A 256,791-nucleotide genomic window follows, 5' to 3' on the forward strand; every position below is an offset into this window, starting at 1 on the left:
TCCTTCCATGATGTGCAGAAGCATTTCCTGATTACATCCCCACCCATCACTCAGGCTCATTTTTCTACCCCAGAGGCTCTTTTCACACCCCCTCAACCCCCATTTTCATCATGGTTCTTCCCACCCTGAGGTTCCACCTCAAATTCCCCCTTCACTATGTGTCCTATGCTTTACATTGGTTTGTTCTAGCCCTCCCCCGCCAAGAGAATTAGATCAGTCCAGTTAATTTCGCGGGCCCACTTGGCCCCGCCCCAAGGAACCCCGGGAGAGGGTTCCTGAGTTCGAGAGTGCCAGAGTTTGAGAGGGTTCCCCAATATGAGAGTTCCAGAATTCCAGAGTAAGAGAGAGTTCCTGAGTTCCTGAGTTCGAGAGGAAGAGAGAGAGGGCCAGAGGGTTCCAGAGTTGGAGAGTTCCCGAGTTACAGAGTAAGAGGGAGTGCTTGTGTCGCCGCAAAGAGACAGCAGAGTTCTGTTTGGTGATTAGTTTGTCTTAGTTTGTGAATCGTTGTTCCTGAATAAATACAGCTGCCCTGCCCAGCCGTTGTCTCCGCGTCTCTGTTACCCGCGTGAAGCTAGACCCGCCCGGCAAGAGCCTCCGAAATTTTAACAACAACTATGGGACCCTCTGTGGTCCCCCCAATGAGTAGTCATCTCTTCTAACCCCATGGGCCCTATTTCCCTCTTATAGGACTCCTGAACTCGGGAGTGGGGGTAGATAGCATAATGGTTATGCAAACAGACTCTCATGTCTGAGGCTCCAAAGTCCCAGGTTCAGACCCCTGCAACACCATAGTCAGAGTTGAGTGGTGCTTTGGTAGAAAGAAAGAAAGAAAGAAAGAAAGAAAGAAAGAAAGAAAGAAAGAAAGAAAGAAAGAAAGAAAGGAAAGGAAGGAAGGAAGGGAGGGAGGGAGGAAAGGAGGGAGGGAGGGAGGGAGGGAGTAGGACTCCCAGACTCTTGATAAGGCATCACCTGTGTCTCATCCCCTGGCCAGGGTGGTAAAGAGCCTGACAAGCACCCCAGAACTCAGACTAGCCTGGATGGTCTGTGGAAGAGGTGGTTTTTTATTGTTATTAATTTATTTAGAAAATAAAAATATCAACAAGACCATAAGATAAGAGGAGTACAATTCCAGACAATTTCCACCAACAGAGTTCTGTATCCCATCCCCTCCCTTGAAAGCTTTCCCATACTTTATCTGTCTGGGAGTATGGACCCCGTGTTATATGGGATGCAGAAGGTATAAGATCTAGCTTCTATAATTGCTTCTCTGCTGAACATGGGTGTTGGCAGGTCAATCCATACTCCCAGCCTGTCCCTATCTTTCAATAGTGGGGCAAGGCAATGGAGATATGGGGGAGGGGGTCCAGGATACATTGGGAGCACCGGACAGAAATCTGCCCTTGAGGAGATGTGACAACAGGGTCTGTGGAGAGTCCCATAGCAGAAAGAGTCTACATGGAGGACCCCATGGGTGGTCTTAAGAGGGCAAAAGGTGAATGGGATTACACAAGAGGCCCATTAATGGCCAGCTGTCTCCTACAGATCCATCTTCCCACACACATGCAACTTCATGTCCCCACCATTTTTCTGGTGTTCCCTCAGTCAGTCAAAGGACTAGAGATGCCACAAGCATGTTGGGACCCAACCTAGGTTCAGACAACACCTTGCTGCCAGCTGAGGAGGTGTCACTGTGACTCACTAGAGCATCTGTCCCTGCCATCCCAGTGACATCCCAGTCGTTGTGCCATCCCAGCCCCCACAGCACTCATGCTACACAAAAATACTCCAGACATGTTAAAGTCACGAACAAGTCCCTACAGACACAGACAGTGGCAGCCAGAATTCTGGGGCTCTGGGGCCAGGGGAGTCTCTGGCAGAAGGCAGAGGCCCACATAAGCCAAGGACATTGGGGCAATTTGCTGACATCCTTTCTGGAAGAGGAAGTGGGGAAGGAGTAGGAGGTGGGTGGGCCTTTCAGGACATTCTTACTGCTGTAGGGCTGTGACTCACAAGTGGGCCCTGAGAGGGGCAATTCCTCAGAACAGACTAAAACAGGCTGAGGGGAGGATTCCAAAGGAGCAGAGAGCATTCTGGGGATGGCAGCCTGGAGAAGTCACTAATAGAAGCCTGTGACCACCCACCCACCCACCCCACCCCCCGCCCATGGCCCTTCCTCAGCCACTGCCCTTGGTGTGCTCACCATATTGCCAACTGTCACTTTGGGCCCTTCTTAAGTATGACATTGTCATACTCAGTCCCCTGTGGCCAGTCAGAGACAGAGAAGTCCTGCCCCACTGGATAGACATGCTGGAGGCCACTGGGGTCCCCATCAGCTGTGGCCTGCCTCCTCCAGGCCTCACCCCGAGGCTCCTGAGGCCTGTCGTAGAGGGACAGGGTGGCCACACCCTCGGGCTCGTCATATATGTGGTCAGGTCTTGTGGATGGGTGTTCCTCGATACTGTCATACAGAGGGTCTGCGGGGGGCTGGGGGCCCACAGCCAGGATGCCCCTCAGGCTCTTCCCCAGGTTGCGGGCCACGGTATCAAAGGGCAGTGCATACTCCCCCTCAGGGCCCCGAGGCCGGAGGGCAGACACAGGGGTAGTGGGTGAAGGTGGTGGCAGTGAATCATGGGGCCGGGAATAGGGACTCTCGGGCCGGGGCAGTGCTGTGGGGACTGTGACTGGCTGGGCTTGGGGCGCAGGCAGGGTGGCGTTCTTCTGGGCTGAAATGGCCTCTTCCAGAGCCAGGAAGATCTCATTGCCTTGGCGAGTTTCAAACTCAAAGCTGCCCTCCCCAGAGAGGCAGCGGCGACCTGCCTCAAAGGAGAAGGTTACCTGGGAGGAAGGGCACAGGGAGGTCACTGGCCACTCCTCCCTGGTGGGTCCCAACCACAAACCCCTTCACCTCAGCTCCTGTTTCCTGCCTCTCCCCACTCCCATCTTATTGTTTCCTTATTAGTTTGTTAATTTTTAAGCAGTCTTTTTTTAAATATTTATTTATTCCCTTTTGTTGCCCGTTTTATTATTGTAGTCATTACTGTTGTTGTTATTGATGTCATCGTTTGATAGAACAGAGAGAAATGGAGAGAGGAGGGGAAGACAGAGACGGAGAAAGAAAAATAGACACCTGTAGACCTGCTTCACCGCTTGTGAAGCAACTCCCCTGAAGGTAGGGAGTCAGAGAGGTGTTTGTTAATTTTTACCAGAGCACTTCTCAGCTCTGGCTTATGGTTGTGCTGGAGATTGAACCTGTGACTTCAGTGTCTCAGGCATGAAAGCTTTTTGCATCACCATTATACTGTCTCCTAGCCCTTTCAAAAATATACACATTTATTTTTATTTTATTGGAAAGAGACATAGAAATCAAAGAGGAAAAGGAAAGGGAGAGAGAGGGTCAGACAGTAGTGCACCATATTACAGTTGAGTGCACATATTACAGTGGGCAAGAACCTGGGTTCATGCCTCTGGTCCCTAGCTGCAGTAGAGAAGCTTCGTGAGTGGTAAAATAATAATGCTCTTTCTCTCTCTCTCTCTCTCTCTCTCTCTCTCTACCTCTTCCTTTCCTTTCAATTGCTATCTCTATCTTAAATAAATAATATTTAAAAAGAGGGAGTGGGAGAGAGACAGAGAGAGGAAGAGGGTAGACCCTGAGACTTGCAGCACTGCTTCACTGCGCAGGAAACTTCCCTTCTGCAAGTGGCAACTGAGGGCTTGAACCCCGTTCCTTGTGCATAGTAACATGTGTGGTCAACCAGATAAGCCACCACCCAGTCCCTCCTGAATGTTTTATTTTTGTCAGAAAAGACTTCCCTCTCACCTCCCTTCACTCAGTCACCCACCCATTCAGATAGGATGAGTCAGGCTCATCCTCCTAACACCAACCATTACTATCCCTCTGGCTTCTGTCCTCCAACCCCCTGGCCTTCTAATGTTCCCCTTCTACTTCTCCTGCCCCAGACCCCAGCTACCTCTGCCTCCTTCCTCCACTGAAGCCTTTGTCCTCTCCCTGACCGTCATCTCTCTTCTCTCACTGCTCACTGTCCCTCCAGCCTGGGCTTGGGTCCCCACTCACCTTGTCACGCCCAAAGCGCCGAAGGAACCTGTAAGGCCAGTCATACAGCTGCATGTCCAGCTCAGGGCCTCCCCACAGCTCCAGGGCACTCTCCCCAGTGCGGAGGGTGTAGGACCCCCGGAGCCGGCACCTCTCACTGGCTTCCGTGGGTCTCATGGTCACAGTGAACTCCTTGCGAGGGTTCACTAGGGAGGAGATGGGGCACAGGGAGAGGGTAATAAGGTACAGTCCCAGCTCCACCTGGCCCCTCAAGAAGAAGTGGTGCCCCTAGTCATGCCCTTCTAGCCTGCCAGGTTATACTCCCCCAAATGCCAGGTACACCCGCCCTCCCATAGGCACTGTGCCCTAGCCACAGGCACCCCGACCTCACACCCACATCCTTCCTGCCCTGCTGCCAGAGTCACAGCCATGTCTTCTCTCTCATCTCTCACCCTGACCCAAGTGCCCCCAGGCCTTCCGTCACAGCTACAGGTACACCCAGCTCTGTCTGTCCACTTGGTGCCCTCCAAGGGAAGGGTATTCCCTGTGTTCTGTGTCCAGTACACACACACACACACACACACACACACACACACACACGCTAAAGAGATGGCAAGAGTGGTATTGCCTTGTCAGCAAAAAGCTCCCATGTCACAGGATAGGTTCAATTCACAAAGGAAAGAAAGAAAGAAAAAAAAAAAAAAAAAAACCTTCCTTTGCAGATGCTTGGAGAGCCAGGGTTTGAGAGTCATGTGAGGGTTGGACCCTATGACCTGGTGCCCTTCCCCTGCAAGGTATGGGCCAGACCTGGGTACCCAGGGTGCAGGACTGATGATGTAAGCAGGCCAAGCCCCCCCCATCTTGGGCCACCCGGAAGAGATGAGCTGAGGCTGATAGGGGGGCTGAGTGCGACCACAAGACAGGAAGGGCAACCCCCCACACCCCGGAAAGAGGCCATGGCCACCCATGCCTCCTCCTGCCACACCCCAGGGGGACACAAGGCACCAGGCAGCACCTCACCTGTGAGCCCACTGCTGTACAGTTCATTCTCCGCCATGTGGGGCCTGCTACCCTTCCCTTCAGGCCCTGGCAGCTCCTTCCTCTGGCCCTGGGAAATAGGCTGGTTGTGATACCACAGTCCTGAACCTCACCAGGGAACTATGCCAACAGTCTACCTGGGGTCCCCTGCCCCCTGCCCACAGGAAGTCTGTGTGCCCACCCTCTGCACCCTGGCCCACTCACCGGGAAGGCCAGTAGGCAGATGGCCTGCATCCAGTCCCCACGCTCTGCCGATGGGGCAGCCAGTAGGTATAGGCGCTCCTTGGTCTCCAAGAAGAAAGGGCTGGTGTCCCGGGGACTGCTGGCCTCCCCTCCAGCCTCAGCCACCCGCAGGCAGTCACTGAGGCGAATGACCTTCCTGGAGGCGTCTCCCCTGCGTGGCTTGTCCGGGCCCTCCTGGAGCTCCAGGCGAGCCAGGGAGCACCCTGACTCTGCATACAGCACAGCCCCAAAGCGGCGCCATTTCTGAGCCCAGCAGGAGAGTCAACAGACAAGAGGAAGAGGAGGAACCATGGAAAAGGGCTAGGGTGGTAACACAGGGGAGGGGAGGGGACCCCAGATTAACCCTAACCTCAGGAATTAAGAAAATGTGCTTGGGAATGGGCCACAAGCACCCAAAAAAGATGTGGACAGAGGCAGAGTCACAAACCAGAGGGAGGCCATGAGCTAGGAGGCTCCAGGCATCCTCCAGTGAGGACAGAGTAGAGAGAAAAGGCTTCAGTCTGAAACCCAGAGCTGGGGTGACCAGAGCAAAGCAAGTGCCTGCACTGAAGACCCCTCTCTGGAGTCATTCTGAGAACCTGTGTTAACCTAAGTTTCAGGACTTCCTCTGAACCCCAGAAACCTCTCTGCCTCACTCCTGGTGGGAATGGGCTATGTCCCAGAGAGAGGAGCCCCAGTGAGTGTCAGCTAAAGGAAAGAAAACTTCTTCACTCACAGAGTCCATGTAAGGGAAGGAGACTGGGCACACAGGGCCCCTGGCTCCCACAGGGGGACCCAGCTGGAGTTATAACACCAGCCAAACCTTCAGGGAAACTAGAAAGAGAAACTTCTACCCTAATCTCAAACTGTCCCCTCCATTGTTCCTTCCACTCTCTGAGATGAGAAGCCACCAGGAAGAAAGAGGTAGGAGTAGCTTCTTCTCCTGCCTCCAACTCCTCCAGGGCCAAGAGTTGTCAGCAAAAAGCACAAGTTGGGGCCTGGTTGGGAAGGTAAGTGGCTGGCTTCTGATGAATGGCTCTTGCAAGCTGGACCTCCAGCTTTAAGGAAGTGGGTAGCACAGTCTCTACCAGCCCACAAGGGTCTGGGAGTATTCCTGGAGTCCATCAAGAACTTCATAAAAGCCCCACCTCCCCAGCCCCTCTGCTCAGCCACCCGTAGCCATACCACTCCTACCTTTACAAAAGTCTGCTGCTGCTGCAGGTACAGGAAGCCATGCTTCACTGCCACTTCTTCCATCCTCCCAGCATCGCAGCACTGCACCAGCTCTCCTGCCACACTGCCCTCTTTCTCTCCTCTCTGCCCTGTGTTCCCCCTTCTTTCAAATTCATTTCCTCTCTGCCTAGAGTTTTCTGTACTATTCTAGTCTGCCCTGTGACGACAGGCTGATAGGCCCTGCGGTTTCTTGCAGTGTGTGTGTGTGTGTGTGTGTGTGTGTGTGTGTGTGTGTGCGCGCGCACGCGCATGCACTAGAAAGAGAAATGAATTTCATTCTCAGACTTCCTGCATTTTCAGTAAGAGATGATTTCTAAAAAAACATCACATTCCTGCTCGAGGGGGAGAAGCTGATATGATATCCCTTTGTTGGCCACCCCAATAAGTGAAAGGATAACCTCAGGAACAAAAAGAAGACCCACAAACCAAATCTGAAAGCAACACCTTTGCCCCATTCCAGCAGGTCATCTAGCATAGAAGCCAACTCAGAAGCCAGCCAGCTAACACTTGAATCCACCATGTTTCCCAGTCTGAAAAAGAGGAGGCCAGGACTGAGACAGGTCTGCAGGACACTTCAAGGCTGCCAATCCAGAATCCAGGTTTCTCCCTCAATTTAATAAGAAAGGAACCCAGAACAAGGGGTACATGAGACCAAGCTGCCACTTCCACACACACAGCTGCAACTCTGAGCAAGAAGGACTGCCTGCTCCCAGCCAGACACACTCACACCACCACCTGGGGGTGAATTCAGTCAGTGGAGTGCACACATTATCAGGCGTGAGGACCTGGGTTCAAGACCCTGGCCATCACCCGGAAATGCACTGAGACCTATGGTGCTACTAGGGCACTCCAAGTTTGGAACTCACCAGGCTTCCAACCTTCCTGAGCATTAGGAAGACACATGGGCTCTATCTGGAGTCTTTTAAACTTAGAATCACAGAGATAGGGAGATAGCATAGTGAATCTGCAAAAAGGCTTTCATGTCTGAGGCTCCAAGGTCCCAGGTTAAGTCTTAAAACCACCAGAAGTCAGGTGAGCAGGGATCCAGTGAAAAAATCGTAATCATTCTTTTCTGATTACTAAGTCATGTTTCAGGCCTGGGAGGTACCTCACCCAAGGGAGTGTAGATGTTGCCATTCATGAAGACCCAGGTTCAAGCCCCAGGTCACTACATGAGAGCACCTGTAGGGGGAAGGTTCATAAGTGGTGGAGCAGTGCTATGGTGTTTCTCCTTCTATGTATCTCTCTCTCTCTCCACATCTCTCTCTCTCTGGCTCTTACCCTCTATCTAAAAAAGAAAAAAAAAGTGGCCACTGAGAGTCGTGGGGTCAATGCAGCCGGAATCTCAGTGATAACCTTGGTGGCAAAACAGCAACAACAACCACAAGAATAATTCATGGTTACCATAAGTGCATCACAGTCACCAAAGCATCCAAACGCATTGTCCCCAGTCACACTCCATGCCTGGAAGAGGGCAAAGCAGGTAGGAAGGAGCCCATATCCACTTCTAGCATCACAAGGCTAGATGGGGGCAAAGGAAAAAGTACCAAGATTCCTGGTCTTTAATTTAGTAGCTCATTTAACAACAGTTCCTAAGTGGAAGCCAGACTCCATACACAAGATACATTACTTCGGGGAAATCTAAGCTCCTCAGAGAGTATTTAATTTGCAGCATATGCTTTAGGGAAATAGTCTGATTGAAGCAGATGTAGAAATGTTGGGGGAACCAGAGAAGTAGAGAATCACTGTTGAGGTAACCCTGTAAGGCACCTAAGGTATTTAGGCATAACTGAGCCTTTTTCTTTCACCACAGGGGTTTGGTTATTTAGGATGAACAGAGCAGCCTTTTGCTGTAATTCACCGAAAGCACATGCCTCACTGGGTCTGCTTTAAAACACAGATGTTAGGAGTCTTGGGAGGAGAGGGTTGAGTCACATATGGTTCAGAGCTCTCAGTCCCAAGGACACTGGTGTAGAGGAAGCTCCTTGGGAAATGGTTAGCAATCTGGAAACAGGATGAGGCAATGCCACCCTGGTTCCAAGGTGCCACAGAAACTCCATTGCACCAACCTTGTTAGAAGTGTAGATTCTGAGTGACAATGAAAGTGGTGCAGTGACTAAAACCTCAAAAGCATGAGTTCCCAAGTTCCATCCCCCAGCACTGTTTGTGTGAGTGGTGCTCTGGCTCTCTGTCTTTCACACTAATGATTTTTTTTTTTTTTTAATTTGGTAGTGCAGGTTCTGGTATAGTAAGTCTGTGGTGAGACTTGAGATGCAGATGTTATTGGGGCTGGCAGACCTCAATTTAAATAGAGAATGATGGAGAAGATGAGCCTCTCCACCCCCCTCCCCAGTCTACCCTCAGGTGCCTTTCCCTATCAACTGGACACATTCCAGCTGAAACCACTGGGGTGCACCAGAGCTTGCCAAACTACTTGAAGACTATAAATCTGGAGGCCTGAGCCCTAGACATTCCATATGCCCCATCTCATAGATCCCTAGCCAGTGGAGGCAAGAATTTTCTTCTTGTAGCTGTGGTTGTGGACTGAGGGAGACAAGCAGTAGGTACACACTAAAGGTGACTCCTTCAAACTTACTCTGGAGGGATTCATGAGCACCCTGCAGTGGAGAAAATAACTGCAGAACCTTCTGCCTGGCCACATGTGAACCTCTTGAGCCAGGCCCAGCAAGTGGCACTAGCAGTAGGCAGAGAATGAGAGGCCTTTAGGTGACCCATGAAAGGTGGGACCCGGGAGTCCGGCGGTAGCGAAGCAGGTTAAGCACATGTGGCGCAGAGTGCAAGGACCAGTGTAAGGATCCTGGTTCGAGCCCCTGGCTCCCCACTTGCAGGGGAGTCAGTTCACAGGCAATGAAGCAGCTCTGCAGGTGTCTATCTTTCTCTACCCTCTATATCCTCCCCTCCTCTCTCCATTTCTCTCTGTCCTATCCAAAATCGACTACAACAATAACTACAACAATAAAACAAGGGCAACAAAAGGGAATAAATATTTTTTTAATATTTTATTTATTTATTAATGAGAAAGATAGGAGAGAGAAAGAACCAGACATCACTCTGGCACATGTGCTGCTGGGGATCGAACTTAGGACCTCATGCTCGAGAGTCCAAAGCCTTATCGCTGCACCACCTCCTGGACCACAAAGAAATCAACACATAAATAAATATTTTTTAAAAATTAAAAAAAAAAAAAAGAAAAAGAAAGGTGGGAACCATGCAGATAAGAAACCACAGAACCACAACTTGGCTACTTTTTTTTTTTTATATAAACACAAAGGGGCTTGTGAACTTGTCATTGGGGAGCAATGAAGAAAGAAGAGCTTACTATTTCTGATCCTGTGGGCAGGCTTAGAGATTGGTGTACCCCCCCCCCCAAATGATGGACAGATAGGGCAGCTCTGCCCAGGTAAGCTCTATGCACACAACAGAAAAAAAGTATAGATTACAGGGGGCTGGCATGGGCCTGAGAATGATTGGAGAATTAAGTGAAAAAAATAAGTGAGCAGGGGTCATAAAAGACCCCACCCATGCCTCCCCTGCCTCTCCCACTCCAGGAATTCCTAAGGGGAGCAGATAATACTATTCCCTGAAGTCATTTGTGGCCCTTTCTTCATTTATCACTTCTCCCACTGCTAAGTAAGAGAGAATCCAGTTTGAGAAACTCTGAGAAGAGCTTATAATTTAGTAAGTAACATGGACAGAACATTTCAAACACTTCCTTGTTCTCACATGAGTCTTACACACAGAGATACAAAAAAAATTAAATAAAAAATAATATTGAGCATCTTCTCTGTGCAAAAGTGCTATAGACACCTATATATATAAACATGGCAGGCAGGCTCCCCACATTCACTATGGCTACTTTCTAGTTGGAAAAATTGGCAATGAAAAGAGTAAGTACATAAGTAAGTTATTCAGGACAGTGAACATTGCTACAGGTCTAGGCACAGTGGCCAGAGACAACTTGTTAGTGGTGAGAAAAGTCTCTCTGAGGAGATAACAAACTAGTCAAGGTCAGAATGGAACCAGCCATTTAAAGTCAGAAGGAAATACTCAAGGCAGAAGCTACTTCATGTGCAAAGGCCCTGAGGCAGGAACACCTGGTTATAAAGAACTACAAAAAGGGCAGAGTAAAAGTAAATAAGTAAATTTAAGGGGGGGAAGCCTGGTTAAGTGCACACACTACAGTGTGCAAGAACTCAGGTTCAAGCCCCTGGTCCCCACCTGCAGGGGGAAAGCTTTAAGAGTGAGCAAGACTGCAGGTGTCTATCTCCCACTCCCATCTCAATTTCTCTCTGTCTCTATCCAGTAATAAATAATAAAGTAACTAAAATAAAGCAGAATAAGTTGTAAAAAAAAAAAAAAAAAGAGGGCAGAGTGACTATCACTATGAGAAAGGGTGTGGTAGAGGTCAACTCATGTGGCCCTTGGGTCATAGTGAAGATGTAAAATGTATTTTAAATGTCATGAGAGGCCAGTTATGGATTTTAAAATAGAAGTTTAAAATGACTTGAGATTTTTAAAGAATGTTCTGCAGGTATATGAAGAAACTGGAGTCAGACACTGCTTCTCTTATCTGAAAGACATGAAGGAAAAAGGAAAGATTCTTAGAAGTAATAATAGGTGGTCTGGGAGGTGGTGCAGTGGTAAAACTTTGAACTCTTAAGCATGAGGTCCCAAGTTTGATCCCTAGCAGGACATGTGCCAGAGTGATGTCTGGTTCTTTCTCTCTCCTCCTACCTTTCTCACAAATAAATAAAATGTTTTTTAAAAATTTTAAAAAGAGTGGTCCAGGAGGTGGTGCGGTAGATAAAGCATCAGACTCTCAAGCATGAGGTCCTGAGTTCAATCCCCGGCAGCACATGTATCAGAGTGATGTCTGGTTCTCTCTCCTTTCTAATAAATAAATAAAATATTTTTAAAAATTTTTAAAGAAGTAATAATAGGTATAGGTATGACTTAGAAAAGGATTAGAAGGCAGGATTATAGAAAAATTGTGCAGAGGGAGAGGGCAGTGGTGCGCCTGTTTTAATGTACATAATACTAAATGCAAGAACCCTGCATTAAGCCCCCTGCTCACCACCTGCAAGGAGGATGCCAGCAACAGTGGATTTGTAATGCTAGCACTGAGCTCCAGCAATAAGCCTAGAGGCAAAAAAAAAAAAAAAAATTAAAACATAAAAAAGTGGATAAAGCACAGGACTCTCAAGCAGGAGGTCCAGAGTTCAGTCTGGCAGCACATGTACCAGAGTGATATCTGGTTCTTTCTCTCCCCTCCTATATTTCTCATAAAGTTGTAAAAAATAAAATCAACTCATATATGTGACCTTGTGCTAATTACTGCAGTTTCCAATGAAGGGGATGGGAACGTAGAACTCTGGTAATAGGAACAGGGTGGAATTATACCCATATTATCTTATAAATCAGTATTAAATCACTTCTTCTAGGGTTTGCCCAATTAAATCACTAATAAAATGTATTATTGAGGGGCAAGACAAGAAGCAAGAAAACTAGTTAGAAATCTGTTACTATGATTTAGGAGAAATGTGTGATGGCTTGGACCAAAGCGTTCACTGTGGCAATGAAGTGAATGACCTGATTTGGGTACATATTACAGATTCAACAGGGTTTGCAAGTGAATTGGATACAGATGATTGCTAAAATCCTAAGAATCAAAATGATTCCCAGAGGCTGGGGAGCTAGAATGTTGGCTATGCAAAAAGACTTCAGTGTATAAAGTTCTGAGCTCCAGTTTCAGTACCCAGCACCACCATAAGCCACAGCTGAGCATAGCTCCTGGGTTTTCAGGTGGTACCATTTATTGTTAAATGGGGAATGCTGATGGGGGGGTGTAGTGAATGATCCGTCTCACTCCCCAACCACCTGGTTTCACTGGGACTTTATCTGTGACTGCAAAATTCCACTGCTGCTGCTGACTTCTTCTTTTTCTTTTTTTAAAGACAGAAGGTGAGTGAAAGAGGAAATACCACAAAACTACTCCACTATTCGTGAAACTTCCCCATAGGAGTTCCCACGTGGTGGATGGTGCTGGAGCCCAAAGCCTGCATGGGTACACTCTGGTCCCCCAGGTCCTGTTATTTCTACTCAATCGAGCTAACAAGTAGAGAAATAGAATTCTGGCATTTGCAAGTATGACTTTGAGACTTAATCACTGTAGCTGTGAAATCAACTCCAACTCCATACACTCAGGAGCTAATGACTAGGAACTAGAAAGTTGTTGAGGAAAAAAAAAAAAAAAAAAAAACCCTACCCGTCCAGGGGTAGGCTATCCAGAAACATGTCAAACTCTTCTGCCTCCAAAACCTTTTGAGTGTGCCTAATTGGCAGCGCCATTCTGCACACAGAACCTCGGTGCACGGGAATGTGGGTAATGTAGTTTTTAAAGCTCTAACTCTGCAAACCGGAAGGCACAGCATAAGGGCAGAGGTTGAAATGAACTCTCAACATAAGTCTACTCTGCACAACAGAAAGTTTTTGTACGGGTCAGGCGGTAGCGCAGCGGTTTAAGCACACGTGGCGCGAAGCGCAAGGACCGGCGTAAGGATCCCCTTTCTCCCGGCTCCCCACCTGCAGGGGAGTCGCTTCACAGGCGGTGAAGCAGGTCTGCAGGTGTCTGTCTTCTTCTCCTCTCTCGATTTCTTTCTGTCCTATCTAACAAAGAACGACATCAACAACAACAATAACCACAACAAGGGCAACAAGGTGGGAGGATGGCCTCAAAGAGCAGTGGATTCATGGTGCAGGCACCGAGCCTCAGCAATAACCCTGGAAGCAAAGAAAAAAAGAAAAGTTTTTGTACTTCACTACCACCATCATTCCCATGGCATGGTACCTCCAGTCAATAAAAAGCTCAAACAAGCAATGCTCTCAGAACCTGGCAAAATTATTAGCTGGGAGCTGGGGGGGGGGGGGAGTGACTGGAAATCAGAGTGGAGTCCAAAGGAAAACAGATGTCTCATTATCAAACAACAATAATTCCAAGGAGAAACGGGAATTGGTCTCAGCAAGTAGGGACTGATGCTGTGAGTCCAGAGGTCCTGAGAAGACCCTTCCGCCTTTACCTCTCTCAGCATCTGACCCTTCTAAGGAGGCCACCTACAGTACTGAGATATTCTATCCATTCGGGAAGATTAAAGCCTTGCCATCTGCATGTTTTTCTCTTTCCATGAATGACAAAGGGACGGAAATGGCACTATTCCAGTTGCTAGTGAGACACAGGACCGGAGAGCAATGGCCTCTGGTCATCAGAGAAGAAAGCGAGACAGGCACAAACATAAACCCAGCCGCGGTTGACAACATTGTGTTGGAAAGTAAGAAATAATGCAGGTGTCCGAATCGGGGTACCCGCGGGTGGACGCGGCAGAACACCTTTCGAGCCCGGGTGCGACTAGAGCAGTTGTTTGGCTTTCGGGAAGTGGGCCAAGCCCAAGAGGCCAGCCGAGAGGACGCTCGCGAGGAGGGCTCGGCCAGGTGCAGGGTTCCGGCGGGGACAGGTCCAGGCTCCCACCAGGAGCCCTGACCGCGTAGCCCTGCAGAAAACAGCGCCAAGTCCCGCCCCAGCGCCCAGACAGCCGAGCAAGCGCGGCCCCTTTAAAAACCATGTAAACAAAGCTTTGTTCCCCGGTTCCCCTCCCCGCGCTCCCAGGGCCTGCCGCTTCCTCCCACCCCTCGCGTCTCTGGGCCGCTGACGTTGCCCGCGCCTTTACGCCATCCCAATGGCGCTGCGCATTCTCCAACCGCAGCCCGGGCCGCCGGGGCCTGCGCAGCCGAGCAGCGCTACGCAACGAGCGTAGCGCGACGAGCCCCCAGCGCGCAGGCGCAGCGGCGACGGCAGCGGCAGCGGCCCAGGCCGAGGTGCGCGCTGGGGGGGAGGGGGGCCGGAGAGGAGCATGAATGGAGCAAAATGGCGGATCATGTGCAGGTGAGAGGAGCCGCGGGGGGAGGGGGCGGCCGCGGGGAGTGGGGAGTGGGAAGCGCACGCGGCCCAAAGGGCGCAGACCGGCTCGGGGCTAGCCAGGCCCGCGCTGCTGGCTTTCGCTCCAGGCTTGGAGCCGCCGCCCGTCCCGGAGCTCTGGGGCCTTTCCCGCCTCCCGGGCCGGGGGCCTTCGCCATCCCCCTCCGCCGGGTCCCACGCCTCGAGCGCGGGGCTGGAGATGTGGGAATCTGCGCCCGGGCGCGCACAGCTCGCGTCGCCTCCCCGCTGCCGTCTTCCCGCTGGAGGGAGGCCTTCTGGGAGTCTTCGGCGTCCCCCAACACCCAGCTGGGGGAGGGAGGGGTCCCCCTGCCCTCTGTCCTGAGGGGGCTCCCCCACTGCACCCGCCAAGCATCAGCAAAATCACAAAACAGCCTCACGCCTATCGCCCTCGCGCTCCAGCCTCTCCCGCCGCCGCCTCTTCACTTCCCAACATCAGGGACCCCCGACGGCCCCCGGGCCCGCGCACCCCACGTCCCGCCGCCCCGCGCCGCCTGCGCGGCTGATGAGCTCCCCGAGCTTCCAAAATGGGTGAACCGGCCTGGGCCGGCTCTCTCCGGGCCCCCTATCCTTGGTGAAGGAGCTGAGCGCCCACACCCCCCTCGGAAACGCGGGGTGGAGGGGGTGTGTCTGAACCGGGAGAAGCGGTGTTGGGTGCACACGGTGCCCGGGGGTCTGGATGGGTCTCGGGAGCTGCCCTGACATGTCGCCTCGAAGACCCGGCACAGGCCCTGAGAAGGGACAGCCCCTGCTGGTCCTAATAGCTGGAGGAGTGCGGGAGTATTTCTTGTAAACTCGACAAAGTTTTCCCTCTCTATGTCCTAAAACTGATATTTTTATGACAATTACTGATGTATATCCATTACCAGAAACCTGATTTTTCTGAGTAGTTGCGCAGGTCTTGTGCTGTGTGAAGTCAAAAGTAGAGAGCCTGAAGTGTCCTCTTCCACTGCTTTACTGTGTTGTGTGATTCTTCAAGGAAAAAAGAATGATCCTGATTTTAATATGATAATATGCCTACGAGGAGCTGCACTGGTGTGAGTTCTACCAGTTTTCCAATTGGGAAAGAAAAGCCTTAGTAAATGTTCAATCCAGGGATCAGTAGAGTAGGTAGCTCTTTTGGAGTATCAGGGACACATGATTTTGACAAATTCTAGCAAAAATTATAGCCACACAACGACAGGATTTGTGTTTTAAAGGCAGTGTCACGGCCTAATTCAGACGTAGCAGTAAAAGTTGACACGTGGTAGTAATAATAATTGTAGCACCTTGAGTTTTGTTGCAACCATTACTATAAATCATGAAGTTTGTGTGATTTAAAAAATATATATTCTTCTTAAGAAAATAAGGCAAAAAACGGTTTCTTTCATCTTAAAGGGACAAATGAAATCGATATGAGCTTTACTTAAGAATGAATGGGCTGAAGGCTTTTGACTTTGGGTCTGGTGCTCTTATCTACTGGGGGTGGGGGGTGGGGAGTGTCCATTCCAGAACATGGCTTGCATAAGCCTTCTGAATAATGCTTTGGATAGCAGGGGAAGTCAGTGTACTTTCTCGTCAATATATATCTGTTCTCTTCTCGCTCCAGTAAAGAGCTATCACATAATGGGATCGCTCTCACATTTTAAACCAAAAAACTTTGTCCTTTCTAACCAGAGGAAAAGCCAGATGCAACAGAGCAAACTTCATAGTTTTTTAGCTCAAATGAGGGGCTACTTTATTTTTAGTAGGTGGCATTTTCCTCCCACCCATCCCCAAATAAAAGTCTACCAAGAATTCACTAGCTTTTCATAACTAAGAAGAATATGCTGATGAGTGTTTTATTATATTCATTACATTTAAGAGCAGCAGTATGCTACTATTAGTGGTCTTTGTATAAAAAGGATTAAGTTGAGAGAATTTTTTTTTCCCTCTTTAGGTGGAAAGGTGCATATTGCTTTATTTTGGGAAGCCACCAAGTTTTTGTACTAGACCCTCAGAGTTTAAAGTATTATAACAGAAAACCTTCCCAAGAAAAAGGCACATTTTTCCTGGTGTAGAGTGAATAAGTGAAAGGATTAAACACATCTTCAGTACTTTTAAGTCTGTTGGAACATAAAGTTTAAACTACAGATTTACAGATTCAAGACAGTAATTATTTGAAAGTTGCATATGAAGTACTAAATAGTTGAGTCATCATGTATCTAGTACTTTTCTGAACCACCAGGGTGAGCAGTTATTTTATTTTGATTTTTATTGACTAATGTCATGATTCTCAGTCTGAAGTCCTGAGCATCCCTTGAGGTGTTTCATGGAAGAAAGTGTCAAAAAAACTTTAATAATGGAAAAGTTTAAATATTTTACTGACTTTTTAGCTCTGTTGTCATAGTCAAACCTCTTTAGAAATCTGGCCTTAAGCAGCTTCTTAGTGTGATAGGGTTTCTTCTATAGTTATCTTATTATTATCATTATTTATTTAGAGGCAGGGGTAGAGAGAGTGAAAGACATCATAGCATTGACACTTCATTCAGTGCAATGAGACCTTGCTCAAATCTGAGTCGCTTTCATGGCAAGTGAGCTATCCAAGTGAGCTATTTCACAACCTCATGATATGTTTCTTATTCTTGGACTTTAGATGAGCTTATCTAAAGCCCATCATGCAGGCAGTGGTTACAGAGAACTGACTATTTAAAAAAAATCAAATTCATTTCTACTTATCTTTAGCTTCTCTTTCTCTTCCTCTGACACACACACACACACACACACACACACACACACACACACACTTTATCTGAAGATAATGAGGACTCATTGTTTGCTAACTGTTTGAAGAAATGAAGACAACACTTAGTGTACAATGGTAATAAAAAATAAGGATCAGAAGATGTTAGTTTTAATAGTGCTAAATAATGTTACTAAGTGTGATATTTAATGTATGTATAAATTACAGGATAATTCTGGGGTTTCACTATGTTATGTTGTTATCCTGGACCTTATGTAGGTCTTAAAAGTATTGTTTACTGGGTTCTGATGTCTGTGTAAAAACAGAAAACATTTTCAAATAGTCCGTATATTCTGTTTTGAATTTGAGGTGCAATTAAATATTGACCACTCGTGTAACTAGGGGATCATGAAGAATTATAACTACTAGCAAGTTAAAGTTTAACAGAGTGCAAAAGTTTAGCTCGGCTATAGCAAAATTAATAGTTGTCTTTCCAGCTTTAAAAAAAATGTAAGGAAATGCAAGGGCCTATGGATGATAAGAGTTCTGTACAACTTTTGGGAATTTCAGATGGAGAAAAAAATGGTAGCTTGTATAAATTTTGTTATTAAAAATGAACTTTTTGTTCATTTACACTAGTACTAGATAACTTAAAATGTTCAAGGCCTTTGGCTGGGCACTGCAGGGGATTGTAGCTGAGAAAGACTCTAGAACATACTGCTAAAGTGTCAAATTCTGATGCTCTGGGCAGACTTCAGAAGTACACATAAATAGAAGAGTAGGAACACTGATTTCAAAACATGCTACATTTGTGTTAGATGATGTTGAATAGCTACATTCACTACTGCCCTGTCACTTGACTTTAAATCATTTATATAGTTCACATGAGTGAGAGAGAACAGCATACTGTTCCAGCATATGCAGCTCTGGGGGTTAGATCCCTGGCTTTGCACATCAAGTCCTACTATACTCTACCTCCTGAGCCACTTCTGCAGCCACTGATTTTCAAATATATTTGTCAAGTTGGATAAGGCCTTGTTTATGAGAGTATGGATTTCAATAGTGAGAAAAGCAGTAGAGACAAGTAGTTCTTCAGCTTCTGGGGTGTGTGTCAGTGTCAGAATGTGAAGCTATTATGTGTTCTCCAGATCACACACACACACTACCCTCAATTTTAGGCCACTCATGAACGTTAGAGCTAGAGCTTAAAGATATATTTCTTTTTAGATGAAAATACCACATTTCATTGAGAAATTGATTTATGTGTTTCTGTTTCGAAAGGAAGACTAAGGGCTGCAATATCTGTTCCTGGAGAGTTACATGCAAACTGAAAATTTTAATACTGAGTTTCTGAGAATGATTAGTAGAAACTGTTAACCGTCTACTAATGCCTTGCCCTTAGTGTCACACAAACACAGAGAAGGAAGGCTAAGATGTGATGTCCTACTTTCTGAGACTCTACATTTTAATTGCAGAGATAATAACAGGCCTCCATTATTGAGTTATGAATTTGTAATGAGACTATAGTTTTGTCAGCATGTCCTTAAATGAGGGAATCTATAATTCACATTACCTTCTTTCCCATTCTAGTAAGTCTGAATTTACTTCTTACATATATAGTGACTCACTGTAGCAGGGCATTCTTAGTGGGGTGAGATTGGTATCCAGGGGAATATTGTCCAAAACTGTCATAATTATATTTGTTATTTACATCTGTAGCTTTTTACCTCTTCATACATGTTTGTGTTCATTCTCTCTCCCTCCCTCTCCTTTACTATCATGAATTTAAAGGATGTGTTTTAGAGGAATTGGAAGCTACTAGCATTTATTGGACATTTAAACACTACCTCCTTTGATCTCACTTAGCATTTACAGCAACTGTACAAGGTAGACTATCAGTAATAGGGGATTTTCATTGAAATAGGCTGATGGAAGGATCCAGTATCTCTGGAAGACTAAGAAAGTGTTGGAATATTTAGATGATGATAATGGTGGTCATTATTGTAAAACTTGACTAGTCTGGGACCTTGGTTGGGGGCAGAGGAAAGAGAGGATCAGTGTTTAGAGAGCATCTTTCATGTCTCAGGCAAGCTATGGCCAGCCACTTAGTGTGGGTGATCTGTAAAGTTTATACTACAGATGTTCAGGCTGGGCTTTTGAATTGTCATCCTTAGCAATATCTTCCTTGTAAGCCACTGTGTTCACAATTTATATGTGCATCATCATAAGTTTCCCTAAAATATTTCTGCTCAGACTGACATTTCCATTCCACCCATATTAAATATGCCTACATCCCAATATCTTAAACTTAAAAGAGCTTTTGTTTTAGGATCTAACAATCAGTAACACTTCTTGCAAAATGAGCTTTATTATGCCCCCTGAATAATAAGGGTCTTTTATTTGCATAATAACCAATGAGAGACATGTTTTTATGTGACAATAACTTGGCATTGTTAGGTTTTGATGTTGGAAAAGTGATTGTCACTCTAAAGTCCCTAGGTTTAACTTTTTTTAGAGAATGAATAGATTGGGGGGAGGGGTTAGATGGCATAATGGTTATGCAAAGAGACTCATGCCTGAGGCTCCAAAGTCCCAGGTTCAGTCCCCCAGCCACCTTAAACTAGAGCTGAGCATAGCTCTGGTTGGAAAAAAAAAGAGAGAGAGAGAGAGAGAAAGAATGAATAGATGAAAACAATAAAAATGCTTTTCTAGGGTGCGGGAGATAGCATAATGGTTATGCAAACAGACTAAGGCTCTGAAGTCTCATGTTCAGTCCACAAACCTACATTAACCAGAGCTGAGCTATGCTCTGGTGTCCCTCTTCCTCCAACACCCCTCCCCTCACTTTTTCTATTTCTCATTGAAACAAAACATAAATAATTAATTATTTTCTCAAAATTCTTCTGAAAATAGATTCATAAAGTGCCCCTGACCTATATTCGGAAGTTAGAAACTTTTTAACTGGTGACCTTTTAGTTTTTAAGTTGAGTCAGGCACAAATGTTGATCTCATTTGTACTTTGTGTGAGAAAATTATGTTATTTGAAGTGTGCAGTCTCAAAAAGATTGAAAATTAGGATAGTCATTTGTCCTAAAATTTGCTTAAAAGAAGTATTTTCATGAGTGGCTAAGTTATATATACACACAATGGAATACTACTCAGCTTTTTTAAATGGTGATTTCACCTTCACCTCACCTTGGATGGAACTTGAAGGAATCATGTTAAGTGTGATAAACTAGAAAGAAAAGGATGAATATGGGATGATTTCACTCATAGACGGAAGTTGAAAAATAAGAACAGAAGAAAAAGGCTCAAAAGCAGAACTTGAACTGGAGGTATAATGCACCAAAGTAAAAGACTCTGGGGTAGTAGGGAGAGTTCAAGTCATGGAACATGATGGCAGAAGAGGACCCAGTGGGAGTTAAATTGTTATGTGGAAAACTGAAATGTTTACTGTTGACTGTAAACCTTTAATCCCCCAATAAGGAAATTGGGGGGGGGGGGTTGTTTTAGGCTAGGAAAGGGAAAAGTTTTTCAAAGATTTTTTTTTTTATAACTAGTATTTCCTGGGATTCGAAGTGTTTCATTAATTGTCAAAACTTTGCATTCTAGGGCAGGGGAGATAACATAATGGTTATGCAAACAGGCTCCCAGGTTCAATCCCCCATACTACCATAAACCAGAGCTGAGCTTGCTCTGGTTAAAAAAAAAAAAAAGACATTTGCATTCTAGTCTCAGTGTATAAACTGGTTTCAGTGTCATATTTCTCTCTTCCAAAGGACATTGTTTAAAGTCAAGGATGATACCTAATTTGGCTCTTGGAATCTATATTACAGATAGCCTATTCTGTATTTCATATTTACTTTACTCAGGTGTGGTGGGGGGCTCGTTTCTGCCCTAAGTGTATTGACAAAAATTATTTAAAAGTGTTATTTTTAATTAAAAGTTATTTAATTACTTATTTTTTTGTTTTTGTAATGAGAGAGCATTACTTTGGAACATGCTATGCCAGGTGTCAAATCTGGGACCTTATGCTTGAGAGTCCAACTTTACACACTGCACCACCTCTTGGGCCTAGTAGCTGACTTTTTAAAGATTAATTTGTTCCTTAATGCAGGGGTATGGGGGTAGAGAGAGGATGCAGTGTTGGAGACTAAACTGGCAACCTCATGCTTGCAAGTCTGGCACTGTACTTTGCCACTTCCCAGGCAACAGTAGATAATTTTTAGTTGTCATTAACCAGTCTGAGGTATACCCAAGAATTTTAAAAGAATAACTAAAACTTGTTGGAAAATGGGTTCTTATTTTTTGTTACTCTTTTTTTTTTAATATTTATTTTATTTATTCCCTTTTCTTGCCCTTGTTTTATTGTTGTAGTTATTGATGTCATCTTTGTTGGATAGGACAGAGAGAAATGGAGGGAGGGGGAGAGAAAGACAGACACCTGTAGACCTGCTTCACTGCCTGTGAAGCGACTCCCCTGCAGGTGGGGAGCCGGGATCCTTTTGCCGGTCCTTCCGCTTGGCGCCACCTGCTCTTAACCCGCTGCTCTACTGCCCTGACTCCCTGTTTTTTGTGACTCTTAATATTTTGAATTTATAATAATCTCCCAGAACTGAACAAGTTTCCAAAGGCCTATAACAAATCATTTTTAAACAAGTTGAACCTGAGCAACGGGGTTTGTTTAAAAAACATTATCTCAGAGATTGTAAATGAAAACTTGTAGTGTGAAGGATTATTTGCTAATTCTGGAAATTCTGCATTTTAGTCTAACTTAAAGGCACATTCCAGCAGGAAGATCAAAGGGAAAAGATCTCCATACACAGAATTACTAAAGCCCTGTCCATTCAAAGCAGTTTTTGGGTTGCTATCCATGTGCCCTAGAAGTCCCAGAGATATATCAGCCATGATACTGTGAGAAGTCAAACTATTGGTAGCTACTTGTTTGTCCTTCCTTATCTTGCCTCTTCAAATCTAAGCAGCTATATAATGAGTTTGTCAATTCATAGAGATTGCTACTTGGTAGGTCTGATGCCAGTGGAATCAAGTCCCTTTAAAATCATTTTTATGTGCAAACCATGTCAATTTAAAAAGTGTATGACTGGGCTGGGGTTATGAAAAAAGGAGGGAAAACCTAATGTTTGAGGCACCAAAGTCCCCAAAGTAAGTCTTTAGTATTAACACAAGCCAGAGATGAGCAGTGCTACAGTTTAAATAAAGAAAACACACACGCATGCGCGCGCGAGTCAAGCAGTAGCGCAGCGGGTTAAACACAGGTGATGCAAAGCACAAGGACTGGCATAAGGATCCTGGTTCGAGCCCCCAACTCACTACACAAGCGGCGGTGAAGCAGGTCTGCAGGTGTCTTTCTCTCCCCCTCTGTCTTCCCCTCTTCTTTCATTTCTCTCTGTCCTATCCAACAACGACGACATCAGTAACAACAAGGGCAACAAAAGAGAATAAATAAATATTTTTTAAAAAAGAAAGAAAACACATATTTACACATACCTGTTTCTCCCTTGGCTCCTGGCAACCTCAGTCTGTTTTGTTACTGTAAATTAAATTGGGTTTTCCCATGTTTTATATAATGGACTTCTATGTCTTTCACACAGCACAGTGAATTTGAGAGTCATTCCTGTTTATTACATGTTATCGTTGATAATTCCTTACTTTTTATTGCTGAGTAGTATTCTATTGTATGAATGTGTGGCATTCTAGCTATCCATTCACCACTTGAAAGGTATTTGAATGGCTTCTAGTTCTTTGTGTCACTGCAGGGATTGCCTGTTTGAGAGAGAGAGAGGGAGGGAGGGAGAGAGAGAGAGAGAGAGAGAGAGAGAGAGATCACTGAATCTTCCTCCAGTGTGGTTGGGACATTATTCAGGTGTGTTTTCGCTGGCCCTGCTTCCAATTTTTAGTCATTGAGTTATACATATTACAGAAATTGAGAGGGAAGGGGGAGAGGTTGAGACAACCTATAACACTGCTTCACCACTCTAAAAGCTTTCCACCTGCAGTTGGGGATGGGGGCTCTTAACCAGGGTCCTTGTGTATTTTAACATGTGCGCTCAACCAGCCCCCCCCTTTTAATAGAGACACAGAGAAAGACACATGGAGACCTCAGAGCCTCAGGCATTATGCTATCTCCCCAGTCCTCACATACAAATCTTTTTAAAATTTTTTTTATTTATAAAAAGGAAACATTGACAAAACCATGGGATAAGAAGAGTACAGCTTCGCACAATTCCCACCACCAGACCTCTGTATACCATCCCCTCCACTGATAGCTTTCCTATTCTTTAACCCTCTGGGAGTATGGACCCAGGATCATTGTGGGATGCAGAAGGTTGAAGGTCTGGCTTCTGGAATTGCTTCCCCGCTAAACATGGGTGTTGACAGGTCGATCCATACTCCCAGCCTATCTCTCTCTTTCCCTAGTGGGGAAGAGCTCCAGGATACATTGGTGGTGTTGTCTGTCCAGGGAAGTCTGGTTGGCATCCTGTTAGCATCTGGAACCTGGTGGCTGAAAAGAGAGTTAACATACAAAGCCAAACAAATTGTTGACCAATCATGGACCTAAAGGCTGGAATAGTGCAGATAAAGTGTTAGGGGCTCCTCCATTTTGTAGATAGCTAGTAGGCATATTTTAGTTGTATTTCAAAGGGCCTGTAGCTATACTAGTGTTTGGTTTTTTTTGTTTTCTTTTTTTGACTGAGCCTGAAATCTGATATGCAGGTGAATCCTAATTATTGTCTGGGGAGATGATGTCATGGCTAGAAAAAGGACCAGAAAGCTGCATCAGGGAAGAGAGTAGCTCCCTAGTATGGGAAAGGGGTATAAATATTGTTGACTGTAAACCCCATCGATTTGATGTGATCTGGGGCCCATAATTAGTTTGGGAGCCTGTGTGGCCTCGCATCCCTCTAGATCTGAGCTCACATTCTGTGGTCATGAGTAGGAACATGCTGCCCCAGTATCTGCCCATCTTCCTCAAGTGTAGCATAGAGTATGTTGTCCATCCTCCCTGGTGGATGGAACATTCTCTACCATTTTTGATCCAAGTTGAGGGCAAGGTCCTATGGGGGCCCACAAAGGGGTCTGATTTGTTGTTCCTGATAGAAATGACAATGGAGAGAGGGATTTATTCGAGGTCTAGGTCCATCAAGTCTGTTTGGGAATCTCAGGACCCCCCAACTACGGCCCCAGCTGGTGGAATGGCCTGATAGTGACTAGAGTCATAAAAGTATGCCAGTCTATTGCCCTTATTCAGCCTTTGCAGTCCTTGCTTTGCTAAGGTATACAAATCTTTTTGTAGGCATAAATTCTCATTTGTCTTGAGTTAAATACCTTGTATAACATGTCTGTGTCCTGTGGTATGCTTAACTTTTTAAAGAAACTGTTGATATTTCAGAGTGAATGAGCTGATTTTCTTTGTCACCAGCCCTGTGTTGAGCTCCAAATGCTCCTTGACCACCATGTAGTATTGCTATTCTGGTGGGATCTTACTGTAGTTTCAGTTTGCATCTTCTTGCTAACCATTTGCAAATTTCAGAGATTTGCAAAACCATTCTGGTGGTTTGACTCCACTGTCTGGTATTGTATGGCCTAAGAACTCAGCAGTTTTAACTTTTAAATGGCAGGGGAAAAAAGGAAAAAAAAACTAGGGGCCAGAGACAGCTCATCCAGCAGAGGGCACACTTTACCACTTATGAGGACCAGGTTCAAGCCCTCACCTAACACCAACCACATGAAAGCATCAAACACAGCACCAGGGGAAAGTTTCATGAACAGTGAACTGGTGCTGTGGTGTCTCTCCTCTCCCCTCTCTCTTTCTACCTGAAATTAAAAGGTGAAAAAAGTTGACTGGGAGCAGTAGAATTGTGCATATACAAGACCTGGGAACAAAAGTAAAATTGAAAAAGAATGATATCCGTGACATGTGAAATTCTGATTTAAGTCTTCATAAATACCAGTTTATTAGTACAGCCACAGGAGTTCTTTTATAAATATCCATGGCTACTTTTGTGCTACAGTGGCCATATTGATAGTTGTAACAGAGACCTTTTAGCCTAATGGCCTACAAAGTCTAAATATTTCCTATCTGGTCCTTTGGGAAAGAGTTTGCAGATCTGGTGATTTGTCCATTTAGATCTATTGAGTGGCTTTTATATAGGGGAGGGTCTAGGCCATTATGGTTCTAACCTAAACCCAGTTTAACAAGAACCAGATCAGACTTGATATAATTTTGTTGACTGTGGCATTCAGGGATGACTGCTGCACTGTCCAAAATGTAACCACTTACACATGTGTGTTGCTATTTAAATTTAGATTCTGTTAAATTGAGAACTAAGTTCTTTGGTTGCACTGACCACATCTCAAGTGCTAGGTAGCCACAGGTGGGTAGTGTCTGCCGTATATTGCAGATATATTTCCATTGCCACAGAAACTTTTTTTTTTTTTTTTGGTCTCCAGGGTTATCACTGGGGCTCGGTGCCTGCACTACCAATCCACTGCTCCTGGAGGCTATTTTTTCCCCTTTTGTTGCCCTTGTTTATCGTTGTTGTTGTCATTGCTATCATTGTTGTTGTCATTGCTGTCATTGTTGCATAGGACAGAGAGAAATCAAGAGAGGAGGGGAAGACAGACAAGGGGAGAGAAAGATAGGCACCTGCAGACCTGCTTCACTGCTTGTGAAGCAACCTCCCTGCAGATGGAGAGCCAGAGGTTCGAACCGGGATCCTTAAGCTAGTCCATGCGCTTTGTGCCATGTGCACTTAACCCACTGTGCTACCACCTGGCCCCCGCCACAGAAACTTCTACTAGACAGTGCTACTCTGAGAAAAAGTATTCACACCAAAGGAGTGGAAGCCTAAGTGGAACATAAACTGTAGAATTGCTTTCCTGGGTACCTGTAAAAATAAGTTGAATCCTTATTCTCTCTGAGTATGAATATACTCAGGTATTTGCTAAGACTTATTGGTGCTCATGCTTAGAGCCTGTTATAGGTTATGTTCTCTTAGCTTAGTGACTGAGAGGAAGCAGTTAACTCCTAAGAGAAATTCAGAATTTTGCTGATAGGAAGTAGTGTTTAAAGGACTTAAAATAACCTAATGCATTCTTCCCTAAGGCACTTTGCAAAAACAAGCCTTAAATTCCCATGTACTTGTAATAATTTTATAGCTAAGACTGAGGATGGTATTAAACTATGAAATCACTTTTTCAAGGTGCTAAGTCTTGATATACTGGCAATCCTGATCCCCTTCAGCTACTCGTTTTCAAATATTGCTTATCTTTGACTTGTTTGATTTTACTTTTTATTTTATTTGTTTAAGTTTGATATGACACAAATTGAGAGGGGAGAGGGAGCTAGGGAGAGAGAAAGAGACACCTGAAGCCCTGCTTCATAGTCATGAAGCTTCTTCTTTGCAGGTGGGGATGGGGACTTGAACCTGGGTCCTTGCATATGGTTACATGTGCACTCAACTGTGCCACCACCCAGTCTGATCTTTGACTTTTTTTTTAAATAATAATCTAGAAATGTTTTAGTTAAAAATGGTTAAGGTGATCTGTTTTAAGATTGAATCTAAATAGGCTTTCCTTCATGTCACTGGAAACTTTTGTGTGAGTTTACACTTGGAAATAAACGTAACTGATATGTAGTGAAGTGAGGGGTCACTTTTTGGCTAATATATATATATATATATATATATATATATATATATATATATATATGTGTGTGATTACTATACCTGGTGAGTTTTTTTTTTCCAACTTTTTTTTTATTTATTTAAAAAAGGAAACGCTGACAAGACCATAGGATAAGAGTGGTACAACTCCACACTATTCCTACCACCAGAACTCCCTATCCCATTCTCTCCCGATAGCTTTCCTATTCTTTATCCTTCTGGGAGTATGGGCCCAAGGTTATTGTGGGTTGCAGAAGGTGGAGAGTTGTTTTTTAATATAAATAGAGACATTTGTAAGCTTTTGATGACTGATTTGTCATGGCATTATGGTCCATGCTGAAATAGGTGTTTTATTGAAATAGGAATCTAAATGCATCAAGAAAGTGACATTAGGAGTATGCTATTGATATCCCTGTATGTAGATATAAGGAAATGAGTATTTTAGACACTCCCAGAAAGGTAAAAATAATAATTATAATGATTTATTTACATATTTATTTTAATGAGAAACAGACCAGAACGCTACTCAGTTTTGACTTATGTTGGTGCTAGAAATTGAACTTGAGATCTACAGGCCTCAGGCATAAAGTCTGATATACTAGTATGACATTATCTCCCTGATCCTTAAGAAGGTACAGTTTCAAACAACTTCTACCATTTCTAATTTTAACCATAGTTCTTGTAATGTCCTTGCATTGACCTGATGTCTCTTACATGAATTTTAAATATGTCACCTATGTGCTTTTTGCCAGAATAGAATTGTTGAAAATAGTATCATCCTCTTGGTGATTTGGTAAGATGGAAATGATAGCTAAATACACATTTATTCCGCTGATAGCTTTTATTATGTTCTGTGATATATTGCTGGAAATGAAATGAACACAGCATGTATGCTCAAGAACCTTCAGAGCAGAAGTGTATACCAGTAAGGGGCACATAGTGATGTGGGCTGTATATATGCAAGCACCATTATGGTGCACAAAGGGCAGTCTTCCCCCGAGGTCTAAGCAAGGCCTCTTAAAGTGGTGAATGTGTAAGCCAGATCTAAAAAGATGTATCATAGGCTGCTAGGAGCATACCGGGCAGAGATAGAGTACCATGAACAGTGTTGTATATGTTCATAGGACACCCCACAGAAGTGAAATCAATTACACACAGTTGCTACAGAGGAAATAGGAGAAATGAGACTGGAGTGGGCAAAAAGGACAGAACATAAGCCCATTACGATAAGGAATTTGTACTGTATTTGCATTACTGAAGGATTTTACTGAGTGACTTGGGTAGTTACTTCACTGTGGCAAAGGTATAGAAAGCTGATTGGATGAAGGCAAAGTAGGAGATCAAGCAGTAGTTTGTGAGAGAAATTATTGACACCTGAACTAAGGCAATATCGCTGTGAGGATGGAGAGACTGAGGCTGTGGGTGTTTAGGAGGTTAGAGTTGGTAGGATTTGGTTAGCAGTTTAACAGGTAACATGAGATGGCAGGCTTCTACCTTTTTTTGACAACTGAGTGGACAGTGAAAAATTGCATGATGTGAGAGAGATAGATAGCAAGGTCAGTGTTGAATTTTTTTTTTCAGGTGCTTGTATATATTTGAGTGATGATGTCCATACATAACAATCTGTTAACAGCTTTGGTTAGAACAGCATTCTGTTACCAACTCCGGTTAAAATTTTGACAGTGAGAATCCCCATGTCACTCACAAAGATGCCTATTTTGTATATTAGTTTTATAGGAACTGCAAAACTTGAGGGAAAGTAATACTTTATTATGACAGCAGAAGTAAAATGCTTTTAACAGTCAGTGAAATTGTCATGCCTTTTATCCTTTCCCCCTCAAAAGACTTAAGTCATATTCTCAGGAGTCTGAGTAAACCCACCAGCACTGATTGTTCTGACTACCAGAATCTCTTAGATGTTTCTTTATAATTAAGTCAATAGGCTTGGAAGTCCCAGAGTAAGTTCCAGTCAAGAGCTGAGTAGTGCTTTGGCTTTTATCTCTCTATCTCTGTCTTTCTCTCTATGTAAAATAAAATAAAATGGGGCCAGATAGTGGCACACTTGATCCACATTCAAGCACCATCCTCATCTGCAGAGGGGAAACTCCACAAGCAGTGAAACAGTACTGCAGGTGTCTTTCTGCCTACCTCAGACTTCCCTTTCAATTTCTGTCAGATATATATATATATATATTTTTTTTTTTCTTTTCCACCAGGGTTATTGCTGGGGCTTGGTGCCAGTGGTACAAACTCACCACTTGTGGCAATCATATTCCCCCCATTTTATTTGATAGGACAGAGAGAAACTGAAAGGGGAGTATCCCTGCTGCAGATGCACATGGCAAGCAGGGGCTCAAATCCAGGTCCTTAAGTAGGTCCTTGCTTATAATACTATGTGGACTTCACCAGGTGCACCACTGCCTGCTCCCCCCCATAAATAAAGTACTTTTATTAAAAATATATGTGTTCGGTTGTCTGAGCAGTCATGATGCATTTTTGCGTAGGAAAAAAAAAAACCAAAAACTATTCTTGTGACCTTTTCAACACCCTGATATATACATATACATAATTAAGACATTTACAACTAAATCTACTTGGTTTACTCTCTCCCTCCCCCCATCTTATTTTTAAGAAAAATCAAGTTCTCTTTTTTTTCTTCCCAAAGCACTGCTCAGCTCTGGCTTATGGTGTTGCAGGAATTGAACCTGGGACCTTGACACTTCAGACATGAAAGTCTGCACAACCATAATGCTGACTCCCCAGCCCTGGAAGATTTTTCTAAATCTCCTACTTTGTGATTTACCTACTTATCTACTTGTGCCTTCTTACCTTATGGATTTGAAGAATTCATGGACAGCATTTTTTCATACATCATATAGTAGTGTAAATTTGAAAGGCAAATTGATAATGTTCAAAACTGCTAAGGGAAAAATTATTCAGACTTCCAGAGAATCAAAAAAGCAGCCTGTGTGGGGCATGTATGCCAAAAACTTCTGAAGAAACGTTTACTTAGTACTCTGTCAGAGGGTAAATAGGGAGCTCTGAAATCTTTGCTTCTCTGAATTAAAGTTCAGGGTTCCAAGATTAAGTATTTGTGATTGCTTTTATCTTTTGTTCTTTTCCTTTAATGTTCTGTTTTTGGTTTCTTATACTTCTAGTTGAATCTTTAAAGGAGTACATACAGTGTTTGGGAGAGCTAGAAAATTTTCTTTCGAATGTTTAAGCCAATAACTTTCTGTCCTTTATGCTTTTCTTAAATCTTCCGTCACTCTTATCAACAAACTTTTGAACATATAATGATCCATTAGTTAGACATAAGTTAGCAGGCCAGGGGAGATGGCTACCTTAAATATCTAAGAATTTTACATCTCAGCTAGTCTCAGAAACTAGTTTGTTCACTCTTAATGTCTGTGACATATGGATAATAATCAATGAAATATTCAAGGAAAATTGGCTGTCATGTATAGTTAGTATACAGAAAGGAAGTTCTTGGCGGATGGAAAGAGACTGAGACTCCAAAGCCCCAGGTTCAGTCCCCCACATCACCATAAGCCAAAGCTAAATAGTGCTCTGGTTTAAAAAAAAAAACAGAAAAGAAGTTCTTTAAGAAAACCAAAGTTGCATAAGACAAGGAGGTATTAATGGGACTGACGTGTAGTAACTTATTGCCAGAATTATAAACTCTCAAGTTTTAGAAAACAGTGTCTCCCTCCTTTTGCTAGGTTTTATGTTATCACTGTTAACTATTACTGACGGATAGTGTTTTGTAGTTTGAAATCCAGTTTCAGGACTATGTAAATCATTGGTTCCCCAACCACATACACAATTTTTTTGGTTTGTTTCTTTTGTTTTTTTTGTTTTTGCTTCCAGAGTTATCACTGGGGCCCAGAATCCACTGCTCCTGGAGGCCATTTTTACCATTTTGTTGCCCTTGTTGTTTCTGTTGTTATTGCTGTTGTTGGATAAGACAGAAATCAAGAGAGATGGGAAAGACAGAGAGGGAAAGACCTGCTTCACCGCTTGTGAAGTGACCAGCCTGCAAGTGGGGAGCCAGCGACTCAAACCAGGATCTTTACTCCAGACCTTGCACTTCACACCATGTACGCTTAACCCACTGCCTGCTCTTAACTACCCAGCCCGTTTGTTTTTTATTGGGATACTACCTTGATCCATTTTTGAACAGCTGCCTTAAAGATGTATAATGTTATGTTATATTTATGTGTGGGTGTATTATGGTAGCATGAAATGAATTGTTTCATTTATTAATGTGATAATTGCCCATGATAGCCAGTAGAATATGGAGTTTGATTCACATAATTTTTAAATTAGCATCTTAAGACAGTGATGATACAATAAAAATTCATATGCACTGTTTTTCGGAGGATAGCTAATTATTGGGGGGTGATTTTTTTTTTAGAAGTAATGCAAGAATTTTTAATTTTTAGAAATAGCACAATTTAAGAAGTGCAAGCATTTATGCTTAGGGAAGATTTAGACAAAAATAAATTGGATTGGGGAGTCGGGAGGTAGCGCAGCAGGTTAAGAGCACGTGGTGCAAAGCACAAGGACCGGCTTAAGGATCCCAGTTCAGGCTCCTGGCTCCCCACCTGCAGGGGAGTAGCTTCACAAGCGGTGAGACAGGTCTGCAGGTGTCTGTTTTCCTCTCCCCCTCTTTGTCTTCCCCATCTCTCTCAAATTCTCTCTGTCCTACCAACAATGATGACAACAATAATAACTACAACAATAAAACAACAAGGACAACAAAAGGGAATAAATAAATATTAAATTTTTTTAATTAAAAAATAAACAACTGGAAAATGATTATAGATTTTATATTCCATTTCTTTTGAGGTAGACACTGTGCTAAACATGAGCAATAACGGAGGAAAAAATAAGTATAGCCCTTCTATTCACAGTGGCTACTTCCAGAAGTTATAGCAGTAATTTTTTCCCCAAGATTCTGATATGAAGAAAACAGGATAATGGGGCCAGGTGGTGGTGCACCTGATTGAGTGCACATGTTACAGTGCGCAGGGACCCAGGTTCATGCCTCCAGTCCCCGCCTGCAGGGGGGAAAGCTTCACAAGTGGCGAAGCAGAGCTTCAGATGTCTCTTTGTCTCTCTCCCTCTCTAACTCCCCCATCCTTCTCGAGTTCTGGCTGTCTCTATCCTATAAATAAAGATTTAAAAAAATTTTTTTTTTTTTAAGATTTTAAAAAAATTCTTGGTAAATACTACTTTCTTGCATTCTCTGTCTTCCTTTCTGGAATCCATTCTACATGTTGGATCTTCTTATTCTGTCTCCTATATGACTTAAACACACTTGTATTTCATGTCTGTATTTCTTTTTTTTTAATATTTATTTACTTACTTATTCTCTTTTGTTGCCCTTGTTTTATTGTTGTAATTACTATTGTTGTTATTGATGTCATTATTGTTGGATAGGACAGAGAGAAATGGAGAGAGGAGGGGAGAGAAAGATAGACACCTGCAGACCTCCTTCACCCCTTGTGAAGTGACTCCCCTGCAGGTGGGGATCCGGGGCTCGAACCCGGATCCTTACGCCAGTCCTTGCACTTTGCGCCATATGTGCTTAACCCACTGCGCTACCGCCCAACTCCTCATGTCTGTATTTCTTATGGCTTTCAAATTTTCACAGGGTTCTCTTCTCCATCAACTCATTTAGCTGCAATCATTTCAACTGTTATTCCCATTTACTGCAACTTTTGGTTATTGGCTTATGCTTTCCTTTTTTTTTTTTTTTTTGTTTTATTTCATCTCTATTCAAACCTGCTAACTTTTCCATAGTGTCTTGTTAAAGTTTTAATTATGTCAATATCTGTATTCTTTGTTGTTGTGTAAATTTCTTGGAGATTTAATTGTAGTGCTGTCCTGCTGACTCTTGCTCTTAAAATGTTTTCAGTCAAGAGATAATGCATTAAGCTGTAATAGAAACTTGTCTATGGGAACCTTGCATAGTCTAGATTGGAGGTCCCCTCTTCCAGATATTTTGGGTTTAATATGCCTATCACAGAAATATTTTCTGTTAGTTTTCTTGACCTGCATTTTCCTGAACCAGAGAGTAGTCCTTGGTTAGATTTTTCTTCTTTACCCGTATTAAGATAGACAAGTTTCCTTATTTTCTCCCTGCCTAATGAACAGACTTTTCACACATATTAGTAACATTATTATTTTTAGTTCCACTTATTGTTGAGATGCTTTGTTTTCATTTATAAATCAAGAATCCCTAGGGACTCAGCTCAGGCCAAAAGCATTTCTTGCTCTTTCTTTGCACATATGTCAAAATTTAAACCTTGATTACCAAGTCCAAAGCCCAACACTTCCCCGTCTGCTCTAGTAGAATTCCCTACTTTTTGGTTACTATAGTGAGGCTTTTAAAAGAGGTTTTGTCTTACTGAAATTGCAGACCTATATGTTTGTGTTGGGTTTGAAACTAGTTTTTAAAATTGCTTGAACTAGAATCATGAGCCGAGTATACAAGTATTTTCAAGGGTAGGTGCAAGCTTCTGCCTAATGAGCAAACTAATTGGAATTTAAGTCCCCTGCCCAAGCTCATACAGTCAGAGAACCAGGATTAAAATTAGTGTTAAATTCCAAGTGTAGGTCTCTTTCCAATATTCACTATTTTCTTTTCTTTTTCTTTTTTTTTTTTGCCTACATAGTTATTGCTGGGGCTCAGTGCCTACACCATGAATCCAGGAGGCCTTCCCCCCCCCCTTTTGTTGCCCTTGTTGTTGCAGCCTTGTTGTGGTTATTGTTGTTGTTGATGTCGTTCGTTGTTGGATAGGACAGAGAGAAGTCTAGAGGGGGAGAGAAAGACAGACACCTGCACCTGCTTCACCGCCTGTGAAGCAACTCCCCTGCAGGTGGGGAACCAGGGGCTCGAACCGTGGTCTTCGCATCGGTCCTTGCGCTTTTCGCCAAGTGCGCTTAACCTGCTGCGCTACCGCCCCACCCCCAATATTTACTATTTTCTACTGAATACAAATAGGCTTAACTCAGTTGCTTGGTGAATATATTGTTTTTAATGAGAGAGAGAAACACCAAATGGGGCTCCACTTGTCTTTTCTTTGCTGCTCTCACATGTGTTTCCTGAAATCAGACCCACAACCTTACTTATGTAAGCACTGCTGAATACCTCCCTGGCTCTCTATACTTTTCACTAAATACATTGACCTTTTGTTTCTTTATCATAGAGGGGACTTTTAAGAGGAATGATTTTTTTTCCTTAGGCAGTATAATAATGAAAGGAACATTGGATTTGAGGGAACATCTCAATTTTAATCCACTTAGATATCGAGCAGCAGTTTGGCCTTATTAGTAAATAACATTCACCACTGAAGTGTTAGTTTTATTGCATTTAGAATATTGTCAAGGGCATTAGTACTTCCTCTTAATTAAACCCATAGGCCCTCATATGTCCATACTGAGTCCCTGTAAAGAGGGTGTATGGGCAGGACCTTTCTGACCTTTTTTCCCATCATTTTTGTTGGTTGCTACTATTTGTTCTGTCCCTTGGACTCTCTTTTCCAAACTTTGTTTTTGTTTTCTTTCTCAGCATGGCTTCACTACTCTCAGTTGATTTTTTTCTACAGATCCAGAGAGGAAAAGTGGTGACCTGAGCTTGATCCTGGATCTTGTCCATGACAGAGCAAGCACCATTTTTATGAACTCTTTACACCTGAAACACTGTATAGGGCCTCTCTTCCTCACCCACTGCCCCAGAAGTTTTTCTCTTAATCACGGGTAACAATATTAACGAATGACCTCTTATCACACCCACTACTAAGTGTCTTATATACATTACCTAATTTCAGTTTTGGGCATTATAGTCAGATATATGTCATGATTTGCAGTTTTATATATATGGAAGCTGATGGGTTAAATAATTTGCTATTTGGAGTGGGGCAGTAGTGCAGCGGGGTTAAGCGCAGGTGGCGCAAAGCGCAAGAAGTGGCGTTAAGGATCCCGGTTTGAGCCTGCGTACCTGCAGGAGGGTCGCTTCACAAGCGGTGAAGCAGGTCTGCAGGAGTCTTTCTCTCCCCTTTCTGTCTTCCCCTTCTCTCTCGATTTCTCTCTGTCCTGTCCAATAATGACGACAACAATAATAACTACAACAATCAAAAACAACAAGGGCAACAAAGGGGAATAAATAAATATTTTTTAAATTAAAAATAATAATAATAATTTGCTCTCCTCAGGAGATAGCAATTAAAACTCAGATCTCAGCTAGTCCAGTCATACCACCTTGCAATATGCACTGAATTCTCAAGGTCAGGGTTCATGACTTACTGTTCTTAACTTCCTTCTGAATTGGCAGCTGGATGTATTTGCCTTTTTAGCTCTTGAAAATAAAGTTCTCCAGATTCTGACCTGTCTTTTGGCCCTACCTCTGTTAGAGTCATCTAGAACCCCACCTGCTGAAGTGTAGTCTTGATCGTGGAAATTTGACTTTTTCTTTTCTCCCCACCCCTCATCCCCCAATCAGAGCACTCTGGCTTAAGGTGATACTGGCATTTGAACCAGACCTCCACACCCAGGCATGAAAATTTGTTGCATAAACCACTGTAATATCTTCCCAGCCTGATATTTATTTAAGAGCATTCCCAAGTGATTCTAATTAGTAGTCATTTAGGTTCACTGGTGATTACAACTATGGCTTCTCTTTATGTTTAGAATATGTAACCTAAAGAATTATGTTTGCCCACAGAGGTGGCGTGAATCTCTGAATCTGCAGTTCTTCATGACATCAGGCTATTGGGTTTCTGCTCTATAGAGAATGATTATTGTGATGCCCTCCTCCTTCACCACCAGGTTTTTTGCTGGGGCTCAGTGCCTGCACCATGAATCCACCATTCCTGAGGACCTCCTACTCTTTTCCTTTTCCCTTCTTTCTTTTTCTTTCTTTCTTTGGATAAAGTCAGCTTGAGAGTGGAGAGGGAAGGTGAAATGGGGGGGGGCGTGAGAACACACTGAAAGCCTGCTTCACTCATAAAGCTTCTCCCCCTCAGATGGGGCCTGGCTTGAACGCCTGTCAAAGTGCACTCTACAGGTTTGCCAACGCCCGGGACCCTGTTTGTTTGTTTTCAATTTTAAATTAATTTCATATCATTTTATTGGGGAAAAGTGATTTACAGGACAGTTTTTGACACATGCGTAGAATCTCTTACCTCCCCATGATAGGTGTCTACACACTCTTGCCACCAACCCAAGTCCCTTTTTACCATTGTGCGCCCTATCATGGCTGTCTTAACCATTGTTACTGTAGTTACATCATAATATACCAGAGTAGTCTCAAATGAATAATCCCCAAATTTTTATAGAGCTTCAAGCTCTGTAAGACCACAATATCAACATTTCCTAAGTATTTTATGATTGATCAATTGGTTTGTCACCTGCTTCACACAAAAAAATATTATTTGACTTTAGCAGTTGAGAGACTAGCAGTTGAGAGTCGTATGTCTATCTAGCCCTCTCCCTCTCCCCCCCACTAACTCTCCCCCTCCCCCTCCTTCCCTCCCAACTTCCCCCTCCCTTTCTCTCTCAGAATTTTATGGTGTGTGTTATATTAGCATGCTGGAGGACTCTTGGAAGTTCTTCAGTTTAAAAATGCTTTTTGCTTTGTTTAACTTGGCAGTTCCCAACTGGGTTGTATATTATGTGTGTGATCAGTCCTGTTTGTAGCCAATGTGAAACACAGCTCTGTAGGAAGACTTTTTTCATTTGAAAAAGGAGGAAGAACATCTCTTTTGTATTGAGGGTGAAATGAGAGTTGCAACATAATGTTGAACTGTGTAAATGCCTGGCTGCTGCATATCAAGCTCAGCAAAATAAAGCTTATCTGTAACTTTGGTTCACTCTTGATAAACTCAAACTTTGGCTAAGTATACTAGTCCCAAAATTGTAATAGAATTTGAAATGGCTAGCACAATATAGGCTCATATTTCTTAAACTTCTGGAATTTTTAAGTGGCTTAGGAAAAGTTTAGAGTGACATCTCAAAAAAAATTTTTTTTTTTTAGTTTTTTTTTTATCTATTTGTTTATTGGATAGAGACAGCCAGAAATTTAGGGGAGGGGTGATAGAGAGGAAGAGAGACAAAGAGACACTTGCAGCCCTGCTTCACCACCTGCAAAGCTTTTTCCCTGCATGTAGGGAGGGACCAAGGGCTTGAATCCTGGATCTTGCACATTGTAACATGTGTACTCACTCAGGTGTGCCACCACCCGACCCTCATCTTCAGTGTATATAATCTTTGGTAGATTGTGAATTGTCACTAGAAACTATATATAAAGATATGTTGGTTGAATGAACGGATGGATCTTGCTTGGGCTTATTAAATGTATTTCCAAAACATGAGTTCAGTTGTTAGACTACTTAAAATGTCTTGATCTGTTATGGTTCTGGCAGAAATACTTTTTGCCAGTATTGCCAAAACTAAACCTCTTAGTATATAGGAAAGACTTGTGGTTGATGTTTTGCTAGCTGATCCCATGGGAGCTTAGTACACTTTGCAGACTACTTGTTAAGTTCTTTGAGGTTCTGAAACAATTCTTGGCTGTTTCCTTCTTGGTCCCAGTACTGTTTGCCACTGCACACCCCCTCCCTGTCTGTTATACCACTTGTCAGAACAAGCAAGGCATTCTTCTTTAGAGTTAATTGAGTACTTAAAGTCTCACTAAAACCACGTAAGTGATTGACTGGTAATTTTGTTAAACTGTCGGGGATCAAGCAGGAACTAAAGTGCCCTGAATACCAGAAGATAGCTTATTGGGTGGTAGGGCGTGTGCCTCATCATGGGTATGGCCCTGGTTTGAGCCCAGTGTCAGGTCACTGGGGGGAGCTCTGGTACTTCAGCATCTCTTTTTTTGTTTCTCTATCTGAAGTAAAAAAAATGATTATTATTATTTTTAATTTAAGAAAGGAGACTAACAAAATCATAGGATGGGGGGGGTACAACTCCACACAATTCCCACTACCCAATCTCTATATCCCGGCCCCTCCCCACTAGCTTTCCCATTCTCTATCCCTCTGGGAGCATGGACCATTGTGGGTTGCAGAAGGTGGAAGGTCTGGCTTCTGTAATTGCTTCCCCACTGAACATGGCCGTTGACTGGTCGATCCGTACTCCCAGTCTGCTTCTCTTTCCCTGGTAGGGTGGGTCTGTGGGGAAGCGGAGCTCCAGGACACATTGGTGGGGTTGAAGTAAAAAAATTTAAAAAGTCAGCACCACATGGGTGCGCCACAACATTGGAGGAACGAACTCTAATAGACATAATTAGTCATGCTGTATGTATGTGTCTATCTGAAATAAAAAGAATGAAAAAGTTAGCCCAGGAACAGTGAAATCATTAATGTGGGAAGTCCCCACAAAGCAGCAATAAGAGAAGGGGAGAGAGAGAAACTATATAGTATTCTGGGCTGGCATGCCTGCGTTTCTGCTTCTTGGTGCCTGGTTATTGGTATCTTTCTCTTTTTTAAAGCAGTGTTCATTTGTTGAGCAGCTGCTCTATATTCAAATTGGTACCAGGTTTTACAAGTGGTAATGTTACACTGGTGACAACAATCTTATAAATTCACATTTTCTCGGTAAAATTAATAAGGATAAAAGATGTTACTTAGGTAAGAATTTTTTAAAAGCCTTAAAGTAATTCATAAAGGCTTTTGTGTTAGGCACCTGTTTTGTTACTAGAACTCCAGATAAATAAAATAAAGGTAGCACTTACCTTCATACCAATTATAAGTATAACACATATAATATGAATAATAAATATGTGTGGTCTCTTTTAAAGAACAAATGGTCTCTCAGATCCCCCCACTGTTTTAGGCTATTTTGATTTTAATTTAGCAGACAGTAACAAAATAAACTACGCAGAAATTCCACAGGCTGGTTTCTCCCAGTTTTATAAGCTGAAAAAGAGCACATTACATTAAATTGTCAACATTCTCTTAATATGCTATTTGATGTCTATAGCTCTTAAGTTCTTTTTTACTGGGGAAAAACACAAATAACATAGTATTCACCATTAAAGTATTTAATTCCTGACTTCTAGTGTATTGATGGTGTCATGCAACCATTCCATTCTGTCTACTTCCAGACTACTTTCATTTCCCCATTAAGAAATGTCTTAGTTCAACAAACTTCTCCCACCAATTTTCTGCATCCAAAGGACTGAGGAGCTCTCATTCATAGATTGACTTTCACTTAGTAGAATACATTATTTACATACTAAGTCCATAGTCCACCTCTACCCCTCTCTTATTAGCCTTCAGTTACCCCAAAACCAGTGTTTCATATTAAGGTGCACAGCCAGATTAGAGCAGTTCTACCTATGTTATTTTTAAAGTCATAAAAATGAAAATACTCCCTTAAAGTTCTCATACAAAACTTCTGGAGTGCTGAGGGTTTCACTGAGAAACATATATATAAAAGCTGAGATCTTGTATACTTTTAACATGGGCATTTTTAGTTTATTATACTTAAAATTGTCGGAATAATTGCCATACTATGTGGAAAATATCCTCTAAAGATTTGTGTATTTATTGTGAGAGTGGGGAAGGAGAAAGTCACCACAGCACTACTTAACTCTTTGCATAAGGTGGTGCTGGAAATTGAGTCTGTAGCCTCTGGCCTCAGACATGCAGGTGTGGCACTCTTAACAGCGACTTAACAGGTTATACTATTTCCCTTGCTCCTGGAAGATATTCTAATAGGAAAGTTCTATTCAGTATTGTTTTGGTAAAAGCAACATTCTTCTTTATATAAAGTTTTGATAAAAGAACATGAAAGAAATACCTCTGATAAAATCAAGTAATTTCAGTTTTAATCCTTTAGCTTCTTATATTCTGTCCCAGAGTAGCCAAAATGTAGCTATTTGAAAGTTTGACAAGAAAATTAATCAAATATGTTTAAGTACCTTCATTTTTTACTGTGTCTAGGGTCTGGCATATACAGTGCTTGTATTCTGCTACTGATATATGTTCTTAACATTTATTTACAAGAGACAGACTGATCAAGGCACTACTCAGCTTTAGCATGTGTGATGCTGGGGATTGAATTTGGAGCCTCAGACAAACACGTCTCATGCTCTACTGCCACATATCCAGGTTTTTTTTTTTTTTTTTTTTTACTTTTGTTTTCTTTCCTCCAGCATATCACTGGCACTAAAATACACTGCTCTTGGGAGCCATTTTCCCCCCATTTTATAGTATAGGACAGAGAAATTGAGAGGAGAGAGGAAGATAGATGTGGGGGGGGGGGATAGACACCTGCAGACCTGCTTCACTCTGCAGGTAGGGAACTGGGATCCTTGCGCGGGTCTTGGTGCTTCCTACTATGTCCTAACCCGGTGTGCCACCACCTCCCCCACCCCACTCCACCCCTGGTTTTTCTTCTGTATTTTTATGAGAGACAAATGCACAACTCTAGCTCTACAAGACATGAAGACAGAGACCTGCTTTGGTTTTGCTGTCCTCTAATGTGATGTTGACAAGTGAAAATGGTCTCACATATAAGGCTCATGCTTCATAATCAAACTACCTCTTTGGCTACTTCTTTGGGCCCACCCCAAGCATTCATTTGTAATGGCATTTTTAAAGTAACAATAAAATAACTGATTGCTGTTATGGTAAGATACCAGTTTATAATTTTGAAAGTAGACTGTCAAATATATGCCCTTCCTTTCCTACATGAACTGAATTCATAGATAACCAAATAGTGAATGAGGAACAGAATTACTTTATAAATGAAAAAGAAACTAAGATAAATGCATCCTTCCTGCTGCCCCCACCTACTAGATAGACTGAGGTAGTGAGTGTCATGATTTTTGGGATCGTGAGAAGGGACAGTCAGGCATTCACTATATGTCTCCTGTAGTTTGCCTAAAGTGTCAAAACCTGAGTCTGTCTCAATCTCTAGACCCATCTGTAAATTTCTAAAAATAATAATAATAATAACCAAAAACAGAAGCTTGCTGAACTGTATACTAAGAACATCTAATCAGCAAAACCCAAACCTGGGAAATACTGTAGGTCACATAGCTAGGGTTCTATTCAAGTAAATGAAGGGGTTGATTCAGGAACCAAATCTTTTTTTAATTCAAAACTGCCTATTTTTAGAAATGTATCTCTGTCCATTAAATACTGTTCTCTCACTCTTGTGCCTGCTTCTTACCTACTCCCCCCTAGTAACCTTGGTTCTGTGTTATAGTTGGAGATCTGTTACTTCGCCCCTGCAAATTGTATCATTGAATTTCCACGATATAATTGATTTGCTTTTATTCTTAGTGTAGCACAAATCTCCCTGGCTTAAACAACCTTTGCTCCTTGGGAATTAGTTGTTGCTGTACCATGACTGACCCAGACTTTCTCCTCAGCCTAGAGGCAGTAAATAGCATAGTTGCCTTCCTCTGAAGACTGTTAAGTAATATGATACTGACAAGTGAACATTAAGAGTCTTACTATTTGCGGGATATGTCTCCCTTAATATTTACTCAAATGAAAGTTATTTTTATGAGTTATTTGTATCAAAGTAGTCACAGGAAAGGTTCACATTTAAGAATTTCTTAAAAGCAGTGTGACTTATGGAAAGGGCAACTGGTGATTTAAAAAACAGGAAAGGGGCCCAGAAGTGCACCAGTGGCTGAGCACACACATTATTATGCACAATAGCCTGGGTTGGGCCCCCACTCCCCACCTGCAGGGGGGATGCTTAGTGAAGCAGGTCTGCTGGTGTCTTTCTATCAATCCAATCCCACCCCACCCCCCAATTTCTCTCTGTTCTATCCAATAAAATAGAAAGGAAAAAGAAAGAAAATGCCCACTGGGAGCAGTGCCTGCACCAAGGCCCATTGATAACCTTGGTAGCAAAAGAAAGAGAAGGAAAAAAAAAAACAGCGTTTAAAGGCAAAGTTTCATGTTTTCCCCATTGTTGATAGCCAAGGTTGCAAGGATTTTAACACTCCCCCTTCCTTTTTTTTTTAATCTTTTTTATTTTATTTTGTTTTACTTATTCCATTCTGCCTTATATGGTACCAACAATTGAACTCAGGACCTCATGCTACCACTATACCTCTTCCCCTAACCCATGTGCTATTTAACTCTTTGCTTGCAAGTAGTCAGACAAAGAAAGCTTAGTCATGGCTGAGGCAGCACTTAAAATTTTTGAATTCTCACTTTAATTTATTTTTGATAGGAAAATGCAGAGAGACTTTTAGTTTATTATAGTACAGTTAGTTTAGACTATAGAAACTAACTTGTTGAAGTCATGTTGAAAGATTTGAGTTAAGTCATTTGTGTTGCTAAGAACATAACTGTTGTTTTCATTTTAGCTGCTAGAGCATCAGTTTTGTTTCATATATATCAGCCTGCAAATGTTCCATGGACTTTCTTTGGGTGGATTCAAACTGAAGTATCTAATATACCATTCTTAATTTTTTCCAAACAGCATTAGTTTGATGAATTAAATATCCATCTATAAATTATAAATATTGAATAGATGTATGTATTCCTATTTCTTTTTTTGGTGAGCTTTTGTAAAATTATTTAAAACTTTGTCTTTTACTTTGTTTTAATAAGAAAAACTACCAACATAATTTTAACATCTTGCCTTAATTTTAGATTGAAAGAAAACATATAAGTACATGGCACAAATACAATCATATGACATGTGCTCAAAAAAGTAGTCTTTTGAGAACTTGATATGCATTGTCTTATCAATAAAGAATTCTTGTTCGGAGTCATAAGTAAATGTGTTTTACCTCTTTGGTTAACTCACTTTCAAAAATTTTGGCTCATTTTTTTTTTCACTTCTATATGAAGCCTACCTTTTTTTTTTTTTTTAATTTATTTGATAGAACAGAGAGATACCTGTAGCACTGTTTCACTGCTTGTTAAGCTTTCCCCCTGCTGGTAGGGTCCAAGGGCTTAAACCCAGGTCTTTGTGCTTGGTAGTACACACACTTAACCAAGAGCACCATCACCCAGCCCCCAAACCTACCTTTTTTTACCCTGCTGAATATTGCCACCTGCTCCTCTCCTTACCATCATCCCCATGTTATATTCTCATAATCCTCATGACTTTGCTTTTTTATTTCTTGTGATATTTATCACCTTCGAACATATCCTATAATTCATGTATTATGTATATTGTGGCTTGTTCTTCAATAAAATGTCAGCTCCAAGTGCCAGATCATTCTTTTATTACATATAGATATATCTCAGACATTTAGACTCAGATGTTGAATAAACAAGTCCTGTTTGTGAAGTGATTGAGACATTCAGGTATTATTAAGGAACTTAAAAGTGTCACATAAATTATCTAAAGCGCACATAAAACCGCAAAAACCTTTTTTGTGTGTGTCAAGTTTGGTGTTCTTTTCATTAGTCTGCATTTAGCTTAAATATTGAGGCAGACTGTCTACATCTAGTTAAAATAGTAGCCTGTGGCTCAGGAGGTGGCAACAGTGGCTCGAGCCTTGGACTTGAAGATAGGAGGTCCTGAGTTGCATATGCCAGAGAAAGAAAGGCTTTGATTTTAGTCTTTTCTCCTCCTCCTCTTTTCTTCCTTCTTCCACCTCCACCTCTACCTCTTCTTTCTCTTCCCCTCTCCCCTCCTTGTGTTAATAAGTCTGAGGAAAAAAGGTAAGTTGACACATAGGTGCACTATCAACTGTTTTGTTACTGATGGTCTCCAGGTACTATTAATTTTTCAGAGCCTTGAGTTCTCAGCTCAGTATTTTTGAAAAAAAAAAATCCTTTTGGAGAGTATTTATGGTGCTGGGACTTGCTCTAAGGTTTTATATTATTGATGTGTACATTAATTGGTAGTAGAATGATATGGTGACTGAAAAGTTTGGACACTAGGACTCTCTAGAGGTGAAGGAGGCATTAGCCGTTAATCAGCACAGGAGTAATTGACTATCCAAGCTATTTGTAATAAATGTAAATAAAAATGAACCAGAACCATCCCGACTGTGTTGAAAATTTGTCTTTGGTACTAGGGATCTATTTATTTGGAGTAGGTGCCCCTTCTTTTCTAGGCTATCAGTTGCATTTGGCCTGCCTACTTCTAATGTAAAATTTTAGTTAAAATACACACACTCATGCTTTAGGATGTGAGTGATGGTATAATATCTGTATCATTTCCTTGGACAAGCTATGAATGAAAACACTAGGACTGTTCAGAAATAAGTTTACTGGTGTGTTGCAGACATGAGATTTTTTTGTTGTTGTTGTTGTTGCTGCACAAGTGGCAAGAAATCTGCTAAAATTTTCTCTAAACTCTGTTCTGTTCTTTAGAGAAATGTTAAGTATTAACATTTCCCTCCCCTCCCCCCCCCCAGCTCTGCTCAGCTCTAGCTCATTGGTGCTGCTGTGGATTAAATCTAGGACCTTGGAGCCTCTGGCATGAAAGTTGTTTTGCATAATCATTATCCTGTCTCCCTGCCTGTCTTTTTAAAAATGAAAAAGTAAATGCATGGTTGAAGCTATAAAACTTAGAGAAAATAGTTTCCATTATTGAAGCATACCAGAATTGCATTAATAGTTTTCAGTGGTAGGCAAAATACCAGGGAAGCAATAGAAAACCTGTAAAACAAACGAAGGCACATTTCATTGACCTCCATTTAGGCATGTATTTGGGTGACACAGTGTAATTTAGAAAAGTGACTCTTAAGTTATTTAAATACAACTATTACCTTGGAGCAAGATTTTTTTAAGTCTAGTTTGTGATGATACTGCTTAGTTATGTCTACAAGCAGAGGGATATTGGAAGAGGGAAACAGCACTGCTCGACTATGGTTTATTGTGGTGTGGACTTGAACCTGGGACCTCCAAGCTTCAGACATGAGAATGTTGTATAAACCATTTATATTATGTCCCCAGTTCCAGAGGGATATTTTAAACCATGTAAGTGCAAGATGGATTCCAGTTAAGATCTTTTGAGAACCACTGTCTTATTAAGATGACTGTGTATTACATTGGAGAATTTTTTTATATTTATTTTTCCCTTTTTGTTGCCCTTGTTTTTTATTGTTGTTGTAGTTATTATTGTTGTTGATGATGTCATTGTTAGATAGGACAGAGAAAAATGGAGGAAGGGAAGACAGAGGGGGAGAGGAAGAGGGACACCTGAAACCTGCTTCACCCACCTGTGAAAAGACTCCCCTGCAGGTGGTGATCCTTGCGGCCCTTGCACTTTGTGCTTGCAATGTGCTTGCACTTAACCCCGCTGCATTGGACCTCCCCATTGGAGAAATTTTAACCGTTACGTTACCCTCTAAACAGATCACTGGGGGACAGCTGGGATACAGAATGCTATTATTTCAGTAAACCAAACAATATTAAGATAACATTTGGGGAAGAAGAGTAGAACTTTTTAAACTGACAAATTAGACTTGTTTTCAATAGAATTTCCTTTTTTTATATACTTACTATTTAGAATGGCTTTAGCTTTACAGGGAAAAAAATGAATAAAAAGTAGAATTACCACATAGCTCCTCCCCTCCCCTTAGGCCCTCTCCTTACAATTGCCCCTGTTATTACAGTCTTGCTTTACTGTGGCCTACTACAATTGATGAATCAACAGAGGTATGCTACTTTTTTTTAATTTTTTTATCTTTAGTTATTCCCTTTTTGTTGCCTTTGTGTTCTATTGTTGTAGTAATTATTGTTGTTGATGTCGTCATTGTGGGACAGGACAGAGAGAAATGGAGAGGGGGGGAGAGAGAAAGATAGACACCTATAGGTAGGCCTGCTTCACCACTTGTGAAGGGACTCCCCTGCAGGTGGCTAGCCAGGGGCTCGAACCAGGATCCTTATGCCGGCCCTTGTGCTTTGCGCCACCTGTGCTTAACCCGCTACACTACCATACGACTCCCAGGCATGCTACTTTTAACTAACATTCACTCTGTGTTGCAGTCAGTGGATTCTAACAAGTGTGTAATATCATTCCTTTCAGTACAGTGTTAGAACTGTTTGCCAAACCCCTTGTGCTCCACCTATTCTTCCTGAACTAGTCCTCAGATTCTTGTTAACCACAGCTCTTTTAATTGTTTCTACAATTTTGCCTTTCCCATAATGCCATATAGTTGAAGTCATAGACACCCTTTTCAGATTGACTTCTTTCACTCAATAGTGTACTTAAGGTTCCTCCATGCTTTTTGTGGTTTACTAGCTTGTTTTTTATTGCTGAATAATATTCTGTTTTCTGGATGTAACATAGTACACCCAAACCTATTGAAGGACATTTTGACTGCTTCCATGTACTGTCAATTTTGAATTTATTGTAAACACCAGTATTCAGATTTCAGTGTGAACCTAAGTTTCTCCTTCATGTAGGTAAATAAGGGAGGTGTATTTACTCCTGTGAGAAATTGCCAAGCTGGCTTTCAGGGTGACAGTGCTATGCTGTGTCCTCAGCAGCAGTGAGAGTCACTGTTGCTCCTACACATCCTTGCCAGCATTTGGTGTTTTCAGTGTTTTGGATTTTCGCCATTCTAATAAACATGTGGCAGTATCTCACTGATAATTTAATTTGAAATCCCTTCAGAACACACAATGTTAAGCATTTTTACATATGCTTGTTTGCCATCTGTATGTCTTCGATAAAGTGTCTGTTCAGAGATTTTGCCAAAATGTTCACTGAGTTTTGTCTGGTTACCAGTTTTCCTCAAATTTGTGTTTTGTGAAGATTTTCTTCCAGAGTATGGTTGATCTTTTCATTCTCTTAAGCATTGTGTGCACTCAGCCAGGTACACCACCAGGTCACGCCACCACGTCGTCCCAAGAGCTGAGGCCTAACACTCTTGCAGGAGTATTAAATTACTATAGGATTGTTCTCCCTGTATGGACCTGCTTTGGAAATGTAGTTTTAAGAAAATTGTAACACAGGCCAGGTGGTGGTGTACCTGGTTGAGCGCACGTGTTAGAAGGCACAAGGACCTGGGTTCAAGCCCCCAGTCCCCACCTGCAGAGGGAAAGCTTTGCAAGTGGTGAAGCAGTGTTGCAGGTGTTTCTTTGTCTCTGTTTCTATCAGCCCCTTCTCTCTCAATTTCTGGCTGTCTATCCAATAAATAAGAGAAAATGATATCATAGAAAAATTTACTAACACCTGTGATTGTTTCATACCACAGATTTGGATTCACATATAGCTGACCTCTATTCTCTGTTTTGTTTTATTTGTTTATTTTTCTGGTATGTGCAGTGTCAGGAATGTTTGTTTTTCATTGCCACCGGGGTTATCACTGGGGCTCTGCCAGCACTATGAATCCCAGAGGCCTTTTTTCCTGATATTTCTTTCTATTTTGTTTGATAGGACAGGGAGAAATTGAGAAGGGTAAGGAGGATGGATAGATAGACCGACCAACTGACCTGTAGACCTGTTTCACTTGTGAAGCGTCCCTTCCTGGGGAGAGCAGGCTGATATCGGATTCTTGCGCATGGCAATGTGTGCACTCAAACAGGTGCACTACCACCCTGCCTGTTTTATTTTTGTTTTGTTGTCTTTGCCAGGATTGCACTGCTCAACCACTTGTGAAGCTTTCCCTTTGCATGGTGCTCCTGAGGCAAGCAGGGGTTAACTTCTAAAGAAAAAAGCAGTGGTTAGTTTCTCAAAGAAAAAATCAGTGGCAGCAGCTTTCCCCCTCCTCCTAGCATAAACAGGACTTTCTACTGCTGTCATCAAAGTGGCCTTGTCAGTGCCTTAGAATCTGCTACTTCTACCCAACAGTCTGCTGATAACCCAAACAAGTTGTACTCTCTGTATACACAAGAGACAAAGTAACCTGCTAATTTGTTGCTGTGAGTTACTATGGGAAAGTTGATACCTGTATAAAAGGCCATGCGTGATCCAATGGTGCTAGGAACCCAGTCTTTTGTGGACATGAATCTGGCTGTGTCTGCCAACATAATAAACAGTGCTTCCTATAGTAAAGCTTCAGTGTGCCCCATTTCTCTGCCTGATAAGGGGGGTGTGAGGGCTCAAACCCAGGTCCTCATACGTGGTAAAGTGTTTATTCTCCCCAGTGAGCCATCTCCCAGTATTCATAATATGCTTTCCTACTCAGCCATTTTCATAGTAGAATGTATTGTTTTGGCCACTTAAGATGGCCAGCATGGCAGAATCAAGTTCCAAAAAGGCAATTTGAGATACAGCCTTTGTTGAAAAGGAAGTGAAAGTGGTAAAAAGACAAGAGTAATGTACTTTTTTCTTACTATGATTCTATTTTTATAACAAAAGGAGCAAGCTTTTTTTTTATTAACTATTTTTTCCTTTTTAATTAGATAGGACAGGCAGAAATTGAGTGGGGCAGGTGGTGGTGCACCTGGTTGAGTGCACATGTTACAGTGCTCAAGGACCCAGGTTCAAGCCCCCTTCCGCACTTGCAGAGGGAAAGCTTCATAAGCGGTGAAGCGGGGTTACAGGTCGGTACCCCTCTGTCTCTCTCTCTCTCTCCCTCCTCTCTCCCCCCTCTCTCTCTCCCTCCCTCCCTCTCTCTCTCCCCCTCTCCCTCTTTACCCCCCCTCTTTACCCCCCCTTCTCTCAATTTCTGGCTGTCTCTATTAAAGATAATAAAAAATTTTTACAAAGAAAGAAATTAAGGGGGAAGGAGAGGGAAAGACAGAAACTCCTGCAGACCTGCCTCACCACTCATGGAGGGCTCTCCCCCTCTCCCCACGAAGCTGCATGTCTACCCCTCACCACAGGGTTTTTACTTTGGTGCCCTACTTACAATTTGGTCAGGTTCTGCTTTTAGTTTCCCTTTCAGATCTTCTTACTCAACTGCTGTTGATGAGTGGGATCATCCCATACTCATTTTTATCTTTCTGACTTAGCTCACTTAACATAATTCCTTCTAGCTCTGTCCAAGATGGGTCAGAGAAGGTGGGTTCATTGTTCTTGATAGCTGCATAGTATCTTTTCTTTTTTCCTTTTTCCTCCAGTGTGATCTCTGTGGCTCAGTGCCTGCACCACAAATTCACTGCTCCTAGTGGCCATCTTTTTCCCATTGTGGTTACTGTTATTGCTGTTGATGCTGCTGCTTTTGTCGCTGTTGGGTTGGATAGGATAAATAGAAATTGAGAGGGTAGGAGGAGAGCAAGATAGACACCTGCCAACCTGCTTCACTTCTTGCAAAGCAAAGCCACTGCAGGTGGGGAGCCGGGGCCTCAAACTGGGATCCTTGCACCAGTCCTTGCACTTCATATTATGTGCACTTAACCCGGTGCGCTACCACTTGGCCCCAACAAATGGCAGCCTGTGCACCCAACTGGTGTGCCATTGCGCAACCCCAGCAGCTCACACTTGAGAATGAACACACATGTGTCAGATGTATGGTTTTTGAAGTCACAAATATAGTCTTAGCAGGTAAGACATTTGCAAATAGAGATTCCCCAAACAGTAAAGATGAATTGTTTATTCCATCCCCAATTCCCTACCGCTACAAGGAAGAAACTAGATTTTGTTAGTATTGATGCATTCACTTTAAAAAGCTGCTCTTTTGAGGTATTAGTAGCTAATGTAATTGATAATAGTAATAGCCAATAACAAACTTGGTAATTACCAATTTACATACACTGTTAATTCATTGACTTTTACAACCCTTGAAGTAGATGCTGTTTCCATTTAAAAAAATTAAACTTAATTTGAAATTTTTGAGCTAGTAATACTTATTCTGACTTGTAAGGTCAAAACACAAGATGGACAGAAACAGAGAACATCATAAATTTTGGCGCTCGCTCACTCTCTACTCTCCACCCTTCCCAGCTCATAAAAGTTCATGGTAACTTTAATTTTGATACTTGCTTACTTTTAAATCTGATTTACTTAAGATAGGAAGAATAGTCTATTACAATCAAAATTTTTTGCCTTTTTACTTATTTTTTAAATTTCCACCAGGATTATTGATGGGGCTCAGTACTGGCAGTATTAATTCACCACTCCTGGTAGCCTTTTTTTTTTCTTCAATTTCTCCTGCAGATGGGGAGTGGAGGCTCAAACTCAGGTTCTTGCAAATGGTAGCTTGTGTACTCAAGCAGGTGTGCCACTTCCCACCTCCCACAATTTTCCCTCTTTAAAAATCACATCTACTTATTTTACACATGGGAGGAAAAAACTGAAACTACAGAAAATTAATTTGCCCACTCATAGAATTAGCCACAAAGACCAGTGTCTAAATTGCTTAATTCAATCTAATACTTTACCCTCCCCAAGTTTTATGTACTTAAAAAATTGTTTTAACAAAATTTGGTAAAGGCTGTATCCCCAAAGTAACTAAAAACTGCTTTTTAACTGTGATACCCAGGAGTGGACCACTGATGTGAGACAGCAGCACACTTGAGCAGGAACTCAGGTGGGGTCTGGGGTGGTCTAGAGAAGGCCCAGCGTAGGGAAGCACTGCTTTGTTAGTGCCTTTGACTGATGATGAAGACTGAAGTCTTCTGAATTGTTATGAGAAGCTAAAAAGCCAGCTGTTATTACAAAACACTGACGTCTATAGCATCCTTTAAAAACACGCTGTAAAATGGAAAACAAAAATGTCTATGGATTAGTTTGAAGCTATCAGTGTAAAACTTGTCCTTTAGAGTAGTCATCTCATACTTCTACTCCTTTCTCCATCTGTGGCTTTCTGAGAAAACACAAACCACTGTCTAGTGACATATTTAATGAAAACTTTAAGTTAAATTTGAAGTTTGGGGGGCTGGGTAGTATGAAGCACAAGGATCTTGGTTCAAGCCCCTGGCTCCCTGCCTGCAGGGGGCCGGTGAAGAAGGTGTCTTTCTGTCTTCCCTCTTCCCTCTCAATTTCTCTGTCCAATCCAAAAAATAAAAATAAAATAAATTAAAAAATATATAGCAGGAGTAGGTTTGTAGTGCAGGTACCAAGCCCCCACAATAACCCTAGAGGCAAATATAAAATAAAATAAAATTGAAGATAATAAGTCATTAAGTGACCAGGTAGAGTTAACTGGCTGTTTACCTCTTTAAAGTGATTTGTTTACATGTTGTGGCTGTTACCCAGATCCTATGTGTTTATTACTAATTAGAATTAGATATTTTGAAGCTGAGTAGGATTTTGCAGCCTCATGTTGTCAAGCTTCTTGTCCTTATCTAATGCATACAAGGCTTTGGCGTAGCATTATCACTTGCTGAAAATGTGTTTTTATCTTGGTTTATGGTGGTAGACATTACACAGCATCTGCAACCAAAGTTTTACTTGCCCTCATAGTACTTTCAGAAACAGAATTTCTCCAGATGCATCCAAAAGTCTTACCTAATTGTGTCAACAACAACAACATAAAAGGAAGTTATCTTTTTAAAAGCGTGAATAAAGGTCTAACTAAAGCATTCTAAATCTAAAATGTAGTTTTAGATATGAACTTACAGGTTAAGAAATGAAATATTTATCCATTTTATTACTGATGAATATTTGGAACTATTACATTTTATGCTGCCATATTTTGCATGGGAATTTTTGTTTGTTTTAATTTGGTACAGTTTGGTATGTCCCTAGGCGTAGAATAGTGTGATCATAGCAATAGCATACTGATGTTTAGCTTTAAAGAACTACTGCCAGTTTTCAGTGTATTTGTATTAATTCAGTCTACTGCAGTATTTCAGTTCTAGTTGTTTTCCATCCTAGTTAGCACTTGATCTTTGCTTTTTCATTTTAGTTATTCTGTGGGCTTCTCATTATGATTTGAATTTACATTTCCTCATGATCGTTGAAGTTGAGCTCCATGTCATTTGTTTATTTTTATCTGGCTGTCTTTTGTAGTTTATTAATTGATGAGTTTACCCATTGAGAAAATATTGATGTCTTCCTTAACTGCCTTGTAAAAATTTTTTAACTTTTAAAAATACTTTGTTTTTATAAGCATCCTAATTACAGAACTAGCTACTCTTCCCTCTATTAAATCTGATCTGCATATGTATGTTTGAACAAATGTGTATAAAAAGCCAAAATGCCTTGAACCCAAAAGATACCTTATAGATAACTTTATAAACAAGAGAAAACTTTACATAGAATGTTCTTCTCAAGCCATTTAAACTGTCAACATTCTTTACTGGTAAGAAAGAAAAATAAAAGTGAAATTTTTCATTTTATGAATTTTGACTTGAGAAAGAATCAGCTGTTGGGCTAGGGAGACAGCATAATTATGCAAACAAGTTTCACACCTGAGGATCTGATGTCCCAGGTTCAATCCCCAACACCATCAACCACAGTTGATGAGAATCTCAATATCTCTCTCTCCCTCTCTTCTTCCCTCCATCTCTCTCATTAAAATAAATAAAATGAAGGTGTTTTTTTTAAAAAAAAAAGAATCAGCTGTTGGTTAGCAATTAGAATAGTTGATTTACCAAAAAAAAAAAAAAAAAAAAGGAACTTCAATTTGCCCTTCTAGATAATATTTACCTGCTAGTTTTAGCCTGCTTACGGGTATTATCACTGGCAAAAAATTTAAAGTTATGGAAATAGGAATAGAATGTCTTCCATGATCTCATCTCCCAGAAATAATTAGTTTATATTAACCTAGGTTTTTATTTATTTTATTTTGATTAGAGACAAGTTGAGAGGGAAGGGGGAGATAGAAAAGGAAACACCTGGGAGTCGGACAGTAGCACAGCAGGTTAAGTGCAGGTGGTGCAAAGCACAAGGACTGGTGTAAGGATTCTGGTTCCAGCCCCCGGCTCCCCACCTGCAGGGGAGTCACTTCAGAAGCAGTGAAGCAGGTCTGCAGGTGTCTATCTTTCTCTCCTCTTCTCTGTCTTCCCTTCCTCTCTCCATTTCTCACTGTCCTATCCAACGACGACATCAGTAACAACAATAATAACTACATTACTAAAACAAGGGCAACAGAAATGAATAAATATTTTAATAAATAATAATGAAGGAGTCCAGAGGTAGTACAGCGGGTTAAGCGCACGTGGCGCAGAGTGCAAGGACCAGTTAGGATCCCGGTTCGAGCCCCCGGCTCCCCACCTGCAAGGGAGTCACTTCACAGGCAGTGAAGCAGGTCTGCAGGCATTTCTCTGTCTCTCTTCCTCTCTTTCTCCCCCTTCTCTCTCAATTTCTCTCTGTCTCTATCCAATAACAAATTTTAAAAATGAAAAAAAGAAAACTGAAAATAATAATCATGAAAAGAAAAAGAAATACCTGCAATGCTGCTTCATTCAACACTTATGAAGCTTCCCCTCTGTAGATGGGGCCTGGGGGCTTGAACCCCAGTTTGCCACCACGCAACCCCTAGATTTTTCTTCTATGAATTTCTTACTATGTCGCACAAGTAATATGCTCTCTATATTGTTTTGCCTCTTGCTTCTTAACCTAATACTAAAATTTCTAAATTTTCTAAAGTAAATTTACTAAATTGGCAAAAGTTTTGAAACTATGATATGTTGAATATGATAATGGCATTCTCATTAGTTGACAGTAAGATACCTCATTGAGGGCTGGGCAGTGGCACACCCATTACCATGAACTATGCACAGAGACCTACATCCAAGCCCCTACTCCCCACCTACAGTGGGGGACACTGCATGAGCAGGTTTGCAAATGTTTTTCTCCCTCTCTACCTCCCCTCTCAATTTCTCTGTCTCTATCCAATAAAAATAGTAAGAAAAAAGGAAAAAATGTCCGCTGGAAGCAGTAGATTCATTGGTGCTAGTACTGAGCCTCAGCAATAATCCTGGTGGCAATTAAAAAGAAAAGACACCTTATTGAATAAATTATAATTAACATGTCAGTTTTATTATTGACTATTTGTATGTGTGTGTGCGTCATATATTTCCTGACAGGCTTAGTATTCATCTTTTAATTTACCGTGTTTTCATTGTACACGGAAAAGTTCCCACTGAGGAAGATCTGAATTAAGAGTTTAGAACAGGTTGATTATGATTTTAATTTTCAGCAGTTCTTTTTAGATGTAAGATCTTCAAATTATGCTACTAGGTTGGTATTTTTACTCTAGGTTCTTCATGAGAACTTCTCTAGATTGAACCTGCACGCCACACTTTTACTTTAGATGATTCCAGGGACTGTCAGATTAAGGGTACACTTTATAGAGAGCTGGCAAGGCTTTCCAGGGTGATGCCTGTTTTCTAGTGCAAAGCTTGATATTTCGGGGGAACGTCATCAAATCTTACCTTGGTCACTGATGGGAAATCTTCAAGTGGATTTTTTAAGCAGCAAAGTAAATTCAGATGTCTATACTACAAGGCTTTTTAAAAAGCAGTATTATACAAATTGGAAAAAGTCATTTCAAGGTATCCAGCTCTGTAGAGTGATAAAACATGTATACAAAGCCTTAATTTCCGTCCTAAGGACAGCTCTTCAGATGAATCATTTCCTGATTATACCTAATACTGAAGTGGGAATAATCACCAAGCTCTGTTTTATTTTCTTTGTCCAGGTTTAAAAGATTGTAAAATAATCTTGTTGCCAAATAATGAGGACACATTCCATTATTTCCTTCATTTTAACTATTGCTGGTGAAATCACTGTGGGATAGGCCTGGTTACAGTGTAGAGTTTCTTACATGAAGGCAGTGCTTTGCTGGCTGAAGGGCTCCTAGTTTTGTGAAAATCTCATTTGGACATGCATTTCTTTTCTACTGGGACAAGATGGAAGTTTCTCTGAATTATAGTTTTGGCTATCTGAGCAATACAAAGTAAGGCATCCATTCACTATGGAGAATGGGATTAATTGCAGGTGTTACTGCATAAAAAGGGGAAGTACCGTTGTATATGTTAGAGGCCCTAAATGTGAAGTGGTTCTTTTGATAACTAACCAGTTTAGTTAACTGTAAGGTAGGTTATTTTATTCTGGTTTCCCCCCAAAAAAAGCTGATTCAGAGTAGTCTAACCATTAGATTTCCTTTGGAGACACTAGGTTCAAAAGAACATAAATGTTAAGTGTTTCACTCCCCTCTCCCTCCATTGGAAATATAGGAAATAAAATGACTGTTAACCCTGTGGCTTTTAGATATTTCTATTAATTGAAAAAGAAGAATTGTTTCCTTGGAAACAAAGAAATGAAGCTATAGTTCTTCAAAGTGTTTGTGTAAATGGTCAAATTACATTTTGCTTTTTAAAATAGCCTTGTTTCCTGGGCTGTGAACTCATTACCACACTTACCCTGCAGTATGTTTTTGTCTGCTAAATTAAAGCAAAACAAAACAACAACCCCCCAAAAAAATCCCACCAGAACCTGCCATGTAAGTTTTTAGCAATAGAACTACTTGGTGACAGATGTTTATGAACAACTTTGTTGTAGTGAACATAAAACTAGAGTTGTACTGGGGAAGCTGCTGGAACTAATTGATCAGACTTTTTATATCTTTTTTCAGTTTGTTAGACTACCTTTCAATTAATGTTCTCCATGTTACCTTTAAAAAAGTAATTTATTTTAAATGAATTATAAGTGGAGGAATAGCAGTTTGCCAGATTGAAACAAGATCTTGCAAGAGAGATTTAATTCCTTGCTTTAAAATATGGGAATTTATAATTAAACTGGTTGATTTGTCAGTAGGGTCTTGGGTCAGTATTAGTAAACACTGATTTTCAAATGAATTCTGTAGATTATATGTTTATAAACTATAAAAAATCAAGACACTACTTATAGAACCTTTCTTGAGATCTAATTTTGTAGGTGTAATTTTCTCTTTTGAGTTGAAGAAAGTATTAGTTGGAATCCCTGGAAGTCACAGAAGAACAAATTAAACAACTTGTATCAGTTATCAGCCTGTTTGAAGGATAGCATGTTTTATTTTAGAGTGAGAGTGGTTCCTTTTGTTCTTGGATGGTGGGGGACACTGTCAGTTGGAACTGATCTTAGAATGCCAATCCTTGTTTCCTTTAAGTTGTTTGAAATGAATGAGCTTAAGTAAAATGGGTAACTACCCTAAGGGCCTCCCTGTTTAGGGGAATAGGTGTGATTTATAAAGTCACAGCATAATGAAATAAAGTGATAATGAAAAGCCTTGGGCAAACTGGCTGAGTAATATATTTTAGACTATTTACACAGGTTGATTTGTTCTTGTCAGAACTTTTATTTCTAGTTGTAGAAAATCTCTAAACAAGATCTTTCTTAATAGAACTATTGAAATAGTCTCAGATTTCTTCTCAAAGTTCAAACCATTCTTTTTAAAGGCTAGCAGATGTTTGTCCCTTTCCTCAGTCAGTCAGAGTTCTTTGCTTTTCAGTACTATATTAAGTAGACTTGGGTTTGTGTGTTCTTTTTGGGGTTTTGACCAATGCACACACCCATCTGCCTCCGTGGAACTGGTTCAAGATTTGGAGAGACAGGTTTATTTGGGGGTGTTTCCCTTGTCTTATCTCCGTGTGAGCATATGCTAGGGTTGAATTTATTTTGGCCCTTCCATTTAAATTTGGAACTGAAGCAAGAGTTTAAAGTGCATCAGGGGAAGAGTCTGCTGAACTTAGACATGAGGGACCCAGGAAGGAAGGTGCGTACATGCATTCTACAGCTTTCTTAAAGAGTCTATGACTATCTTTACAAGCTAATATTAATACACAGGGAAAATAGTTTAAAACTATTTAGAGATCTATGTGTGGTACTATGTGTTTGTGTGTATATCAAGTTTTACAGCATTATCTCTAGTTTTTATAGTTTTAAAATTCATGAAGAAATAAGTAAATTATAAATTTTCACTTAAAAGTCTTTCAGAAAAAGTAAAGAGGGTATGGGCATTTCCAATGTATCCTTTGCAGTTGGTTTTTAAATGGATGAATAAAAAGGTGGGTAGATATTTTAAACATCCTATCGTTTTGTCTTCTGAAGCATCAAATAGAGCTATAAATGGTTATTAACTAAGAGTCACCTAGATCCTCCTTGGAATGGAAAAGTCAGGTCTCCCTTCATTGACTGTTGTTTATCTTTGTCCTGCATTTTTTAGCACAGTGCTTTGCACAGGTCATAAGCTAGATTGACATCTTTCTTGTCTGATCTTTTCCAGAGCCTGGCCCAACTGGAGAACCTGTGCAAACAGCTGTATGAAACCACAGATACAACCACTCGACTCCAGGCAGAGAAAGCTTTGGTTGAATTCACCAACAGCCCTGACTGCCTGAGCAAGTGCCAGCTGCTCCTTGAGAGAGGAAGTGTACGTAAGATAGGAGAATCTTGAAGGGTGGCTAAGGTCTAGGAAATACATTTGGGTTCTAGCTTGCAGGTGGATTGTAAGAGAAGAATAAGAGTGCCTTCTTCATTCCACTTCTAGAAGATATACTTAGCAGGGGGTAAGGGAACAAAAAAAAAATCCAACCTTCTCAGGAAAATCTCTTGAGAAAAATTATCTTGACAGTGGAATCACAAGAAATGATGGATTCAAAGTAAAATTAGAACAGTTTTCAGCTTCAAAATGGCAGTGCAGTAATCAAAACAATACTTTCAGTGAGACATGATTAAGTTAATAATTTTGGCAAAATGAAGGTCTTAGGGAAGAATTGAGCTACAGTATCATGAACAGACAGGAAAGGAGTCCTAAGACCAGGTAGGCTAGCTGTATTTCTTTACTTCCACCTAGAAAGAAATGTGGAAAGAACAATAGCCCTTAATTTCTTGAAAGGGCAGAATGTTGGATAATTTCATATTTCTAAAAAAAAGAGATTTGCCTTAAAGACCTTTTTTAAAAGATTCTTTCTGGCATCTTCTCCATCATAATGATTCATATGTCTGTATTGCAGATTTGATTTGATTAGGCCACTCACTTTCTTGTGTTCCTTCTTCATGATTGAAATCTGCTAAAATACTGCTAAGGCAGGATATGCCCTCAAATTTACTTTTTCTTAAATCTGGGTACAGGTCTCCAGGTAGTGAACCTTAGGGCTAACTGACTCAATAAACATGATTCTAACTCTTTGCTTTCCCCTCCCCTTTTTCTTTTCAGTCATCTTACTCCCAGCTACTGGCAGCTACATGCCTTACAAAACTAGTATCACGCACAAACAACCCTCTGCCGTTGGAACAACGCGTAGATATTCGTAAGTACAGAATTATGAAAAATTGGTTTATTTAGTAATAGGCTAGTAGTAGCTAAATTTATGCTGCTTTCTAGATAATATTCTGAAATTGCTGAGGATATAGAATATCTAGAATCCAGTTTTTCCACTAGAAGTATAAACTCCTGAATTGAAAAATCTGTTTATCTTATCATTCAAAGTCTCACCTCTCAATAACATGAGGAATTAAGGGAGTTTAGTGTAATCTAAATTTTATTATTTTGTGAACTCAGCTCATTCAAAGATGTACACTTCTAACAGCTTTCTATTCTCTGGATTTTGGTTTTCTAGGAAACTATGTACTCAACTACCTTGCCACTAGGCCAAAATTGGCTACTTTTGTGACACAAGCGCTTATTCAGCTGTATGCCAGAATCACAAAACTGGGTTGGTTTGACTGTCAGAAGGATGACTATGTCTTCAGAAATGTCATCACAGATGTCACAAGGTTTTTACAGGTATGATTTATGTATGTGATATACTGGCAATGGGAAAAGCAGCATGTATGTACTTGTGTGCTGATCTACTTGCAAAAATTGTATTACATAGGGCTAGAGTAAACATGGTGTGTGTAGCAGGTAGAGCCTATGTCTCACATCGCCTCAGTTGCTGGGTTCAGACCCCAGCACCATGGATAGCACCAAAGGAATTTCCACACATGGTAGTGCACTACTTTGATATGTTTCCCTCTCTCTCAAACTATAAAATAGAGACTGGAGGCCAGTGAGATAGTTCTTTGGGAAGATACCTGCTTTGCTGTACACACAACCCAGATCCAAGCTCCCATCCCTACCGCTTTGGGAAAAGCTTCAGTCCTGTAGACTCCCCCTCACTCAGTCTCAGTCTCTTTCTGTCTGAAAAAGTCAACCAGGAGTGGTGAAACCCCTGCGACAACAGCAAAAATATTTACCTGGGAGATGGCTTTGCAGTGTCACACATATGCAAGGCCCTGAATTCACTCCCTGACACCACATTAAAAGTGTATAGTAAAATTTTAAATTGCACAAAATAAGTAGCCTAGGAGGTGACCTAGTGCTAGAGCTTTAGACTTCCAAGCATGAGGTCCCAAATTCAGTTCCCCATTCTTGCAGATGCCAAGCTACTGCTTTGGCATCTTCTCTCTCTGTGTCTCTGTCTGTCTCTGTCTCTCTCTCTCTCTCGTAAAAAATTTTTAAAAGAAAATTTACATAAAACAATTATTTGATAAGCTTTGTTCTGTATCTTTTTTTATGCTCAATGTGTCTTGGCATGTTTAAATGTTAGGTAGGCTTAGAATTATCTAATAAAGAAGATTGCATTATCATTTGAGTTATGAATTAGAAGGAACAAATTTTCACTTACACATTAAAGTATTTCTGTAAACGTTGTGACTTAAATTTTTATCATAGTATTTGCCTTTTTATTGTATGAGTTCCCTTTGTAGATTGTTATGTTTACTCTAGCTTCCCTTTTCACAATGTGAATAGTATAACTGTGATATTTTTAAAATACAAAAGATTTTATTTTGACAAAGTTGTTTTTATATCCTGTAAAAGCAATAATTTTAAAATACAGTTCCTGGTTAGACAGCTTGAATAGTGATAAGATTGTGTCATTTCAGAAGTATGACTGTACTCCAAATACTGAAATCAAACTAAAAAGTCAACTCTTTCCTACTTTGTGTTTTTTTTTTTAAACCAGGATAGTGTTGAATACTGCATCATTGGCGTTACAATTTTATCTCAGCTAACCAATGAAATTAACCAAGTAAGTGCTACAGCCTTTCTCATTTAAATAAGTGCAATATTTTTTCTTAGCAGTTTTCTGCTATGTGTGGGATGACCTTTTTGGCAATTGTGTGCTTTTGCAGTAAGTGATTAATGTCTTCTTGAAACAAAATAGTTCCACTGGATTTTCCTTTGTAAGTACAGCCAAATATATGATTATTGTCCTATTCCTTTTCTGTCTCCAGGGTGTCATATCCTCCCATCTCAAGTGTCCTGGCACTAATGTTCATTTTCAGAGATGAGAGCAGTGATCCAAAGTCAAGATCTTAACAAAATAATTACTTTGCTTATGAAAGAGAGTTAGGGCAAAGAATGGGTCACAAAAGTGGAACCAGCATCACTTGTGTACCCTTTCTGCTAGATAACATTTGCATGTGTTTATAATAATTTAAAAGTCATTTCTTATGAAGTGCTATTAAATATTTTCCTAGAAGTCTTTTCAGAATATATAAAGCATTCTGCTAAATATATAATTCTTAAGGTTGCCACTTATTACAGAGGAAATACCTGTGGCTTTCTTTTGCTCTGGCTGTTATTTCAAGTCATTTATTTTTGTATCCAGCTAAAAGGTTATAACATCAAACAGACTGGTATTAGTATTATTTGTAGTATCTCACCCTTCGTTTCTCAACATAACATCTCTGTTGCAATTGCTGATATTTATGCAGCCATTTATTAACTCTGTGAAAGTTTAACTGTGAGTTGATACTATTATAACAAATTTCACAATTAGTGATTGAGCATCTGTATACAGTATCATGGTCCCCACTGAAAGTCTAGTTTCCACCCAGCTCCATGTGTTATCCCTACCTTATCTAACTTCCTTTCTCTCTGGCAATGATTAATCTAGTCTCTCTGTCTCTAGGGATTTGTTATTCTTTTGTCTATTCATTATTTTCTTTTGTTTCTTAAATTCTACATATAAGTGAAATCATACAGTGTTTGTCTTTCTCCTTGTGACATGTTCCACTTAGTATAGCATCCCTAAGGTGCATCCAGGCTATTGGCAATTACAAGAGTTTATCTCTTTTACAATTAAATAGCACACTATTAAGTTGTGTGTTTGTATGTATACATGTATATATATTTATCCAGCAATGGACTCTGGGATTGTCTCCTTATCTTGGTATTGTAAATTACTCTGCAGTGAGTATATGGGGTGATTTCCCCTCCCCCCACTCAAGTTAATGTTGTCAATATTCTTTAGTGAAACCCCATAAATGGAATAGCTGGATTCCCCCCCTTTCTTTCTTTGCTTTTCTTTTTTCTTCTTTTTTTTTAATTAAAGAAATTCCTATTACTGTTTTCCATTATGACTGTATTATTTTTTGTTTCCATCAGTATACAAAAGTTCCCTTTCCTCCCACATCCTTGCCAACACTGGTTGTTTCTAGTCTTTTTGATAGTACCCATTCTGAAAGGTGTGAATTAATATCTCACTGTGGTTGTTATTTCCTTAAGTGATAATGAACTTTTTTTTGGTACCTTATGTCTAATTTAGAGTAATAGCTATGAGGCTCCTCTTCCAATTTTTGCAGCAAGATTTCTCTCACTACTAAGTTGTATGAGTTCTTTGAGTTGCAACCATTTTAAATGTACTAGCTTATACCCTATTAAAATCTGGAGTTCACACTGCTTTGTCACTTATAATCCCTATTATGGGTAAGTGACTATAAAAATAATACACATATTTGCTTGATCTCTGTGTCACAGACACTATTCTGAGTACTTACATTAACTAATTTGATTCTCATGGTAGTCCTGTGAGGTAGATACTGTGGTTATTACCCTATTTTCTCAGTAAGGAAATTAAGGCACATAAAATGAAACATTTTGGCTTGATCTCTGCCCCACCACATTGAAAGAAGCTTTAGTGCTGTGGTCTCTTGGTGTCTGTCTGTCTGTCTCTCACTCTTTCTCTCAAAAAAAGAAAAGTTAAATAATTTTCCTGAGGTGTCACAGCTGCCATGCAATAGTACATTGGTGTTGGTATTAATTTTTTTCAAAAGTTTACTTGTTTAAAAAAAAACAATAGAAATGTGCGTGACATACTCAACATGTAATTATTTTCTGTATCAATGTAGCATAGTATGTAATATATATAATTTTATAGTAGCTTACTATCTAAAATATAATACAATGATGACATTGGAGCTTGAATGGAAAATATTTTGAATTCATACAGCTTTTTTTTTTTTTTGGTTCTGTCAGATTTAAATGAAAAACTGTTAACTGTCAACACTCCTCCTATTTGAACCTAGAAATGAAATCAAGGAGGGTTCCTAACTTGGTTGTCCTTCAGAAATCTTGCAGTATTTAATGTGCCAAAAGCAAAATAAACTCTTTCTTGGTTGAATTGATATGTAAAGATTAAGAATTTGAATAAGGAGTTAAACTAAAAGTACTCTTAACAACCTTGACATTCCCTTATCCCACTTACTGAGTTCCTGCTATGTTTCAAGAGTAGAGAGCATATAGTGAGTCAGCCCCTATCTTTGATGTGGGGAGAACTATTACAGTTGGAGATAGAGGGAGATGGAGACACAGAACACTGGTGATGGGAGGAGCAGTGTGGAATTATATCCCTATTTTGTTACCACTTTGTAAATCAATATTAAGTCACTAAGAAAAATTTTTTAAAAAAGAAGGTCTTGGTTTTAACCTCAAAAAAAGCTTCAAAATTTGACTGAAAAGATAGGAACAGTGAAATAAGTGGAAATGAAATATTGTCATGTTCATATATCACATAATCACATAAACTACCTGTTGGAATAGATTGGGAAATAAACATTATAGGCTGTCCTCATATATCTTAATTTCATGTCTGTTAATAATTGTTATAGAAATTCTACAGTAACTATAGCCCTCAGTGGATCATTTACCATAACTTAAACTTTGCTACTGTCTGTCTTTGAGATTAAGCGACAATACAACGTGATAGTAATTATTAGCAGTATCTGTCAGTAATTTCTTAACTTCTACCTCCCAAAGTGCAGAGGAAATTAAAACTGTAGGATATAGTTCCCTGACTGCAGGCAGCTTGTCTTCTGTATCTTCTTTCTGCTTGTGATTTAACTGTAATTTAAATGTAAAAAGAAAAAAAATGCTGTGTGTTTATCTTGGTCTTATTGGAAGTGCTCCTAGTTGGAAGTCTACATGAAATGTTTGTCTTTGCAGTTAATTCTAAAACTTGCATTGGTTTGTTTTTCTGTACAGGCAGATACCACCCACCCTTTAACCAAGCACAGAAAAATAGCCTCGTCTTTCCGAGATTCATCATTATTTGATATTTTCACCCTTTCCTGCAATTTATTAAAACAGGTGAGATTATAGTTTGGTTCTTGCTTGCTGGCTCATTTCAAAGAGTGAGAATAAGTGGGGATTTGTTAGATGTACATAGTAACTGACTTCTTGAGATTGTATACATCTTTTTTTTTTTTCAGTATTTATTTATTTTCCCTTTTGTTGCCCTTGTTATTTAACATTGTTGTGGTTATTGATGTCATTGTTGTTGGATAGGACAGAGAGAAACAGAGGGAGGAGAGGAAGACGGGAAGAGAAAGACAGACACCTGCAGACCTGCTTCACCAGCTATGAAGCAACGCCCCTGCAATTGGGGGGGGGGGGGGCTCGAACCGGGATCCTTACGCCAGTCCTTGCTCTTTGCACCACCTACACTTAACCCGCTGCGCCACCGCCCAACTCCCTGTATACATCTTTTTAATTATAATTATCACTCACATGGGACTTAACCTGTCTCCAAGATGTTAGCAAAACTTGCCAGACTGACCCCTCAAGTTAGAGAAAGGATTATGATTTTCCTGTATCAGCTCTGCTTCCCTAGGTAAAGAATAGTAAGTGAAAACTTCTCTGCTTCTAAAAGTATCTACTTTACCAAAGAGTTTGAAATTTTGTTTCTTGCTTTTTTATACCCACATAAAATCTTCCTATACAGCCTAAAAGGTATGTTAACTTTATGGTGTTTGGATTCTTAGGGCTCTAAAAGCAGGTTCAGGCTACACTGTTAAATACTAAAACTAGGCTCTTTCCTGTCCCCTGCTGAGTTAGAAGTAGCAAATAGACAAGCAACATCTGTAAATAAGAGTAGATTCTTAATCTCCAATATCCATTTAAATTTGAAGACTAGAAGAGGTAGATAGCATCATCTAAGAAATTACCAGCTTTAAAGTAGAACATTGGAGGCAGGGAGAGAACATACCAGACATGCTTGCCTGGGGCCCCAGATGTTCCCAAGTTCAGTTACCAGTACCAACATATACCAGAGCTGAGGGGTGGGGGGTGGGCAGGGAGAGGGAGGCCGTCATTTCTCACACACATACCTAAAGTACATTTAATATAACTTAGAAGATACTTTTTAAAAATGTTATTCTACACATCATCATCACAATGTTGGAATACTTTTTCCCTATTGAAGTAGAGACTGGTCCTGTTTTAGGGGTTTTGTTGTTTGTTTTGTTCTTTGCTTCTTCTTGTTCTCATTTGTTCCAATTTTAAATTTGAAGGAATATTGCATTCTTCACCATTAATGATGTCCAACTTTTGCCTCAATCATCTAATTTTACCTCAGAACTCCAAAACAGTCTTTAGATTGGTAACATTACCTGTTAAAAAAGAAAAATCTGTTGTACCCCTAGAAGGGGAAAAAGCTTTTGAAAAACTGAAGATTAAATTCTCCTCACTATCAGAAGTAATTAATCTGCTAGACTACAAGGGCACAGCTGTATAAACTTTGAATCTGAAGTTTTAGTTGCTCTTTCCAGTATTAAGCTAGAGGCAAGTGACTGCACTTCAGGTGTATAATAAATTCAGCCATGATGTTGTTTTAATTTGGGTTTGAAAGATTTTTGGTGATGGTGGTGATGATCAATAGAGGAGGAAAGGTATGTCAGGGTGCAAAACTTATTAAAATTCCCTCCTAGAGTTTAATTCTAACCTTACCTACGCCTAAGTAGGCTGATATATATCCTATGTTGCTTCAGAATTTCTTTTAATTCTACATCATATGTCAAAAATACATGTTAACAGGGAATTTCTATAAACACCAGCCTCATGTTTTCATAGTAAATAGGTTTTAATAATAAATGAAGAGATAGAATTTTCATTGTCACATTTAAGTGTCAAAAGCGCAGCATCTTAGGAGCTAAGAGTGGGGCACATCACATTACTGTGTTTAATGTAACTTTTTTTTTTTTAACTTCTCATGAGTCTGGTAGCAAACTTAGAAGAAAGGAGTGGTTGTTTGAGGCTTATTATGTGGTCATTTTACAGGCTTCAGGAAAGAATTTAAACTTGAATGATGAAAGTCAGCATGGCTTGCTCATGCAACTACTCAAGCTCACTCATAACTGCCTAAACTTTGATTTTATCGGCACGTCTACTGATGAGTCTTCAGATGACCTGTGTACAGTACAGATTCCCACCAGTTGGAGATCAGGTAACAGAATTTTGCTTCTGGAAGCTCTGCTACTAAGCTCAACAGTCTGTAGAATGATCTAAACACACCTCATGAACTCTTGCTTGAGAACCTTTAGAGTTCCAGTGAAGATTACTGAAGGAATCTTACAGGTTCTGTAGCATGAAAAAACTTTTTTTTTAAGTTTCTAATTACTTAAATAAAATTTCTAATTACTAACGTGATTTTCACTTCTAGGCATTAATCTCCTAGAGATTACTGTGCTCTTATTCATTTGCTGTAATACCTAGCTTTAAAAGCATCGCTGAGGACTGGGACAAAAACATAATGGTTTACACAACTCACTCTCATGCCTGAGGCTCCAAGTTCCCAGCTGCAATCCCCAAAACCACCATTAAACAGAACCGAGCAGATCTCTGCTCAAAATCTTTCTTTAAAATATAAAGTCATTTGTGGCCAGGAGATTGCTTCTTCTTCTTCTAGCGTTTGCCCTTCTTCCATAGCCAGTCAACAGCGTCAGGTTGAGACTGATGTAAAGTTTCGAGACCTCCTTTGAATCTGGAGAGGTGGCAGTCGTTGACTATGTGGGTCATAGTCTGTCTGTAGCCGCAAGGGCAGTTCGGGTCGTCTCTGGCTCCCCAGCGATGGAACATAGCGGCCACCGGCCATGGCCTGTTCGATAGCAATTGAGGAGGGCTCAATCATAATGTGCTAGGTCAAAGCCGGGTTGACGCTTGCAGGGGTCTGTGATGAGGTGTTTGTTCTTTACCTCAGCTGACTGCCAACTCTGTTTCCAAGAGTCTGGAACAGAGAAGTTCAGTGTAGGCGTAGGGGACCAGATTGGGTGACGAGACATCAAGTGTTGGACAGGGTGGGCGAAGATATCCGCGTATATTGGCAGGTCCGGTCGAGCGTAGACGTGGGAAATGAACTTAGATGATGCCGCATCCCGACGAATATCTGGCGGGGCGATGTTGCTAAGAACTGGCAGCCATGGAACCGGGGTGGAATGGATGGTTCCAGAAATTATCCTCATGGAGGAATATAATTTGGAATCGACCAAGTGGACATGGGGGCTACGGAACCATACTGGAGCACAGTATTCTGCAGTGGAATAGCATAATGCCAGAGATGATGATCGTAGTGTGGAAGCGCTCGCGCCCCATGAGGAGCTGGCCAGTCTTGCAATGATGTTATTCCTTGCGCCCACCTTTGCTGCAGTTTTTATGAGATATTCGTGAAATGACAGAGTGTGATCGAGAGTAACGCCAAGATAGACTGGCTGGGCTTCATGCCGGATTCTCGTATCGCCAAGCTGCACATTAAGCTCACGCGAGGCCGAGGCATGGTGTAGATTGCTTATTTGGTGTTGCACATTCCTCAACCACATGCAAGATCCTACTTTCAAACCTTGCTACCACTGTGACACTGGAGAGTTTTCAGGGGGGGTGGAGCAATGTGTGATATCTCGCCTCAATCTAGAATATAGAGTGAAAAAGTCCAGGAGGAGGGTATCACAAATGCATAAGACCCTGAAGTCACATGAAAGAAAACCCAAAATCAAGTCAAACTTGTGGTTACATTTGTTTCTGTGTTCCTAAGGATAAAAATTCAGGCTGTGAGTAGAATACTGTGTGTGCTCGCGCAAAGAATCAGAAAAATTAATGTTTCTTAAAGGAGTTAAAACACAGCAATTAAAAAAATGGAAAATAAAAAGCTCCTGATTAACACTTTCAAAGACAATAAACATTCTATAAGAGAGCAGGTTGTGTTCCCTGACTTGCCAATAGCAGTGTGCAGGCCTAATCAGTAAAATGTGCTTTTGTCTTCTAGCGTTCTTAGATTCTTCAACTCTGCAGCTGTTTTTTGACCTGTATCATTCCATCCCTCCTTCATTTTCACCTCTGGTGAGTCAGGACCACAGTTTTCTAAATCAAACCTATTACTAAATTAGATTACCACTAAATTAATTACCACTAGTAGTTACAGTGAATACATTATTCATTTTGCTTTAAAAATGTAGTAGCAAAGTTTAGAACTTTTAGGATAAGTTACTGACCTTTTGAGATTAAGCTTGGTTCTCAGAGTAAAGTCTGAGCTTGATTATTTTTAAATCATTCCTGTTAAATGACAGATTGCTACTGTTGTTAAGACTCTGTGTTTGACTTTATCATAGCTCAGATTGCCACAGACTAGAATATGTGGACTCGTGTTGTCTACTTGACTAGTAAACCTTAAATTCTTCAGAGATGTTACATAAGTGGAAATTATAATGGGGAGGCAAATTTGGATACTTCCCCTGGATATTATTTGATGACTCTTAGAAAAATAGCATTTCTCCTTATTAATAATAATTAATCTCCTTAAATCTCAAATTTCATTCAGGCCTGCCATTGGCCTGTTATTATAGGTCACTGATGTGAAATATAGTTGTACAGAATATACAAAGACTGCACAATGGTAATGAGTGTTTTACATAATGTCTCTGTAGTTAATTACTTTCTTGGTTTCTTGGTCTTATAGTACTTTTCCAAATCAACACAGAAACTTCTATTAGAAGAAATATGGAGTGTGTTATTTCTGTCATTAAATTTACTGTTAGAAAAGTAGCTCATTGAGGAGGTAATTACTGAATGTACTGTTTGTAAAGATATAAGCAAAATTAAAGGATTCCACGCATCCTCTTAAAATAGTAGCAAGCTTTGAAGGGCAAGAATGGGAACCTCTAGAAAGAAAGGAAGCTGTGCTTAGGGAAGAACTGTACAAGAGAGTTAGAGAAAGCTCCAATCAGAACCTCTTTCCTCTGCCCTTGTCCCTGTCTGATATTTTCCAGTGGCTAAGGCCAACTGCAACCAAGGAAGCAGAGAATTTAGTTGCCACTGAGATGTCCCTAGAGAATAGAGCAGGGTAGGAAACTGATCTGGAGGGACAAAGGATATTATCTAACTCAGTGAGTAAAATGTTATCAGTGTGATTTGGTGATTTCAGCACAGCATAAGCAAAAGACAAGGAAAATAATTAATTAAAACTTACACTAAAGTTGATATTTTAAGACTCCATATATAGATCAACTACATATAGTATACTGTATGTATGATATGTATACATAATTATGCTATAAATTGGTCTTTGTATAAACTATAAGTTGGTATTTATATGGGTGTGTCTATCTTAACAAGCAAGAATCAAAGCTATAAGATCCACCTAAGTAAATTTACAAACTAAATTTATTTAACTTGTTATAATGATAAACTTGCTCTTTTTATCCTGTTTTAATAAAGCTATTACAAATGTCCTAAGCTATACACTCCTTGGTCTTTGCACTTTCCATATCATAATTGTAGCAGGGGTGGATAGACAGAACTAGTAGCAATCTTTTTAATCAGTTGTGTTTGGGTTGTGCCTTTCCTTAGGTATTATCCTGCTTAGTACAGATCGCCTCAGTAAGAAGATCCCTGTTTAACAATGCAGAGAGGGCCAAGTTTCTCTCTCATCTTGTTGATGGTGTTAAACGAATACTGGAAAATCCCCAGGTAAATTCTCGAGACTTTTTTTTCCCTCTGTAGTTTGTATATTCCTAACAGACAGACCGAAATACATCTAAACCCACACTTAACAGAAAACTGTCTTCTAAAGTCTTCAGAAAGCTTAAGTTGATGGGTTCTTCAGAATGTTTGCCTACAAGAGGAATGCTGGGTGTCCAAGTCTTACTTGCATCCAGTTTTTATGTCAAATTATTACTTTGGTTGGATGTTCCCTGTGAGGTTGTTTCATGCCTAGGGTGTACCCTTTAGTGCCTCCCCTAAGGTCCTCAGTTACCTGGGAACATCAGCTTTGCTGGTGAAGTAAACTGTCCCTTCTCCTGAGGACTGCTTATTTAAAAGAACAAAGACCTTCATTTAAAGGAGAAAGATGTTTGTCTTGCTGAAATTTCTTACAATTTGGAAGGGGTAACACTGTGCTTAACCATCCCATAGCCTCTCAGATTCCTTCTTTAGCTTCAGAATGCAGATGTGGGAAGGGATACACATTCATGTAAGAAAATAAGGATAGAGGGGGGCCAGGCGATGGTACACCCAGTTAAGCACACATAGTATGAAGTGCAGGGACCTGAGTAGGGATCCCAGTTCAAGCCCCGACTCCCCATCTACAGGGGGATCTGTAGGTGTCTATCTTTCTCTCTCCCTCTCTACCTTCCCTATCTCTCTCAGTTTCTCTCTCCTGTCCAATAAAATGGGGAAAAAATGGCCACCAGGAATAATAGATTTGTAGTACGGGCCCCAAGCCCCAGCAATAACCCTGGAGACAAAAAAGGAAAAAAGGGGATAGAGGTGGTCATTCCTCCTCCCCATCCCTAAAATTGAGAATCTAAGGATTTTGTTTCCATTTTTGAATGTACATTATAAAGCTAAATGATATGGGGTGCTTTTGGTGAGAAGGGAGATACTTCTTAATCAAATATTCATTCCATGACCAAATGCCCTTTTTGTCTACCAGAGGTTCAGTCACCACTTACTTTTTTATTTATTATTGGATAGAGACAGAGGAAAATTGAGTAGAGAGGAAGAGAGAGGGGAAAGAGACAGAGAGACACCTGCAGCCCTGCTTCACCACTTATGAATCTTGCCCTCTGCAGATAGGGACCGGGGGCTTGAACACTGTAATGTGCACCACTTACTTTTTTTTTCACTTAGCTATAGTAATATCGTAGGAAATACCATAAAAGCAGTTATTGTATTTCATCTTTTTTTTTTTTAAGAATTTATTTCTTGGGGAGTCGGGCAGTAGCTCAGCGGGTTAAGCACAGGTGGCACAAAGCACAAGGACCGGCATAAGGATCCCAGTTCGAGCACCCAGCTCCCCACCTGCAGAGGAGTCGCTTCACAAGCAGTGAAGCAGGTCTGCAGTTGTCTGTCTTTCCCCCTCTCTGTCTTCCCCTCCTTTCTCTATTTCTCTCTGTCGTATCCAACAACTATGACATCAATAACAACGATAGTAACTACAACAATAAAATAAGAAGGGCAACAAAAGGGAATAAATAAATATTTTTTAAAAGAATTTATTTCTTTATTCATGAGAAAGATAGGAGGAGAAAAAGAACCAGACATCACTCTGGTACATGTGCTGCTAGGGATAGAACTCAGGACCTCATGATTGAGAATCCAATGCTTTGTCCACTGCACCACCTCCCAGATCACTTATTTCATCTTTTTCATAATTTTATTTAATTGATTTAATAATTATGTACAATATTATGAGATGAGATAGTATAGCTCATCACCAGTTTTGTGTGCCCCAAAAAACAAAAAAAAAGTCTTAGAGAAACTTGGCCACATTTTTCTTTCTTTTTTTTTTTAAATAATTTCAAGCGATTAAATTCTCTATATTCCACATATGAGCAAAATCATCTAGTTGTTGTCTTTCATCTCCTTATTTCAATAATAAAAGCATTTTTTTAATCATGCTGAATTCTGTGCCACACCCCCCCCCCCAATTTGTTTATGCTGGGAGATAGTAGATAGCATGTGGTTATGCAAAGACTTAATGCCTAAGGCACCAAAGGTCCCAGGTTCAATTCCTAGCACCACATTAAGCAATTGAGCAATTCTGTGGTATAAAGAGAAAGAAGGAAGGCAGAATTCATTTACTCAGCATATTCTATGTAAGACCTACCATGTGCTAGGAGTGTGGTGGTGAACAAAAAAGTCTGTTCTCCTAAGCTAATAGAGAAGGACATATATAAGGAAAATATATACAAACAAATCTATAGTTTCTGATTTAGGTATATGATAAAATATATAAACTTACTAATATAGAAACAGCAATGATACAAATATTCACTATATCAAAGTGCTGCTTTGCCACTGTAGTTGTACCTAGTGATTATCAGTTTGATAAATATGAAAACATCACTATCTTTCATTTGATTGGTGGGAAACAAACAGGGCACATCTTAGATGAGTCATGTCCTCTTTCACTAATACACTTTACAAGTTTAGGCAGAGAATGTGATCCTTCTGGACTTACAGACTCTTTCAGTTGAAGCTAATAATCCTCCTCCATAGGCTGATTGAACAAATGAGATGATAGATGTGCTTTCCTTTTGAAACCAGTGACTTGGCGGGGGTGGGGGGGCGGGGGGACGACAACTGTTTTTAAACATTATAGAAATCTGTCATGGTGAGTGAAGACCTACAATTAAAGTAGATGCCACCCCTAACACTATGTGCCATCCAAGTGCCATTCTGGAAGTATCACTGTTTATATTTTATTTCTCTCCTGTACTGTCACCAGAGTTTATTAGACCCAAACAATTACCATGAGTTTTGCAGACTACTGGCTCGATTGAAGAGTAACTATCAACTTGGAGAATTAGTAAAAGTGGAAAACTACCCTGAAGTCATCCGATTGATAGCTAACTTCACAGTGACCAGCCTGCAGGTTTGGCTTTGATTGCTTGTCTCTCTAAACACTGAAACCTCCTATTTTATTCATTGGTTTTAACCTTAAAGATTTTTTTTTTCTTGGAGAAAGTGAACATAGGTATTAGAAAACCTGCAGAGAGTAGTAACTATCTATCATAGACGATTTATTTTCATTACAAAACTAGGAGTTTGGTTGGAAGGGTATGTGAGGATTGTAAGGATAATATTTAGATTCTAGACAGAGAATTCTCTCATCCTTACTTTGAAAAGGACAATATTGAAATAGGAAGCTAGACAAGAATAAAAAGAAATTGAGTAATGTCTTCTGTAATATAGTGCAGTGCTTCTCAAATCTCATAACTTACATTAAAATCATCTGTGGGAACTTGATAAGTAGAGGTACTTTAGTGTCATCTTTTAATTAATATAACTTTCCTAGTGACTTATTAGTGTTTTACAAGAATTTTTATTTTATTAACTAATGAGAGCGAGAACCAGAGCACTGCTCTGCCACATTCAATTCCAGGGACCAAACTAAGTACCTCACACTTGAGAATCCTACATTTTATCCTCTGTGTCACATCCTGGGCCACTGACTTGTAAGATCACGGCTTATACTTACATACCACACCTACTACCAAAATTCTATGTGTCCCCACCCCACCTGTAACCACTGTTGTTTTCACAAAATCTGAGGATTTGGCTTCTACTCTTTTTTTTTTTTTTTTTAATGTATGTTTCAATTATCTATACATGAGTGAAGCCATCCAATTGTTGTCTCCTCCTTACTTCACTGTGCTTAATCACGTCAAGTTCTGTCCATTTTGTCCTGAAAGATACAATATCACCTTTTTTTTTTAATTGCAGAGTGGATCATTGAAGATAAACACATATGCACACCACAATTTTTTTTTTTTTATCCAGTCTCCCATTGGTGGACATTTAGGTTGCTTCCACTCCTTAGCTATTGTGAATAATATAACTATGAACATAGGGTTGCATGTATCCCTTCAATTTAATGTTTTCTTTGTTTTGTTTTGTTTTGTTTTGACCAGAACACTTCTCAGCCCTGGTTTATGGTAATGAAAAGGATTGAATCTGGGGCTTTGGACTCTCAGACATGAGAATCTCTTTGCAAAGCCATTATGTTATTTCCCCCACCCCAATTTAATGTTTTCATATACCTTGGATATAAACACTTGCTATTTCTGGTTCACTAGGCCCAGGGTGGAGCAGAGCATCTGTTTGTTTTTGACAAATTCTCCAGATGATTTTACTTGCTTATATTTAAGAACCATTTGGACGAGATTTTGCTTGTGATGTGATTTTTATACAGCCACCATAGAAGAGCTCTTTGCTATAGATAACTAATCTCTGAAGTACTAACTACTATGCACATTAGACTAGCTGCTCTGTGCAAAATAAAACCCACAAAAGTTTATCCTTTACAGAAGATTACTCTGTGTATCAAATGGCATGGGGATTAATATGTATTATGTACAAAAATGGGAAATTTGTCTTCTGCTCTTTCGGTTTCTCTTAGCACTGGGAATTTGCCCCAAATAGTGTGCACTATCTCCTAAGCCTATGGCAGCGACTGGCAGCCTCTGTGCCGTATGTGAAAGCCACAGAACCCCACATGCTGGAAACATATACTCCTGAGGTTACCAAAGCCTACATCACATCCCGTTTGGAATCTGTGCACATCATACTAAGGTAAGGAACCTTGAACTTAAAACTTGAAGCTTTATGGCTCTACCATAATGTAGAAGCTCCTAGTTAAGACGTCTTTCTGCAAAATAACATGAGAGATAAGTCTCTTTAACATATTCACATTTCCTTTTTTTCACCATCCACAGTAATATTGTTGAATCCAAAGTTAATTGGCATGTTTGTCCTTATTGCTGACATGAAATAAACATTTACAAGCTATAATTAGATTGTGTAAATTCCAAGTACCTAATGTGAATTAGAAATCAATAAATGAAATGACACAATCCAGGATTAAGCTGATTATATTACATTAACATATAGTTAAAGAAAATGCTAGGCCCTTTCAAAACTGACACATAAAAATAATCCTTTGTTAAGGGACCTGTTTTATTTGTTGTTTTTTTTTTGGGGGGGGGGTTGAGTTCTTAAACTTACTCTGAGTCAAATGCAAAATGCATTTAGTTGTCATAGGAAATATAGTCCCAACTGTTGATGATTTCAGTCATTTCAGAGTGTGGGTATTTGTGAAGCCCATTGAAAAAATACCATTCTACTATCTGATAGGTTCTGTTGGTGAGGATTCAACAGGGTATAGTGAGGCTATTTGAGCAAGTGGTACCATGTGTGCCCAGATAGCTGATTAATAGCTGTGTACCCTTTGGCAAGTTTTTCAGTTTCCGTACATGTAAAGTAAAATAATAAACCTTTCTCTTAAGGTCAGAATGAGTATTAAATCACTGTGTAATTTAGGTCCATTGTGTGTGGACTACGGTAAATCCACATTATATGAATTGTTAGGTGTAGTGATACTACTGCCAGTACTGGACAGTCATACCATGGTGTAACAGTAAACAGAAAGTTTGTTCTATAGTAAGATTTTTAATTTTAATACTCTGACCAATGCCTTTCCTTAACTATTGCCTCTAAGTTTAACATCAAAATACATTAGGTGGCAAAGCTTGACTTGTAGTAATGAGAAATCATTTATAATATTTTAAAGTTTCACTTAGTATAACTATTTGTAATATTTAGATATTTTGGTATAAAAGTACTGTGCTTGATATACCGCAGAAGCCATTGAGCATTGTTACGTGGTAGAAGCAACATGGCACCTCCCTAAAGACCTCAGGTTTCTAAATTTCAAAACACATCTGACCACAGTATACTCAAAACAAGAAATAGGATACTTATAGTCCCCATGTTGACTATAATAAAAAGCTGAGAACCAGAAGTGCCTGGGATTGAAAAGCATACAACAGAGAAAATCAAGACAAACAAATGTTACAGGACGGGAAATTCAGACTGAGAGATTAGATACCACCAATAAAGTAAACAAATGTGAGAATGATGCTAGGGTGGAAGTGTGTGCCTTCAAACATTTTTGGTTTTTAGGACTTTTTTAAAATTTTTTTTTATATTTATTTACTCATTTTCCCTTTTGTTGCCCTTGTTGTTTTTCATTATTGCTGTAATTATTGTTGTTATTTAGATAGGACAGACAGAAATGGACAGAGATGGGGAAGACAGGAGGAGAGAAAGACACTTGCAGACCTGCTTCACCGCCTGTGAAGTGACACTCCTGTAGGTGGGGGCTCAAACTGGGATCCTTATACCGGTCCTTGCTCTCTGCACCACCTGGCTTAACCCACTGCGCTACCGCCTGACTCCCTTTTTTTTTTTATTTTTATTTATTTTAATGAGAGAGATAGAGAGATCAGAGCACTTCTCAGCTCTGGCTGATGGTGGTGCTTGGGATTGAACCTGGGGCCTTAGATCCTCAGGCATGAAAGTCTGTTTTGAATAACTATTATGCTGTCCTCCCTTCAAACTTTTTGAATACTCTTATTGGTGAAAAATCGTGTTGACACTTTAGGCTTCTGTGATTAAAAATGGTGCCTAAGTGAAGAGGAAAGAGAGCTCCTAGAATGGAACTTATGGGAGTCGGGCGGTGGCGCAGCAGGTTAAGCGCAGGTGGCGCAAAGCACAAGGACCAGCATAAGGATCCCGGTTCGAACCCCGGCTCCCCACCTGCAGGGGAGTCGCTTCACAGGTGGTGAAGCAGGTCTACAGGTGTCTATCTTTCTCTCCCCCTCTCTTGTCTTCCCCTCCTCTCTCCATTTCTCTCTGTCCTATCCAACAACGACAACAACAATAATAACTACAATAATAAAACAACAAGGGCAACAAAAGGGAATAAATAAAATTAAAAAATTTAAAAAAAAAAAAAAAGAAGAATGGAACTTATTTTAAGAGCACTGATTTCTGTCTTCCCTTGGTAATAGAGATGGACTAGAAGATCCTCTAGAAGATACAGGTCTAGTCCAGCAGCAGTTGGACCAACTGTCTACAATCGGGCGCTGTGAATATGAGAAGACCTGTGCCCTCCTTGTACAGTTGTTTGACCAGTCAGCCCAGTCCTATCAGGAGCTGCTGCAGAGTGCCAGTGCAAGCCCCATGGATATCGCTGTGCAGGAGGGTAAGTGAACAGTGGGCTGGGTCTGGAAGGTAGTGTTTCATTGTGCCACCTCTCTTTCCTAATCAAACCCCCCCCCCAGAGGATTCTTCCATCATCAGTTTACCTCCATGTATACAAAAGAATATTTGTATGCATATAACTGAAATCATATCTGCAATGAGGGTGGGTGGCGGTGAACCCAGTAGAACCACGCACAATAACCTAGGATCAGGCCTCTGGCCCTTAGCTATAGGGTAGAAGCCTCCTGAGCAGTAAAGCAGTGCTTCAGGTATTTTCTTTCTCTCTCCCTGTCTCTCAATTTTTCAGTCAGTGAAAGAAGGAAAAAATGGTCACTGGAAACAGTGGATTTATCATGCAGGCACCAAGCCCCAGTGATAACCCTGTTGGCAATAAAGAATAAAATAAAATGCACTGTGCTCCAAAAAATAATGGCCCTGTCTGATAGAAGAACACCAGTTATCTGTTATGTTCCCTTTGGCATCATTTTTGCAGAGCAGATGCTATACTTTTAAGAAAACTTGAGTGGTCCAGGAGGTGGCATAGTAGATAAAGCGTTGGACTCTCAAGTATGAGGTCCTGAGCTCAGTCCCCGGCAGCACATGCATCAGAGTGTTGTCTGGTTCTTGCTTTCTCCTCCTATCCCTCTCATAAATAAATAAATAATTTTTTTTTTTAATTATAGAAAACTTGAAGCTTTATGGCTCTACCATAATGTAGAAGCTCCTAGTTAAGACATGAACCTCACAGTGAGGAATCTGTTCATGAAATTGTCACTGAAGGTGATACTAATGGATCTACTTCCTGTTGCAGGAAGGCTAACGTGGCTAGTTTACATCATTGGTGCAGTGATTGGTGGCCGAGTCTCTTTTGCCAGCACTGATGAGCAAGATGCTATGGATGGTGAACTTGTCTGTCGGTAAGTGCTCCTGCAGCAGCTTTCCATTTCACTACACACACACACACCGCTGGAGTACTTCTACCACAAGAACTTGACACAGTACTATTAAATGGTTTCCTTCCCGTTTATAAAATATAGTCTCGTGAAGCTGCTTGCACAGGAACTACCATTATCAATTATTACCACTGTTTACCAGTTCTGCCTGCGGTCCTTGAAGAAGTATTTGCAGTAATTCAGCAAGGAAGTGTTGGTTACAGAATTAGGAGAGCATGAGTGGGGCATAGCTCAGAGTTACTGAAAGATAAGACTACTGCTTTTTGCCGTGCCAGAGTCAGTCTGATAGGAAACTGGACTCTTTGAGCATCCTCAGAAATGAACTTACAAAGTTACTACAGCCATTCAAATCTCTTGACCATACACTGGTCCATTTTTAGTACTTTTGTATCTGTGTGGTTCTCATCATAGTGAAAACCTATTATTTAATGATTTCTAGAAATTTGTCAAGCACGGGGAAAAAGGCTTTAAAAAAAAAAAAACACATTAAAGCACAGGTTTTGTTTGTTTGGTTTTTTGCCTCCAGGCTTATCACTAGGGCTTGGTGCTAGTACTATGAATCCACTACTCCTGGTGGCCATTTCTTCCATTTTATTGGATAGGACAGAGAAAAATTGAGGAGGGAGAAGAAGATAAAGAGGGGGAAAGATACCTGCAGACCGGCTTTACCCTGTAGATCCTTGTACAGGTCTTTGCACTTCATACCATGTGCACTTAACTGGGTGAGTCACCACCCAACCTCTATTGGGATTATTTACTCTTAAAAGATACTAAGGTCCTCAAAGACCTTTTTTTTCTTAATGTGATATATATTTATCAATATTTACCATATGAGAAAAAAAATTGAGACAACCACTGGATGATTTCACTTATGTGGAACCTAGAGAACTAAAACACATGAACTTGCATCAGAACAAAACAGAAGCAAACCAACTGTCCTTAAGATGTTGTTAAAACTGTGGTGGTTATCATTGGGAGAGTGGGGGGTAGGGGAGGCACAAAAACTGTTGGGTACAATAAGGAACTATACCTTGTGATCTTACAATTGTGTAAACCACTATTATTAATAATTTTAAATTACCGTATCGGAAAAGCAGACATTTCTAGATGTTTACTCATTTGAAAATCACATGAGAAAGTTGCTCAAGCTGATAAAGCACAGGACTTGTATGCCTGAAACTCCTGGTTCAATCCCCTGTGTTACATGTACTAGAATAGTAATCTGGCTTCTCTCAACTATCTCATGTAAAATCAACTTAAATGTTTAAAAAATAAGTACATGTTAGGGGACAAGGAAATAACTTATTCAGTAGGAGTGCACATCTTACTGTTAGGTCCTGTGTTCATTCCCCAGTACTGCTTTTAAAAAAAAAAAAGTACTTGTTAATATAAATAATATATTTTAAATAGTTTTTACTAATTAATGAGAATAACAAGTTTGTTTTAATGCCTTGCATAGAAGTCAACTATATTGTCCTAAGTGCTTTGCATTCAATTTTGAAAGAATTACTCAGGGAGAGAGGGCCATCAGAGTGCCAATCTCACGTGTTGCCAGGGATCAAATTCTGGGATTCATGTGTGTAAGTCCACCACTGAACCACACTGGCTGTCTTATAGCCCTAGAAAATCCACTTGCTCTAGCCTTGAGTGGAATGCAAGTGAGGGGCAAATGTAGTATTTTCATGAAAATGTTTTTTGAGCGTGCAGAGAAACACTACCCTAAAAGTATTCTAAATTGCTTTCCTGAGATATAAGCATGTTTCAATATGATCCCATGATATCTCAATCCTTAGTCTTCTTTTGAAATCCCTGTTTGTCTCTCTTACTCTGTGTAGTTATCAGATGCCCATCTGCCTTTGGTTGCCGTAATCCTGACAAAAGTCTCCATACCATGTCCCACTGGTGTTTTTTGAAGAGTTAAGCAAAGATTTAGAGAAGATGAAATTTAACAATTTTTTGCAGCCATGTGATAATGTGTGTCATAACATAAGTTTAATTTACATGTCTTGAAGACTGGCTCTCAACCTCAGTGCTACAACATAGTGACCAAGTATAATTCACACCTGATATGCCACAAATGATATTACTTATTCCCATACTGGCACATTTGTAATAACTTCATTCTTAATCAGTGTTGGAGTCATGGTTTCAAAAAAGAAATGAAATTAAATCTGTTCTTAGTCCTTGGAAGTTTTGGCCTACTTATGAGTATCGTAGTTCATGTATCTCCATTCTTTACATGATTCTCTAAGAGAAAAAGATCAAGAGCCACAGGTCTCAGACATTCACTCATTTTATAGATGAGAAACTAGGACTCTGAGAATCAGCTGCTTTTCCCAAGCTCTCACAGAAGTTTTTCACTAGTTTTAAGCTGAATATGAGTTCTGCCTCTCTCTATAATCTTAGTGGATTAGAAGTATTAAACATCTAAGTAGTCATTCATTCCTTGGGTGTAGTTCCTGTATAGCAGAAACAGAATTTTGTTCTCTCAATGGCATAACCCCTGTAGAGAATTCCTTTCAGATAGAAAAAATTGAGGCAAAGAGATACATGACTTTTCAGGGTAAGTTGGAATTGTTAGATTGATCAGGATATCCTGCTGTTGAGAATCACTGCTTCTCTTGCTCTAGGGTTCTCCAGCTGATGAACCTAACAGATTCTCGATTGGCTCAGGCGGGTAATGAGAAGCTAGAATTGGCCATGCTGAGCTTTTTTGAACAATTTCGTAAGATCTACATTGGGGACCAAGTGCAAAAATCCTCTAAGGTAACTAATTCTCAATTGGGTCTATTTCTTACTTCTGCTTGTAGAATTCTGGGTTGAGGGTAATAGCTAATAACAATAAAGGTACAACCTCCAGCTTTTAGGTATCAGGACAGTCCCAGTGTCTCTCTTAATCTGTAGAAGTTTGAAAGACTCATCAAAACATTGACTACATTTCTTAGCTTTCTGTATGCTTGGCAAATGGCTAGTAAACGCATTTGTTAGTATCCTCCATATTGGCAATTCTCGGTCTTTTTTTTATTTTTATTTTCAATCTTTATATTTTATTTTACAAGAGTACTACTCAGTTCTCGTTTATGGTGGTGCTTGGGATTGAACCTAGGACCTTTGCTGCCTTAGGCATTAGAGCGTTTTTGCATAACCATTATGCTGTCTCCCCAGCCCAATTCTTAGTCTTGATACAAAGATTAATGTTCAGAATAGCAGAAGATTTTGTATAGTTGTTTTCGAGGGGACCAATTAGGTAGCTTGGCATCTACCTACTATTGAGTAATAGTTAGAAACCAGCTAGCTCACCTCTTCAGTAAGGACATTTTCCCTAACATTGTTGTCCATTATTTTATCATATCTTCCCCCATAAGTGAAAACCAAAATAAGAGTGAGGCTTGATTTTTCTTTTTCTTTTTTTATATTTATTTGTTTTCCCTTTTGTTGCATTTGTTTTTATTGTTGTAATAAACAACAATAAAAGAGAAATAGAGAGGAGGGGAAGACAGAGAGAGGGAGTCCGTGGTAGCGCAGCAGGTTAAGCGCATGTGGCGTGAAGCTCGAGGACCAGCTTAAGGATCCTGGTTCGAGCCCCCGACTCCCCACCTGCAGGGGAGTCGCTTCACAAGCGGTGAAGCAGGTCTGCAGGTGTCTATCTTTCTCTCCCCCTCTCTGTCTTCCCCTCCTCTCTCCATTTCTCTCTGTCCTATCCAACAGTGACATCAATAACTACAACAATAAAAACAACAAGGGCAACAGAAGGGAATAAATAAATATTTTTAAAAAGAGAGGGAGAGAGAAAGACACCTGCAGACCTGCTTCACAGCCTGTGAAGTGACTGCCTTGCAGGTGGGGAGCCAGGGGCTTGAACCAGGATCCTTAACATTAGTCCTTGCACTTTATGCCGTGTGCACTTAACCCGCTGTGCTACCACCCAACTCCCAAGACTTGATTTTTCTAATTCATGTTTTCTGGTTACATTCTCTTGCCTTAATACAACATCAGCTATATCGCCGACTCTCAGAAGTGCTGGGCTTGAATGATGAGACCATGGTCCTAAGTGTCTTCATAGGAAAAATGTAAGTGTTTCTACTTGGCATCAGCAAGACTCCTTTGCAATCCTATTGCAACTATAAAGTGTAACCTCAGCACTGTGTTGCCAGTGCCTTGGTTTTCCAGCATTGATGGTTTGTGTCAGAAAATTGTGCATTTGAATGTGTGACAAGCTGTGCTTAGAGATATGGCCCGGCCCCAGAGCATTCCAGGCTTGTGCAGGCAAGGATTTAACCTCACCTTTAACCTCTGCAATCATGGGTGAAATCCTGTGTGGCTTGAGCAGAATGAACCAGTCTCCCCAGTGACTGGTGTGCAGCCTCTAACCCAGTTACCCTGTGGCCAGGGATGGAAGAGTGGGTATTCACATACTGAATTTCCACTAGGTCTGCCTCCCAGAAAGAGAGCCAACTTTAAAATAGACTTACTTCTCTTAAGAAATAACAGGTCTTCAAGAGTCTTACATCTCTAAAGCCTAGTGTTATTATTTGAACTATCTTTAAACTTGGAGCTTCTAATTGGCCCTTTTTGTTTTGTCTCACTTTTTTTTTTTTTAAGTTATCCCCAGTGGTTACATTTTTTCCCCATTTTTAGGAGCCTATTTTATTGAAGTATTAGGTAAATTAGCATGAGGGGCCAAATGTATTACCCAGGGCTATGTGCAAAGTGATATTTTGCCTTCCAACTGTCTCAGTCCTAAACGCTCGTATCCATGAGCTGGTTAACAACTTAGAAGAAAAAAAAAAAGCAAAGGGGGTCTAAAGGACTCTGCCAGCCAAGAACCCAGAAGCAAGGGCTACTAGAATTCTGCAGCTGACAGTGGATGGTGCAGGTGCAGAATTGCATACGTCTGCATGTTATCACTGCCGCAGAAATCTCTTACCCTTGCTGCAGAAATCAGCCCTGGAGTGCCCCAGAATTCCAAGGGCCTGGGTATGGGCCAGTGTAGCTTTGGAACCAAGTAGTGAAGAGTATCTGAAGGATAATTTTTCTAGTCAACCAAATGTAAGTATAGAGATTTTATACCCATTTTTTGTGGTTGTGATGTCTGTGAATTGTTGATGCAGAATGTGGTGTCTCTTGATGGAAGATTTTTTTTTCTCATAACCCTCAAAGAAACCAGGCAAATCAAAAATGTCTTCTGCTTTTTTTCTTCTTTTTGTCCTCCAGCATCACCAACCTAAAGTATTGGGGCCGTTGCGAACCAATCACCTCCAAAACACTACAGCTTCTGAATGACCTCTCCATTGGATATCCTTTTCCAAGCTGACTCGTGTACATGAAAGGGCTTGGGGCACGCCACAGTTTAGAGGTCCTAGCCCCCAAGATGAGCCTGCCTGCACACAAGCTAATAGTTTGCTACAGATTAATTCCTAAGATGCAGAAGTACCCATCAGATCCATCTCACACTCTTTATCACCTCAGTGGCAGGGTAGTCCATCCTAATTTGTCTGAGAGAGTGATAGAAGTACTCTGGAGTTAATGTTGCAATAAAAGTAGTGGCTGTGCTTCCTTTTGGCTAGATCACCCATAAAGTAAGAAACTTCCATATCCAGGAGGCTGCAGAAGTAAACCCTGTAAAAGCTCTTTGAGTGATTTTCTTTAATTTTTCAAAAAAAAAAAGTGCACAGTCTAGTCCATTTGTAATGCACAGAGCAAAAGTTCATGCACTGCACACACACCTGAGGCTTGGCTTCAGAGATTAATGCTCTTTTAGATCCCTTATTGAGAAAAGCCATTGTAGGATATTCATGAATCTTGTGGAAAACTACTGAATTGTATCTCTTTATATGTGTATTCTCTCGTTGATCAGTTTAATACTGCTTTGAAGAAAACATTTGGCATTGTTACGCTCAAGTATTTAAGGAAAATGTTATGACTGGTATGGAAGTCATAGTAAAGAACCTACCCTGCCCTAGAAGTTGTTATTCTGCATTTGAGAACCTGAGTCTGTGTCACATTTTTCCTTGACCCACTTCCTTTGCCTTTACATACAGTAGTGTGAGAAAACTAGTGAAGCTGAGTGCTGTGCAGTTCATGCTGAATAATCATACAGTAAGTGGTTTCACCCCTCAGCCTGGTTCTGCTCTCCAGCCTCTGACACTTCATAGCTTCATAAAGGAGATGTTTAAATTGAGGTCCTTGGTGCTACTACAACCAAAGACGGTGTCCCTGAGTGCTGTAACACTGCCAGATTATATTTAATGTTATCAAAGTCATCTTTGAGATCCAGATAATGGATCTGAGTTATGGCAAAAGTCAGCCACTACAATTCTTAAGGATACACTAGCTATAAAGGAGACCAACAAAAATACGTTTAAAAAAAGTTAATCTCCCTCATGTCCTTATGAAATGACTAGTAGCTTGAAAGGGTTCAGTAATTCTAATTACTGGCTTGCATTCTGCCTCTAATCCATGTTTTATCTTTTTAACTTGTTTTCTTTCTTTTTCTTTTTTATTTATTCCAATAGAGCGAGCACTTTTCATTTCTGGGTATTAACAATCAGTCCAACCTGACAGACATGCGGTGTCGAACTACCTTCTACACAGCACTTGGGCGTCTCCTCATGGTGGATTTAGGTACTACAATGAATCCTATAGACTCATAAAGTAATCTGGCATTATTCTAAATTATTTGTGTTTTTAAAACTTTATTTTAGGTAGAGACAGAAAAATTGAGAGGGATGGGGAAGGTACAGAGGGAGCAAGAAAGGCATCTGCGGCATTGCTTCACCACTCATGAAGTTTCCTCACTACAGGTTGGGGCTGGGGGCTTGAACCGGGGTCCTTGAGAACTGTAATGAGTGCACTCAACCAGGTGCACCATAGCTGGCCCTTGCCGTTTTTAAATTATTGACAGATGTGAGTCTTTTCTATTATTACAACAGTAACAATTTGAAATAATAGTAATATTTGAAAAATAGTGGGGTTCAACAAGAACAGATTGTGTACCTAAAGTTTTCGTCTGACAAAGCTATTCAAATTTTCATCTATAAAATAGGGAATTGTGATTCCCAGATGCATTTTGTTGGCCAGGTAACCCCTGTCTCACACTGAGGTTTCAGTCACAGGAAGAGGTCAACAAAACCTTTTTTTACCTTGCTCACTGACCCACATGAACCAGGAAAGCTTAAGCACCAGTTGTGATATGAGCAGTTTGGGGTCAACTAATAACTGAAAGTCAATGTGTCCTTAGGTCTTTGAGTTATTCAAACTTAATCTTACTAAAGTTGCTTTGTAGGGAGTTGGGCGGTAGCACAGTGGGTTAAGAGCAGGTGATGCAAAGCATAAGGACTGGCATTAAGGATCCAGGTTCAAGCCCCTGGCCCCCCACCTACAGGGGAGTTACTTCAGAGGTGGTGAAGCAGGTCTGCAGGTGTCTATCTTTCTCTCCCTCTGTTTTCCCCTCCTCTCTCCATTTCTCTCTGTCCTATCTAACAATGAAGACATTAGTAACAATAAGGGCAACAAAAGGGAAGATAAATATTTTTTAAAATTTAAAAATGAAAAAAATAAAATTGCTTTATAAGACCTGGGTTTGGGGAAGGTGTGGCATGAATCGCCCCCACAAACAGCTGCATTAAGTTAGTCTCATATAGTTCTCATGACATTAGACATAGTCCATTCTCAGCTGATGTGGTTCCCACTTACAAGTTGCACAGTGCCTTTTGTTAAAAAAAAAAAATTCTGACATTGTGGTTCACTATCAAAAAGTTAACATCCTTGGACTGCAAGTTTTTCATCATTTTCTTATTTAAAATAGTTTTCTGTATATCCATTTTATTTTGGAAATGGTGCTAATAATACCTGCTGGGATAATAAAAGGACCTCCTTGAATTATCCTTGGATTTGTTCATCTTTTCCCCATCCTATATCCATGCATATGTAGCTTGGATTTTCATATTGGAGTCACACCCTCTGTTGTTTCCCTTATAGGAGAGGATGAAGATCAATATGAGCAGTTCATGCTGCCACTCACAGCAGCATTTGAAGCAGTGGCCCAGATGTTTAGCACTAATAGTTTCAATGAGCAAGAGGCAAAGGTGAGTCCTCTACCCAGTGATTCTTGCACCACTTGTTAGATACTACTAGTGGACACAAAATTAGTTTGTCCTACAGAAAACAGTGTTTATTCTTAAACTGCCCACTCATTCAGCTTTTTATAAATCCTGGAGTTTTGAAGTAAAGGAAACATGTATAAACCCTTCTTGTTATATTATATTGATTCTGTGTAGGGGTGTGGCTGAAGCCTGCACAATTTCACCACTATAAGCCACTTTTTTTTTTCCTATCTCAAAATTTATTCATTTACTTGTTTATTTGTTTAGGATGGAAGAGAAGGCGAGAACTAGAGCATAACTCTGGTGTGTGTGATGCCTAGGCTTGAACTTAGGGCCTCATACTTGAGAGTTCAACATTTTAGCCTCTGTGCCACCTTCCAAGCCTCTGCTTCATTCAGACAGAAAGATATAGAAAGAGAAATCACAGCATCAGCACTCCCTCCAGTGCCATAGTACCTCCCATGTGATACAGGGCTCAGATCTAGACTGTACACATGGCAGGGCACATACTTCTTCAGTAAGCTTTTGGGCCCTATATATTCTTAAGCAGCCCTTAGGATTTTTTGTGATTTTTCTAGTACATTAGCATAAAGTTATTTAATGCTCTCTTACTGCTTTTTAAGTCTGTTTTGTATGGTTAAATTCATTTGAATACTGATTTTACCTTTTCTAGATCTGTGCTCCCAAAGATCTATTAATCTTTGCAAAACTAAGGAACTAAAGTGTGAAGCACTACTCCACCACTCCGGGAGTTCTGTGCCTTTTGCTTTTGATGCTTTCCTGTACGTGGAGGGCAGAGCAGGCAGTCTACCTATGAGTCAGTTCCCGAGCCCCCTTTCAACTCTAAATCTTTAATTTCATGTATCGTCCCTTGGTCTTATTATGGTCTAATTTCTAAATGTTTAAGCCCTTTTTTCTCTTCCTATATACTGAATCACTAAAAGCTATAGATGGACCTTTTGATATATTATCCCAAAAGTTTTTTCTATGTATGTGGTAAAATGTACATAAGATTTACCATTTTTAACTGTTTTAAGAGTACAGTTCAGTAGTATTTGTACATTCACATTTTATTTATTTGCCCCCAGGGTTATCACTGGGGCTCAGTGCCTACACTATGAATCCACTGCTCCTGGAGGCCATTTTTCCCATTTTTTGTTGCCATTGTTGCCCTTGTTATTGCTATTGTTGTTACTGTTGTTATTGGATAGGACAGAGAGAAATTGAGAGAGGAGGGGAAGACAGATGGGGAGAGACGGATAGACACCTGCAGACCTGCTTCACTACCTGTGAAGCAGCCCTCCTGCAAGTGGGGAGCTGGGGGGCTCGAACCAGGATCCTTACACTGGTCCTTGTGCTTTGCGCCATGTGTGCTTAACTCGCTACACTACCACCCGGCTCCCTCATTCACATTTTTTTTAAAGTCTCCAGAATTCATGTTTTGATAATGAGGCTATTTTTTTTTAACAGGATAAGAGAGAGACAGAGAGTAAAACCCTGCTTTACTGCTCATGAAGCTTCTTCCCACCACAGGTGAGGACTACAGACTTGAACACAGGTTTATGCTCATGGTTCCATGTATATTTTACCTTGTGAACCACTGCCTGGCCCCTTCAGTTCTTAGTATTTTCTATTCCCATTAAAGATTTCTTTGGAAATTAAGTTGTTTAAAAGAATTTATGAATTTCCAAATATTTGAAATTTTAATTTAGTTATTGATGTTTGTTTCTCAGTATTGTCTTATATTTATTTGTTTAAATATTTGTTTTTTTTTTCTACTTGGGCCTCACATCTGCATGATTCCATTGCTTCTGATGAACTTTTTTTTTCCTTCTTTACTTCCCAAGAGATATAGAGGAGATACACCTCAGTGCCATTCGACCCTTGATGGAGCTTCCCTAATACCATGCATAGTGCTTGCACACGGTGTCAGGGCCTCAAACTCCAGTCCTCACACATGTCAAAGTGTGAGTTCTTGTAATTGAGCTATCTCCTGGCCACTCAGAATTGTCATTATTTGACTTTGTTTTCCATGTGTTTTTATTTTACATCCATCTGCTCTCCTTACCTCTGCCAAAATCAGAAGATTCTAGGCTATTAAATTTGTAGGGCTTTTGTGCAGAGCTTATCAACGCGCTTAGACTGAATTACCAAGCCACCAAATAGCCAGAGAAAGTGACGTGCTTTGCCTGCCACTCTACAACTCACCTTTTTTATCTTTAGTTAAATGGAGAACCTGTTCATTTTCCATTTCCAAGTCAACAGGAACATCAGAAACTAACAATTTGTCCCAACTTCCCTAATACTTTCTGTACCAGTGTTTTGAGCCTTAGCTGGGTGCCATTCAAAACTAGGATTAATGTAAAACATAGCAATAACTTAGGCTAGACTTAATCAAAGAATATTAGTTAATATCAGTCCTTTCCACCATCACTATTAGAAACCATAAGAAACACAGGAAATCAATTAACAGAGCCACCTTGACCATGATGTTTCCCTTATCTTTTTCACACCGATGGGGCTAGTCTTTTGTTTTTGTAACTGATATCTTTATGAAAGACACCAGAGCAGTACTCCATCATGCATACCAGGGATTTAAACCAGGTTATGCACTGTACCAGTAAGCCTTAGCCCTTGGAACTAGTCTTCTAGATTGAACATCTCTTAAGCTTAAATTGAGCTTATAGTATAGTATCAATTTAAGAATAGGACTGTTAATCTTAAAGCATGACATGAGTTAGTTTACCCAAATGTCCTACCTCATTTATCTAGCTGATGACTATTAACTTTTAAAAGTAGTCTTTTTTTTAAAAAATTACTTGTTTATTAATGTGAAAGATAGTAAGAGAAAGAAAAAAACCAGACATCACTCTGGTACATGTGCTGCTGGGGATTGAACTCAGGACCTCGTGTTTGAGAGTCCAGTGTTTTATCCACTGTGCCACCGCCCAGGCCACTAGAAGTAGTCTGATTACTGTTAGGTCTCACAATTAAAGGTCTCTTGAGGGAAAAACATTGGTTTTGGAATCTTAGAGCTAAGCTTCTAATCCTAGCATGGCAGCTTCTGAACTGTATGACTGAGCATTAGATCTCATTAGATCTGTCTCTTTCTCTGTAAAATATTAATGTAGTATTCTAGGGCTCTAAGATTCAACATGTCAGTCTTATTTCCAAACAACCTCACTAAAGGAATGGGTACCACATGGGCTCCTTTGCCTTCTTCCCAGAGTTTGTATGGTATTGATATATTTTATGTGTTTTTAGAATAATACCAGACCTTTAGGATATATGACTCCTCTAATTTTCTTATATAGACTCTATCGCCTCCCCCCCTTTATTTTTTCATTTCTGGAATACATTTGGGGGTGGTGTTTTTTGCTTCTCCACTTTTTATATGTGAATTACTATGTTAATGTATTAAAAAATTGTATCAGATTCTATTTTTATAACCAAGAGCCATCCCTTTTTCTTTTGTAACAAGCTTCTAAATCTAGTTTTCACATGAAAAGATTCCATTCCAATATAAGAAGTGATCAAGTCAGAGTATTTGGGAATGAGTGTTGAATGATGGAAGAATTTGATTATAAATATATGAAATCCCCATTAGGTGTTTCTTGGTTTGGTTTTTTTCCTGTTATAACTTAATTTTGCCCTCTACAGCGAACTCTAGTTGGCCTAGTAAGAGACCTCAGAGGGATAGCCTTCGCCTTCAATGCCAAGACCAGCTTCATGATGCTGTTTGAATGGATGTATCCTAACCCAAGTGGGGAACTTAACACAAGTCTTAACTGAAATGGGAATGGGAGCTGATGAGGGGGGTGGGGAAAAGGATTGGTAGGGCAGAGAAGTTGAATCATTACTAAAAGGTCCATTTTATGTCCTATAAGCTGCCATTCTTTTTTTTTTTTTTTTTTTTTTAAGAAAGGAGACATTAACAAAACCATAGGATAGGAGGGATACAACTCCACACAATTCCCATCACATGATCTCCATATCCCGTCCCCTCCCCCTGCTTGCTTTCCCATTCTCTATCCCTCTGGGAGTATGGACTCAAGGTCATTGTGGGTTGCAGAAGGTGGAAGGTCTGGCTTCTGTAATTGCTTCCCCGCTGAACATGGGTGTAGACTGGTTGATCCATACTCCCAGTCTGCCTCTCTCTTTCCCTAGTAGGGTGGGTCTCTGGGGAAGCAGAGCTCCAGGACACACTGGTGGGGTCGTCAGTCCAGGGAAGTCTGGTCGGCATCATGCTGGCATCCAGAACCTGGTGGCTGAAAAGAGAGTTAACATACAAAGCCAAACAAATTATTGAACAATCATGGACCTAAAGGCTGGAATAGTGCAGATGAAGTGTTGGGGAGGGGGTACTCTCTGCAGACTCGTGTGTACTTCTGCTTTCAGATATATATTTTTCCCTGGTTTATGGACACGTGTGAACATATGCTCTATCTCAGGGGAACTGGTCTATATCTAGGTTTGGGGAGTTTATTGGGGAGTGGACCACCTGGAATGGATTTAGAAAATACTATGAAAGGAAAGGTCTCACCCGAGTGATGAAGCTGAAGGGTTGTCATTCCACACCTGAAGTTTCTGGACACAGTCTGAAGTGAAGCATGCTGGGGTGGCACTGGTTGTGTTCATTAGGTTGCGATCGGCGGATGCAATATTATTTGATATGAATTAAGCATGCAGGAAAGTGGGCCCCACCCTAAGGTTCTAGGACTGGGGGAAATACAGGCTCTATAGTGGAAATGTGAGGTTCCTGCTGACTTAGGGTTCAAGAAGACAATGCATAGTTATTGTTATCATCACATTATTTGGTAATTGGGTTAACTTTGAAAAGTTCATTTGTTAGGGTTTGCTTTATAATACCCAGCATCTTGTATATAGCTGTGCCACCGGTTGCTTCTGTTCTCCCTGGTCTAGGCCTTTGAGAGAGTCAACATATCAAAGACTCAGCCTATGTATTAAAAAGACGTTTGTGTTTTAAAAAGTTCTAGACATATGATCAATTTTTCCCTTTTCATATTAATTAAATAGTGGCTTATATGACTACACTTTGATAGGAATGTACATAAACACCATTCCCACCACCAAAAGACCATTCCCACCCCTGCCCATCCCCCAACCCCCAGGAAGCCGAATGTCCACCCTCCCCCTCACCACAGGGTTTTTACTTTGGTGCCCTACTCTTGCCATTCTTTTTTTTAACAGCACTGTTCAGCTCTGGCTTATGGTGGTGCGGCGGCTTGAACCTGGGACTTTGGAGCCTCAGGCATGAGAGTCTGTTTGCATAACCATTATGTTATCTTCCCTTTGCCCATAAGCTTACATTCTTTAGTGGTCTAATAACAAAATGTCTGTTCTGGTCATTAAGATGGAGAAATAAATGATAAAATATCTCATTTCCCTTAAATCCCAGATGGGCATGCTTATGAGAGACTACCACTGAGGAACTAGGGCTACACTTAATAAAAGTGACTTTTCAGAAGAAAGGCATTAAGTATATCACAACATATTGCTGAATTGTTACTATAAGTAGCTATGGGACAAGCAATTATTCTGGCATTGTCTGGTTAGAAACACTTAGAGAATTGGAGATTCAGAACACTGGTGGTGGGAATGGTATGGAATTATAGCCCTGTTGACATGTAATTTTGTAAATCAATATTAAATCACTAATAACATTTTTTTAAAAAACAAACCAAAGGGACCGGGTGGTGGCGCACCTGGTTGAGCGCACTTATTACAGTGCACAAGGACCAGGGTTCGAGCCCCTGGTCCCCACCTGCAGAAGGAAAGCTTTGCAAGTAGTTAAGCAGGGCTGCAGGTGTCTCTCTTTCTCTCTCCCCTACCCTCTCAATTTCTGACTGTCTCTATCCAATAAAGATAATAAAAAAATTTTTTTTTAAAGATTAGTGAACAAGAAGCAAGAAATTTTAAGAATTGTTATTTCTCAGTTTTTCCAAGGCCAGTAATGAGGAATTATTTTAAATTCTGTTAACTTTCTGTATTCAGAAATTCTTCCTTAGCTTTTCACTTACAGATACCCCTCCTACATGCCAATTCTCCAGCGGGCAATTGAACTGTGGTACCATGATCCAGCCTGTACCACACCTGTGCTTAAGCTTATGGCTGAATTAGTTCATAACAGGTAAGCATAATAGGTGGGCATAACTGCCCCTTTTGTCCGAGAAGGTCTTGTGAGAATTTGTTTGCTATCATGGTTTGGGCAGATTTTAGGAGATAGTAAAACTCACTGCTATCCGAATTATAAAAACACTAGAATTTCATATATGTGTTTTTATTTTAAGGAAGAATGTTCCCAACCACACAGAGTTATATAGTTGCTTACAGTCATTTTCAGTAGTCTCGAAATACTTATGAGAAGTTAATTTGGCAACTAAGATTCTGATTTTTATTACCCATAGATAAAAAGGTCAGTATTTAATAATGGTGCCATGCCTGTTAACATTTCACAAACAAAATTAGCACTGTGGGGTACATTAACATTTCTTCTTCTTTTAGAAGCTATTCATTAAACTGCAGCTGGATTGGTAAAGATCTAACTTAAAGAAGGTGAGAAAGATCTTTACGATCTTGGGTTTTAGATTTGCCCAGCAGTTGAGGAATGGAGAAGAGATGAAAGCAGCATCTTAGCTTTACTAGAATTTAAGGCTTGTGCATTTGCTTCTCGTGGCACTCCTGAGAGAATTAACAATTTTTCTAATAACCTGACTTAGGACATGAGTAACAGGTATGCTCAACCAGCTGCACCACCACCCAGCCCCAGAGGTCATGGGTAATGTTCAAAGACTAGGGCTTTTGAGACTTATAGTCAAATATTATTCTTTCTATAAAACAGCTGAAAGTATCTGTTCTTTACCAGGCACTGCCCTAGCGGCTGTGCCTAACAAAACCTATGCCCTCTTAGAGGTTAAGTTCTGTGGAGAATTAAGCAGTTAAATATAGAAGATAATTTTAGAGAGAGGTAAGTGTAGTGAACAAAAGTAAACAGTAATGAAATAGGGACTAAATGGAGAGTCAGAGGAAAACTTTTCAGGGAAAGAGCTATTTAAGTTGGAATCTAAATGTTCAGAAAAATTCTGGTATCTGCAGAGAGGGAGGAAAGAGGATCCTAAACAGGGAATACAAGGATTCCTAAGATGGGATGAACTTGCTGGAACTTGAAACAGAACGTGCCACTAACTGGATGAGAGGGGGCCATGATAGGCAGTAAGTCAGTAAGTCAAACAGACAGAAGCCATATCATGTAGTAACTTAATACAGCATTTGTGAAGAACCAGCAAGTGTTCTCATCACAATAGGAAGCTGGCAAACTGTTTCAGGCAATGAACTGAAGTGGTCATATATATATTTAAAGAGAACACTCTAGCTACTGTGTGAAGAATGTGAGCAAGAATAGGAACAGAAAGATCTTAAGGTGGATGAATTCAGGGCATACTGCAGAGCCCATTCAGTATGGAAAGGGAAAGAATAATCAAAAAGGGATCCTAGACACAAGGTCCTACCAGCAAGAGTCAGTGAAGCTCAAGCCTACAAAAGGTGCTCTGGTCAGGAATGAAAATTCAGGTATAAAGTGTTTGTATGTCCCTCTGTACTTTTTTTTTTTTAAGTAGGTTGAAATTGGGGTGGTCCTCTGGCCAGGGAGGAGACACAGTAGTTAGTTAGTGTTGGACAGAGACACACGAGGCACCAAGTGTGACCCCCAGCATTGCCTATTCCAGAGTAATGCTCTAGTTACCATCTTTCTTATTTCTCTCTGTGTGTGTTAATAAATAAAATTATGTGGTACTCTTCCCTTAGTTGACACTGAAGCTGTAAAGGTAAATGTAGACTAAATGGAACATTTTAAGAGAATAATTTTGTTGGCTGTTTAAATCTTGTTTCCTATAAATGTTTTCAATTGGAGCAGCACAACTGGAATGTAGCATGCTGATCTTCAAGTTACACACTAAATCACTGGTTAAATCCCTTCAACTTGGTTATTTCCTATTATGAGAGGTAACTGACATGTTTTAGTGCCCTCAGGATTCTCAGAGGAGGGCCTGAAGTGTCCTGAGCTTCCAGCAAAATGCATGACATGTCTTCCTTCTGTGTTCTTTACTCAGATCCCAGAGACTCCAGTTTGATGTCTCTTCTCCCAATGGCATCTTACTGTTCAGAGAAACTAGCAAGATGATAACAATGTATGGTAAGTGCTTTAGAGGAGCAGAGCCCCCGCAGTAAATTGAGTTGGTATATATAAACTGTCAGTTTAATGCGGTTGAATAAATAAACGTATCATGCATCTACCAGGTAATCGCATCCTGACGCTGGGAGAGGTTCCAAAGGACCAAGTGTATGCACTGAAGCTCAAGGGCATTTCCATCTGCTTCTCCATGCTGAAGGCTGCTCTCAGTGGGAGTTATGTCAATTTTGGAGTCTTCCGTCTTTATGGAGATGATGCTTTAGACAATGCTCTACAGACCTTCATCAAGTTGCTCCTCTCCATTCCCCACAGCGATCTCCTGGTAAGACTAAGTGATGCTCAGCAGACTTGAGCCCCATCATTGTGCTCAACCTTCTTTGTGCCTGACATCATGATTAAATGTTCTCTAGGGGACTTCTTTTCAGTACTAGTCAGCTTTATTTATTTTTTTTCTAGTGATTGAATAGTGTTTTAGAAGATTATGACATTACAAAGTATAGTGTCACACCACCAAAGTTCTGGAGGACTTTTATTTTTTATTTATTTTTATTTTTTTAAATAATTTATTTCTTTATTGGGGAATTAATGTTTTACATTCAACAATAAATACAATAGTTTGTACATGCATAACATTCCCCAGATTCCCATTTAACAATACAACCCCCACTATGTCATTCATCATCTTTCATAGACCTGTATTCTCCCCATCCACCCACCCACCCCAGAGTCTTTTACTTTGGTGTAATACTCCAATTCTGGAGGACTTTTAAATTAGGTTATTTCTTTTTTTTTTTTTTTTTTTTTTTAATTTTTTATTTAAGAAAGGACTAGTGAACAAAAGCATAAGGTAGGAGGGGTACAACTCCACACAATTCCCAACACCCAATCCCCATAACCCACCCCCTCCCCTGATAGCTTTCCCATTCTCTATCCCTCTGGGAGCATGGACTCAGGGTCGTTGAGGGATGCAGAAGGTAGAAGGTCTGGCTTCTGTAATTGCTTCCCCGCTGAACATGGGCGTTGACTGGTCGGTCCATACCCCCAGTCTGCCTCTCTCTTTCCCTAGTAGGGTGTGACTCTGGGGAAGCTGAGCTCCAGGACACATTGGTGGGGTCTTCAATCCAGGGAAGCCTAGCCAGCATCCTGGTGGCATCTGGAACCTGGTGATTGAAAAGAGAGTTAACATATGAAGCCAAACAATTTGTTGAGCAAAAATTAGGTTATTTCTGTTATCACTATACTGAAAGGAACCTCAGGCTATTTAAGACTGTGTTCCCTGCATACTGAGGTATACAGTGACCAAGCTGATTTTCATCCTTACCCCCATAGGATTACCCCAAGCTCAGTCAGTCCTACTATTCACTACTGGAAGTCCTAACCCAGGACCACATGAACTTTATTGCAAGCCTGGAACCTCATGTCATCATGTATATTCTTTCCTCCATTTCTGAAGGACTTACTGCACTTGGTAAGTACCTGGATTTACACCACTTAATAGAAAGGGAGAGCCAGCAAAATAGCTTGTGTTATTATTCTTATTTTGCCATTCAGGCAACCCAACCCATGCCTCTTTCTATCTGAAAAAATCAGCCTGTGGTATAGAAGCCCCAGTGATGACAAAGGGGGAGGAGGGGAATAAAGCAGAAAAGAGAACTCTTCAGTATCCTACAGAGCAACTGCTTTGGGGAATTAGCCTGAGGGCCAGGCACTAGGGGTATAGTAGTTAGCATCATACAATCCTTGTTTTCAAGAAGCTTTTATCTGGTGCATTAACAAACAGTTAACAGCCTTTGCTACACTTAGCTCCTCACACACTACAGTAAAGGTGAATGGAGTGCTGCGGGAACTCCTGGGAAGAACACCTAGACTTGTGGTTTTGAGGAGGTGGGATTAAAAGAATTGGTATCGGGAGTCAGCGGGTTAAGCACACATGGTGCAAAGCGCAAGGACTGGCAGAAGGATCTCAGTTCGAGCCCCCAGCTCTCCACCTGCAGGGGAGTCGCTTCACAAGCAGTGAAGTAGGTCTGCAGGTATCTATCTTTCTCTCCCCCTCTCTGTCTTCCCCCTCCTCTCTCCATTTCTCTCTGTCCTGTCCAACAACAACAACAATAATAACTACAACAGTAAAACAAAGAGAATAAATATTTTTTAAAAACTGGTATCAAGTGGTCCGGGATGTGGCGCAGTGATAAAGCTTTGGACTCTCAAGCATGAGGTCCTGAGTTCAATCCCCGCCCCAGCAGCACATGTGCCAGAGTGATGTCTGGTTCTTTCTCTCTCCTCCTATCTTCCTCATTAATTAATAAATAAAATCTTTAAAAAAAAAAAAAAACTGGTATCAAGAGATAAATCTAAAGTCTTAACATATACGTTAGGTTAGATTCTTTTACTTTGGTGCAATACACCAACTCCAGTCCAAGTTCTGCTTAGTATTTTCCCTTCTGATCTTGTTTATCAACTTCTGCCTTTGAGTGAGATCATCCCATATTTATCCTTTTGTTTCTGATTTATCTCACTTAACATGATAAGCTTCATCCAAGATGGGGTAAAGAAAGTGAATTCACCATGAACCTGAGAATTTGGAGCCTCAGGAATAAGTCTCTTTGCATAACTATTATGCCATCTACCCCTGTTCACATTTCTCAGTTTTCCATGTAACAATTCAATGCTCCTCTAGATCCTCCTCTGCCATCATGTTCCAGGACCTGAACCCTCCCCCACCCTCCCCAGAGTCCTTTACTTTGGTGTAATACACAAGACCCAGTCCAAGTTCTGCTTTGTGTTTATTGTTGAACTTTTTAAAAAATTGATTCACTGCATTGAGGACTCCTTTAAAATATAGATGGAAGGGAGTCGGGTGGTGGTGCAGCGGGTTAAGCACACGTGGCACGAAGTGCAAGGACCGGTATAAGGATCCCGGTTCAAGCCCCTGGCTCCCCACCTGCAGGGGAGTCGCTTCACAAGCAGTGAAGCAGGTCTGCAAGTGTCTATCCTTCTCTCCCCCTCTCTGTCTTCCCCCTCTTCTCTCCATTTCTCTCTGTCCTATCCAACAACAACAACAACAGCAATAACAATAATAACTACAACAATAAAGCAACAAGGGCAACAAAAAGGAATAAATATTTTTTAAAAATTGGTATCAAGAGATAAATCTAAAGTCTAAACAAATACTATTAGGTTAGTTCAGGAGGCCATCAGAAACAGCAAATATAAGAACCTAAAAGCAAGGGAAAAAACAAGAAATACAAAAGCAGAAGAATTAGAAGAGAAAGAGGAGAAATAAGGGAAATCTGAATTTCACAAAGGGAGCCCTTTCGCTACCATAAGGTGTTTCTGTATTTAGGGCAGTAGAAATTAGGGGAAGGTTTTAAACCAGTAACTCCAAAAGTTTTTCCATCCTACTCTAGCTAGTTTCTGTCAATTAATTTATACCTAAGTCTCCTTCCAAAAATCTTAGTAGATTCAGGGAATAAAATACATTTTTTTAATTTATTTTACTTTATTTTGATTTATTGATAAAATACATTTTTCTTTTAGGCCAAAGACCTATAGGTAGTTTTCCAAGTACTCAGTAATCATGGTAATTAGCAGGTGCACTACTGAATTGGCTATGGTGATGATTGACCCACGACTCTATGTCACTTCTTTGCTTTAATAGGCATTTACTCCTATCAGGGTGCACAGCCCTGTCTAGGACAGACCAGCCAAGTTATAGACCCTGCTCAACTGAAAAGAAACTTTTTTTTTTTTTTTAAATTCTTTAAATGATTTATTTCAGAGGGCCGGGTGCTAATGCAGTGGGTTAAGCGCACATGGCACAGTTGGAAGGCACAAAGACTGGCATAAAGATTCTGGTTCAAACCCCAACTATCCACCTGCAGGGGGGTCACTTCACAAATGGTGAAGCAAGTCTGCAGGTGTCTGTCTTTCTCTCATCTCTGTCTTCCCCTCCTCTCTCAAGTTCTCTCAGTCCTATCCAACAACAACAGCAATAACAAAGCAACAACAAAGGCAACAAAATGGGGAAAATGGCCTCCAGGAGCAGTGGATTTGTAGTGCAGGTCCAAGCCCCTGGAGACAAAATAAATAATTTTTTTTAAGGATTTATTTCTTAGTCCTCTGGCCTGTGCCTTCCGTACTTAGAGATCTGTGTACTGTGTTGAACTATATCATAAAGTGCATATAAGCTCTCCCACCAACATCCCTGAGGTGCTTTGAAGATGAAGGATAATGCACCCACTCTAACAAATTGTAAATGTTGATAGGTAAAGCTGAATGTTATTGCACCAAAGTTAAAGGGATGTAGAATGGGGGATGGGGGAAGATCAGGTCTTGTTGCATGATGGTGTAAGAGTGTTTTATAGAAAATTAAGAAATTTTATACATGTATTAACAGCCGTCTTTACTATAAATCATTAATGCACACCCCCCCCAAAAAAAAAAAAAAAAAAAAGGAAAGAAAGCTGAATGTAATGAAATCCCCCAGGAAATTCAGAGTATAGACTCACATCATGGATTTCTTAGATTCTGGTCACTGCTTTTCAGATTATTAATACTGTGATCTTAGGCAAGTTATGTATCCTCAGATTTTTATATCCTCACTTGTAAAATGAAACACCTATTACTTTCTAGAGTCCTCTAGAGGATAAAGATAATATCTATAAATTCCTTAGCACAAAAGCAGTACTTGCTGTAGGTAAACTATTTTATTTTATCATAGTATAGGTGATAGATATCTACACCACATTGAATCAATATTTGAAAATCGGTATTTGTTTAGTTTACCAATCACTGCTCCAACATAGATTAAGTGTTCCTTTATGATAAGGGTAAAAGATAACAGGAACCATCCCAAGAAGTGATCTTGGCTGAACTGGGTACACTTTCCAGTCTAATTGGGTACCTTTGTGAGATACCAGCTAAGGACAATCCATATGTGCCCACCTCACATCAGAATCCCTGGCCCTCTCTCTTTCAGACACCATGGTATGCACAGGCTGCTGCTCCTGCCTGGATCACATTGTGACATACCTCTTCAAGCAGCTGTCACGCAGCACCAAGAAGAGGACGACGCCCTTGAACCAGGAGAGTGATCGATTTCTGCATATCATGCAGCAACATCCAGAGATGATCCAGCAGGTAATGAACATGAAAGTTAGGGGGCTTTTGTGGGGTGTCCTGTAGGAGGTGAGCCTCTCTGCAAGAGAGGAAAGCCAAGCATTTGGCTGACATATCAGCAAGCAGTGCTGCCAAGGTGTGCTCTGTACCCTAAAATTGTTCTGAGTTTGCTGAGTAATCATTAGATGTAGACAATCTGAAAACTCAGGCTGTGAATCATCCACCCAAGTGTCACACCATCCTTTCTAAAACCTTAGACTTATCACAGGAGCTCTAACCTCCTTAAGCCAATGACTGCTCATTCACTGCCAAAAATGGAGTATGACTGCAAGATGAGAACAAGAATAGGGGGCCAGGCAGTGGCACACTGGGTTAAGCACACATAGTGCAAAGTTCCAGGACCAGCACAAGGATCCTGGTTCAAGTCCCCTGGTTCCCCAACTGCGGGGGTGGATCGTTTCACAAATGGTAAAGCAGGTTGCTGGTGTCTTTCTTTCCCCCTCTCTGTCTTCCCCTCCTCTCTCAATTTCTTTCTGTCCTATCCAACAACAACAGTAGCAACAAAAACAATAACAGCAACAACAACAAAAAAAGAAGATGTCTTCCAGGAGTTATGGATTCGTAGTGCTAGCACCGAGCTCCAGTGATAACCCTGGAGGCGAAAAGAAAAAAACAAGAATACTGGACAAAAGGAAACAACACAGAGAAATCAAACCATATACCTGCTATCTTTTTATGTGATTTTTTTTTCAAAAATAAGATTTGTGGAAATAGGGGAAGGAATTGTTTCTATTTTAGCCAGTATTTTTATGAGAGGAAGGGAATGACATAAAGATAACTCCATCATCCAAGGAGTTCCACTGGTCTCTGTCCTTGGTGCTCTTGTGTGGTGTTGGAAGTCAAGGTCAGGGCCCCATGCTTTAAAGGCCTGTGCTCTACCCACTGAGCCCTAGCCCACAGTGTTTTAACCAATCTCACCATTGTCTGCATTTCTCGCTTAAAATTTAAAAATGTAGTAGTCCACATTCCCATCACATCGCTAAAATGTTATAAGCCTGTATTCTCTGGGATGAGATATATAGAAGTACAAAGTGATTTTTCCCTGCTGTGGCTTTTTGTTTGGTCCTATCCCAGCTTCCCATCAAAACCCCAGTAAACTGACATGGTCCTATTTTATTTATTTATTTTTACAGTGCCAGGACCTTGTACATGATTCCACCATTCTCAGGGTGACTTTTCATTATTACTGTTTCAGGTAGAGACAGGAAGAGAGAGTACAGCACTGTGGACCTTCCTCGGTGGCATTTGCTACCAGGGCTCAAACCCAGGGCTTCATTATGGTGAGCTGTCTCCCAGCACCTGTTCCATTTTTAGATAAATTATCAAACTAAGTTAAAGAATTGGAAAGGGAATAACTTAGAAGAAAAGCTTACATGATAATATATTCTGATGAAGCTGAATAAAGTATTTGTTAGGTTTATTCTAAACAGAAAAGACTTTGAACCTGACAGATTCCTCTGTCTGGATTTGTGATTTTATCTTGAGGAACCACACAGTAGGTCACCATCTCAGATTCTCCATTTCCAGATGCTGTCAACGGTGCTGAACATCATCATCTTTGAAGACTGTAGGAACCAGTGGTCTATGTCCCGACCCCTACTTGGCTTGATATTACTTAATGAAAAGGTGAGAGAGCCCACTGTCTGCTGCCCAGAACATATATTTGCCTATCAGCTTCCAATGCACTGTGGAAAACACTTGTATAAAAATCCCAGGATGGTGAAACCTGACATGTTTGCTGAGCACATCCTAGTCACACCTTGAGCAAACCATGATTACTTGTTAGAAGCCAGCAGAATGGGAGCACAGACAAAGGAACCTAGAAATCAGAGCTCCTGAGACAGAAGTTCTAGTTCCAGCTCTGCTATAACAAACGATAAATCTCACTCACACGACTTGTAGTTTTTTGTTTTTTTTTTTTATTTCTTTATTTGGGAATTAATGTTTTACATTCAACAGTAAATACAATAGTACATGCATAACATTTCCCAGTTTTCCATATAACAATACAACCCCCACTAGGTCCTCTGTCATCCTTCTTGGATCTGTATTTTACCCACCCACCCAACCCAGCGTCTTTTACTTTGGTGCAATACGCCAATTCCAGTTCAGGTTCTACTTGCATTTTCTTTTCTGATCTTGCTTTTCAACTACTGCCTGAGAGTGAGATCATCCCATACTCATCCTTCTGTTTCTGACTTTGTTCACTTAACATGAATTTTTCAAGGTCCATCTAAGATCAGCTGAAAACAGTGAAGTCACCATTTTTAATAGCTGAGTAATATTCCATTGTGTGTGTATATATATATATATATATACCACAACTTGCTCAGCCACATCTGTTGTTGGACACCTGGGTTGCTTCCAGGTTTTGGCTATTACAAATTGTGCTGCCAAGAACATATGTGTACACAGATCTTTTTGGATGGGTGTGTTGGGTTCCTTAGGATATATCCCCAGAAGAGGAATTGCGGGATCATAGGGTAGGTACATTTCTAGCCTTCTGAGAGTTCTCCAGACTGTTCTCCACAGAGGCTGGACCAATTGACATTCCCACTAGAAGTGCAGGAGGGAGGGTTCCTTTGACCTCACAACCTCTTCAGCATTTGCTGCTGTTAACCTTTTCTGATGTATGACATTCTCACAGAAGGTATCTCATTGTTGTCTTTATTTGCATTTCTCTGACAATCAGAGACTTGGAGCATTTTTACATGTGTTTCTTGGCCTTTTGGATCTCTTCTGTGGTGAATATTCTGTCCATGCCCCCCATTTTGGGATGGGGTTATTTGTTGTCTTGTTGAGATTTGCAAGTTCTTTATATATTATGGTTATTAGCCTCTTGTCTGAGGTGACGACTTGCAGTTCTTAAGTACAAATATAATGATCTTGATTTTTAACTAGGTAAAGATAAATGCTATCCCACAAGTGCTTGCTTATAATGGAAAAGAGCCAGAAATATTCCATTTCTTCTTGAAGAACATTCTTCCCTTCAGCCCTGAAGGTGGTGGAGGGCTCTCCCCATCTGTTCTCCTTACTCTCTCTCTACCCCACAGTATTTTTCCGACCTGAGGAATAGTATCGTGAACAGCCAGCCACCAGAGAAGCAGCAGGCTATGCATCTGTGTTTTGAAAACCTGATGGAAGGAATTGAGCGAAATCTTCTTACGAAAAACCGAGACAGGTGAGTGTAGAGGGCCCTGCAAAGGAACCCTGGGCTGTCACTTTCCAAATCATTGAAACAAGGGAGAGTCCAGTAGTTAGGAAGCCATCTAAGTCTAAACAATTCAATAGAAAAGCTAGCAGTGGATAAAGCACTGACTCTCAAGCACGAGGTCCTCCAAGGACCCCAGCAGAATAAAGAAACTGACCAAGTTCAGTTTAATATATTTTATTTAACCCAATATGTTCAAAATAGCATCAGGTAATCAGTATTCAAAAACTGAATTACCTCAATCTGATAACGCTAAATTTTATAGTTAACAAAGTAGACTCCCATACTCAACTTGTCCCACATATATTAATTTTCTGGTAACTGAAATGAATGTCAGGTTTTTCTAAGTTAGTTTTTCATTTTAATTGATTTAAAATACATGATTTTAATGTAAAAATTATTAAGGTTCAATTAAGGAAGTAAGTTTACAGTTTTACTTGATTCAGTTGTTTCAGTCATACTGAACATAGTCCAAATGTTCAGTAGATAACTTGGCTAATAGCTGTCATATTAGATGAAATAGTTCTTACACTACAGGTCTCTGGGCATTGCAGAAATGAGATAGTGTTATTCCATTTTTGCCCGTATCTTGTGTTACTTCACACTTTCACCCATGAGCCCAAGGTAGCCCCTGGAGCTCCAGATGTAGCCAGATCTCAAGGACTTTTGTGAAATTACTTGGTTTTAGAAAGAGGTACAGCATGGGGGAAATAGCATAATGGTTATGCAAGTAGATTCTCAGGCCTGAGGATCCAAGGTCCCAGGTACAGTCCCTAGCACCGCCAGAAGCCAGAAAGAAAGAACAACTCTAGTCTTACTTTGCCTTGCCTCTCAGTAGCTGCTAGAAATGTAGATAAGGCTTTTTCTACAGACCACATGTTTTTGTTTTTGTTTTTTGTAGGTTCACCCAGAACCTGTCAGCATTCCGTCGAGAAGTTAATGATTCGATGAAGAACTCCACTTATGGCGTGAATAGCAATGACATGATGAGCTGACAGCTCTTTGGACTCTTATATGTACAGAGCAATGTCCCTTGGTGTGACCCAGGGGGGTGAACAATTACAAGGGAGAGAGCCTGGCTGATCCTGGCTACCTCCAAGGGTGTGGGGAAAATAGCAGAGGTTAACTAGCTATTTCCCCAGGGAATAGGGTGTGAGTGCACTCTAGGGGGCAGGGCACTGCTGGTTCCTGGGGATTGGGTGGGAAGGGTGGTGGGAGGAGAGAGAGGCGCAAATGTGTGAGACTCCAGCCCCTCCTCCTGGGGCCACCCAAGAGAGGAGAACCCCCAGTGTCCTGCCACAACCTGCCTTGTATAAACATGTACATTTTTTCATAACATTTTGAACAAGGTTTATATTGACTCAAGTTTAAAAACAAAAAGTGTGACTGAAAAATTTTTACAGAGTCTAGTGCACCAATGCTGATGTGAGGGGTTGTGTATGCGAGTAAGGAAAAAATGTGTATTCTGGTGGCCTGAAGCTTTACTGGATGAGGATGTATGAACGTGCAGAGATATATTTAGTGACACAGTGTAGAGAGGCAAAAAAAAAAGTTAAAATTCCAAATGTCTATTTTTTCTTATTGCCCTCTCCTTGCCCCAAAAATTATCACTTCCTGTTACTATATTACCCTTGTTATTAGGAACTCTAAGCCATGCAGAGCACCATCTCTTCCCCCCCCCCCCAATTCCACCCCAACCATAGATAACTGCCTTAGGGCTCATGACAGACAACTAGGTGCAGTCAGTGACAGACAACCCCAGCTATAAGTTTTGGTGTTTTTAGCTTTATCCTCCTTACCACTTTGTTCCCCTTATTCCCAGATGCCTCCTGCTTTCAAAGTCAGATGTGATTTTATGAATTAGGGTTCTGAGCAATCTGGATGAATCCACCAGAGGCCCAGAGTGTGGTTGGTAACTTTTAGTCTTCCCCAGCCCTCGAGGCAGTGTGTATGGATGTGTGCGTGTGGATATTTATAAGTACCCTGCACTCGTGAATGTATGAACTGGAGGAAGTTACTACAGTTGAAGGTTCTTAATAACAAGGTCTGCCTAGCATGAAGTATTTAACATTCGCCCACCCTTTAAAAAGTATACATTTTTAAAAAAGGAAAACCATAATAAATGTTTTGAATATTAAAAATTAACCTACAGAGGAAAATTAATGGAGAAAGCTATTTGCCTTCTACTTTTTCCACAATTGTTGCTGCTAGTTGTACGCATCTCTAGTTCAGCTCTCACCCATGGGACACTCATCAATTCGGTTTTATTTTTATTTCTCTCTTCTACCCCCAGAAATAAGCCTGTTCATTTTTTTTGTTTTTGTTTTTGTTTTCCCTTCTCTGGAGACTGTGTGGTGAATTCTTTCTTGCGTGGTCAGGTTGCGGATAGACTTGTAAGGGTGTTTGCTGCATACAGTGTAAGCATTGTGACCGCCAATAAACTTCAATGGTTTCTATTGACCTGGTCTCAGCAATGAAGTTTAGTGTGTCTAGTGGGTCACATCTCACTCTGAATACATGAAAATGTGTGGGAAATGCATTCTTTTTAATAAAGCTAGCCAGGGTAGCGGGGCCTTCAACTTTACAGGAATAACTTATTTTATCATTTGTAAGTCCAACATAGCATCTTTTAAAAGTATAATTAGGGGGAGTCGGGCTGTAGCGCAGCGGGTTAAGCGCAGGTGGCACAAAGCACAAGGACCGGCATAAGGATCCCGGTTCGAACCCCGGCTCCCCACCTGCAGGGGAGTCGCTTCACAGGCTGTGAAGCAGGTCTGCAGGTGTCTTATCTTTCTCTCCCCCTCTCTGTCTTCCCCTCCTCTCTCCGTTTCTCTCTGTCCTATCCAACAACGACGACAATAATAACTACAATAAAACAACATGGGCAACAAAAGGGAATAAATAAATAAAATATTTAAAAAAATTTTTTTTTAAGTATAATTGGTTTAGTTGATAGTTTATATGAAGCCATTCTACTTCTTTGCTACCTTCCAGTTAGTAAGGCAGCATAAAGCTCTGTATTGTAACTGTTCTAATATTTACTTGATTCTGGTCTGTCTGTACTTCATTAGAAACTGAATTAGTCATTCAGAAACTGAAGGAATTTACCATTACTAGTCCTGCCTTGCAAGAATCACATGAAAAGAAGAACCAAAGGAATTCCACCTTTTAATGAGATGATCAGTAGCAGAGCCATGAACTCAACTACAACAGGGAAATGGGAAAGGAGAGAGCAAAATAATGATACACAGTCCAATGTTTGTGAACCAAGGCCAACTAAAAAAAAAAGATTATTTAGATATTGTAAGTTAGGCACAATATGATAGCCACAAAAGAAAATGTAGCACAAAGACAAATAGGAAATTTATATATATATATAATATATATATATATATATAGTGTGTGTGTGTATGTATATATAAATATAAGAACCAGCCATACAAAGTAACAAAAAGGAAGTCAATAACAACATAAAACAATCTTTAAACAAAAGCCAAAATGGCTATAAGAAAACTGTTTTTATCAGTAATCATCCTAAATGTGAATTCAGAGTGACTGACCCATCTGTATCTCCAGGAAACATCCTAAAGAAAGGTAAACATAAGCTCTTTAGTGACAGGCTAAAGCAAGGTATTCCAAGCCAATAATACCAATAATGCAAACAAAAGTTCAGAAATAGCTATTCTACAGATAAAATAAGACTTTCAAGTAAAGATGAAAAGAGACAAAAATGGAGACTATGTATTGGTCAGAGGATCAATAGGAAGACAACCATTGTCACAATATGTGTGTACACATATATATATATATATATGTATATACTGACTTCAAGGGAGATAACAGCAACAGTATTAGTCGGAGAGAAGCTCAAATACAAATGTGTCCTGTCCCCATTCTCCCACACACACACACACACACAATACCTCAAATGTTTGCAGACCAGCTGTACTACTACACCACTTCCCCTCCCTCACTGAGCAGTACCTAGATCTCAGGGCACTTCAGTGCCAGTGACACTGGAAAGTGTCAGTACCTGTAGCAATCTGTACCTTAAAAGCACTAGTCAGTGAATCACCAGCTCTAGAGTATCACCTTATCTTGCCTTACCTAAATGCACTCCTACCTTTGCTGTTTAGTCTACTGGGTACCTTCTCAATCCTGAGTTATTTCAAAGAAAAAGAGAAAAAAAATATTATTCTAACAGCTAGGAAGTAAAGAAAATTAATTCATCCTGTCCTTCCTCTAAGCCTAATACATAAAGTGTGAAACCTAGTCACATGCTGCAGTGGCCTTGGAATTCTAATTGTTTTAAGACAAATTTTCTCATACACTTAGCTCCACTTCCCTAATCTAAGATGCTAATTAACAATAATAGATGAGCAAAGCCCCATCCCTCTTCACCCAAAAGGGAATATTAAATTTTTAATATTTATTATTTATTCCCTTTTGTTGCCCTTGTTTTATTGTAGTTAATGATGTAGTCATTGTTGGATAGGACAGAGAGAAATGAAGAGAGGAGGGGAAGACAGGAAGAGAGAAAGATACCTGCAGACCTGCTTCACTGTGAAGCGACTCCCCTACAGGTGGGGAGCTGGGGGCTCAAACCAGAATCCTGCCAGTCCTTGCGCTTTGTGCCACCTGCACTTAACCCGCTGTGCTACCACCTGACTCCCAGGGTAGGCAAATTTTAAAGCAGTGGTCTTAGAAAAAAGAAGCTGTCTCTCCGATGTTCTTAAAGACTGATTCTGTGCAATTAAGGTAAAGTTTCTGCATGCTGGATCAACTCAACTGGAAAATGGATTTGGAGGAAGTCACTTGTCATTTTCAACAATAGAACAGGCCACTGTCATTTCTCATCAGAAAACCAATCCCCGACCCTTCAACATGTTGCCGTCTATCCAAACACCTGGAACCAAGCAAATCGCTGGCAACCAACTAGCAAAGCTGTGACCCACCCCTGGCACCTGCCCCCTCCTTGTGCAGGTGCCCAAGGAAGTGCCTAGAGGTGACAGCTTGGCAGGGCAACTAGAAGGGCCAAGCTGGGCCTGGTGCAGTTTGTTTTTTTTTTTTTTTTAACATTTATTTATTGGATAGAAACAGAAACTGAGATGGAAGAGAAGATACAGGGGGAGAGAGACAACTGCAGCCCTTCTCCACATATAATGCTTTCTCCACATATAATGGGGACCAGAGATTTGAAACAGTCCTGTTGCATTCTGGCCGGAATGTTCCTCTAGTCTAGGGAAGGCTGGCATTAGGCTCTTGTGGGTTTTACACACCAAGGCCCTGGTGGGAATGGCCCACGCACTGCTCAAGGACCAGGCCCTCAAGGCTGATCGTGGATGAGCCCCTAGGCACAGCCATAGCAAACTGGGTTCCAGGGAGCAGGCAGGCAAGAGCACTGAGGCCTAGGGCAGTCTGCTCTTCTGGGAGCTTTGGGGGGGGGGGGTAAGTGCTAAATGTCTGAGAATCAGAAGTTGGAGTTTGATCAGTCTAGTGAGTCATCTTTGTTTAACTCACCAGCTTCTAGGTAATAAGGATTTGATCTAAGACAAGAGCTATGGGGAGAAAGAAATAATTAGGGAGGAGGCAAGTAGAATCAAGATTTTTGTGACAATTGAATGCAGAAAGTAAAGGGGAAAGGGTTCTTTGTGACTTTCAGGCTGCAGAAGGATGCAACAAGTAACTGTATGAAGGCAGAGGAAACACAGGTGTGTGGATGAGGGCTTCAAGCTCCAGAGCCCCATCTGCAGAGGCAGAAAGCTTCAGCAGTGGAGCAGGGCTTCAGGTGTCTTTCACTCTGTCTCACAGACTGTCAAAAAAGGAAGAAAAAATGGCCACTGGGGACAGTGGTGGAGTTATGCAGGCACTGAGTCCAAGCAATAACCCTAAAGTAAAATTTTTTTTTCCAATAACTATTACATACTCCTTTTGAAAAATTAATTTAAGGGGGTTGGGTAGTAGCACAGCAATTAAGCACACATGGCGCAAAGCGCAAGGACCAACTTTGGGATCCTGATTTGAGTCCCCAGCTTCCCTCCAGCGGTGGGGGGGGGGGGGGGGGTCCACTTTGCAAACGGTGAAGCAGGTCTCCAGGTGTCTTTCTCTTCCCCTCCTCTTTCAATTTCTCTCTGTCCTATCCAACAACAGTATATATAACAACAAAAATAACAACCACCATAGGAACTTGTCCTCAAGTCCTCAACCTGGATCAACAATGGTGGAGGATGGACAATATACTCTATGATACACCTGAGGAAGATGGGTCGATACTAGGGCAGCATGGAATGTTCCTACTCATGACTACAGAATGTAAGCTCAGATCTAGAGAGATGCAGAGGTCACACAGGCTCCTAAGCTAATTATGGACCCCAAATCACATCAAATTGATGGGGTTTACAGTAATACTTATACCCCTTTCCCATATTAGGGAGCTACTCTCTTCCCTGATCCAGCTTTCTGGTCCTTTTCCTAGCCATGACATCATCTCCCCAGACAATAATTAGGATTCATCTGCATATCAGATTTCAGGCTCAGGCAAAAAAACAAACAAAAAAACACTAGCTACAGACCCTTTGAAATATAAAATATGCCTACTAGCTATCTACAAAAATGGAGGAACCTCCCCCCCCAGCCCTTCACCTGCACTATTCCAGCCTTTAGGTTAATAATTGTCCAACAGTTTTATTTGGCTTTGTATATTCTCTTTTCAGCCACCAGGTTCCAGATGCTAGCAGGATGTAACCAGACTTCCCTGGACAGACAGCCCCACCAATGTGTCCTGGAGCTCCATTTCCCCAAAGCCCTTCCCCACTAGAGAAAGAGAGAGACAGGCTGGGAGTATGGATAGACCTGTCAACACCCATTTCAGCAGGGAAGCAATTACAGAAGTCAGACCTTCAACCTTCTGCATCCCACAATGATCTTGGGTCCATACTCCCAGAGGGCTAAAGAGTAGGAAAGCTATCAGGAGGGGTTGGTATACGGAGGTCTGGTGGTGGGAATTGTACGAAGCTATACCCCTCTTATCCTATGGTTCTGTCAATGTTTCCTTTTCATAAATAAAAAGTTAAAAAAATAACCACAACAAGGGCAACAAAAAGTGGGAAAAATAGCCTTCAGGAGCAGTGGATTCATTGTGCTGGCACTGAACCCCAGTGATAACCTTGGAGGCAAAATAAAAAATTAACTTAAAGGTAATCATTTTAATAGATTAAAAAACATACAACACAGTTTTATAAACATTCATGATAAAAACTGAACAAGGGGCACCAAAGTAATAACCCTGAGGTGAGGGGTAGACATGCAGCTTCCTGGGACAGTGGGGGGTGGGAGTGGGTGGGAGGGATGGGTCACAGTCTTTTGGTGGTGGGAATGGTGTTTATGTACACTCCTAGTAAAATGTAGTCATATACAACACTAGTTAATATGAGAGGGGGAAAATTAATTGTATGTCTCGAAGTTTTTCAAAACACAAACTGAATCTTTTCAATATATAGGCTGTGTAATTGATATGCAGACTCTCTCAAAAGCCTAGACCAAATGGATCAGAAGCAACCAATAGCACAGCTATATACAAGATACTGGGTACTATACAGCAAACCCTAACAAAAGGACTTTTCAAAGTTAACCCAATTACCAAATAATGCGATGATAACATTAACTATCGATTGTCTTTTTGAACCCTAAGACAGCAGGAACCTCACATCTCCACTATAGAGCCCCTACTTCCCCCAGTCCTGGAACCATTGGATAGGGCCCACTTTCCCGTATGCCTCTCCCAATCCATATCAAATAATATTGCGTCTGCCGATCACAACCTAACCAACACAACGATTGCCACCTCAACATGCTTCACTTCAGACTGTGTCCAGAGACTACACGTGTGGAATGACAACCCTTCAGTTTCATTACTCGGGTGAGACCTTTCCTTTCATAGTATACTCTAATTCCATCTCAGGTGGTTCACTTTCTAACAAAGTCCCAAAACCTAGATATACACCAGTTTCTGTGAGAGAGAGCATATGTTCACACGTATCCGTAAACTACTGCAAAATATATACCTGAAAGCAGAAGTACACTAGAGTTTGCAGTGATTCCACTATTCCAAGCTTTGGGTACATGATTGCTCAACAATTTGTTTGGCTTCATATGTTAACTCTCTTTTCAGTCACCAGGTTCCAGATGTCATCAGGATGCCGGCCAGGCTTCCCTAGACTGAAGACCCCACCAATATGTCCTGGAGCTCAGCTTCCCCAGAGACCCACCCTACTAGGGAAAGAGAGAGGCAGACTGGGAGTATGGACCGACCAGTCAACGCCCATGTTCAGCGGGGAAGCAATTACAAAAGCCTGACCTTCTCCCTTCTGCAACCCACAATGACCCTGGGTCCATGCTCCCAAAGGGATAGAGAATGGGAAAGCTATCAGGGGAGGGGGTGGGATATGGAGAATGGGTGGTGGGAATTGTGTGGAATTGTACCCCTCCTACCCTATGGTTTTGTTAATTAATACTTTCTTAAATTAAAAAAAAATTAAAAAAAAAACTGAACAAGGTAGAAATAGAAATATTCTTGGGGGGCGGACAGTGGCACACCAGTTAAGTGCAGTATGAAGAGCAAGGACCTGAGCAAGGATCACGGTTTGAGCCCTCAGCTCCCCACCTGCAAGGGAAGCTTCACAAGTGGTGAAGCTGGTCTGCAGGTGTCTGTCTTTCTCTCTCCTCTCTATGTCCCCCTCCCCTCCTCAGTTTTTATCCTATTCAATAAATGGCAAAAATGGCTGCCAGGAGCAGTGGATTCATAGTGCTGGGGGCACTGAGCCCCAGCGATAACCTTGGAGACAAAAAAAAGGGGGGGGGAAATGAGATTATTCACAATCATGATGATTTGGAGTATAAAATGAGTTACTGAGCATGTGGAAGAGAGCGGTCATACCACACTTGCCTTACCAGCTGAAGGCCCCAGGCTCCAACCCAAACACCACAGGGAGCATCACACCAGGGAAAGCTTCAGAGATAGTGGAGCAGTGGTCTGATGCCTCTCTATTTCCCTCTAAAATTGAAAGAAAAAGAAGGAGGAGGAAGAGGAAAATGGAAAAGATGAGACCAGTACCAATGAAATTGTGCATTAGTGGTGGTGGCAAGAGTTATTCAAACTAATAAGTGAATTTAGTAAAATCACAGAATACAAGGTCATTATGCAAAAAAAAAAAAAACCCACAGAATACAAAGTTACTATACAAAAAAATAAGCAGTTATTTATATGTACTAAAAGCAAAGTAGGAGATGGCATTTAAAAATATGTGATATTTGCAACATAAAAATAGGAAATACAGGCGGTGAAGCAGGTCTGCAGGTGTCTATCTTTCTCTCCTCCTCTCTGTCTTCCCCTCCTCTCTCCATTTCTCTCTGTCCTATCCAACAATGATGACATCAATAACAACAACAATAAAAAACAAGGGCAACAAAAAGGAAATATTTTTAAAAACTTAAAAATATGAAATAAGTGGGAATAAAATTAACAAGATATATAGCAGACATGAACACTAAAGTCTATAAAACACTGCTAAAGAAAATTAAATAAATGGAGACAGTTCATGGATTAAATGACATAAAATTGTGATGTCAATTCTCACCAAATTGAATTATGGATCAGAAATGAATATATATATGGGTTTGTTTTTTTTTTTTACAAAAAGTGCCAAAGTAACTCAATAAAGCATAGTGTTTTCCAAGAATGTTATTAGAGAAACATGTAATTAACATTATATGCTAATTAACTCCAAATAGGTCCTACATGTAAAGGTAAAAGCTAGAACTACAAGATATCTAGAGTGAAATTTTCATTATGTGGAAGAAGTAAATATTTTATTTATTTTTAATGTGAAACCAGGGAATAAATCCAGAGCCTCTTAAATGCCAGGGGTTTTTTATTATTATTATTTGACTTGCTTTAACAAACAAAACAAACTGTGTGTGTGTGTGTGTGTTTGTGTGTGTGTAGTGCCTAGGCTGGAACCCAGGGCTCTATGCATGGTAAGTCTATCTTTCAGCTCCAGGAAATATTTTTAAAACTGAAAAAAAAAAATGAAGAAACTAGAACTTAACAGTGTTCAGGTAAAGAAAAGAAAGAAAGGAATGATGGAAGGAAGAAAATAAAAGGTGGATTCTCGCATCATCACCAAAAGGAAGTGAGAGGACTTGGCAACCATAAGGAAAACAGGAGAAAAGAAAGCTTGAAGAAAGCTTGAAGGCACTCCCCCCTTCCCCAACACACTGTTAATGAAGTGTTTTTCTGGGAGAAGGTAAACAAAATAAAAACCAGGGTGAGAAAGATAGCTCACTTGGATAGTGTGCCTGCTCAGTCATGGACATGACCCAGGTTCAAGTACAACCCCCACCACACTGAAGAAAGCTAGTTTTGTGTTATCTTTCTCTGTGTCTATCTGAAAAAGGTGGCCTGGAGTGAAGTCTCAGTGATGACAGAATGAATGAGTGAAAGAAAAAGGCAAAAATGGTGGGGTGAGGGGAGGCAGTGGTGCACCCAGCAGAACACACACATTACCATGCATGAGGACCCATGTTCAAGCCTCCTGGTCCCTTCCTACATTGGAGGAAGCTTCACAAGCAATGGAGCAATGCTGCAGATCTGCAGGTCTCTGGAATGGTGGTTGTAGTGCAGGCACTTCTTCTTCTAGCGCTTGCCAGTGCAGGCACTTATTCCCAGCAATAACCCTGTTGGAAGATACATAGATATAGATGATATATAGATATAGATATTAATTTTTTAAAAAAAGAGGGCTGGTTCAAGCCCTCGGCTCCCCACCTGCAGGGGAGTCACTTCACAGGCGGTGAAGCAGGTCTGCAGGTGTCTTTCTCTCCCCCTCTCTGTCTTCCCCTCCTCTCTCCATTTCTCTCTGTCCTATCCAACAACAATGACATCAATAACAACAACAATAATAACTACAACAACAAAACAAGGGAATAAATAAATAAATATTAAAATAAAAAAGAGGGCTGGAGTGACAGTATAATAGTTATGTAAAAGACTTTCATGCCTGAAACTCTGAGGTCCCAGGTGGAATCCCCAGCACCATCATAAACCAGAGCTGAGCAGTGCTGTTGTCTTTCTCTCTGGTCTGAGCAGGTCAGAGGGACTGCAGCAAGAAAGGCCCCTCCTCTTTATTCCTAGCCACTCCCTAACATGTTAGTTCATTCCTGGCTGTGTGAACAACTGACCCCTGTCAAGCCTCCACCCACCCACCCCCACCCCCACACACAGCTGCCTCTGCTCCTGACCTCCCACTTAGGGGAATCACCCAACCACTGCCTCACCTGAACTGTTTAAAATACCTGTTCTCCAGCCTGGCTGCCTTCACTGGGGCCTCACACTGGCATCTAACAAGCCCCCAGGTGACTCTGAGGCTTCAGGCTGGGCTGGGGAGGGGGCCACTTTAAAGTTGATTAGACACATCCCGGGGCCTCTTCCCAGGCTTCATAGAGGCTCCCATATGAGGCGGGGGGGTGCGAAGGAGCCGGTGGAAAGGCCTCAGAATAGGGTGAGCTGGAGGCGGGGAGCTGCAAGAAAACCAGGCCCTAGACATGTATGGGGTCTCCCAGTAGGTTCTGGGGTGTAGCCAGGGGCTCCAGCAGCCTTTCCAGCTTGGTTGCTCACTTTCTTCCTGGCCCTCAGAGTTTGTAGGGTGTAGTGGGGATGGGGGAGCTGTCTGCTGGGTCATGGCTTGTAGGGGGAGGGGGAATCGGGGGTGGGCCAAGGCTTCACTGCACACCCCGTTTCCAGCCCCTCCACCCCACCCCACCCCACCCCCACCCCCGCAAGTGACGTGAATGTCGGCAGACCAAGCATCATGACGACGGGAAGGGTCTTAAACTGCTTGTTGTGGAGTGAGTTGGGGTCAAGGTTGGGGGTGCTCCCCTGGGCCTACCCTTCCCCCTCATTCCCCCTGCCCTCCCTCCTGCCCTTCCTCTGTCTCTCCTCCAGGCTGTGAGCTAAACCAGGAGAAGAGGTCCTGCACTGTCAGAACACAGAAGGAGGGGAGGCAGGACTCCAAGCTAGTGCTGAGTACGGTGGGTGCCCTGATCTCTTGGGGGGGGGGTGTGGATTCTGGCCCAACAGGTGGGCAGGGTCTTCCTCCTCCACCCTAGGGCTGATGGGGTATGTCTTTCCCATACTCCCGTTAGATTTGCATGGGGGACAAAGCCAAAGAGGAACTGCACCTGGTGGAGGCACTGCCCCAATCCGACCAGGAGGATAGCAAGAAGGCCCGCTTTGTTCCCATTGCCTCGCTGCATCCCTCGGTGCTTCCCATGGTGAGCCTTCCCCTTAGACCTGGGAGGCTCTGTTCAGGCGTCCCCTGCCCCCGTTCACACCACACACACACACACACACACACACACACACACACACACACAAACACACGACACAAAGGTGGGGGAGGGGGGTACCACAATGTACTTGGGAACTAGAGAGGCAACAGAACCATCACCAAAAGCTTGGATTCAGAGAGTCCCAATTACGGGCCAGCACACTCTCTGCTGGTTGTATGCTCTTGGGAAACTGAAATAACCTCTCTTCAGAAATCACATATTTATTTTCTGAGATTTAGAGAGAGGAAGAGAGTGAGAGAACCAGAACAGCATTCTGGCATATGGTGTTTCAAGGGGGATCGAACTTGAGGCCTTCATGCTTGATAATCCAACACTTTTATCCACTACACTACCTCCAGGGTGACAAAAATCATGGTTTTAACTGTTTGCTGCTGGTGACAGGGCACTATTGATGATTTCCAAATTGCATATCCAGAAGTTCTCTTATTTCTGATAAGTTGCCATGAGTTGTCTATGTGTGTCAGCACTTTCTGTGAATGGTGCAAGTCATGTATGGCTTTTTAAAAATTTATTTTTATTATTGGATAGAGACAGAAATTGAGGAAGGAGATAGAGAAGGAGAGAGACAGAGAGACACCTGCAGACCCGCTTTCCCAAGTGTTAAGCTTTCACCCTGCAGGTGGGAATGAGGGGCTTGAACCTTGGTCCTTAACACTATAGTGTGTGTGCTTAACCAGGTGCACCACCATTTGGCCCCAGTAATGTATATTTTTTTATTTTAATTTTTTTTTAATTAATTTTATTTTTGAGAGATGAAGAGAGGAGAGAGAGAGAAACACCAGAGCACTGCTCAGCTCAGGCTTATGGTGGTGCGGGGGATTGAACCTGGGACTTAGGAGCCTCAGGCATGAGAGTCTGTTTGCATAACCATTATGCTGTCTCCCCCACCCCCAGTAATGTATTTTAAAAAAAAAAATTTTTTTTTTCTTCTCTAGTGTCTAAGACCTACCTACCTGATGGGTAAATCATGGGCAATGTCTTTATTTCACTTGTTTTTTTCTTTAATTTTTATTTATTATTGGATATACAGAGAGAAATTGAGAATGGAGGGGGAGATAGAGAGGGAGAGAGATGGAGACACCTGCAGCCCTGCTTCACCACTTGTAAGGTTTTCCCCCTGCAGGTGGGTACCAGGGGCTTGAACATTGATCCTTGAGCACTGTAGTGTGTGTGTTTAACCAGGTGCACCACTGCCTAGCTCATCACTCATTTTTTGTAAGGGGATATTTCTAGTGTTTCTCCATCATTTTAATGCATGTCTTATAGTTGCCTGTTTGTCAGATTAAGGAATTGCCCAATTAGCTCTACTCAGCTTTGAATAATTGGGTGTTTGTCTTTTTGAATAGTTATCAAATGATTTGATCATCAGTTCTCTAATGTTGGTAAATTATGCTTATAGAATATTCTGTTAGCTTTGCACTCAGATAACACTGCTTGAGCATATTATAAATTTCTAGATTTGTTTAGCTGTATTAAAATTCAACAACAAAAACATAGTACTCATAAGTGACATTGGCCTCTAAATTCTTTATCTTGCTTGGGGGTTGTGGTGTAAGGCATTGACCTCATGAACGTGCTTATTCTCTTTCAGTGATGGGAAGTGATGGACAGGGCTAAGATTGTCTTTGCAGAGCTGGGAGACTTATCTGTAAAAATGCCCTCAAATCTACATATTTTTCTGTCTGGACAACTCCTGTTCCCTGCATGTCTCATAGGGAACCATCAGCCACTAATTTACTCGTAAATCCAGCCTTCCTTGGGGTCTAGATCCTCTTCTTCTTCTTCTTCTAGCATTTGCCCTTCTTCCGTAGCCAGTTAATGGCTTTGAAAGTGACTGGGATCCATGTGGATTCAGCCGGCTAGGAAGGATCGTCAGTTTCCTCTAAACTTAATGTATTCGGTAACTGCCTGATACTCAAACTTAGTATGTCAACATCTAGGATTCTTGGTTTTTATTTTCTCTTCTCCCACCTAGCCTCTCTCAGTAAGTAGCTATTTTTTTTTCCAATTAGTCAGAGCAAGAAAGCTCTTGGCTACCTCATGTCTAATTCACTAGCTGAGCCTAGGACTTTATTTTCACAGTATACTCCAGTCTCATCACACCTCTCCCCTCCCTGCAGCCCTGAGGCCAGGTGACCATCATCACCTCTTTCTAAGCTTAATTGCAAGGCCTCCTAATGAGTCTGATCCCACACAGCTTAAATTTAAATTTAAAGCTAAACAAACTACTAAATCCTGCCTTCTGCCTATTTTTATAAATAAAGTTGTACTGAAATACAATTAATCCTTCACTGACACTTTTTCATGGCTGCTTTCACTTGAACCCGAGAGTTGAGCAGTCCTGAGACATAATGGTTTGGAGGCCTCAAATATTTACCACATGACCCTTTCCAGAAAGTTTCCCAACCTCTGATATTTAAACACAGTTGTTAGAAAAAAAAAAATCCTTTCGATGCAAATCAAATCTTACTTCCTTTGTCAGGACATATTTCAATGGCTTCTATTTTTCTCAGTAATCCAAGGTCCAACCAATGCCCTTAAAGCCCTTTAGGTTCTCAGCAGTCAATCTGATCTTGATCTTAACCTTTGCTGCTCTGCCCTTGCTAACTCTGCCCAAACCACATAGGCTCCCTTCCCTTGACAACACACCCCTTTCTTGGAATTTTTGCATTTTCTGTTCCTACATTTTAATCCAGTTTCTTTTTCTTTCTTTCTTTTTTTTTTTTTTCCTCCAGGATTATCTCTGGGGCTCGGTGCCTACACCACAAATCCACTGCTCCTGGAGGCCATTTTTTCCATATTGTTGCCCTTGTTATTGTTGTTGTTGTTAGATAGGACAGAGAGAAATTAAGAGAGATGGGGAGAGAAAGATAGACACCTGCAGACCTGCTTCACTACTTGTAAAGTGATCCCCCTGCAGGTGGGGAACTGGGGCCTCAGACTGGGATCCTTACACTGGTCCTTGTGCTTTGCGCCACGTGTGCTTAACCCGCTGCACTACCGCCCGACTCCCTTTTCATTGATTTTTATGTTTAACCTTTTTCAAGCATTGAAGCTATAAGACTCATAGTGTTAAAATTAAGTAATGTAAATTGTCCAATGTTACTGTTTTTCAAGTCTTTAGTACTTTCCATATAAATTTCACAATTGGCTTTCTTAAAAATCAGTCTGCTGGTGATTTTGTTACATTATATTGAAACTGTAGATTACTTTATGGGTAGAAATAGGCACCTTTGGGAGTCGGGCGGTAGCATAGCAGGTTAAGTGCAGGTGGTGCTAAGTGCAAGGACTGGCATAAGGATCCCAGTTCAAGCCCCTGGCTCCCTCCTGCAGGGGAGTCGCTTCACAGGTGGTGAAGCAGGTCTGCAGGTGTCTGTCTTTCTCTCCCCCTTTCTGTCTTCCCTTCCTCTCTCCATTTCTCCATTTCTCAACAACATCAATAATAACTACAACAATAAAACAACAAAGGCAACAAAAGGAAATAAAGAAGGAAAAAAGAACAAATTCCAAAAAAGGAAAAAATTTTTTTAAAAATAGACACCTTTAATTTTTAGTCATGCATAATGTTTGTATAGAGCTTAAATTTTTCAAAAAAATATTCTTTTCTAAGGTACTAAGAATGTAATAATTTGTACAAGTATTTGAAAAAGTATTTCAATTTGATTTCAGGTACTATTAAAAATGGTATCAGTTATGGAAACATTCATGTGCTATAAGCTTCACCAAGTAATGTATATTTGGCTTTGTTTCTTTTGATATACATAGGTACAAAAGCAAAGAGAAGGAAAGAGACCACAACACCAGAGCTTCCGTCAGTGCAGAGGGGCCAGGCTCGAACTTGGGTTACATACGTGTCAAAACAGTGCACTATCCAAGTGAGCTGTTTCACTGGCCTCAATTAGTATATAATTCAATGATTTTTAGTAAATTCATAGCTGTGCAACTATTACATTTTAGAGTTTACAATGATCTTAGAGCATTTTCACCCCCAAAAGAAAGCTATACCTATGGGTAGTCACTCTGAAGTCCTAGTCAGTCACCAATGGATTCTCTCTAATGGCCTTGCCTATTCTGGACAGTTTATATAAATGGAATAGGGAAATGTCTTTTGTGACTGGATTCTTTGATCACTTTTTTTTTTTTGATAGGTCAGAAATTGAGAGGAGACATGGAGGGAGGAGGGAGAGAGAGAGACACACCCTCAGCACTGCTTCACCACTAGTGAAGCCTCCCCACTGCAGGTGGAGAGACCAAGAGTTTGAATGTTTTAATGTGTGCATTCAAGGAGGTGCACCAAGTACACCACAGTCTAGCCCGGCATTGTTTTTAAGGCTCATCCATGTTACAACATAGACCAGCATTTCCCTCTTTATTGCCAAACAATACCCATTGTGTGACTGAAGCACATTTTGCTTATCTATTCAGCATTCAGTGGACCATTGGGTGGGTTCTAACTCTTTGCTGTTATGCGTGCTGTTATGATCACTCATGTACAAAATTTTAACTAGAGCATTGCTCAGCTCTGGCTTATGGTGGTACTAGGGATGGAACCTGGGGTCATGTACAGATGTTTGCATAAACTTATTTTTATTTTTCTTGAGAAAATGCCTGGGGTGCAATGTCTAGATTCAAGTCTTCATTTTCAAAAATTATGTTTGAATTTAATTGAATATTTGGATAATACTGAATTATATCAGTTTTTATATGCTCTACATATAAACCTTCTATCAGATTTGCAAACAGTTCTCCCATTCCATGGGTTGGATTTTCAGCTTTTTATTTTATATGTTTCACTGGCATGTATAATCCTACCTCTTGAGCCACCTCCCCAAGCCAAGTTCTTCCTCCTTTATTCTAAAGATGAAATTTTTTTTAATTTTTAAAAAAATATTAGAGACAGCCAGAAATGGAGAGGAAAAGGGGTGACAGACACCTGCAGCCCTGTTTCACCGCTTTTGAAGCTTTCCCCCTGCGGGTGGGGACTGGGGGCTCGAACCTGGGTCCTTGTGCACTGTAAGTTGTGCACGCAACCAGGTGTGCTACCACTCGGCCCCTGTTCCTTCTTTATTCTAGAGAAAGAAAGGATGTAAACCGCATAAGCACTCTTATCATCCATGGAGCTCCCCCAGTTCTACCCATGCTGTTCCCATGTAGCACTGGGGCTCGAACCTGGGGCCTCATGAATGGTAAAGTACACCCTGATCCCTCACTTCTGAATGCCATTTGTGACACAAAAGATTTTTCTGCTGTACTTATCAGAAACACTGACTCTCTATGAGCTTCAGACCCTGTGAGAGTAATTCTTCCTCCAGTCTTAGTTTCATTGCATGCAAGAACTGGTCATTATTGAATCTTCAAGTGTGTGTGTTGGTTCTCTTGAGTTCTGTCTTCAGTTCTCTCCTCTCCTCTCTTCTGCTCTAGGAACTCAAGTGCCTGAACTTTTCGCTGGAGTGGGGACAGCTCCATCTCCTCAGCTCAAGGCAGTCACTGGGCTCTGTCTGCCCCCCCCTCCACTATTCAGGAAGTAAACTTGAGCAACCACAGGGCTTCTCTGATTTGTTTTTCATCTCTCCAGGACACCATAGTTTTCATACTCAGCTTGATTATCACTTATTTTTGCAAGGTCAATTGACTTTATATTCCACATAAGAGTAACTTTGGTCTATCCAGTAGTTAGTTTTGATGTCTTTACTATTTCACTAGGCATAATCACATCCATTTTGACTCCAGAAGACAGTGTCACCTCTTTTAAATGACAGAGTAGTATGCCATTGAGCATCTCTCCCACAGCTTCTTTATCCAGTCATGGGTTACTAGGCATTTAGGTTGCCTCCCTATTGTGGCTGTTTTGAGTAGCGCTGCTGTGAACATAGAGAGATGTATATCCTTTCAAATTAGTGGTTTCATGGTTTTCAGATAAATGCCTAGACATGGAATTGTAAAGCATTCCCATTTTTATTTATTTTTATTTATTCCCTTTTGTTGCCTTTGTTGTTTTATTGTTGTAGTTATTATTATTGTTGTTGATGTCATTGTTGGATAGGACAGAGAAATGGAGAGAGGAGGGGAAGGCAGAGGAGGAGAGAAAGATAGACACCTACAGACCTGCTTCACCGCTTGTGAGGCAACTCCCTTCAGGTGGGGGGGGGGCTCAAACTCGGATCTTTATGCTGGTATTTGCACTTTGTGCCATGTACACTTAACCCACTGCACTACTGCCCAACTCCCCTTTTTTTTGGGGGGTTTATCTGGACTTCTGTCCTGGTTTATTTGTCCAATGTTTCTTCTTGGTTTAACTATTGTATATGTTATGTTATGAGGTCTCTCTCTCAGTACCATTCAATCCACTAATCACACCTGCCAGGATTGACTTGTGTCTGATGGAGGAGAGGAGCAAGATACAGCTACTGCTACTCTGTCCTGGTTATTGATGGCCAGCAGGTGGTGGTATTATGATCTCTAGGTTTCTCTTGTTTATATGATCTGCAGAGGGTGGGATGAGGTGGTTGCTGTGGGCTGTCTTGTGGTCACAAATACTGTTTTATATTGTGTCCTTGCATTAAATTCAGAAGGCTAAATACCCTGACTCAAAGACTGAGAGGTTGTTTTTTTTTAATATTTATTTATTCCTTTTGTTGCCCTTGTGACTGAGAGATTTTAAGCCCCTTTCTCTTTTTGTCTAGCACCCAGAACAACCTTCATTGCTTGCTGTGCTTAAATTGAAATTGCCAAAATGGCGCAGCTCAGCTCCATGCTGCCCAGAGCTCTGATTTGACTTTGCTGTTCTTAAACTCACACCCCTTTTTGCCCCAACCACAGGTGAACACCCACCTGAGGCTGCAGAACTTTCAGCCTTAGATTATGACTTCAATTTGGTCTCTTGTTGTACCTATTTGTTGTTTTGGGAAGAGAGAAAATTCGGTCCCTGTTCTTCCATGGCCACACCTCCCAGAAGTCTTTTTTTTTTTTGTACTTTTTAAAAAAATTTTATTTATTTATTTATTGGGGAATTAATGTTTTACATTCAACAGTAAATACAGTAGTTTGTACATGCATAACATTCCCCAGTTTCCCATTTAACAATACAACCCCTACTATATCATCTATCATCCTTCATGGACCTGTATTCTCCCCACCCCAGAGTATTTTACTTTGGTGCAATATGCCAATTCCATTTCAGGTTCTACTTGTGTTTTCTTTTCTGATATTGTTTTTCAATTTCTGCCTGAGAGTGAGATCATCCCATGTTCATCCTTCTGTTTCTGACTTATTTCACTCAACATGATTTTTTCAAGGTCCATCCAAGATCGGCTGAAAACGGTGAAGTCACCATTTTTTACAGCTGAGTAGTATTCCATTGTGTATATATACCACAACTTGCTCAGCCACATCTGTTGTTGGACACCTGGGTTGCTTCCAGGTTTTGGCTATTACAAATTGTGCTGCCAAGAACATATGTGTACACAGATCTTTTTGGATGGGTGTGTTGGGTTCCTTAGGATATATCCCCAGAAGAGGAATTGTGGGATCATAGGGTAGGTACATTTCTAGCCTTCTGAGAGTTCTCCAGACTGTTCTCCACAGAGGCTGGACCAATTGACATTCCCACTAGAAGTGCAGGAGGGAGGGTTCCTTTGACCTCACAACCTCTTCAGCATTTGCTGCTGTTAACCTTTTCTGATGTATGACATTCTCACAGAAGGTATCTCATTGTTGTCTTTATTTGCATTTCTCTGACAATCAGAGACTTGGAGCATTTTTTCATGTGTTTCTCGGCCTTTTGGATCTCTTCTGTGGTGAATATTCTGTCCATGTCCTCCCCCCATTTTTGGATGGAGTTATTTGTTGTCTTGTTGTTGAGTCTGGCAAGCTCTTTATATATGTTGGTTATTAAACTCTTATCTGATGTATGGCATGTAAAGATCTTCTCCCATTATGTGAGGGGTCTCTTGGTTTGGGTAGTGGTTTCTTTTGCTGTGAAGAAGCTTTTTAATTTGATGTAGTCCCATAGGTTTATACTTGCCTTAGTCTTCCTTGTAATTGGATTCGTTTCATTGAAAATGTCTTTAAAATTTATGCGGAAAAAAGTTCTGCCAATATTTTCCTCTAAGTATCTGATAGTTTCTGGTCTAACATCCAAGTCCTTGATCCACTTGGAATTTACTTTTGTATTTGGTGAAATACAGTGATTCAGTTTCATTCTTCTGCATGTTTCAACCCATTGTTTCCAACACCATTTGTTGAAGAGACTCTGCTTTCCCATGTAATAGTCTGGACCCCTTTGTCAAAGATTAGATGTCCATACATGTGGGGCCTCATTTCTGGGCTCTCAATTCTATTCCACTGGTCAGTGTGTCTGTTCATGTTCCAATACCAAGCAGTTTTGATGACAATGGCCCTATAATACAGTTTGAGATCTGGGAGTGTGATGCATCCGGTTCTGTTCTTTTTTCTCAAGATTGTTTTGGCAATTCTAGGTCTTTTCTGGTTCCAGATAAACATTTGTAGCATTTTTTCTACTCTCCTAAAAAATGTGCTTGGGATCTTGATGGGGATAGCATTAAATTTGTAGATGGCTCTGGGTAATATATTCATTTTGATGATGTTAATTCTTCCAACCCATGAACATGGAATATCTTTCCACTTCTTTGTGTCTTTTTCAATTTCTTTGAGTAGTGACTCATAATTTTCAGTATACAAGTCTTTCACTTCTTTGCTTAGGTTTACTCCTAGATATTTGATTGTTTTTGTTACTATAGAAAAAGGAACTGATTTCTGGATTTCAATTTCTTCTAACTTAGTGTTTGCATAGAGGAATGCCACTGACTTTTGAATGTTAATTTTATAGCCTGACACCTTACTGTATTGCCTGATGATTTCCAAAAGCTCCTTGCTGGATTCCTTAGGTTTTTCCATGTATACTATCATGTCATCTGCAAATAAGGAGAGTTTGACTTCTTCTCTTCCAATCTGTATGCCTTTAATTCCTTGCTCCTGCCTGATTGCTATGGCAAGAACTTCCAACACTATGTTGAATAGTAATGGTGATAGTGGGCAGCCTTGTCTAGTACCTGATCTGAGGGGAAATGCTTCCAGTTTTTCACCATTGAGTATGATGTTGGCTGTAGGTTTGCTATATATAGACTGCACTACCTTGAGGAATTTTCCATCTATTCCCATTTTTTGTAGTGTTTTGATCATAAAGGGATGTTGTATTTTGTCAAAGGCTTTCTCTGCATCTATTGATATGACCATGTGATTTTTGGTCTTGCTTTTGTTGATGTGGTGGATCACATTGATTGATTTACGTATATTAAGCCAACCTTGCATGCCTGGGATAAACCCCACTTGGTCATGATGAACAATCTTTTTGATATACTGCTGTATCCGGTTGGCTAGAATTTTGTTCAATATTTTCGCATCTATGTTCATCAGAGATATTGGTCTGTAGTTTTCTTTTTTGGTTGTGTCCCTGTCTGCTTTTGGTATCAGGGTGATGTTGGCTTCATAGAAGCTGGCAGGGAGTATTCCAGTGTCTTCAATCTTCTGGAAGACTTTTAAAAGTAGAGGTATTAGTTCTTCTTTGAAAGTTTTGTAGAATTCATTTGTAAAACCATCTGGTCCAGGACTTTTATTTTTGGGAAGATTTTTGATAACTGTTTCAATTTCATTAGCTGTGATGGGCCTGTTCATGTTATCGACTTCCTCTTTACTTAGTTTTGGAAGTTGGTAGGTATCTAGGAAATCATTCATTTCTTCCAGGTTCTCTAGCTTGGTGGCATATAGTTGTTCATAGAAGCCTCGCATGATATGTTGAATTTCTGCAGTGTCTGTTGTGATATCTCCTCTTTCATTTACTATCCGATTTATTTGGGTCTTCTCCCTTTTTTGTTTTGTGAGTCTGGCTAAAGGCTTGTCGATTTTGTTTACTCTTTCGAAGAACCAACATTTACTTTCATTGATCTTTTGTATGGTTTTCCTATTCTCAAAGATTGAAGATATTTTAACGCCATTCTTGTAGAGTTTTAGAGTGTTTTGATATATGTCCTATTTGTGGTGGTCTGGTTGTTTATAGGAGACCTTTCAGAACTTCTTTCAGGGCAGGCTTGGTGATGGTTGCTTCCTTCAACTGTTGCTTGTCTGAGAAGGTTTTGATGCTTCCATCTAGTCTGAATGACAGTCTAGCAGGATATAGTATTCTTGGCTGAAAGCCTTTCTCATTGAGCACGCGATAGATATCTTGCCATTCTCTTCTGGCCTGTAGTGTTTGTATGGAGAAGTCTGCTGCTAATCTTATGGGTTTTCCTTTGTAGGTGACTCTTTGTTTTTCTTTTGCAGCCTTGAGGATCCTTTCTATATCCTTATTCCTTTCCATTCTAAGTATGACATGTCTTGGTGTCTTTAGGTCTGGGTTAATTCTGTTTGGGACCCTCTGGGATTCTTGAATCTTTATGTCTTTGGTGTTGTCTAGACTAGAGAAATTTTCAGCTATTTTGGCCTGGAGAATGCTTTCTTCCTCTCCTTCTCTTTCTTCCTCTGGTAAGCCAATAATGCGTATATTGTCTCTTTTGAAGTCATCCCATAGGACTCTGTTGTTGTTTTCAGCATCTCTTAATCTCTTTTTGAGATCTCTTCTTCTTCTTCTTTTTTAGTTGTCTCTAATTCATCCTCAATCTTGCTAATTCTGTCTTCAGCCTCATAGATTCTATTCTCTCTGCCCTCTACTGCTTTCTGGAGTTCATCTATTTTGTTGCCCTGTTCTGATACTGTTTTAGCTTGTTCAGCTAGTTGCCTTCTTAGCTCAGCGATTTCAGCTTTCAGCTCTCTAATAACCATGAGATTATTAGAATTTTCTTCCATATTCTCATTTGTTGTTCCTGCATTTCTGATTACAATTTTTTCAAATTCTTTACTCACTCCTGTTATTATTTCCTTAGCTAATGTTTGGATGTTGAACTCGTTGTTTTGTGCTTCACCCTCTGGAGGACTTTTAGCTGGACTCTTGTCCTGGTTCGAGTCTCCAATATTTTTTCTTGTTGTTTTAACCATTTTATATATTATGTTATGAGTTCTCTTTATCAGTACTTTTCCAATTATTGATCACTATTGCCTGGATTGACTTGTGTCTAAGTAATTTAATTAAAGGGTTTATCATGGTGGAAGTTAAGTTTTTTCAATCCCTGAGTTGGAGCTCAGTGGTGTAAAAGCCTTTTTTTTCTTCCCTGTAGGCTATGGGAGCCTGAGGGCTTTTAAACTATCAATAGGCTTCTTAGCTTAATCACTGACTCCTGACCAAGAGATAAAGCAGGGTGTGGCAGAGATAATCCAGTGGTTATGCAAAGAGACTTTCACAGCCCCTCAGCTATGCCACTGAGGTATAGGTCTTCTGAGTTTCCCGGTTAGATCTCTGTCCCCTGGTGTCCCTCCCTGTTGCTGCTCCAGATTCTGAGGGTAGTAACAATGGAGACTCAGAGTTGTACTTGGTGAGTCTCTGGGGAGTCCTTTCCTCCCTTCAGCTGTCCCCTTGTTGTGGAGCAGACTGGAGGTGGTGTCTCCACTGATAAACTGTTGAACTGTTAGCAGTCACTCCTTAGGCCCCTCTCTCCTCTCTGTCACCAGCCACGCGTGTTTGTACTCACGGGTGATTTACTGGATTCCTGTGGTCATTCTAGTCCTGTCTTGTTTTGGTCCGGGTGGTCTCCTTTAGTATTCCTAGTTGATCCGGGAAAGGTGAGGAGAGGCTTTTTTTGTACTTTTAATGAGAGAGACATAAAAGAGAAGAGACAGAGACCACAGCACTGCTCAGTTCTGATTTATGGTGGTGCTGGGGGTTGACTCTGGGAAGTCAGAGCCTCAGGCAAGAAATATTTTTGCATAACCACTATGCTAATCTCCCCAGATCCTATCTATTTGCCATTATAATTTTACTCATCTTTTGCCCACTTTATATTGGTTTCTTGACTTTTTTATTTTAGTTGTATGATTTTTTTTACATGTTTTGAATATAAACCCTTGCTGGACATGTGATGTGCAAATAACTTCTCTCATTGACTAGGTTGTGTGTGTGTGTTAGTTGCTTTTGATATACCTGGGTACTTGTTCATTATAACCAGGTGTGTCACCACCGAGCCTCTCAATTTTGTTTTTGTCTTGTTTATATGTATTGCTAGGGATCAAATGTAGATCTTCATACCTTTAGGAAATATATTCTACTGTACCCCCCCATCTGACCCAGGCATTTATTTAATGTGGTGTTAAGGAGTGGATCCTGGGCCTTGCACATGTGTGATACCTTTGAGCAGCTTCCCCAGCCCAATTTTTATTCTATATTTTTAGAGAGAAAAAAAGGCAGGAGAAACGAAGAAGCAACAAAGCAGTGTTATACCATCTGTGGAACCCCTCCCATCTTTGTTCATGGTATTCCCCTGTAGTGTTGGGTTCAACCACCCAGGGCCTAACACATCGAAAGTATGTGCTCTACCACGGAGCCACCTCCCAGGTCCCTATGTCTCTGTTTTAGATGAAATTTTCACAGATAACTGGAACTTCATATGCAGTTGTAATATATGAGAGGCTATACATTCTACTTGGCAATAGCATACAACCCAAGGACCTTGTTCTAGACAAATTGGCCACTAGGGGGTCGGGTGGTAGCTCAGTGGGTTAAGCACAAATTGGCCACTACATTCCTTTGACTACTGCCATAGTCATGATAAGGATTAGTTCAAACCCATGGGAATCCCTCACATTGTCCTTTCAAAACTGCAGTAGCCTCCTCTTGCTCCCTCCTCTACCTCTGAACATTCTGTCCTTAATTTTGAAATTTTGGTCATAAAGTCAAATCATGAAAATGGAACTTTCTGCAACTGACATTTCTCCTCACCAATTCCAGAGATTAATCCAAGTTCTCTGTGTACTAATATATCATTATTCAACTACTCATCTGTATGGAAAGCAGGCTGATTAATTTCATAACTCCCTGTATTCATACTATATTTGTAAGTCTGCTATCAGCATTTGTGTAAAGGGTTTTGTGTCTGCATACGTTTTCATTCCTCTGGGGTACGTGGGTAGTTATATCTCATTGTGCTTGTAATTGCATTTCCCTACTAGCAAATGATAATGAACATATTTTGCTTATTTGTCATCTGAATGAATATTCACTAAAATATCTAGTTTTGCCCATTTTTGAAATGGATTACTGCTGACTTCTGCTAATTCTTTCTATAGTCTAGAAACTATATACTTTTGTCAAATACATGATTTACAAATATTTTCCCCAGTCTATAATTCGTCTTTTTATATGAGCTTTCACAGAACAAACATTTTTGAGTTTATAATACATTGTATCAGTTCTTAGGATTTTGAATGAAACCCAAGAAGTCTTTGCTTAGCCTAAGACTACAAAGATACCTGTAGTACTGCCCCACCACTTGTGAAACTCCCCCCTGCAGGTGGCTTAAACCCAGGTCCTTGTATATTGTACTCTACCAGGTGTGCCAGAACTCAAACCCAGGACTTTAAGCATTTTAGGCTTGTGATAGTTAAGAATGTACTGAAATCCCTGTTACATCCCCTTCTCCTACTCACCTGCCCCATTATATATATATATATATATATATATATATATATATATATATATATATAAAATCTTTATTTATTGGATAGAGACAGCCAGAAATCTAGAGGGAGGGGAGTGATAGAGAGGGAGAGAGACAGACAGACACTTGCAGCCCTGCTTCAACCACTCGTAAAGCTTTCCCCCTGCAGGTGGGGACCGGGGGCTCAAACCCATCCTTGCACATTGTAATACATGCGCTCAACCAGGTGAGCCACCGCCCACCCCCCCTCCATTATATATAATTGTAGTAATAGAGACCCAACTCCAAGAGACCTTCCAAAAATTCAAGACTGATTTTCTCCCTTGCATAAAAGAAGTCCAGAGATTAGCAGTCCAGGGCTGGTGAGATAGCTCCATGGTCACCAAGGACCAAGTCTCCTCTTACCTTTTTCCTGTTCTTAGAGATTTCCATCCTCACTTTCTATCACCTTGCAGAACAGAAAGGCTGTACAGCTCCAGATCTTACTCTTCTGCATTTAGGGCAGTAGGAAAGAAGCAGCAGAGGAAAAGGCAAAGGTTTTGCCCTTGATTCTCTACCTTTAAAGAGTCTTTACATAATTGTCACCCACCAAATTCTGCTTACAAGTTACTGGCCTAGAAATTAGTAAAATGGCCACAACTGACTGCAAAGCAAATGGTGGGATGCAGTCTTTGACCCAGTGCATTATTTGAATAATAGCAGAATGTAATTATCAATGAAGGAAAGAATGAATGGGTAGGAGATGAACAACTAGAGGCCTCTGTCACATCTGGCATATGTTCTCACTCTCCCTGGCCTTGTTTTCAGTGTGTGTCGTGCTCTTGTGAACACTGTGTAGTGAAGTGTTGCTTGGATCTACATAACCAGTAGTCTGTTTACATTTTTAGTGACTTGTAATATAGCTAAGTTTATTTGTAGCATCTACTTTGTGTTTGTAGTTTCCTTTTACCTTTTTTTTTTTTTTTTTTTTTTGCTCCAGGGTTATTGCTGGGGCTCAGTGCCTGCACCATGAATCCACTGCTCCTGGAGGTCATTTTTTTCCCCTTTTGTTGCCCTTGTTGTTGTGGTGGTTATTGTTATTTTTGTTGTTGTTGTTGTTGATGTCATTCATTGCTGGATAGGACAGAAATGGAGAGAGGAGGGGAAGACAGAGATGGGGAGAGAAAGACAGACACCTGCAGACCTGCTTCACAGCCTGTGAAGTGACTCCCCTGCAGGTGGGGAGTTGGGGGCTTGAGCCTGGATCCTTACGCTGGTCCTTGAGCTTTGTACCACATGCACTTAACCCACTGCACGACTGCCCAACCCTCCCTTTTCCCATTTTTTATTAAATAGATTAAAACTTTTTTGTTTTGTTCTAAGATAGAAAGAAACCATAGCACTTCCCTCAATGTGGTGGCAAAGCAGGTGAGCAGTTTTGCTGATGTGCTCCTTTTTCTCATATGCTCATCTGGAAATAATAAAATCTCATAATTTTTATTGGTCGTCCTTAACTTTTAAAGCAGCTGTGCATGACCAAAGTCCAAAATGAATGTTTTTTTAGTTTTCCCAAATACTCCAGAGAACTTTCTAATACCCTCTTCTTCACTTGCCTGTTTTAATGTAGTATTTTAGCTCCCACCCTTGAAGCCTGCTCAGCCCTAGTCATAACTGAGTGGCATTTTATTTTACAATACTGCCAACTGGGTGTTTCTTTGCCAATTTGTTTGCTCACTGCTGCTGCTTGTACCTGCTTCCTCCTCATTCCACTGCCATCTTCTTGAAACATCCTCTCACAGGTGCAGCTGTAGTGAATTCACCTGCACTTTCCGTGGAAGTAATTATTTTACCCCCACTTCTTTATGAGTTTATGCATGTACTTCAAAGTAGAGAGATGATTTTCCTCAAAATTGGCCAAATGTCTTATTGGAAGTCTTTCTTTTCTTGTATAAAATATCCCAGCTGCTGATGTCCAATAAGCCTGTGGCATACATGTGTGTGTGTATGTGTATGTATGTATTTGGGGGATAAGCTGTGCTCTAGACTGAAGACCGGCCCCCTACATGCACCAGGTGCCAGGTCTAGTGACATGCATCATCTGTGCCTCCCCCTGTTCCTCCCCAAAGGTCATCATGATGGAGATGGAGCTTGCTCCTCCCGTCACCTTTCAGCTCCGAGTTGGCTCTGGACCGGTCTTCATCAGTGGCCAGGAAAGCTTTGGTAAGTCTGAGCCTGGAGCTAGGAAAGGTGGAAAAACATAGTGCCCACGAGGACATTGTACCACTGTTATTACAGCACAGGGGCCACAGCATAACAGACTCACACACTAGAAGGATTTTTTTTTCAGTCAAATCAATGTATTGAGGAAATGCTGATTGACAAGAGAGTAGTTGTCACAGGGATACTGTTTCACACACCTCCCCTTCCACCAAATTTTTATTCCCTACCACCATAGATCACTGGGTCCTCATGTCTCTTCTGGCCCCCTCTGCCTTCTGTCTGAGTCTATCTTCTGAGATAGACCACAGCTGATGAATGGCTCCACCTGTATTCTGCCTTGCTTTGTTTCTTGTCTCATCTATGAGTGAGGTCATCTAGTATTCAACCCTCTGTTCCAGCTTATTTCATTTAACATGATTCCTTCCCATTCTATCCCTACTGTCATAGAGACCTCACTTCTTGCAGTTGAGTAGTATTCCATTGTGTATTGGTACCATACCTTCCTTAGCCACTCACCTGCCATTGGACACTTGGGTGACTTCCGAACCTTGTTACATGTGGTGCTGCCTTGAACAGAGGTGTATGGATCTCTTGGGATAAGTGCTTTTGTGTTCTTAGGAGAGTAATTGCTGGGTTATAGAGTAGGTTTTTTTTTTTTTAATTGCTACCAGGGATGTCTCTGGGACTCAGTGCCAGCAATACAACCCACTGCTCCCAGTGGCCATTTTTTCTACTTTTTTTTTTAGTAGGACAAAAAAAAAAAATGAGGAGGGGAGATAGAGGAGGGAGAGAAAGAGACTAGAAGACCCAGACAGGGATCAGATGGTCTTTATCATCAAAGCTTGTGAGGGACAACTTGGGTGTTAAAGAAAAGCACTTTGTACTCTGGCTAAGCATTCACTGGTGTGAATTTGTGGCTGTCCTGGTAAAGTGAACTCCAACTGACTTTTTAATTTTTCCTTTGAAAGGATAGAAATTGAAAGGGGGGATAAAGAGGGAGACAGAGAGACACACCAGCAGCACTGCTTCACTACTCATGAAGCTTCCCTCCTTCAGGTGGGAACTGTGCATAGTAATGTGTGTGCTTAACCAGGTGTACCACAGGCTGGCCCCTCCTGACTGACTCCTAAAATCCCTGACCTCCCCTTCACGCAGCTGTGCTCCAGCCCCAAACCCTGGCAGGCTCCACTTCCTTAGCATCAGACCTGACTTTCTCCATTACTATCTCAGGGGCCCCCTAGCCCACCTCTCCTCATATACCACCCATCTTCACCCTCATTCCTCACCCCAAGTGTGACCCCCACTATCTGACCAGCACCAACAGCTTCTTACTTCCTCCTCCTTCTCCCACTCTGGCCCCTCTGTCCTCAGAGTTATCCCAGACCTCAACCCACCCCAGGGGTCATAAAGGGGCTCAGCAGGAGGTGGGCAGGGGAGACTCCTCCCACCCCAGGACCTAGACTGGGAGCTTCTGAAGCCATACATCTGTTGCTCACACCCTTACAGACAACTCAGACCTTTCCTGGGAAGAGGAGGCAGAAGAGGAGGACCTGGATGAAGAAGAAGAAGAAGAAGAGGAGGAAGATGATGATGCAGATATTTCCCTAGAGGAGACCCCCGTCAAACAATCCAAGAGGTTGGCTCCCTCAAAGCAGAGCAGTGCTGCTAAGGTAAGGAAAAGGCACAGGTGGAGGGAAACTCAGCCCCCAGCCCCAAGTCATGGCCCCATGCTGAGGAAGTGGCTAAGTCCTGTTCCTTGGGAACCTATGGGGCCCAAAGCCTCACCCCAACTATCCTAATTTTTTTTTCAGAAGAAGAAGATAGAGAAAGAAGAGGAGCCTGTAAGGTAGCACTTTTCATCTGTTCATTTCACCAAAATCTTTGAATTTGGGTCATGTGCAGTGTGAGGAGTGCATGGTGGACACACACAAGTGTCACCTGCCCAGCCCCTGAGGTTGGCATAGCCTCTGAAAAATGCTGACCTGTTTTCATCTTCTAACCTCATTCCACTTAAGCCAGTTAGTTCCTTCCAAATAATCCATCCAAACTATGGAGAACATTCTGTGCAATAATGAACAGGGAATTCTGAATTCTGAATGTCTGCCATCATAATAGTTGGAGAACTTGTATCACATCTCCTCAATGGAATTGCTGGGGGGGTTGTTTTGTATTTTTTTTTTTTTTTTTGCCAAACAGCATTATTGCTGGGGCTCAGTGCCTGCATGACTCTACATCCCCAGTGGATTTTTAAAATAAAAGATGAGGGGCAGAGGGTTGGGGAAGAGACAGGGGAGACACCTATAGCACTGTTCCACTACTTATGAGCCTCCCCCAATCCCCACAAGTAGGAGCTGGGGCTTGAACCTAGGTCCTTGTACATGCTAACGTGCACTTTACTGAGTGAACCACGACCCAGCCCCCTCATTGAATGTAACATGAGATGAGAGCAACCTCTGGAAAGGGTTTATAGAATTAAAAGAACAGGTTCTCACATTTCATTTTATTTCACATGCATTTAGAAGAAAACAATCATAAAATACACCAAAATTGTGTGTGTGTGTGTGTGTGTGTGTGTGTGTGTGTGTGTTTATATGTGTATGTGTCAACTTCAGTCTGATTGTGCTGAGGGAATGTTGATTTACAGGCTTGTCACAAGGGTGCATTTCATACACTAAAATGCTCCTACTGGGGAGTCGGGTGGTAGTGCAGTGGATTAAGCACACACGGTGCAAAGCACAAGGACCACATTAAGGATCGTGGTTCGAGCCCCCGGCTCCCCACCTGCAGGGGAGTTGCTGCACAAGTGGTGAAGCAGGTTTGCAGGTGTCTTTCTGTCCCCCTCTGTCTTCCCCTCCTCTCTCCATTTCTCTCTGTCCTATCCAACAATGACAACAACAACAACAATAAAAAAAAAAACAAGGGCAACAAAAGGGAATAAATGAATATTTTTAAAATTTTTTAAAAAGAAACCATAAAATATGCTCCTATTGATGGAAAGCCAAGAAAATCATAAGTAATCTCCTCTCTCCTCACTATATTTTGTGCCACATGCTTAACACTTTTTTATAATTATGATGGACAAAGCAGATGAAAGGCAAGGGAGAAAAAGCACCTTGCTTCCTGGAGCTGCTCCTGGGCAGACAGTGGGTTGGGAGGTGGCTTCTGCAGCTTCCTCTACAGGTCCCAGCCCCCAGCTTCCCAGAGGGTCCCAGCTCCAGTGTGAAATTGGTTGGGCCTGGGCTGCCACATCAGGCTGAACCCTCTTTCCCCACATACCCAATTCTTACCCAAACCCCTATTCCAGATCCAGAGACAAAAGCCCTTCGAGAAAGGTGAGTGCTAATAAGGGGAAGTCCTCCTTGGGGTGCAGGTGAAGAGGGCAGGAACTGGAGCCCTGTCTTCTCTTCACAGGCCAAAATGCCACTTAAAACAAAAAAGCAGCCATCCAAGAAGTAAGAAGCCAGGAGTAACCTGGTGGCTGTGACAGAGAGCCTGCCAGACCTTCACCTTATAATGTGGATCTTCCTCAGACTGTCCCCCTGCCCCAGCCCTGCCCCCACCCATCTGAATCTCAATGTGATGGAGATGCTGGGGACAACACACAAACCCCTCCCCCCTAACTCTCTGGTGTCAGCAGGACCTGGAGGGAAGAGCCCTGACCTACTGGTCACAATAAAGTTTGCTTTGCCTTGACCTGGTTTCACTTGCCTTTCCTGGGAGCAGTTGTGCAGCCACCTGCAGTGAGTCCATATACCCAGCAGAGGGCAGAAGTGTGCCAGGACCGGCCAATCCCACACTAAGTGCTGTCTTGTCTCTAGCAAGGGTGTTGTATCCCTAACAGGCTGTGTTCTGTGCCTTTGGCTCCCTCTTCTGCCCCAGAGTTGCAGGGCCCAGGCTCTGGGTCCCCAACTTTCCCTACTTGGGACACTTGCCCAGGAAGGCTTTAGCCAGACCTAAGCCTCCCTGCTCAGCCTCTGCTTCTGCCTGCTTTCTGTGCCCCACGAGTGAGTGGTGGGCATATCTTATCCTCTAGCAGGTGAGAATTACAGACCTGGTCTCCCAGAGTGACAAGGCATCAGGTGGACAGTTGGCATTTACCGTGGTTTCACGCCCCAGTAGCCCGAGTGGACAAGCCCATTCCTTGCCTGGTCCCCAGCAGCCTAGTGCAGACACAGATACCAGTAGCAGGACTTCAGTGCACAGGGGAAGGACAGAATTTCCAGGTTGTTGAGTAATGTTTAGTGAGGAGGGAACTGTAGGAAGGTGTGAGCTTGGAGGTTTTGCATAGTAGGATGCTCCTATGAGTCCTGACCAGGAAGTGGTACGGGGGACAAAGTATCAGACTCTCAAGCTTGAAGTCTTGAGTTGGAGCCACGGCAGAGTGTATGTGCCAGAGTGATACTCCGGTACCTCTTTTTTAAATTAAAGAAACAATAATGGAGAGCAGCCCAGAAGGTGACACAGGAGATACAGTGCACTGGATTTTACAAGCACTCTAGCTCTCTGTTTCATTTCTTTCCCTTTTTTCTTTTTCTTTTTTTTTTTTTTTAATTTTTAGTTATGGGATAAACAGCCAGAAATTGAGAGGGTAGGGGAAGACAGAGGGAGATAGACACCTGAAGCCCTGCTTCACCACTTCTTTCCCTGCAGGTGATGACCAAGAACTTGAACCTGCATCCTTGTGCACTGTGATATGAGTGCTTAACTAAGTGCACCACCGCCTGGACCCTCCTCTGATTCATTTTTCTCTCTCTTTTTTAAATATTTATGAGAAAGAACCAGACATCACTCTGGCATATGTGCTGCCGGGGATCGAACTCGGGACCTCGTGCTTGAGAGTCCAAAGTTTTACCACTGCGCCACCTCCCAGACCACTGATTCATTTCTTATAAATCTAAAAACAACGCAAAAAAAAGTGCTGAATGGGGAGATAGGGTGGTTATGCAGACTTTCTCTTTTTAAAAATTTTTATTTATAAAAAGTAAACTGTCAAAAACCATAGGATAAGAGTGGTACAACTCCACACAATTCCCACCACCAGAACTCCCTATCCTGTCTCCTCCCCTGATAGCTTTCCTATTCTTTACCCTTCTATGAGTATGGATCCAGGGTCATTATGGGGTGCAGAAGGTGGGAAGTCTGGCTTCTGCAATTGCTTCCCTGCTGAACATGGGCATTGGCAGGTCTATCCATACTCCTAGCTTCTCTTTCCCCAATGGGGCAAAGCTCTGGGGAAGCAGGGCTCCACTTCAGTGCTTAAAGCACCAGCCTCATCTCTCAGGTGTGGAAAGTGAGGTTAGCAAGGTTGCCCCCAAGATCACAGAACTAGTGGAGGCATTGGCTTCACACACAAGCAGTTTCACCCAAAGCCCTTTGCTCTCACCCTCTGCAGGATGGGAAGTGGCAGCCTGGTCCTAGGAAGTCACAAAGCCAAGAGAGCAGAGTGAGGGCTCAGCCCACCTGGCAGCTGGAGTCTGGTCATAGCAAATCATACTGATCAGCTCACTAATCCCAGGAGAGTGCCACCCCCCACCCCCATCCTTGACCCAGTGTCTGAGTGTAAGGGCACACCACAGCCAGACACTGGTGATTTGATAACCATTCCTGGCAGGCAAGGGGCTCAGATAGCAAAGTGGAGGGTCTGTCTTCACAGTCCTATGCCTTTCCCCTGCCCTAGCCCTTAGAGCTTTCATCAGGAAAGGCGGAGGTGGGGGGTGCTGGGGGAGCAAGTGGTCACATGGCCACACAGGAGTACTGTCCAGAGAAGCTATTGTGAGACACCCGCCAGTTGGGGGTGTTGAACTTGGCACTAAAGGGTGGGGACTTATTGCTGAAACACAGGCTACTTCTCACTTCCTTTGTCACTTCTGACCACCACCACCACCACCACCTGTAAATGTTAAGGGACCCTACCCTACTTACCACACTCAGCTTCCTCTAGTTCAGAAAGAATGTTTTAACCATGTCAGCTTCAGGTTCTCTGCCCCCTCCCCCCAGGGTTGGTGACACTTGGGACTTTCCAGGAAGTGTATTCACCTCAGTTGACACTCCAGGTGGCTGTTTGGACAGTAGTGGCCTTTTTTATTTTTATACATTGGTGGCCAAGCCCAGAGAAGTGAAGGGATTTGCCTCTAGTCACACAGCATGAAAAGACCAGGGCTAGAAGATGGGGATCAAATCCAGGGTTCAGGCCTGACTCTCCATGCTATAACCTCACTGGAGTACACCCCTGACCTTCCTACCAGGAAAAAGAGTCTAAAAGCCGGATGTGCAGGAGTGGCATAGTAGCAGTGAAAAAGGCTTCCCAATGGTGTTCTAAAGTGCTGGCATCAGCACCCTAAGCTTGACTGCCAGCATCTGTTACCATGGAGACCCAAGCAGGGCTGTGTCTTGGGGGGTTGGCAGTGGCAGCAAGACTTCCCCCACTGATAGGATCCCAGCTCTCTAAGACTCAGAGGCTTGTCTCCCCCCTCCCCCCGCCCACAGCACCCAGTAGGGCTCCCCACCCTTGGTCTCCCTTTTTGCCTTCTGTCCCTGTTGAACCATCCACCTCTGAACCCCAAGCATAAGCAATCCCCTCCATGTATCCTTGCTTTTCTCCAGAACCCCTGAGATCAAGGTCAAGGGGAGGTAGCCTTTAATAGCCTTTCTGGGAGCTGGGGGTGGGGCAGCCTTGAGGTCAAGGACATGGACCCAGGGTCACACAGAACTGTCACATCAGAGGTAGGTTCAGGACATCCATAGGAGGGGTGGCCTTCAAGTCATGATGGGAGAGAGTTGTAGAAACGGGGGGTGGGGGGTGGGGGGGGGTCTGAAGGAGCACAAGCAGAGGTGGGGCTGGAGGGGGGTTGGGCACAGGAGGGCAGTAAAGGGTGAGCCTGGCCCTGCCCTGCCATTAACTGGCCCTCGCTGAGGCTAGACTAGATAAGTGAATTAGGTAGGTTAGGTGAGCAATGTTGAGGTGTCTTCTGGGGTTTCTGTATTCTTTCCTTTTGATTCTCAAACCCTGGTCTCCCCCAGCTAATTGGAGGGGGTAGGGCACCTGGGGGTACTGGAGCTTTCCTCACCCCCAGGGAGGTGATAGACAGCTTTGTGGATTGCTGTGGCTCAGGGAGGTGAGAAGGAGGCAGGAGGTGAGAGGCTCCTTTCCCAATCACATCCTTAGGTAAACAGCTTGCAGGCCAGCACTTCCCCTCCAGAGCCCAGAACCAGGGCCAAAGCCTGCTTCCCTCAGGCCCCCAAGAACTGTGCTGGACATCCAGACTCATGGAAAGTGCTAAACTGTCCCTGGGAGCTAGTGCAGTACAGTCCACCTCGCCTTGCTCCCTAGAAACCAGTGACTGGCTTCATGCAATCACAGGCTGAGGCTGCAGGGGTTCAGGAGGGGACTCCAAGCCCCTAGAAGCTCTGAGAGGCTCTATGGTGGTGGTGGGGAGGGGGTGCTCGAGGAGTGAGGTCCAGGTGTATTTCAGCTGAGTGTATCTCTCCAGCATCCCATGTGGCTGCCCTCTCTCTGGGGGACACAGTGGAGACCACAGGGCAATGGAGCCAGTGGGGGCCTTCCACGGCCGCAGTCATGCCCCCTCCCCACCCAACCCCAGACTGCCGTTCCCACTATTTGCCACCAGCCAGGCCAGCCTAGCCTAAGCCCTCCTTCCCCTGCAGCGGGTCAAAGATAGAAAGAGCAGCGAGGGGTGACAGAGCTCCTGCTCCTTAGGGGAGGTCCCTCCTTTTAAGGTTGCTTCTGGGATTTTCTACTCCACACCCAGCCAGATCCAGCAGCCCTAGGGCACGGTGGATACCTGTGCCCACTCTCAGGAGTGGGGTGGGAAGTGGGTGCCCAACAAGAAGGCAGGAGAGTCTGGCCCTAAAGGGAGAGGGGCCATCAGCCGCTGGTGGGTTGCATGAGTGTCCAAGGGGCCAGCAGCTCTGTCCTCTACCCAGGCAGTCCCCCGCCAGTGGCCTTGCAGTCTCACTGGCCAGGGAGGTGGACACCTCACACCTCAGTCTCCCAATTACGCCCTGCTCCCCCTCCTCCTCCCCCTCTTTTCCTCTCTCCTCCTCCTCCTCCTCCTCCTCCCCTTTCTCTCCTCCTCTCCCCCCTGAAAACCTGTGGCTTGAAGAGACCTTGGCTGCTCTGGGATACTACCCTGGGGACGCCCTATATCTGTGCCTGAGTTTGGGTCAGAGGGGCCTGCACTTCGAGAACCCTCTCCAGCCATGGGAGCTGCCCGCTTGCTGTCCAACCTCACTCTGTAAGTGCACTGCTGCCCAGTCTGGAATTTGGGAGGTCGTCCCTGTCAGTCCTCATCCCAGGGGACTCCCAGGAGTGCTGCTAGCTCAAGACAGGGTGGGGTGAGGGTGGGGGCCCCTGGCTGGTCTTGGCATCTATATCTGGCCCTGCCCTCTGCCCATACAGGTGCTTGCAACTACTGATTCTCTGCTGTCAGACGCAGGTAAGCAGGCTCCTCATCAGCTTCCCCAGCTTCCCTACCCTATGAGCAGAAAAGGGGGAGGTGGACAGACTAGAGTCTCTTCTGGAGTCCAGGAGACTCAGAAGCATGGGGGTTCTGCTTTTAGGAGAAGTGGGAAAATGGACTCTGGCAGATTTGGGGACTGAACTTCCCTGCATACCCCCTCCTCTGTCCAGGACTAAGTACACAATATTGTCAGTGGGCTGGAGCCTGGCTAGAAGAGGGCCGGGGGAGGTGGTGGCTCAAGTGAGGCTATACCTGCTAGTTCCTGCAAGTGTGGGCAGACCTCCATGCAAAGCTGGGGTGCCCCTCACAACACCCATCCCTCCTCCCATGATGCTGCCCTGGGGTCTTGGTCAGGCTTGGGTGACTCCTTACCTAGTGGGCAATGATGTCAACCCCGGAGAGATTTTGTTTCAGGGTCTGCTCCTTCACTGCCACCCCTAAATCAGTCTCCTGCCCCCCCCCAGCCCCAGCCCCAGCCCCAGCCTCAGCCCTGCGTGAAGCGTGAAGCTCAGTCCCTTTTTGTGATCCGCCATGAGAGTGTGGCTATTAAAATGCACTGGTCCAGAACCACTGGCAAGCTTGCTGGCTTTCCCAGGCACAGCCACAGTTCTTCATATCCAGTGGGGACTTTTTTTTTTTTTTTTTTAAGGTAATGCCTTTTCTCTGGGAGAGGGAAAGGGGCTGCCTTTGAAGCAGTGGGGGGGTGGGAGAGAGAGACAACCGCTCCCCCTTCCCTTCCCCTTTTGCTCGAGCCCCCCATTCGAGGCCTTTTGCTTCACACATCCAGGGAAAGCAAGAAGAAAGCCCCTAGCCTGGCCAGGAGGGGGCTGGGGGTGGGTCCGACCTGTTCTGGAAGGGGAATTAGCACAATGGTGCGGCTGGCCTGGCGTTTATGGCCTGGTGGAGGCCCCATTCAGGACTCCAGGAAGGTGGCAAAGCTGTCCTTTCCCCCCTTGAAGTGCCCCCTCACCCCCTTGGAGGGGGGGCCAGCAGGCCGGACTGCAGCCATGCTTGAGGGGCTGTCTGACAAGCAGCTGTCTGCAGGGTGGAAGGGGAAGTCCCCCGCAGCGGGAACATGAAAGGGCCAGGCCAGGTCCCTCAGGGAGAGCTGATTTGTGGGCTGTGGGCTGGGGGGGGGGGGGCATGGGCCTGCTTTTGTGCCGGGCTGGAAGGGGGAATGAGGAGGCGAGGGGGCTACAGGGGGGTGCTCTGGGCTCCTGACCTGGAACAGACAGCCAGAAGGCGGCTGCCAGCCAAGAGGGGTGGAGGGCCTGAACCTGGGCCAGGAGGCTTGGGCTGAGGACACCGACCCCACCACCCCACTGAGGGGCTCAGACTAGCCAGACCCCACCCCCTGGCAAGGAAGCAGGTCCCCCACCTGGCTGTTGACCTCAGATTTTTTCAGTGTGGGGCAAGGGGCCAGCATCGCAGTCCTGAGTCTCATAGACCTTCCCCTCATGGGAATAGGATTTGCTGAAGTTGCAGATGAGCAGGGCACCCCAAAGGATTAAGACCCAGGAAGTCAAATTATTAGAGGCCAAGCTTCCCACTGCTACCCCCTGGAGATGATGTTCCTTAAACGATGTTGACCTGGGCATAGCTCTGCCCAGACACTACAATAAAGCTGGGCTGGGGGTTGGGGAGCTTGGGCAAGGAGGGGCTTCTGCCACTGTCCCACAGGACCCGATGGGCAGAGAAGCACAGAAAGCAGGAGCTGAGGCCATTGGCAGGTCAGCCCAGTTGGCACCTTGCTTCTCCTTCAGGGGTGCAGGTGGGTATGATGGGGGTTGAAGAGGTGTGCCATCTGACAGTCTGACATTGTAGGCTGGCAGTGCCTCCTCCTGCTGCCTCCACCTCACCCCAGGGTAGGGGAGGGAGGCCTGTGGGGGTGTCCTCTAAGGGTCGTAAGCACCTGGATAGAGGCATGGGAGGTGGACAGGACTCCAGAGATGCTTGTGAGGCCTTGCAGGAGCCTGAGTAGAAGGCCCCTGGAATGTTCTCCAGTGACTGGCCAAGCCAAGTGTCATGAGTCTATGCGCTGGATGTGGAGGCCACACAAGCAACAGGATGCAGGAGAAAGTGGAGCCCAGACCCAGAGTTCTGAAAGGCCAGCTCCAATCCTGGCTTTGACACCCCACCCCCAAGTGGCTATGTTCCTTCTCCGTGAAGCACAGAGTCTCCCCCAAGTGCCAAATCATGATTCTAGGTCTGCACTATATTACCAAGTGCCCCCCCCCAACCAGGGCAGCCACCACACTCCAAGGTGTACATGGAGCCAAGAAGTCATACCTGGCTGCCCCACAGGCCTAGAAAGGTCATGGCTGCATCCTCAACAGTCACCCCCATTCACACACACACACACACACACACACACACACACACTGTAGCTCCACTCTTCTCTTTACCCTTCCCCCTGGATAGCTGGTGGTGGTGTCACCCAAAGCAAATTGACGCTATTTTTCCCTTGGTAACCGCAAAGGGGGAGAATCACCCGTCTCCTAATTTTAACCAGTACGTGAGGGACCAGGGTGCCATGACTGATCAGTTGAGCCGGCGGCAGATCCGAGAATACCAACTCTACAGCCGGACCAGTGGCAAGCACGTGCAAGTCACCGGGCGTCGCATCTCTGCCACTGCTGAGGATGGCAACAAGTATGGTGAGACCTGCAGCCCTGGCTAGCCTCCTCTGCACTGTCCCCACGTCCCAGGTCAGGGTGGCTGCTGTGAGACAGCAGGCCCCATGGCCTCCTAAGACCCAGAGTCAGGCTGCTTGGGGAAGGTGGACACTGATGGATGAGGTCTTTCTTGCCTGTTACAGCCAAGCTCATCGTGGAGACAGACACGTTTGGAAGCCGGGTCCGCATCAAGGGGGCTGAGAGTGAGAAGTACATCTGCATGAATAGGAGGGGCAAACTCATTGGGAAGGTGAGGCCAAAGCCAGAGAGCTGAACAATGGGTCTGCCAGGCTGTGGTGGGGAAGGCAGGGCAGAGTCCCCCCACTCTCCCTTGAGGTTGCACTTCTGCTTTCATCCCACCACTGTGAGCTCTCAATTTCCATGAGTCTCCAAGATACTCGCTAAGGGGGTAGGCCCCTCCCTGTAAGACTTAGCACCCATGTGGGTGGGGTGGCAGTGGTTGCTGACTCTGTTAAGGGCTATGGGCTGATCAGAGTGGAGTGCCGGGGTTAGTGTAGTCCAGGGGATGCAAGCAACCAAGTGCTCACTACCCACCAACTAGCTTAGCCACCTTGCAATGGTGGCCTGTGGCTGTATGGAGAACTCCATTTTCTGTGGCTTTGCTCTGCCTAGGTTTTTGATTCTGGCTCCTCTCACCTGGTACTGGTTTACCTTTGTCAAGCTTTAGGCTCCCAGGGTCTCACGGGGTCCCAACCGCCCAGTCATACCAAGCACTTGACCCTGGGCGTCTTTGTGTCCTTGATCTGGATGCCACATTCTGGGAAACTGAAGTTCAGTGAAGCAAATCAATGTGCTCGAAGCATACAACGCCCAAGTGACAAACCGGTGTTGAACTCGAGATTCGGTTCCCAGCGGCACTCTGGGTGGCATTTGCTCCCACAGGGCCACCAGGCGGGCTCCCTCTTCTGTTCTGCACATGCCCTCCTCTCCTTCCTCCCCCAGCCCAGCGGAAAGAGCACCGAGTGCGTGTTCACGGAGATCGTGCTGGAGAACAACTACACGGCCTTCCAGAATGCGCGGCACGAGGGCTGGTTCATGGCCTTCACGCGGCAGGGCCGCCCCAGGCAGGCCTCGCGCAGCCGCCAGAACCAGCGGGAGGCGCATTTCATCAAGCGCCTGTACCAGGGCCAGCTGCCCTTCCCCAACCACGCAGACAGGCAGAAGCAGTTCGAGTTCGTGGGCTCTGCCCCCACGCGGCGGACCAAGCGCACTCGGAGGCCGCAGCCCCAGACGTAGTCAGGGACCCGGGGGCGAGGCCCCCTGCCGCCAGCCTCCTCACCCCTCCCCCTCCTAATCCAGAGACTAGGCTGGGGCGCAGGGAGGTGGCCGGAGCCCGCACACAGAGCCCTGAGGACCGCCGAGAGTCAGCACCCCCAACTGGAAGGGAGCGGAACTGCCACAGGCCCGGGCAGGTTCCTCTCGGCTGCACCAGGACCCCACCCCCCCACACACACACCCCTAGGCCTCCCTGGGCCGACCCCCCAACTCCACCCCGCAAAAGAACTGTGGTTCCCACGGACTCCCAACCACAGGCCCGCAGAATCAAGGCCTTGCAGACACAATCTGGAGGTGCTCCCCTCACCCATACCCCCAGTCTGCCTCCAGCCTCCAGATGCCTCCAGGCCAGACAGTAGGGATTTGAGGGTACAGTGGGCGGGCCGTTCTTCATTTTCCACTGTCTCAGCCTGCACCTCCACCCCAACTCCCAGCCCCAGAATAAAATCATTTTCCTACAAAGTGGGTGCTGTGAAGGGGAGTGCAGTGGGGGGCTGCAACGCAAGTCCTGAAATCAACTACTGAATGCTTCTCTGCGGAGGCGGAGCTGGAGCCAGGCGCTCTGGGCCAGCGGGCCTGCAGGTGTCCGGCCGCGGTGGGCAGTCTGGGCTCGGGGGCGGGGCGGCCTGGGGGGGGAGGGGGTGGCAAGAGTGCCCGCACCTCCGCCCCACAGGAGGCCGGCGGCTAGCGCGGCTCCTCCTTGGCGGCTCGGGTTTCCTAGCCTGTGCGGCACATCCCGTGCTACCTGTTGGGACGCAGAGAACCCCAGCCCTGGGGCCGGCTGAGCCTCGGGGCCGGGCCGGGCCTGGACGGGTGTCAGTGAGGGCTGCGGGCGGGCGGGCAGGAGTGAGGCCCGCAGGCCAGGACGCTGCAGCCACCCCAGCAGGATAGCCGAGAGCTCTCCGCCCTCGGTGAGAAGGGTCGGGGCGGGGGAGGAGAGTCCAAGAGCGGAAGGGGAGCGGGGGCTACCAGGCCGGGGGCCACCCCGGGGTACGCTCAATTAGAGGCCTCGGTCCGCCGGACGCCCCGAGAAGGCCCCCTCCAGTCCCCAGTCCGGGTGGGCTTACCCGGCGCCCCTAGGTGTGCGTTTGGGGAGTGGCGGTCGGGGGGCCATAAACCCGCCCTTTTCCTCTCCACCCACTGCTTTTTCATCTCGCACCTGCATTCCTTCCCCCTTTTCAGGGAGAAGTCACCTTATTGCTTCTTTTCTGCTGCTCTACTCCCATCCTCAGTGCCCCAGTTTCAGAGAAAATGTTGGGGAAGGGGATTGTGGAGAGAAGAGGACGCTTGAGAGACACCCCTTCTCCCACCTCTTCCAACACCAGCACGGGATGCTGTGTAAGGAAGGGCCAGCTTAGTCCAAATGGAGGGAAGTGGAGCCCCCCACCCCAACCCCCAGGCATCGTGAGCATTTTGCTCCACGCCCCCAGGTCCAAGCCATTGAGCCTTGCAGGCCAAGAGGGAGGTCCCGGCAGCCCCAGGACAGACATTCTCCCTCCAGTTTGTCATAATTGCTTTTCGCTGGTTATTTTCTCTCCCCCCGCCCCCCCTTCACAAAGAGCCTTAATCCCGAAGCCAGCGCAGAGACGCCTTGGGGGTCATTTCTTTTCTGGGGGGTGTGTAGGGAGGGTGGTCTGCGGCACAGCTGATAACTAGAGAGTTCAATGGGATTTTAAACTGAGGGGCAACGCCCAGCAATTACCTGAGGACAAAGGGTTTGGGGCTCCCAGGTGTGGAGAACTGGACTGGGGGGGTGCTTTACAATCCCTCTGATTTCCGCAGGAATTTGAGAAATTCTTTAAAACTCTAGACTGCCTCCCCCACACCCCCCACCCCAAAGAGCTCAGACCTACCCCCACCTCTCCCTGGCTCTGGTTAGAGACAGCTTCAAAGGTGTAAGGGCCCTTTGTCTTGCCTCAGCTTTCTTCTCGGCTTCCCACCACCACCACCCCCACCTCCCCAGCACAGACAGGCCTCTGGGGGCCAGCTCCAGAAAGCTCTCTCTGTTTCCTTTCTTGCCTTTTTGAGGTGAGACCTGGCAGAGAGGGACAGAGAATGAGGCAGGAGAAGGGCAGTGTTGGATGCCTGTGCCTTCCCAGAGTGCCCTGGCCCCACCCCAAAACCTGCTGTGGCCTTCAGTCCCTGGCTTGGCCTCTCAGCCTTCTTCCTGGGACCTTTTAGCACCTCTGCCCAGGTTCCATGCCTCTCAATATTCTGGGGAAGTCTGTTCAGCTTGTTCCCTCTGAACTGGTGGAACTTTCTAGAAGATCCTAGAAAACAGAAACCAGAGGGATAATGGATTCAAGGGAGTTTGGCATGTGTGTAGTGATGGGAGGGAGGCTTCTCCCAGCACTTCAGGTCTCTCAAAGGATCTACAATAATGGCAGTTGCTTCTGTGTCCATGTACAAATGGGGTAACCCATTGAAGAGAGACTTGGGACCAGATGACTGCATCCATTTCTGGGAGAGCATGGCAGGTGGAGAGAGGTAGCAGCAGTATGCCTCAGGCCCTGTGCCTAGTTAGGATTACCAAGAAGTCTGGTGGCTAAGAATAGACTGTATATTGATCTCCTTTCTCCCTCTTTCTCTCCACACAGCCCATAAGGCAGAGGGGGAGCCACAGCAGGAAGGGGGCACCCCCTCCTCAGTCCTCACAGGCTGGCTTCCATATTCATCATTCTGGTCAATACTGCCCTTCTGACAGAGGTCACCTGTGGCCAGGAAGCTCCCAGTCAGCAAGCCCACTCTCTGCCTTGTCTCAGTCCTCACAGCCAGACCTGACCCTGCCAAGGGTCTCCCTTTCTGAACTTTCTTTCCCTCAGTCCATCACTAATTGTTGTTCCTTTGTTCTCTCTTGTCCCACCTTCTCCTTCTGTCTTCCTCTTCACAGAAATGTTCCCTGAGATTTATTTCTGCTATTCTCTTCTCTCCTTGTTCCTTACTGCCATCCCCCCACTCTCTCTTCCTCCCTCCTTCTCCCTCCTCTTCCTCTGAGCAATCTCAACCTCTTGCACTTGACTGCTTTTCTTCCCAAAGTCTGAAGCCCTGCTCCACTGCCAAGCCTCACCGGGCTCTGTCACAATGACTGGTACCTTCCTGAATGATCTGTCTCCTAACTGCCCCCCCATCCCCACAAACCCAGAACATTATGTGGAGTCACTGCTAGTCCTTAACAAGGCTCCTATACAACCCCCTTTCCAGTCCTAACCCTGCCTCCCCCCACACACACACTTCAAGAGAACTGACCAAAGAGCACTGTCACCTGGCAAGCATGCGGCACCCACCTTTGTTCCTGAAGCTCCCACTACCCTTCTAGAATGCTTGTGTTGTCCAGACCACACATGTCTCCTCTGCTCTGTGGCTTTCCTGTTGCTGGGAGCTGGGGTGGTAGCTGTAAACTTGTTCCCTGGTGCACCTCACAGCTTGTCGTCCAGAGCTGTGTTTATGGGTGCTTGTGGCATGGCCTCAATAGACAGCAAGTGCCCCAGATGCAGAAACAGTCCCTGCCTCTCCCACAGTGCTCAGCATGCACAGATTACAATGGAGGCAGGGACATTACACTAGCTGAAGGCCCAGAAAGAAGCCATTGCTCCAGCACCCAGTGCCTGCCAATCTCCATCTGCCATTCTGCAGATGTCTCTCAGTTTCTGTCTGTCCTGTCAAGTTCTCTCTGTCCTGTTAAATAACCAAAAAAAAAAAAAAAAAAAAAAGAAAGAAAAGAAAAGAAAGAAAGAGGCCTGGGGGAGACAGCATAAAGGTTATTCTTCTTCTAGCGTTTGCCCTTCTTCCATAGCCAGTCAACAGCGTCAGGTTGAGCCTGATGTAAAGTTTAGAGACCTCCTTTGAATCTGGAGAGGTGGCAGTCGTTGACTATGTGGGTCATAGTCTGTCTGTAGCCGCAGGGGCAGTTCGGGTCGTCTCTGACTCCCCAGCGATGGAACATAGCGGCGCACCGGCCATGGCCTGTTCGATAGCGATTGAGGAGGGCCCAATCATAACGTGCTAGGTCAAAGCCGGGTTGACGCTTGCAGGGGTCTGTGATGAGGTGTTTGTTCTTTACCTCAGCTGACTGCCAACTCTGTTTCCAAGAGTCTGGAACAGAGAAGTTCAGTGTAGGCGTAGGGGACCAGATTGGGTGACGAGACATCAAGCGTCAAGGTTATACAAAAGCCTTTCAAGCCTGAGGCTCTGAGGTCCATGGTTCAATCCCCAGCACCACCATAAGCCAGAACTTATCAGTGTTCTGGTAAAAAAAAGAAGAGAAAAAAAGAAAAAAGAAAGAAAAGATAGGGAAAAGTCTCCACCAAGAGCAGTGGATTTGTTTCATGTAGGTACTGATCATCAGTAATAACCCTGCATATATATATATGCATATATATATGCATATATACATACATATATATATGCAGGCTGGGACCAGGTAGTGGTGTATCTGGCTGAATACCACAAGTTATCAAGCATAAGGACCCAGGTTCAAGTCTGCACCTGCAATAAATAACCTTGGTGGTAATTAAAAAAGAAGAATAAGGGAGTTGGGTAGTAGTGCAGCGAGTTAAGCGCAGGTGGCACAAAGTGCAAGGACCAGCATAAGGATCCCGGTTCCAGCCCCCGGCTCCCCACCTGCAGAAGGGGGGGATCACTTCACAAGCGGTCAAGCAGATCTGCAGGTGTCTTTCTCTCCCCCTCTCTGTCTTCCCTTCCTCTTTCCATTTCTCTCTGTCCTATCCAACAATGAAGACAACAATAACTATAATAATAACTACAACAATAAAAAAACTTGGGCAACAAAAGGAAATAAATAAATAAATAAATAAATATTTTTTAAAAAGAATAATAAAAGAACAGAAAGAGTAGACTGTCTGGATTCAGAGAGGAGAGGCATAGGGGAAATTTGGGGAATGAAAAGAGAGGCTCTGAGGCAGCAAAGTTGAGGGGTGTCAGAGAAAGGTGGGTCTGAGTGACAAGAACTGGGCATTGGCAAAAGGAAGGCCAGAAGCTACTGTGCCAATTTATGAAAGGCTTTTTTTTCCCTGGGATGGAGCTGCATTGGGGTGGGGGACAGCATTGGGACAGTGCCTGGTCCAGTAGCTTGCTGGAGGCTGAGGCAGTGGGTGCATGGCCAAGGTAGCCACATGGCTTCCACTCCTAGACCTTGTCCTTCTCTCTTTCCTCTGGCTCAGCTCTCTGCCACCTTTACCTTCTCAGGTACCCACACTAGTTAATGTTTAGACAGCACTGGACTGGAAGGCTGTGTTGACCCCTCCCCCACAGGCTGGTACAAGGGGTGGGGTCAGGAGCACTGGAGCAGGACAGTGAGAAGAGAGCCTACTGCATGGGTCCTGGGGAGGCTTGGCCTGGCTGGCTGGCATCAGTGACTTTGCTGAGGAAGGAGTCAAGAACTAGATTCTAGGACCAACAACCACCTGTCTGTGGAGGACAGGAGCACCAGCCCCTGCTGTGGACACCAGTGGCCGTCCTCACGCCTCAGGAAACTCCTGAGCAGGAAGGTAGGCCTGTGTGTCTGCTGGCTTCAGTCTGGCCATGGGTCTGCCTGAGGCCTGGACTAATGAGCAACCACTGCTGTTGCCTATTTCTTAGGGGAAAGGCTTTGTCTCTGTCTCAATGGGGCCTGACAGGAGACAGGCAAACAGTAAGAGGTGAACAGGCCTTGAGGAGTGAGAGAATGGAGGAGAGGATTGGAGGCAGTGCATGTCAGGCAAGAAGGGTCTTCCACTTGACTGTGTCCCCCTGGTCCCCAACACTCGCGCATGTTCTCAGGCTGTCTCTCACACACTAGCACCAGGATCCCTCTGATAAGGAATGACCTTGACAGCTGTGCACCTGTTGCCGGCAGAGGGCGCCCTAACCCTGCAGGCAGCTCCCTTGCTTTCAGGGTTGGCAGAAGGCCGCTCAAAGTGGCTCTCCCAGGGGAGCGCCGTCCCTGTGGAGTGGGGGGCAGGCAGAGGGGATGGGACCCTGAGGATAGGAGGTGTACCACCCCAGGCCAACACCCCCCAGGTCAGGGAATGAGAGGGTCTGAGGGCCGGGGGATGTGCACAGAGATAACGTGTCACGTGGGCCCCAGGGGTCAGCCACACGTTCGCCAGCCATGTTCCCTTCTGCCGGAAGCGCCCCACAAACATAGCCATGTCGTCCCGGTCTCTATTCTCCAATACCGTGCTTAGCTTTCTGGAATGGGGGTGCTCCAAAGCTGTCTGTGCTCTGGCCCTGAATTAGTTCTTCTGAGGTTACCCAGGACCCAACTTTATGGAAGATAAGGGGCACAGTGGGAGGCCAGGCTCCTGAAGCTCCCCCCCCAACACGAAGGCCACCCTCAGGTCCCCTCCCTCCCTCCGGGAACAAACAGCAGTAGACGCCACCGCGCCTCCTCCCCCTCCCTGCCTCCGCCTCGGCTGAGCTGGCAGGTTGTCTTGGTAACGGGAGGCGGAGAGGAGATGCGCTGAAGGATGGAGGTGTATCTCACCGAGGAAGAGGCTGTGCTCCTGCCCCACGCCCCAGGCCCGTGAAGGTACTAGTCAGTCTTCCCTCTTCCCCGCACCCCCACTCTGCGGTCCATGCTTGTTCCACCTGGAGCTCGCTCCCCTTCTCCTGCCCAGTCCCCTGCACAGCCTCGTTCCTGCCCCTGCCCACAGCTGTCCTTGTCAACAGCTTCCCCAGCCCTGCCCCTGGGGACCCAAGCACCGGAAGACTAATCTCCAGAGGTGGGATGGGGGGGTGGGGGTAGCAGTAAGAGCAAAGAAAACCGGGGGTCCTGAAGGACTGAGACTTTCCAGTGGCAGAGAGAGGCCAATGGAGGCTGCGCAGGACTGGGGTGGAGCCAGGGCACCTTGCTCTGAGTCAGGAGTGAAGACCAGGGCGAAAGGCCGCCAGCTTGGTACCTGAAAGGACCAGCACCCCTCCCCCAGTTTACCACTCCCCTTCCCCTTCAGAGCTACTCCTCCTGGCTGTTCCTGCTTGGCTAGATGGATTCTGCCCCCCTCCCTCCCCCCACACTGCAGCTCAGTCTGTTTTTCCTGTGTTCATAGTACTCAGCTCCCTGGCTTCCTGCTTCTCTCCTGAGCCCATCCTGCAGGGCTACAGCCTCACTTTCCACTCCAGACATGTCCCTCTCTTCAGCTCCTACCTGTCCCCTTCTGATCTCTCCTTTGCAGGATGAGGTGCTGGAGCACACTCTCACCTGTCCCCTTCAAGACTCTCCGTGTGTGTGTGTGTGTGTGTGTGTGTGTGTGTGTGTGTGTGTGTGTTTCTTTTCGAACCAGAGCACTGCTCAGCTCTGGCATATGATGATGCTGGGGATTGAATTTGGGGACAGGAAACCTCAAGCATGAAAGGTTTTTTGCATAACCACTGAACTATCTCCCCAACCCCCCTCCCCACTTTGTGATTTTTCCATTCAGTCACCCCAGAGACCCCCCTCCCCAGATTCTAGATCTGCCTAAGGGCAGCTGATGGCATCAGCTGACCGGCTGTGGGCAGTGGTTACCAGGGCAACATGAGGACTGCCTAGGTAGGCAAGTCTACCCTGGGGGTGGAGGGGGCTGGCTGGGTGGGGCCAGCAGGCAATGTTACCCCCACCCAGCCCAGGGGAAAGGGGCATTACAAATGAATTTGGCCTCTACGGGGAGCCCAGGAAAGCCCCAGGACAGTGACAGAAGACTGGCAAGGTGAGGCATTCCCTGATACTGAGAAGGCAACTTCCTGGGGTTCTGTGCGGGAGCCGGGGCTCACCTTGTAGGAAGCAAAAAAATGGGGTTCCTCCGAGCTCTGTGTGTGCTCAGTTCCAGGGGTGAGGGTAACCTGTGCCAAGTAGAGGTGACTTGGGGGGGCTGGTTCTGCCTACACCCCATGCCCTCAGCACCTGTGCCCTTTAGCACCCCAGGAAGGTGGGGACTTGGAAGGTGTCTGTGGCCACTGTAAAAGGAGCAGGTGCTGAAGAAAGGTGTGGCACCCAGCTGTTTGCGTAGTGATCCCTCCTCCCAGGGGGCTACCCATGTGAGTGTCAGGAAAAGGACTGGCTAGGTCGGACTCAGTTCTGCTTTGTCATGACGTTGTCCTAAAGCTGCCTTGTTGGGAAGGGACTGAGCTGCAGTGAGCCGAGGTGGACGCGCAGACACAGGCAGACACACACCCACCGCCTGGTGGCAGCTGCCCGCTATCAGCCACGGCAGGAAGGGCCTGGATCCGTTCACCAGACGCAGACTCCCCAGCTCCGCTGGTGGAGAAACCGGGTGGGGGTGAGCGGGTGGGGACCCAGCAGGGAGGTCAGCCTGCTGAGACCACTCCCCTCCTTCTTAAGCTCCTCACCCACCCAGCACAGCCGGCTTCCTTCCCTGGCTGGTGCCACCTGGAAACAGGCTGGGCTTCTGGCGGAACTGTGGGTTACCTAGACTGTGAGGAGCAGCGCCTGGCCCTCCCCGCCTGCCAGACACCGGGCCTGGGAAGAGGTAGGTAGCAGCGACTTCTGGCTCCCGTCCTCTCTGTGGACAATTTGGGTTACACACCTGCCTGGGAATGAGAGTCTGTCTGGGTGGTGGCAGGGGTCCCCTGGGAGGGGTCCAGCTCCTTGATCCCTGTGACAGTAGGCCAATCCCCGGCACACTGGGTTGATCTAATCAAACCTCCCTCTAATTTGTCAGAGGGGCTGGGCTATGCCTGCTGCCTGCCCAATACCCCTTCTTCTAGCTTTGCTGGCCATAATTCCAAATCGATGAGCTGGGAGTGGGGTTGTTGGGGAGCTATTTCTCTGCTCAATGTTGAGAGTGACAGACTGCCAGCCCCCCATTTCACAGACATCTCCCCCTCCCCAAGGGTAGGACCAGCTCACAAAAGCTTCAGGGCTGTTGGTGTGGAGCTCACTGTCTGAGGGGAAAAGGCTAGGAACCCCCCTACCCTTAACCCAGGGCTGGCCAGGCCAGGTGAAGGCCAGCCAGGCAGAATGAGGCTGGGTGGCTGGGCGTGGCTGCAGGCCTGTCCCCCCTCTCCCCAGCAGCCACTGTTACTATATGTGCAGACCCCTAAGCACCCAGAGGCACCTGGCTAGCAGCCTGCCATCAGTCTAGTGATGGCAGGCTTCACCTGGGCAGACACACCTGTCCTCCATTCCAGGGGAATGTGATGCCAGGGTGTGGGAGTTGGGGGGCAGGGCAGCTCTAGGAGGAAGGAGATAGAGCACTTCAGGAGTGGGGAGTGCGAGAGGACCCTCAAGGCTGGCTAAATTAGGGACTGTGTGCAGCTGTACACGTGTACCACCCCTGGGGGGGGAGCTGGCAGCACATGGTGCAGCGGCTGTGAGTGCAGGGAGCCAGTGCCAAGGGGGGACCTGTGGGTGCATGTGAGTGGGTGTCTCCGGCAGTGTGTGTCATTGTGTGGGGGCCGCGCTGTGAGAATGGGGGTGTGATCTCACCAACAGGGAGCCTGAGTTCTGCAAATGTGCCATTGTAGTTGGCAGGCCGGTGCCCACGTGAAGCTTGCTCAGGTTCTACCCACCTCTCCCCAGCAGGTGTGGGTCTGGGAGACTGAACCCCTCTTCCTGAGCTCATGGCACATACATGTCAGAATAGGGGTGCCCCAGAGGGAATTAGAGGAGCAAAACCCTGGTGTTACCCCCACCCTATCAGCCCAGCTTGTACAAATGACACTATGAGCTGCCAACAGGACCCACCATAAAGAGACTAGAACAGGAGCATGCCAAGGACCATGCCAGTGAGGGGCAGGGCACAGGTAGAGGGGTCTTCAGAAGAAGGAAGCAGGAAGCAAGTAGAGGAGCTCTCTGAGTGGAGGCCTGGCTGTGTATTTGCCTGGGGTAGGTAGGGGAGGAGAGAGACCCTTGGGGCCTTGTTGCTGTTGTCATCCATGAAGGGTGGAGTGGGGGCGTGGCCTTGAGGAGGTGGGTCCTCAGGCTGAGAGGGTCAGGAGAAGATAAGAGAAGAAAGGGGAGTGGCTGGGCTTTGCCAACCTGGGAGGAGCACAGGCCTCACGCTCACCAAGCAAAAGGATGCTCTTGAGGTTGCCGGACTCAGCAGCCCCAAGCCTGCCCATGCTGTGCATGGCCTTTTGGGTCAGTGCAACTGTGCCCCCCACATGTACACTCATGTACATGCATGTATGTGTATGTACGCACAGCTTTACACATGCACAGGCCCAGGGAAGGAGGCCTTCCCTGCCTACCTTCCCTCTCCAGCCTGGAATGCTGTTTTGGGAACCAGTGACCTAGCTGGATCCTGCCTTTATTTCTGGCTTTGACTTGTTGCCACAGTAACTGTGGGAGGGGGGAGGGTTAAAGGGAAGCAGAGATGGGGGAGAAGATGTGGAGAGAAAAGAGAGGGAAGGAGAAGCAGAGAGAGAGGGACAAGGAGGGGAGGTGGGCAGCAGCCACACCAGGAGGGAAGGGAAAGAGTGGGGAAGGGAGGAGTGGGGAGGAGAGGGGCGCTTCCAGCACGCCCTGATCCCAGCCCACTTGGCCAGTGCCCAGCTTTTCCTCATCTGCTGACAGTCTGTACCCACTGGCCTCCAGCCTGGCAGCCTGGCTCCTCATCCACAGAGCAGGCCTGAGAGTAGAGTGTGGCCCTGCCGTGCAGGGTCAGCACACCAGACCTGAGCCCCAGGTCCAGATTACTGTGGGGTCTCATTGGGCCCCACTGAGAGCATGGACTGGCTTTGACTTGAGACAAGCTTGGGTGGGGAGTCCAGCCTGGCTTTCCCTTGGGGGGCTCTAGGCAAGTCCTCTGTGAATGAGGTAGGCATTCACTTGTGCGGAATGTGGACAAAGGGTGTGGAGAAGTGGAGTGTGGGCAGAATGTGGGAGGCCTGGCAAGGCTTGGGAGAGGAGCAAAGACACAGCTAGGGGGCTCTTTTTCTTTTTACCCTTTCTTTGTATTTTCTTTCCTTTTCTTTTTATCTCCTCTCATTTTCTGTTCTTTCTCTTCTTTCTTTCCCTTTCTTTCCTTCTTTTTTTTATATATAATTTTTTTTTTCTCCAGGGTTATCACTCCACTACAAATCCACTACTCCTGGAGGCTATTTTTTCCCTTTTGTTGCCCTTGTTTTATTTATTTATTTATTTCCTTTTTGTTGCCCTTGTTTTTATTGTTGTTGTAGTTATTGTTGTTGATATTGTTGTTGTAGTTATTGTTGGATAGGACAGAGAGAAATGGCGAGAGGAGGGGAAGACAGAGAGGGGGAGAGAAAGACAGACACTTGCAGACCTGCTTCACCATCTGTGAAGCGACTCCCCTACACATGGGGAGGTGGGGGCTTGAACCGGGATCTTCACACCGATCCTTGCGCTTTGCGCCACGTTCGCTTAACCTGCTGTGCTACCACCCAACTACCACCCTTGTTGTTTTACTGTTGTAGTTATTATTGTTGTTGCTATTGGTGTCATTGTTGTTGGATAGGACAGAGTGGAAAGGAACACAGAGAGGGAGAGAGAAAGATAGACACCTGCAGACCTGCTTCACCACTTGTGAAGTGACCCTCCTGCAGGTAGGGAGCCAGTGGCTGGAACTGGGATCCTTACGCCAGTCGGTGTGCTTTGAGCCATGTGAGCTTAACCCACTGCGCTACTGCCCAACTCTCTTTCTTTCCTTCTTTCTACCACACCAATCAATCAGTTACTGGTAGTGCTGCAAATCAAATGTGGTCTCTCCCCTGTGCACTACTACTGTACATCTCCCCAACCCAAAGTTCACTTCTTTTTTTAATTATTATTATTTTTAGGTAGAGACAAGGAAACGGGGTGGGGTGGGATGGGGAGGACTATAGCACTGAAGCTTCCTTGGGTTGCTCACATGACAAAGCATGCACACTATCATTCATTTATTTATTAAGATAGAGACACAGAGAGTAAAAGAGACCACAGCACTGAAGCTTCCATCAATGCAGTGGAGCCAGCCTCCATCCTGGGTTGTGCATATGTCAAAGCAGCACATTGTCCAAGTTAAGGCTTCATTTCTACAAGGCATGGGACCTACAGTGGACTTAGCCCCTAACTAAAACCAGAGGCAGCCAGAGTAGTGGGTGGCCCTTATCACCTCCTCCCAGGCTCTGAGAGGCTGAGAGCAGTGGCACCCAGGTGGGGTTGGGCTGCTGGCTCAGATAGGCCCAGCTGCTGGTGGGTGGAGCAGAGCCCTGTGTATAGGGATCGCCCCCACCCCCCTCAGCTGAGCCAACCTTTCCACACCTGGTCCTGCCTTCCTCTGCAGTCCTCTCCTTTTCCTTCCATCCATCCCTCCCTCCTTTCCTGCTGCAGCCTGCCCTTTGGGGCTTGTCCACAGAGAAGGTCACATGTGCACAGGCAGGGGTGTGTGAGGTTGTGGTGGGGTTGAAGGAGGCAGAGAGAGAGAGACTCACCCAGAGGAAACCAGCTTTGAAGAGGGGACTGCATGGGTTGAGTAAGCAGTTGTCTGTGTGATGCCTATTTGAGAAGAGTCAAGAAAACCTCTCTTTCATGAACACACACCTCACTCCTCAATCCCCACCCCCTCCCCCGAATTTTCCCTGCTGTTTTTTCACTCAGAAGAATTTTTCTGGGTGAGAGAGCTAGTGTATGCCTGCTTTCACCACTCTGACCACAGCACCAAGCTTCCCCACTGTCACTGTGGCACTTCTGTGTGCATGGCAAGGCACCTGGTGATCTATCTGGTCAAAGACCTTCACTTTTGGAACCTAGCTCCAAATTAAAATGCAAATGCCCCCACCAGGTAAGAGATTAGTAGTTTATCCACGAGCTGCTTAGGTAACACACCCGGCACAGGTGGATAAGGCCCTGAGGATGCCCAGCTGTGGACAGCTGTAGAGATGGCCAAGGAGAACATTTTTTTCTCTCTCATTTTTTTTTTTTTACCAGAGCACTGCTCAGCTCTGGCTTATGCTGGTGCAGGGACTTTGGAGCCTCAGGCATGAGAGTCTGTTTGCATAACCATTATGCTATCTACCCCTGCCCAGGAGAACATTTTGAATCAGGCTTCTGAGTGACTGCACATGAGCTGGGCATGACCCTGCACATGGGGGACTTCTTATCCCCTGGTCCCCTGTTTGGGTTGTTACCATTCTGACAGGTGCCCCTCCCCACCCCCAGGTTCAGCCTCAGACACCAGAACACTGTCCCTACCAGGTAGCTTGGCACTCACTCTTCCTGCAAACCCTTCCAGAACTTCTCTGCCCCTTCAGCCTCTGCCCAACCAGCTTGGAAGGTCAGCACCTGAGCTCACTCTGTTTCTTGGGAGACAGGAATCTTCCTCTGTATGCACTCGACCAACATCTTTTCAGGGAACATTCACTTTTACTTAATCTCAAAGCCAGGCCTCCTCTTGGGCCTAGAGCAGCCACTTCTCTCCCTGCTGGGCCCCTCTCTCCTGCAACAGAATCTCCAAGGCCCACAAAATGTTCAACCTCCTGATTGCTTAAGAACTTTCAGCCCCAAAGGGCTGGGTGGTGGCACACCTGGTTAAGTGCACATGCTACAATGCACAAGGACCCAGGTTCAAGCCCCCAGTCCCCACCTATGGGGGAAAGCTTTTCAAGTGGTGAAGCAGTGCTGTAGGTGTCTCTCTCTCTCCCTCTCTCTCTCTCTCTCTGTCTCTCTCTCTCTCTCCCCTACTCCCCTCTTGATTTCTGGTGGTCTCTAACAAATAAATAAAGATAATAATAAAAAAACCCTTTCAGCCCCTTGTAGGGTGGTGGCAGACCTGGTAAAACACACGTGTACAAGGATCTAGTCCCCACCTGCAGGGGGAAAAGCTCCTCAAGTGGTGGAGCAGGCTTCTTTGTCTCTATCTCTCTATTCTCTCTATCAAAAGCAGAAAGAGGAAGTGGGGGTAGATAGCATAATGGTTATGCAAAGAGATTCCTGCCCAAGGCTCCCAAGTCCCAAATTCAATAATCCCCCAAACCACCATCAGCCAGAGCTGAGCGATGTTCTGGTAAAAAAAAAAAAAAAGTATGGGATATATATTTACTGGAACACTACTCAATAATCAAAAAGAAAGGGGAAAAATGGCTGCCATGGTAGAGTAGGGATAACCCTAGGGGCAAACAAAACCAAAGAACTTTCAACCCTTCTTCCTTTTTCATATATATATATATATATATATATATATATATATGTATATATATATATATAAAATATTTATTTATTCGCTTTGGTTACCCTTATTGTTTTATTGTTGTAGTTATTACTGTTGTTGTTATTGATGTCATTGTTGTTAGATAGGACAGAGAGAAATGGAGAGAGGAGGGGAAGACAGAGAGGGGGAGAGAAAGGCCTGTGAAGGTGGGGAGCTGAGGGGCTTGAACTGAGATCCTTATGCCAGTCCTTGCACTTTGCTCCTCGTGCACTTAACCTGCTGTGCTACTGCCTGACACCCCCTTCTTCCTTTTTCTGAAGGTATTCTCTCAGCTTCTGGAAAGTGTACTCCCCAGCCTGTGTGCCTTGCCCACCATTCTGTGACTCCTGACTTGGAGGTGGCACTGTCCCCTGGAATGCTAAGAGGCCACCAGGTCCTGACATCTAAGCTGGCTAGCTCCCTCTTCTCCTCCACACTTCCCACCTTCTCTAGGCTATGGCTCCCTGACATTTTGCTCCCCCTCAACCCTTCTTCTAAGTGTTTGCACTAGATACTCTCCTGACCCCTACCCTCAAGCTGTCTGGCCACCATTTTCCTTCTCCTGCTGGTGCCATTTTTGGTGCTTTATCTCTTCCCATTCCCTAGGCTCTGCTCGTTTTGACCTTCTTCCATGGGCAGCCCTGTGTCCAGACCACTGTTAGCACATTTAAATGGCTCCCTCATCTTGGCTTACTGGTGCCCTCTCCTGCCTTCGGAAAGCTCACTCCCCATCCACCTCACCATCCAGCATGGCAGAGAGTAAAGGCACTGTTCTTCCCTTCCCCACTCTCTGGCTTGTAACCATTCCTCCAATTCTCTGGGAGCTCTCTCCAGATAAAGCCCAGTCAGGCACACTCTGCCCCTAGACTTTTGCCCTTATCTAGACCTTCATGAGCCCATGCCTGACCTAGCACCATGGCTGTACCCGTCCCCCCACCCTGTGGACTATGTGCTTCTGTCTGATTATCTCTGGGCTGTATGTAACCAGACTTACTTCTTTTTAAGCTTGGCTCTGCCATTTACTTTAAATCCCCCCCCCCAAGCATTTCCCGGTTTGCTGTCACCCACAGATGACAATCTTATCCTTAAGTCTGGGTTCAAGCCTCCATAACTTCCTGCCCATCAGTTTCCTTCAGCCTTGTGATCTCTAGGCCTTAGTCTGTTGCCTAGATATAGTCCTCCCCCAGATCTCCACCTTGGTTCACACCCCCACCCCCATTTTTTTCTTTTTTACCAGAATACTGCTCAGCTCTGGCTTATAGTGGTATGGAAAATTGAACCTGAACTCTGGAGCCTCAGGCTTGACAGTCTTTTTGCATAACCATTGTGCTATCTACCTCTGCCCTCATGCATCTTCTCTCTTGATAATATCCATTACAGAATTTTTTTTTCTTTTTCTGCCTCTAGGGCTATTACTGGGGCTCAGTGTTGCACTATGAATCCACTGTACCTGGTGGCCATTTAAAAAAAAAATTTTTTTATAAGACAGAGAGAATTTGAGAGGGGAGGGGAAGATAGAGGAGAGAGAAAGATAGACACCTTACAGGCCTGCTTCAGAGCTTGTAAAGTGACACACCCCCACCCCTGCCCACAGGTGGGGAGTCAGGGGCTCAAATCGGGATCCTTATGCTTCTAAAATGTGCACTTAACCCAGTGAACCACAACCTAGGCCTCCATTGGGCATCCTTCAAGGACTGCTTCAAGCACATCCTCCTCTAAGAAGCCCTTCTTTATTTTTCCCTCTTGACACCCATGGGAGTGATCTCTCTCTCCAGTGACCCTAATGGTATCTTATCTGGCACTTATAGTTGTCTACTTTGCATAGGAGTTATCTCTTCGAGGGCCTCACAGCGGGGGTGGGGGTGGGGGGCAGCTCAGCCCCCTTGACTGCACGGGGCGTGGCTCTGTGGGCAATTGTAGGATAGATACTCAGAAAGTAATGAGATTAGATGAATACAACATCCTGGTAAATGGAAGGATGGGTGAATAAAGGAATTAATGGAGAGGTGGATGGAATAGATGAACGAATAAGTGAACAAATGCATGGATTGATGGGGTGGTTGTTTGGTGAGAGTTTTGGCTCTAGGATTACACAAGAACATAGTTTGACAATGTCTGTTTTCAAAGTAAGCAACAGCAAGGCATGGAAGGGAGTGAAGAGCTTCTCGACCCAGTCTGGAAAAGAGAAATTTCCCATGAGTGGTCATCCCACTTCGGGTTATCTTGTCCATCTCCAAAACTCTCTCCCTTTACACTGTCTGAACTTGAAGACGCTTTGAAGAGGGTTAAACTGGGAATGGCTGCTGGCTATGATAACATCACCCCAGAACTCATTCTTAACTTGGGCCCCACGGCAAAGAAGTGGCTCACTACATTCCTGTCCCACATCTTGGAATCCGAATCTATGCCCAAATCTATGCGTCGTGCGAAGATAATAGCAGTTTTGAAACCAAAGAAAGACCCAACACTGGCTGCCAGCTATAGACCAATTTCTCTCCTCTCCGTGTGTTACAAACTCCTTGAGAGGCTGTTTCTGTCACGAATTTCTCCTCTTACAGAGAAATTCCTATCACCCGCCCAAGCTGGTTTCCGCCCAGGAAGATCTACCTGCAAACAAGTCCTGGCCCTCTCAACTTACATTGAAAATGGATTCCAGAAGAATTTAAAGACAGGTGCTGTCTTTGTTGATCTCACAGCAGCCTATGACACGGTCTGGCATCGTGGTCTCCTGGTCAAGATCTCAAGATGCCTGCCTCCATGGGTGGCCAACACTATATCGTTTCTTCTCCAAGACAGAAGATTCCGGGTGCGTCTGGGTGACAAGTCTAGCAGATGGAGACTTGTCTCAAGTGGCCTCCCCCAGGGCTCTGTTCTGTCTCCTACGCTATTTAATATTTACATCAATGACCTCCCAGAAACTGCTTCAAGGAAGTTCATCTACGCTGATGACATCTGCTGTGCAACTCAGGCATCCAAGTTCGACATCCTCAAGGAAACACTCACGAAAGACATGTCTCTGATATCTGATTACTGTAAAAAATGGCGACTAATCCCTAGCACTGCAAAAACGGTATCATCTGTTTTCCATCTACACCATGCCTCGGCCTCGCATGAGCTTAATGTGCAGCTTGACGATACGAGAATCCGGCATGAAGCCCAGACAGTCTATCTTGGCGTTACTCTCCATCGCACTCTGTCATTTCACGAACATCTCATAAAAACTGCAGCAAAGGTGGGCGCGAGGAATAACATCATTGCAAGACTGGCCAGCTCCTCATGGGGTGCAAGCGCTTCCACACTATGATCATCATCTCTGGCATTATGCTATTCCACTGCAGAATACTGTGCCCCAGTATGGTTCCGTAGCCCCCATGTCCACTTGGTCGATTCCAAATTATATTCCTCCATGAGGATAATTTCTGGAACCATCCATTCCACCCCGGTTCCATGGCTACCAGTTCTTAGCAACATCGCCCCGCCAGATATTGGTCAGGATGCGGCATCATCTAAGTTCATTTCCCACGTCTACACTCGACCGGACCTGCTAATATACGCAGATATCTTCGACCACCCTGTTCAACACTTGACGTCTCATCATCCAATCTGGTCTCCTACACCTACACTGAACTTCTCTGTTCCAGACTCTTGGAAACAGAGTTGGCAGTCAGCTGAGGTAAAGAACAAACACCTCATCACAGACCCCTGCAAGCGTCAACCCGGCTTTGACCTAGCACGTTATGATTGGGCCCTCCTCAATCGCTATCACAGGCCATGGCCGGTGCGCCGCTATGTTCCATCACTGGGGAGCCAGAGACGACCCGAACTGCCCCTGCGGCTACAGACAGACTATGACCCACATAGTCAACGACTGCCACCTCTCCAGATTCAAAGGAGGTCTCGAAACTTTACATCAGGCTCAACCTGACGCTGTTGACTGGCTACGGAAGAAGAGCAAACGCTAGAAGAAGAAGAGCTTCTCAGATATGTGCTGGTGTTTAGTCTGGTTCTCAAACACCTACTTAGAGGATTAAAGAGTCAACTCTGAGCAGGAAAGATAAAGATGAAGGACTGAAATGGAGAATTTCACCAAGTAGCTAGTATAACTCCAATGGCTAGAGTCTGGGTTTGGTTCTAGAATTCCAATAAGATTTGTGAAAAGGAATGAATTCTACTCTACTCCCACATTGCACTTGATTGTGTAGGTAGGTGCCTCAGGGCCCAGGTTCAATCCTCAGCATCACCATATGTCAGATCTGAGCAGTACTAGTCTTTCTCACAGAAAAAAAAAAGGGGGGGAGGTGAGGAGGAATCTCTAAAAAGAGAGATAGAATAGTGGGTGGGGGTGTGCCAATGCAGGGGGAGGGGGAGCAAGTGCTGCCTGTGCAGCAAACAGATGGTCTGGGTGGAGAAGAGAGTCAGTGAAAGCAAGGCTTCATACTAGGCAGGAGGTGATAGGACTGGGAGCACCAGGGACCCCACTAGGCTTCTGACTGGTTCCTCCAGACCCTCTGTCTGAAAGAATGCTACACCTATCATTTAAGTCCTCTAGTCCTTGGTGGTAATGGAAATAATAGCTAATAGCTAATGTTCTGTATAGGATGACACCTTTCTTCCCACCAGGGTTATTGCTCTGTGCCTGCACATCTCCACTGCTCCCGCTCCCCGATGCCATTATTTCCCTCTTTCTTTCCCTTCCTTGCTCCTCCTCATCCCCTCCTCTTCCTCTTCTTCCTTCTCCCCTCCTCCTTCCTCCTTCCTCCTTCTTGATAAAGATGTGTGTGAGAGAAACAGAAGTAAAGACACCTACAGCACTTCTCCACTACTCTTGAAGCTTCCCCCACAGGTGGGGACCAGCGGCTTGAACCAAGGTCTTCCTTCATTATGGCAATGTGTGTACTCTACCAGGTGTGCTACTGCCCCACCCCAGACTGATGATATCTTAATCACTTCACATATAGCTGGTGCTCAGAGCAGCCCTGTGACTCATGCCTTGGCTGTCCCCCCTCCCCACCACCATTTTACAGATGAGACGTGCATGGCACAGAGAGGGTGCTGAGGTGGTATGGCTTCTGAGAAGTGGAATGTGTCCCCCCATAAAGGCATTCCAGCCACAGACCTTGTCCTAACCGCTCCACTATGTTATCTCCCTCAAGCCTACCCCTTCTGTGCCCTCTGTTCCCTCCACTCTGGCTGACTTCCAGGGCAGTGAAAGGCAGCCTGCTGCCACTGTCTCACGGAAAGCTCAGCCGGGTGTTCATGAATGATCATTGTGTCCAAGGCAGGGAAGGAGGGCAGGGAGGGGTGGGGGGACTGCCCTGGAGAAGGAAAGTGAAGCACCTGCTGGAGCCTCAGAGACTCAGACTCTGTGCAGCAGTAGAGAGAGCCCCACTCCCTAGCAGAGAGCAGAAGAACCCCGGGAGGCCTTCCTCCTGAGCTCAGTCTCCACAGGGCAGCCAGTGCTGGAATGTGGCCTTGGTCCCAAAGACTAATTTACCCAAAGCTTGTGAGGTTGACCAGGCTGACCGTTGTACAGGGAACAGATCCGGCCTGGTTCCTTCCAGCCTGGCCTCCCTTCCTGGGGGGGGGGGGGGGGGTGACCCATCCCCCAGCCTGAGCACTGCACCCTGGCTGGCTTCCTTCCTCTCCTCCACTTCTGGGCACTACTGGGTCCCTGGTGCCCAGCCTGCTGGGCCAGGAGAGCAGAGACAAGGTGAAGGAGACAAGGGCATGGACGAGGGGCCGCACTGAGCCAGGGAGAGGGGTCAGGGCAGAACGGGAGGGCAGTAACCATCTGGGCCCCGGGACAGGGCAGGTGTGACAAAGCAGGGATGGCTGGGCCCTGCCGTCATTTCCTTTCCAGCCTGAGAACAATGGCTCCAAACCAGAGCAGCCCCTGTATGTTCCGTCTGGGCCCGCGGGACTGAGTGGCCCAGCCCAGCCTAGGCCAGCCTAGCCCAGCCCGTGACCCTGTCCTTCCTCCGCCTCTCCGCAGGCCCCGCAGCCCGCAGAGCCACCGAGGGATGAGGACACCGCAGCCCACTGGACCCGCCACTCTGCACTCGAGGCCAGAGCCTGGCAGAGCCTGAGGGCCCCGGGTCCCCCTGGCGCACAGGGCTCAACTGGTGACCTGCCCGCCGTCCCCTGCATGGAGCGCCTGCAGAAGGTGCGCTGGGCTGGGAGACGCTGCGAGGGGGCGGGGCGCGGGGTGGGAGCCAGGGCGCCACCTGGTGGTTGCCCATAGCGCCGCACGCGGGGACCCGAGGTCTAGGGACGCCCTCCCCGCCCCGCCCTGCCGGCCCTCGCACACACGCACTTGCCCACCCGCCCGCCTTCTCCCTCTTCCCAGCAACCACTCACCTCCCCCGGGAGCGTCAGCTCCTCCCGAGACTCCAGTGTGCCTGGCTCTCCCTCCAGCATCGTGGTGAGTACTCAGCCACCAGCACCCTCAGGCTGGGAGGAGGGGGGTGGTCTGTGGCTGGAGCCTCCGGAGGGGGTGATGGTACTGCCAGGCTGGAACCCGAACATCCAAAAAAGATGCACAGCTCCCCCACTCTACCGGGCAGTCTGGCTGTGCCTGGAAGGGCTAGGCTATCGTTTTTGTTTTTGTTTGTTTGTATTTTAATTGTTGAAGCAACTGTTAAATCCCCATTTATTTATTTAAGATTTATTTATTACATATGAGAGAATTTCACATGAGAGGAGGAAGCCAGAGCACACTCCTGTACATGCAGTTTTGGGGGTTGAACCCCAAACACCAAACCTCAAGCATGCAAGCCTAGCATTTACCCAGTCACCACTGAATCCTTTAGTGAAAATAATCTCATCAGTGTTTGTGCTCCAGTGTCTGCCATTCTGCCTGTACTGCTTCAAGGCTGGGCATCCATTCACCCTACTGCCACCATCTCCCTCCAGGCCAAGATGGACAATCAGGTGCTGGGCTACAAGGATCTGGCCGCCATCCCCAAGGACAAGGCCATCCTGGACATCGAGAGGCCAGACCTTATGATCTATGAGCCCCACTTTACTTATTCTCTTCTGGAGCATGTGGAGCTGCCCAGAAGCCGGGAGGTGAGGGCCCAAAGGGCCTCTGGTGCAGAAGTTGGGGCAAGGCCATTTGTGATTTTGTTCCTGGAGGCCAGACTCCTCAGAAGCAGAAAGGGCACCTGGGGCAGGGAGCAGCCACTGGGCCATGGCAGCAGAGAGGGGCCAGAGTCAGGGTAGCTCTGTGTGGGGCGTGGGGAGGCCCATGTTTGACCAGCAGAGAAGGGGCAGGAATGGGTAGAGCAAGGGCATGTTTTCAGAAGGCATCCAGGAGCTGAAGGCCAGCTGTCTTGTTGAGTGATTTGTAAATTGGCCTGCCCTCAGTTTCTCCTCCTATAACCAGCCAGGATGACCTGTGGCCTCCGAACTCCTCCAGCTCATGGCTTTGTGGACTCCCTGCATCCTGGGGAAAGGCAGGCCTCACCAGAGAACTGCCGAGGGGGAGGGACATGTAGACCAGATGGAGGGAGTGGAGCAGGCCCAGAAGCTGGCTAGGCAAGTGTGCAGAGCTGCTGGGTGATGGGATCCCTCTGGGGCTCTAGGGAGGAGGGTCTCACCCTGCCTCAGGTTATGACCAACTTGTTCTCCATTCACAGCGCTCTCTGTCACCCAAATCCACATCCCCACCACCATCCCCAGAGGTGAGTCTGCCCTGCACCTGACAGCACTTGTCCTGACCTTCTCTGAGGTGCCCAGCTCCCTCCCCCCAACCCCCCCATGTCTACACCTGGCTCAGCAGGGCTCAAGAGACAGAGTCTGTGAGCTGTCAGTGGCCAGCTCTGTGTCCCTCTTTCTGCTCCATCCTGAGCCTCATTCATCCTTTGTTCCTGGCCAGACACTTCAGTAGGTGGAGGGAGTCTTCTGCTCTGGGCTAGGGGTGCTGTGTTGCTAGGGTTGGGGCAGGACATGGGTGGGTTGAGAGTGGAAGGAATGGGCTTGCTTACCTCAGGAGCCACATTTCTGCTCTTCAGGTGTGGGCAGAGAGCAGGTCCCCTGGAACCTTTTCCCAGGCTGCAACCCCACGAACCACTGGCACCCCCCGGACCAGCCTGCCCCATTTCCACCATCCTGGTAGGTATACTATCAGTTTGCTGTGCCCTTTCCCTAGGACCTCTCTATCCCTTGTGGAAGCTGGACTCCTCTCTGTCAGTCCCTGCTGTCTGGAATCTGTGCTGACCACTAAACTGGCCAGACTGCAATGTTCCCAAACATGGAGACCCCTGCCACCAACCAGAAAAGGACCTAAAGTCCCATCTCCCTGAAGGACAGCTCCTGAAATGCAGGTTCTGTCTTGGCTCTTGGCAGAATCCCTTGAATGCTCTATGTTCCACCATTCTGTTTCCATTTGCGTCACTAGCCCAGCACCCCCACCTACATTCCCTTTCTCACCCTTTCTCACCTTGCTCCCTTTCTCCTTTCTTCTTCTCTTCCCTCTTTCCTTTCTTTTAAAAAATTATTTATTTATTGATTCCCTTTTGTTGCCCTTGTTGTTTTATTATTGTTGTTGTTGTTGATGTCATTGTTGTTGGATAGGACAGAGAGGAATGGAGAGAGAAGGGGAAGACAGAAAGAGGGAAAGAAAGACAGACATCTGCAGACCTGCTTCACCACCTGTGAAGCGACTCCCCTGCAGGTGGGGAGCTGGGGGCTCAAACTGGGATCTTTATGCTGGTCCTTGTGATTTGCACCATGTGCACTTAACCTGCTGCGCTACCACCAGACTCCCTTCTCTCTTTCCTTCCTCTCTCTCTCTCTCTTCCTCTCCCTCTCCCTCTCTCCCTCTCTCCTTCTCTCCCTCTCTCCCTCTCTCCCTCTCTCCCTCTTTCCCTCCCTCTCCTTCTCTCACTCTCTTTTCTTCTCGTTTTTCTTCCAGAGCACTGCTCAGCTCTGGCTTATAACAGTACAGGGTATCAAACCTGGGACTTGGAGTCTCAAGCGTGAGTCTCTTTGCATAGCCATTATGTTATCTCCCCCACCCTCACTTGCTCCCTCTCCACAGAGACCACCCGTCCTGATTCCAACATTTACAAGAAGCCACCCATCTACAAGCAGAGAGGTGAGCATTCTCCTAGCTGACCTGAGCTCTCATCCCCACCACCCCCTACCCCCAAAATATACTGGATGGGAGGGGAGCTGTCCATGGTGCTGAGGGTGGTGCCAGGACCAAATAACATCCTAACTGCTGGGTACTATTATCTTGTGCTCTTGATTGTGTGTGGTTCTCACATGAGGGTCAAACAGGGAGTTGGAGGCTGGGGGGGGGGGGTCGCTAGCTGATAAGGCTTAGGGAAAGGTGTGTTGGGGGTTGGGCAAGGGGCTGACTCTGACCTCCACCTACAGAGTCCATGGGAGGCAGCCCTCAGAGCAAGCACCTCATTGAGGACCTCATCATCGAGTCATCCAAGTTCCCTGCAGCCCAGCCCCCGGACCCAAACCAGCCAGCCAAGATTGAAACTGACTACTGGCCATGCCCCCCATCGCTGGCTGTTGTGGGTAGGAGAAACAGTTGGAAGGGAAAGGACAGGTCTTCACCTAACACACCCTCTTGGAGCCCATTGAAGTCCCCATGGACCCTCATATTTTGTGGAGTCTTCATGTTTTTGTTTTTGTTTTTAATTGCCATCAAGATTATCACTGGAGGGAGGGCAGGTGGTGGCACACCTGGATAAGTGCACGCATTACAATGCTCAAGGACCTGGGTTGAAGGCCCTGGTTCCTACCTGCAGGGGAAAAACTTAACAAGTGGTAAAGGAAGACTGTAGGTGTTTCTGTTTCTTTCCCTCTCTCTATCTCCCTCTTTCCTCTCAATTTCTCCCTGTCTCCATAAAATAATACATTTAAATTTATTTTTTTTAAAAAGATTATCACTGAAACTTGGTGATTGCACAACGAATCCACCACTCCTGGTGCCCATGTTTATTTTCCTTCTTTCCTTCCTCTCTCTCTCTCCCTCTCTCTTTAGGTAGAGACAAAGAGAAGTTGAGAAGGAAGGGAAGATAGAGAATGAGAGAGACACCTATAGCACAGCTTAACATCTCTGAAGCATCACCCCTCCCCCACAGGTGGCAATGAGTTGAACCTGGGTCCTTTCACATGGTGATGCATGTACTCTACTGGGTGCATCACCACCTGACTCCTCTTCATGCTTTTTTAAAGTGTTATTTTATTTTATTTTATTATTTTGTCTCCAGGGTTATTGCTAGGGTTTGGTGCTTATACCAAGAATCCACTGCTCCTGGAGACTTATTTTTTCCCTTTTGTTGCCCTTGTTGTTTATCGTTGTTGTTGCTGTTGTTGTTATTGTTGTTGTTATTGCTGTTATTGTTGGATAGGACAGAGAGAAACCGAGAGAGGAGGGTAAGACAGAGAACAGGAGAGAAAGACACCTGCAGATCTGCTTCACTGCCTGTGAAATGACCCCCTTGCATGTGGGGAGCCGGGGGCTCCAACTGGGATCCTTGGGCCAGTCCTTGCGCTTTGTGCCATGTGTGCTTAACCCACTGCACTACCACCCGGCCCCCCTCTTCATGCTTTTTTTTACCACCTTTATGAAGCCTCTGTGCCCAGTGCTCACCCACACTCTGCATCCCTGTAGCTCTTGGTGTTAACTGGCTGTTTATTAGTCATTCATTCATTTTCCAGACCTTTATGAAACTTCTGCAATGGGTCTGCAATGGGAGCTGTGGGAATGAGAAAAAAAATAAGACAAGGCCTTTGTCCCCAGTGAACCATGAAATTTATTTTTATTTAGATTTATTTATGTTTTAGTAGAAGAGAAAGGAGGAGGAGGGAGAACCAGGCATTACTATAGCACATGTGGTACTGAGGATTGAACTTGGAGCCTCATGCTTGAAGCTCCAAGGTTTTATCCATTACACCACCTCCCAGGCCTCTACAACTTAAATTTCTTGTGTGTGTGTGTGTGTGTGTGTGTGTGTGTGTGTGTTGCTACACTGCAAGGCTAGGTGATGTCTCTTATTTTTGAAGACTAGCCTGTAGCCTTCCCTGCAAGGTGCAGCTCACTGCCATGTGAGAGGCCAGGCTGGGAAGACACCTGCTGAGTAGCTGATGACTTTTGACCTGCCTGCTTTCACCTGTGTTTCCTAGAGACTGAATGGAGGAAGCGAAAAGCATCTCGAAAGGGGGCAGAGGAAAAAGAGGAGGAGGAAGATGATGACTCCGGGGAGGAGATGAAGGCCTTCAGGGAGCGCCAGAGAGAGGAACTCAGCAAGGTAACCTATCACTACCCTCTACCCAGCCTCTCAACCCCTCAGCCCCCCTCCCCCCCATGTTGTCTTGGGAACAAGAGTTCTGGCTCCATAACTCTTCTGGGCTAAACAGCTTTGTGTTTGAAGAGCATCCTTGAGACCAAGTAAAGGATTCCTCTGCTTCCTTGGGAATCAGATTGCTTCTTCTTTTAATTTTAATTTTTTTTTTTTTTTGCCTCCAGGGTTATTGCTAGGGCTTGGTGCCTGCACCATGAATCCACTGTTCCTGGAGGCCATTTTTCCCCTTTTGTTACCCTGTTTTTTTTGTTTTTACCATTGTGGTGGTTATTATTATCATTGTTATTGATGTCGTTGTTGGATAGGACAGAGAGAAATGGAGAGAGGGAAGGAAGACAGAGAGAGGGAGAGAAAGATAGACACCTGCAGACCTGCTTCACCGCCTGTGAAGCGACTCCCCTGCAGGTGGGGAACGAACCAGGATCATTATGCTGGTCCTTGCACTTTGTACCATGTGCACTTAACCCACTGCGCTACTGCCCAACCCCCTAATTTTAATTTTTTAAACATTTATTTTATTTATTTATTCTTGGATAGAGATAGAGAGAAACTGAAAGGTGGGGCAGTGGGTAGATAGCATAATGGTTATGCAAAGAGACTCTCGTGCCTGAGGCTCCAAAGTTCCAGGTTCAATCCCTCCACACCACCATAGCCAGAGCTGAGCAGTACTCTGGTAAAAAAAAAAAAAAAAAAAAGGAAGAAAAAAAAAAGATATTGAGAGGGGAAGGGGAGATAGGGAAAGAGATAGAGAGACACCTGTAGCCCTGCTTCACCACTTGTGAAGGCTTTCCCCTGCACATGGGGACTGGGGCTTAAATCCAGGTCCTTATGCACTGAAATGCATGTACTTAAATTAACCAGGCCCACCACTGCCTAGCCATTAATTTTAATTTTAATTTTTTATTTTTATTTTATTTTGCCTCCAGGGTTATTGCTAGGGCTCAATGCCTGCACTATGAATCCACTGCTCTTGGAGGCCATTTTTATAATATTTGTTGCCCTTGCTCCCTTGTTGTTGTTATTGTTACTGTTGTCATTGCTGCTGTTGTTGATGGATAAGACAGAGAAAAATTGAGAGAGGAGGGGAAGGCAGAGAGGGGGAAAGAAAGACAGACACTTGCAGACCTGCTTCACTGCCTGTGAAGTGATCCCCTTCAGGTGAGGAGACAGGGGCTCCTTATGCCAGTCCTTGAGCTTCGTACCGTGTTCACTTAACCCATTGTGCTACCTCTTGGCCCCCAGTTTTTATTTTTTATTTTGCCACCAGGGTTATCCTTGGGGCTTTATACCTGCACAATGAATCTACCTCTCCCAGAAATTTTTTTTTTAACTTTTTACTTGATAGTACAAAGAGAAATTGAGAGGAAAGAAAGAGATAGAGAGGTAGAGAGAAAGTGAGACACCTGCAGCATTGCTTCACTGCTTGTGAAGCTTCCCCGTTGCAGGTGGGAACAGGGGGTTTGAACCTGAGTCTTTGGACATGGTAACATGTGTGCTCAACTGGATGTACCACTGCCCAGCCCCATTATTATTATTATTATTATTGTTATTATTATTATAGTATTTATTCATATATTGATGAGAGAAACATCAGTATCACTCTGGCACATACAGTGGTGAGGATTAAACCTTACCCATTCCACCACCTTCATACCGCAGGTTACTGCTTTTGAAAGTGACATCTGAATTTCATGTTGTCCTTGAGGGACACTACTTAATATTAAAGTTCAAAGCACAGAGATGGGTGGTGACACCAAATCCAGGCTTTAGCAGCCAGTGGTATCTGGGGGTAGAAGAAGAGACAGTAGTCTGCTGGTCTTAGAAGAGGGAGACACTGGACTTGTGGATAGGCCATTGGCAGTGTTGTGGGCTTGTGCTGTGGGCAACATGACCTGGGATGGGGTTCCAGGACAGTCAAAGACACTGTGCTAGTGCATCAGGCTGGCTTGACAGGCTTCTTGAGCATCAGGGCATGACCCAGCCAATCGAGAAATCTGTTCCTAGGCCCACCTGCTGTACACCCAGCACCCATTCTTTTGGAGAATAAGGAATGAATCTGGGATCTTCCCTTCTCCCTCTCCAGGTAACTTCCAACTTGGGAAAGATGATCTTGAAAGAAGAGATGGAAAAGTCATTGCCTATCCGGAGGAAGACCCGCTCCCTGCCTGACCGGACACCCTTCCATACCTGTGAGTGCTGGGGACAGGATCAGAATCACCTCCCAGACCCTAAGCCCATGCAGATAAATCTGTAGATTCTGTCTCACAAGTCCCACACTGTAGTACTGCTGGCTGGGGGATAAGGGGTTTTCTAAGAGACATAGAAGATGCAGTCACTGGCACAAGGCATTTCAACTCTTCTCAGAATAAGAACACTGGTCATGGAACAGGACCAGGTGATAGTCTGCTAAGATAGTCTGCTAAGGCAGCAGTAGCACACTTAATGTAACAAGCATTCACTGAACGCCGTGAGTGTGAAGTGCAAGGACCAGTGGACCAGTACAAGGATCCTGGTTTGAGCCCCTGGCTCCCACCTGTGGCAGCGGGCGGGGAGGGGGAGATCCACTTCACAAGCAGGTCTGCAGGTGTCTGTCTATCTCTCTCCCTCTCTGTATTCCCCTCCTCTCTCAATTTCTCTCTGTCTGATACAACAACAGCAGCAATGACAACAACAATAATAACAACAACAATAAACAACAAGAGTAACAAAAAGGGGAAAAAATAGCCTCCAGGAGTAGTGGATTCATAGTGCAGGCACTGAGCCCCAGCAATATCCCTGAAAGCAAAAAAAAAAAAAAAAAAAAAAAAGAGGCTTGATGAGGTTGGCAAAGGTTGGGAGAGTAGGAACTGACACTAGGCTTAGTGTCTGCAGTGACACTGTTGCACCTCTATCCCCATGGCCCATAGGTCAGAAGGGAGCATTGGCTGGTCCAGGGCCAGAGTTCTGTAAGAAAAGTGCTGAGTTCTATTCAAAAGTAGTTAATGAGTGTCTGGGCAGTGGTGCACATACATTAGCATGCTCAAGGACCCTAGTTCAAGCCCCTACTCTCCACCTGCAGGAGGACACTTTATAAGTGGTGAAGCAGGTCTCTCTCACTCCCTCTCTATCTTCCCCTCCTCTCTCAATTTCTCTCTGTCCTATAAAATAAAGAAGAAAAAAGAAAGAGAGAAAGAAAGAAAGAGAGAAAGAAAGAAAGAGGGGAAAGAGAGAGAAATGGCCTCCAGGAGAAGTGCATTTGTAGTGCTGGCACCAAACTCCATCGATAACTTTGGTAGAAAAAAAAAAAAAAGCAGTGTGTTCCAAGAGGTAGCACAGTAGATAAAGCATTAGACTCTCAATCATGAGGTCCTGATTTCAGTTCCTGGCAGCACATGTACTAGAGTGATGTCTGGTTCTTTCTTTCTCTCTCTCTCTCTCTCCTATCTTTCTCATTAATAAAAACATAAAATCTTTTTTTTTTTTTTTAGAAAAAAGTAGTTAATGGGCAGTTCAGGATGTAGCACAGTGGATAAAGTGTTGGACACTTAAATATGAGGTCCTGAGTTTGATCCCTAGCACTGCATATGTCAGGATGATGCTCTGGTTCCCCTGCCCCCTCTAATTAGTCAATATTTTGTATGTTTGTTTTTATTGCTACCAAGATTTCTACTGGAGTTTGGTGCCTACATGACAAACCCACTACTCCTGGTGACCATTATTATTTTTCCCCTTTTATTTGATAGGACAGAGAGAAATTGAGAGGGAAAAAGGAGATAGAAAGGGAGAGAGAGAGAGAGACAGACAGACAAAGAGATACCTGCAACACTGCTTCACCACTTGTGAAACTCCTTCCTGCAGGTGGGGACCAGGGGCTTGAACTTGGATTCTTATGCATAACATTTTCCCCTGAAGAATAATAGCTAATGTACCCAAACACTGGCCAAAGGGCAAGGGACAAGGGGGTCAGTGTGGTCAAGATACTGGAGGTTCCCCAAGAGATCACACAGGGAAGGAGACTGGGGAAGCTGCAAGCAAAGAAGGGAGCCGTGGCCATAGAGTAGTGTCCCAGATTCAGATAGGAGGGGGTATCTTGGATGATAAGATCAAAGCAGTGGGCCTTTGAGGGGGGCCATTTAATGTGGAGTGGAGGTGGGGGATTAAGGAACTATGTGGACAGGACACCACAGAATCCTGAAAGCTCCCAGGACAATATGGCTGTGTGGGTGGGAAGAGTGTTCATGAAGGGAGTAGACTTTTGAAATCCAAAGAATAAGACAGATGGAGAGATGTCCAGGTAGTTGTATTCAGTTTCCATATCCCACCAGAATTTTCTTTTTTTTAGACTCTTTTTTAAATATTTATTTATTCCCTTTTGTTGCCCTTGTTGTTTTATTGTTGTAGTTATATTGTTGTTGTTGATGATGATATTGTCATTGTTGGATAGGACAGAGAGAATTGGATAGAGGAGGGGAAGACAGAGAGGGGGAGAGAAAGATAAGACACCTGCAGACCTGCTTCACCGCTTGTGAAGCGACTCCCCTGCAGGTGAGGAGCTGGGGGCTCGAACTGGGATCCTTAATGCCGGTCTTATGCTTTGACCTACCTGTGCTTAACCCGCTGTGCTACCGCCCGACTCCCGAATTTTCTTTTTTTAATAATTTATTTCACTTATTTTTAAATATACATTTATTTTGGATAGAGACAGAAATTGAAAGGGAAGGGGAGGTATGTTGATATACACCTGTAGCACTGGTTTACCACTCACTCTTGAATCTTCACCCCTGCAGGTAGGGACTGAGAGCTTGAACCTTGGTCCTTGCACACTATGATATGTACACTTTAACAGTTGTGCCACCAGCGGGTCACCTCCCACCAGAATTTTCTACTCAGTCCAGATAAGCTCTTTGACTTGCATTTTGGCTTCTCTGCATAGAAAAGCAAATGTCTCCCTCACCATCATTTGAGACATCTCTATTCATGTGTGATCCATGATCCTAGGATCAAGTCAGTTACTATCCCAGCTAGTCAGCCTTCATGGTTTCAGAATTATCAGTAGGCATGTCATTTCTGACTTCATGATTCACTGAAATGGTGACTTTCAAAATAGGTAAGCATTCTAGAAATCCATTGGAGACACCTTGGGTGTCTTTGAGGTTGAAATTCTCTCAATGATGCTAGCAGGATGTGACCAGACTTCCCTGGACAGACAACTCCACCAATGTGCTTTGGAGCTCCACTTCCCCACAGCCCTTCCCCACTAGAGAGAGACAAGCTGGGAGTAAAGATCAACTTGTCAACACCCATGTTCAGCGGGGAAGCAATTACAGAAGCCAGATCTTCAACCTTCTGCATCCCACAATGATCTTGGGTCCATACTCCCTGAGGGTTAAAAATAGGAAGGCTATCAGTGGAGGGGATGGTATGCAGAGGTCTGGTGGTGGGAATTGTGCAAAGCTCTACCCCTCTTATCCTATAGTTTTGCCAATGTTTCCTTTTTATAAATAATAAATAATAAAAAAAAGAAATTCTCTCAATGGGTTGAAATAGGAATGTCTACCTATGCTTGCAAACATGACATGCTTTATCATGAATGATGATTACAAAAGCAAAAAAGAAAGAAAGAAAAACTGGTTTGAGCCCCCAGCTCCCCACCTGCAGGAGAGTCGCTTCACAGGTGGTGAAGCAGGTCTGCAGGTGTCTGTCTTTCTCTTCTCCTCTCTGTCTTCCCCTCCTCTCTCTATTTCTCTTTGTCCTGTCCAGCAACGACGACATCAATAATAACTACAACAATAAAACAACAAGGGCACCAAAAGGGAAATAAATAAATATTAAAAAAAGAAAAGAAAGAAAAAGAGAAATATTACTAGGGGGAAATGAGGTCCCCTACACATTGTCACTAAGCTCCCAAATAACAAAAAACAAACAAACAAACAAAAAACTGAAAAAAATACCCAACTATTTCTAGTCATTGGAGATGGAGTTTTGAGACTCTCAAGTTCAAAGATCTTCTTCTTCTTTTTTTTTTTTTTAGGAAAACCTGCTACTGAAAACAAAAATTTTTTGACTTATAATCTACAGTGCTTGGAAGCTTAGTGGTGTTGTGAGATGTTCAATCTGAAAGTGAGCGTGACTGCGCAGACGTGAAGTCCATTGTCTGTGGTGCAACCCAGCAGCTGACAGTGCAGGGAAGAGCTCAGTCAGATGAGCTCTCTGACTTGCATTTTGGCCTTTCAAAGTTGATTAGCAAATGTCTCCCTGTGCAAATAAAATCATTATTCTTTTGCTTTGGCTAAATGTTAGACTTCTTTTGTACCCTGAAGTTTCTTGTAATGATGGTGAGTTTTTTTTGGGGGGGGGCTGGTAATGTTGGTCCAGATGTGTATCTACTACCTTCTCTCAGATATGGGAGGTGTTAGAGACAGTTTAAGGACAGTGACACTTGCAGAAGGTGATAGAAGCTGGAGGCCAAGAGTGGCCCACAGCTCCCCCCACCCAGGCCTGCCCCTCTGCTCTGCCCCTGGATGGGGTCACCAGGAGGGAGGGAGTGCCTTTGGCAGGGCAGCAGTGCTTAGGCCACCAGGACTAAGCTGGCCTCCCGCTGTCTTCCAGCCTTGCACACAGGGACATCTAAGTCTTCTTCTCTCCCCGCCTATGGCAGGACCACCCTGAGCCGGGTAAGGTTCCAGACCCTAGATCCCAGGCCATGGGAGGGATATGCATGTGGGGGCTCTGAGGGGACAAGCTGCCTGGAATCCTGGGAGGGAGGGGGACACCCATAGGTGCAAACTACTCCTTCTGACACCTTCATCTCCTGCCCCTGCAGCTTCAGTCCACAGACTTCAGTCCATCATCAGGGAGTGAGGCTGGAAGCCCAGGTGAGAAGTGGGGTGTACTGGGAGGGATCATCCATGGCCACCCTGGCAACTGTGCTCTGGGTTCCCCAGGGACAGGGAAGTGGGGGTGGCTGGGTAGGTCAACCTGTGGCCTATGGCCTCAGAGCTGCTTCTGATCAAAGCTCTTCTCTCCTGCAGGCCTACAGGTGAGTGCCACCTGGAGGGGAGCGCTCTGAGTTTGGAAAGGCCAGACTGGCAACGAGCAGTGTCGGGGGAGGGGGGCTAGGGGCCTCGGAGTTTCCTGGTGAGGACACAGAAACCCAGGGTAAGGCTGGGGAGGCCTCCCTGTCCCACTCTGGCTCACTGCGGCTTTGGTCTCCCCAGAACGGAGAGGGCCAAAGGGGGAGGATGGACCGGGGGAACTCCCTGCCCTGTGTGCTGGAGCAGAAGGTGAGGGCCAGGGGCAGAGCAGGGGCGGGTAGGGGGCAGCTGGCTGGGGAGACACCAGGGAGGTTGACTGCGCCAGGGATCCTGCTAGACCTGAGGGAGGGAAGGCTTCAAGGAAGCTGGGGAGAAGATGGCAAAGCAGCATGAACCCCAGTGCCCCCCTGTAGCTCAGGGAAGCTGGGGAGATGACGACAGAGCAGCATGAACCCCAATGCGCGCTCTCCCCCGCCCAGGCTGATGAGGGTGCGGGAGCCTAAGGAGTAGAAAGGGCTCCGAGGGAAGGAGCCTCCAGGAGCTTAAGACTGCCACCCTCCCACCCCACCCCCACCCATGCCCCACTTAGATCTACCCGTATGAAATGCTGGTAGTGACCAACAAGGGGAGGACCAAGCTGCCACCTGGTGTGGATCGAATGAGGCTGGAGGTAAGCAGGGCGCATGCGCTGGGGCATGGGGCGACCACGCCCCTTCTGGGGGTGGCGGGGTGCAGTGGGTGCTTGGACTCCATTGAGCTGCCGGGTTACTGGACCCAATCCTAGCTGTGCCTCCTTTCCCTGAGCCACCTGTGTCCCCTTGTAGAGGCACCTGTCGGCTGAGGACTTCTCCAGGGTGTTCGCCATGTCACCTGAAGAATTTGGCAAGCTGGCTCTGTGGAAGCGGAACGAGCTCAAGAAGAAGGCCTCGCTCTTCTGACCGCCCCCTTTGCTTTAGGGCTCTGCAGTGGGGTTCTGTACCCCAGCACTCTGGGCCCTGAAGCATCATCACCTGGCCGGGGCAACGGGGAGGTGGGGCAGAAGTGGAACCACTTGCAGTGCAGGGGGTGTGCGAATTATGGGTGTCCTTCCCCGTGAGCTGTGGCACCTTCACAGCCCACCCTGGACTCTGCCATACACAGTCCTGTTTGTATTCCCTCCCTATCCTCACCCCCAGGTGAATGCCCCTGGAAGAAAGAGAATGGGAAGTGAACATGGCCAGGCCTGGTGATAGTTTTTTACCCACATGTGGTGGGTAAAATCCTGGGCCTGGACGCAGAAGGGTGAGGGTGGGGCCATCAGGCTGGCAGAGAGCCTTCCAGAGCCTGAGGGTGGGGGGGAGACTCTCCTCCCCACCTCCAATTAGACAGTGCCCCTGCTGCATGGGGCCTGGGGGACGCCCTGCCTGCCTGCTTGCTTGCCCTGTCCCCTCCCTGCCACCCTCAAGCTACCAGAGCCTCTTGCTCCAGCCCTGTGGCTCCCCAGAAACCTTCCTTGCCTCAGAGTGGAGATGTCACCCACACAAACCCCACCCTGTCACCAGCCTCCAGGCAAAGCCAGCTAGAGTCCTGCCTTCTAGCACCTGCCCAAGACCTAGGAAGAGCCTGCACCTTTGAGGCCCCTTGGCAGGGGTCCAGATACCAGGCCCACACCCATGCATCCCATCACACTCTCTAAAGAATGTAATTTATTGGGGCATCCCCCAGCTACTTTCCTCACCCTCTCTGCCCTCCCTTAATCACACTCTCAGCTTTTCTTCTCAACAGACACATATATGTATATAATTATATCTATCTATCTATCTATCTATATATATATATATATTTTGCCCAGTTCTGGGTTTTGTTCCTGCCAGACACTGGCATCCCTTTCCACCGTGTGTGTGTGTGTGTGTGTGTGTGTGTGTGTGTGTGTGTGTGTGTGTGTGTGTGTGTGTTGTGTGTGTGATAATGCTGAGAGAAGACTCTTCTTGGAATTAAAAGGTTGCATTGGGTCCCCAAATCTATTTGTCCTTTATGAGCCACCAGATCTGGGTAAGAGGGACACAGGTGATGGCAGGCTGAGGGAGAGCCATGTAAGTCAGGGCTCAAATAGGTATTGATAGGTGGGGGGAGAGATGGAACACACATACTCCCCTTCCCCCAGCCACAGGCCACAGAAGTGGGGGGCTGGTCCAGCAGTACCCACTCCCCCCTCCTTCAGGAGTTGTGTGATAGTGGTCTTTAAAAAGGGCAAGGGAGGGGCCAGGTGGTGGAGCACCTGATTGAGCACGTACATTACAGTACACAAGGATCCTGGATCAAGCCCCCGGTCCCCACATGCAGGGGGAAAGCTTTGTGAGTGGTGAAGAAGTGCTGCAGGTATCTCTCTGTCTCTCTCTCCCTCTTTATCTCGCCCTTCCCTCTCAATTTCTGGCTATTTCTATCCAATAAATAAAGATAATTTTAAAAAAAACTTTGGGAGTCGGGCGGTGGCGCAGCGGGTTAAGCGCACGTGGCGCAAATCGCCAGGACCTGCATAAGGATCCCAGTTCGAGCCCCCGGCTCCCCACCTACAGGGGAGTCACTTCACAAGCGGTGAAGCAGGTCTGCAGGTGTCTGTCTTTCTCTACCCCTCTCTGTCTTCCCCTCCTCTCTCCATTTCTCTCTGTCCTATCCAACAACAATGACATTAATAACCACAACAATGTTAAACAACAAGGGCAACAAAAAGGAAAATAAATAAATAAACCTTAAAAAAATTAAGAAAAAAAAAACTTTAAAAAAGGTCAGGGGAGACAGCATAATGGTTCTGCAAAAGATTTTCATGCCTAAGATTCTGAAGTCCCAGGTTCAAGGGCCCCACCACAAGCCAGAGCTGAGCAGTGCTCTGGTAAGAATGATGATGATGGCCTGGAAGAGAGTCTGATAGGAAAGCCAGCAAGAAGGAAAGACAGTTTTGGTCTCCACCAAGGTTCTCAGTGCTCCCTTGGCAGACTAGCTCACCAACATGTGAACTGTTCACACCCTTCAGGACCTAAGATACCTTTCATCAGGGTGACCAAACACCCAAAAAAAGTGGGCAGAATATGAGTAGGTAAGGGGCATCTGATCATTTAGATTCATTCAGGTAGCGGAAGCTAAGCCATGCAGAAATGAAAGCTGAAACCTAGCAGAGGCTAAGCCAAGACCCAGAGAGGAGGATGGTAGTTGGGATTGGTTGACTTAGCAAGACCTTCCTGGGTAGTTGATGTAGAACTGGCCTGTCAGATGGGGGGGGGGGGGTGATGTAGTAGAGGCTAGATTGGAGTGTGGGTGTGTGTCTGTGGGGAAGAAGCTAGTCTCCAGTCTCAACTACTGAGCAGAACCTTCATGTGGGCACATGAAAAGGCCATGGGGTGGGGGTGCACCCAGTAGAAAGCACATGTGTGAGGACCCAGGTCCAGTCCCCACCTGCAGGGGGATGCTTCATGATTGGTGGAACAGTGCTTCAGGTGTCTCTTTTCCCCTTCCTTCTCTCTGCTCTCTCTCTCACCTTCTATAAAAAGAAATGGCCATTGGGAGGCTGGGGAGACAGCATATGATTATGCAAAAAAAGCCTTTCATGACTGAGGCACCAAAGGTCCCAGGTTCAATCCCCAGCACCACCATAAGCCAGAGCTGAGCAGTGCTCTGGGAAAGAAAGAAAGAAAGAAAGAAAGAAAGCCATTGGGAGTGGTGGAATCATGCAAACACCAAGCCCCAGTGATAACCCTGATGGTAAAAAGATAGGAAAAACAAATACCAGGTACACTGGAGGGGTTGGGGTAACAAGGGTTAACTAATCCTGTAGCTGGGACCTGCCCTTTCCTCTTACTTCCTGGATGGATTTCTAGCCCTTTCAGCTGAAACAAACAAAAATGGATAAGAACCACTCAGTTGTGCATGATTATCCTAAATTGCAATTGTTCCATTGTATCCATGATAGTTTGGGTCTTTCCACCACCTGTGAGAGCAACCAGGAAGATTATTGTACTTTTTTAGTGAATCATGACAGAGATTTATGCTGGTGCAGGGGACTGAACCTTTTTTTTTTTTCTTTTAAAGATTTGTTTATTTATGAGAAAGGAGGAGAGAGAAAGAACCAGACATCACTCTGGCACATGTGCTTCCAGGGATCGAACTTGGGACCTCATGCTTGAGAGTCCAAAGCTTTATCACTGTGCCACCTCCTGGACCACCATGACAGAGACTCTTCATCTGAAACCTGAAGCTACATGCAACCAGTGAGTGGAGAATGAAGACACACATGTGGTTGATTGTGAATCCAGGCCTTCCCCATGTGTACAGCTGTCTATCACAGGGCAGCAGAGAAAGGCAGACTAGGAGGCCCGGGGAGGAGTGGTCTCCACATGATACCTTGCATCAGGCACTCAGAGAATGTTTGGGGGGCTCCCTCTGTTTGGGCATGATAGGTACAGAAGGGACAAGTCCAACACCCCTTGTCCACTGAGCTCTCAGGCACTAAGAGATACTGAAGGCAGTGTTTAATCACAGTTCACTGGGAAATACTCATGGTGAAGCACATTGACCATTAAACCCCAAGATATTTTAAGTTCTTGAGAATTTATAGTGATTCCAAGTACAGCTCTTCTCTAAAACAAAAACTTAGAGGGCTGGGTAGATAACATAATGGTTATACCAAAGACCCTCACACCTGAGGTCCCAGGATCCCAGGTTCAGTCACCCCAGCACCATCATAAACCAGAGTTGAGTGGTGCTCTGGTCTCTCTTCATTAAAATAAAATAATTTTTAAAATAAAATCCTTAGAATCCTCTCACAACACACACAGAGATGCAAAATTTCAGTATTTAGTACAGTGATTTCTGAACTTTTTAAAGATGAGAATTTACTATTAGCTATTAGAATGCACTTGTAAGTTATAGTTAATTTTTTATAAACCAAATCAATGAGAACAAAGAGGCTGCTTGATTAACAAAATATTTTATTACATTTTATTAATTTTATTTAGATAGGACAGAGATAAATTGAGAAGGGAGGGAGAGATAGAAGGAGAGAGACATGCAACCCTGCTTGTGAAATGTCCTCCTTGAAGGTGAGATTAAGGGCTTGGACTTGGATCCTTGTGCATGGTAAATGTGCACTCAATCAACCAGGTGCACCATTACCCAGCCCCCCCCAAAAGAAAAAAGTCCAGGAATTACATATGACAATTACCCTTTTATCAAGTGCAGGATCTAACTTATTAATGTATTTGGTTGCACAGTATTAACAAAATCTTGATTCCCACAGATAAGTAGTTGCAAAATTGTGGTGGTTTATATACGTACAAATTCGTTCACATTCCTGTTGGGAGGCCAGTGTCTATGTTCCTTCTCCTTGGATCTAAAAGAGTCTGGCTCATTTACAACAGTTTACCCTGGGGCTACGGAGACAGCACATTGGTTTTTGTACCAATCTTTCAAATCTGAGACTGAGGAACCTGAGGTTCAATCCCTGGCACCACCATAAATCAGAGCTGAGCAGTGTGCTGGTTTCTTTCTGTCTCTCTCATTAAAATAAAATAAAAAATATATTTTTAAAAAGTCTACCCTGAATTTTTAAAAAAATATTTATTTATTCCCTATTGTTGCCCTTGTTTTTTTTATTGTTGTAGTTATTATTGTTGTTGTTATTGGATAAGACAGAGAAAAATGGAGAGAGGAGGGAAAGGCAGAGAGGGAAAGAGAAAGATAGACATCTGCAGACCTGCTTCACCACTTGTGAAGTGACTCCCCTGTGGGTGGGGAGCCGGGGTCCTTATGCCGGTCCTTGTGTTTTGCACCACCTGCACTTAACCCACTGCACTACCGCCTGGACTCCCTACCCTGAATTTTTTTTAAAGCCTTCATTTAAGCTGGTAGGAAGACAGGCTTTATTTAAAGCTCTTTTCCCAGATGAAGCAGAATTTAAATCCATCAGTGGGCTCTAACACTTAGCATATAAATGTACACACAGACTTTCACTGGAGTTTCTAAAATCAAATTTGAAAAGTTAAGGTGACTAAAAGGTTATGAATTCCTGATGCACTTCTACAATATCCCAGAGTTCCTTAAAGCATGCTAAGGGGAAAACAAAACAAAACAAAACAAAACGATTTAACCTACCTAGTCCCCGTCTTTCTCCTGGGAGGAAGTAAACCTAGAGAAGAATGCTGAATTAGATTCAGGCCTCCACTTATCTAGTTTGTCTCAAATAAAACAAACAAAAACACAAATTTTGGGACCAAGAAGTGGTGCACACATGCTATAATGCACAAGGAATCATGTTCAAGGCCCCATTCCCCACTTGCTGGGGGGGGGGTGGTTTCAGAAGTAATTTCCCATTTCTCTCTGTCCTTATTAAAAAAAAGACTACTAGGAGAGATGGAATTGTTGTGCAGGCATCAAGCCCCAGAGATAATACTGGTGGCTATATAAAAAGAAGAGAGAGAGAGGTAGAGAGAAGAAAGTCAGTCTTTGTTCTTTTGCTTTGTTCTAAAGGGGTCCTCACATAGGAGCCCTATTGCAGATTGAACTGTTTGAAAACAACTAATTTCCCTCCAAGCAGCTATTAGAGAACTGAGATCCACAAGCTAGCTTCACCTGGGCTCTGATGTGGCTGGACCCCCACCCAAGGTTCAGGCCCCTGACCTCAGTCTACCCCCAGTCTAGGCGTCAGGCTCCACTCTACCTGGCTCATAGCCCACTATGGGCAAGCTGTCATCTCCTGAGCCTCAGCACCCTTCCCCCCCTCCCCCGCGCCCTCTCCCCCAGAACAAGACCCTAGAGACAGAGGAGCAAGTATAGTTAAGCCCAGTTCTTCTTCTAGCGTTTGCTCTTCTTCCGTAGCCAGTCAACAGCGTCAGGTTGAGCCTGATGTAAAGTTTAGAGACCTCCTTTGAATCTGGAGAGGTGGCAGTCATTGACTATGTGGGTCATAGTCTGTCTGTAGCCGCAGGGGCAATTCGGGTCATCTCTGGCTCCCCAGCGATGGAACATAGCGGCGCACCGGCCATGGCCTGTGATAGCGATTGAGGAGGGCCCAATCATAACGTGCTAGGTCAAAGCCCGGTTGACGCTTGCAGGGGTCTGTGATGAGGTGTTAAGCCCAGTGGCCAACCAGAGCAACAGGTTCTACTGTTCGGTGACAGAAGCCACGCCCCCTCCTTCCATGGCCCCTAATCACCCTCTCACCACATAATGGCAGTGGGCAGCAAAGACATTGCCATCAGCCCCGCAGGCAGGAAGAACCCCCCTTCCATTGGAGGCAAAAAAAGAGTTCTAAACACTCATTCTCCGCTGCTGGAAAGCCCTCTCCCTAAGGCTTCACTTTGGACATTCCAGAGTCGCCCCCCCCCCCCCGGGTTCTGCCAGGATGTGACCCCCAACACCCCACCCAAGGGAGTCCCACCTTCCCTCTTTCCTCAGACCAATAGGCCTTCTTCCTTGGGACTCTGAACCAGCGCTCTAGCCACTGGAAGTAAGAAGCAGCAAGTGACATTAATTTTCAAATAATTTCAATATTTTCCTTTATTTAACCCCGTAGACCCAACCCATTGCTATGTGAGCATGTAACCAAACACAGAACTTTCTTACTGAGCTGTTCCTTCTTTTTGCAGGAATTCGGAAGCCGGGAGCGTTCTACACTGAGATCGGTCCAGTTCTCAATAAGCACACATGGTCAGCGGCCACCGAGTGGACAGGAGGCCCCAGCTGGGGACTTGCAGCACCCGCAAAACTCACTGCTCCAGGGATAACCCGCCGGGCCTACTAGCTGCCATCTGGTTCCCGGCCGCGGTCCCTCTGCGGTCCTGCCTGCAGCTCCGGGGTTCCCTCCTCGCAGGGCGCACCCCCTCCGCCTTGTCAACCTAGTGGCTCCGTGGCGGGCGTGAGCCCCCGGCCCCGCCGGGGCGGGCCAGGCCGGGCCCCGCCTCTCTCGCCGCGCCTTGGGGCCGCCTCCTGAGCCCGGACTCCGCCGCCGCCGCCGCCACCGCTGCCGCCCGAGAGCCGGGCCGCGCCGGGCCGGGCCGGGCCGGGCCGCGCCGCCACCATGCTGAGCCGGCTCGGGGCGCTGCTGCAGGAGGCCGTGGGGGCGGTGAGGCCGGGGGCCGGGGCGGGCCGCCGGGTGGGCGCGTCGGGCCTAGGCCGGAAGGGCGGTGCACGGCCGGGGGAGGAGCCGGCGGGCGAGCAGGCGGGAGGGCTGCGAGGGCCTCCTCTGCTGGTACCCCCGCCGGGGCCGCTGTGCCTCTTCCTAGCTCCCTCTGCCCGCTGGGGCGTAGCGCACTCCCGCTCCCCGGGCTTCTTTCCTGACCGCGCGCCCCTAGATCCTCCCGAGACCGAACCAGCCCCTGACCCTTCTCCAGAACTGCTTCCTGGTTCTTGATCCCACTTCCTAATCTCTCCTCGATCCCAAACTTCTGTGCCACGGGCCTGTTGTGTCACCCCACTTCCCCTCCCCCAGTCTCTCTTACTCCTTCCCCATGCTCCTCCTTTGCTGGTCACCTGGGCTATAGCAGATGCCTCCTCCTAGGGTTAAAGCCCCACACAGCTCCCAGACCTCTGACTTGGGAACTGCAGGATCTCAGGATCTGACTGGCCACGTGCCAGACTAGAGGGGTGGGCTCCCCACTACCCCCACCCCAAGACACAGCCTTCCTTCCGCAGTCAAGGCTCTGGCTGTTAACTGACACCACACCAGCCCCATTGATCTTGAGACAAGAGAGGCCAGCCGAGGTGTGGAGAGTATCCTGCCTTTTCAGAATACACCATTTGGGCTTTTCTTGGCTGTTTTCTGTTGTGGTGGAAGGGTGTTCAGAAGTGGCTCACCCAGCAAGAGAAGGTGATGTTTAGATAGGGTAGGCGGGTGCCCTCTGTTTCAGTGACCCTGCCCAAACTGTTTGTAGACTTAACTATTCTCTTGTCTCCCAGTGTAAGACCTTCCCCGCAGTTGATCAGTTTAGTCTATCTACTTTCCTCTAGGCGAAGCAACGGGGTTCCACTCCCTCTCTACCTCAACATGCCCCCCAAATCTGAGCTTTCTGTGATATAGAACAGTCTCAACCTTAAGCAACCTTCTGAAACTAAACTCAGCTTCTTCTCCCTCTGCCCCTTCTCCACCCCCACCTCCCCAGCCCTGCCCTTCCCAGACACCCAGGAACTAGGGCCTCCCACCTCCAGATGGGTGCTAAAATGAGCTTTCCTTCCTCGCCTCCCTGTGTCCCTCTCCCCCCCATCTGAGAATGTGATCCAATCCAACAAATAGCTCTCACATGGTGTGGGCAACTCCAGACAAAGGGGGTAGACACGACAGAATTCATCAGCCCCAAGAAGGGAGCTTTTAATCTTTCCAATACGACCATGTTTGCTGTGCTGACTGAAGGAGACTGGCGACCTCTAGGCCCCTCTAGTTTGGTTGACCCACTGTGATTATTGGGAGAGATGGGAACCCTTCTTTACCCCCACCACCTCCACACCTTGGTTGAAGGTCCTTCATTGGGCTGGGCCAACAGGTTAAGACCCCCAACAAGTTGCTTGCCTCCCTTTTATGGAAGATGAGTGCACTTTCCTGCCCTTTTCTAACAAAATAAGATAACAATCCTTAAGGTTCTTAAAAATAGTTTTAAATAGGAGCCAAGTGGAACCACATCCAGTAGAGCACGCACATCACCATGTGCAAGTCCCAGCCTCTGCTCCCCACCTTTTGGAGGAAAACTTCCCTAGTGGTGAAGCAGCCCTGCAGGTGTCTCTCTTTCTCTATCCTTTTCTGTCTCCATTCCCTCCCAATTTCTTTCAGTCCTGTAAATAAAAGAAAGGAACAAAAGAGGAAAAAATAGTTGCTGATGGATTTCTTGTTGCAGGCACTGAGCCCCAGAGAAAACCCTGGTGGCAATAAAAAGTACTTTTTAAAATATTTATTTATTTTCCCTGTTGTTGCCCTTTTTGTATTATTGTTGTTGTTATTGATGTCATCATTGTTGGATAGGACAGAGAGAAATGGAGAGAGGAGGGGAAGACAGAGAGGGGTAGAGAAAGATAGACACCTGCAGACCTGCTTCACCGCCTGTGAAGCAACTTCCCTGCAGGTGGGGAGTCGGGAGCTTGAACTGGGATCTTTATGCTGGTCCTTGTGCTTTGACCCACATGCGCTTAACCCACTGGGCTACCGCCCAACTCCCTAAAAAATACTTTTTTAAAAAAAAAAGTTATTTATTTACTTATTATCTTTTGTTGCCCTTGTTTTATTGTTGTAGTTATTGATGTCGTCGTTGTTGGATAGGACAGAGAGAAATGGAGAGAGGAGGGGAAGACAGAGAGGGGGAGAGAAAGACAGACACCTACAGACCTGCTTCACCTCTTGTGAAGCGACTCCCCTGCAGGTGGGGAGACGGGGGCTTGAACCGGGATCCTTACGCCGGTCCTTGCACTTTGCATCACTCTAAAAAAATACTTTTAAGTAAATCATTTAGAATAAGGTCTTGGGTGTGGAGTTATGGTAGCTAAGAATCAATTCAGGTGCATGTTATTCTTTTCTAATGGTCCATTTTGGCTGATGTTTTTCCTGATCTCCTGTTCTTACTGAACTGTTCTTTCTTTGTTTAAACTCAGCTCAAGGATTTTAGAACAGTACTGCTAGCTTTTGAGGCTTGAGATCTCACAGAAGGTGAGAGACTGATAGTGTTGAGGGTCAGAGGCCTCTGTACAAGACAAGAACCTATGGAAAGAATAGCTTTTATACATTGTTTCTGTATTTATTTTGGATGGAGATAGAGAGGGAAACAAATACCTGCAGCATTGCTTCCCCCTTGCAGGTGGGGACCGAGGCCTTGAATCCAGGTTCTTGTACACTGTAATGTGTGCATTCTACCAGACGTGCAACTGCCCAGCCCTGGAAAGGACATCTTAAAAGAACTGCCTTAGGGGGCCAGGCAGTGGTGCACCTGATTAAATGCACACATTACATTGTGCAAGGACCTGGTTCAAGTCCCTGGTTCCCCCCCCATCCATGCAGGAAGAAGGCTTCATGAGTGGTGAATAAAGCTGTTTTCCCTCCCCTCTCAATTAATGTCTCTATCCAATAATAAACAAATAATAAGATTTAAAAAAAGAGTTGGCTGAGAGTTTAGTGACTATTAATGAGTAGTCTCTGTGCAGAGTCAGAGAGAGAAAACATTGGCCCTCTGGGAGCTCATTGTCTAGAAATGACAGCAGTAGCATCCCATAGAATGTAACATGATAGCCTTGCTGCATGTGGATGGTGGGTTTGGAATACCTGCAATGCAACCCCCCCTCCTGACTTCCCCAGGAGGCTGTACCCCCACAGCTAATTGTGAAAGAAGCCAGGATCTCCTGGCAAGTCAGGGCAGAGGAAGTGTTTCCAAGCCCCTGCCCCAGTGTTAGCTCTTCCTCCCTCTGTGAGAAGGCCTTCTAAGCCTTCCTGCCTTTGTCTCCTCCACCTAACTGCCAGACAACTCTCCCTAAAGCCCTGCTTGGCAGATGCCATTTACCTGTTCCACTGCCTGCAAAACAAATATCCCAGCTCCTTGGCTTGTTGTCCATGGTCCCACGCACTCGTCAACCTGTCATCTCCCAGACATGCTCTGCAGAGTGACTCCTTCAGGAAATGTTGTCCCTCATCATCATCACCATCACGGCTGACTGTTGAAATCTGACCTGGTTTTTCAAGTTTTAGTTCTGGTGTGTTCTCAGAGAAGCTGTCTCTGTCTCAGCCTGTTAGAATGATCCCTCATTTCCTAGAGTCTCTTCCCATCTCTCCTGCATTCCCACACTCCTCCTTGGAGTGAGTTCTCCAGCACAGTTGTATAGTCTCTATGGTACATTTCTTGAAGACTAGATCTCAGTGGTCCCTGTCTTGCCTGCAGCACCTTGCACAGTGGTGAAAAGCTGCTTTCTGGGGGTGGTTTGAAGACTCAATCCAGTGGAGTGGTAGAGAACATGAGGGTAGAGAAAGATGTAGGGAGGAATTCATGGAACTAGTGTTCTTAGCTGGGCCTCTCTGGAGACTGCAAGGATCTAAGAAGTAGGGAGACACAGGGCCTCCCTGGCAGAGGTGTAGCCTGAGCAAAGACCTAGAGGGAGGTGTGAGCACCTACATGTGGAGATTATTTGTTTTATTTAGTTATTTCTGCCACTAGGGTTATCATGGGGGCTCAGTGCCTGCATAATAAATCCACTGGTGGCCCTTCTTCTTCTTCTTCTTCTTCTTCTCCTTCTCCTTCTCCTTCTCCTTCTCCTTCTCCTTCTCCTTCTCCTTCTCCTTCTCCTTCTCCTTCTCCTCCTTCTCCTTCTCCTTCTCCTTCTTCTTCTTCTTCTTCTTCTTCTTCTTCTTCTTCTTCTTCTTCTTCTTCTTCTTCCTCTTCTTCTTCTTCTCCTCCTCCTCCTCCTCCTCCTCCTCCTCCTCCTCCTCCTTTTTAAAATAAAGAAATAGAGAAACTGGGAGGGGTGGCAGAGAGAAATAGAGACACCAGCAGCACTGCTTTGCCACTTGTGAAACTTGTGTGGGCTGGGGGCTTGAACCCAAGACCTCATACAAGGTAACATGTGGTACATCACTGCCTGGCCCTGGGTAAAGAGTATTAAGAGTAAGGCTGGGGAGACAGCATAATGGTTCTGCAAAAGACTCTCAGTCCTGAGGCTCCAAAGCCCCAGGATCAATCCCCATCACCACCATAAGCCAGAGCTGAGCAGTGCTCTGGTTGCTCTCTGTGTGTATCTTTCTCTGTGTCTCTGTCATTAAAAATAAATAAATAAAAGAGTACTAGAGTATTTGTCTCTGCATTTTTTTTCTCCTGCAGATACTTTCTCAGCAAGGAAAGAGAAAAAAATGCCCTTTTTTGGAGAAGCTTTCAGGGGAAAGTGGCTGTTATCAGTTTAAGGCCAGTTGCAGCCAGGGTGTGGAGATGGAAAGAGCCCTTGTGGAAAAGGGGGAGGTTTGCTGATAGTAGAATCAGCTGTAGGAGTCCAAGCAGGCATGGACAGGAGCAGAGGTAGCTGAGGTGGAGTCAGACTCAGTGCTCTGACAAGTAGCCCTTCCTAGTGTTATGCTGTTACCACTCTAGCTGGATTGTGCCTCTTATGACCTTAATGCAGATTTGCAGACTCTAAGGCTGAGAAAGCGTTTTTGCTTAGTGATTTTGATCCTCTGCACGTTTTGGATTTATGTTGGGGGTGTACTCCCCTGTGCACATCTCTAGCAGAACCAGGTCATAATTGGTTTTTCTTCCCTTTCTTTTCCTTTCCTTTTATTTTAGAGTATTGGCTCAACTCTGGCTTGTGATGGGGATTAAATTTGAGACCTTGGAGCCTTGGGCATAAAAGTATTTTTTAAAATATATTTTCTTTATTTATTAATTATAGGGATAGGAGGAGAGAGAGAAATAACCAGACATCACTCTGGTACATGTGCTGCCGGTGATTGAACTCAGGACCTTATGCTTGAGAGTCCAACACTTTATCCACTTAGCCACTTCACGGACCACATAAAAGTCTTTTCGTATAATCATTATGCTGCATATACTGCGTTGAAATGGTCATCTGTTGGACTGGTCACTTGGATGGTACACTGCTTTGCCACAAGTGTGACGCAGGTTTGAAGCCCAGTTCCTAAGGCAATGAAGGCAGCTTCAGGGCTGTGATCCTTTTTGCTTGTTTTTTTTTTTTTTTTGATAGAGACAGAAAAATTGAGAGGAGATATGTGGTCCAGGAGGTGGTCCAGTAAATAATGGCATTGGACTCTCAAGCATGAGGTCCTGAGTCTATCCCCAGCAGTACATGTACCAGAGCGATGTCTGATTCTTTCTTTCTCTCCTATTGTTTATCATAAGTAAATAAATTAAAACAATTTTTTTTAATTGAGAGGAGAGGGAGAGAGACATCTATAGTACTGTTTTACCACTTGTGAAGCTTTCCCCCTCAGATGAGGTCCTTGTGCATGATGATGGATGCACTCAACTAGGTGCACCACTGCCTGGCCCCTGAACTGTGGTATATCTGTCTATCTCGCTCTGCCTTCTCTGTCTTTATCTAAGAAATGGAACAAGCAAATGAATAAACCTTCTGTTTCCCCTATCAACAATCTCAATTCCTTCAGGACAGGGGCTATGGAATCATGAAAACACAGAATTTCCAAAAAGAAGAGGTATCTGGCTGGAGGTGTCAAATCACTGGCAAGAAATAGAGACACAGCTCTTTCCCTGAAAACATATGTTGTTTTCTTTGAAAACCAGGATTGGTTTGGAGTGCCAGCTCCAGAGCCCAGCACTGGTGGACACTGAGGGCGTGGAGGGCTGTCTGGAGCCCAGGATACCTGTGGCTGCCACCTAGATTGTGTCTCTGTTCTCCCTGCAGCGGGAACCCAGTATTGACCTGCTGGAGGCCTTCGTGGAGCACTGGAAGGGCATCACAAACTACTACATCGAAAGCACAGGTGAGTGCCTGGAGGGGTGCAAAGGGGGATGTGGGTCGTCACCACATGGCTCAGAGACACTGGTGTCCTAGGGGAGGTGACTTCTGCTGCCTAGGAGCTCACAGGTGTGTTTGTGTGTGTGTGTAGGGGGTCACCTTTTGTGGGGCTCACTGGCTTGACTACAAGGAATAGGTTGAGCCCTGCTTGCCCCCAGCTTCCTCCTGGGTGGAGTACCCAGGCCCCAAGTACCCATGCAGATCGGCCAGAGTCCTCTTTTCCCTGAGCCAACCTAAGGTGCACTTCACTTTTAAGGATCCAGGTAGGAGGAGAGAAAGCAAGGCATGTAATGGGCCAGGTCCTCCTCTTCAAGCTGGCTGAGAGGCAAAGTGTCTGGTCCTCAGGGCCTATGAGGCACTGACTGAGGGGGTAGGTCTGATTGGCTGACTGCTTTGTGGTGGCATTGCTAGTGTTGGTGGATACATGCTGTTGCCTGGTAACTGGCCTGCATCCCTGGCTCCCCATCTCCCTGAGTTCAAACAGAGGTTTCTGTTTTGTTATTTGTTTGCTTTCTCTTTTATTTAGTTTTTTTAAATTTTCTTTTTAAAATTATTCTCAGTTTTTTGGTCATCACAAGGACTTTACCACTCCAGAATGACATTTGGAGGTAGAGAGAGATCAAGAGGCAGATAGATTGAAAGATATCACAGCACCAAAACTTCCTTTGGTGAAATGGGGGTGTATAGCACTTGGGTCCTGCACATGGCAAAACAGCACACTATCCAAGAGAGCTATTTTGGCAGCCATTTATTGGGGTGTGTGTGTGTGAGAGAGAGAGAGGGAGAAATAGAGAGAGCCAGATCATAATTCTCTGGTGAATGTGATACCAGGGCTTGAACTCAGGACCTGGTGCTTGAAAGTTCAGTGCTCCAACCACTACGCCACCTCCCAGCCACTTTAGTTTTTATTATGTTCATTATTAGTGATTTGACATTGGTTTACAGAATTATATGACATCAGTGGCATAGTTTCACTCTCGTGTGTGTCTCTCCACACCCACCACTAAAGTTCCTCTATCTTCCCCACCTCCCTTCCCTCCCATGGTTTTCACAGTCTAAGAGATAATTTGGTTACTTTTTTTTTTAATATTTATTTTATTTATTTATTCCCTTTTGTTGCCCTTGTTGTTTTATTATTGTAGTTATTATTGTTGTCGTTGTTGGATAGGACAGAGAGAAATGGAGAGAGGAGGGGAAGACAGAGAGGAGGAGAGAAAGATAGACACCTGCAGACCTGCTTCACCGCCTGTGAAGCGACTCCCCTGAAGGTGGGGAGCCGGGGTTCGAACCGGGATCCTTATGCCGGTCCTTGTGCTTTGTGCCACCTGCGCTTAACCTGCTGTGCTACAGCCCGACTCCCAATTTGGTTACTTTTTAAAAAAATGTATTTGATTTAGTTATCTGCCTTCCACTTAGCAGTAATTTTCACTTCTTTATTTATTTCACTTAAGAATGATCACCTCCATTTCCATTAATTTTGTCCTGAAGGAAATTATGTCATCTTTGTTAATTGCAGAGTAGTATTCCACTGACTAGATGTCCCACAACCTCTTTATCCAGCTGTCTGTCAACAGGCATTTAAGTTGTTTCTAGGTTTTGGCTATTATGGATAGCACAGCTGTGGACAGAAGCAATACTATGAACTTTCAAATTACTGATTTTGTGTCAGAAGGAGGTGCTAAGTTTAGGGGATATAGCATAGTGGTTATGCTAAAAGCCTTTCATACCTGAGACTCTGAAGTCCCATCTTCAATCACTAGTACCATTATAAACCGAGGTTGAGCAGCACTCTGATAAAAAAATAAATAAATAAAAATAATTTTTAAGAAGAATGTGATTCCAGTCTGCACCTTTTCTAAAGATCTGCTTCCCAGCCTTAGAAGTTAAAACTCTGGGAGTCGGGCAGTAGCACAGTGGGGTTAAGTGCAGGTGGCACAAAGCACGAGGACTGGCATCAGGATTCCGGTTTGAGCCCCTGGCTCCCCACCTGCAGGGGAGTCGATTCACAAGCGGTAAAGCAGGTCTGTAGGTGTCTACCTTTCTCTCCCCCTCTCTGTCTTCCCTCCCTCTCCATTAATCTCTGTCCTATCCAACAATGATGACATCAATAATAACTATAATAATAAAACAACAAGGGCAACAAAAGGGAATAAATAAATAAACATTTTTTAAAAATTTAAAAAAAGAAGTTAAAACACCAAAAGTTCAAAAGCAGCTTTTAGATTTTTAAAAAATATTTATTTATTTTTATTCCTTTTTGTTGCCCTTGTTGCTTTATTGTTATAGTTATTGATGTTGTTGTTATTGAATAGGACAGAGAGAAATGGAGAGAGATGGGGAAGACAGAGAGGGGGAGAGAAAGATAGACACCTGCAGACCTGCTTCACCACTTGTGAAGGGACTCCCCTGCAGGTGGGGAGCCGGGGGCTCAAACCTGGATCCTTACACCAGTCCTTGTGCTTTGCGCCACCTGCGCTTAACCCGCTGCGCTACAGCCCGACTCCCCAAAAGCAGCTTTTGATCACTCTGGGGGAATCCTATAAGTGTCTGTTAGACCCATATCTGGATTGTGGCATTACTGACATGTAGACAGGGTTATTCTTTGTTGTGGGGGGCTATCCTGTGCCCTGTTGTGCTCTAGCAGCACCTCTGGACTCTCTCCATTAGAATACCAGACTATGCCAAATGTCCCTGGGTGGGCAACATCATCCCCAGTTAAGAGCAAGTGCTTTAGACATGAAAGCTCTCTTACTTTTGAGCTGGGAGGGATATAAACCATTAGATTAGCTTCAGGTGTTTAGCATATTGCTTTAATGTTATGAAATGATTACCACAGTAAATCTAGCAAACATCCAGTGCTATACATAGCCACAATTTTGTCTGCTTGTGATATAGACTTAAAATTTTTTTTATTTATTCCCTTTTGTTGCACTTGTTGTTGTAATTATTATTGTTGTTGTTGTTGATGTCATCATTGTTGGATAGGACAGAGAGAAATGGAGAGAGGAGGGGAAGACAGGGGTGGTGGGGAGGGGAGAGAAAGATAGACACCTGCAGACCTGCTTCACCACTTGTGAAGTGACTCCCCTGCAGGTGAGGAGCCAGGGGCTCAAACTGGGATCCTTATGCCAGTCCTTGCGCTTTGACCCACGTGCACTTAACCCGCTGCACTACCGCCCGACTCCCTGAAGACTTTTTTTTTAATGTGGTTTATTTATGGAAAGATGTATTTGGGGGCCAGGTGGTGGTGTACCTGGTTGAGTGCATGTGTTACAATGCACAAGGACCCAGGTTCAAGCCTCTGGTCCCCACCTGCAGGGGGAAAGCTTTGCAAGTGGTGAAGCGGGGCTGCAGGTGTCTCTCTTTCTCTCTCTTTATGCCCCCCTCAATTTCTGGTTATCTCTATCTAATAAATCAAGATAATAAAAAATTTTTAATAAAAAAGAAAGATATATTTGTTTATGAGATAGGGAAGGAAGGGGGAAGAACACCAGACCATTACTGTAGCATAAGCAATGCCAGTGACCAAACCCAGAACCTCATGTTTTCAAGTCCAATATTTTTTTTATCCACTCCATCAATTTCTTGGGCCACATGATCAGAATTTTTCAGATTTTTTCTCAGAGCAAGGAAATAGCCCAGCTAGTAGAGTATGTGTTGTACCATTTGTAAGGTCCTGGGTTTGAGCCTCAGCACCACATGGTAGCACCATGAGTGATACTGGGGAAGCTCCATGAATAGCAGAGTGTGCTATGGTTATGGTGTCTGTTTTCTCTTTTCCCCTCTTTACTTCTCCTCTCTCTCTCTCTCTCTCTTTAAATTATATTTTAATATTTATTCCCTTTTGTTGCCCTTGTTGTTATATTATTGTAGTTAGTATTGTTGTTGTTATTGATGCCGTCGTTGTTGGATAGGACAGAGAGAAATGGAGAGAGGAGGGGAAGACAGAGAGGGGGAGAGAAAGATAGACACCTGCAGACCTGCTTCACCTGTGTTGCAACTCCCCTGTAGGTGGGGAGCCGGGGGCTCCAACCAGGATCCTTACACTGGTCCTTGCACTTTGCACCACATGCGCTTAACCCGCTGCGCTACTGCCCAACTCCCCTCTTTTTTTTTTTTAAAGAACTTTTTTGTTTTTTAATTATCTTTATTTGGGAGTCCGGTGGTAGTGCAGTGGGCTAAATGCATGTGGCGCGAAGCCCAAGGACCAGTATAAGGATCCTAGTTCAAGTTCCCGGCTCCCCACCTGCAGGGGAGTCACTTCACAGGCGGTGAAACAGGTTTGCAGGTGTCTTTCTCTCCCACTCTCTGTCTTCCCCTCCTCTCTCCATTTCTCTCTGTCCTATCTAACAACGACGGCATCAATAACAGCAACAATAATAACTACAACAATAATAAAAAACAAAGGCAACAAAAGTAAAATAAATATAATAAAAAAATTTAATAAAAGTTCTCTTTATTTATTAGAGACAGACAGAAATTGAGAGGGAAGGGGGTGATAGAGAAGGAGAGAGATAGAGAGATAGCTACAACCCTGCTTCACCACTCACAAAGCTTTCCCACTGCAGGTGGGGACCGGGGGCTTGAACCCAGGTCCTTGCACATTGTAACATGTGTGCTCAACCAGGTGCACCACCACCTGCCCCTCTCCCTCCCCTCCTCTTCCTCTTCTTTTACTTTTTTTTCTCCTCCTCCTCCTCCTCCTCCTTCTTCTCTCTCTCTTTCTTTCTCCCATTCTATCTCTCAAGAAAATAAGAAATAGAAAATTTGGCTAGAGCAGCTGCTCAGCAGTATTGCACATACATGAGGCCTGGATTACTTCCTGATACATTAAAAAACAAGCAATAAAAGATTTATTCTCTAAATAACTTCCAAATACACAGTCCAGTATTATCACCTGTGACCATAGTCACCGAGCTGTACATTTTACCCATAGGACTTACTTTATGGTTATAAGGCTATACATTATATTTCTTTCTTTAACTTACCAGAGCACTGCTCAGTTCTGGCTTAAGGTGGTGAGAAGGGTTGAACCTAGGACCTGGGAGCCTCAGGCATGAGTCCTGTTGCATAGCCATTATGCTCTCTCTCTATTCCTTGTTTGTTCATTTTAGATTAAAGATCTGTTGACAGGGAGCCCCAATTACCAAAAAAGTAAGAGGACAACCAGGACTGAGTCTGCCACACTTGGGGGCTTCCCCTGGGTGAAATCTGGTAATTTCCAGAATGGCCTCTGGACCTGATAGGCAGGAGTGGGTGGTAGAAACTGCCTTGCTCTGGAGCTTATGCTACCCAGGAAAGCTAGGGGGTGCTCCAGGGCCACTCCTCAAGCAGTCATCAAAATGTTCCTCAGCAGAAGCTCGCTCTCTGCCCTTGAGACTGGGACCAAGCAGCTCACTGGCAGTTTCTCTGCCTGCTAGGACCTTGGCGTGGTGGCATCTGTCTGAGTCAGAGTACTGGTTGTCTACAGTTTTGTTTTGTTTTTTCCTGCTATGTAAAAAAAAAAAAATTGCCTTCTGTGAATATGAGAGGGATATAACAGGCCTTAGGAGGTTTTCTGCCAGGGAGCTGGCAGAAGGCAGCTTCTAAAGTCAACCACAGAGCCCCCCCTGCCCATGGTCCTCACACAGACTGGGAGCTGGCCTGAAGTCTGTCTATGGGCTCCAGGTCTGGGGTAAGAAGTCCACCTCTCCTTTCCCATAAACACCTGGGCCTGAGCACCCTCCACCAGAGGTCTGTATGCTAGGCTTCATCCAGAAGGGCTTTGTGTTTCCACAGGTAGCTGCATCAACTGGAAGTTTTGATTTCCTCCACTCTTTGTCTGAAGCCAACAGTTAACCTGGCCTCCCTCCAGGTTGCCCTCTATCCCCCTAGCCATCCCCAGGCCTGACTCCATAAGCCAAAGTGCCCTCTTTCACCCTCACACTATTCTTTTCCTGACTTCTGAGCAGATGAGAACACTCCGGCCAAGAAAACAGACATCCCCTGGCGGCTGAAGCAGATGCTGGACATCCTGGTATATGAGGAGAGGCAGCAGACAGCAGCCAATGAGGCAGGGCCCTGCCTGGAGTACCTGCTGCAACACAAGATCCTTGAGACACTGTGCACATTGGGCAAGGCTGAGGTGGGCAGAAGCTGGCACCTCTGAAACCTTCAGTGCCAACCAGGGACCCTGGGTCCTGTACCCCTCCAGCCCTGATGCTGGGGCAGGGATGCCTTGCTGTCTCACTCAGAACATCCCACCCCCACCCCCTGCCTCCCTGGAGCCTGGCCCTTGATTACTTGTCTTATGTGTGGGAAATGTTCCTTTGAGCAGACATGGCCTGTGGTCTGCCATGGACCAGGCCAAGCTGTGTTCTAGGTGCTGAGGAACCTGTGGAGATGAAGACAAACAGAAAATGTGATGTGGAGAGAGTAGGGCTGGGTAGAGTATATTCAGTATTAACATAGTAGTGGGAAAAGAGAAAGCAGCATAGGAGGAGGGTGAAAGGAGAGAGAGATTTATTTTTTTCAGTGAGATTTATTTATATGAGAAAGGAAGAATGGAGAGACACAAAGAGAAACAGCATCACTCCAGCACATGCAGTGCTGGGGATTGAGCCCCAGACCTCATGTCCAATACTTAATCTACTGTGCCATCTTCTGGAACACTTTTTAAAAAATATTTTATTGTACATTTATTTTGCATAGAGATAGAGTGAAATTGAGCAGGGTGGAGAAGGGTGGGGGGAGACTGACCTGCAGCACTGCTTCATTGCTTATGAAGCTTCCCCCCTGTAGGTGGTAAGCAGGGGCTTGAACCTGGGCCCTTGTGCACTGCACTATAATGTGTATGCTCAACCAAGTGTGCCAACATCTACCCACCCCCATTTTTTAAATATTTCATTTAAAAATTTTCTTTATTGGGGGATTAATGGTTTACAATCAACAGTAAAATACAATAGTTTGTATACACACAACATTTCCACATAACAATACAACCCCCGTTAGGTTATTTCATTATTTTTTCTCTCTTTTGTTGCCCTTGTTTTTTATTGTTGTAATTATTACTATTGTTGTTATAATCATTGTTGGATAGGACAGAGAGAAATGGAGAGAGGAGGGGAAGACGGGGAGAGAAAAATAGACACCTGCAGATCTGCTTCACCACCTGTGAAGCGACTCCTCTGCAGGTGGGGAGCCAGGGGCTCGAACTGGGATCCTTACGCCGGTCCTTGTGCTTTGCGCCACATGTGCTTAACCCACTGCGCTACCGCCCAACACCCAGGATATTTCATTTTTTTAATGAGAGACTCAGAAAGAGAGAGAGAGACCAGAGCACCATTCATTCAGCTCTGATATATGGTGGTGCTGGAGACTGAACCTGGGACCTCAGAGCCTCAGGCATGAGAGCTTCTTGCAGAACCATTATGCTGACTCCCCAGCTCCTCCTCCTCTTATTTTAATTTTTTAAAGATTCATTTACTTATTTTTAATTTTTTAAACTTATTTATTTATTGAATACAGACAGCCAGAAATTGAGAGGGAAGGGGGTGGTAGAGAAGAGAGAGAGAGAAAGACACCTGCCTCACTGCTTCACCACTCAAAAACTTTCCCCCTGCAGGTGGGGACTAGGGTCTTGAACCCAGGTCCTTGCACATTGCAACATGTGCACTCAACCAGGTGCACCACCACCCAGCCCTAAGATTCATTTACTTAGGAGAGAGAGAAAACCAGAATATCACTCTGGCACCCACAACACCTGGGATTGAACTTGGGACCTCATGGTTGGGTATCCAGTGGTTAATCCACTGCACCATCTGCTGGATCCATTGTTATTATTATTTAAAGATTAATTGATTAATTATGAGAGAAGAGGAGGAGTGAGAGAGTGGGAGACTTGGTTTCAAACTCTTAAGCAAAAGAGACATTCAGAAGAGATGTCCTCTACTGAAGGAGGAAGTGTAGCCACTTCCGTCACTTTATGAACAGCCTTCCAGGTGAGGGGGGTGCTGCTCCTCTTGATGCATCCTTCCTCCCCCCAGTACCCCCCAGGCATGCGGCAGCAGGTGTTCCAGTTCTTCAGCAAGGTACTGGCCCAAGTGCAGCACCCACTTCTGCACTACCTCAACGTCCACAGGCCTGTGCAGGTGAGGGGGGCCAGGAAGCTGAGGGATGACTAGAGTGAGCCCCCTTTCTTTCTCACTACCCCCACTCTCTTCTGTTTCTCTTTCCCTTCCAGAAACTTCTCCGACTTGGTGGGACAGTTCCTGGATCCCTCACAGAAAAAGAAGAGGTGCAATTCACCACTGTCCTCTGCTCTAAGATCCAGCAGGACCCGGATCTGCTTGCTTACATCCTGGAAGTGAGTCCTCTGGGCATGGGGGGCATGGGAGGTATGGGAGGCCATCTCCCAGTGGAGGCCCGAAGGACACCCAGCACTTCCTGCCTTCCTATCAGGAGGCACGGTCTCACCTAGCCCTCTTTGCAGGGTAAAAAGATGGTCGGGAAGAAGAAGGCGTCCAGAGAACCTAGTACCCTACCAAGAGAGGCAGCTGGGACCAAGGACCACAGCCCCAACTGTGATCCCCGTGGGGCCTGGTCCCCCACCAGCCCTCTGCCCATAGAGCCAGAAGGAGGAATGGGGGAGAGCAACCTGATCACCTTCCTCATCGGGCTGTGCAAGAGCAAGGTGCTGGCTGCCAGGACAAGCGGGCTGGTGCAGGGAGGCAGCCTGCTGAAGGGGGCTTGGGAGTTCAGAGGCAAGCCCCTCAAGTTGTGCTCCTACCCTCTCCCCCCAGAAAGGCCGGGTAGCCCTGAAGGCCCAGGAGAACCTGCTGGTCCTGGTGAGTGTGGCTTCCCCGGCAGCCGCCACCTATCTGGTGCAGAGCAGCCCTTGCTGCCCTGCCATCGTCAGGCACCTCTGCCAGCTGTACCAGGCCATGCCTGCCTACCTGGACCCTGCTGACATCGCCACATTAGAAGGTATCAGCTGGAGGTAGGTGTTTGGTTGGCCAGGGAAGGCGGGGTACTTTGCCTATCTTCCCGGGGAGCTGGCTCCCGTTTTCTTTCTTCTCTCTCTTTTTTCTTTCTTTCTTTCTTTCTTTCTTTCTCTTTCTTTCTCTCTCTTTCTTTCTTCCTTCCTTCCTTCCTTCCTTCCTTCCTTCCTTCCTTCCTTTGTTTCTTTTTTTCACCAGAGCACTGTTCAGCTCTGGCTTATGGTGGTGTGGGGGATTGAACCTGGGACTTTGGAGCCTCAGACATGAGAGTCTGTTTGCATAACCATTACACTATCTACCCTCAGCCCATGGCTCCCATTTTCTAAGTGACGTGGCCATCTCCTCTGTGAGGTTGCAGCCCATTCCCAGTGGCCCTCTGACGTGCCAAGGGGACTCATCTAGTATCCCCTTGGCACACTAGAGGTTCAAGGTGAGGGAGGAAAAGCACCACTGCTGGAACCTGTCCGCCTTGTTTGCCCTGCAGGTTACCCAATGCCCCATCCGATGAGGCAGCCTTCCCTGGCCGGGAGGCCTTGGCTGCCTTCCTGGGCTGGTTTGATTACTGTGACCACCTCATCATGGAGGCGCACACAGTGAGTAGGGCCTCCCAACCTCATGCTGTTCCCATGGGATTTCTCAGGAGCCAGGCAGGGCCCTATGCCTGTTGGAATAGACACTGTACAGTGGAAATGTGTCCATGAAGCAAACCATATTTAAGACATGCTCTTTGGGGCCTAGGTAGTTGCGGACGCCTTGGCCAAGGCTGTAGCTGAGAGGTTGTTGATGGAGATTCTTCAGCCTCAGCTCCTGCATGTGTAAGTGTGTGTCCCCTTCCTTTGGGGGTGACCATAGTCTGGGTCCCCTCCCCCCAATGACACCAACACCCGCTACCCAATACCAGAGACCTTGGCCAGAGTCACATTAGCCTTTGGGCTCCATCAGTTAATGTTTCCAGGCCACCCAACCTCCTGGGCTTGCAAAAGCCTCCTCCCCTCAAACTCAAGGACCGCAGGAGGGATGGGGACTAAGCCACAAGATATTAGACCTGTGGGACCTGAGAGAGAGCTCACCAGGTTGGGCGTATTCTTTGCCATGTGTGCGACCCAGGTACCATGGGGTCTTCTCCTTTCTCTCTTTTCTGTCTGAATGAAAAATGGCCTAGAGCAGTGATATCAGGCATGTGCAAGGCTCCCTGATTCCACAAAAAAAAAACTAGTAAATGCTACTCCAGTATGGCAGGAGACCAAAGAGGGCTCTGCACCTCCATCCCATTCACTCCTTCCCTGTTCCGTCTCTGCAGGAGTGGTATTGTCAGCTCACTGTGCCCTGGCACACCACCTGGCTCTGCCCACATAGGCTGGCTCAGTGCTCTCTCCTTGCAGGTCCGAGCAGGGCATCCTGACCTCCACCAGCCTGCTCACCGCTATGCTGCGCCGGCTGCGCTCCCCTGCACTGCTGCGCGAGACTGTGGCCTTTCTCCTGGGCACCGAGCCTCCTACCACCACCCCCGAGGACAGGCCCCCCACTCTGTGTGCCCACCTCATCAGACACTGTGACCACCTGTCCGATGAGGTGAGAGGGGCGCCTCCTTTCTCCTGGAATCTTGAGGAGCCCCAGAAGGGGACTCCTGAGGCCTGTTCCTTTTTTATTTGCTTTCCAGAAGATTCCACCTTTGAGAAACAGACCCCCTACCCACCCCATCAAAAAAAAAAGTGTCATAGTGATTAGTAGTCAGATTGTTTATGTCACACAGCAGCTTTCCAGGGGCACATACTTGTGGTGCTACTGTTTGTTGTGTAGACTGACTGTACACAACAGTCTTCCCGCCCCCTCCACCCCAGTTGTAGTTTCATTTTCTGTGGTTTCAATTACCCACACAATCAGGGTTCAAAAATATTCTGTACAGTAAGATATTTTGAGGGAGTGAGAGTGAAAGACCACATTCCTCATCACTTTTACTGCAGCATGTTGTTGTAACTTCACTTTCATTAGTAGTTGTCATCTTGCTGTGCCAACTTTCAGAGTGAAACTTTGTCACCAGTATGTGTGTGGTTGAAGAAAAAAGGCGCAGGGATATCTGTGGCTGCAGGCATCCACTGAGCAGGAGATGGGAGGTGGTCTTGGCATGTGTCCTCAGAGAGGAGGGGGCAACTTACTTATCTGAGACCACCACAGTGTGACAGGGATATACATCTCTATTTTCAGATGTGGAAACAGGCACAGAGAAGTTAGGCATGGGATATAGTACAGCGAAGTAGTAACAGAACCAGGACTGGCCAGACTCCTGATTCCCAGGCCAACACCCATGCAGTCCCCCCCATTTCTCTACCTTCCAAACTTGTTTCTCCCTACCCTGGGCAAGCTGAAATCTGGGGGAGCTATTCCAAAGTGCTCAGGTAGGAAAGGGCATCCTGCTGACAGCATTTTGCCCCAGATCAGCATTGCCACACTGCGGCTATTTGAAGAGCTGCTGCAGAAGCCCCATGAGCAGATCATCCACAGCCTGGTCCTGTGCAACCTGGAGGGCCGCCCCTATGTGGCCCGAGGCTCTGCAGAGCCTGAGAGTTACGAGGATACCCTGTAAGTAAACCCCGATGTCTCTGAGGGCCGGTGGGGGGGAGCGGTGGTGTCTGACCACTCAGCTCCTACTCTACTTACTGGTGCCACACCCATCTGTCTGGGCCACAGAGACCTGGAGGAAGACCCCTACTTCACTGACGGCTTCGACACCAGCTTTCAGCCTGCTGCAAAGCCTCCCCCAGCCCCCGCTACCAACTCGGATGGCAAAACAGCAGTGACAGAGATTGTCAACAGGTAGAAGCAGGTTGGGAGGTCAGGACCACCTGGGCTTGGCTTCATTGCCAGCTGTCACCCTGAGAGGGTGCAGCCCTGGAGGGACATGCCCTCAGGACAAGAGGTGGAGCTGGGTGGCCCAGCTTGGGCCCTCCACACCTTGGCTCCCTCTGGCAGTTTCCTTTGCCTGGTTCCTGAGGAGGCCAAGACCTCAGCATTCCTGGAGGAGACGGGATATGACACCTATGTCCATGATGCTTATGGACTGGTGAGTGCTGGCTATTTGCTCCCTCAAAGCCTGTGGTTGGTCAGCTTCAAGTTCTTCTTCTATGAGCTAAAGGGGCTCCTACCTCTAGAAGCCTCCAGGGCTGTCCTTTCATTGCAGGATCTTGCTATCTGCTCTATCTGCTGATGCCACCTTCTCACCCCTCCTCCTGTCTCAGTTCCAGGAGTGTAGCTCCCGAGTGTCCCCCTGGGGCTGGCCCATGGGCCTCACGCCCCTGGACTCCCATGAGCCTGAACGACCTTTCTTTGAGGGTCCCTTCCTACAAATGCTGTTTGACAGAATGTCTCGGATTTTGGAACAGGTAGCCAGCAGGGCTGGGCCCAAGTGATGGGGGAGGTGCGGAGGAAGACTCCAGGGCCCAACCAAGGCCCCCATCCCTTCCTCAGCTTTTTAAGAGCCCCTGCCCCCTACCTTCCTGGGTAGGAAGCCCCATCTCGCCTCTGCTCCACACGCCCCAACATGCTCTGGCCCTCAGCCCCAGGGAATCCATGACACATACATATCACGTGAGTCCCCCACCCCCGCACACGTTCACACTGGCCAGGCGCCTCACTGGGGGAGTGTAGAAAAATGCTCACTACCCCCTGCCAGCCCTTGATTTGTCCACCGTGTTCCCTCCAGCCATATAGCCTGAACCTGCAAGTGACCTCAGTCCTGTCCCGACTTGCCCTCTTCCCTCACCCCCACATCCACGAGTACCTCCTGGATCCCTATATCAGCCTGGCCCCCGGCTGCAGGAGCCTGTTCTCTGTGCTGGTCAGGGTGAGGATACCCGGGCCCAAAAGAGGGGCGGGGAGGAGGGGGGAAGGACACTGCAGGAGGGGTAGCCTCACCATGGCACAGCAAAGCCAGAGGGTCCTTTGGAGGTGCCCACTGGTCCCCTCAGTCCTCTCAGGCTCCTTTGCACCCCCTCTAGGTGATTGGGGACTTGATGCAGAGAATTCAGAGGGTCCCTCAGTTCCCAGGCAAACTGCTCCTGGTGCGCAAGCAGCTGATGGGTCAGGTCCCTGGGGAGCAGTAAGTGTGGCTGAAAGTGGATGGTGGGGGGGGGGGGTGGGGGGGTGATTGGGAAGTGGGCACTTCAGGGTGGGAAACAGGAGAGCCTAGTGTTTCATTCAGAACTGTCTACTGCTGTGGTGTGAGGCCAGGCATACTCCTGCCTCCTCCCAACCACAATTCTCCTGCCATCTCCCTCAGGTTGGACCACCAGACCCTCCTCCAGGGTGTGGTGGTGCTTGAGGAGTTCTGCAAGGAGCTGGCTGCCATTGCCTTTGTCAAGTTCCCACCACACGGTCTTCACCTGAGCCTCCCTCTGTCCCCAGAAGGGCACGTCTGAGCCAGGAGCATGATGGGAGGGGAGGCTCCTCCAGCCTCCTCCTCCTGCCTGGCACTGCCACCACCTCTCTCCTCCCAGAGCAGGGCTTGGCTCTATCTCAACATCCCAGGGACTGTGGCTGGGTGCTAGAGAATGGACTCCAAGGTGGCTATGGCAAGAAGTGGGAGAGATGGCCTTCCAGGAGCAGAGTGACCTCGGGGCCCTGGGGGAAGCTGGTTAAGGGCCAGCTGAGTGTTTGAACCCAACCCGTGTGTTCTGTGCCTGACACCTTTCTCCGCTGCCATCTGTGGCTGGGGCCAACACCTGTAACTACATTGCCAGGGTTCCAAGGGGAATGCACCAAGTCTTCCACACTGGTCCGTGTGCCAGAGAGACAATGGCCCAGAGCTTTGTGTCTGTCACATGAGGTACAATAGATGCTGCTGTGACTTAATGTTTTTTTCCCTCTTTACTTCTTGGCCTAGTCCATGGGGAAGGGGCTATAGCAAGAGAAGCCCCCTCTTCCTGCTCAGCCCTCCCAGAGACTATTGCAAAATTTTCAGCTGCCTCCTGGCAAAGGCCCAGAGCCTGCTCCGCGCCCAAGTGGGGGCAGCTGCTAATGAGAACCTTGATGCAACGGCTTCCAGGGCGGGAGAGGGCCTGGGGAGCCAGGGTGGGCAGTGCCAGGCTCTGGCTCCAGCTGGTTTTTTACTGGCGCCTTCTGAACTCGTCTCGGCAAGTCCACAACACCTGGGCAGAGGGTCTCGGTGGCTAGGGGAGGCCCAGCCTCACACTCAGCCTCCTGCCCAGCCCCATGTTTCTGGTGGGATACGCCTCCAGGGAGCAAAGGGTATGCCAAGGCCAGGATGCCCACCTGACCACAGGCCCCCAGGCCCAGCAGGGAAAGGCCAGGCCCCAGGCCCGCCAGTGGTGGTGGTATTCTCCCTGTGTGCCCTCCATGGCTTGGGCTGCCACCCTGCCCAGCCTGAATCTGTCTCGACCTGCAGGAACACACAGGCGGCGCCAGGCATTACCTCACAGTGGGACTGCAGTGGCTGGCTTTGCTCCTGGGCAAGGAGGAGCAGGCCAGAGCCCCCTTGCGCTTCCTTTTCCTGCCCATACCGCTTCTAGATGCTGGCCGCCTTGCAGATTGCCAAGAGGTGACATGAAAGAGGAGGAAACTCAGTGACCTCTACCTATCCCACATTCCTCTGGGCTGGGGAGGACTTAAAACTGCTGTGCTGGGAGATGCAGCCTTGCATGTGTGTGCATGTGAGTGCACACACACTGGGTGCTGGTAGGGGGCTGGGGAGCTGAGCAAAGCAGGTCGGCTGGGTCTGAACTTCCTTTCAGAAGACATCTGAGGGTCCAGGGCTCCTAGATGCCACATTCTGGCATCCACACACTGTCCACCTGGACCCCACAGCAATAAATGGCTGCAGACACAGCTGCTGTCTCTTCTTGTGTCCTTCTACTCAAAGCCCCGCTGCTAATTTGGGCCCATCTTCCTCCCCAAGGAAGAAACACTCCCTTCCCAATGCTGGAGCAAAGTAAGCAGTGGGAGGGAGGGAATGGAGGCGGCTCTGGCAGCACACATCTGATGTTATTCAGTGCCTGTCAGCCTCTCTCCTGGCCAGGCAGCACTATTTCTGCTCAGACTCCCTCCACTCAGAAACCAGTGAGCCTCTGACATGGAGAGAGAAGGGCCATCTGTTAGCATCTGTCCATGAATCCTGTTTGTTTTTTTTTTTTTTAATCTTTATTTATTGGATAGAAACAGCCAGAAATTGATAGGGAAGGGGGTGACAAGAGAGGGAAAGACAGAGACACCTGCATCCCTGCCTTACCACTTGTGAAGCTTTCCCCCTGCAGGTGGGGACTGGGGGCTTGAACATGGGTACCTTGCACATCGTAACGTGTGCTCAACCAGATGTGCCACCATCCAGCCCTGAAGTCTATTCTTTATGTTTATGATGTTAGGGGCTGTGTGCTTGCTTTCATAGTGAGCCTGACATATAAAAAGCCCTAACCCCAAAATGTGTGTGTATTCTGAGGAAGGACACCCAAAGGCCTCTGGGGCAGGGCAAGTTGCAAACTCAGAGAGCTAATCAGCTTGCTTGATTTTTGTTGTTGTTGTTGTTGTTATTCATAGTATGTTACAAGATTGTAAGCTTACAGTGTATAGTTCTACACACTCACCACCAGAGTTCAGAGTTCTGTATCCTCACTTTCCCACCTCCCAAAGATAACCACCATAGTTCTTACAAGTCTTAGAAATATTTTGCTTGCTTCTATTGCTGTTGGGTTTTTTTTTTTTTCACCCAAGTTCATGTGTTGATCTCTAGATTCCACATAGAAGTGAAACCAACCAGTAGTTGTCTTTCATCTCTTCACTTATTTCACTAAGCATGGTCTCCGGTTGTTTTTAAATGCCAGAGCCCAGCCCGGAATCTCAGACTGAGCCCAGAGTTGTTAAATCATTCCAGCCCGTTATCTTTCCCCTGGAGACCACCCCAACCAGAGAGAGAGATACCAAAAGTAAGCAATACCTGTTTACTAAGCATGAGGCCCACTCCTGTGGAATGACCTCCACCAGCAACCCTTCCCAGAACTCAGCATCTGAGGACCCCTATGTAGCCTTCACTGCAATGAGCACAGACAATGAGGAGGGGATGCTATCTCAGGTCTGAAAGTCCCCACAACCGCCTGAGTGTCTCTGTGCTCTGAGGTCATTGGGTCCCCAGGTTCTGGGCTTGTTTGGTTGGAGAACCTGAGCCTTCAGTGCAATGTAGGTACCTGCCACAGGAAGTCCCGTGAGACTCAGAACTGCCCACCTCCAGCTTCCCATGCCAGGGAAGCACAGCACCCAGCACCATGCCCACTGGTGGCACCTTCCTATCTGTTGATGGGGATGACAGAAGAATCCTGAAGCCTCTGCAAAAGCTGTTTTTTTAGGTCTTCCTCCATGACCTTCCACCAAAAGTAGTTTTCACTCCGCACCTTTGGGGGCTCATTTTGGACACCTGGGTTCCGAAAAGCCACCATCACCAGCACATTCAAGCATATGCCATCAATGTGGTTTCTGCCCAGGTGCTGCAATCCAAGCAAGCCCTTGGTTTCGACAGTCAGGTGGTGCAGGGTCAGACACTCCTGAAGCAGACGCACAACAGCCATCTTGATGCCGCCCCTCTGTTCCATGGGGGTGAAGCCACAAGCAGTGATGGGCAAGTGAGGCATGCCTGCTGCACCCACCAGGACCCACACCGTCTGGGCACTGGTGAAGAGGGCCACAAGCCGCTGGCAGACCATACTGCAGGGGAGCTCTTGGGGAAGAATAGGAGGGTGCCTGGCTCGCTGGCTGTACTGGGCAGCCAGTTCCACCAGGCTCAGGATGTCATGTGCTCTCAGGGGTGTGGGCAGGGCAGTTCTCGGGTACCAGGCAGCCTGCAAGGACTCCGCATCTGCTTCCTCGGTGGTCTTGAGAAGTCCACCTATAGGGGAGTCGAAGAGGAAGTGTGGGGGATCTATACCATGAGACATGTGGGGCCAGAGGAGGGCCAAGTGCCCAGGCTAGAATCTGGTGAGGCCAGGCTGCACCAATAAGAATGAGCTTTGTCTGATCCAAGAGGTAGCACAGTGTATAAAACACTGGATTCTCAAGTATGAGGTCTGGAGTTCAGTCCCTGGCAGAGCATGCACTTGAGTACTCTCTGATTCTCTTTCTCAAATAAATAGAATCTTTTTTTAAAAAAAAGAAAATCAGAAGAAGGGCTCATCTCTCTTCAGGACAAGTTGGGGGGAGGGTGTCACCAGCACCCACCCTGCCTGCACCCAAACAGCTGTACCTGTGTGCTGAGCAAGGAACACAAAGCGGATCCAGGAGGGGCCCCGCTCCTCAAAAGCCAGTAGGGTGAGGGGCTCACAGAGCAGCCCCGCCTCTTCCTTCACCTCCCTCTGCAGGGCCTCCACAATGGTCTCCCCAGGTTCCATTCTCCCTGCGGGCAGGTACCATGACCCTCGGCACTCCTTCTTGGCCTCCTGGATCAGGAGCACCTCATCCTGGGGAGAAGAGATAGGGTCCTCATTCATCACCGCTGCATAAAGAACTCCAGGGAGCAGCAGGGCCCCAGCTGTCTCTTGCCTTGGTGCCTGCCCCCATACTTCCATCTTTATGGACACCCTCAAACATCTGAACTCAGCAAGGACTGGCCCTTGTGTGACTCGGGCCCACCACTCAAGTTCTCTTTCTCTGCAATTCATTCCTCTGATTCATATCTCACTGTCATAAACAGGCTGAGGCTCCCAGAGCTGCTGCAGTGGCTGAGGACAAGGCTTTCATGGGTAAGGGTCGCTGTGTGACCTCACTGGCAGCCTCTCTGCTCATCTCCTGGTTCACTGCTTGTGGTTTTGACACCCCCAGCCCCACCACAGTCAAGTTCTCCCTCTAGTCCTGGCCCTGTCCAGCTGTTGTGACAGCAGCTTGCACAAGGATCAACACGGAAAAAGAGTGTCAGAGGTCTGACTGCCGCCACTGTCCTTGCAATGGGGGTGGGGGATATGGCAGCTCTTTATGCAGCGAGTGAAACAGTTGTCCTGAGTTCAGTCCCTGACATCACATGTGCTGGAGACATGCTCTGGCTTTCTCTCTCTCAGTAACAGGTACATCATTTTTTTAAGCGAGTGAGGAATTTATGAAGAGTCCACTACGTAGTAGGCAGTACCCCAGACAGCCGGGGAAAACGGGAGCACGACAGCCCTTCCCCAAGGAGCTCAGGCCTAGCCCGCACACGGGTTCAGGCCTCAGTTTCCTCCCTTGTGTGTGGGGAGTCACAGGCTGAGGCCCGGCTCAGAGGCAGGTGTTAGTGAGAGTGCTTTGCAGAACTGGGGAGCAACGGCTCAAGCAGGCGGTGGCGTGGCCGTAGGTCCGCCGTGTGCGCTGGGGCTGGCTGCGCCCCAGGCCGGCGGCGGCCCGGCGGGTGGACGCTCACCTGCTCGTTGAGGAACACGGCCAGCACCACGTAGCAGACGTTCTTCCGCAGCGTCGCGGGCGCCAGTGGTTCCCCGCTCGGCTCCGAGTCACAGTCCTGCACGCGGAGCCCTTGCCCCCCCAGCACGGCTGTCAGCGTCCCCTCCAGGCCTTCCGAGGCCATCGGGTCGCCAGGGAGGCGACGGACAGGCTCCCCGCAGACCCGCGAAGGCCGGTGGGTGGGAAGCGGCTGACCGCCGGGCTCTTCTCACTGCCCCCCCCCCACCCCCGCTGCGGATCGGAGGCTAGGCGCCCGCCCGCGAACGCGGAAGCGACTCCGAGCGCTGGACGCTGATAGGCTGAGCGGCTCCACGGCCTCCTAGGATTGGCTGGTCCGCGCCGGTCCCGCGTGGGCGGGGCCAGGCTGCCAGGGGGGTGCGCACCCCGCCCGGGGCTGCGGACCCCGGTGTCCTCAGCGCCTGTTAAGTTCTCGCTTTCTCGGGGTGACTCGGTCTGCTAACCTCGCGATTCCTCTCGCGCACATTTATCCGCGCTGGTCCCGGCGGTGACGTCATCCCCCGCAGTGGCCCGAGTCACTGAGACTCTGGCGGCGTCACAAGCCCCATGACGTCATGAGGCCCCAGGCCACAGCTCGGACCCTACGCCGGCATCTGCTGAAATGTTCTATAACTTTCTCCTTTGTTCACTAAAATGTCCTGAGTGTCAGCTTGGGTATGTGTGGAGGGGGTTCTAGTTGAAAATCACATAATAAAATGTCAGCTTGCGGTGTAAGCCAAGTAGCAAGCGATTGGTTTGGACAGATGTGACAGGGAAGGGAGGGGCAGGGGCGGGGTGACCAAGGTATGTCTGGCCGTAGGATGAGGGGATTTGGGGCCAGAGCAGACCTCCTCAGTGTGTGAGCCCCTTTCCACTGCGCCGCCCACTCAGATTGGGGGCCTTGCCCCCTGCACATGGTGCCTTTCCAATTAGGGGGCTGCGGCTGCTTCATTTTGTCGTCTCCCCCCTCCCCGCCAATACACACACCCCTGCCAGGTCTTGGCGCTTTGAGTGGAGTTGGGTGTTTTGGCGAGTTCTTGCTTCTCTCCCAGCCTGACCTTTCCTCCTCAGAGCTTCCTTTTTAACCTCTTGGGACAGGAACACAGGGCCAGTTGGGGTGAAACCCTGAAGCAAGCTAGCCTGGACTCCTCATTCTCCCCCCCCCCCCCCCCAGCTAGGGCTCCTCTCCTTGCTTTCCCTCCTGCTGACTTTGTGCACCTCCCTTTGTGGGGGATCCTGGCTTGGTGGAGCAAACACCCAGCCAGTGCTCACCGACCAGCTTGTGCTCCTGGGTCGGTGTAGGCTAGGGACCTCATCAGTAGAGTGGACTTTGAGGTCTTCCTTCCCAGGGTTGTTGGGGAGGTGAGACTTCATGTATGGGGTTCTGTGGACTGTCCAGCCTGGGTCACCAGTGTTGAGTAACTGCTCCCAGCTGGCTGGTCCACCACTCATGAAGCTTTCTCCTGCAGGTGAGGGTTGGGGGCTTGAACTCAATTCTTCAAGCTTGGTAGTGTGGCACTCTACTGGGTACACCACCACCTGGCCCCCCTTCCACACTGACTGTAAGCTCTATGCAGATAGAGCCCTGCCTTTGGCTGCTGTGTCCTCCTTTGCTGTCAAAGTGCCTTTGAGGCACTTGGTGAATGCTGCTACCCCCAGCTCTAAGAAAGATGAGAATCTTTCAGCAACTAAGTTCAGAACCCTGCAGTTGCAGAATAGCTTGTCAACATAGCTGCTGTGTGTTTATCCCTCAGTTTTCCCACCTGTGAAATAGGAACAGCCTCAGCCCCAGACTCCTTTGTGCCTCCCAGGGATGATTTGAGGGAGTGAGGTCATGTCTGGGTTGGGCTGGGGAGTCTCAGAGGCTGCCAAAGATAAACACCAGACAGCCTAACTGCCTGAATGAGCAGACAGCAACAAACCATGGCCCCACTCCCCCAGCCTCACTAGAAGTGGTTCCTTTCCCACCAAATGCCTCCAGGGTGGTGAGAGGCAGGAATGAAGACTGTGGACAAGCACAGAAGTGCCAGCCTGCGAAGGACCAACTCCCAAGGTCCACACAAGGCCACCACAACCTCCTGGGAGTGGCCAGCAACCAGCAAGATATCAGATTTGAGGAGAAGGTGTTGGGAGAAAGAGCAAGACAGCAGACAGAGTCAGGAAAAACAGAGCTGTGGGAGGGTAAAGTGCTGACCTTGGGGGTGGCCTCCTGCTGGACAGGAGTGGCCCAACTGGCTGTCACATAGGCAGCATAGTGCTTCCTGAGCCAGCCATCTGAGACCATGCAGGAGGCTGTGGCAGGCAACCTTGGGGACCAGGCTGCTGGCAGAGTGAGCCAGGGATGTCTGATTTAGGGTGGTTCACAGAGCATTGAGGAGGAGGAGGAGGTAGAGGGCTGCTCTGCTACCAGTGTGCTGTAGGATTTCAGGGAAAGCTATGTCTACCCTCTCTGGCTATTTGTAAAAATGATGCAGGTTCAGTAAATCCTGAAGCAGAAAAAAGAAAAATCAAGGTTACAGTGATCAAATTTCAGTCCAGTCTGAGCCTGGGCTATTGATGGCATAGCCATGTCAAGCTCTGTGCTCTGAGCACAGCACCACTGTTACATAAGAGGCAGACATGAGTGGAAGCTGTGTGAAGGGTAATTGGGAACTTGTACTATCTTTGTGACTTGACTATATCACTCCCATCATCTTAGAATAAAAAGCTTGGAAAATGGGCCTTATGAGAAGAAGAAGAAAAGTGCTACACTGCCTTTGCCCTCCCCTCCTCCTGCCCCAGCTCTGGGGCTGTAGCAGGTGTGGACATTGGCAGATCTTGGGAGCAGCAGAGGCCAAGGGATGGGGTGGACTGGGAGCCAGCCAGCTGAGCCTCCTGGAGGAGTGCTACTGAAGGGGCTCCACCCATAGTCTGGGGGCTGGGGCCAGGGCCTAGTTGGTGTAGCCTAGTCCAGGCACTAGTCCACCTGCTGTCAGTAAGATGTTAGGCCAGGTCTGCTCTCTTGTGACCATGGAGAAAGGGCAGGTGGTTGGGAGGTGTTGCAGGGAAGAGTAAGGCTGTCAGGGTTGCCCCCATCTCCCCACAGGACGGATCTCTAGTCTGGATTGTAGGGTGAAACCAGTACATAGCTATGTCAGGTGAAGTATTGCTACTTGGCACCCAACCAGCTAGAAAGTGCCCTTCTGGAAGGAGGAGGACAGAGAACACAGCTTGCCCATCAGCAAGTCTGTTAAGACCTGAGACTCTGATGTCCTGTAATGTAGGTCAGGTGGGAATTTGGTTCAAATTCTAGCTCTGCCATCGGAAGTGTGTGACCTTGGGCAATTCACTGAAGCCCTGGTGCCTATTTGCTCTTCTGTAATTCTGGAATGAACAATGCCCACTCAAGACTATAATAAGGAATAAAATGAGACTGATTAGATGATCATAATGCTATGGAAAAATATAGGAGTTCCCTAATTTTCTTTCTTTTTCCTTTTTCTCTTGTTTTCCATCTTGTGAAAATAACCTAGCCTTCCAAACCAGGAAAGAACTGTCTTTTAAAATGAAGAATGGTTACATAAATTAGGGCAGAGCCACTTAAGGGAATAGAAGTGTCCATTCTAAATGAAGGTTAGAGAACAGAAAATGATGTCGGGAGCGTCAAAAGGAAGGAAGCAAATGTAGAAAAACACCAGTGCGGCCATGTGTAAAACAGATCCTGGGAGAAAATACACCAAAATATCCATAGTGTTTGGGTTAGAGATAAGAAGAGGTAGGTTTATAGGTGGCTTTTTCTTATTTTTTAAATGTTCGGAAATTGTCTTACATTTATAATTTAAAAAAGGTTTTATTTCATAAAAAAGTCCCTGAACCACCACAGGAGCAATTAGGGATAACAAGAATTGGAGCATGTTGGGGCTGAGATGTACAAGGCAGGGGACTGGGCAGAGCTTACCCACAAGGGCCCTGGGGAGTGAGGGGGTGTCAGCTGTGTCAGGCCTCTGCCTCTGGGGCTTACAGCTGGGCCACGCCCTCCAGAGTCACCTTTCCTGGCTCCAGGTCAGGTCAGGCAGGAGAGGTGAGGGGCTGCACTTTGCTGAGAGACTTGGGCTCTGGGGAGTCTGCTGCTGGACCCATGTAGGGAAGGCTCCTGGTCACTGGGTCCCAAGCTTAGCCTTGCCCACTGCCATTGTCAGTTACCCTGCCAGGGGCAGCCTCCCCAGGAGAAAAGCAGGTGTCTGCAGCCCTGTCACCCCAGCCCTCTAGGCTCTGTCTCCCCTCCTGCCCCAGCCCACATGGCCTGTGGGAGCAGTGCCAACCACAATGGCAGCATTTACAAAATGACAGGCTTTAATGGAAATCATGAGGGAGGGAGGCAGGGTAGGCGTAGGGGTGGGCTGGCATTGCCCCAGTGGGTCCCTAGTCAGGCCTGTGCTGTCCCCTGGTGCCACCCCTCCCTAAAATACTTGTTCCACAGCCTCTGTCCAGAATGCCTGCAGTGCTGGGGCTACCCAAGAGCCTGGAGGGTATGGGTGGTGTAAGCAGAGCTTGGGACACAAGTGGCACAGCGGGCAGGGAGGGAGCAGCAGAAGGTACTTAAGTCAGAGAGATCTCAAAGTCCCCCAAGGAAGGGTTGTTTGTTTCCTGGGCTGGGGGGGGGGGCAGGGAGAGAGGGAGCCCATCACCCCCAATGTGGGTCTGGTACCATGGAAAGGGGTGCAGGGGCAGGGCAGATGTCATCTTGTGGAGGGCAGGTGTGAGTTTTGGTGGCATCGGCTTTGGGGGCCAGATCAGGAGTGAGGAATGGGAGCCCTGCTTGTGCCCAGACTGGTGCTTGTGGCATTGAGCAGCAGTTCCTAAGTCTCAGTTGTGTTTGGCCTCAGCACTTGGTCCACCTGCCCTCCACACCTAACCCCCACAACAGCTGGGACCCCCTATTTAGCCTCTTGTAGTGTTCCAACTGCCACCTTCACTGCTTGGAACACAGCCCAGTCCATCTAGGAAAAAGAGAAAGGACAAAGCATTCTCAGTCACACCCTGGCCCTCTTTATAGAGAAGGTTCCGGCAGAGTGGAGTTTACACGCATGCACACTCCTCTCCTCCACCCCCAGCCAGCATTGCCCTGGGAGGGAGCAGACCAGAACCCTGGCCAGTGTCACAGTCACCTGGGCATAAAGCAGCTGGTGGTCAGGAGACAGGCTGGGTCCCTGGTGGCAGAGCTGAGCAGATAGGGCAGAGGTCTCAGGGGACAGGAAGTGCTGGGTGACACTCACTGTGCTCACAAGTCCCTGCACCTATACCAGAGAAGACAAGTAGGAGCATCACAGGCCTGGACTCAAACACACACCCTACCCCCACCCCCTGCCCTCTGCCCCTTTGCTTCACTCCCCACAGGAACCCCAGCTGGCTGTCAGAGAGGGAGTAGGATGAGGGGCACCTCGGTACACCCCAGGCCTAGGGGACTCAGGGGGGCCTTCTGAGGACATGGTGCCAGAAGGTCAGGGAGCAACAATTGTGGGGGTGGGTGGGACATGTCCTCTGCCTGTCCAGCTTCCTGCTTGGGAGAGGCAGGCTCTGACCCTAGTGGGGTGCAAAGCCCCGAGCTGGGGAAGCACCTGGTGGGGAGCCCCTGCAGGCACGAGCACAGCCTCTCCGGGTGCCTGTAGCAGGGTCCAGCAGCTCACACCCCACTCCTCCCGCAGGCGCCGCCGCAGCCCCGCATCCAAGTAGCAGCTGCCCAAGGCACCAGGCTCCAGTTTGCCAGCCCCAGCCGGACACACCTCAAAGAAGAGAAGGAGGGTGAATGACAGGGAGAGTGCAGCAGGATTGAGGATTGCAGGGAGACTTCCCTAGGCTGGGCAGAAGTCACTGTGCTGTGGGGCAGGCAAGACACAGGGCTGGGAGGGAAGGGGCTGCTAGTGAGGAACTGGGTGGATCAGGCTGGCTGGAAGGAGTTTAGAGCAGAGGATTAAGGGCTCTGAAACTCTGCCTGTCCTGGGGCTCAAGGCCTTGAATAGCCTCTGTGTCCCTGGGGTCCTAGATTCTCTGCTTCCTCTCTCAAAGCTGCCCCTTTCCCTAAGCCCCTGTGAAAATGCCCTGGATAATCTCAGCTCCGAAACCTTCTGCACTAGAAATTCTCAAGCTGGAGGCCCGTGACCATACTGAAATGTGTGCTAAATTGTAGATGACCAGGGAGATTGTACTTGAGGGGACCATCTGAATTCTCCCAAGAGCCCACATACAGAAAAGGCCAGGTCACCCAGAAGCTCTGATTCCTACTGGATGAATAAGTTTACTGTCCAGAGGGACAGCTATAGAGATTGCCACTAGCCTAGCCAGAGGGGGAGCTCCTTGGGCAGACAAGGACCTACAAGGACCAGGGAAGATGTCCTGGGGACAGTTGCAAAAGGGAGGATGTCAGTACCATGAACTGGCTACCAACTGGTCTCTTTATCTAGGACCTCAACGACTGTACCCTGGGCTCGATTATACCCTAGGCTCGGGACTCAGTGTTCCAGGACTCGGCCCTGGGGAGCTAGGGAGGCTTGTGAACTCCAGGGAAGCCACAGGCAGTGCAAAAGTCCCCCTTCCCCACAAGGTTCAAGTCTTGGACTCAGCTGTGTTCCCAGGCCACCCAGGAAGAATCCACCACCACCCCCTCAAGTCTCTTCCCCATGAGTCATTGGATTTGGCCACAGGCTACCACACCCAGACAAAGGGAAGCCATCTATGTACAAGGTTGTACTTCTTTCTGTCCCCTTCTGCACATCCTAGCATCTGTGTGGGTCTAGGGAGGCCTGAGGGGTGTGGATAGAGGCAAGTGTATGTGTGTCAACAGGGCTGGACATAGGAACCATGGGACCTGCCCAAACCTTAACAACTTCAGCCCTCCCCTCCCTGGCCTCCCCCCAGTTTCCTGTCTCCTGCTCACCGCTGTATCCCCCCCGTCCCCATCCTGGCCCAGCCTCCACCCTCCATTGACCTCAGCCCCTCACTCAGAAGGGGGAGTGAAGGGGGCATCTTAGATGGGCTGAACCTTACCCCTGCCAGCTTCTCGCTGGCCCCCCAATTCCCCAGAAGGAGCACTGAGTAGAAACCTGGGGTGAGAATTAGCCATAGGCTCAGTGCCCAGCTCTACGAATCAGCCTGTTTTCTTGTCTGCAAAATGGGGCCACTTCACATGGTCAGTCACTGACATGGTGCCCATAGACCCTCACTTGCCTAGTAAGGTCCCCCACCCCCACCCCTCCTGTGTCTTCACCTGTCCTCGAGTTCCCAGGTATGCAGAGAGCAAGCTTTTGGGGCTGAAGATCCCACACCTGAGAGGGCAAGGGGGCCCTTTCTCACCATCTGGAGGAAGCGGCGGATACGCTGGGCATCCTGGGCCCGGAACACGTGCCACACGGTGCTGGCCTGGCTTCCCGGAGACCAGAGCCCCTCACCATCCAGGCCAGACAGGAAATCTGCAAAGAGCCAGTTCAGGAAGGTGGGCAAGGTGGCACCCACACTGAAGCTACCCGCCCCTGTCTGTGAGCCAGGACCCACCTTTCTGTGCCCGGTGCCAGCCAGGCAGAGGGGCTTCAGCATGGACCAGGATGCTGACCAGGTCAGTCACCTCCACACAGAGGTTCTTGATCCCCAAGTGGCCACGGTGTGGGCTCACACCTGCATGGAGGTGAGGAAAGGGAGGATGGAAATGGGCTCCAGGTCCAGACACAGGCAGCAGTGGGTGAGGGGGCCAGGCAGCAGTGCAGCAGGTGCTCACCATAGGCTGCCCACAGCCGGGGCTCCAGTGGATGCAGGGCTGGGCCCATCGGGAGGTAGGAAGCCAGGTTGAGTTTTCCTTGGCAGGTGCAGTACTCTGGGAGAGGCAGGCTGGCAGTCAGATTCTCTAGCCTGCAGAGATGGGGGTCAAGTTATACACTGGAGCCCCCCACCAAAGCCTCTGCTATCAAGGGGGCTTCAGAAAGAGAGGGAAGAATGTAGAGGGCAATAAGGTAGTGGTGGCCAGGGAGGTGGGCAAGCTCTGGGTACCATACCCACCTGCCAGTGTCCTCATCCCCTAGAGCTCTGTGAAGCAGGAGAACTGAACCTTCTTCTGACTTTGGGCGAACTGAGGGGAAAGGCAGAGAGAGGTCACTAGCCCAGAGTCCCAGGTCCTCCCCAGCTCTGCCATCTGATGCCCCCTGATGACAGGTCTCACTAGGATTCCAGATTACCCAGCTCGGGCTCCAGCCACTCTCCCCTGCATCAGGGCCACTTACTCTCAGGCCGGGAGAATCCCTCCCAGAAGACCACAGTGCTCAGGCTGGCAGGCTGAGGTGGCCCAAGGGAGGTCAGTGCCTGCACCTGTCCACCAAGTAACCCAAGGGCTTCTGTCCCCCACAGGCTGGCCTGCAATGTTTTCTGGATCCCCGACACCAGTACGGGCTGCAGTAGGGAAGAGAAGGGAGGAGTGAAAATGATCAGGGTGCCCACCATGGCAGCGCTAGGCATGAGGGACGGAGCCCAGAGACCATGACTGAGGGCAGGTGGGGCTGTGGGGGCTGGTGGCTCACCTGGCCCTGCCTCCAGTGCTCCTGGAAAAGGTGGAAGCTATGCTGAGGCCTGGGCTCTTGCAGCCACAGCAAAGCTCCCGGGGGAGGTGGCCGGGGCCGCACAGGTGAGAGAGGCAGGCCCAGGCCCTTGCGGAGGCCTGGCGCAGCTCGCAGGCCTGGCCCTAACGCTTTCTCCTGGATCTTGCGCTCTACCACCTGCGCAATGATGCTGTCCAGGATGTTGGTGATGCGGTCGTCCTGCAGGGGGGTAGGGACCAGCTGGAGTTCAGGAGTTGCTCCACCCAGACTGCCCCCTGGCCTGGCCCTCCTTCTGTAGTCTCACTCACACTGGGCAGGGCTGGGGTGACGGGGGCAAAGGCCATGTGGATCCGCTCATGTCCCAGGCAGAGCTTGACTGCAGTGGAAGCTAGCAGCTCACAGAGAGAGGGGCAAGGCAGAGGCCCCCGGCCTGCACGCTCCTCTGCTGGTGCCTCTGTGGAGTCCGGGGTCTCTGTCAAGGAGTGAGGAGGCGAGGGCTGTCACTTGGTCTCAGGGGTCCTGGGCTTACTCAGTCCCCCTCATCTGTAGCCTACTCTGTCCTCACTGCCTCGCCCTTCTTACTCTACTCTGTCCCTATCTCCTCCACCATCTGGCCCAAAGGAGGGGCTCAGAATGGAGTTATTCAGGTGGAATAGCCTTGCCATCTTTGAGACCTGACCCAGATTCCAGGTATGAACTCAGCCCCCACCACATTGCAGGAGGCTTCATTGCTGTGATCTCTTCCATTGTCTTTGCTTCTCTACCTCTCTGTCTCAAAGGAGGAAGAGGAGGAGGAGGAGAAGGAGAACAGGAAATCTAGTTGGGGCAGAGGAAGGGGGTCCATTCTAGATCTTATTTCCATTTCTTCTTTCTGGAATAATTTGAGACGTGTGGTGGAGGTCACAGGTCATGGAGTGGCTGAAACCATTCCAGTCCTGACCACCCCCCCATCCCACCACCACCTCATACCCCCTCCTCTACACAAAGCAGCAGGGGAGCTACTCACCCTCTTTGGTGTCCTTGGTCCTGTTGATGTCCCCATTGCAGGGTGGTTGTGGAGGTGGGGGATTCTTCACTGGTGGCTCCTTCTGTGAAACCAATTCAACAGTTCAATTCAACACACCAGCAGGAACAATGACTGAAATCGTGTTTACAAGGAACAGTAGGAAAAAAGCTGTTCATGGAATTCTCGAGACAGTATGGTCTGGCTGAGTGAGACTTGAATAAGTAGGGAGGCGAGTGGCCAGGGAAACAGATGTCAGAATGATAGCAGTAGCACTGGCAGCTGAGGGTTTCTTCCTTGCACTTGAATTTTCCGCTATGAGTCTGCTGCATGGTTGCTGGCACACAGAACACACTCAATGACCTCCTTCTTGAAAGAACAACCTTTAGAATGACCATCATAAACACTCTGCAGAATGCATGTTGAGCATATGCTGTGTGTTAGGTGTGGGAGCATGAAGAGGGTGGCAGCCCCTGCATCTGCAGTCTGTGCCTAGGTGAGGGCAGGGACAAGATATGACAAGAGCTGGACTGGGAGGTGCACCAGGCAGTACCCTGGGCCCAAAGTGGGAAGAGCAGACTCCCACTGTGTTGGTGGAAGCAGGAAGAAATAGGAGCCAGCTCTGTGGATATTGATTCCTAGGAAAGAGTGGAAAGTAACCTGACTACCCCCAGCTTCCACGTTCCCTTTTACTCTCATCAAAAGAAAAGGGTTTGGGGGCCAGGAAGTGGCATATCCAGTTGAGTAAGCATGTTACAGTGTGCAAGGGCCTGAGTTTAAGCCTCTGGTCTCCACCTGCAGGAGGGCGGCTTCACAAGCAGTGAAGTGGTGATTTATCTCTCTCTCTCTCTCTCCCCCTCTCTCTATCTTTCATTCTCTCTGTTTCTCTTTAGGCCTATGTAAAATTTTTAAAATATTTTATTTACTTATTTTAGTGAGTAAGAACAATGTAGAAAGAGAGAGAGAGAAGAGCACTAGTCAGTTCTGGCTTGTGGTGGTGCTGGGGATTGAAGCTGGGACCTCAGAGTCTCAGGCATGGAAATCTTCTGCATTATGCTATCTCCTCAGCCCTGACACTAAAATAAATAAATTAAAAATAAAAAAGGTCTTTGTAGATATGATTGGGCCATGCCCTGCTTCTTACCTGCTGGCCCCCATCTCTAGGAGCCCACACGCGGGCATCAGCTTGGCAGGGGCAGTGCCCCCGGATGTCAAACTTGACCCAGATCTGGTGCATTGCAGTGCTCAATTCTGCCAGAGCTGTGGGGGGGGGGGGGAGAAGGGCACTGGGGTTTGGTGGGGTGTACAGAGAGAAAGCTTCCCCAGTGTTGCCCTCACCAATGGAAGGTGGAGGGGGGTGGTCCACAGGGACTGGCTGAAGGACACCAGACAGCTGCCATCCCCGGTCCCTGCTCCCTTGCACACCCTACCATTCCAATATGGCTCACTTTGGCTGGAGACAAACTGGGTGAGCATCAAGGAGCAGGCACTGTGTCCAGGCTCCAAGGCACACTCCTCTGTAGACTGTTCCTGTGAGGCTACAGGGTGGGAAGGAGAAACAGCAGGTCAGGGAACAAGGTTAAAGTTGAGGAAGATGACACAAATGCTTGCTGAATTAGGGACCTGGGCAACCTATGAGATAGACTTTCTGGGCAACTTCTGACAGTGACCTGGGGTTCTTTGCTGGGAAAACTGGGAGCCTTTAATATGCTGATGTGCACTGCAAGACTCTGAGGTGGTCAAGCAGAATATAGTGTTCTGGCCCTTGGACTTTTTTTTTGGCTAAGCCTACAGGAACACTGGGAAATTCCACGTCCTCAGATGCCCTAGGTGAGGCAAGGGAGAGAAAACTGAGAACTGTGAAAAAGAACAGGACTTGGAACTGAAAAACCTAACTCCCAACATTTATTAGCTGTGTGGCCTGGGACAACTCACCTGACCTCTCTGATTTTGTTTTGTTTTGTTTTCTTGTCTGAAAAACAAAGGCTATGACACCCATCTCACAGTGGTGTAAGGTTTCTCAAGGGGCACACTGAGCAAAATGGGAGGCATATAACACACAGCTGGCTTCTTTAAGGGCAGTGGGCAAGGACACAGGTGTGGGCCTCTACCTTGTGGGTGGCACGGTTGACTCTCAGCATTGCCTCTGAGGCTGGAGCTGGGGGTTGAGACAGCTCATAAATGGCCCCACACAGCCCTCCCAAGACCCTGGCTTCTGCCCTCCTACCTGCTCTCTCCCTGGCCCTCCCAGCGCCCACTGTGCGCCCACAGGCCACGCACAGGCGGTGGCTACAGCGAGGGCATGTCCAATGAGTGTTGAAGAGTCCATGGTGGCAGCGGCTGCAGCAGCAGGGAACACCTGGGCTATCCTCAGTGCTAGCAGGTCCCTGGCCTGAAGACCATGGAGAGGAAGAGTTCAGAGGGGGCTCATGTCCAAGGTCCCTCTGGAGGGTCTCATGTGAAAGGGCTTAGGTGAGTGGGGAGAATCAAAAGCATCTTCCACAGATGGGTCTCCTGGGGAGGACTCACTGACTTACTTCTCCCTCCAAAGACTCTATGCCACACACATTTCAGAGATGGACTGTTCCTGCCCTGGGACTCCCCACCACCCAGAACTACTAATACACAGCACTTCTAACACAGAGGAAGAGGGAGCTTCAGGGGCCTGTGCTCCCTGACCCTGGGGTTCCAGTCCAAGGCCTTGATGGCAAGTGGGAGGAAGTACATTCATTTATTGTTTCGGCAAATACAGTGTCCTACCCCGGGCTAGGTGCTGGGGTTCAAGCCAGTCAGGACTTGGTACCTGCCCTCCCAGTGCTCCTATTCTAAAAGAGGAGTGGACCCATGCCCTGGCCACGACCGTGGCACCTCAGGGTAGCCATGATATGGGATGGAAGGATCAGGGTGGAGAGGGGCTGGGACAGTTTCCCAAATGGGCCTGAGAGATGAGTAAGTTTTCATTCACCAGGGAAGAAGGGAGGAGAAGGGCATTCCAGACAGAGAGAACAGAGAGTGCCAAGGCCCTGGGGCTGGACAGGCTCTGCTGAGCTAGGAGGATGGGCGGGTGAATGATGCACTGTACCGGGAATTCCGGCCCAGGGAGTGGCTGATGGCTGACTGATGAGGGGGCAAGGGGGATGGACTTGGGGATGAAAGGGAGTAGCCAGTAAGTGTCCATCCAGGGGGACAAGACTACAGGTGGGTTCCTCATGACAGAGCCAGAAGGAGCAGCAGAAAGCCTGGTGGGTTCTCAGTGTCTGACAGGCGAGTCCCACCTCCACCAGGAAGCCTTCCTTTAGGCTCTGGACTCAGGCTTCCACCTCCCAGGCCTCCCAGACACTGGCACTCAGTCTTGTTTTCCCAACAAAATTCTTATTTGTTGGGCTGGACTGGGTCTGACACCTTCCCGGCACCCCCACCCCCAACCCCACCCAAGCCAGACAACTCAGAATATGTGTTGACTAAGAGCCTTATCCAGAGGAAGAAAGGACAGAGTTGGGAGAAAGGGCAAACTGGTGGGGTGGAGCAAGGCGAGTGACAGTATGATGACCTCAGACCTCAGCCTTCCCCTGGGCCCTGCTCACCTTCCCGCTGTGCCCAGGCTAGGACCTCTCTCTCTCTCCGCAGCAGGCGGCACAGTCGGTCCCCCAAACCACTTAGCAGGTGCTTGGCGAGGCCTGTACTGAGTGGGGCCTCCGGGTCAGTCCCTCTGCCCTCCTCTGAGTCAGCTGACAACTCTTCCTCCTGCTGTCGCTCTCCTCCAAGAGACAATCTGAAGCCAGGGCAGAGGAGGGTAAGCAGAGAGCCACAGAGTGATGGGATTCTGGAACATCTGGGGACATCAGGGCTTACCTGGGCACCTGCTGGGCATCACAGACCAGTCCCCCCACCTCTCCAGCTGCCTGGACACAGTTTTGACACTGAGTGATGCCACCAGTGGGGGGAGCCAGGCTAGGTGTGTCCCGGAGCCCTGGGTCCTGAAGGCTGGCCCTGCCATCTCGGGGTCCTGAGGGGACAACACAGCTGGTCAGGAGTCTGGGTTTTCCTTGATGTCCTTGAACCCCAGGCCCTGCCTGAGCACCAAGTTCATCTGTGCATAGAGCCGGCCTAGCTAGCCTCTGATTCAGAGTGTGGAGAACTGCAGCCAGACCTCATGTCCAAGGCTGTACAGGGAGTCTGAGAGGGCCCCACCATTGAGTGGGCCAGGAGGTGAGAGGTGCCCAATGCAGGGCAGCTAGGGCATCCTGATCCAAGTGTAGGTGTCAGCCAGTGTAGATGTTGGAGAGCTCCACTACAGGTTTAATGCTCCCACTGGCAGACAATCCCAGTTTTGACGAGGACTGGAAGGTGAGACGGTCACAGAGTTCCAACACAGGCCACAGGTGCAATAACCCAAAAAGGTGGAAGCAGGGGTCAGCAGCTTCCAGGCAAGTGGAGGCCCAGGGGAGTGGGCACCAATCTACACCAGGTGGAGGGGTGCACAGGCAAGGCCACAGGGAGAGTTCGGCTCTTTGCCCAGCAGTCCAGGAGGCCAAGAAAGCAATGTGATCCAGAGCACTGAGGCCAGAGCCAGCAGGGCCAGACCCCACTACCCCGCTAGGCAGGGCAAGGCCTGACAAAGGGGTCCAAGTTATGCCCAAAGCACCAACACATTGGCAGGAGCCAGCCCGAGTTTCTGGCATTCCGCTGAGAAAGACAGCAGCCTGTCCCTGAAGCAGGACAAGGTGTTCTTCAGCAAAGGCATCATCTCACAGGAGGATTCGTGGCTCAAATAATCACACAGGCAAACATCTGGCCTTTGAAGCATCAGGAATTCTTCAGAGTTCTTTCCTTATGTGAACTGTATCACACTGAATTTCCATGGCAGTCTTTCCAAGGTAGGTACTGCATATATCCCACATAGGATAGATGAGGAAGGCACAGAGAGGCAAAGCAATCAGCCCAGGTTGGTTGGCAATCAACTACCAACTAGCAAAGTCAGGACCCAGGCACTCACTACAAAGTCCATGCTCTGAGCCATGGCACCACATTGCCACCTACACACCAGGCTCAGGAGGAGACAAGTGGAAATAGAAGCCATTTGCTGGAAGGTTCAGGCCTGTAGATGTCAAGGGACTCCCAGAGAGTCACCATATTCAGGTAGAAAACTGGACAACTAGGTGTGACTAGTTCATCAAGGGCCCTCAAAGCCCCAGTCCCATCCCCACCAAGCAGCCCCCACCCCCACCCCAGCCCCTCCTTGGCCTCTTACCTGAACATTCAGTGTGCTGCTTTGACTCTGCCTGGTTCCCAAAAGATGAATCTGGCACCTCCTGCCACCCTTGGGCCCCCTGCCCTGCACTGCCCAGGAAAGGGTTGGATAGGCGCTTGGGAGCTGGGCCGCCCCCTGCTCCCTGCACCTCAGGGCTGCCTGCCCTCTTGAGTGCCCGCAGTGGAGCAACTGGGCTCTCCTCGTCTCCAGCACAGCTGCCTAAGCACCCAAACTGCTCAGAGTGTCGAGTAAGCCAGGTCTTTTTCAGCTTGGTGTGGTGGCTGGGCAGGCAGGCCCTGGGAGCAGGGGCCTTGCTTGCCTCCTCGCTGGATTCGCTGGATCCACTGGTGCCCATGTCCTCCTGGCACTTCCCACAAGGGCTGAGACCTCCAGCTCTAGCTGATAGGTGGGATGAGCAACAAGCCACTTGGGCGGCAGGAAGCCCAGGAGAGGGACAGCTTGACGTGGCTGCAGGCCCCAGCTGGCACCCCAGGCTCCTGCCCCCTGGCATAGCCCAGACGTTGCTAAGAGTATGAACAAGGCCTGTGGGACAAGTGGGCCAAGGGGCCTGGGGAACAGTGTCTGCAGGTCCCAGAAGTGGATAGAGGTCTGGGTGCCTGCCAACTCCTGTCTCTCCATCTCTGTGGAGGAGTGAAGGGCGCTCTATGCCCCCAGCTCTCTGGAGATGCCCACTGGGGGCTAAGCCCAGCAGCCCAGGTTCCACAGCTGCCAGTGGTTCCTTTGTGAGCCTGAGAATGCTTGGATCCTTGTGATAAAAGCCCTAAAGAGAGGAGAAAGGAGTGAGTTCCCAGTGTTTGAAAGGATGTGCAGTGCTGACAGCCAGCAGGTGTGTGCCCAGGCAGCCTTGACAGCTGTGAAATACTAAAGAAGGAACACCTGCTAGTGGCACTGCTCCCCTAAGTGCCTTCCACACTGGCCTGGACACCAGGATTTCACAGGCCTCCCCACCACCCAGCAATTTACTGGCTTCTACCTAACACCATCATACCAAAGACACCCAAGGATCCATTCAGATGGTTTGATGCCCTATACCATATTGGTCTTAGTAGATATTTTAAAGCTCATCCTCAGATGTGGAGACACACCCAGACCTGGGCCATAGGGCCACCTGCTCAGCCAGTTCTCACACAGAGGGACTAGTCTGTGTGCCCAGGATGAGGCCCTAGCACCCAGGGTCTTGGCTCTGGGGGGACAGTGGGTGAGTCAAGGGAGGCCTAGTGAGATGGAGTAATTGCTCAGGACTGACTGTCTGAGCTGACTGGCTGTTCTCCTGGGGGTTGCTTGAGTCCTTCATCAGACTGGAAGGGCAGGGTGGAGTGGCCCTGAGGATGGCTGAGCTGTTGTGTGGCCAACACTCACCTTACTGCCTAAGTTGAAAGCAGAGGGGACTTTGGGCTGGCCTCCTGGGTGCACCCAGGGGTGTGGGGTCAGGGGCCAGTCACACGGCCGCTCTGGAGGCAGGCTGGACACCAGGTAGGGTGGCAAACAGGTGGGCACCCAGAAGGGAGCTCGTTCCAGGATCTTGGTCTCCAGCAGGAAGGGGCAGTGCAGGGGCCGGAAAGCCACAGGATCACTCTTGGCATGGGCACTGCTATGCTCAGGAACCAGAGGCCCATAGCGAGGTGGAGAGGCAGCCCCACAGAAGGCCAGTGGGTGGGCAAGCATGGCCTCCTTCCATCGCAGCCCCTCCTTGCCACCCATCCAACCAGCTTTCCTCTCCCCATTCCAGAAGCCTTCACCCTCCACCAGTGGGAGCACGTCCTTGGGGCCTTGGGAGAAGCCAGGGGGCAGCCAGGAGTCTGAGGAGTTCAGGACACCCCTCCAGAAGGGAGTGGGCTCTCCCAGGCAAAATGCTCCCTGCCGCAGGCCATCTCCAGGTGGTGACTCCAGCTCCTGACCCAGGATGGCATTCTCAGGGGCTGTCTTCTCCCAGGCTGGGCTGTCTTTCAGGAAGCTGGGCGTGCTCTCCATTTCTCTCCTGCCCTCATGGGGCTCTCCTAGAGGGGGTCCCTGGGGTAGAAACATCCCAGTATGAGTTGCTTAGGCATGTACCTCAAGCACCCTACATCTGGCGCCGCCCTGGCAGCTTCAAGGTGGCCCAGACCAGTATGGCAGGTGCCAGCCCACAGCTGGGCTCCATGCTCCCTGCCTACATGTGGCCTAGAGGGCCAGCCCTGCATGGATGCTCCTATGTGGGGAGGCCATTCTGCTCCCAGGGGCTGGGACAGAGCCCCTCAGCAGAGATCACTGTGGCTATGGTGACTCTCAGTATGGCTGGCCCTGAGCATGGTGGGCAGAGGGCAAGGTGGGACAAGGTGAAATTAAGGGCAGTTGTGGCCCTGGAGGCTGGATCCTTAGCCTGACTCAGTCACCCACTGAGTGGCAAGTCACGTCACCTCCACAAGCTTTCATGTCCCAATGTGTATAATGAGGCTTGGAAACAGGCAAGAGGGTTGGAGGCCTCTTTCCACACTGCAAGCCCGAAATTCTGGGGGTGCTGGCCAACCCGAGCCCTCTGCCCCACCCAGACAGACAGGCAGGAGTATGAAGAGCAGGCCAGGCAGGTTGGGGAGAGCCGGGCCAATGGTGCTGGCTGGGCTCTGTCCACAGCTGAGCAGCAGCCCCCAGCTTGAGCTTCCCCACGCTCTAGTTTCCCTGCATCTGGAACAGAGTCCAGGAGAAGGATCGCACTGCTGCCCCCCAGGGAAGGAGGGAGCCGGCACAGAAAAGGGGGATTAAGAGGCCTCAACTGGGATGGGTCAAACTGTTGCAGGCCAACCAGGGTGCCAGAGCCACCCGTAGACTGCAGCTTGGCGGGGGGGCGGGCAGAAGGCGGGGAAAGCGGCCGGCAGAAAAGCAAAGGAGGGAAAATTGAACGTGCCTGCAAAGGACTGGATGACAGGAGGCACCCGCAGGCAGCGTTCTCCCAGCGGGTCCCCAGGAGGCCGCCGGGGGCGGGGACGCTCGGTTTTACCGGGGTCACCGCTTCCACCCGGTCCAGCCCTTGCACACCTTAACTTTCAGATAGGCACCTGGCCCGGTGGAGCTCTGGAGGCTCCCTCCCACTGTGGTGCCTGGCTGGGCTGGGAGGAGACCCCTGGTGCATCTGTGCGCGGCTTACCTGGGCTGCTGGGGCCGGGTCGGGCGCAGGCGGTCGTATTGGCGGGCGCAGGGCGCACGCTCCCCATGGGCCGGCTCCGGGGCCTCGCGGCCGTGCGACGCCTCCCGCTCTCTGCTCAGCGCGCTAGCGCGCTCTCCCCCGGGCGGCGGGGGCGCTCTAGGGCCGCAGGTTGGAGGGGTCGGACTCCGGGATCTGCAGGATGCGGCACACGGCGCGGATCGGCCGCACCAGCTTCTGGGCCGAGGCCGTGGGCTGCGCCATGGGACGCCGAGACTCCGTGCTGCGCCGCTGGGAGGGCCGGACCGGGGTCAGGGAGCGGGCGGCCCCCGGAGGGAGAGCGGGAGCCGGGCCGGGGGGAGCGCGCGCCCCGGGTCGTAGATGGAGTGGGGGGACTGCCGGGGGCAAGGGGAGGGGATCGTGCCTGGAAGGGAGCCGATCCCGGGAGCCGGGAGAGAGGCACCAGCGAGGGCGCGGTGGGAGTGCGGCGGGCGGCGCGGCTAGTGGAGCAAGAGCGAGGCAGGGAGCGCAGCAGGACCTCTGATCGCCATCGCCAGACGCGCAACTGAGAGTGGGGAAGCTGCTCCGCCGGTTTCCTCCTCCAGCACCCTGCGGGAAACAGGAGCCCGTGACTCGTCGGCCCCGCCTGGGCCTGCCCCCTCCAGGGCCCCGGGGGCTTCCGCCAACGCCCCAGCGATGCCACCGGCTGCGCACGGGGAGAATGAGCCCTTTGTTCCCCCCTCCCCCCGCGGCACCCGGGCGCCTGCCGAGAGGCTCCCCCAGGGCAGCGTGCCAGCTTCCCAGCCGCCCCACCCTCCCGTGGGCCCGGCACGGAGCCTGGCAGGCGGGCAGCACCCCCACTATAGGTGCCAAAGCCGGGAACTGGAGCAAAGGGCGGGAGGGGTCGGACTGGCCATGGTGGGGCGGGGTGCCCCCTGGGGTGCCAGGGCGGGGTGACTGGGAGGGGGTAGAGCTGGCAGGGGCACTCGGGTTCTCACGGGTCAGTGATGGGCGCTCAGGCCCACGCCAGCCGGCCCTGTGCCTGCTGGACCACTCTCAACCAGCCTCTCCAGTGCTGGCACTTGGGTACTCCCCAAGGGACAAGGCAGCCCTCTTCATCCTCACCTGGTCAAGCAGTCTCCACCACTCCCCACCCAACCCCCCTCCCAGGCCCAGGGACGCTCTCTCTGCCTGCACAGCTCCAGGAGGGCCTGGGCTCTGGTCTGAGAAGCCCAAGGACACCCACTCTCCCAAACATGCAGGATGAGTGGGGCCTGGTGCCCTCCTCCACCTGCTCCCACTGCAAGGTCTGAGGGTCTTCCCCATGTCCTGTGTCCAGTGTGCCCAGGCCCAGCTCTGGAGAGGAGCCCATGGGAGTGGCTCCTGGGAGGGAACAGAGAAGAGAGGAAATAGGAAAGCAGGGCACCCTCCACCCGAGGAAGCATCCCAGCTCCTATGCGGGGGTGGTTCCAGAGCACAGACACAAACAGACAGATTCAAACACACACAGACAGATTCAGACACACAGAAACCCACACGCCCAACGGGTGCTTCCCTTCCCCTTGGGCGCCCACCTCCCACCCTGCAAGTCCTCTGCCTCTGCCTCCTTTGGCCTGCCTTCACCAGACTGGCACAGAAGCTATACCCCCATCCCCCACCCAAGGGCCACCAGCCTGGTCCTGGGTCATGCAGCCATCCCTGGAGAGGCAGCCATAGGGAGCTGCTCCAGAGTCCTAGAGGGTGTTGGGACCCTCTCATGGATAACAAGAGCAGGAGGCCTGGCCCCTTTGCCTGGCTCCAGAGGCCAGAGGCCAGTGGCCGGCAGGGCAGGCTGGGGGGGGGAGTTGTTTACAGGGCTGAGTTATTAACTCTCTTCCTCCCTGTCTGGCTCCCCTAGGGGTGGCTGGCCCTGGCCCTGAAGTGCCAGGAGTAGTGGTTGTAAAGGGTCTACCATAAATGGGTGCTCTAGCACCAGCTCTGCACCCAGCCTTGCTCCAGGGAGCAGATTATAGCTGGGGTGTGCCCGTGGTCCCCTATCTGTGTTCCCTGGCAGCTACAGCCTGTGGGAGAGTCCAGGGGAAGATTCCTGCAGCTTGGGGCCTACAAGAGGCTGGGTTGGTCAGGGTGGCAGCCTAGGTAGCCCAGGCCCCACAGGGCAGTCACTGTCACCCCCAAAGGGGAAGTGGACAGACACCCTCCACCCCTCTCAGAGTTTTCATGTCTGCTCTTGAGAGGCCCCAGTCTCAGGACTGGACCAGGACTCTCAGGACAGGTCCCCCAAATACTCAGGGGCTCAGAATGGAGTGCCCCTTTCATCCCTGCCTGGCTCCACAGCCGATGTCACCAACCCACAGAGCCCTTGTGCCAGCTGCTGGCTTCCTAAGCACCCAGCAGGGCTGAGGAGACACACAGAGACATGGCCACACATCCATTGCATAGACAGGAGGCTGGACTGCTGGACAAAGGCAGGCTGAGAGGTGCCCCACACATACCTGGTGCTCACCCAGCACCCTGCACCAGCCCCTCACATACAGACACACACGCTGCTCCCCCACACTCCTCTGACCAGCCCAGCAACAGAGTCCCCAGCTGGCTGCCCTCCGCCTGTCCCCAGAGCCCCTTACCTGGGCAGCACAGTGCCCCTCCTGGAGTAGCCCCCTGCCCTGGGAGGGCGGCAGGCGGGGGCGGGGAAGGAGCCCCGGAGAGTCAGGCCAAGCTGCCACTAATCCAGGCTGGGAGAGGGGGGGCACCCACGTCAGAGCGGGGACTGCCGGGTGGAGGGCATCTGAGGACATCCCCTCCCACACACGCGGCCGTCTGGGCACCTAGCCCTGCTTCCCCAGCCCCTCCATCCTCCAGACAGCTGAGGCTGGCCTCCCCCCACCCTGCCTCCCACCCCTGTGGCAACGCCTGGGGGGGGGATGGGGGAGGGGGAATACCCAAGAGAATTCTCCTTGGACCTGGGGGGAGGGGAGAGGAAGGAAAGTGCAGAGATGCTTTTGGAACCAGGCAGAAGCTCAACACAGGCGGCCACCCCTTCCCCAGTCACCTACCCACCCACATCCTTGCCCTAATTCCTGCTCTCAGTCAGCAGCCCCTTCGCCTCCTCCCCCAGCTTCTCCCTAGTGGCTAACCCTCTGGGCAGAGAAACCCCATCTGACCTTTTGCCCAGGCTCTGCCCAAGATTTTGGCACCTGGCAACCCCAGCTCTGGTCCCCAGGACTCCCCAGACACTGGGCACCCTATTTCCTGGTGCTGGGCAGGGGACAGAGTGGGGAAGAAGTTCAGGGATCATATCCTGGGTGGGGCAGTGGTGCCAGGACTCCCCAGTTCATCAGCTGTCTGGGTGGTGTTGAAATAAGAGACCAACCTCGCAGCCTCTGCTGCATAGAGTGGGAGGTAAAAACAGATACCTGAGATGAAGAAGGGGGACCAGGACCCAGAGGGGCTATAGGTCCAAAGGGACAATCATCACATCAGAAGACACAGGAAGAGAAGTCTCTGAAAGGTCCAAGGATGGGATGGAAGAAGGAAGGACAGGGATGTTTAGCATGAAGGGGAGGGGAAGGAACTGTACCTAGGAGCTTGAAGGTATTAGAGGGTCCTTCACAAGCTGAAGACACAAGCCTGGTAGGGCTGGAGCCCAAGTCAAGCATGTGGGCCCCAGGTGTCTGGCCCAAGCTGTTCCATCTCCCCCCTCTTCCACCCAGTGCCCAGCATTGAGCCAGGCACTTTGCCCCAGATTTAAACATGCCTGGAGAGGTGGTGGGCACACTAGTGGAGAGTAGAGGAACAGGGACCACAGTCTCACATCCCCCTAAGAGCCTGCGCCTGGATGGAAGAGTATGTGCAGTGGCCATCAGTAGAAAGTGACAAGTAGAGGGTGAATGTCAGAAGGCCAGGGCCAACTCTGAGGCAGCCCAGCCCACAGTCAGGATCATCTGTACACGGGGCCAGAATGTTCCAGACTATGATTTCTCCTGTCCCATTCCCCTCTGACCCTAAAGCATCCCAATCCCATATGATGTGGCAGCCTTTCTCCTGGCATGTGTTCTTGGGACCTGAGTTCTACAATGGGCAATGAGGAGACTTAGCACAGAAACTATACCCACACCAGGGGCTCTGAGTACTTCTATTCACTAGCAAACATTTGCAGAGGCTTGGAGGTGTCTGGACCCAGGCTGGGTGCTATGGGGTGACTCTGGGACAGAGGTATCTAGTGACTACAAGGTGCTTTGAATTCTGCCCTGGGGAGCCAGGAATCTCAAAGAGGCGGCAGGAGCTCAGAAGTTGGAGGGTTAAGTGGAGACTCACCCTAGCACACACACATGGGGCAACATTTTACTTTGGTTCCAGGCTGGGATTCAAGAGGGTATCAGTGCAAGTCTGCTCTTTATAAGCCACAGTGCAGTTGGGGTGAGGAGGTGAGGCATTCCAGGTCAAAGTAGAAGTCCCTTCCAGAAAAGGCATGTGGCAGGGAACACTCAGAATGGGCTTCCTGGGGGAGTTAAAGGGCCAAGAGGAGGGAGAGTTGGGGAAGGAAACCCATGTCAAGTGAACAGTACATCTGGGCTGCCTGGAACCACGAGACATTCTCTGATGATGGAAGAAGGGGAACAGGGAGTTATTTGGGTAGAGGGCATGGGGAGAGGGGAGGGGCTTGGGCCAGGACACACTGGGCAAGCCAGCACAGCCCACCCCAGCATGTGTCTGGAACCCTGGGATTTTGAAAAGGGCCTGGTGAGTGAGTTTGGGGAGGCTGTCAGAGGAGGTGGGCCTGGAAGGGAAGCAGTGATAAGGCTGAGAAAGAGGCTATTGGGAGGACTGGAGGCTGCAGCTAGAATACCAACTGGGGAGGGGGGGCGGGCAGCTGGCAGCTGGCAGCCAGGGGGTGGGATTTGAAGGTGGGTCAAGGACCAGGCAACATCAGCATTTCAGCTCCAGTGACCCTCCTGCTCAGTCCACACTAGGAAAAATAGGTATACCCATTCAAGGCTCCCCCAGTTCTGTTGCATGGAACAACCCCCACCCCACCCCCATCCATTGCTGGGGGGGGTTGGGCATGCAGCCCCTAGGGGCCAGGGTCCCCACTAAGGACAGCACAGTGAAGAAGTCATGTCACCTCTCAATCTGTTTCCCTGTCTGTAGGTAGAGAGATGTAACCTCTCCCAAGGCTGGCTGAGAGGATCCTCAGTAAAATGCCAGCACAAGATCAGGTGCACAATCACTGTGAGGTGCAGGCTCAGCTCCCTTGCCTGGCCACCCCCAAAACGAACTCAGTTGCACTGGTCCTGCACAGTAGCTGAGTGCTGGATTCCAAATCCAACTCCGCTGGTCACCAGCTATGAGACCCTCACTTGCCCTCTCAAGTGTGGAGATTGTAATAGTACAACACAGCCAGTAGAACACACATATTCCCATACATGAGGATCAGGGTTCATGCCCCTGGCCACAACCTGGGCACACCATGCAAAGGAAAGGCTTCAGGATTGGTGGTCTGGGAGCAGGTGCAGTGGATAAAGCATTGGACTCTCAAGCATGAGGTGCTGAGTTCAATCGCCAGGAGCACATGTACCACAGTGATGTCTGGTTCTTTCTCTCTCCTCCTATCATTCTCATTAATAAATAAGTAAATAAACAAAATCTTGAAAAAAAGCTTCAAGATTGGTGGAGCTGCTTTCGTGGCATCTCTCCTCTCTCTCTCTCCCCACACCCCATCCTCTAATTGGAAAAAAGGGGAATTAAAAAAGTCTGCCACCAGGAGGAGGCATGAAAGCTCAGGGGAGTCGGTCTGTAGCACAGCGGGTTAAGCGCAGGTGGCGCAAAGCACAAGGACCGGCATAAGGATCCCTGCAGGGGAGTCGCTTCACAGGCGGTGAAACAGGTCTGCAGGTGTCTATCTTTCTCTCCTCCTCTCTGTCCTATCCAACAACAACAACAACAATAACTACAACAATAAAACAACAAGGGCAACAAAAGGGAATAAATAAAAGAAATATTTAAAAAAAAAAAAGAAAGCTCAGATAAGACCTGGTGAGGAAAAATAATAGTAGCAGTAGCTTACCCACAGGGCTGTTGTGAGGGTCAAATGAGTCTATGGCATAGCTGGGAGCAGCCGCAGTGGCTGTCACCGTGGAGATGAGAGCTGTTCAAAGACTATCCCTGCTGTCTCAGAGAATGCCTCAAATCTGGTAGGTGCTCAGTAAAGACTCTCTGAATGAATAAATGAGGTGGCATCATGGTGTGAAGGATGCCAAGACAGGAAGTCACCAAGCACCAGGAAGTGAGGAGCTAACCTGCAGGGTAGCTTAAGCGCTCCCTCAAATAAAGCCTGGATAATCCCCCCCACACCCGCATTGGGAGTTAATCCTTGCTAGTCAGGTTACTCCAGGCCACCACTCCAGCCCCTCTTCCCACTCAGCACCCTCTGGGGAAGGGAAGCAGCACAGACAGAAGAGTGGCGAGGGGCAATGCAGTCAGTCAGACCAGCATCAGACACCAGAGAGACAAGAGGGTGGAGGAGGGGTGCCAGAACACCTGGGCCTCCAGAACAGAGGAGACTGAGGATCAATGACCATAAGCAATAGGGTGGGTCACTGGAGGCTAGAGAGCGCTGCTTCCTCCCTCCAATCAGTCAGCTGCCAGGTCCTGGACAGCTTCCCAGCCCCGCCTTGTTTGACCTGGAAGTTAGGGCAACCCAAAGCCTGACAGCTGCTGCCCTCTAGTGGTCACACTGTAGCATTGCATCACCCCAGTGTCAGCCTGAGTGTTGAGGGAAACTTAGGGGTCCGTTGTGGGTCCCCCCCGCAGGTCCAGGGAGGAAGGTGACCTCTATGCACAGCTTAACCTCAGAGCCCCCTCAGGGATGGTCCCCACCTTCATGCATCTGTGTTCTCAAGGTCCCCAAGAGCTAATCATGATAGTGGCTGGCTGTTGCAGGAGACTGGGGGCCTCTGGAAGTCTGTCCTTATGCCCTTGTCCTACCCCAGGACTGATCCATGTTCAATGACTTGTGTTGTGAGGGATAAGAACACAAACTGGGAGAAACACTTCTGTGTATTTCTTTATCAAAATCTGCACAAACCTGACCTCACTCACCAACAGAAAACATACAACCAGACACACACGCCAAGCCTTGGAGAAGGCAGTCAAGTACTTTGGAGGAGAGGGAGGAATGAACATATCCAGGTGGGCTTTGGGTTTCGATTGCAAGGCTCTGGTCCTGAATGTGAGAAGGCAGAGGGATGAGAAAGGTAATAAATAGAGCCTGGGCCCAGCCTGCTTTGGTACATCCAGGGGCATCCCTGCCCATGGCCCCACAGTGGTAGGAGCTGGGAGGGCAGAGCCTGGGCAGCTGGTGCAGTCGGAGGTCCCCTTCAAACAGTCCCATGCTCTGCAGGGAGAGTGGTAAGCCTGAGCTTTGTGCATGGTTCTAGCTGTCCAGATCAGAGGGGATGGCCTTTTTCCTGGTGCGGACCTTCAGGGAGCGTGAGGTGCCCTGGGGAGGAGCAGGCACACTGTGAGCATCCAGGCCAGAAGGCCAGGGCAGCCCACAACTGGGAGCCGCCTCACACTCACCTCCCGAGTCAGGGGCTTCCTCTTGATCACACGCAGGCTCTGGCTGCGGCTCAGGGGCTTCTCTCGGGCCCGGGCTGGTGGCTGGGACATGGCCTCTGTGTCAGACCAACACTCATCCTCACTATCACTGTCATGCAGGCCGCCTGCCCGGTATCCTATGTGTGGGGTGGGAGGACAAGATGAACACAGAGTTCAAAGGCACAGAGGGTCCAGGCACAGCCGGGTCCCTCTGGCCACTTACCGATGGGCGGCCTGCGGTGGGGTGCCTGGTCCTCCAAGTAAAGGGGGTCTTGGTAGGGGGGGGCAGGGCCATCGGGGATGGAACGCAGGTCTTGCATGGAGAAGCTCCGCAGCCTTCCCGCCAGGGCCCCCTGACTCTGCAAGAGAGGGGGAGCTCTGTATCACCTGGAGGGAAAGATGAGGTTCTGAGCAGGAAGGGGCCTCATTAAGCAGCTGCCTGGGCACTCAGGGCCACTGAGCAGGTGACTGCTGGGGCCCAGGCCTCGGAACCTAAAGCTCCTCCAGCCATCTGTCAACAAGCAGGACATTGAGGCCCAGGGGTGGCTGCTGGCAGCCACCAACTTCCAGTTGTACATGTCTGCTAATGCCCCAGTCCCCACCTGTCACCACTTGTCCCTAATTCCCACACAGACAGCTGCTGTCCCCCGGCTCCCTGTGAGAGTGGGGCTCACCCAAAAGGCACTGGGGTGGGTGGGGGTGTTGCTGGAGTGGGTGGGGCACCTTGGTGGCAGCCTGCACAGCGGCTGAGGCAGCAATGTTGAGGCCCCGCTTCCCAAAGCTGAGCACCGTCTCGTAGCTGCGCTCCTTGGCCTGCACGATATACAAGTCGATCTCCTGCAGACAGAGCGGGGAGGAGGTGCTCAGGCGAGAGCCAGAGTTGCCCTGTGACTTGTTACTTTTCAAAGGCTTGTTTATTTTTGGTTGGAGAACCCAAATATCACTCTGGCTCATGCAATGCCAGGCAGAGATTGAACTTGATGACACCCATGCTCCAGTCTCCCTCAAACACCCCCAAGTAATTCCCCACTGGAGTACCAAACCCTCTAAAGGATCTTCACACATGCCCCCACTGGGTCGTTCCAGAAGGGAAAGTTCAGGCTCTATCATAGTCTCACAGCTAAGTAGTCGTCTCACACTCACCCCACCCGGCTTCCCCCTGGGGTACCTTCTCATGGCGGGACAAGGATGGGTGGACGAACTTGCGATAAAGCAGACTGGCACCCTTGGTGTAGGGTGAGAGTAGCCACAGAACGAAAGCCATCTTAATCTCATAGTAGAAAGGGAACCTGTCAGAGCGCAAGAGGCCAGTTAGCCAGGAGGGGTAGGCCGGTGAGGGGTGCCCCAGGTTGCAGTCCCATGTCCATACCAGGAAATAAAGATGTCTGTGAAGGTCTCCACCGCCATGAAGAGTGCAAAGACAATCCAGTACATCATCCACCGGACCTGGGGGTGGTGGCAGGGGGCAGGGGGGAAGAGGTCAGTGCAAAGCCCAAAGACTGCAGAAAGCCCACTCCACCACATTCCCCTGGCACCTGGCTGTCCTAGAGCTTCATCTCTAAGCAACTACCCACTTATTCCTGTACCCACCCCAAAGGGCTTCACGACATGGGCACCCCAGCATGGTACCCTCTATCTACACTCACTCAGTATAGGGCCCCTGGAGGAAAGGGAGGTCAGTTCAGACCCTTCTCACCTTGTCAAGTCCCTCCCCCCATCCCCAAGGCCCTCAACCCACCCTAACTGGGCCAAGTCCTCCTGTAGCCCAGCCCACACTCACATACTCCCGGATGTTCTTGGTCTTCACTGCCTTGTAGGAAGCGTAAGCTGGGTAGAGCAATCCAAACACCAGCCTAGAAGAGCAGCCAGGGAAACAGACATAGAGTGAGGGGTGCCATAGACGGCCCCCTCCCAGCCCCGGTAGCCACCTCCCCAGGACACGAGGTGGCAGTGCCTGCCCTGTTCATCCTGCTGGGCTCGCACAACCTGCTCCTGAGTCAGTGCCCTGAAGGCCACCTCCCCACCCTGCTGTTTACAAACATGCCCGGCCTGCCCCGGCCTGCATCTGCAGTCCATGGGCACAAGCTGGAGCGAGGGCACACACCACCTGGCAGCCCGGCCTGGCACCCAGGCGGGTGGGAGGCAAACTCCTGAGCTCTGTGCAACACAGCCTGTCCTCTCCCATGACCTGCAATCGGGCTCTGTGCCGCCCCACGGGTGTGCGGGCCAGGTGCTGGAGGGCTGAGTGGCGGCTGGGCACAGGAGGGAGGTGGGAGAACGAGTCACGTGACCGGCAGTGCACCAGGGAGCAGCCGCCTGGGCTCTCCGCCCACGATGTGCCGCCACACCTGGTGATGGCAGAGGGGCTGGGGGCAGGCGCCCCACGTTCCTGTCGCAGAGCATGTGGGTTTGAGGGGGTCGCCCCCCGCCAAGCGGGTGAGGTGGGGAGGCGCTGCGGCCTCCGCTGCGCGCAGCCGCAAACGTCCGTTAACCCTTCGGGGGTGGGGGTGGCACCCGCCATACTCACACCACCAGGCGACATATCATCCATGACACCATTCTGCCGCCGCGGAGCGAGGGAGCCCCCGAGAGGAGCACTAACGGGGCGCTTCCTCGGGGGCTGAGCAGCAGTTGTCCGGGCCAACGAGCCCGCTCGCACCTCTAAGCCCCGAGAGCCAGGCGCCCTAGCAGCACTCTTCCGTCGGGCCGAGCCGCTCTGACGGTTACAGCTCCGACTCGCACTTCCTGCTGCGGGGCGCCCCGCCTACGGCTCTGGGCACAGCGGCGCGGCTCCGCCTGTCTGCGGCGACCCCCACAAACCCAGAGCACCCGCCACCCGCTCGGACCTCTGGGCGGAGTTTGCAACTCACTTGAAAGTTGCACGGAACCCGGAGCTGCCCAACCCCGGGCTCCAGCGCAGGGCGCAGGCGCTGTGCTGGCCGAGGGGCGGGGCCGGAGTGGCAGGGACCTGCTTCTTAAAGGGGCAATGTCCACAGGCTCGCTCGTGGGCCCAGGATTTGAGCGATGGTCCAGCCAGACAGTTTAAGGTCTGGGAAGCAGCTACCAGGACATGGGCTGGGAAAGTAGTAGTGGGAAAATTTGAGCTGCAGTTTCCGCAGCTCTTCTTGGACTTCCCCCTCTTGCCTCGATTTCCTCCTTTGCAAAATGAAACGGATAGGACATACAGAAGGTTCCTCGTGCCAGGCTTAGGCGAAAACCTAGAGCTTCCAAATTTGGTCTTACACCACTGGGATAGCAGAGCAGTAGCATCCCGAAGATGCGGAGCTGATGAAAAGGGTTAGCTGGAGAGAGGGCATCAGAAGCTGATTCTCTCTGGAATTGCTTTTGGAGTCCACAGACACAGCAGGCTGACCATGAGGATTCCAGGTTGGGGCAGAGCTCTAGCTCACGCACCCACCCGCCCCAAGCCTTCCTGGAAATTCCACCTATATTCCTAAACACAGTAATGCCAGCCACCGATGGCCAATTTCTGGTGCATTGCTGCTTACAGGGTCTTGATCTGCACAAAGATTTTTGAAAAGATTTGTTTATTAATGAGAGGAGAGAGAGAACCAGAGCTAGGGTGTGAATTTGAGACCTCATGCACTACTTGTTCATTGCATCTCCTCCTCCTCTTTCTTTCTCTCATCTGTCTGTCTTTCTTTTATTGCCACCAGAGTTGTTACTGGAGCTCAGTGGATGCAAGACGAAGCCACTGCTTCTAGAAGCCATTTTTTTTTCTCTTTAGTAAGGTCAGAGAGAAATTGAGAGGGAAGGGGGGGAGAGGCTTGCAGCACTGCTTTACTAATTGTGAAGCTTCCCTCCTGCAGGTGAGGACCACAGACATGAACCCCGCCAGGTCCTTGCACATGGTAATGTGTATGCTTTACTGAGTTAGCCACCACTAGGTCCCAAGCCTTCTTCTTCTTCTTTTTTTTTTTTTTTAGTCTTATAGGAAGTGTCACCTAGTGGTCTCAGTTGCTGGGTTATGAATAAATGCTTTGCTTGGTCAGTCTTCTGAGGACAGTGTTTATGGGAGGGAAAGACAAATTTCTCTGGGAGGGAGATGTACACCTTTTGAGGCTGGGGTTATTCTTTGTCCTTTTACTTTCAGCTTCAGCTCCCCTCTCTGAGTAGGGGGAACCCCACCTGCCCCACTCCCTGCCCAGTCCCCTGCATCCTTCAGTGGGATTGAGGTAGGAGTGACAGCAGAGTCATCCAGAGCTGTGGGAGCAGGGAACCCAGCAGTTCGTACTTTTTATTGGAGCCATACTCCACTCCCACCACTTGTAAGAAGGATGGAAAGGTAATGATGGGGGAAAAGAGGCTGCTTGGGAATAAATTATATAGTCTTAATTATTGTCATCAATTTTATTGGCACTGCAGGGGGTGTGAATTACCAGTGAAACTAGCCCACAGGAGAAACTCCCCGGAGGCCAGAGGCTTCCCTCTCAACCGCCCCCTACACTGGACCTGGCTCCCACCCTCTACAGGAGGCCATGGGCCAGGGCCTCCATGCTAGGTTCCACCCCAGCCACTGCAGACATGGCTCTTGAGGTGAGAAGTAGCCTTGTCTTCTGAAGCAGAAGGATGTGACATACTCAGCAGGGGACTTTCGAAAGTAGGGAGGGAAGGGAGCAGAGACTGATCACAGGCACATGTCCCTGGGGTCCTTTGTTCCTTCTCCCCATAGCTACTTCCAAAGACCCTAGTAGCATCTCACCCTGACTGCTTCCCCTCCACACCCCACCCCCATTCCTTCGCATATACACACACACAATGCTTTGCAGGGTCAGAGCTGTCCTGTGTTGGCTCTAAGTCTCCCCCAACCCCAGCAGCCTGTTGTATGCAGTGCACTGGTCTGGACGGTTATGTAGGGGGACTCTAAGGACCAGGTGGAAGAGGCCTGTTGCTTAGAGCAGGGCTCAGCCAGGAGGGGCAAGAGCATATCAGCTGAACGGGTCACCCTCCCCAGTTTGGCAAAGTAGGTGGACTCTGCCTCACATGGCCTTTGGTCCTGAGTTGTTGACACAGTCCCCCGGTCACAGGAGGTTGCTAAGCAGCCCTGGGGACACACAGATGCTCCACAGAGCAGGTGACCAGGCAGGCACACAGCACAGATAGGGCTGAGCTTTCAGGGAGGAAAGTCACACTGACCACTGGGAGGAGCCCTAGGGGCAGGGGTGGGTGGGGTGGGCAAGCAGAGTGATGTTTATCTTCCTGCTGAGCCACAGAGTGCCAACGTGTCTATGAGACTCTCACTTTCCCTGGAAACCTCTCCCTGGCACAGCAGCAGGGCCTGTTTCCATGCTGAAACAAGCAGGCCAGGCATTCCCAGGGCAGTGTGGCTGGGTGGCCACAGGACTCCTGCTAAGCCAAGAGTGTGGGAATAGGGATGGAAGAGGTAAGGACTCTAAATGTCACCTTCAGCAGTCCCTTTCTCACAAACCAGTTGCCACCAGCCAGCCACTGGATACCCAAAAGTCCCTTTCTGTGAGGAGAAGGCTGGTGGGGTATTTGAGGCCAAAGGTAAGCAGTAGGGTACACTGGGATAGTGGAGTAGCATAATGATTATGCAAAGAGACTTTCATGCCTGAGTGTCCAAAGTCCCAGGCTCAATCCCCAGCACCACTATAAACCAGACCAGAGCAGTGCTCTGGTAAAACAAACAAACCAACATGTAGGGTACTATGTGTAGGGGCTCTGAGACTGAGATTAGGTAAGGAGACCCAAGTCACAGACAGCTGTTCTCCCCCGAAACCAACCTTCTCTCCCACAAAGCAGATGCTGAGCCACCTCTGTACCAAATAGTCCTTCAAAGGGACTCATAGTTCTGGGCTTGGTGCTATTCTCCAGACTTACAGAGATAAACATTATCTATTTAGTGCATTTGAATCTTATGATACTGCCAAGTCAGTATCAAGATGATCCACATTCTGTAGATGAGGAAGTTCAGATAAAATAGGCCTAGCAAGAGTAAGGAGGTGACTCAGCAGTGGAGGACATGCCTCAACTGTACAAGGCCTTGGGCTCGATCCCCAGTACCACATGAAAACAAAAACAAAACAAAAAAATATTGCAAGTATTCTCTTCTTTTTGTTTTTTTAAAGCAATTTATCATTTATATATTTTTATTTGATTTATTATTGGACAGAGAAATTGAGAAGGGGAGGGAAGATACAGAGGGAAAGAAGCAGAGACCTGCAGCCCTGTTTTACCACTTGTGAAGCCTCCTCCCTGTAGGTAGGGACCAAGGGCTTGAACACTGGTCTTTGTACACTGTAGTAAGTGCACTTAACCAGGTGCAACACCACCTAGCCCCTAAGCTCTAAAAACAGGATAAGGTTAACCAGTAGAGAGCACATGTTACATTCATAAGGATGTGGGCTCAAGCCCTTGGTCCCCACCTGAAGGAAGAAAGCTCCATAAGCAGTGGAACCTCAGGTGACTCTCTTCTCTCTCTCTCTCTCTTTCTCTCTCTGCCTCTTTTTTTTTTGTTGTTGTTGTTGGTGGTGTGTGTATGTTTATGTAGAGATACAGAGGCAGAGAGAAAGAGTGAAATAGACCACAGCACCAAAGCTTCCTTCAATACTATGGGGGTTAGGCTTGAACCTGAGTCACCTACATGACAAAGTAGTGCATTTTCCAAGAGAGCTATTTTGATGGTCTTCTCCCTTTCTCTCCTTTCCTCTTACTTTCTATTGAAAGAAAGAAAACAAAACAAATAAACAAACAAAAACAGCAACCAGAATTGTCAAACTGTTCAGGCATCGAGTCCTAGTAATAACCCTGGTGGAGAAAGAAAAAGGCTGAAGCTTCCAAGCTAGTAAATGACAAAAATCAGGGTTCAACCAAATAGGCCTTGTCGTGTGTGTGTGTGTGTGTGTGTGTGTGTGTGTGTGTGTTTTGCCTCCAGAGTTATTGCTGGGCCTTGGTGCCTGTACTACAAATCCACTGCTCCTGGATGCCATTTTTCCCTTTTTGTTGCCCTTGTTGCCCTTGCTGTTGTAGTTGTTGGATAGGACAGAGAGAAATTGAGAGAGGAGGGGAAAACAGAGAGGGGGACAGAAAGATAGACACCTGCAGACCTGCTTCACCAACCATGAAGCGATGCTCCCCTGCAGGTGGGAATCTGGGGGATCAAACAGGGATCCTTATGCCAGTCCTTGCACTTCATTTCATATGTGCTTAACCCTACCGCCTGGCCCTCTCATCTGTTTTATAGATGAAAAAGCTAAGACTCAGGGACAACTGTGAATTTAAAATCTACCCCCCTGGGGAAAGGGTGGTGGTATGACAGCCTCTGCCCCACAGTGGATAGATCTTCTTGGGAGCTCAGGGTCTTAGGACCTTGCCTTTGGCCCTGCCAGGTGGAGTGACCCTGACAGAAGTCGTCCTTCCCCCACCCCCATTTTCAGAGAGGCCCCAAAACTGCAATCTCCAGGAAGGAACACCTGGGCTATGAGTTAGCCCCAGCACCTGGGGTCATCATCACAGACTCCTGACTTCAGTACCTGCTGGCCTTGGGAAAGCTACCTATCCCTTCTGAGCCACAGAGACCAGCAGCACTGTCTGGCCCTATTTCTTCCAAACCAGTTGCCACCAGCAAGACACTGGATACCCAAGAGCCCAAGACAGTGTGAGAACTCTGTCACCAGGGTTATCTCTGGAGCTCAGTGCCTGCACAATTCTCCTAGTTGTCATACCCCTCCCCCCAACTCACTCCTTTTATTTGATAGAGACAAAGAGGAGGTAGACAGAGAGAGAGGGAATAGAGTGGGGACTTTTTTATTTGAAGCAAATGAATCATAACACTGCCCCCAGTGCACCCCCAGGGTCCTGCCACAAGGAAGCCTTCACTTTGGCCTTCTTGCTGGCCTTGCATCATGGAGCTGTGAGTCCCCAGCATACAGTAGAGGGCAGCAGAAGCTTAGCTGCCAGCTACCTCTGCAAGGACCCTAGCCCACTGCCAGATGCTCAGCTTGAATGGAAAAGCAGTCCCCAGGGATGTGCCTCTGTGACTTGGGGGGGGGGATGCCAGGCTCCCCAAGAGTTCTGCAGCCCAGCTGCCCTCCTACACCCAGGCACATGGTTCATTTGTTTGTAGTGTCCCTGGCTGGGTCAGCTCTGGGATCCGCCACGAAGGAGCCAGTGCACATGGTCCCATGTACCATAAACAGGTGGTCCCAGCACCCGAAGTAGGAAAGGAGAGCAGAGGAGTGCTGGCTTAGGCAGGGTCCTGGCCACATGGATCTGCGTTGGGGGCAGAGGAGGGAAGTCCAGTGAGAAGACAGTCATACAGGGAAAACCGAGCCCCCCTTGCGGTTTTGGTTATTGCTTGGCGGAGAGGTTTTGCCCCCAGATGACTAAGGCTGACATGACCACCTCCATTCTCATCAGCTGAGGGTGGGAACCCAGGGGCCAGCTGGAGAAGCATGGGGTGGGGCCTGGTGCTCAGAGGAGAGGGACAGAATGATGGCAGGGAGTCCCTCCAGGCAGTTGGATCTTTGTGTATAAACTAAGTGGTGGATGTGTGGACAGACAGGTAAGTGTGAGAGCGGGCTCTGTCCACACCAGTGTGCGCGTGCAGCAGGAGAAGAGCATGGTGGTGTGAGATGTGCTGGTAAACAAACACCTGGAGTACCAACAGGAAAGAAGCCAAGGGACAGGCGGGTGGCTCAGCTTCCCTCAGGCCAGCACCCACCCCTGGGACCAGAGTTTGCAGAAGGAGCAGAACGAGTGTGCCATGGATGGGGGCCTGGGGCTGACAGGTGTCCACAGGTGTGTGTGGGGGTGCTGGTGCACAAACAAACCTCCATGCTGATTTTAACTATGAGGAGTGATGGCTTGAGCTACTCCACAGCATGTGGCAGTGGTGGACCAGGGCTCATATGCTGGCTGGTGGCGCATGTCTTCACATACAGAGACTTCTACCCAGCCTTCAGCTGCCCAAGGGCCCTCCCCCATCCCACCCCCACCAAGCCTGGGCACCCCCTAGGCACTGAGATCCACCACCACGTGCCGGTACACCAGTGTCTGCCCCTTGAAGCTGGGGGCCAGGAGCAGCTGGGCATCCCCAGCAGGCATGTAGCAGAAGGCCCGAGGGGCCTGTACAGCCAGCTCCTGGAAGCGCACGAACTTCTGTCGCCCATCATCCCACTGGTAGATCTGGGTGAAGGAGAAGTCGCTGCCCAGTGCCAGGTAGCGGCGGCCGCCCACCAGGAAGGGCTGCAGGGCCAGCGAGCCCCGGGATGGCAGCGCCTGCACCTCGGAGAAGCGGGCACCCTCCCAGCGCAGGATTTTGGAGTCCCCGATGTAGCGGCTGAGGCACAGGTAGCTGTCCCGACCGGCGCGGAAGTGCTTCACAGCTTGAGCATCCGGCACCTGTGTCACCTCTCCCTGGGCCACAAACTGCTTCTGTGAGCGGCTCCACTGGTAGATGACAGGTGCCTGGGAACTGCTAGACACGATCAGTCTTGGCTTGCCCTCCCCGTCCACGAACTCCAGGTCGGTGTCGCGGTGCCAAGCGTGCAGAGCCTGGTGGGAGTAGAAGCCGTTCTGGTGCCAGCGGTAGAGGCTGGTAGCCCCTGCCTTGGAGCTGTCCGCCACAGCGAAGTACCAGTCACCATCGATGCGAAAGGCCTCTAGGTCGTTGGGCTTGCGCACGCGCTGTGGGTCGATATCCTGCAGCTTGGTGAAGCGGGTGGTATTGGGGTCCCAGTGGTAGATGTATGAGCCTCCAAACAGCTGGGCCGCGATGACATACAGCTGGTTGTCCACCACCATGGGCTTGCAGTGCACTGCAGAAGGGGCTGGGGGACGGAGGGCAGAGCTCAGAGGTCAGGGTCTCAGAGACCCACATCTCCACCTGAGAAGGAGGAGGAGGAGGGAGGGCTCCCCTCAAATGCTACTCGCCTCTGACTAAAGGTCCTCTGCTCAGTGCTGGGTGCTTTGTCATTATTTCACAGCTGATAATCAGTTTTGGCATCCCCATATGCCAAAAAGGGTTCAAGTGTGAATGCAGATGGTGGCTGGGCAAGGGGCCCAGTGTTGAATTCTCAAGCACAAGATCTCAGGTTCTATCCCTGGCATTACATGTGCCAAAGTGATGCTCTGGTCCTCTCTCTTCCTTATAAATTAATAAATCTTAAAAAAAAAAAAAAAAGGACCACCATGCCTGAGGCTCCCAGGTTTAATTCCTAGAATTACCATAAGCCTAAGCAGTGACCTGGTGTCTCTCTCTCTCTCTCTTCCTCTCTCTCTTTCTCCCTCCCTCTCTCTCTCTGTCTCTCTCTTTCATATAAGCAAATAAACAAAGAAGTAATAAAAAAAAAACAGTAAGTGCAGGGGGGCAAGTGGTGGCTCATCTGGCTGAGCACACGTTACCATTCACAAGGATCTGGATTCAAGCCCCTAGTCCTCACCTGCAGGGGAAAAGCTTCACAGTGTTACAGGTGCCTCTTCTCTTCTCTCTCTCTCTCTCCCCCTCTCATTCTCTGTCTCTTACCTTCTAACAAAAGAAAATAAAAAGGCCACAGAGAATGGTAGAGATGTGTAGGCACAAATCCCTGATAATCCTGATGACAAGAAAAAAAAAGAAGTGCAGATGCAGCACAAATAGGTGTCCTTAAACATCAACTGGTTGTTTAGTTATACTGTCATTGAATTTTTTTATAATTTTAAAATTATCTTTATTTAATTTAGTGGATTGAGATAGTCAGAAATTGAGAGGGAAGAGGGAGACAGAGACAGAGAGAGACAGAGAGACAACTGCAGACCTGTTTCACCACTCACAAAGCTTTCCCCCTACAGGTGGAGATGGGAGCTTGAACCTGGGTCTTGAGCATTGTAACATGTGCCCAGGTGTGCCACTGCCATTGAATGGCCCCCATCTTTGAATGTTTAGTATAACTGTCACTATGCTCAGAGTGAACACACTGCCTTAATTAGTTATTCTGAAGGACCCCAATATGTTGCCCTTTTACTCAGAAACTGACTCCCACAGTCTAAAGTGACTTTCCAAGAGCGCCCCCACTCTCAAGTGGCCAGACAGAGAAACGAGGGAAAGTGTCAGTTTGAACACAATTTGGTGAGAAGAATTGCAGTGTTTGGACAGTTGTGTATGAAAACACATTTTCCCAAAGAACATGCTCCTGGGACACTCCCCCCTTTTTTCATTTTATTTCAGAGACAGAGAGAGAAAGACCAACCATAGAGAGGGCTCTGTGGGGTGAGCTATCCAGTGACCAGACTCCCACTTCTGAAATGCTTTTATGAACAAGAATGTCTACATAAATATCACTGTGCCCACAACTCAAAGCAAACAGCCCAGCCCAGGTCCACGGCTTGCCAGTTCCTTGGGCTCAAGCCTTCAGTCACCACTTGGGACTACCTGCATGGAGCAAACAGAGCTGTGGCACCGCTCCTCTTTTTAATTTTTTTCTTATTATCTTTATTTATTTATTGGATTGAGATAGCCAGAAATCAAGAGGTGGCGGGGGGGGGGGAGGGGGAGACTGAGAGGGAGAGAGACAGAAAGACACCAGCAGCCCTGCTTCACCACTTGCAAAGCTTTCTCCCTGCAGGTGGGGATTGAGGGCTCAAACCCAGGTCCTTATCCACTATAACACGTGTGCTCAACCAGGTGTGCCACCACCCAGCCTCGAGTCTCTCCTTCTGTCTTTTCCCCTCTCTTTCTTTCACCCTCTAACCAAAAGGAGGCAGAGGAAAAAACAGTGACAATTCTGTTGGCAAAAAATTAGAGTATGTGTATATAGTGGTCTAAGAAGTGGTGCAGTGGATTAAGTATGAAGTCATGAGTTCAATGTGGGCATCAAATGTGACAGAATAATGCTTTGGTTCTCTCTTTTTTTTCTCTTCTCATAAATAAATAAGGAATGTCTGAAGGAGACTTAGCTGAGCAGTATGCTTCAACAGCCAGACCAGCCTAAGCTGAGTCCCCCAGGAGGTCTCCCACCTGGGATTCTATCGAAGTCTCGAAGCTGCCGCTCAACATAGTCCCATTTAAGGATGGTGCAGGCACTGGCACCTGGCTGGGCCAGAGCCAAGTAGAGGTCACTGGAATAGAGGAAGGGCTCAGCTGACACTGCGGGGAAAGGCAGGGTCTGGTACAGCACAAAATCTGTAGGGGCGAGAAGGATGTGTGGGGAGTAGGAAAGGGAAGTGTTCATCAGAAGAGTGGGGTATCTGGGGCTGAGGCAATGCCTGAGACAGAGCCACCTCGTACCTGTGGTAATGCAGTCGAATTCCCGCAGTGGCAGGTCCTGCACCTTGTGCTCCTGGAAGCGGGGCGGGCTGGCGCAGTAGATGGGGGCCACTGTGGTGTTGGTGTGTGCCAGCCACTCCACCAGCCACTTCACCTTGCAATCACAGTTAAGGGAGTTGCCCCTTAAGTCCCTGGATCATGAGGGTGACAGAGGGGATACAGGAAAGGACACTCTCAGGGGTTCTGCTCCCCTCTTGAGAAGCAGATGTCGCCAGGGCACCTTTGTACTGACTAGATAAAGCTTCCCTATGGAGTCCAGGCTGAGTGTAAGGCCCAACTTGTCCCCTTGGCCTGGTGGCTTTTGCAGTCTCTAACCTGACAACTGTTTCATCTCAGTCCCTCCAAACCTCCATAGTCCAGGACTTCTTTTTCAATCTGATCACTACAAATACTGATCACTGGCACAGTGGATAAAGCATTGGACTCTTCAAGCACCAGGTCCAGAGTTCAATGCCTGGTATCACAGAGTGACACTCTGCTGGTTCTCTCTTTTTCCCCCTCTCTTTTTTATCATCATCATCATTATAGTCACTATGCTGTAGCTGTAGGGTTTAAACATAGATTCAGATTAGACGTACATGTGATGAGCATGTGTTAAAAAAAATCTGCAAGTGGGGCCCAGGCAGCGACACACATTGCAGTGCACAAGGACCCAGATTCAAGCCCCTGGTCCCACAGTGACCATTTTCCCCAGTTTTTTCTTCTTTTTTTTCTTTTTCTTTGATAGGACAAAAGGAAATTGAGAAGAGAGGGGAAGAGAGAAAGAGAGAGACCGAGATCTACAGCCCTGCTTCACTGATCATGAAGTTTCCTCCCTCAGGTGTGGACAGGGGACTTGAACCCATGTCCTTGCACATGGTAACATGTAAGCTCTACTGGGGGCAGCACTGCCTGTTCTCTTACATGTACATCTTAAGAGGACAGATGTCTTGAGACAACCATGAAGGCTCCCAATCCATATATAATTGGACCTTGTCTTCTCAGAGGATTCAGCTTACAATCTCTCAAACCTCACAGCTTCCTGGTTCTGGCCCCACCACACGCCCTCCTGGGATGTGCTGGGACCCTAGCTTACAGGTCACTCAGGATGTCCAGGGGCCGGAAGATGTCTCTAGGCAGCATCTGCAGGTTATTGTTGGCCAGGGAACTGCAAGACAGACCTCAGGTCACCCAGAGGTGGTGGTAGAGGCAGAGGTGACAGAAGATGGGACTTTGGTCAGGAGGGTGTGTGTGTGTGTGTGTGTGTGTGTGTGTGTGTGTTGTACTCACAGATGAGTCAAGGACTTCAGGCCTCTGAAGGTAAACTTAGATAAAGCCCAGATGTCATTGTTCTCAATGAAACTGGAGAAAAATGAGAACTTGTCTCAGACACCACTCAGGATACCAACTCTTAACCTTACCCACCTGCCAGACCCTGAGGTCTGGTGACATTGAGCCTGTAAGGACTGGGCATTCAGGAAGGATGGTTTGAACAGAGGGATGGATGAAACAACCTTCTGTTTTGTCCTGCAGTCAGCTGGCTCCAGGGCTCTTATCTCCTACCCAGTCCTCAGTCCCCAGCATCCCTCACCCTCTCTCCTCTCTCAGCCCACCGAGGCCCAGCCCCCTCCTCCCTCCTGTTTTCCCGCTTCTCCATCCTTCCCACGCACAGGTACTGCAGGTGTGACAGTCCTGTGAAGGCACTGTCTCCAATCAGCGTGAACTTGTTGGAATTGAGCAACCTGGGGGAGACAAAGGTGGAATTAGAGTTTCCAAGGGTGTGCCTATTGCCCAGCCTCCCTGCCTGCTGGCTCACCCCTAAGCTTCCTCAAATACTGGCTGCCCTGCTCCCAAACCAGGTAGGGGCCTGTTCGTGTCCTAGAGGCTCCCCAGGTCCTGTCTGTTCCTGTTGAGCTGGGTCCCTCCCCATGGCCTGCCCACCCTCACCCCAGCTGACTCCAGTCCCTCAAGGGCTGATAGGGAGTTTGAGGATAAATCCAGATGAGGACGGGGAATAACTGGCATGTCCTTTCTCCTGTACCTCAGGCTTTAGACAATCTCTTCTGGAATTTTAGATCCCAGAGATGACTTCTCCAAGATGATTCCCCCCCCTTGAAGTGCCCACTCTTTGCTGGGTCCAGTTCTTGTGATGTCCCAAAGACCCCTCCTAGGCTCTTGCATGCAGCCCCTATCCTTCCTCTTCTTCCCAACTGCTAAGTGTCCTAATTCCAGACCACTCCCCCTTAGCACAGTCCATCTGAGTAAGGAACTGTGCTCCCTTGACACCCCCCTGCAGTGCACTCTCCCCCCACTGCCTGCCCTTCTGAGGGGCTCCGTCATACAAGAACTGCAGCAGTGGCAGGTGTGCGAAGGCTCCATCATGGATCTCCGAGAAGGCAGCATTCACTAGTGTCCTGCAGGGGACAGGTCAGGGCCATGGAGTGTGTGAGACAGAGCTGGGTTTCATGGTGGGTGGGCAGTGCTTCTGCAGATATTCAACCCCCCATTCCCCAGCTGCCCCCAGCTGGAGTTGTCTCCCCTTCTCCTCACAAGCCCCCTGCCAACCCCACCCCCAACCTCAGCACCATGGCCCCAGGCTTCACTTCCCCTCAGCCAAAAGAAGTTTTCATTACCCACACCACCACCATCCTTCAAACTCCTCCTGTGCAGGGTGCTGTGGCGGAGAGAGGGGGGGGTGTCAACATCCTGCTTTCAGGCCCACCACCCCATCATGGGTGGCCACTGGCAGCAGTGACAGCCTGTCTGTCTGACGCAGTGTGGAAGCTGAGACTAGCGCCAGGGCCTACCCGGTGCCAGGGCGCTGAGTGGACTGTGTCACCCCATCCATCTCCCACAGAAAGCCTTTCTGCCCTTGGCCTGGCATCACAGCCAGGCTCTCAGCCCTGTAAACAACCCCACCACCGCCCCTGTCCTCTCTGCACGTAGTAGGTCTGGTGGGCATGCTTGGGATGATGATTCATTGCTGGCTAGAGTCCTCTTACCCCAGCCCTGGCTCCTGAGCCTGCAGGGCCGTTCAGCTCCCCCTGGGCCCAGGGCTGGTACTCGGACAGGGAGCAGGCTCTCTGTGCCCACCTCGGGGCAGCAGGCCCTGCCGCTGCCGCCCCCTCTCCCAGGCCAGGCTGGCACTCACAGTGAGATGACCTCCGAGGGCAGGTTCTTGGGCACTGCCTTGGAATCCACGCAGAAGGCGGTGTCCCGGGTGCAGGAGCAGCTGGGCGGGCAGGGGGGCGTCTTGGGGGGCCTCTTGGCACTGACTGGCAGCATCATGCAGACGCCCAGCGTGGACAGAGCCAGCAGCCCGGGCCCTGAGAGCCACCTGGCCCGCCGCCCCGCCATGCTGCCCACTGCTCTCTCCGCAGCCGGGTCACAGCAGCCCGGGACGCCGCGGAGAGCGGATTGCAGCCCTCTGGCCGGCTGCAATCCCCCGCCCTGCTCGCTCCCGCCAGCTACCGGGAGATGCGGGCTGACCCGGCTTGGGTGGACGCGAACTGCGGCGTGGCGCTCGGGGGCGCGCAGGACTGAGGGGGGAGTCCAGGCTGGGAGTAGCCCAAGAGAGGAGTGGTTACGGCCCCAGCCGCTGCGGGCACTCCCCAACCCCGCCCTGGAGCCATGGGCGGGTGTGTCCCGCATCCAGAGCGCCTGCCCGTGTGAGCGTGGATGGGAGTGTGATGCAGGCCTGCGTGCACCCGCATATGGCCGGAGGCCCTCGGGGACGCGCGTCTCTCCAACAGGGACCCTGGTGCGGCTGTGGACCTGGGCAAGCCTGGGCCTCCGAGGTATCCCTGACTCAGTCTAGGGGCCTGCGGGCATACATGCGTGTGTGCCCACCGGCGAGCGCACCGTGCCGGTGTCTGTGTAAGTTGGGGAAGGCACCCTGCAGATGGAAGGGGACTGTGCGGTTCAGGAACCTGTCTCACGGAGCCCATCCTCTGCTTTCCTGCTGAGGAAACAGGCTGCAGCCCAGTTCCGTCTCGGCGCGTTGAGCTAGGTGCTACAACCGCCCTACCCACCCTTTGAGAGGTGATGCCCAACGCGCAGAAGAGCAAAATGATAAAGCAAGGATTTAACCTTACTTCCACCTCGCATCCTGTCCCCCAAGTTCAGAATGTCGGAGTTTTTCTTTGCTTTTACCGGAGCACTGCTCAGCTCTGGCTTATGGTGGCGCTGGGAACTGAATTTGGGGCCTAGGAGTCTCAGGCATGCACGTCGTTTGCATAACCATTATGCTGTCTCTCCAGCCCTCATCAACTTCAGAGTTTCAACATTGTTTTTCCAGTTGGGACCCAGAGTGCTCAAGGGGGACTTGAGAACCTTTCAGGATGCCTTTGAGGTCAAAATAATCATCTTAATAATGTTTAGACACAGGTGGGGTAGATATCTTAAATGTTATGCAAATATGACTTTGAAGCCTGAGGCTCTAAATATCCCAAATTCAATCTCCAACCCACCCCCCACCACATCACCATAAACCAGAGCTGAGCTAAAAAAAAAAAAAAAAAAGTTTAGAATCTATTTGACTGTGTTTTTACAAAATCACCAACTGTCATACTCTCACCAAAGCAGCCTGGAGTTTTCCAGAGGCTATGTGACATGTCCTCTATTGGGTCAGAAGTGAAAGAGATTTGCAAAAATGCAAAGCTACAGCACTCTTCTAATTGTTTTTGCTTTTGGAAATAGTTATTCATTTAAAATGGGGAATGAAGGGCTGGCAAAATGGCTCAACTGGATAGTGTGCCTGCTGTGCCATGAGAGAAACCCAGTTTTGAGTTTGCCCCACATCACACTGGAGAAAGTTTTGGTGTTATGGTCACTCTCTCTCTATCAGAAAATGTTGTCCTAGAGTGATGAATTCATGGCAGTGACAAAAAAATTTTTTGCTTTGTTTGTATTTATATTTACTTATTTTTATGGCCACCAGGGTTATAGCTGGGGATCTGTGCCTGCAAGATCAATCCACTGCTCTTGGCAGTCATCTTCTTTTTTTCCCTTATACTTGATAGGAGAGAGAATAATGAAAGAGAGGGAGAGACACCTGCATCATTGCTTTACTGCTTGTGAAATTTCCCTTCTGCAGGTGGAGAGTGGGGGCTTGAACCAGAGTCCTTGCCAATGGTAACATGTGTGCTTACTTGGGTGTGCCACTGCTTGGCCTATTTATTTTTCTTTATAAAATGATTATCTTTTACTAACTTTAAAAAAGCATTTTATTTTTTTATTTTGGATAGAAACAGAAAAATTGAGAGGGAAGAGAAGGACAGAGAGAGAGGTACCTGGAACACTGCTACACCACTTGTGAAGCTCTCTCCACTACCAGCAGTTGGGGACCAGGGCCTTAAACAAGGGTCCTTGTGCACTGTAATGTGTATGCTTTACCAGGTGCACCAGCACATGACCCCAATGATGGTTTATTATTCCTATTCTAAATTAATAAATATTCCAAGTAGACATCTTCTTTTTAAATTTTTATTTTATTGGTTATATATGAAAAGTAATTTCACATGAGACAGAGACCATAGCATACTCAGGTAAATGCAGTGCTGGAAATTGGACCAGGAACTTCAGGTGTGTGAACCTAGTTGAGTCACTTGTCTACTTGCCCTCTGTGGATATCAGTATGATAAATATCAGTATATAATCTAACACACATAAACAAAATTTCTTGGGAGGGGTCTTAATACTTTTTCTTAGACTTAGTTTTTGTCATCAGGGTTATTTCTGGGGCTTGATGCCTGCATAACTCTCCCAGTGGTCATTCTTGCCCTTGCCCACTATTTTTTTTTTTTTTTTAGAAAGGCAGAGAGGAAGAGTGAGAAAATAAAAAAGACCATAGCACTGACGCTTCCTTCAGTAAGGTGGGGGCTGGACTTGAACCTGGGTCACATACATGGCAAAGTATTGCACTAAGTGAGCTATTTCATCAACCTTACATTTTTTAAAATAGACAGTAAGAGAGAAAGAGGGGGAGAGAGAAGAGAGACACCATAGCACTACTCCACCACTGGTGAAGCTTCCCCCTGAATGTGTTCCTGTGTGGTGATGGGGGCTCAGACCCAGGTCCTTGCACATGGTAGCTATGCACTCTACCAGGTGAGCCACAGTCTGGCCTCCTATTTATTTATATGTTTTTTTCTGAGAGATAGAGAGAGACCAGACCATATGTGTCATTGCATATGGTCTCTCAGATGCAAGTTCTGCACTCTACCTACTGAGCCACTTATCTTCCTACTCAATACTTATTTTTAAGATTGTTAAGTGGTTCAGAAACCAAAACGTTTGAGAACTGCTCATCTACACTGTTAATTCCCAGAGATCAGTGTGTGACTGTCCAAAGGATTCAAGGGGAGCTTGGAAGTCAAGTAATAGGAAACCTAGGCCACTGGATTTAAATGCCTCCCCAGCTGTCCCCAGCCTCAGCCAGCAGGGGAATCTCAGGTCAGACCTCAAGTCCATATTCCCCAGCCAGTGATGCCCCTACTCTTTGATGCCCACTTTGTCGGGTTGCCCATCAAGGGAGAGAGAAGAGACCAGGAACTCGTGGTGGAGCAGGAACACAAATCTTTATTCATGTGGACACCCCAGAGTTGGGTTCGGGCACAGTGGGTTTAGGCCACATGAAGCTAGCAAAATGGCCGCCTCCTGCTATACACACCAGCCCTTCTCCAGGTCACAATGCGGAAGAGAAGGGGGGGGGAAGAGAGGGGAAGAGAGAGAGTGACTTTTATAGGAGAATTCTGGAAGTGGCAAGTTGGGACGGGATTGGCTAGAAAAGGGGGTGGAGAGAGGCAAAATGCATGCTGGGAAGGTGGAAGCTTCTTTAGCAACTGTTGCAATGGTTTTAACTGAATTAGCCATACCCTGAGGGGATAACATGGTGGGGATCTGTAAATAATACTTGCATGGAAATATAGTGGTTTGTGGGCCCTGCCAATGTTCGACCACATATGCACAATTTCCCAACACCCACTTGCCACTGCCTATCCAGCTGCCCATGCTGCCCTCCCCATGCCAGCTTGTGGGAAAAGAAGCAACAGGGGTGGGAGGGTGGCAGGGCAGCTGGGCAACTGTCCCCACTGGTCCCTGGCACAGCTTTGCCCAGCACACAAAGAGCAGAGTGAATCCTGTCCCATCTTCTACAGCTGAGGGGCTGAGAGCAGGAAGATGGGAGGTACACACAGCAGGGGTGACTGCCATGGGGATCTCCACTACCCATAGTTCTCAGAGGGCTTTAAGCCAGAGAGACAAAAGGGGGGAGCCTGGGGTCTGTTTTTCACTAAGGGCTGCCAAAATAGCTCACTTGGATAGTGTGCTGCTTTGCCACATAAGATCTAGACTCAAGACTGGCCCTTCTTTCAGTCTAACCCTTCCTATGATCTCTTCCACTTTCTGTCTCAAAAAAAAAAAAAAAAGACTCTAGATTTTCTTTTGTTCCCTCTTAAAATATTTTTATTTGGAAACCTGGTGGTAGCACACCAGTTTAAGCTCACATGACACAAAGTGCAAGGACCAGCATAAAGATCCCGGTTCAAGCCCCTGGCTCCCTACCTGCAGGGCGGTCATTTCATAAGCAGTGATGCACAAGGACCTTCAGGTGTCTTTCTCTCCCCCTCTCTGTCTTCCCTTTCTTGATTTCTGTCATATCCAATAACAACAGCAATAACAATAATAATAACAACAATGGCAACAAAATGGAAGTGGATTCATAGTGCAGGCACTGAGCCCCAGCAATAACCCTGAAGGGAAATTATATATATATTTTTTGTTTGTTTGTTTGTTTTTGTTTTTGTTTTTGCCTCCAGGGTTATGCTGGGGCTCGGTGCCTGCACGAATCCACTGCTCCTGGAGGCCGGTTTTCCCATTTTGTTGCCCTTGTTGCAGTCATTCTTGTTCTTATAGCTGTTGTTGTTGTTGTTGAATGGGACAGAGAGAAATTGAGAGAGGAGGGGAAGACAGAGAGAGGTTGAGAAAGGCAGACACCTGTAGACCTGCTTCACTGTTTGTGAAGTGATCCCCCTGCAGGTAAGGAGCAGGGGGCTCGAACCGGAATCCTTATTCTGGCCCTTGTGTGTGCTACCACCCAGCCCGTGTGTGTGTGTGTGTGTGTGTGTGTGTGTGTGTGTGTGTGGTAGAATCAGTGACAACTTGAGATGGAAAAGGAGAAAGACCCTTGTGACACTGTTTTATTGCTTATAAAGTTTTCCCCCTACAGGTGGGGACTGGGGGCTTGAACCCAGGCCTTTGTACACTATAATGTATGCACTCAACCAAGTACACCACCACCTGGCCTCCCCTCCCCTAACTAATAAAATAGGTGTCCTAGGGAATAAGGTAGGAGATGATAGTTATAATGACAAAATTGTTCCATGATACCACTAGACCCTCACAACAACTTGAAGAGGGAAACTGGACAGAGAGAACTCATCCTGTTTCACAGATGGACACACTGAAGCCCAGACAAGCAGAATGACTCACTCAGGGACCCAGGCTGGCCAGTGCAGCACAGATACCACTGCATGGGAATGGAATAAGCTACTGACCACTGGCGGGAAAGGAGGTGGGGAGTCTAGTCTGTCTGGTGAGACTACACTTACCTGCCAGCTACAGGCATGCTCCTTGCCCTGTGGTAGGTACAGAGGCCCTGGGGAAGCATGGCTCCAGAACTGGCAGCCCTCTGGGCGAAGTCCAGGCAGCCATGAAAAGCACACACAGAGGTGAGGAGAGCTGTGGTGTGTGCTAAATGATGAATGAAAGTGCAGCTTGGAGGCTGGGAGACTGGCTTTTCAGGGCAGACCAGTGAAGATTGAGGGTGAACTTCCCAGGAGGGGACAACGCTCAAGAGACTCAGCCCCTTATCTCCATCTAGGCTCTCCATTAGTCACAGTTCCACAAGGTGTTTTTCCTTTTTTTTTTTTTTTTTTTTTTTTTGTCTGTTTAGAGGCTGGGGAGCAACAGGTGTAAAAGTGAAGAAGTGAAGGTGGCTAGGAGGTGGTGCACCCAGTTAAGCACATATATTTCTATGTGAAAGGACCCGGTTCAAGCCTCAACTCAACTACAGGAAGGACATTTCACAAGCAGTAAAGCAGGTCTGCAAGCGTCTTTCTCTCCCTCTCTATCTCTTCTTACCCACCTCAATTTCCTTCTGTCCTATCAAAATAGAAAGAGGGCAATAATTAGGATCCATCTGCATAACAGATTTCAGGCTCAGGCAAAAACAAACAAACAAAAAAAAAAACCACAGGCCCTTTGGAATATAACTAAAATATGCCTACTAGCTATTTACAAAATGGAGACACCACCCCCCCACACACACACACACACTCTTCATCTGCACTATTCCAGCCTTTAGGTCCATGATTGGTCAACAATTTATTTGGCTTTGTATGTTAACTCTCTTTTCAGCCACCAGGTTCCAGATGCTAGCATGATGCCAACCAGACCTCCCTGGACAGACAGCCCCACCAATGTATCCTGGAGCTCCATTTCCCCAAAGCCCTTCCCCACTAGGAAAAGAGAGAGACAGGCTGGGAGACCTGTCAACGTCCATGTTTAGCAGGGAAGCGATTATAGAAGCCAGACCTTCCACCTTCTACATCCCACAATGATCTTCGGTCCATACTCCCAGAGGGTTAAAGAATAGGAAAACTATCGGAGGAGGGGATGGGATACAGAGTTCTAGTGGTGGGAATTGTGTGAAGTTGTACCCCTCTTATCGTATGGTTTAGTCAATGTTTCCTTTTTATAAATACACATTTTTTTTTAAAAGAGAAAAATGGCCTCTGGGAGTGGTCGATTCATAGTGCTGGCACTGAACCCCAGAGATAACCCTAGTGGCAAAATAAATAAATATCAAGAAGTGAGAAGACTGAAGTTGGGACTGAGCTTGAACCCTAGTCCTTGCATGTGGTATTGTGAGTGCTCTACCCAGTGTGCCACTGCCTGGACCTGGGAGGGCTCTTTAGTTGGACATGCAGGGCTGTGCCCTGGTCCCCAGCCCAATCCCAGTTGTAGTCTTCTAACTTCTTGGCATTTATTTATTTATTTACTTATTTTGCCACCAGGGTTATATCTGGGACTTAGTGCCAACACTATGAACCCACCATTCACAGGGGCCATCTTTTGCTTTCCCACCTACCCCCTTTTATTTTCTATTTTGATAGAATGGAGAGAGATTGAGAGAGGAGAGGAAATTTGAGAGGGAGAGCTTCAGCAGTGAAGTAGTGCTGCAGGTATTTCTCCTTACCTCTCTCTGTCTCTCTCTCTTTCTCTTCCACTCCCTATCTCTCACTCTCTATTATAAAGAAAAAAAGTGGCCCTCAGGAATAGTGGAGTTATGCAGGTAATATGCCCCAACAATACCCTAGTGGTAAAAACACTTTTTATTTTTAATAATAAAAATAAATTAAGGGGCTGGGTGGTAGTACATGAACTTGAATGCATATATTACCATGCACAAGGACCTGGGTTCAAGCCACCTGTCTTCACCTGTAGAGTGGAAACTTCATGAGTGGTGAAGCTAGTGCTGAAGGTGTCTCTTTGTCTCTCTCCTTATTTCCCCCTCCCCTCTCAATTTCTGTCATTCAATCCAACAAAGAAAAAAGAAAAAAAAAGGCTTCCAGGAGTAGTGGTTTCGCAATAACCCTGGTGATGATTTAAAAAAAATTAAATAAAAGTAGATTAAGAGCCTCCCCACCTCCTTTCTCCAAAGTTCCTAAGACCCCCACTAGCATTTGAACTTCCCTTATGAGATCTGAGGACACCTGTTCCTCCCCAGCCCCCAAACAGGCAAAAAAGAGGGAAAAAAAGCTGTGGAACTCTAACTTGAGAGCCTAGAGGAAGATGGGGTGGGGCAGAGAAAGCAGAGGAGGATCCCTCTCACATCAGGGATGGTGGTAAGCTCTTCCCTGCATAAGCCCCATAGTAGGACCCTTCCCCCCACCCCATGTACACAAGGACCCTGAGATGCTTGCAGTCCTCTCTGGTTCTGTCTGTAGCTGGCCTGGAGCCACCTGGCTCAGGCCCAGGACTCTGAGTCAGCCCATCAATCCCAGCGTTGCCAGGGCAACCGGGGGTGGGAGTGGGGGCCCTGGGGACCCGCAGGCTTGGGCACTGCAAGTGAGCTGTCTCCATCTGGCATCTGCACACAGCTGAAGCTGCTCCACACAGTGGAGGGGAGGCCCACTCCCCCCTACCCGCCCTCTCTTTGGAATATCCTAGGACACTTGGTTCTAGAGGCTCAGGCAAATATTTAAAAGGACAGCTGGGGGATCGGAGGGTGGTGGGAACAAACACTTCTTTTCCTCTCTCCTCTCTGAAGCTTCTAAGGGGCTCTCAATTCAGGTGCTGGGCTAGTGGAGGCCAGCGATCCTCCAGCTGAAGAGGGTGTTCTTGTTGGGACAGGAGGGCCAGCAAGGCTGGAACATCAAAGGTGCTAAAAGGCTGGGTCAAGGTGTGATGGAGCCCCCCTCCCAGGGGCACTGAACAGGAACTGGGGTGAAATGCAGTGTGGAGGGGGCAAGGC

General features: G+C 46.7%; 11 protein-coding genes and 1 long non-coding RNA gene across 33 annotated transcripts; 6 read left to right on the forward strand and 6 right to left on the reverse strand.

Annotated features, from left to right (window-relative positions):
• Positions 1–1,040: 1,040 nt before the first annotated feature.
• Positions 1,041–6,720, reverse strand: DOK2 (docking protein 2). 3 transcript variants are annotated; one of them, XM_060178788.1, is made up of 5 exons: positions 6,506–6,720; positions 5,294–5,377; positions 5,072–5,159; positions 4,073–4,257; positions 1,041–2,835 (listed from the first exon to the last, which is right to left on the reverse strand). In XM_060178788.1, the coding sequence occupies exons 1-5, from the start codon at positions 6,566–6,568 to the stop codon at positions 2,215–2,217; spliced, it is 1,041 nt and encodes a 346-aa protein (XP_060034771.1). In that variant the 5' UTR covers positions 6,569–6,720; the 3' UTR covers positions 1,041–2,214. The 3 variants fall into 3 exon arrangements, with proteins under 3 accessions (XP_060034771.1, XP_007529208.1, XP_060034772.1); XM_007529146.3 differs by having other exon boundaries at positions 5,294–5,575; positions 6,506–6,717; XM_060178789.1 differs by lacking the exon at positions 5,294–5,377 and having other exon boundaries at positions 6,506–6,719.
• Positions 6,721–14,314: 7,594 nt separating this feature from the next.
• Positions 14,315–103,908, forward strand: XPO7 (exportin 7). 2 transcript variants are annotated; one of them, XM_007529144.2, is made up of 28 exons: positions 14,315–14,501; positions 56,935–57,081; positions 57,868–57,961; positions 58,271–58,437; positions 59,660–59,725; positions 62,962–63,066; positions 65,035–65,200; positions 67,013–67,086; positions 68,593–68,712; positions 71,474–71,620; positions 73,148–73,320; positions 75,600–75,793; positions 76,604–76,709; positions 79,376–79,511; positions 80,742–80,815; positions 81,960–82,040; positions 82,781–82,844; positions 83,261–83,369; positions 84,726–84,832; positions 88,511–88,599; positions 90,894–91,001; positions 92,980–93,062; positions 93,167–93,381; positions 94,389–94,527; positions 98,038–98,198; positions 99,765–99,863; positions 101,291–101,418; positions 102,350–103,908. In XM_007529144.2, the coding sequence occupies exons 1-28, from the start codon at positions 14,484–14,486 to the stop codon at positions 102,441–102,443; spliced, it is 3,264 nt and encodes a 1,087-aa protein (XP_007529206.1). In that variant the 5' UTR covers positions 14,315–14,483; the 3' UTR covers positions 102,444–103,908. The 2 variants fall into 2 exon arrangements, with proteins under 2 accessions (XP_007529206.1, XP_007529207.2); XM_007529145.3 differs by lacking the exon at positions 14,315–14,501 and adding an exon at positions 56,384–56,424.
• Positions 103,909–113,295: 9,387 nt separating this feature from the next.
• Positions 113,296–131,741, forward strand: NPM2 (nucleophosmin/nucleoplasmin 2). Its single transcript, XM_007529156.2, has 6 exons — positions 113,296–113,352; positions 113,450–113,535; positions 113,650–113,778; positions 129,563–129,656; positions 131,163–131,326; positions 131,468–131,741. The coding sequence occupies exons 1-6, from the start codon at positions 113,316–113,318 to the stop codon at positions 131,504–131,506; spliced, it is 549 nt and encodes a 182-aa protein (XP_007529218.2). The 5' UTR covers positions 113,296–113,315; the 3' UTR covers positions 131,507–131,741.
• A 6,124-nt stretch (positions 131,742–137,865) lies between these two features.
• On the forward strand, positions 137,866–142,121 carry FGF17 (fibroblast growth factor 17). Of its 2 annotated transcripts, none has more exons than XM_007529142.2 (5): positions 137,866–137,911; positions 138,076–138,112; positions 140,616–140,793; positions 140,955–141,061; positions 141,775–142,121. In XM_007529142.2, exons 1-5 carry the CDS (start codon positions 137,877–137,879, stop codon positions 142,066–142,068), a joined length of 651 nt encoding a protein of 216 aa, XP_007529204.1. In that variant the 5' UTR covers positions 137,866–137,876; the 3' UTR covers positions 142,069–142,121. The 2 variants fall into 2 exon arrangements, with proteins under 2 accessions (XP_007529204.1, XP_007529205.1); XM_007529143.2 differs by having other exon boundaries at positions 140,649–140,793.
• A 639-nt stretch (positions 142,122–142,760) lies between these two features.
• On the forward strand, positions 142,761–176,377 carry DMTN (dematin actin binding protein). 5 transcript variants are annotated; one of them, XR_009546348.1, is made up of 16 exons: positions 142,761–143,018; positions 150,425–150,572; positions 162,226–162,396; positions 162,580–162,654; positions 163,146–163,301; positions 163,871–163,915; positions 164,246–164,345; positions 165,274–165,330; positions 165,615–165,767; positions 167,382–167,506; positions 169,644–169,749; positions 174,149–174,213; positions 174,363–174,414; positions 174,571–174,822; positions 175,163–175,243; positions 175,398–176,377. XR_009546348.1 is itself a non-coding variant. In XM_007529139.3 (16 exons), the coding sequence occupies exons 2-16, from the start codon at positions 162,379–162,381 to the stop codon at positions 175,509–175,511; spliced, it is 1,221 nt and encodes a 406-aa protein (XP_007529201.1). In that variant the 5' UTR covers positions 150,350–150,572; positions 162,226–162,378; the 3' UTR covers positions 175,512–176,377. The 5 variants fall into 5 exon arrangements, 1 of the variants encoding a protein (XP_007529201.1); XM_007529139.3 differs by lacking the exon at positions 142,761–143,018 and having other exon boundaries at positions 150,350–150,572; positions 174,571–174,578; positions 174,757–174,822; XR_009546347.1 differs by lacking the exon at positions 150,425–150,572.
• A 5,686-nt stretch (positions 176,378–182,063) lies between these two features.
• On the forward strand, positions 182,064–203,867 carry FHIP2B (FHF complex subunit HOOK interacting protein 2B). Of its 4 annotated transcripts, none has more exons than XM_060178798.1 (18): positions 182,065–182,665; positions 188,814–189,013; positions 195,000–195,172; positions 197,073–197,177; positions 197,270–197,392; positions 197,519–197,719; positions 197,829–198,025; positions 198,511–198,619; positions 198,765–198,841; positions 199,409–199,598; positions 200,461–200,606; positions 200,715–200,840; positions 200,997–201,087; positions 201,263–201,406; positions 201,492–201,611; positions 201,727–201,867; positions 202,022–202,122; positions 202,303–203,867. In XM_060178798.1, exons 3-18 carry the CDS (start codon positions 195,050–195,052, stop codon positions 202,439–202,441), a joined length of 2,133 nt encoding a protein of 710 aa, XP_060034781.1. In that variant the 5' UTR covers positions 182,065–182,665; positions 188,814–189,013; positions 195,000–195,049; the 3' UTR covers positions 202,442–203,867. The 4 variants fall into 4 exon arrangements, with proteins under 4 accessions (XP_060034782.1, XP_060034781.1, XP_060034779.1 ...); XM_060178796.1 differs by having other exon boundaries at positions 188,935–189,013; XM_060178799.1 differs by lacking the exon at positions 197,519–197,719 and having other exon boundaries at positions 182,064–182,665; positions 188,935–189,013.
• Positions 203,868–204,959: 1,092 nt separating this feature from the next.
• Positions 204,960–208,049, reverse strand: NUDT18 (nudix hydrolase 18). The gene is made up of 3 exons (XM_007529137.3): positions 207,409–208,049; positions 206,266–206,479; positions 204,960–205,911 (listed from the first exon to the last, which is right to left on the reverse strand). Exons 1-3 carry the CDS (start codon positions 207,568–207,570, stop codon positions 205,316–205,318), a joined length of 972 nt encoding a protein of 323 aa, XP_007529199.1. The 5' UTR covers positions 207,571–208,049; the 3' UTR covers positions 204,960–205,315.
• Positions 208,050–211,252: 3,203 nt separating this feature from the next.
• HR (HR lysine demethylase and nuclear receptor corepressor) lies at positions 211,253–225,538 on the reverse strand. Of its 6 annotated transcripts, none has more exons than XM_007529135.3 (19): positions 225,398–225,538; positions 223,636–224,286; positions 222,256–223,036; positions 220,857–221,010; positions 220,589–220,776; positions 219,232–219,396; positions 218,453–218,542; positions 218,149–218,264; positions 217,008–217,089; positions 216,310–216,473; positions 215,984–216,220; positions 215,690–215,855; positions 215,469–215,538; positions 215,191–215,321; positions 214,971–215,090; positions 214,773–214,888; positions 213,041–213,205; positions 212,591–212,719; positions 211,253–212,422 (listed from the first exon to the last, which is right to left on the reverse strand). In XM_007529135.3, exons 2-19 carry the CDS (start codon positions 224,245–224,247, stop codon positions 212,360–212,362), a joined length of 3,549 nt encoding a protein of 1,182 aa, XP_007529197.1. In that variant the 5' UTR covers positions 224,248–224,286; positions 225,398–225,538; the 3' UTR covers positions 211,253–212,359. The 6 variants fall into 6 exon arrangements, with proteins under 6 accessions (XP_007529197.1, XP_060034774.1, XP_060034778.1 ...); XM_060178791.1 differs by having other exon boundaries at positions 218,435–218,542; XM_060178795.1 differs by lacking the exon at positions 219,232–219,396.
• On the reverse strand, positions 225,531–228,160 carry HRURF (HR upstream open reading frame). Its single transcript, XM_060178801.1, has 2 exons — positions 228,019–228,160; positions 225,531–226,003 (listed from the first exon to the last, which is right to left on the reverse strand). The coding sequence occupies exon 2, from the start codon at positions 225,656–225,658 to the stop codon at positions 225,554–225,556; it is 105 nt and encodes a 34-aa protein (XP_060034784.1). The 5' UTR covers positions 225,659–226,003; positions 228,019–228,160; the 3' UTR covers positions 225,531–225,553.
• A 4,284-nt stretch (positions 228,161–232,444) lies between these two features.
• Positions 232,445–235,892, reverse strand: REEP4 (receptor accessory protein 4). Of its 5 annotated transcripts, none has more exons than XR_009546351.1 (8): positions 235,518–235,888; positions 234,771–234,843; positions 234,360–234,436; positions 234,159–234,279; positions 233,665–233,827; positions 233,214–233,377; positions 232,973–233,127; positions 232,445–232,892 (listed from the first exon to the last, which is right to left on the reverse strand). XR_009546351.1 is itself a non-coding variant. In XM_007529134.3 (8 exons), exons 1-8 carry the CDS (start codon positions 235,547–235,549, stop codon positions 232,827–232,829), a joined length of 774 nt encoding a protein of 257 aa, XP_007529196.1. In that variant the 5' UTR covers positions 235,550–235,880; the 3' UTR covers positions 232,445–232,826. The 5 variants fall into 5 exon arrangements, 4 of the variants coding, with proteins under 4 accessions (XP_007529196.1, XP_060034785.1, XP_060034786.1 ...); XM_007529134.3 differs by having other exon boundaries at positions 233,214–233,349; positions 233,714–233,827; positions 235,518–235,880; XM_060178802.1 differs by lacking the exon at positions 234,159–234,279 and having other exon boundaries at positions 233,214–233,349; positions 235,518–235,892.
• A 4,870-nt stretch (positions 235,893–240,762) lies between these two features.
• Positions 240,763–248,921, reverse strand: LGI3 (leucine rich repeat LGI family member 3). 2 transcript variants are annotated; one of them, XM_007529132.3, is made up of 8 exons: positions 248,407–248,921; positions 247,598–247,669; positions 246,926–246,997; positions 246,546–246,617; positions 246,352–246,423; positions 245,238–245,407; positions 244,968–245,132; positions 240,763–242,802 (listed from the first exon to the last, which is right to left on the reverse strand). In XM_007529132.3, exons 1-8 carry the CDS (start codon positions 248,904–248,906, stop codon positions 241,985–241,987), a joined length of 1,941 nt encoding a protein of 646 aa, XP_007529194.2. In that variant the 5' UTR covers positions 248,907–248,921; the 3' UTR covers positions 240,763–241,984. The 2 variants fall into 2 exon arrangements, with proteins under 2 accessions (XP_007529194.2, XP_060034789.1); XM_060178806.1 differs by lacking the exon at positions 247,598–247,669.
• Positions 248,922–248,993: 72 nt separating this feature from the next.
• Positions 248,994–255,083, forward strand: LOC132534627 (uncharacterized). The gene is made up of 3 exons (XR_009546352.1): positions 248,994–249,131; positions 254,209–254,356; positions 254,680–255,083. It is a non-coding gene; the product is annotated as an uncharacterized LOC132534627 (long non-coding RNA).
• The last annotated feature ends 1,708 nt before the right edge of the window (positions 255,084–256,791 follow it).

This window comes from Erinaceus europaeus, chromosome 19 (assembly GCF_950295315.1).
Source record: "Erinaceus europaeus chromosome 19, mEriEur2.1, whole genome shotgun sequence".
Taxonomy (NCBI): domain Eukaryota; kingdom Metazoa; phylum Chordata; class Mammalia; order Eulipotyphla; family Erinaceidae; genus Erinaceus; species Erinaceus europaeus.

Coding starts and splice junctions, on each gene's coding strand:
- DOK2 (XM_007529146.3), bottom strand. CDS start 6,568: ATGGAAGAAGTGGCAGTGAAGCATGGCTTCCTGTACCTGCAGCAGCAG. Junction 5,160..5,293: donor TCTGCCTACTGGCCTTCCCG/GTGAGTGGGCCA, acceptor CCTATTTCCCAG/GGCCAGAGGAAGGAGCTGCC. Junction 2,836..4,072: donor GGCGCTTTGGGCGTGACAAG/GTGAGTGGGGAC, acceptor CCTTCCTCCCAG/GTAACCTTCTCCTTTGAGGC.
- XPO7 (XM_007529145.3), top strand. CDS start 56,404: ATGAGGGACCCAGGAAGGAAG. Junction 75,794..76,603: donor GGATATCGCTGTGCAGGAGG/GTAAGTGAACAG, acceptor TTCCTGTTGCAG/GAAGGCTAACGTGGCTAGTT. Junction 80,816..81,959: donor AGTGTCTTCATAGGAAAAAT/GTAAGTGTTTCT, acceptor TTTGTCCTCCAG/CATCACCAACCTAAAGTATT.
- NPM2 (XM_007529156.2), top strand. CDS start 113,316: ATGACGACGGGAAGGGTCTTAAACTGCTTGTTGTGGA. Junction 129,657..131,162: donor CAGTGGCCAGGAAAGCTTTG/GTAAGTCTGAGC, acceptor ACACCCTTACAG/ACAACTCAGACCTTTCCTGG. Junction 131,327..131,467: donor AGCAGAGCAGTGCTGCTAAG/GTAAGGAAAAGG, acceptor TTTTTTTTTCAG/AAGAAGAAGATAGAGAAAGA.
- FGF17 (XM_007529142.2), top strand. CDS start 137,877: ATGGGAGCTGCCCGCTTGCTGTCCAACCTCACTCT. Junction 138,113..140,615: donor TTCTCTGCTGTCAGACGCAG/GTAAGCAGGCTC, acceptor GTAACCGCAAAG/GGGGAGAATCACCCGTCTCC. Junction 140,794..140,954: donor TGAGGATGGCAACAAGTATG/GTGAGACCTGCA, acceptor TGCCTGTTACAG/CCAAGCTCATCGTGGAGACA.
- DMTN (XM_007529139.3), top strand. Junction 165,331..165,614: donor ACCCATCTACAAGCAGAGAG/GTGAGCATTCTC, acceptor CTCCACCTACAG/AGTCCATGGGAGGCAGCCCT. Junction 167,507..169,643: donor AGAGAGAGGAACTCAGCAAG/GTAACCTATCAC, acceptor CTCCCTCTCCAG/GTAACTTCCAACTTGGGAAA.
- FHIP2B (XM_060178796.1), top strand. CDS start 182,621: ATGCTGAGCCGGCTCGGGGCGCTGCTGCAGGAGGCCGTGGGGGCG. Junction 182,666..188,934: donor TGCAGGAGGCCGTGGGGGCG/GTGAGGCCGGGG, acceptor TTCTCCCTGCAG/CGGGAACCCAGTATTGACCT. Junction 201,868..202,021: donor TGTTCTCTGTGCTGGTCAGG/GTGAGGATACCC, acceptor CACCCCCTCTAG/GTGATTGGGGACTTGATGCA.
- NUDT18 (XM_007529137.3), bottom strand. CDS start 207,570: ATGGCCTCGGAAGGCCTGGAGGGGACGCTGACAGCCGTGCTGGGGGGG. Junction 206,480..207,408: donor CCGTGTTCCTCAACGAGCAG/GTGAGCGTCCAC, acceptor TCTTCTCCCCAG/GATGAGGTGCTCCTGATCCA. Junction 205,912..206,265: donor GTTCCTTGCTCAGCACACAG/GTACAGCTGTTT, acceptor ACTCCCCTATAG/GTGGACTTCTCAAGACCACC.
- HR (XM_060178791.1), bottom strand. CDS start 224,247: ATGGAGAGCACGCCCAGCTTCCTGAAAGACAGCCCAGCCTGGGAGAAG. Junction 215,856..215,983: donor AGCACTGGAGGCAGGGCCAG/GTGAGCCACCAG, acceptor TCCCTACTGCAG/CCCGTACTGGTGTCGGGGAT. Junction 213,206..214,772: donor TCCGCCGCTTCCTCCAGATG/GTGAGAAAGGGC, acceptor CTCTTCTTTGAG/GTGTGTCCGGCTGGGGCTGG.
- HRURF (XM_060178801.1), bottom strand. CDS start 225,658: ATGGCGCAGCCCACGGCCTCGGCCCAGAAGCTGGTGCGGCCGATCCGC.
- REEP4 (XM_007529134.3), bottom strand. CDS start 235,549: ATGGTGTCATGGATGATATGTCGCCTGGTGGT. Junction 234,844..235,517: donor ATGATATGTCGCCTGGTGGT/GTGAGTATGGCG, acceptor CTGCTCTTCTAG/GCTGGTGTTTGGATTGCTCT. Junction 233,350..233,713: donor CTGTGCAGGCTGCCACCAAG/GTGCCCCACCCA, acceptor CCTCTCTTGCAG/AGTCAGGGGGCCCTGGCGGG.
- LGI3 (XM_007529132.3), bottom strand. CDS start 248,906: ATGCGGGACACACCCGCCCATGGCTCCAGGGCGGGGTTGGGGAGTGCC. Junction 246,424..246,545: donor CTGAAGTCCTTGACTCATCT/GTGAGTACAACA, acceptor TCTGTCTTGCAG/TTCCCTGGCCAACAATAACC. Junction 245,408..246,351: donor CTGGACATCCTGAGTGACCT/GTAAGCTAGGGT, acceptor CTCATGATCCAG/GGACTTAAGGGGCAACTCCC.